The sequence below is a fragment of the Rhinolophus ferrumequinum genome, chromosome 12, assembly GCF_004115265.2.
Source record: "Rhinolophus ferrumequinum isolate MPI-CBG mRhiFer1 chromosome 12, mRhiFer1_v1.p, whole genome shotgun sequence".
Classification (NCBI taxonomy): domain Eukaryota; kingdom Metazoa; phylum Chordata; class Mammalia; order Chiroptera; family Rhinolophidae; genus Rhinolophus; species Rhinolophus ferrumequinum.
Genome location: NC_046295.1, coordinates 33,609,146 through 33,897,503, shown reverse-complemented (window position 1 = coordinate 33,897,503; position 288,358 = coordinate 33,609,146). Strand labels below are relative to the sequence as shown.

The 288,358-nt window shown below is 40.5% G+C and overlaps 1 protein-coding gene, 1 non-coding gene and 1 pseudogene across 7 annotated transcripts; 2 read left to right on the top strand and 1 right to left on the bottom strand.

The window, feature by feature from the left end:
- The first annotated feature begins 61,221 nt into the window (after window positions 1-61,221).
- Window positions 61,222-223,631, top strand: SMARCA2 (SWI/SNF related, matrix associated, actin dependent regulator of chromatin, subfamily a, member 2). 6 transcript variants are annotated; one of them, XM_033122457.1, is made up of 34 exons: window positions 61,222-61,376; window positions 75,889-76,149; window positions 79,204-79,333; window positions 85,297-85,680; window positions 91,852-92,107; window positions 98,562-98,688; window positions 101,184-101,357; window positions 102,415-102,588; window positions 104,937-105,107; window positions 113,073-113,126; window positions 115,978-116,108; window positions 116,336-116,393; window positions 118,540-118,640; window positions 119,908-120,055; window positions 123,505-123,668; window positions 125,037-125,103; window positions 125,778-125,888; window positions 128,500-128,742; window positions 130,117-130,230; window positions 138,137-138,244; window positions 138,853-138,939; window positions 142,074-142,120; window positions 144,468-144,634; window positions 149,559-149,722; window positions 154,945-155,172; window positions 157,481-157,558; window positions 162,260-162,478; window positions 189,593-189,810; window positions 198,055-198,108; window positions 207,951-208,056; window positions 208,523-208,624; window positions 211,566-211,698; window positions 221,920-222,062; window positions 223,403-223,621. In XM_033122457.1, the coding sequence occupies exons 2-34, from the start codon at window positions 75,925-75,927 to the stop codon at window positions 223,436-223,438; spliced, it is 4,722 nt and encodes a 1,573-aa protein (XP_032978348.1). In that variant the 5' UTR covers window positions 61,222-61,376; window positions 75,889-75,924; the 3' UTR covers window positions 223,439-223,621. The 6 variants fall into 6 exon arrangements, with proteins under 6 accessions (XP_032978348.1, XP_032978351.1, XP_032978350.1 ...); XM_033122460.1 differs by lacking the exon at window positions 61,222-61,376 and adding an exon at window positions 61,995-62,118; XM_033122459.1 differs by lacking the exon at window positions 61,222-61,376 and adding an exon at window positions 62,863-63,205.
- A 46,989-nt stretch (window positions 223,632-270,620) lies between these two features.
- On the bottom strand, window positions 270,621-270,694 carry TRNAI-AAU (transfer RNA isoleucine (anticodon AAU)). Its single transcript has one exon. It is a non-coding gene; the product is annotated as a tRNA-Ile (tRNA).
- A 5,016-nt stretch (window positions 270,695-275,710) lies between these two features.
- LOC117031634 (prothymosin alpha-like) lies at window positions 275,711-276,491 on the top strand (annotated as a pseudogene).
- Window positions 276,492-288,358: the final 11,867 nt, after the last annotated feature.

Here is a 288,358-nt window from a genome sequence, read left to right as displayed (position 1 = left end):
AAGAAGAAGCATACTAACATTTTAGTCCACATTTTTAATGCATGATGAGCTCATTAACCACCAAATAAATTAATCCTAATTTTGTCCTTTTGAAATATGACTGTATTAATAGGGCGTGGAAGACAAAAATTGGTTGAATCTCTCATTAACGTATTTTGTCACTTAAGAGATTGCCAAAGTGGTCGAATATTTCCAATTCTCTTATAAGACAATTAGACAGAATAACGGCCAATAGAAAAAAACTATGACCTAATCAGACTCGGGAAATATATGTAGAGGCTGAGGGAGGACGGAGCTTTGTGAGTCTGGCAAGCAGGCAAGGTGGGACTGCCCTAAGTTGATTTGTGTGATGAGCTAAGGTACTTCCCAGGCAGATCTCATTCAAAAGGAAAAGGGAACCAAGCATCAGCTTGGTCAGAGAGCCAGGGAGGGGTGATTATGAATACATCAGAGCATCTGTCACTTGGATTAGCTCCTGGCCTCGTCCCCCAGACCATATCTGCGTCCTGAGGCAAACAGATGTGGTAACCTGCCAAAACAGCAGCTGGGCCGATCAGAGGCTGCTGTCCCTCTGGTGAGGTGACTGGGATGGACAGATGTGTTAATATCTCATGGAAGCAGCAGAGGTAAACATCAGACATGGTTCACACACCCTGTGCAGAACCCAGGGAGCCATATCAGAAGAGCAAACACAAGGGTGATGCATGGGAACTAACCTGACTTATTTTTGCATTCACTGGATGTACCACTTAAGGATTCTGAGAAATTTAGGGGACGGGGAAGAGCTTGCAGAGGCCTAAAGTGTTGCGTTCGTGGGTGGTGACAAGAGCTTATATAAAAGCAATGCATCTTTTCCCGTCCTGTTGGGAGGTTCCAGGTGCACATGTTACTAGCACAAAGCCAAGAGCACATTCTCACCCCACTGCCCAACTGCCAGTCAGTTGATGCCGCGGAGGCACTTACCCATCAATGATCCTGGGATGTGCTTGTCTCTGGGTGACTTCCTCAAAGGAAAAGAAAGCCATTTTGCTAACTTCAGTGGAGTTTCCAGAAGCCTGTGAAAATGCTCACCATTCTAGTTGTGATGCCGCAAGAATGCCCAGTGTCTGAGTTGAGGTGCCAACATGAAGAACTCTTTCATTGGAGAATTTGGGTACCATTTGGATACTTCCAGAGTTACCCTGGCCCCTTGAATGATAAGCTTTTTTAAGAGACATGGGGGATGATCTGTCTTCTCTCTGTGAATTGGGGAGACTATTGGGAGGACAGAGACCAGGGAAAATCTAGAATGGCTCCGAAAGGATGTAATTAGGATGGAGACATGAGCCACTTCTAACACACCTGTCAGGGTAGCACATACAGTGTCTTTGTGCAAATTACAAAAAAAGGCAGCCTCTCTGGGAGGCCAAGTTGCAAGGAGACACACCTTTCTCAGGCTGACAGCCCCTTACTGGGGGCACAGCTTGATAAGCAGGAAACAGGCCCCCAATCCCTCTATGCATTTGTGCGTCACACAAAATGCAGAACTCTCTGGGGTAGTGCATCAGGACATAATATGGTATGAGAGTGGGAGTTCGTTGAATGCACCCTATGGTAAGAACCAGGAATAAACCCAGAATGGATGTGCTTTTGGAGGTATGAGCCACAGGTTTTGCTTGAACTGAAACAAGGAATGTGTGGCTGGAGCACTAGCCCAGGGAATTAGCCCTTCCATCTGGCCACACAGTGCTTTGCAGCCCCACACAGCTGCCAGTCATAAAGGACACTAAAAGCTCGGGAAAGAACTTTTTAGAACCAGGAAGTGTCATACCCATGCCTGAAAATAATGATTACAGGCCTGGAGGAGATTCTAAAATTGATGGAGGTCATCTCATGGGAGAGGCCAGGAAATCCACTGGTGTCCTGGCTTCCGTAAGCGGTTCCAGGACCCTAAGTTTGGGGAAGCCTCATGCATTGCTGGGCTCCATTGCACCAGTAACCCTGTCACGTGACCCCAGAAACGGGGGAGACTTTGACAGAGATGACCTATACACGGGGGTAGCAAATTAGAGAAAGTTATGTCTACTCTGGGGGTCAGCCTGGTCTGGGCACATGGGGATATTAGAAAGAAAGGGCTTATCAAAGTTTTATTTGCATGACTCTGAAGACAGATGAATTCAGGGCAACAGAGAGCTGGACACCACACCTTCTACTTGTTAGAGAAGAGGAATCACTCTGAGAGGAGAGTGATGGCCCCCATTGCACTTTGTCTCCTGGCTAAAACCATGCACTCGTGTGAGTCGGAAGGTGGGAGGATGGGGCAAAGGAAATGGGTGGCATTGTCAGAAGGAACTGCAAGGACTGTCACTAAACTGTCAGACATTGGTCACAAGTCGCCACATTTTTGAGCCTCTATACAGAGCAGTGTCACAAAAGGTGGCATTCTCCCCTACTTTGTGGAAATCCCTTGCGGTTTGAGCACCTGGTGGCGGGGGGAGAGTTGTGGAGGTGCAGGTGTTTGGTGCCTTCTGAAGGTGTTGGTGCTTCCCCGAGGCTGTGAAAGGAGCCACAGCAGAAACGACCCAGGCCTGGAGATTCCGTGGGGCCAGCAGGTAGGGGCTATTGAAGCACTGCAGCTGACAGGGAAGGATGATCATAGAGTCACATGGGAAGGGATGGATTTATTTGTGAGTATATATGACCTGCCACCTGGGACCTGCAGAGATGTCTGGATGGAAGGTGGGGACTTTGTGGAAGCCTAATATCCAGCATTCACAAGCTACAGCAAGAGCCAGCAAAACCTAAGTGATGATCAAGTCTTACCTCTGAGGAAATACATGTGTTCTCCAACAACTGGGAGAACAGATCAAAACTAAGATTATATCCATAATTAGAAATGATTTTCAAGTTTCTAAAAAAGTTTATCTTTTGGGGCTCAACTTCTGAAATCTAAAAATGTACAGACTGCTTAAATAATAGTTCATCATTCTTTGCCCATTAGGATCAGGCCTCACTCCTCACTGGCCTTATCTGGCCCCCCAGAAACATGCCACATTTGGGCTTACCTGAGGGTCTCTGAATTTGCTACTCCCTCTCTCTAGAATGTTCTCCCTCAAAGGTTTGCAAAGTTAGCTCCTTGTCATTCAGATCTCAGCTTAAATTCCTGTTCCTCAGAGGGGCTTTCTCTGACTATACCGGTTTTTAGCACCTCTTTCCACCCACAGTCACTCTCACGTTATGTAGTTTTATATTTTTAATGACACTTATCATTAGCTGAAATTATCTTGTTTGGTGTTTTTTTTCCCCAGTTATTTGTCTATTGCCTGTCTATCTCCAATAAAATATAGTACCAAAAAGTCCAGGGCATTTGTCTTATTCCCAGCTGCATTCCCTAGCGTATAACTGCCTGGCACACAGTAAGTGCTCCTCAAGAATTTGTTGAATCAGTTCATTTGAAACATTCATTGTCAATTTCCTGCAACTGTGGAAATTATTCACCATAGGTCAACATAAAAACAGTGTCTCTAGACCCTTTATCTTATTCATTTTTCAGGTAAATGAGGACCAGGGAAACTTCTGCCTCAAACTTCGTGTGCAGTCTTGACTTGTTTATATGTGTTCACGGATCATTTTCAAATTCATGACTCTAACATCTTTGTACGCTAACATTTTTCACATATCAATATTTTGCTAGAGCATCAGATATGTCTACTGTTCTGAATTTGCTTCTAACCAGTGCTGTTAAAACAACACATCATTAATGAGAATTTGCGATCTATCAGCCATATACAAGCTAAACTTTTCCTCTATTAGCAACACTGCAACCATTTGTATACTTTATGGAAACTGATCTTCAAAACGGTGCCTGCTTTAAAAATATTTGTAGCTGAGACTCTGTTTCAGACAGAATTCAAGTCTCTTGCTTGTATTTTAGCAACTTTGCATACCCACAGGGGTTATGTCTAATGTTTTCCGAGTCCTTTTAGGTAGCTAGTTTGACACCAAATGAGCTTCTGAGACACACTGCTGAATCATCTTCATTGGAAAGTTTTAAGAATAGAACAGGTAACTTCCTCTGTTAGATGAGATATCACAGCACTTAAAAGCTAGGAATAGAAACCAATACACCCCTTGAGATATGCTCTAGCAAGGTGGTTTTTCTACTTTTAGATAATAATTAGTCATCCAAAACTGTCTTATAACAAACAAAATTGTCTTAAGGGGAAAAAACTATATTAATCACTATTGGAGGATATATATACATATATATTCATTACACTCGTATATCCACTATGTATATATATGTATGTGTGTGTGTGTGTGTGTGTGTGTGTGTGTGTGTATATATATATATATATATATATATATATATATATATTCATTAGGAATACAACATGGTGAATATCCAATGATATTTGAGAATATTTCCTGATGAATTTGGCACTTAAAATTTTTGCTGTTTTTTTTCTTTTTTATGTAAATTGCCCCCTAGCAACTAACATGGGGTATTTCTGAAATTCATTTACTGCCATTTTGCTGTATTGTCCAACAGATTGTTTCTAGTACCTTCTGATGTGTGGCAGCTGTGTTTGAACAATTCCAAGAGGACCATATGAAAGTAATCAAAGACATTAACACACTAGTGTCTGCAGCTCTAGAGGTATTTCCTGAATGTGGTACTGCTGGGCCATGCAAAGTTGTATATAAATTACCTTCTTTTTCTTTTTTTCTTTTCTTTTTTTTTTTTAGCATACTGAAGTGTTCTCTGAATACATGTAGAATCATCACATGTTTGTATTTCTGGATCCCTGTTTTCATGGACATAGCTACCTACAATGGGCAAGCATACTAAAATCTGCATTCAAGTACTATTTTCACAGAGCATAGAATATATAACACATTAATCTGTGCAAAGTGATCGCTCAGATTCCCCAAGGAGGAAATAGTTAAAGTTTAGTGTTTTCTCTGATATAGTATACCCTGGGTAGAGTAGAAATGGCTAACTACATAACATCCTAATGTAAGCAGTTATTGGGAAATGTTTCGCATACAGTATTTTATTATAGCAAGATTGCACTGTGCTTAAATATCCCTGGATCCTCTCCAAAGCCAAAAGAATGAGAATGTAGTTAGTTTACAGAATATGCTCATTCAGCAATTGTGTCTTATAATAAATAAGGAATTTGAAAAGGATTGCTTTGTTTATTATAAAAGGTAGGGAGAAGTAGAGTAACCTAAAGAAAGTATAATTTCAAAGTACTGTTTGTCAATAAAACAATATGTTGTGCGATCTTGGAAGAAGATATACGAATCATCACATTGCATTACCTCACTAACTGCCAATTCACATATCTCATATAAACAAGGTATCCAAGGATGAAGCTTAAAAAATTAAAGCTCTAAATATACCAAATTCTGTCATAAGTCATATTTTAAGATTTGTCTAGCTTTTCCCGTATCCAATTTTATACTTTTACAGTCTTTATCAAAAAATGTAAACTCTTTCCTTATTTGACTATGTATTCCAGTATTTCAGTGGACATGAATGTTACAGGTACAGGTATAGATTTAGAGAGAACACCGCACATTTCATTTTAGTGTACCAACATCGCTTTCCTTGTTAGATGAAGTATTCTTTTGAAACACACTTTCAGTAAGGGGTTCTAGGACTCCGTGGCAGTAGTTCAGAGCCAGTATTTATTTCACATTCCATTTCTCCCCAGTGACCACTACTGACAGAGCCCCAGCGTGCCTGGCCCATGTAGATCTTTCACTCTTAATTAAAATAGTGACACCAAAAGTTTTTAATGATTCCCTGAATGCCATTATAAGGCACAGGGTAAATGTTAGAGCTGGGGCCCATCTTTCGGGAATAACTAAAATTTGGAAGTAACATTTTCCACACAGCTTCATCCCTGGCCTTGCTTTGGCCTCCCACAGGATTTCACTAGGCATCGGGCCACATCTAACCTTAACTCCTTGCTGAAGGAATCTCTTTGGAACATCAAACACCAGAATAGTAAAATTTTCCAATCAGGAAAAAAAAAATGTTTAAACTTTCAACTTTATCTCTCCAATTCTTGGCTTTCTTCTAGATCCAATTTTCTTTACTTCTTTACCCAGATAAGTATGGAGAAACCATGAAAGAAATTGTCCCCTCCCCCACAGCACCTTGAAAAGCTTACACATTATCAACCCTCAATGGAGTCTGCATTTACTGAGCACTTACCGTGGGCAGATGGCAATCCTGAAGATTTCTTTTTAATCTAGACTTACCCCCTGTCCTTATAGTTGTGTTCTGCACGAATGGGGCCTAACAGAGTGATTGAGATGGACTGATTGATAGACGGACACATAGTTACTGCTTTGACGAGGAAGAGTTAAGGATTGTCCTACCATACAGAATGCTTGCTGTCTACCTCTCTCATTTCTGAGCCTTCACTTCGCCAGTTTTCCTCAAGCAAAGAAAATTAGAAACAGTTCCTGAAAAGTTGCCATTTGGATCAGCTACTTTAATTTACTTCACAAATTCTTTTGAGGATACTTAGAATATGCAAAGTAAGAGAGACGCACAAAATGAAGAACGCGAGCACCATTTCCGCCAAGAGTTCACTCCAGTGGGAGGGCTGGGTACGTGAAGGAAGGGATTTTCAGCGGGCAGAAAAGCTGAGCAAAGGCCCTGGGGTGGCCACAACAAGGTGGGCACTTCTATTGCGTGCTTGGAAATGAGGAAGCTGATTGATTTGGCTGAAGATTAACCTGCATGGAGAAATAATGAGCACAGAGATAGAAGGAGGGCTAGGGATAGGAGAGAGGCTGAAATGGAAGCCTCAGTCCCTATGATAGTACTTTGAATTCCAGCCTAAGGTTTGGACATTGCCGGGAAGTCCTCTGATGTTTGGGAAAGACGGTAACCAATGGGATCAAATACCTTTCCTACTTCCTGCTGGGGAGGTTGTCAATTTAAAAACTCAGAAATTATTCAGGAGACTTTTAGCATCACCAACATCACCCAAATTTTTTGAGAACATGGTGGTTTTAAAACTAACAACATTCGCAACAATGAAGGCAGACATGACATGGAAAAATCTGTATTTGTCACTTTAAGAAGTTATGTGTGTGGTTGTGGTTACTCTTAGCACAATGATAGATAAGGAAAGGTTTGTGTTGCTGTGTCCCCCACCCACTCCACCACCAGTGCTTCTCCAGCCCCTACATCTGCATGTATTCATCTTCCATCCCAATCCACCAGGAAGTAGAGAACTAGCTCTCCACCTGCACCTAGCCTTTAGTGGGCTGAACTAATGCTTTCATGGAGGTGAGAGGCAGGTGATTATATAAACTAGTGTTACAATAACTGGAAGACTCCCTTTGGCTGGGATTCATGAGGGGCAGATTTAAATGTGTGTCCTTTCCTCCCCCACCAAAGCAAATTCCACCTGATTGCTTATCGGTGAAATTCCTGGGGACTAAAGCCCTTGTAGTGCCTTGGTTGGACTTAAAATTATAAATAGCCAAGGGAGAGAACAGCCTTGAACTACATTTATATTAAGATGTAAATGACCAGTAGTGTAGAATAGTGTACCCTCTCAGGTTCCCGGCAGGAAATAGATGGCATGCTCAAATTAGGATCATTCCAGGAGAGTTTAATAAAGAGACTATTTACAGAGTTCTGAGGAAGCCTCAAGGGTTAGTGCAGCACCCTGGGCTAATAAAAACACAGCTGTTACCAGTCCTAGGTCCAAGAAAGGAGGGGAAGGAGCAGTTACTGGAACCCAAAATGAGAAAGTCATGATGCAGAGAAGGCTGTCATGAAAGGAGCTCAGACCTTTAAACAAGGGATACCACTGGCCCAAGGTGATCCTACAGAGAGAAAGCCAGGAGAATAAATAGCCTGATCTCACTTTTATCCTTCCCTTCAATCTTTTTCCAGGGCTTCCCGGTTGGCTGAAATCAACCAGAGCTGGAGGACAAGGGAATCAATTGATGAAGTTCTTGTAAATCAGCTTTCCTGTGCAGAGCCGGGTAGAAATGAATGCAGAGCAGATTTGGAAGGGTAAATGGGGTACCAAGAACTGAAAGGGAGGCAAGAAGAGGAAGACAAAGTAAAAGCAACAAACTTGGGGTGGGGGTCGGAGATGTTGAAGAAAGAAAGACTAACACTTATAGTTCCAGAGAATTCACTTGGTTCTTGAAAACACACACAAACACACACACACACACACACACACACACACACACACACACACCCCTTTCAAAACTCAGGAAACATAGTGTTGGGACTTCCTTGTTTTTTCTAAAGTTGAAGGGAGACATTTTCAGTCACTCCTCACTACACAAGATAGCCACTCTTCTTTCTGTGAGGGAAATGAGCTCGTTGCAATCCAGACACTAATGAGATCTTAAAGCACAGACACAATGCACTGTTAGGTGCATAGACAGCCTTATTTTATTAGCCAGTTGAAAGCACACGTGAAGAATAGCATACAAGGCAAAATATTTCTTCCCTCTTTCCATAGACTGCCTTTTAGGGCACACAAAGTCAGCCTCATATGGAAACCCACGAGTTCCTGGAGTCTCTCTAATATTCTTCTTCTCTTTTCTACGCCTCAGTCTTTCCACCAACCAGGGGCCCACTTCTGTAGGTCAAGGCTTTGGAGATCCTCATTCCTGGTTCTATCCTGGGAAGGTGTTTTAAATTTCTGTTCTGTACCGCTTTAATTTTCCCCAGGAGTAAGATCAGATTTTTGTGCCTGAAGTATCTACGAGAGAAAACGTTCTCTTGCTAACAATGGACATAACCTCAAGGCATTATAATGCTAAAAGAATCTCTTCCCACCTGCATACATCTCAACCCCCATTCCCCAAAAGGAGTACAAAAAAAGGCAAAAGGCATCTGAAACTTTGTTTTGTCACACTAACTTTAGGGAATTCTTTTTGCAGATTGTAGTTGGAAAATGGGTTTCTTGGTTGGTTTAACATATTTCATAAAATATGTTCATTTTTCTTATATATAACGAAGTTATCTTTTTGTTCCTAAATTTTCATTTGGTTATCTATAACTGCATAGAACTATGCCAAAATGTGGTGGCTTGAAACAACAATGTGTTAACCTTCACAGTTTGGGGGGTTGTTTGGGTGCTTCTTGCTTGAAATTTCTCATGCAGTCATCCCAAGGCTCACATGGCTGGACTGTGATGCTGGCTGTTGGCTAAGAGACGAGCTGGAGCCTTTTCTAGAACACTTGCCTGTGGCCTTTCTATGTGGCTTCCATTTCTCACAGAAAGGCAACTAGGTTCTGAGAGGGAGTATCTCAGGATGAATCTCCCAAGAGACTCAGGCAGAGACTGCCAAATTCTGTAACTTAGTGAGAGAATTCTCAGCATGGCACTTCCACCTCAACCTGTTCCTAAGATCACCCAGATTCAAGGGGAAAGGCATTAGACTGTACCACCCACATGAGTGAGGAACAGCATGCACCTTCGAAGAGGGAAGGGGTTGATGATGGTCACATTTGGAAACCAACACAAAATTTCATCTCTTCTTTTGTGTTTCCTAATGAAATCCTAATCATTCATTTGTGCTACCATTATTTAACAGTCTGCTTAATATAGTGGAAAGAGGACTGAATTCAGAGTGAGAAGGCCAAGCCAACAATCTCAACCAGGGACCAAACCAAGCCAAAGCAACAGCTGGGTTCTGAGGTGCCTATGCGTCCATGTCTAGCTCTTGGACTCTGGGGAAGGAACGCCTTCAAATTTTCCTCCAGGTGAGTGCGGAATTAAGAACTAATATAAAGTTGTTTCATCTCCGTTTTAGAACCTCCTACCCCATGACAGATTAGGGCAGGGGAACTGAGCTGGCAAGTTGACCTCAAGAATTCAGAAGTGAATGGAATAGGGCCAGACAAAAATGTTCCCTCCTCAACCACAGGAGCAGAAAGATAAGAAGGTCTCCTTCAATGGCAAATGAATTCCCCTCTCCTCTCCACAGGGCATCCTCTGGCACGTATGGGTAGATCAACTTTTACTAATCCCATCTCTGTCATGTATTACCTCTGTGATCTTGGACTAGTCATTTTCCAGTTTACTCATCTGTAAAATGAGAATAGGTCTTTCAGAGGTGCTAGAGGTTTAAGATTAATAAGGTATATGAAAATGTTGTGAACAGTAAAGCCCTAGGTACAGGCCAAGTACTTTTAAGAGAGTTGCCTAAATCAGGGCAAACTGTCCCTGTAAAGGGCCAGATCATAAATATTTTCAGCTTTGTGGACAAATGGTTTATCGAAACTCTTCAGCTGCCCTGTGAGAGTGTGAAACCAGCCTTAGACGAGAAAATGATAACTAATGGGTATGACCATGGTTTGCCAACCTCTGTTCTAATTTGTGATTTCACCTGGGGAGGAAATGGGTAGAAAAGTCAGAACAAGTAAACTCTTAATAATCTATTTTTTTATACTTACTCTGGTTCAGATGCTGAACAAGGTGAGTTCATGAATGTAAAGAAGAGGGAAAATACTGTTTGATACTAACAGTGGATGCTAGATTTCCTCCTAGAAAGAGGGCAGTAAGAGAAACTATTCTGACAAGAGCCTGGGAGTAGAAAGTGAGAACGTGGGACCTTGGGATGAGGAAATCTGGTGTATCCGAGAAAAGAGGAATAATATTCCATTTGTTCCTGACAGGAATTGAAATGACAGCAGTGTATGTGATTCTCATGTAACCCTACCCTGTGAACCTCCAAATCCTTAGTAGGATTATTTAACTCATGAAATATTTAGAATGAGTGGATTTTTGTTTTGTTTTGTTTTGCTTTGCTTTGCTTTAGAAATAGCCCAGTGCCAATTTTGGTTTTTTTTAAAAAAAAAAAGGAGTTAACAATTAACACTGGGTACTTGAAGAAAGAATGTTCATAATAATAAAAGACTCCAGATAACCCTTCTATATATAGAATAGTGGAACGTAAATATGTGTATTCACTTCTCTGGGAGTAACTGGGGCCTCAGACCTGATTGATTTAGAGTAGACTCTCAGCATCTTACAAGATCCTGGAGTGTAGAAACAAAGAAAATCATAAAAGTAAGTCCTAAAAAACACCTAGAAATCACAGGGAGACCTCTAGACTGTCGCAGGCCATGGAAATGGGGTGCCGAAACATTTAACCAGGTGTCCAGAGGTCAGAGGCCCCAGCTAGAGCGTCTGGCAGAAACATCAAGCATATCATGATATAAATAAAAATGATTATAGCAGTCTTTTAAAACATGCCAAATACTTTCTATTAAAATGCTAATTAAAGTTTTTTAAAGGTCGCTAACTACCCTTATTCCATTGGTTATGAAGATTTTTTCCTAAAAGAAGAAATATATGTTACTGGCAATTTTTTACATGGTTTTTAATAGAGATTTATTCAAATTTTACCTTTCTGGGAGGAAACTGTTTTGTTTTGGTTGTGTTTTTTTTTAAGGTTTTAATTAATTTATTTTTTAAATTTTATTGGGGAATATTGGGGTACAGTGAGTTTTTCCAGGGCCCATCAGCTCCAAGTCGTTGTCCTTCAGTCTAGTTGTGGAGGGCGCAGCTCAGCTCCAAGTCCAGTCGCTGTTTTCAATCTTTAGTTGCAGGGGGCGTAGCCCACCACCCCACGTGGGAATTGAACCAGCAACCTTCTTAAGAGCTCACGCTCTAACCAACTGAGCCATCTGGCCGCCCCCTGAAACTGTTTTTTTCAGTGATCAGTTCTTCTTGTGTAAAGGTTACTCATACGTCACCCTCTCTGCAATCACAGTTTCAAATAGGCCAGTGCCAATTTTGGTTTTTTAAAAAAATAGGAGTTAGCAATTAACACTGGGCACTTGAACAAAGAAAGTTCATAATAATAAAAGACTCCAGATAACCCTTCTATAGAATAGTGACATGTAAATGTGTGTGTTCACTTCTCTGGGAATGAATGACACCAAGAGTGCAATGGTCAGCGATGTGCTCGTATATTCTGGCATATACTTGGCACAATATGTTAATTACTGGCTGTAACGTTGGAGTGAGCCTCTGCTAATAATGGCCGAAGAAAACATTTCAGAATATGTTTATTTTATAAGAAAGTCGCTGCGATAGACAAGAAAGTCTTCTTACTGGGAAGTGAGTGATCTGAATTTAAGTTTGAATTCTGCTACTTCTTTCTTCGGTATCCAAAGTTCCTACTGGATTTCTAAGAGCATCAATTTAATCATCTGCAACATGGTAATAACACCTATCCTTCATAGCTCACCTCGTTGTTGTGAGAACTCAAGGAGAAACGGTAGGCAGAAAAAGCTTTGCAAATTGACATAGACATATGTTCGGTTTGAGATGATATTATAAATAATTGTTAGGTACTTTAAATATATGTTCAGGTTTCACTTAGTCGGATTCAAGCATAATTCTGCTTAGACTATATGTATTATCAATATGTCACTAGTGTATTGTAAGCACAATATGGTCTTTGCCTCCAGTTTCTTCTCCCAACCTTACCACTGTCTGCAAACTGGTAATGAATAGAATGAAAGCAAGTGGCGAGTTGTATATGGTGTGGTCAACACTATTGGTTGTCTTCCCAAGAGCCACCCATTTCTTCTCCCTTCCCTGTTAATAGAGCCCAAGTTTTATTCATATATCTATAGATAAATCCATATCTTTAGCTCCCATTCCAAGGATAAATATGAAGTTTTCAAAGCTAATCATGGCGACCTCATTTCTTGTTCCAGGGATTAAGGGACGGACATGTAACTCAATGAAACTGCTGAAGGCATGGTAATGAATACTTACTGAGCCCGTACTGTATACCATTCTCCTGTCTCCTTCGTCTGGTTTTGTAATCTATCTCCAAGTGAATTTTTCAAGCCACTGTTCCCCAAAGTTCTACATCCAAGCCCTCTACCCAGGCATTGAATTTTTCTAGAGTCCAAAACCCAAGCTTCCTTTCTGGCTTTGCTTCACACCTTCCCAAAGAGAATGTTCTTTTTTAGTCAAGATGAGCTACTCATACTTCTTTACTGTTCACCCCCTGCTAGGAGCTATTTCCCCCAAAGTAAAATGTTTTTTTCCTATCATATCTGTCTATTCAAACCTACCCGTTCCTCATGATTTGGTTCATCCCACTTTCTTAATGAAACATAGTACCTGACCACTCTAATCTGACAGGATTCGTCATCGATTCATTCTGGGGATATCCAGTGATCTCTCCTCTGAACTCTCATGACAGGTGTTATCTATAACGCCCATCACTTACTATGAATGTTCTTCTGAACATATATCGTTCTGCATGTCTGTTGTACAAGTTAGGGTGGCCTAAGATTAAAGCCTCCCTCTACCACGTAGCAATGATGTAACATTCGATAGTGTTCTTCCCTTCTCTGTGTCCCAGTGTCTTTATCTGTCAAAGAGTGCCTACCTGATAGGATTGAGATAATTAAAATCAATCACACACTTTAAAAGTCTCTTTGCAGGGTATCTGGAACATGAAGAGTGCTCAGCAATATTGCCGTCTCTTCCCCAGAGACCCTTCCTTACAGTTGGCACTATATCCTTATGTATTTCATATTCTTATGTTCTTTTTGTATTTCAGTACATCAAAATATGTATTAATTCATTGGCAAATTGATAAAAAATTATTGCTGGAAATCTGCACAAATTTTCCACTGAAGGATTTTTTAGGAGCAAAATTTCCTGCTCCTTTTGGAGCAGAGAGTAGACACTCTCCTCCTTCAGAAAGGTGTTGAGGGAGCATGTGAAAGAGAAAGACAAACAGATAACATGATTAGAGTCCTATATTAGGTTATTTTGTCTTTGATAACAAACCTTTTAAGGAACTCTGGTTTTGTTATTAAAACTAAACTGCGAAATAGAATATATTGCAGAGAAAATTCACTGCATAGTCATGGCCAAGTGGTTTAACCTCTCTGAGCCTGCCTCCCCATTTAACAAGGAGATTAGACCAAAGGACCACTGTTGTCTCTTGGAATGCTATGAGGATGTGGTTACTTTGCTGTGGAATACCATGATTGTATTACCTCTTTTTATCTACATGCAGCCCTAAGAAATATTCTCCATCTAGGTAACAAATCATTACAAGATTTAGCTCAGATTATGAGGGAATAGTTAGTTCTACCAATTGTTGATATTAGGTTGTAATTCAATTATTATTAAACCCCCAAATTTTCCATACTTACTCTAAAAAACTATGATGCCTTATGTTTTAACAGTAAGTGATAACAAAATCTTACTTTACTTTGGAAAAAGAAAGCGTATTATATACAGGTTAGGCAACGAAGGCAAAATGAACTATTAGAATTTTGGCCAGAATAAAGACAGCCCATGGGTTTTCTGATTTCTACTTTTCAGTTTTATGAAACACTACACATGTCCATTGAGTCTGAATTAGAATTGTGTTTTATTATGGCAATTGTCAAGTATGGCAAAGTTCAAGTAAGATACTATTATTTTTTATTCAGTAATACAAAAAATATTTGCTATTGGGTCTCATGCATGCCCTGACTTGACAGGTGATGTTGTGTTTAAAACACACACACACATACACACACACACACACACACACACACACACACATTTTCAGCTAATCAACATCCATGCTCTAGGTGACACGAGATGTGAGGGCATGTCTACAGTTGTCTTTGACATAGATTTGTTGGTATCTGGGGGAGTGGAGTAATAAGTTAATATTTATTTCCCATCAATCTTATTTCAGTGCTCTCTTTGAGAGCCTGTGGAAGGCCAGCTTACGGCCTCCGTGTGGCTGTGGCTACCCATTCAGCAGCCTGTGGTGTGGAAATTGCAAGCAGTCTTTAGTAGCAGCCTGAGTTCCCAAGCTTCAGTGGGGAACTCCTGAGCAAGTAGCATGAAATGAGCCAATCTTCAGAGAGTCTGCGACCCCACGTTCAGCAGCAGTGGATTCAGGAGCTGGACATCCCATTTACCCTGAATTCCTAGTCACTGTCTTTTCAGCAGAGACCGGATCGTCCTTTCCCTGTCGTCTGTCTCTCTGCAAAAGGAGAATTCAGATACGACTTCCCATGGGAATTGGGGTGAGATAAGCTCTGCTCACGCCAGACTTCCTGGGCCAGTACTCCCCCACATCGGACCCACTGGTGACGCCCTATTGTTGCACGAGGTGGCAGTATTCATATAACACAGAGGCACTTTTGTACCACAGAGCCACGGGTCCATGTATGATGCTCTGATGAGAGGCTGGTGGTCTGCCCTGGCATTATCCTCCAAAACTGAAGCTCTCAGAGAGCTTCTTGGAGCTGGTTAGACAGGGTTCCAGGTGCTAACTGTTCAACAATGGGCAAGCTTCCTCAGAACAGCAAACCTCAGAACAGCACATTGGCTGGTGTTTCTGGGGACAAAGCGTGATACCATCCGGGATTCCAGTGGCAACAAAGCCCCAAACTGCCATAGAAATATGTCCCAGGCTATCTACAGAAGTATGAGGTTTCCGTGTCTAGATATGCTGTTCCATCTAAAAGACAAGCCCAGTACCATCCAAGTGGGTTCCACATCAAGGAATTTGAGGAAACCTTCCTCCTTCATCTGCAGGACACAAGGGCTCTGGACGTTGTGAGGATTTTCCTTACATTCATTCAGTAATCAAGGACCACATCACCTGAACTCTTCTGAAAAGTATGGAAAGCCTTTGGTCTTTTACTCGCTTTCCTTGTACAGTTCTCCCAGTAGTTTGAGCGAAACCTGAGGCTCTTGCTGAAGTCAAGGACCAGACAGATCAATTAGACTTGGACCATGTGCCTTAGCCTCGATGATAGAAACTGTTTGGTTATAGGGGCTAGGAACCCCCTCTCTCCCTTTCATGAGCCCCTCGCCTCTCAGGCTGTAAGTGCATCTCAGAACCAACCAGGATCACTTTGGAACAGATAATAGTACTGCCCCTGTCCCTAGGGATTCCTGGATCAGAATGCAGGGAAGGGAAGAGTTGTCCTCCTTTGAGTTCCCTCTGCAGGAAAGGGTCACACCACCTGTCTGATGGAAGCAATGACTTGGCTAACTTCTCTCCTCTCCGCCATGTGCTGGGCACAGGGACAAGTGATGAAAGACGGACTGCAGCCCCTGTCACAGATGTTGGCTTACCACTGGTTAGCCTTTTCTCTCCCTCATCACCCCCTTCCTTCTGCCAAACTTAGCATGCTTAGTATGATCAGTAGGGCATAAAGCTGTGTATGACCCATCCTTAGGCTGGACAGTCCTCTAGCCGGATAAACTCACAGGCTAGGAAATCCAGCTGGGGCTGGTTGTACTTGCCCACGTCTGTTACAGCATATGGTGCATTCATTTGCAGTGGCTGACAGAGCTATTTAACTTTGTAGTTTGTTTGTCTGACACCCCCACCCAAATATCATGCATACTGTCATGTGTTAATGCAAATAGGCAGTGATGTCAATGTAGTTACAACTCATAGATTTCATAAGAGTAATACTGTAAAATTGAATTTGAACTCCACAGTTCCCAGGATGAGATTGCTGAATGGAAACATTTGGAGACATACCCCTTAAGAGTCCTGATCATTTTACACAGGGAGAAGTTGGGATAGAAAGATTAAGTGCCTGCCCCCACCCCACCCCCAGGACTCACACAGGCAGTTAGTGCAAGGACTAAAGCTAGAACCCTCTGCCCCGACTTCTAACCCAGTACTTTTTCCAGCCCAGGCTGTTGCCACATGTTCAGCTTCACTTCGTCTTCAAAATTTGGCCCCTCAGAACCTTTCCTGGAATTGGACTTCTGAGCCTAAAATGGTTTAATGCACACTTTTGGGAAGGGAGAGCCACATGGCCTCTAAGTGGTTTGAGCAAGTTTTCCAATATTTACACCGTAGGATAATCTGCATAAACTTCATAAATAATGTAAGTTCCTACAAAGTGAGTTAACCATGAGTTACATGGTCTTTGAAAAATCCACGTTATGCAATCGCCCCGGCAAAGTCAATACAACGGAGGACCCAAGGTAACCACTGATTGCAGTCGTTGCTATTGACCATGTTAAGTGTGACTATTTTTAAAATACTGTATGCCTCATTAAGCTGTGCTCTGAAAATGAGAAATTTGCTTTAACTGCATTGTTTTGAATTGCTGAGAGAAGAATCTATCAACCACAAGGTGCCCTGCTGCTGAACTCAGCCAAAAAGCTGTTAATAACTCCAGCAGATGTTTCAGCTTTTTAGGCCAATAGACTCTCTCTCTCCTTGCCCTCCCCTTTCCAGAATTGGATGCCAATATGACTGAACTCCAGCGTCTGTGGTTGCCACCACAGCGGCCGGCTGTGAGGGCCAGTGGTACAAATGCTGCTGAGGAATGATTCTTTAAACAACCAATGGCAGCAGAACCTCAGCCCTTTAAGGTCAGAACATTATTGTTTTTACGGTTGGAAGTTTAAATCTTCAGGGGGAAATGAAGGTAGAGGCACAGAATCAGTATTGTTCTTTTGTTGTCTGCCTTCATTGGCAGTCATTTTGTTTTTCTTATGGTTTCTCCCAACACTAAAACCCCATTTCTCAGATTAATCAGAGTGTTTGGCTTGCTAAACAGAGGGTCATTAACACAGGAAATCCTCAACGTTGTGGATAGGTTCTGTGACTTTAAGTGAAACAACGTATAACAAAACCAATTTTACCACAGGCTAATTGATATAAACAAGAGTTAAGTTCCCACAGCATCTCATCAATGTTATAACAAAACAACACTGAATGAAAAGACGTTATTTGAGGGCTTGCTGTACATTAGTGTCCCCGTAGTTTTAGGAGAGAGGATGTTAGGTTAGCAGCTTTACAAAGGGGGCCTCTGAGTGATGCACAGTTTTGTGTGGATGTTTGCCTGATACCATGAGGCTCAGAATGCCCTGACCTTTGCAGTTCTGCAATATTAGAACTGTGTATTATAAATATAGCTACATTCCTGTGAGATAGGTAGAATATGAGGGCATACAGGGCCACCGCAGTCCCAAATTGGGATTTGTCAACATCTCTGCACTGGGATAAATCTGACCTCTTAGCCTGAAATTAAACCTATGTTCCAAAGCTTTCCAAATGAGAACAAATTAGGAAAAAAAAAAAAAAAAAAAAAGGAAAGAGGAAATCCTATCTCTTTCCCCCACACGCCCACCCCCACCTCCTGCTCACTTATTTTGGAGAGAGCACTTTAAGACACCCTAGTTACAGGAGGGTGACCAAGAAAACACAGGTGCACCACATTTATAGAATATCACATTGGCTAGAAACCCATCTGAACTGCACATCTGTATATATCATCACACAGAGAATTGCCATTTCAAAGGCAGAAAAAAAATGCGAGGAGGCAGAATTAAATTCATAAATATTTTGTTTCTTTATTTTGGTTCAACAAAGGCAGAATGTCCAAGACTCTATGGACCGCTATTGTCAGCTTCAACACTTGCCAACCATAGTAATTCAACCCCAAATCTCTGCTTCCTGCCATGCTGGCCATAAAAAGTAAGTACCTTTTCCCTGGTGCCACTGCCACCATACTATACTGCTTACATACTCTCAGCACTGTGTATTTCTCTTTCTCAGGAATGTGATGCAAGTCTTTTTGTTTTGTTTTTTAACTGGATAAACTAATAGATTCCATTGTGACTTGGTCCACATCCTCTTCAGTGCACATGCAGAGCACGCATTAATGCTAATGGAATTTGCACATATGTGTTAAAGAGAAAACATAGTTGCCCGTGCCTGTATATTCTTTATTTTCTTATCAGACCAAGCACAACACTGTACACTTGGGGAGTTCAATGGTATCTATATCTCCTAATTTTGAAACATAAGTAACTCAGATTAAAAATTATTCCATTCATTTTCAAATATGATGTCCCCACTTGTAAATGGGATGGGCATTTCTGCTTAGATTACGAGGATTCCGGGAAGCCAATACCAGATGATGACTGTAGTAAAATAAACAACCAATGTTATAACAATAAAATAGGCTAAAAAAAACCCACAAAAACTTCCTACTGAATCAGTAGAGAATATACTCTCATTATTAAAAAATTCCACATTAAATTACCCGTATGCATCTCCAGAGAAGTGAAAACACAAGATGAAAAAAAGAGAATTGAAAATACAGTAATCATTGTTCAGATTCCAGACCTGCCAGCAGTATATATTGATAATAGGCATTAATAAACTTATGTGGAGATGTCTGAGGGCCATGCAAATCCAGACTATATACTTCATTAGGTCTTGAACTTTACCTGGAATCTTACACTGCAAGTGATGATTTCCAAGCTATTTTGTTCTTATTTCCAGTTCAAGTAAAATGGACAATAAAGAAAAGATGCTTCTATACTATTTCTATGATGGATGTTCATGACCAAAATAACTTCACCATCTGATGTATTTCACAGTTTTAAGTTAAAACAGACCTAGTATAATATGCTTGTACATCTGGCTCAGGTGCTTCATTTGCCATATGTTTGTGAAATAATCCAAGGAGATGTTACAATTGTACTTTTCTCTTGGGATCTGAATATAACATGCCCTCAAAGAGTTACCTAATTATTCATTCCTGCCAACAACATCCTCACCTAATAATAAGGGGGTGCTTAAAATGAGACAATAGTGCTTTCAATCTTGAGAGATGTCAGTGCCACTTATTGTTTCAAAAACAGAAAGTCTTTTGCATTTTTTTTAATAAGAAAAAGATCTTTGGCCTTTAAAGCAAATAAAATACTCTGCAAGTGGTGTGTTTGGTATTCTTAGGGGAGCAAATTCTGCAGTGCCCATTAAGGTCAGTGCTCGCTGAGACCCACTGGATGAAAGCCCCTGTAACCACAGTGGAAGTTAGTGACCCGAAAGTTGGTAGTCCCTAAGAAATGGCTGCTCCAGTAATACTACATATTTATGCAGAACTTTATAATTGGCAAATTGCTTTCATATATGTTACCACATTTACTTCTATAACAACCTTCTGAAGCAGATGAAAAAGGGCATACTTTTTTTAAACCTTGCCAATTGTAATGCTGATTCTCTGTAGCACTAATTAGCCAGAAGTGTGAGCATTTTTTGAAAAACTCTTTAAATTTCTTTAGTCTTGACCACTGAGCACCAGTTGCCATAATGTATAGTTTTCACTTTGAACCATTGATAATCTGCTTTTTTCCCCTCTTCCCCTGCTACTTGCAGTCTTTTATCCCATGATTCTCTCTCTCTTTTATGATTCTCTCTTGATTTGAAATTAATAATATGATTTTCTTTTAAGAATTTAAAAAAAGGAGGAGAAATTAGTTTAATGATTAAAATACAGGCAGACCATGAAAATACAAATTTTAATGAGACTCTAGGCCAGGTCAAAAGTCAAATAGATCAATCATGCTCTAGGCCTAGCTTTAGCTACCATTAAGTCAATTTAAAAGAGTGGCAAAGATGGAGATAGCCTATAATAAACATCTAATAGTGTGTTAATTGTATATTGACTGAAGTAACAAATGACAAGAGGATTGTACCTCCATACGGGCCTGGAGAAAAGACCCTAAATAGCCAGATGAGATTAAAGGTTCTTTTTCCCTGGAGTACAAACCTCAGAGTCAAACAGAATGCAAAGGATGGGACAGAGGAAAGATAAGAGATTTGCCTCAGGTTGCCCAGCTTGTAACTGAGTGTCAGAGCCTGGTCATTTGCCTCCAAGATGCTCTTTCAAAAAAACAGGCAACTAGAAATCATCCCTTATTTCTACTTTTCTAGTAAATCTTAAGAGTTTTGACTGCTCAATGTGTGATATTTTCTGTATACATATTCCCTGTGAGAGGAAGAAAAAGTTATAATGAGGCAGTAATTGAATATTGGTCTCTTGTTGGGATGAGCGAAATTAGAGAACGTTCAGAGAAAAAAAATGTGACAAGTCCCATTTGAACACAAACTCGACAACGAGTTCCCTATCCCTACACACTGATACCAGGTGGAGACAGCTGTAATAGTTTAAAGGGGCCTCTATATCCTTGGCCTTGGCATACGACAGACTTGAGATGGATGTCCAAAAAATCTATGGGGGCTGAGGAGTCTCTTGTCAGAAATGCTGAAATCCATTTTCTTGAAGGAGTGTATCTCAGCAGGGTTAAAGCACAGACCTCACCTGATCCCTTCCCCAACACCTGCTTCAGTGAATGTATTGGGATAGTTGGACTCTTATTGGTTAAGAATATCAAGCACAATCACAACCATGATCTAGAGTCCTTAAAAACGTATACGTGTGCCGGTAGTGGCTTGGCAAACACATTCTTATTAGAGCATAAACTGCGGTCAGGATACATCCCTGTCTGTGTAATCAAGTGGGTATTCCTGATTTTAATTTTGGCAGAGCATGCTTCGCGATTCCCTAGTGAAAATTTTTCCCACTCATTGCAACTATATACCTTTAAAAATATATACATTTCCTTCATTCACTAAATGTTTATGGAGTGCCTACAAATATACTACAGGCTCTACATACAAAGTTGAGAAAGCAAGGTCTTGCTCTCAAGGCATTCAGACAAGTGGAGAACCAGACTTGCAAAGAAGCAAATACAGTGAGATTTATTAAATTCAATAATCCACAAAGTTGAATGGCAAATTAGGATAACACATTTAAATCTGTCCTGGAAAACTTCCCAGGGGAACAAGAAACGTGAATAGGTGTTTTCCAGGCAGACGAAAGTTTTTGAATTTTGTATGCTGTGTGTCATGAGATGCCAATGACCAACAGTGAGCAAGGGAATGACATAATCAAATTTTTGTATTTGACCCCTGGGGCCACTATGAAAGCGTGATTGGAAATAAAAATTGGAGCTAGACAAATTATTGTATTGATGGACCTTATCAAGTGGAATCGTGGCCCCCTTAGGTATAAGAGATATACAAAGTAAAGAATATATTGGGTGTGTTGTTTAGAATGTGAGAAAAGAGTCAAAAACTTCCAAAGTATTGGCTTGGGAAACTGGGCGAAGGATCTAAAAACATCGACTAATGTAAAGAATATAGGAGGAAGAGCAGTCACTGGGGATGGTACAAAAGCAGAGATGAACGTGTTCAATTCTGGACATACTGAGTTTGCAGTGCCAGTAGGATATCCAGGTGGAACTATTTAGAAAACAGTTGGAGATATGGGACTAGAGATCAGGGTATGCATTTAAATGTACAGCTTGGGTAAGGACAAGATCCCCCCAAAAGAGTGTAAGTGGGAAAAGAAGATACCGACATTTAAGGAGAGGGCCTAGAAATAGAAACCAATCAAGGCACCAGACAATGAGCAACCAGTGCAGAGATATACCAGGAGAGAGATTGAGAGAGAGAGAGAGAGAGAGAGAGAGAGAGAGAGAGAGAGAGAGAGAGAGAGAGAAATGTCCTGGAAGGCAAAGCCAGAACACCAAGAATGAGAAAGTAGTCAGCAGGACAAGTCACATAAGATGAGAACTAATAATTCTTATTCCACCGGGCTAATAAGTGAAGCAAGACAGTCTCAGCACAGCGATACGGGTAGAGCCGGGTTAGAATGGATCGAAAGGTGAATGGGTGATATGGAATCATTGAGAGTAAATCTAGGTTGCAACTTGTAAAATAATAACTATAATAATAACTATCAAAGAAAGAAGCATGAGGGTGCTAAACAAAAAATGGCCGTTAAATCTTTTGGTTTGTTTGTTTGTTTTTAAGTGAGAACAATGAACATATTTTTATGCTGAGGGGAATAACCAAGGAAGCAGTGAAGGTAAGAAAAGGCCATTATTTATCAAGCACATTTCCTAAGGGATGGTGGAATAATGTCCATTGCACCAGTGGGTGGAATTGCCTTTGATAGGAAAACTGTCTTTTGCTGGAATGAGGAAGGAAAGAATGGGTGCAGATACAGGTGGGCTCATGGGTGAATGGGTGGAAAATGAAAAAAGCCACTCTCGATAGCTGCTAATCCTTAACTTAGAAACAAGGTCATGCCCCAAAGAGATTGAAACCTTTAAAGCAGGGATGTCCAAACTGCGCCCCACGGGCCAACTGCGGCCCGCGATCCATTTTTAATTGGCCTGCAGCAAATTCCAAAAATATATTTAGTTTACTTAAATAAACCAGGTGAGGCAAAACGTACTTCACCTCGAGTGAGTGGCCCGGCTGTTTGTGTATTTTACCGTATATGGCCCTTGGTGAAAAACATTGAAAAAAGTTTGAACACCCCTGCTTTAAAGAGTGGTAAAGGTTTGGAATAGCAGCTGAGGGAAATGGGAGAAGCACTTGTAATAGGACTGCCGAATAACATTGAAGGCACAACTGAGATTAGTTTCACTCCAGATTTATGGTCTCCATTCTATATGGTTGTGATTTTTCTTTTTTCTCTATCAGAGTAGTGCTCAAGGAATGTTTACAGCTAAAGAGGCTCCATGGAGGATTGCTTGAAGGACATGAAGTCCATCCATCTCTCTAGATAGTTGAGGTTATATCTCATGATCAAGGTAAACCATCCAAACTAAATACTGGAACCATATTGTTTTGGCGTCTTTTACTTTTACTCACTTTTCCTGAATTGTATTTTGGCATTGCATAGGGGGACCCAGCAAGAAATAACCATAGGCCTGTCAGCATTACTAGCCTCATGGGGGATGTTGAGAAAGGCACTAGCCCCTGAACCATTCATGTTCCACTCGTGAGAACACAGAGACATTTCCCTTAGACCCAAATGCCAGGAAACAATTGGTTTTTCATGAGTAATGACAATGTGTTTATGTGTTTACCTGGGATAAAGCTAAGGACGCCCAGGAGCATGGTCTTGAAATTAGAATGCTGGGGTTCAAATCCAGCACCATCCCCTATTATCTGGTCGACCTTCAACCTCTTCAGTTCTCTGTGCCTCAATTTCCTCATCTGTAAAATAATGCATGTAATTGTACCTACTTCAAAGGCTGCAGTGAGAATTAAATGAGACAGACTATGTAAAAGTGTTTAGCACTGTGTCTGGCAAATCCTAAGTTCTCAATAAATATTAGCCCTTATCATTGTTGTTATTATAATCTCACAACGGTTCTTGTTCAGTTTTGGTTTTGTGTTTTGTCTTCATCCGCAGTTGACATGCATTTGCCTGTTTTCATTCACATCTGGTATCTAGTTATCATTTTTTCCTTTTGTTCTTTACCCATACTTCATTTACCTGTTATCTGATATCTACCTGGCATCATTTTGGAATGAGGCAGAATATAAGAAAGTAAACTAAAGGAGGTCTTATAAAAATCCATAAATAACTATAAAAACTATCCTATTTTTGTCCCTGCTTTAGAAGTTTCAAAGATGATAAAAAGGTCTTGGAGCTTTCTTATCCCACATTTGTACCCAGAAATGCAAGTTTCCTTGAAGTCCATTTCACCTGATATTTATTTTTCTTACAATCGTTCTTGATCAGCCCCTACAGGGACTTCGTCCTAATTCAATATTTGCTCCAATACTTCTCATTGTAAATAAACAACATATTACTTTATTTGCAGAGAGGGATGGATTATTGTATCTTGAGAAGTAGCTACAGGTTCGTGATAGGATGAGGGCTGGATTTGGAAGTCAAAGGCCTGGGTTCGGATGCCAGCTCTGCCACTTACTAGCTTCTTGCCATTGGAATTCTGTGGCTTTAGTTCTTTCATCTGCGAAGTAGGGTTAACGATATTGATCTCACAGTGTGGCTGTGAGAATAAAGAAAGCACACAGCAAAAATTAGTTGAATCTGTATCTAGTAATATAAGACGTGGCATTCAAATAGCCATTCAAACGAATACTTGGAAACTTGGGCCAAATAAGTCAGTTTTCTTAAATATATTTAAAGACAACCTGAATGTATTTTTCTCATTGAACTTCATTATTTGAAATAACATTTACTAGTCATTTAGGAATATTTAGTCAAAAGCTAAAACAAAAAATTTTAATACATTTGAAGAATATCCAAGAAATTTCAACATGGTATCAGAATATCAACTTGGCCTACAATGTCATCAGAGAAACATGAAAAATATTCTTTACTTTCAACTAAATAAATAATCTGTGAAAACCCCTGTATACAAATAAGTCTGTTTTAGCTCCTAGCAGATAAAAGCTTTGTTTTTGTTCTAATTTTCTTATTGTTATTGTTGCTATTTTTGTTGCTGCATAGGCCAGTAAGTACATGCAGATGAAAGACAGCTTTTGTTTTATTTTAACTCAAGGTATGTGTGTGTGGGATGGTTTATCCCAGGAGTTGATATCAAAAGGATAGCAAAAGGGTTTAGGCCAGTTCTTTAAGGAAAAAAAAAAGGAGGACTTACTTTCCCCATCCCCTTTCCTTCTTTCAGGCCCAAAGTTGAAACCAGAGGACATACGTTGGTGGGCCATTCTCACCACCACAGAACATCTCTAAGAAACCAGTGTCAGATAACACAAAAAGAGCCCAACTACAATGGTTGGTCTTCAAAGGGGCTCATTTGTTATATTGTTCGTGCCCCACAGAGTTGCTCCAATCTCATAACTGCCACTGATTTCAAAGCGAGCTCTGAACTTGCATACGCTCTGCAAGGCACAGCGCAGGATGAGAAATAGGCTGAGTGGCTTGACGCCACATTCAGACATTTTTAATGTTCGTAAATGTCTTTGGGAACATCACTTTCACATAGAAACCCCCTTACCTCCCACCGCAAAGTGTAAAATAAAACTATTTTCAAGCCTGGGAAAGGGATGGTCTGGAAATTGAGCTAAATCTTAAAACTGCGTGAAGACTGAAAATAAGATTCGGCTCTCACTAAACCACTTGTCAGGTCAGGTCATAATGACCCTCTGTTACATACTGTCAAGGACACTTTTAAAGGGTTAAGAAAGTAAAATGTGGTCATCTCAGGAGCTTCTAAATGAGCGTGGGGTTAAACTGAAGGCCTCTAGCTCCAAGACATCCCAAGATAGGTGGTCTATAGGGAAGGACAGAGCACTTTCTCCACTGGGGCTTGACTGAGACTCAACTGGTATTTCCTACCATATTTTTCTGCCTCCCAAAATGCTGTGGGTCTTCCTGCCCCTTGGTCCAGGAGATTTGTGAGGGATAGATTACGATCCATCAAAGGCTTTCTCCTTGACTGACTGTAGGAAGATTAGCTATCTTCCCCAATTCTATTCCTATGGCTCCCTAGTCACCGAGACAAGGAGAAAGAGATCCCTTAGGGACTCAGAAGTCACTTTATGTACTCCAGAAAGCTCTTGGGTAGGTAATTCTCCAGGGAGCCCTCTGAATGACTCCATGAGCATCTTCTTTTGGACAGATGCAGAAAAAAAGATGTCCTAATCATGTCCACTGTTCAATAATAGTTTATTAAATCTTGCACAATGTGTTATATTGAGCATCAGCTTTAGGAGGAAACAGAAAGTTATTTATGTGAGAGAAAAGGAGTTAAATAATGAGACATCAGATGTGGTTTCCAGAAATCCAGAGATGTTCTCTGCAAGTGTGCACTCGCACAGTCTCTTCTCTAAAATTCTTCAAGAAAATATTGCTAAGAATTTATCTACTAGAAAATCTCACTATTTATGCCTTCAACCAAAGCATAAATAAAGAGTACTGAGCATCTGCTATGCGCAGACGCAATTCCCCTTGCTGAGGTTCAGCAGTGGACAAAGCAGACAAAAGTCCCCGCCCTCAGTGAACTTGTGTCTGAGTGGCAACGACATGTGATAACAAAATAAGTAAGAAAACTCTTGAGTGTCTGAGACGGTGATACGTGCCATGGGTTAAACAAGCAGGAACTAGGATCAGGGAACGACAGGGTGAGATGGGGTGCAATTTAAATAATGTTGTGAGGTATTGTTTGAGTAGACACATTTTAGGGAGCTTTACCTTTGACCCCTTTCCTTTTTCTATTGTTGTTGTTAGTCCAAGTACTAGTAAAGAGTAATTTAGAATTAGCTGTGAAGTTTTTTGAAAACTTACGTGGTAAAGCCAGCTTGCCAAACACAATGAGAAGGTAAAGTAGCCCTGCTCTCAAGTGCCGCACTGCTGTGCCGTAGCATGATCTGCGGAGAGTCCTGGGGGAAAAGACGCTGCATTTGGTGTCCTCTTCTATACATAACGAGTGCTCAATAAATGCTGCTCACTCACACATAAGATCCATGGCCTTACATCAGATCTACAAGTAATGTTTTGTTTGTTTGGTTTTTGTCAAAATGAATTTCTCCACGTTTTTGTCTCTCTCCCAGGGGCCTGTGAATAGATATAGCCATCTAGACAGATGAGGCATCACAAGTAGTTTCTGGAAATGTATCAAGCCACATCTATTTATGGTAGTAGCATCCTTAAATTTCTGCATCGTCAATGTAAACACCTTCACTTAATCTGGCTTCACTTGCTGCTGTCCTTATATACTCGATGCAAACTGCCAGCAAGCTGCCTCCCTTCTTTCCATCACATCTCCTTATCTCTAACAGGAGACAGCCACCTCTACCCCGACAGCCCAATGTACTGCTATACTTTCTCCCATCCTTCCTTCTCTCTTTAACTCACCTTTTCTTCCTCCAGTGTCTCTGTTGTGCCAGGCATATTCCATTCCCATAGGCCCCATTTTAACCACACTAAAAAAACTAATTCTTAACGTAAGTACTGTTAGAAGCACTGAAAAGAACAGCGTATCATGGAAAGACAGGGACATCAGTAGCGTTATTTATTAGAGAACATTTCTCAGTAGAATACATGACCACAGCTGCTACTAATGGCATCACTTTCTACCTGTACCCAAGTGTTTACAAGTCCTTTTACATGTATGATGTCTCATACAATCTGCTACATTTTTGCTTCTCAAAGTGTGGTCCATAATCAGCATCATCAACATCTCCTAGAAGTTGCTAGAAATGCAGAATCCTAGGCTCTACCCCAAACCTACTGAACCAGACTCTGCATTTTAACAGGAGCCCCAGGTACTTTGTATACATATTTGAGTTTGAGAAGCTCTACTTTACATAATCCTGTGAGTAAATCAGAAATCCCCTTGCCTATTTTATAGATTTAAAACAACAAAAACAAAACAAAACTAGGGCTCATAGATGTTTAATTAGCTAATAGGTAACAAGACGTGGAGTCAAAAACCAATATTCTTTCCACTACACTGTGCCCCCATGTTGGATGCTATTGGAAGAAAGTGTCACATACCTCTTTTGGGATCTGACATCAACCAGCCCAGTATTTCATAAAGAGTGTCTGCACAGTAATTGTAGCCTGATATTGTCCCCTGGTGGTAAATAGGCAAACGCTAATCTCCGGCTTGATTATATATTCCTTATGTAGGATGGTCTTGCTACTTCATGTCTAAAAGTTCTAAGTTTAAGTACATGAAACAACTTTCATATTTAGAAATTTCTCTAATTTTCTCTAATTCCTTACCAAAGATGGACATGTTCACTGGTTAAGAATTTTTGAAGTTCCTATTACAAGTGGCCTTTCCTAAGCAGGCTCTTAGGTGTTTCATCTGATCATCTTGGAGAGAAAGGGAAAGGGAACAAACACATGGCAAGCCCTTCTTTGTGCACCAAGCTCTGCGTTCTCTATGTGTTATCCCGCGATTCTCAGAGAGACCTAAGGATTGGCTCTATTACCCTATTTTACAGATGTGGAAGTTGACACTCAAAGGTAACATGTGTGGCAATGCTGGGAATCAAGTCAGATTCTGTCTTATCAAGCTGGCTTCTTCATAGAAGTCTCAACTGAATTAGCATGAAAGGTAACTCAAGGTAAGAGATGGGAATATCATTACCTTCTGTCTTTCGTAACACCACTGTTGACACATCAGGTACTACCCATCGTATTTTCTAAAAGAGAAAAGTGGTTAACAAACTCCTCATGGATTTAAGGGTGAAGTTGAGTAACTGGAGTGAAATCAAAACAGGGAGGAGCTGACTAAAGGGATACAAGCTAAATACACAGAACCTCCCAAAAAAGACTAAAAAAAATCTACATAGTAGTACAGCCGAGTAATATACTTTGAAACGTTCATATCAGCACCATACAAATTGGCTAAAATCCAGACACACTCGTATGATTTGAGCAAGACTCTCTAAACTGGTTAGTTTTACATTCTTTGTGCTTACCAGAGAAGCACACCTTGTTCTTTAAGAAAGGGGAAGGATGAATAGATTTCTCAAGCTGGTGGAGCTGAGAAAGGCATCTCCCAGGCTGTCTGATATACAAGTTCTCAAAACTGCAGCTTTCTCAGCTCAGTCCCAGCTCAGACACACTGGAGTGGAATGTCCTCCTATGTTCCTCTCTGGGAATCTGCTGATAGTCCGTGTGGCAGTGTCTCTACTAGTCTTAAAGAATTAAATAGAACGTTATAATGACTCAGAATTTAATATATGCTACAACTGTTTTGCTGGCTTGGCATTTAAGGATGCAAACCTTCTGATCTCTTCTAGAAACAGGACACTATAAATGCGACTACCATTATTAGGAATGAAACTGTGTAGTCCTCATTAACCAGAAAAGCACGTTCTAAAGTGCTCTACTTTTATTCCAAGAGAAGTCGGGGAAATGGTGCCGCAAGAGCACCATAAAGATTTTGGGTCAGCTTCTGCTCACTGGAATGGACTGGGGTTGATGGGAAATGACTTTGAAAGGCAAAGAACAGCAAATATTTCTAGCAAAAGAGATCTAAGCAGGGAAAAGGCTACAGAATCATGTTAAGCTCAGTCTTGTTTAAAGTTTCATTATTATTTAAGTCTTGATTGCCCAAATTCACTTCCCTTAATGTGTGATGATACAGCCTGCTCTTATTAGCCAAGGACATTATGGTAACTGGTTGTAGGGTTACTGCTCTCCGGGTTATGCCATGTGACCAGAAGAATACTTTCTGAATTGAGGCTGGGAGTGATAAGTCCCTGGTTACTCAAAATAGCTAAGGAGTGTTTATAAAACCAGGCACAAGCTAGTTCCAAAGATGACTGCAGGCTTTACTTTAGTTCTTTAATCTGCGTGTTCATTTCTCTCCTGCCAGAACTGTCTACACACTGGGGCCTCACTATGGCACCAGTCACAGCAAGAGGCAGCCATGGAATAGCCTGTGCCTTTTTATACCAAAGGGGATTGTCACCATTCTCCTTCTCCTGCTCATTTCTATGTATCTACCTACCCTATCAAAATCACCAATGAACCATGTTATAAGGGGTTCGACTATGAGGCAGTCCCACACATAGGAGGAATTTGGTTTATTTATGTTTTCTGCATAGATACGCGTGATGTGTCTGCTTCCTGGAAAAGCAACCCTGATGGAATGCAGAGAGCAGAACATCTAGCTCTAGTTCTCTCTTGTAGCTGAAGTGCTTATCACCCGTGTTGCAAAACCTAATTAAGCGGTGGTTCATTTGTAACAAAAGGACAATGGACGGGATCTGGGCTCCAGTCCCTGCTTTGTCACTAACCAGCTCTGTGACTCTAGGCAAATTAGCTCTCCACTGGGACTCCTTCAGTTTGTCTTGTAATAATAATAGCTATATTTATTAAACACTTTCTGCGAAGTAAGAGCTATGCCAAGCACTTTAGCTAGGTTATCTCATCTAAACCTCATAAAAATCCCATGGGGAGGTTCTCTTATTACATCCGTTTTACAGGTGAGGAAACTGGGGTATAGAAAGGCTGACACCAAGTGCAACAAGCACCATTTGGAGGTGAAAGGGCCAGGATTTGACCAAGTTTTCTGAGCCTGTGCTCTAAACCCCTAGGCTACATGCTTCTCTACTTGCCCCACTACCCCAATCCACGAAATTCCTAATTGTACTCAGAGATGAGTTGGCTTACCTCGTGCAGAACATCTGTGCTGCTGGGTTGTTTAATTTTTTAATTAAAAAAATTTTTTTATTTTTTTTTAAATCTGGTTTTCTCAACCAAAGAAAATGTCTGAATGAGTCAGTGGAAAGACCACTTCCTCTAGGATTATGATTTTCTACCCTTTATAAATTCTTTCCTTTATAAAGGGAGATAATAATGCCTAGCTTATAACATAGTTGTGAGGCTCCAAGCAAAATGGCTATAAGGCAAAAAGCACTGTATGAATAGAATTTGATCACTAGTATTTAAAAATATTAATTAGTTCAGGGAATACCTTCTTGTAGAATGTATTATCTATCGCATGTAACACTGTGCCCTCAAAGTTGTGAGATGCTGAAATGGATCACTACTTTGATTATGGTTTTCAATTAAAAAAGAGAATTCTTATTTTTACTGAGGCATACGTAACATATAACATTATGTTAGTTTCACAGGTATAACATAGTAATTCGATATTTATATACATTTCAAAATGATCACCACAATAAGTCTAATTACCACCCATCACCATACACTGTTACAAAATGTTTTTTTTCTTGTGATGAGATCTTTAAGATTTACTCTCTTAGCAACTCTCAAATATGCAATACAGTATTATTTAACTATAGTCGCCATGCTGTACCTTACATCCCCATGACTAATTGATTTTATAACTGGAACTTTGTACCTTTTGACCCCCCTTCAGACATTTCCCCCATCCCCATCCCCCTCAACTCTGACAACCACCAGTCTGCTCTCTGTATCTATGAGCATTGTTTGTTTATTTGTTTTAGATTCCACCTACAAGTGAAATCGTAGGGTATTTGGTTTTGTCTGATTTATTTCACTCAGCATAATGCACTCAAGGAGGCCTATCCATATTATCCCAAATGGCTAGATTTCATTTTTTTTTTTATGGTTGAATAGTGTTTTATTATATACGAGATCGGACAATTAAGTTCACAAACTCATCCTAGAAAAAAGTGGTACATACCTCATTGCTGAATATCACTATGGTCACGTTCGAAGTACTCCCCTTGGGAAGCCATGCACTGATGCCAGCACCTAGTCCACCCTTGAAAACAATTTTGGAACTCTTTTTCTGGAATGGCCATCAGAGCTGTTATTGTATTACGCTTGACGTCCTGAATGTCATCCAAATGTCTTCCTTTCAATATTTTCTTTATCTTTGTGTAAAGAAAGTCATTGGGGGCCAGATCAGGTGAGTAGGGAGGGTGTTCCAATACACTTATTTGTTTATTGGCTAAACACTCCCTCACAGACCGGGCCGTGTGAGCTGGTGCATTGTCATGATGTAAGAGCTATGCATTGTTGGCGAAAAGTTCAGGTCGTCTACCTTTTTCACACAGCCTTTTCAGCACTTTAGCACTTCACAATTATTCATTGTGAATAATTCAGCACTTCACAATTATTCATTGTGAATTTGTACCAACTGCCCAAACAGTTAACCACATTTCAGCACTTCAGCACTAAATGTGGTTACCTGTTTGGGCAGTTGGTACAAATTCACAATGAATAAATCCTCTGTTATCAAAAAAGGTTACCGATGTCGTTGCAACAAGTTCGTGAACTTAATTGTCAGACCTTCGTGTGTGTGTGTGTGTGTGTACACATCATACTGATATGTACTGTATCGTCTTCATATCTTTGCTATTGTAAATAATGTTGCAATGAACATGGGGATGCATGTAGCTTTTTGAATTTTTTTTTTTTCATTTTCTTTGGGTAAATACCCAGAAGTGGAATTGCTGGATCATTTGGTAGTTCTGTTTTTAAATTTTGAGGTACTTCCATACTGTATTCCATATGCCACACCAATTTCCGTTCCCACCAGCAGTGTATGAGGGTTCCCTTTCTTCCATATCCTTATCAGCACTTATCTGTTGATTTTTTTTATAATAGCCATTCTAACAGGTTGAGGTAATATCTCATTGTGAGATACATTTTGATTTACATTTCCCTGACGATTAGTGATCTTGAGCATCTTTTCATGTGCCTATTGGCCATCTGTATGCCCTTTCTGGAAAAAGGTCTATTTCAGGTCCTCTGCCCATTTTTTAATCTTCTTTATTTTTTATTTATTTTTTGACTATTGAGTTCAATGAGTTCTTTATATACTTTGGAAATATATAACCCCTAATTGAATATGTGATTTGCAAATATTTTCTCCTATTCAATTGGTTGCCCTTTCAGTTTGTTAATGATTTCCTTTGCTATACAGAAGCTTCTCAGTTTAATATAGTCCTGCTTGTTTATTTTTTATTTTGTTGCCTTTGCTTTTGGAGTCAGAGCCAAAACCTATGTCAAGGAGCTTCTGCCTACACTTTTTTCTAGGAGGTTTATGGTTTCAGGTCTTACATTCAAGTATTTAATCCATTTTGAGTCAATTCTTGTGTATTGTGTAAAATGGTTGTCTAGTTGCATACTTTTGCATGTAGCTGCCAAGTTTTTCCAGCATCATTTATTGAAGAAACTGTACTTTCCCCATTGTATTATAGGCTCCTCTATGGTAAATCAATTTACCATACAGGTGTGGGTTTATTTCTGGGCTCTCTATTCTATTTTATTGATCTGTGTGTCTGTTTTTATGCCAATACCAGGTTGTTTTGATTACTGTAGCTTCGTAATATAGTTTGAAATCAGGGGGCATGATGTCTCCAACTTAGTTCTTCTTAAATGCATTCTTATTTACCTTTGCACTGTAAATTGATGTGTCAGGAAGAACAATTTAATGGTGATGGTAAATCAATGAGAACTAACGTTTATTAGAAACGTTTTGTCCTAGGTAGAATTGTCCTAGGTATTATTAGCTCACTGAATTGCCACCATCTCTTTATGAGAAAGATGTGAGAAAATTGAGATAGAGAGGTTTTAGGTAATTTCCATAAGACACCGCTTTTCATTGAGAGGTAGGATTAAAACAGGTTTGTCTGTCTCCGGAGACTAGGATTTTCACCATGTCATATTGAAGATAAATTTTCTTTAACATTTTTGTGCTTAAAAGTCTATGTGTGTATTGTTCAAGTATTATTATATTAAACTATTTAACTGAATTGTCAACATTTTTATACCAAATATTATGGTGATAGACCACTAGAGCATAAAGCTATGAATCATAAAAGTACGCATTGGAAAAGACCTCAAAATTGGCAAGTTCAATAACCAATCCATTGTTTTTCCCGCTTCTGCTTGAATACTTCCTACAATGTGAAGCTCACTGTCTGCAGTGGCAAACAATCTCATCTTCAAAGAGTTAGAAAGTATTACTACTAGGCTCTCCCTTGGGCATCTCAAACTTAAGTTGCTCAAAACTTAATTCATAAAGTAGTTTCATCATTTTGTTTATGGTTAATTGGGGAGCTGGGCTTACCAGAGGAGAGTGAGTGTTAAGAAAGGGAACATTATCCCATCAATAATTAACTACAGATTACATTTTAAACATCCATTCACTTTTTCATTACTAAGGCCAAAGAAAAAGGTCAGTAAAAATTGTTACCCTATCTCCTTGGGATTTGCCAAGATCGTCTTGTCAGAGCTTAGTGCTGCATATGTGTGAGAGGACAATTATATTATCACTCAGAGTTCTCAGCAAGAAGCTGATAGTACATTTAAATGGAATTTGAGGCATGTTAATGGAGGGACATTTACAAAGTTCTGACAGTGTTCCGTGTAATCCACAGAGTATGGTGAAGCATCCAAAGGCTGGCAGTAGTGTAGAACCATTGGTACCTGTGGATCTGAGAGGGTGCGGAGTAGGTCCCAGAAAAGTAGCCATAGAAGATGACCCCTCTCCCAGAGAAGAAAGGTGGAGGCATGTAGCCGCTTGGAAGTTCAACAGGGGGATGGACATTCTGACCTCACTGTCCGCCCCCACCCCACTCCCAGTGCTCTGCTGGTAGGGTAGAGTGCCCACTGGTAGACAAAAGACAACTGGAAGACAGAAGACAAGGGAGCTTACTCATGCAGTCCAAGAAGGCATTCAGCCTTCTTCGGGACACAGAACAAGGCACAGAAGGGTAGAGAGTAGATTTGGCGAGACAGATGGAGAATTCCAACACCACAATATTCCATACAGCCCCTATGTCCCCTGAGCCTGTTTTTCCTTCTTATTCCTCCCTTGCCACTTTTCCTGACCGCCTTCTCCCATTTCCATCTATTAAACCAGGAACAAAAAGGATAGCTAGTTTCAAAGTAGCCTTAGGTCACTGAAGGAAATGATAATCCTACAGCTGAGCTCTACTAGATTTTGCCATGAAAAAAAAGGTTAGCATTTGTCTCTTAGATTGCACAAATTAATTCTAAAAGAAATTGTGTGACCTTTCTTCCATGTTTTTGTGTCATAATTAGAAGACCAAACCTGCCAATACACACACACACACACACACACACACACACACACATACACAGAGGCTATTTAGTATTCACACGTCAAACTTTTTTCTCTTTCTCTGATTTCTTTCTGTGACTTTATTAAACTGTTCTTTGTTAAAGCCTTTATTAAGCTTTAAACACTACTAATGTAAGTCCTAAGATCTGAATTACTAGTTTAATTGCTTTCTCTCCATCCCCAATATGTTCAAAGCCTCGCTTTGGGGGAATTATGTCTTAACTAAAGTTTTGTGAGACTAAAATTTTCTGAGCAAGGGTTCTCAGAACCATATTTTTCCAATGGGATCTGCTTTTGACCTTGAAGATAAGAGGTCTGATGAATAGAATTCAGTTGAGACAAGTCAAGTCCATGGGGAGGAAAAAAGGAAATCCTTCATTCTGTTCTAGAACACTTGAGATGGAGTTGATACAATTTGAACAAGTTCAAGGAAATGTTTGCATTCATGGGGTGCAAACATTGGATATTGGGGTGACAGTCTCTTCATAGATGTTTTAAGCCCGAGATAGTTTCATCCAGACTGGTGTAAATCACATAGTATTCTACCCCACAATGAACATACAACAGGTTTGACAGTGGAATACCAATCAAGACCAACATGCCTCAGTGATAAAGAGGGCAGATTCTTATGCAGCACAAGCAGGATAAAGGCAACATTTTGTCTTGAAAGGTAGTTGGGCGGGGCCAGATGACTCAGTTGGTTAGAGCGCGAGCTCTGAACAATAGGGTTGCTGGTTCGATTCCCACATGGGTCAGTGATGACTGTTCCCCAATATTCCCCAATAAAAAAATTTTTTTTCTTTTTTTTGAAAAGGTAGTTCAGACATCAGTAAGATCACCAGTGAGGGCTTCAGAGTTGCATAATTATTTAATGTGTTTATATTTTCCCCTTAATGTTAATAGTGTGGCAGATCCACTGAGAAACGAGCCTTTTTAATTCACATACTCATTTATTCAAGTATTTATTAAGACCCTACTTTGAAGCAGGTATGGCAGTAAGGGTGGGACATGAAATTAGGAGTAAGACATGATCCCTCTCCATCAAGAAATTGTAGTTTAGATGGGTGACCATGTCACATCAAAATGGGTGGAAATTCTGAAAGAAAAATGCTGCCAGAGACTGTTCCAATGGCATCTTTTTATTTGTTTTGTGCCACTGCCCTAAACTGGCAAGGAGCCAGAGAGCGTATGGGAGAAGGTGTTGGGGTGGCATACGGGCTACGCTCTCAACAAAGCCTGGTGACTGTGATTAACAATGGATCTTATTGCAGGAATAGTCTTTCATCCATGCCATTTCCTCAGTCTCACGACAGTGTGTGGATCTGGCACTCATTCGCTCTCAGGCTGAGCAGTTATAACTGCTTCTCTCATCAGATTCCTTGTTTATCCTCAAGTACCTACCTTTATTCCACCTAAATCCATTCTCTAGCACCCCTCTAATGATCTTTGTAAAACATAACTCTGGTAGTCACATTTCCCAACTTAAATGCTTTACAGTTTTCCATGTCCACCAAAGTACGGTTCAGACTTGCCAGTGCATGATCACAGTGATCTGATTCCTGCAGACTTCTCCAACACCTTCCCGTGGCTCCCACACCTATTATTTTTTCATGGATTCTGCCATAGTGACCTCCTCTGCTATGCCTCACCCAGCTTCTGCTTCCTGTTTTAATACCTCATGCCTTTGTGCAAGACGTCAGATTGCCTGGGCCAGTCTTCGTCTTTCTCTGCCGAACTCCACCTTGTTCTATAGGCCTAGTTCCACTTCTCTCCATCTCTGTCTCCACCTCGCAAGTTATCTTTGGATAACTGCAGTAGCTTTCTAATCTCCACATCCTCTAGTCCCCCTCTCCAATCCATTCTTGACTGCTGGGATGAAGGTTAAAGAATACAATCTTTACCATGGTCTGTATAGGAGACCCTACCGGGCCCTGATTGTCTCTGCAGCCTCATCTCCCCCTTATGCAGCACATTCCAACCACAACGACCTATTTTCATGCTTTCGAATGTCGTGGTTCTTCCCGCCATAGGTTTTACACATGGTGTCCCTCTTCATAGACAGCGTGCTCATCTTTCCCATCCATTCTACAGAGCTCAGTTCAAGAGTTACTCTCAGAAGGAAGCCTTCCCTGATCTCTGATTTAGGTTACCTTTCTTTATTCTGTACTCTCATAGAAGATGCCATTTCTTCATAGCACCTACATTAGTCTGCAGCTAGTTGTAATTAATGTCTGTCTCTGCCCCAAAAGCAAATTTCATGGGAGATGGATAGCATCTGTTTTTGTCCTGCATTGAATTCCTAACCCAGCACAGTATCAGGCACAGAAAAGTTTTTTGTTTTTTTTTTAACTGAATAACACATTTAACAATCTGTATTTAATGTACACACGTAGAATCTCACAGCCAATAGTTAAGGAATATATATTCTTCTTCATCACACATTGTTACAGTTAAAACTAATTGACTATACAGTATTTTTTGACCAGCTTTTTTAAAAAGGACAATTAAATTTAAACCAGTTTTAAAAAGATTATTACCAAAAGTCCATACTTTGGAAGTTTTACAACATAGTTGTGAATAATTCATGGGTCAAAGAAATCATAATGGATATTTAAAAATAGACAGAACAGAAAAATAATGTAAATGCAACCTATCAAAATTTGCAGGATTCAGCTAAAGCTATTTTTTTTTATTAGTTTCAGGTGCACAAGACAAAGTAATACTTAGACGTTTATCTTTTATATTCTTCACACTGTGTGAACCCCCGTTCCCCCATCCACTATCCCTCTGACATCACATAGAGCCATTACATTTCCACTGTCTCTATTCCTAATGCTGTACTCCGCTTCTTGTAAGTATACACACACACACACACACACACACACACACACACACACACACACACACACTTGTAGTTGACATTCATTATTGTTCAGCTTCAGCTTCAGGTGTACAGTGCAGTGATCAGGCATCTACATCATCCCTGAGGTGTCTCCCAAATGAGACACGTGTCTATCAGATACCCTACAAAATCTTTACACCATTATTGATTACATTCCCCAAATTAATTTTCAGAACCCCGTGGCAATCTTGTGGTTACTGACTGTTTTCTAATCCCCTCACCTTCCCCCTTATCCCCACCCCCCTCCCATCTAGCAACCCTCAGTTTTTCCTCTGTGTCTCCAAAACTGTTTCTGATTAGTTCATTCACTTATTCTTTTCTTTAGAGTCCACATATAAGTGAGATCATATGGTATTTGTCTTTCTCTGTCTGACTTATTTCACTTAACATAATGTTCTCTAGGTCCATCTATGTTGTTGCAAATGGTAAGATTTCTTTCTTCATTATGGCTGTGTAATACTCCATTGTATAAATGTACCACAGTTTCTTAATCCAGTCTTCTACCTATGGGCATTTCGGTTGTTTCCATGTCTTGGCTATTATGTATAGTGCTGCAATAAACATAGGAGTGCATAAAGTTTTTTGAATTAGAGTTTTGGATTTCTCCAGATAGATACCTAGGAGTGGAATTGCTGCATCATAAGGTAGTTCCATTTTCAGATTTTTGAGGAACCTCCATACTGTTTTCCATAGTGGCTGCACCAATCTGCATTCCCACCAAGAGTGCACAAGCGTTCCCTTTTCTCCACATCCGCGACAGCACTTGTTGTTTGTTGATTTATTGATGATAGCCATTGATGATAGGTGAGGTGGTATCTCATTGTGGTTTTTATTTGTATTTCTCTGATGGTTAGTGAGGTCAAGCATTTCTTCATATGTCTGCCATCTGTATGTCCTTTTTAGAAAAATGTCTCTTCATGTCCTCTGCCCATTTTTTAATTGGGTTGTTTGTATTTTTGGAGTTGAGTTGAGTGAGTTTTTTTATAAATTTGTGATATTAACCCCTTATCAGATATATCATTGGCAAATATCTTTTCCCATTCAGTAGGATCCCTTTTTGTTTTATTGATGGTTTCCTTTGCTGTGAAAAAACTTTTTAGTTTGATGTAATCCCACATGTTTATTTTTTCTCTTGCTTCCCTTGCGCGAGGGGATATATCAGTAAAAATCTTACTCCGAGTAATGTCTGTGAAGTTTCTTCCTATATTTTCTTCTAGGAATTTTATGGTTTCAGATCATTCATTTAAGTCTTTAAGCCACTTTGAATTTATTTTTGTATATGGTGTAAGGAGGTGGTCCAGCTTCATTTTTTTGCGTGTGTCTGTCCAGGTCTCCCAGCACCATTTATTGAATAGACTGTCTTTACCCCACCGTACATTCTTGCTTCTATTGTCATAGATTAAATAGCCATGCAGGCATGGATTTATTTCTGGACTCTCTATTCTGTTCCATTGATCTATGTGTCTGTTTCTATGCCAGTACCATGCTGTTTTGATTACTATAGCCTTGTAGTATAATTTGATGTCAGGTATAGTTATACCTCCCACTTTGTTCTTATTTCTCAAGAATCCTGAGGCTACCTGGGGTCTTTTATGGTCCCATATAAATTTTAGGATTATATGTTCTATTGCTGTGAAAACGTCATTGGTAGTTTGATAGGAATTGCATTGAATATGTGTATTGCCTTAGACAGTATGGACATTTTAACTATATTAAATCTTCCTATCCATGAACATGATATGTGTTTCCATCTATTTGTATCTTCTTTCATTTCTTTCTTCAGTGTCTTATAATTTTCTGAATACAGATCTTTTACTTCTTTGGTTAAATTTATTCCCAGGTATTTTATAGTCTTTGAAGCAATTGTAAATGGGATTGTTTTTTTAATTTCTCCTTCTGATGTTTTATTATTGGTATATACAAATGCAACTGATTTCTGAATATTAATTTTGTATCCCGCTACTTTACTAAATTCATCTATCAGCTCTAATAGTTTCTTGGTGGAGTCTTTGGGGTTCTCTATATATATTATCATATCATCTGCATATAATGACGATTTTACTTCCTCCTTACCAATTTGGATGCCTTTTATTTCTTTTTCTTGTCTGATTGCTGTGGCTAGAACTTCCAGCACTATGTTGAATAGAAGTGGAGAAAGTGGGCAACCTTGCCTGGTTCCTGATCTTAAGGGGAATTGTTTTAGCTTTTCCCCATTGAGTATGATGTTAGCTGTGGGTTTATCATATATGGCCTTTATTATGTTGAGATATGATCCCTCTATTCCCACTTTCTTAAGGGTTTTTATCATAAATGGCTGCTGGATTTTATCAAATGCTTTTTCTGCATCTGTTGATATGATCATGTGACTTTTATTTTTCATTTTGTTAATGTGGTGTATCACATTAATTGATTTGCGGATGTTGAACCACCCTTGCATACCAGGGGTGAATCCCACTTGATCATGGTGTATGATCTTTTTAATGTATTTCTGAATTCTGTTCGCTAATATTTTGTTGAGGATTTTTGCATCTACGTTCATTAGAGATATCAACCTGTAGTTTTCTTTTTTTGTGGTGTCTTTGTCTGATTTTGGGATCAGGGTGATAGTGGCTTCGTAAAAAGTGTTTGGGTGTCTTCCCTCCTTCTGGATTTTTTGGAAGAGCTTGAGGAGAATAGGCGATTTTCTTTTTTGAACGTTTTGTAAAATTTGTTTTGTGTTTTTTTTTTACCATCGTTTTACCAGATGTAAAGTCATCTGGTCCAGGGCTTTTGTTTGTTGGAAGATTGTTGATTACTGATTCAATTTCCCTGGTGGTAATCAGTCTATTCAGGTTTTCTGTTTCTTCTTGAGTTAGCTTTGGAAGGTTGTACGCCTCTAGAAAATTGTCCATTTCTTCCAGATTGTCAAATTTGTTGGCATATAGTTGCTCATAGTAATTTCTTAAAATTTTTTGTATTTCTGAGGTGTCTGTTGTCACTTCTCCTCTTTAATTTCTGATTTTATTAATTTAGGTCCTCTCTCTCTTTTTTTTAATGAGTCTGGCTAAAGGTTTGTCAATTTTGTTTATCTCCTCTAAGAACCAACTCTTGTATTCATTGATCTTTTGTGTTGTTTTTCTGGTTTCTATTTCATTTATTTCCGCTCTGATCTTCATTATCTCCTTCCTTGTACTCCCTTTGGGCTTATTTTGCTGTTCTTTTTCCAGATCCCTTAAGTGTGAAGATAAACTGTTGATTAGTGATTTTTCTTGTTTCTTTAGGTCAGCCTGCAATGCTATGAATTTCCCTCTTAGGCCTGCTTTCACGGCATCCCATAGATTTTGGGTCGTCGTGTTTTCATTTTCGTTTGTCTCGAGATATCTTTTGATTTCTTCCTTGATCTCCTGGTTGACCCATTCATTATTTAGTAACATGTCATTCAGCCTCCATGAATTGGTGTGTCTTTCAGTTTTTTTCCTGTAGTTCATTTCTAATTTCATAGCACTGTGGTCAGAGAAGACAACTGGTATGATTTCAATTTTCTTAAATTTATCAAGACTTGTTTTGTGGCCTAACATATGGTCTATCTTGGAAAATGTTCCAGGTGCGCTTGAGAAGAACATGTATTCTGTAGCATTGGGTGAAATGCTCTGAAAATATCGATTAAATTCAAGTGGGCCAATGTGTCATTTAAGGCGTTGTTTCCATATTGATTTTCTGTCTGGAAGACCTGTCCCTTGTTGTCAGAGGTGTGTTGAAGTCTCCTACTATGATAGTGTTACTGTTGATCTCTGTCTTTATGTCAGTCAATATCTGTTTTATATATTTAGGTGCGCCTATGTTGGGTGCATAGATGTTTACTAGGGTTATGTCCTCTTGTCAGATTGATCCCTTTATTATTATATAGTGCCCATCTTTGTCTTTTAATATGTTCTTCATTTTAAAGTCTGTTTTGTCAGATATAAGTATTGCAACTCCAGCTTTTTTCTCGTTTCCATTTGCATGAAATATCTTACTCCAACCCTTCACTTTCAGCCTGTGTGTGTCTTTTGATCTGAGGTGAGTCTCTTGTATACAGCATATACAAGGATCTTGCTTTCTTATCCACTCAGCCACCCTATGTCTCTTGATTGGAGCATTTAATCCATTTACATTTAAAGTGATTATTGATAGGTACATAGTTATTGCCATCTTTAAATTTGTAGTTAGATTGTTTTCATCTTTCTTCTATTTACAGAAGTCCTTTTAGTATTTCTTGCAATGCTGGCTTGATGGTAATAAATTCCTTTAGCTTATTCTTTTCTGGGAAGCTCTTTATCTCTCCATCAACTTTAAATGATAGCCTTGCTGGATAAAGCAATCTAGGTTGTAGGCCTTTGTTTTCCATCACTTTGAGTATCTCCTGCCACTCCCTCCTGGTCTTCAATGTTTCTGTAGAAAAGTCATTTGATAGTCTTATGGGAGTTCCCTTGTATGTAACCCTCCGTCTTTCTCTTGCTGCTTTTAGGATTCTCTCTTTGTCTTTCAGCTTTGCCATTTTAACTATAATGTGTCTTGGTGTGGACCTGTTTGGGTTAATCCTGGTTGGAACTCTCTGCACTTCCTGGGCTTGTATGTTGGTTTCCTTCATCAGGTTGGGGAAGTTTTCGGACATTATTACTTCAAATATGTTCTCAATCCCTTGCTTCCTCTCTTCACCTTCTGGTATTCCTATGATGCGCATGTTGTTGCACTTGATGTTATCCCAGAGGTCTCTTAAACCATCTTCATTGTTTTTTATTCTTTTTTCTTTCTGTTGTTCTGTTTGGGTGACCTCTGCTAACTTGTCTTCTAAGTCGCTGATTCGATCCTCTGCTTCATCTAACCTGCTGTTAATTCCTTCAAGTGAGTCCTTTATTTCAGTAATTGTATTCTTTATTTCTGTTTGTTCATTATGATTTCTCTATCCTTCTTTATGTCATCTCTAAGCTCCTTAAACATTCTTATCATCAGTGTTCTGAACTCTGTCTCTGATAGGTTGGTTACCTGTGTTTCATTTGGTTCCATTTCTGGAGGTTTCTTCTGTTCCTTTATTTGGGACATGTTTCTTTGTTTCCCCATTCTGGCTGACTCTCTGTGTTTGCTTCAATGTATTAGGTAGATCCCCTAGAGTTCTTAGTTCTTGCTGGCTTATCTTATGTAGTATGTGTCCTTTTTATTTGACTTGTACTACTTTCTTCTTCTCCTCTGTGTGTGCTCCAAAGGTGATTCATGCATTGTGTATATTGTCCTGTTAAAGAAGATCTTTAATTGTTTTTCGCTTGTGAGTGGGTGGGGTTAACTCCTAGGGTGACTAGTTGTGAGACCTAGCTCTGCCCACCGCAGGGTGTTCTGCTGCATGAGGGTTGACCACTTAAATGTGGTTTGGCTTCTGTGGGCTCTTGTGCCTGTAGAGAATTCCCTCTGGGTGTGTCACTTGTAGGTTAAACCCGGTAGTACTCTGGTTTGGTCTGGAGTTGGCCTCTGGGTGTGTTGAATCTTGTGCCTCTTAAGCTGGGCCCTCCTGGCTTTTATGTTCTCTGTTCCATCCTGGAATCCCCTGTGTCTCTGCAGCTGTGGATGCCGCCGGCGTTTACACCACAGCAGATGCTGGCCGAGTTTCCACAGCCGCAGATGCGGGCCGTGTCCCCACAGCCAAAGATGCGGGCCGCGTCTTCTAACGCCCAAATCCACAGCAAGTATCACTCTCTGGAAAAGTTTTAATGAATTAATCAATCAATCCTCCAAGACTCTGTTGGAAAGCCCTACCATCATTACCTCTATAATCACAGGTAGTGTCAGGCCCCTAGCAGCCTGTGTATGTTAGATCATATACCTTTATTTTATATTATTTTACTTGTCAGTTCCTTAAGGACCTCAGAGTCTAGAGAGAGAAGCAATATCTTAATCAATCCTACATCCACTATGTGTACCCCATAGACAATGAACAATATATTCATCGACAAGTTCTTTTCAATTTAGATAAAATTGACATAACCATTTTAAAGTATACAATTCAATTATATTTATTACATTCACAATGTTGTACTATTATCATTATTAAATTTCAAAATATTTTCATCACCCCAAAAGAAAACTCCACACCCATTAAGCAGTCACTCCCCACTCTCCCTCTCCCCAGCCCCCTGGAAACCATTAATCTGCTTTCCATCTCTATAGATTTTCCTATACTGGACATTTCATATAAATAGAATTGTACAATATGTGGCCTTTTGTGTCTGGCTTCTTTTACTTAGCATGTTTTCAAGGCTCATCCATGTGATACGTGTATAAGTACTTCATTTTTGTGGCTGGATAATACTCCATTGTATAGATATATCAGATTTTATTTATCCTATCATCTGTTCATAGGTTCATAGCCATTTGCATTGCTTCCATCTTTTGACTATTGTGAATAGTGCTGTTATGAACTTTCATGAACAAGTTTTTGTTTGAATACCTTCTGTTAATTCTTTCGGGGATATACCTAAGAATGGAATTCCTCGGTCATAGAATAACTGTATGCTTAGCTGAGAGGAACCACAGAGGTTGCACCATTTTATAAACCGCCAGCAATGTATGAGGGTCCCAATTATTCCTCCACATCCTCACCAATATTTGTTATTTTCTATTTTTAAAAAAAAACTATTATTATTATAGCCATCCTAGTCAGTGTGAAGCGTATTTCATTGTGACTTTGGTTTGCATTTTCCTAGTGGCTAATAACATTGAACATCTTTGGTGTGCTTGTTGGCTATTTATATATCTTCTTCGGAGAAATGTCTACTCATTTTCTTTGTCCATTGTTTAATGGGTTACTTGTCTTTTTGTTATTGAGTTGTAAGAATTCTTTATATACTGTGGATACTACTAGACCTCCTCAGACATAATTGCAAATCGTTTCTCTCATTCTGTGGGCTGTCTTTTTACCTTCTTGATAGCGTCCTCTAAAGTAAATGAAATGTTTTTAAATTTGATCAAGTTCAATTTATCTATTTCTTTATTTAGTTGCTTTTGCTTTGGGTGTCATATCTAAGAAACCATTGCCAAATCAAAGCATGAACCCCTATGTTTCCTTTCCAGGCAGGTCTTTTGAGTTTTAAAATTCTACAGATATTCCAAATATTATTAAACATCTATTAGATACAAAGAACTGTAGTTCAGGAAAAAGTGGCCTACTGACCTCCAGGTAAAGAGAGAGATGTTTGCCAAACATAGGAGGTCCTATAAGATGGCTTTCATGTGGGAAATGTGAAGAGAAAGAACTTTTAATAAGCATGTCACAGAATTTAAGTAGATTCTGCCTTCTCTGGTCTCATCCTGGAAACATAGCCCTCTGTCTTTGTACAGATATGAGAGCAACAGCAACCACCAGAATTCCAGGGATTTTGAAAACTATGAACATGGGACTAAGGTGGTGTGGGACAGAAATTCGATATTCTTAGCTTTTTGTTTAATAACATACATGCTTTCAATGAAGATTAGTAATAAAAAATGAAAACCCCAGAAAATAACAAGTGCTGGCAAGGATGTGGAGAAATTAGAATCCTTGTGCACTGTTGGTGGGAATGAAAATGGTACACAAAGGAAAACATACTGTTATGGAAGACAGTATGGAAAGTCCTTAAAAAATTAAAAAATATAATTACCATATGATCCAGCAATTCCACTTATGGGTACATACCCCAAAGAATTGAAAGCAGGGACTAGAATGGATATTTGCACATCCAGCTCCATAGTAGAATGATTTGCAATAGCCAAAAAGTAGAAACAACTCAAGTGTCCATCAATGGATAAATGGATAAACAAAATATAATATGTATGTAGAATTGAATATTATTCAGCTTTGAAAAGGAAGGAAATCCTGTTAAATGCTATGCCATGGATAAAGCTTAAGGACCTTATGGTAAGTGAAATAAGCTATTCCCCACATAACAAATATTGTATGATTCCAATTATATGAGGTACACAGAGTAATCTAATTTATATAGAGAGTCAGTAGAAGGGTGGTTTCTGGTTGCTGGGGGGAGAGGGAGAAATGATAGGCAAAAGATTGTGAGAGACTTCCATTTTCTCAGAACAGGGAGAATTCAAGCATGTGCTTGCATGGGATGATAGCCACAGTTTCATTGTCACCTGCATTCTTCCAACAGCAAAAAGAGGCTCTTCATAATCTAAAGATTTCCTAACAGTTGAAGATGATTTTAGGTGTGGCATTCGGAAGAGAAGTAACAAATGAATAGCAACAGGAGAAAAGGAACAATGGAGAAAATGACTGAGAAAGGAATAAAATTCACAAAAGTAAAATTGAAAACCATTTATCATTTTATGAGTGGAAGAAGCAAATAAGGAATTTAGAAGTTGTGAAAGACAGGGATTACAAAATAGCTGAGCAAGAAAGAAAACATTCTAGAGAAAAATGCTGGCGTCTGAGGGTTCCAGCTGATGAATAGAGCTGTTGGATGCTCAACTTTTGGTTTAAATATCAGAAATGCCCTATTTACTATAGGTAGCCTGAATGTTAGTTCTGATGAAACACCTAGCAATTACAGTATGCATAAGCAGATATTTTATAAGTGGAAATACCCACGGAAGTTAAAAAGAAGAAAGTCATACTGTTCAGAGTCATATGTTCTGGGGTTCTTTTTAACAAAAATTCTTATTTATTTTGTGTCAGGAAGAACACCAGGATATAAAATTATTTTGAAAAGTAGTTTGATGGGATACAATTCATATTCCCCCCATAAACAGGCAGTAAGTAATTGTAGCCAAACAAACTTTCATATCTAGTTGTTTGAGTGAGTACTTAAGCCTCTCTTAAGATAATTTTTCAGCTGGGATTATACTTACTTTTTATAACCTCTTTTCTTTCCTGGTATGTAGCTTTTAACCAGTCCTCTGATTCTTAGAATGCTCCCCCAAAAAAGATGAATTAAGAAAGAAAGGAAATTCAAATAAGTCAATGGGGCTGGTTGGCAATAGTAAACATAAAACATGTGATTAGGAAGAGGTTGAAATGAACTCAAATCGAGGCCAACTGCTTTTTTCAATAGTACTTGCTATTTCTATCCTCCATTTCCATAGAAGGCAAACTAAAATAGTATAATAAAAGTAGCTAATATTTATCAAACTAAGCATATAATGTGCCAGACCCAGTTCTAATTGCTTTGTGTGTATTAACTCATTTAATCTTCACAGCAACACCATGAGAAAGATTCCCTGTAAGAATCCAAATTGTCATGAATTTTGTGAGCCTGTTGCTAGCTTGAAATCAGCCATTGCGGGAATATTTACACCATGGAAATTGACATATGTTACAAATTAGTGCTTTGGAGAGGAGAGCCAGTTCTTAAACATTTTCTAGAGTATTACTGCTATTGTCCTTCTTTCACAGATTGGGGAAACTGGTACACAGAAAAGTCAGGTAAATTTTCCATGATCATGCCACTATAGTTTTGGTAGAAGTAAAACTGTGTGCTACGCAGCACCACTTGAGAGCCCAAGCTTTTAACCACCATACTGTTTATGATATGACTGAAATACATTGGCTCAACTTACAAAGCCTAGGGTTCTAGTTTGGACTGTTCTACTATCCCACTGTTTAAGCTACCTGCGTCTCCTGACATTTTATAATAGAGATGTTACAATTTAAGAATGTTTCACATTTATCTCTGCGATATCAGATGAGGTGAATAGATTAAGTGAAACTGCAAAATAATTCTTGCTTATCACCCTTCTTTCCTTCCTTCCCTTTTTCCTTCCTTCCTTCCTTCCTTCTTTCCTTCCTCCTTAACTTTGATTATATCTTTGCTATTGCAATAGAATGTATGTCAATCTCTTAGGACTTTTGGCAGCATTTAAGGAGGACTATAGTGAATTTTCTCCCTAATGCTCCCATACTGCTTTCCTCATTATCGCAGAAAGCAGAACAGCTGTGCTGACAGTGGGCATCATAACCATCATTAATAAATATTTATTGATCATGCCCTTTGTGCTGAGCAATGAGGACACAGAGAGGTAGATATGGTACTACAGCTTGTCCGACAAGTGGCTCCGGTAACAAGCAGAAATTGTTCGAAAGAGTAAAGAGGAACCACAATGGCTGGGGCAGCTGGGGAAGACTTTCAGGTGAAGAAAATAGCTCCTGAGCTAAAGAGTCAAAGGGAAGTGGGCATTATAGGTAGGCAGAATGGCTTGAAGGAGGGCACTGGGGCTATTAATCACTTTTTGTGTGTGGAATAATAAATAGTGCAGTTTGGCGTAAGGAAAGATTCTATAATAGAGAATGAGGCTGGAAAGGATAGACTCCTGTTTGAGGGAGGTATTTGACCTTGACGAAGGCAACTTGGCTTCCTTTTTTTGAACAATACAAAAATCACCCAAGGTTCTTGAGCATATGAAAGATGCGTGAAGCCTTGCTGTGAATAAGATTAAAGTTAGCCAGGTGTGTAGAATAACTGGAGGAGAGAGTTACTGGAAGCAGAGATAACAGTAAAACAATAATCTATTATGAAAGCTTTTTCAACATGGAAAGTTCTTATGGAATAATTAAAATTGTAAGCAAGATACAATTAGAATTGCAAACGGTGATTACAATGGCACAAAAACATATGCAATGGGAAAGAGTAGGAAGAACTACTATTACTAAGTTAAAGTTTGGGGGTTGGGCTGGTGGAATTATGGGAGATTTTTTTTCTTTTTTTCTTTTTTCTTGCCATCTCCTACCCCATCCCCTTTGGCAACCATCAGCTTGTTCTCTATATCTATGTGTCTGTGTGTTTTGTTTATTCATATATTGTTTTATATTCCACATATAAGTGAAATCATACGGCATTTGTCATTCTCTGTCTGACTTATTTCACTTAGCATAATACTTCTCAGGTCCATCTATATTATCGCAAATGGCAAGATTTCATTCTTTTTTATTGCTGAATAATATTCCATTGTATCGGTATATGAGTTTTTTTCTTTAATCTAATTTTTGGTAATGTGATGGCAGTTTCTCATTACAAAATGCGTGCAAATAAAAAAAAAATGTTGACAGAAAAAGAGCTGCATAAAGGGGACACTAATTTTAGATGAATAGCAAATTATACTTTAGACACAGTAAGACAAAAGGAAAACCATTCTAATGTGGATGGCTTTGGGGAAGCTGGAGTTATGCAACTAAAATGTTGGCAAGCAGTGAAGATTTGACACCCTGTTTTGTGAGCTATGAGAGTGACAGAGAATTCTGACAGGGAATTCAAAGCTGAGGGAAGAGCTGAGCAAGAAGACCTGAGCCTTGAGGGTTGCCCAAGAAGGTGCAGAAGAGGAGGAGGAAGTAAAGTTCATGGAAGGGATTGAACATAATTTACCTGAGAGAAAGAAGTGTTAAAATCTATTAGGACAAAGAGACCAATGCAAGTTAAAAGTTTATAAGGTAGTTGACTTCTAAAAGTTAGAAAAAAATTATGACTGAGAAAAAAATCTTGACTGATGGAGCTGAAAAAACTAATAATAGCTTCACTTATTGAGTGTTTCCTCTGTATTAGCACCGTGACATGTGTGTTACATCCATTGTCTAGTACTTGTAAGAGTGCCTTACGTTGGGTGCCATTATTATATTATCCCCACTTTATAGATGAGGAAACTGAGACAGAGCATTTGAGATTAAAGGAAACTTAGAAATTATTTGGCACAAATCTGTTGCGACCTGCACAACACGAGCCGTGGGAAGGCGAGGGAGGCGGCGAGGGTTAAACTATAATAAAGAGACAGAGACTCATACACGGTTAAATCACAGAGGACCGAGGGACTCGCAGCCTCAAGAGACTGGAGCCCCGAATCGGGTCACTGACGGTATTTATTGATTACAAACAATGAACATCACATGATTAGAGGCAGGGTCTGTGAAACTCTTACACCATTTCAAAAAAATGATTTCAATACCCAATTATTTGTCCCAAAGCAGCCGAAGCATATCGTCCCAAGATGACTAAGGTGCAGTGTGCACCACCCTGGGGGGGAGAGTCTCTCGAGGTGGAACTGTCCCATGAGCTGAGCAGAAAGAGCTTGATCTTATCGCTCTAATGGGCCTCTCTCACAACAAGGTGAGAGGGAGCAGCAGAGGCAAGCAGCAGCTTCCCACAAGAACAAGAGGAAGGCGGGGCAAGGCTCCCTCCTATTATTTCTTATCACAGCTCATTGGGGTTTCAACTGGTCCCATCTGGCTTGAGTTGTCCCTCCCTCGTCGTTGACCGCAGACCCTTCTCTTGAAGACCAGATGGAGAGACTCAGGATATTATAAACTCAATCCTAGAGAGGCACAGTCCCACAAATTCTTCTTTCCTTAGGGAAAGGTTGGGAGGGACAAACGACTAGGCTGCTGTGTGACCACACAAATCCCCGTTTTATCAGTGAAGGGAAAATGGTTCACAAGTCAAGGTGACATGACTTATCCAGGGCAGAACCTATCTGAAGAAGGGGAGCTCACATTGGAGGGAGGATATGCACTCAAATCCTCCCGTGATGATGGCCAACCCACCTCCTAAGTGTTGCTGAGCCCTGCAGTGGTAGTTCCTTATCTTTACTTTCTACATTTTCTCAATACTATGTAAAGTGTCTAAATGTACAAATTTTGATGTTAATGTCATTCAAAGTTCTGTGGCTGCTCCAAGTAGTTTTCCTATTTCATTATTAGCAGCGGTTATACAAGATGTCATGTATGGCAATGCTATTTGAGCCTGGTAATGAATCCATCACTAAAGTGGGAATTTTTACCTGCATCGGGAGGTTGGGGTGAATGTTATTCAGGAGAGGAAAAGTAGTGATCATTTAGTAGAATACTGATTAAAGTGTGATTAATGTTACACATTGACAATTCAGTCCTACAAAAGAAGCTGTTTAGGTATAACTGGCCTAACTGATCTCTGCTTTCAATGTTTATGTTAATAGGTAGAATCTTAGATGGAGACAGTTCTAGATAGTGTTGCCCTATTTTCGAAAATCCCCTGAATGCACTAATTAACATAGGCCAGATACTGTACCCTTGACAGTGACTATCCACCAACAAATCCATCATGAGTCTACTAAAACCCTGGGCCCTGGAAGTATCACTAGCAAATTTCACAGTATAAACTCTCACCAAGGTGGGAAATTTTATAGATTTTGCTGTTAGCATAATATATGACCTGATACTTACACAAAAATGTAACCGTGTACTAAAATTGTTATCAATTTGAATTTGGAAAGTGTATCTGTTTTACTAGATTTCCAAATCTATAACTGTAGCATGTGTCATTTTAGCTTTATATTTGCATATTATTAATATATTATATCTATTATAAAAAAAGATGGCCCAAGTATTAAACACAGTGGAAATTTTTATTTTGCTATGATTAATATAACATAATCCCTAAACTGCTGATCATGAGACCTGTGTTTTAGTAACCTGACCTAAAAGTGGGATATTTAGGTGAGGGCATAAAGTTCCTAAAATGTGTACCTCCTATTGGTCCAAACGGTGTGTTTCCACTCCCTGTGAAGTAAGTCATAGTGGGGTGTGTACAACATAAAAAGGAAATAGAGTAGAAAGTATTGACTTCAGAGGGTATTGCTTTTAGAAAGAGTATGTACTGTTTTAGGAAACTTTGTTTCAGTTACTGTGTTGTTGGCCCTCCTATGCATTCCTCCCTCTTCTGCTCAGCTCCCTAAGGCAAGTGGGGCTGACCCTTGCATGCTGCACTTCCTGGCCTCCTGTGTCATCTGCAGTCAGCCCATGAGCGACACTGGGAAGAGACAGGACCACGAAAGAACAGGAGAGAAGACAGGGTATTTCTCCCTTCTCTTTCTGCCTCTAACTGCATCTCTAGCAAAAGCTGTATCTCCATCTTGGCTCTACCTCTGAGAATCATCGTGTTCTCAGATTTCACCAGGAGACCCTGGCCTCCAGGCTCTGTTAATTCTGCCAGTCCTTTGCTTCCCCCAGTTTACAGGTAACAGTGACTTCTTACTGTTGCTACTCTCAATTCCTTATTTGACTTCTCAGCTCTTCCATCACCTGCCTAACTAATTCTCTAAATTAAATCCCTTCTGTTTTCCTGTTTTCCATAGTGATACAATTCACTATGTACCTAAAGTATGTGTATATTGGGCCATGATATATGATACATTTCTTATAGAGAGTAGATGTTAAAAGAGCATGAAAGCCACAGTCTATGAAAGTAAATTTGATAGCATGTAGTGAATGGTGACGGGCCCTTTTCTTCGGTCGGACATTGATGGCTATTACTGCGTTGAAGAACATGAATTTGGAGACTTTGTTTTTCTTTGAAAAGAACCCAGTGTGGTATAGTAGAAGGTGTACTGATTGGGAGTGAGGAGTCCAAGATGCTAACCTTGTTGGGTGGTCATAGGCAGTCCATTCAACCATGTGTTCTAGCATATTAGGCTTACTTAAGTGCATAGAACCAGAAGTTCTCAGATTGGTATGTATTTTTTAAACCAGTGACTATTATAAAAAGTTATAGTGTTACCATTTCAAGTAAGACATTGATATATCGTCTATAACAGCTCAAAGACCAGTGATATTAGCATTTGAAGGCTGTTTGAAAAAAATAGTCACTTATCTAGATCATTAAAAGTTGTTTTACTATTTAATTACGTTCCTCAATTGATAAGTAGTCATTTATTACGTTAGCATTAAAAATAACAGCTCACCATTCTGGTCTTAGGTTCTTAGGAAAATAATGAACATTGATATAGGACCTGTGGAATATCAGGTAATGGTGGTTACAATCATTAAGGTCAGTAAATAAATCACACCATAAAATTGAGGTGTCATATAAAGACAAATGCCCCTGATAGGTGGGTATATTTTTAAAGTCGTTCAATCAAATGTAGGTAAAATGTGAGGTGTCAGCCTCTTTAAGATTCAGACATACCCTCCAAATCCTAAGTCCTAAGTATTAAACAAACACACACAAAAAATGTTGTATATTATGATCTTCTTTCTACCTTATCAGCAGATCCCTTATTCTTCCCCCCACCCCCATTGAAGCAAAGTCTATTACCAATAGGCCCCAAATAGTCTTCATGAAAGTAAAATTCCAACAGATGTCACAATGTCCCTGCTGAGATAAGCCCTTGAATATGCACAATCTCAGGCTTTTCCTTTATGCCCAATGGTCATTGACGTCCTTGACTATTCAGCTGAGTTTATCTTAAGGGGAGATGAAAGCTTTTGCCCCGTGCAGAATCCAGATGCTGCGACCCTTTCCCCAAACTTCTTACTCTTGTTTTATACAGTCATCACTTTCTGGCTGGTAATACCATTGAAAACTAAAATAAAACCATTTGGATGGGAAGTGTATTTCATCCCTACCTGTGGAGAGACTGACTCCCCTTCCACTCCAAAAGCAGGTCATTTATCTCAATTTCTTTAGAGTCATCCAATGTGGTTTTCGTGGTTATTTCTGTTTTTATATGTTCCTGGCTCATTTTCTACTCTTCTCTTGAATTTACATTGAACTTCAAGCATAGAACAATGACTGAAATAAGACAACAGCGGATTGCATTTTTGTGTACTAAACTTGAAGTAAGAATTGGGTGGGTGACGTAATACAAGTCAAGTTGGAAAAGGGCCACACACAAATAAAAGGCAATGAACAGTAACTGAAAAGATAAATCCAGTAACAGCTGAAGGTGGCCTAAAAGTAAATGCTGTAATAAAATCTAGTAAAGCCTCATGAGAGATGGATACAGCATAGTCTCTAATGTGGCATTTGGTTAAGAGGCTTGGAGGTGAGCTAGTGTCACACTGGTACAGAAGCGTGTTATCATTCAGAGAAACAGTACAAACCAAAGGACAGTAAGTACAACAGCCTGCCAGAAGAAAGTTAAAATACTTAAAGAGTTTATGACGATAAAAAATTTTTAGACCCTAAAATCATGTTCATTCCTAATGTGCAACTGCACAAAGATATGTCAAAGTCTCAGAGACAGCTTGATGACAACATTTATAATATCCTTTCTTGTCTAGTCAACATACATATAATAGAGTATTATGGAGAAAATCCTTCAGAAGGAAATTATCCTCAGAAAGCCTATCTCTAGAAACCAATGAAGCCTTCCTTTGGGCAGTTAGAGCATTTAAATTATCTAAAGATATATTAAATTCTATATGGTCTACTTAAGGATAGATATGATTGGACATATAAAATGTACACATTTCGTTTTTTATTGTAATTAAATTTTTTTAATTTAATTTTTTATTTTTCAATTACAGTTGACATACAATATTATATTAGTTTCAGGTGTATAACATAGTGATTAGACATTTATATAACATATGAAATGATCACCCCAATAAGTCTAGTACCCATCTGACATCATACATAGTTATTACAATATTATTGACTGTATTCCCTATGCTGTACTTTACATCCCCATGACTGTTTTTAAAACTGGCAATTTGTACTTCTTAATCCCTTCCCCTTATTCACCCATCCCCTCAACCCACTTCCCTTCTGGCAACCATCAAAATGTTCTCTGTATCTATGAGTTTGTTTCTGTTTTGTTTGTTCATTTATTTTTGTGTTTTAGATTCTACATATAAGTAAAATCATATTGTATTTATTTTTCTCTGTCTAACTTATTTCACTAAGCATAATACCCTCTAGGTCCATCCATGTTGTCACAAATGGCAAAATTTCATTCTTTTTTATGGCTAAGTAATATTCCATCGGATATATGTACCACCTCTTCTTTATCCATTTGTCTATACACACTTAGGTTGCTTCCATATCTTGGCTATTGTAAATAATGCAGCAATGAACATAAGGGTACATATGTCTTTTTGAATTAATGTTTTAGATTTCTTTGGATAAGTACCCAGGAGTGGAGTTGCTGGGTCATAAGTTAGTTCTTTTTTTAACTTTTTGAGGAACCTCCATACTGTTTTCCATAGTGGCTGCAACAATTTGCAATCTACCAACAGTGCAAAAAAAAAAAAAATCTCTACATCCTCGCCAATACTTGTTGTTTGTTGATTTATTGATGATAGCCATTCTGACAGGTGTGAGGTGATATCTCATTGTGGTTTTAATTTGCATTTCCCTGATGATTAGTGATGTTGAACATCTTTTCATTTGTCTATTGGCCATCTGTATGTCCTCTTTGGAGAAATGTCTACTCAGGTCACATTTAGTTTTATAAAAGTTACAGAAAAAAATTAATTTCTTATCAGGAATTAATGTATCATTAATGTTACTGATAACTTGATATCAGTGATTCTTACCCCATTTGAGGAAGATCCCCTTGAGAATCTGGTGAAATGTATGGACTCTCTTTGCAAAAAGTGCACATTAACATGATCGCAGAATTTCAAACACAGTTTCAGGGGCTTCGCAAATGCGCCAAAGGTCATTGATATTCCACCTGCCCCATACTCCATAATGGGTAAAGAACCCTATACAGATGACAAATTATTGGGCAATTTTTACATGAGCCACATAGATCACTCTGAGTCTGGAGTTTGACCAGTCTAGGTTAAAGATTCTGACTTCATCATTTAGTCATCTCCAAGTAGCTTGACCACATTCCCCTTGCAGTTAAAAACAAAAAAGAAAAAAAAATAGAGCATCATTTATATATCTTTATTCACAATACTTACATTCAGTTTTAATATATTAAGCGCATTATAAAACGTACACAAAATAGAAGTTATAAAAGAATAGAGTGATAGAGAAATGTAAGTATCTTGCTAATCATGATGATATCAAACTATCAATAGGTAATATCCCAAGGCAAAATGTATGCTTACGTCAGAATTCATCATTAATGAGAGTTAACATAAATCCAAATTTCAAGTAGTCTTGGATAATTGTGAATGTTTTTGACTTATTTCTTGTCAGATCTAATTAAATAGTCATTGCTTTTACCTCTCAATATGGCTGGCAAGAGCTCTTAGAGGTTAAAGTGGCAGCTTTGATCTTGATTCACCTGTGCTTTGTGTTATCGGATTTATCCCTATTTTTGATTTCTTTGAAGGAATCTTTTTTAAAGCCACTTGTTTTCCATATAAGAGCGTTGATTGGTTAAAAACAGATAATATAATCTGTGGAAGCTGTAAACTTCAGGTAATGCCAATGCCCTGAAAGCGAAAGAACCAGAGGGGGCACCACTGTTACCCCTCTGCCATGGCTCTTCTTTTCTGTGAGTATTCTTCAGGTACAATTCTTGGTACATGACCACTTTATTTGGAACCATGTAAATGTGCTAGGGTAAATGAGCGTAATAAACATTTATAATCTTTTTTTTTTTTGTCATTACATCATTGCATTTTTTTAATCATTGAAGAAAAGAGAGAATTTCTAACATTCTTTCCATATCACAATAAATTATCTTGCCCACTCCACTTTGGAGACCGCTGCCTTAGGCAAATTGCTTACTGTCTGCCTCTTAGCTTCCTCATCTGTAAAATGGGGATGATATCACATATCTCATAGCTTTAAATGAATTAAAAGACGTAGGTAGAGGTCTCTGCACAAATTATGGCAGACGATTTTTAAAACTCATTAAAAGAGACTTGCTGTTGTAATTAATACTACTCTATCACACAATTATCAAGTAAGCATTCATGTTTTTCTGAGACTAATTTAAGATCCGAACAAACAAAACCTCCTCTCAATGCTCTTTATTTGACTGCAAGAGCAGTTGATTCTCCTCACCTCCCACCTTCTCCATGCCCCACCAAAACAAAACAAAATGAAACAAAAGAAAAACATATCATCAGCATTTCAGCTTGGAAAACATCATAAAGCTTCAGAACACTTAGTAATCTTGTTCATTAACATGATAATTAGTAATGAAGACCTGCTAAATTCTCTGTCAGACAGTTTTAATATATGTCTCTCATCCTTTCATTCAACAGTTTTTTTCCTTTTCTTTAACAATATACAGTAGTCCCCCTTTGCCAATGGGGATATGTCCCAAGACTCCCAGTGGATGCCTCACACCACAGATAGCATCGATCCCTATTTATACTGTTTTTTCCTACACATACATACCTTTTCACTTAAAGGAAGCACTTGATGACTTCTCCTTGGCTTACCCAAATTGCCAGCATCACTACTCTTGTGATATTGGGCCATTATTAAATAAACTAAAGGGTATTTGAACACAGTCACTGCAATATAGTGACAGTCCACCTGATTGTCTAGAAAGCTACTAACATATGGGGAATGTATACCGCATGGAAACGCTGGACAAAGGGATGATTCTGGATAGGAAAGAGCAAGACTGCGTGAGCTTTCATTGTATTACTCAGAATGGAGTGCAATTTTAAACTTATGAATTGTTTATTTCTGGAATTTTTTATTTAATATCTTGGGACCAGGATTGACTCCAGGCAACTGAAACCATTGAAAACGAAACTGGATTTGGAGGGGGACTACTGTACAACGTGCTAGGCATCCAGCTAATTGCTGAAGTTTCAAAGATGAATTGAACTTGCTTTACACCCTCCAGGCACCAACCATCTAGTGGAGGATAGCAAATAATCGTATCAAAGTGATAAGTGCTGTAACGGCCATACACACTGGTTGCTATGGGAGCAGAATAGGATAAGTGGCTTCCTCTGCCTAAGGAGGGCAAGGAGGGCCACTGGAAGGATGCTGGGCCATAGCTGACTCTTGGAGTATGTGTACTGAGAACCTGTATTTCAGTCAGAGGAATGTATGTCCAATATGGCCCCTTAGGAACCAGGTGGTAGACCATGTTTCCAGAGCTTAGGCATTTGGGGAAGGAGAACAAGCCTAGCAGAGAGATCTGTCCATGCACACTGCCTTGGATGGATGACACGCTAAGAAATCTGAAATTTATCCTATGATGGATTGGGAACAGACAAAAGCTTTTAAGCTAGAGAGTAATATGCTCACAAAAAGAATTGGGGTGGCATTTTGGAGGAGTGATTGTAGAGAAACAAAATCTTCTGAGACGATTGACTAGAAAAAAAGGATAGAGAGGAGTGTTTATTTCTGCAATAAATTTACTTGCTAATTCTAAACTCTCTCTAAATTAAATGTCAACTGTTCACTTTGTCAGAGTTTCGTTTCCATTACTGCAGATGAAGCACTCATGCCTTAAATGGTCTTACCTTCAAGCCCATTTGAAGTTAGGCAACATTTCTTTCAGTCAGCGTTAATAGTTTGCCTAGTGGGACTAGAAGATTCCTATCTTTGTGCATGGAAATTTTCTTCATGAGGGTGTTGTGATACCGATTTTCAAACCCAGTATCTACCGTATACAGAATGTCCACCATAACAGACTTACATAAAAAGTGAACGTGGCCATACAGACATGAAAAAGTGACTTCTAGCCCTTGATCCCAAACTAGAAAGAGCAAGTTCAGAGAACGCATTATGACTCATCTAAGTCCAAAAGGAAAAGTTTCATGTGAATATAGCATCCTGTGCGGCCTCCCAGTTTTTTTAACCTCCAACCATGTTTGCTTTTGTGTGATTTTCTGCAAAACAAAAAAACCTCATCTTTTTTCTCCTTAACATCAGTTGTTAAGTTTTGCTTTACATCAGAGATAAAGCTCACGCTATATGTTCTACAATCTTTTCATAATGAGTGAATGGTGCTGCCTTTTGATTTTTTCTAAGTGTAGGTCTTGTTTTATAATATTCCTACTTGCTACAGTATAAGCTACAAACAAGACGATTCTTTAGAGAAAAGACCTGAAATAAGGTGGTGTTTTCTTAGACCAATGTGAAGGGAAAAGGAGATGGAATATCTGTATTTAATCTCTGCTCCCAATCATAGATTTTATTTTTCAATTCCCATAGTTTTGCATATAATGCATGGATACCCATCCCTCCAGGTAATGCATCAAACTTTTGTATTAGCTGAAGAATATATACATGGAACAAAGGCAACTTTCTTCTTTACTTTCCTTCTAACAAAATGCCAGAAAAAAATGGCCAATCTCTTACTCCAGTTTCTTACTAAGATGATTGTTCTCTTTTTGAAATTTGGCATGGCAGGTGGAGGTAGAATCTTAAAAGGATAAAGGGCACTTATGCGCAAGGAAATAATGGTAAAGTCATCAATTTCTAAAAATTGGCCTGTGAGGTTGACATGGCAGAGAAACAAATTAGGTCCACCAAAATTAAAACTTAATATTACCTAATGTAATGAGTATTGCCATAAGGTTAAAGTCCTTCTGTAGATAACTAGATTATCCGGCTATATTATTAGTTGCAATTTAATAGGCAGTTAGAAGTTATACTTTTACTACATTGCTAATTTTGTTTAAGACTTCTGGCTGTGTATTTCCCAGTTAACAGTTATACTGGCATATCCTCAGGCAGAAAACGAAGTTCTCACAAAAGATTCTTCAGTGCATACTGTTTTTTATTTCTCTTAGATGTGTTATATTTGTTGTCTTGAGGTTCACTTTTGGGATAGGCAGAAAATTATGAAGCTCAAGTTGACAAGCAAGATAACAGGGCCTTAGAAAAACAACAGGGTGGGTGATCCTTGACACACCTAGCCACCTGAAAGTGGTGCCCTTGCAGACTGTCCTTCCTCAAGCAGTGGACCAGCAAAGTGAACAATTCTCGCCACTTAATGACCACATGCAGCATTTGGTGTTCTTTCATTGCTTTGTGTCTTCAGTGTACCCACTGCATAGTTTTAAGCATCCTAGAATTGCATTTCAGACCTGATTGCTCAAATAGAGTCAATTTTGCAACAGTAAAATGGCCTTAAAATAGGATTTTACTCTAGGGGGAAACATCCTCAACCAAGTAGTCACTGTGCACTTTGAATGACTAATTTAAACCATTACATTACAAAATAAGGGATAAATCATATTTTTCAGAACAGTACAGTATAGGAACAGTTTTAATTTTAAGAGTCAAGCACCGTCATTAATCTGAGTCTAAAATAATAGGCCCCTGATTTTAAAATCTAACATTCTTTCACACTTCATAAAACTAAAAATAAAATTGTCTCAGCAAACACTGACCTGTTCCTCCCGCCAAAGTACTGTATTTCAAGGAAAATTGGAACAAGAGGTCTCAAAACCGCAAAGTGCCAGCAGTTTACTGTTTGTAGCCCTAATTGGTCTTAAACGTGGGGTGGGAGAGAAGATTCTATGGTCTGTAGAGAATAAGAGATTTATTCCCCTTCTTAAATCAAAAGCAGATTCTATGCTTAAACTGCCCCCTAACCCGCCCGCCCTGCCCCCACAGGGTTGTTTTTCCAAATTTTTGAATATATTTTACCGAAGATGACAAGTGAGGGAGGTCAAAGTGCTGTGTCTGGTCCACAAAGTAAACAGACGGTTTAGGGCGGGTTTATTTATTTATAAGGCGTTCAGCCTCTCAGCTGTTTTCCCCTCATTGGCATTTGGAAGCTTGCAGTCCTTTAGAAAAGAGGTAGATTTGGCAGGAATGTTCTTTGTGCCCTCCTTCCTTTTGATGGGGGAGAAGGGGGCCGATTTATAACTGCAGCCTCGGGTCGCGGGCGGGGGGAGTGAGGAAAAAGTTTCAGCCGACACAATGCCTTCCCCCCCCCACAGTCAACACTATGCCACAAACCGCTTTGGTGCCACTCGGAGCCCTACCCGTGTCCCCTCCCTTTCCCTCTGCAGGCTCGCTCTGGCAGGCGGAGGCACCGTTAAATTCCAGCACCTTCTTCACATACCCCCAAACTACTACACGCTATTACTACGGTTGCCCTCCCCCTTTCGCTTCGCCTCCTCCGCTTCCCCAGCTTCCCGGGAGGAGCCCGGCAGCGCCCCTGGAAGAGGTCTACCCGGAGAGGGATAACGGGCGCCCAGCTCCATCAAGCCTTGGGGCTCTCTGCGTCCTGCGCAGTTTCTCTGCTCCAGGCACAACCACGGCTCGAGAGCCGGCGCCTTGCAGACACACACCGATCCACGCATACAGTAGAGCTGTCTCCGTCCACATTCTTGCACACCGCCCCCTCCTCCCCCCGAGCTCCCGGAGTCGCTGAGCGGGTCGAGTGACAGGCGCGTCCCACCAACCCGCGCTGGGGCGGGCAGGGAGGAGCGGCGCGCGGGGCCAACTGCGGCGCGTCTTCCGGCGCCTGTGGAGGAGGCTGAGGGTGGGACGCGGGGCGGAGCCGGAGTTTAGGAAGAGGAGGGGATGGCTGTCATCAATGAAGTCATATTCATAATCTAGTCCTCTCTCCCTCTGTTTCTGTACTCTGGGTGACTCAGAGAGGGAAGAGATTCAGCCAGCACACTCCTCGCGAGCAAGGTAAATATAACTTACAACTCCTTTCTCCTCTTTCCCCTCCCTCCGGCCTCCCGGCTGCAGCCGCCGCACAAACCCCTCTGGCACCGCGCCGCCTTCGCCGGGGATTATTCATTATTATCCTAATTATTATTTATTGTGCATGCACAGAGACCAAAACAAATAGGCGGGCCAACCGCCACAACAACAACAAAAAAAGCCCGCCTCCTCCCCGCGGGCCTCAGGTGGAATGCTCTAACGACAGCACCCGGGCGGCGGTGGAAGAAACGGGAAAGTTTCAACCGAACCTTGCTGTTCTAATAATAACAGTAATAATTACTACTTCAAGGAGGCGGGGTGGGGGGGAATTCCCAACAAACCACAGCCTTGACCCTGGGTAGGCAGTCAGCGATGCGCTGCCAACTCAAGGTTGCAATACACACACTCGGCAAGGTTGCAGTCCCCCCCCCAACCCCTTAAAAGCCGGAGGGGGTGGGGGGTGGGAAGGAGGGGAAGGCAGGAGGATACAGGAGGAGGATGGAAACGCGACAGTTCATCCCGAGCAGTCCTCCCCGGAAGAGTTGGAAGAGGAGCGGGAGAAGGAGGCAAGGAGCCCGGGCTTGCGGCGGGGCGCCAACCAAAGCGGCTGCTACCCGCTTCCCGGGGACTAGTTTAAAGGGTTCCGGCTGCGGAGACCTGAGCGGAACCCTGCAGGAGAAGCTTGAGCTGGCGCGCCGAGCAGAAGGCTGCCACCGCCGCGGGGTCTGTGCGTGTCGGATCGGAGGTGTCACCTCCACTTTGCGCGTTCCCTCGGGCGGGGATGGGAATGCTGACCCGTAGGCAGGCCTTTAGGGGAAGGGGCCGCCGCGGAGCTGTGCCCGGGGCTCTGCGGGCGTCCCTGCCCCTGGTACCTGGCAGCCGCGCGGGCTCGGGTGTTGAAGTTCGGGGTGTCGGGCCCGGGCCGCACTGCTGGGAAGGAGGGAGGAGGCACCGAAGAAGGAGGTCGGAGGTGCCAGCCGGGCTCAGTTACGCTGCCTTCCTCCCCTTCCTCCCCCTGCACCCGGGTTTGTCTTGTTTTGCTTTGCGCCTTCCCCAAGCTGGAACCGCGGGAACCGCGGGCATAGATCGCCCCAAATCGTCTGGGTGCTAGGGGCGCTTTGGGGCCCGGGAGAGCCACGGTGGTTGCGGACCGGGAGGCCATGATCCAGATAATCCTCTCTGCCTGTCACAAACAGTACCCGCGCGCACGCCGGCAGTAGCGGTGGCGTTCGCCGGAGAAGGGGAAGGGCTGCGGGGGGTTGGGGGGGTGGGGAAGCAATGGGGGGGGGGGGGAGGCGAGGGCTGGAGGCGGGGAGACCCGATGGGAGCCTCCTCCCAACGATGACACGCACCCCTTCTTTCTCGTTCCCTGCTTTCGAGTTGCTTTATTCCCATTCCAACCTTTTTTACCCTTTCCTCTGCTCTTCCCTCTATCCGGCCGGCCCTCTTCCCTCCTCCCGTTTGTGTTGCAAAACATGGCCATGCCATCTGCAAAGGTGTCGAGATGCACTTCCCCAAATAACCGGTCCGGCGCGCCAGCCCCTAGGCGCCCTCCGGCTGCGGGGCGCACACAGAGTCCAGTGCCAAGGGTGCCCCGCACCAGGCCTCGCAGCCTGGGCGTAGTTGCACCGAGAGGGGCCGGGCGCAGCAGTGCGGGCTCGCGGAGACACCCGCGCCCTTGTCTGGGCACTCGGGCCGGTTTCCGGTACACGCGGGGAAATCGCCTCCTGCCAGTTTCTGGGCGCTCGCCCCTGCCCCGGCCGCCAGGATTGCATTATTATTTTTATCCGGGTTGCTGTTTGCGGCGGATCCTGGTGAGCGCGGGGCTGGCTGGGCTGCTAGGGTGGGGGTTGGGGGAGGGAAGTTGGACGCGGATCAGGCAGGAAAAAAAAGTTTGGCAGGGCAGCTAAGTGGGGTGGGGGGGGTGGAGGGGTAGGAGAGGGCGGCGAGCTCCGGCGGCTTGCGTCTCGGCGCCCTCGAAGCGGGCGCGAGGGTGTCTGCGCGTGAGTGTGTGTGTGTTTTGTGCGCGCCGGGTCCAGTGCGTTGGGAGCAGGGCGCGGGCCCTCCCCCGGAGCTCGGGGAAGACCTGGCGAGATTTGGAGGAGGGGGCTGGTTGGGGTGGAGTGTGCGTGTGGCTGTGAGTGTGAGTGTGCGCGCCCGAGCGGCAGAGAATCAGGAAGTCACAGCAGCGAAGCGCACACAGACATGTTTGATCGCCGTGACATGACGCGCGCGAGGGAGGAAGCGGCGGCGGGGGCCCGGCCGCGGGACCCCGCGCAGGCCTAGGGCTTCGGCGGGGAGACCCGCTTCGGGTCGCCAGCTGCACAGCCACGGCTCCTCTTTTTGTTCCGCGTCGCCCAGGTAAGCAACCTTCGCCGCCGCCTGTTGTGTGCGGAGCTTTCCAGCACTTTCCCTGCCGACTCCCTCCCGTCTCCCCGCTCTCTTTTCCTGCAGTCAGGCAGGCGGAGGAAACGGGCTCCTTCCCTCCGATCGATCGCGTGGAAAACTTTAGAGGGAGGCATCATGCGGAGGAAGGCGAAGGCCTTGCTGGCTGTTGTCGCTTGTCATTTCTTTCTCCTGCGGGTCCGGAGAGTGGAGTCGCTGCGCTCTGGGGCTGTTGCACTTTCAAACTTCGGGCCTAAACGTGCCTTCAACTCTCGCAGGATTTACTCTAGCAATAAAATAAGTATTTAGAGTCGTTCACTTGGTCTTGCCAGGGTTTGGATTTTTTAAGAGAAGAAAACAAGGCTCGGGAGTCGAGGGAAGTGGGGGTGTTGTGCAGAATCCATGCCTTCTTTAATGTCTGCACAGGCTGTTATGTAATTTTAGTGGCACATGGGTGCAAAGCCCATTCTGGGCTTCTCCCCTCCTTTGTTTATATAACTTTTGGGAGAGTTTTGCAAGGTTGTCGCCTTTTCCCCCTCCCCTTGGTGCTTTTGAAACAGCAAAGTGACCCAGGTTAGAATTTGATGGAGAGGTGTCATTATTGCCATTATGTAGGCTGTATTCCTAAGTATGTGTAATGTTGGAGCGTAAGGAAGACATTAAGGATATACGTTTGTCTACTGCATTGAGTGGTTATTTTTAACATCTTTGTATTACCAATAGTAAAGGTAAATTTTAAACTTCCATTTCCAACGACTTATTTATTTATACCTGGTTGTGCCATGCTTATAGGAACAGAATGCTGGTATGAGCAGAAATATTGTTTGCATGTCGAGAAGTAAATTCCTGTTCAACCACTAAGACTCAGAAATCACTGAGAGCTGTACTAAAATAAAAGCCATGCTGAGTGTTGTATGCATGTGTGTATATACTTATATATGCATATACAGATGTTTTCGGTAATATTTTCCACCAGTTATTTGGGGGACCACTATCCAAGGCTTGTTTGCCAACACTAGACTTGGTATGCATCCAACCTACTGCTAACATACTGCTGAAGAAGAGGTGTGGCAGCTTTGAATTCAAGTTGGTGCATTGTCATGCAAATTGAGACACACTTTTAGGAATCTAATTGCCCTTTTATTCTCCTGGACTTTTTTTAAAAGCTCCCCGGCAACTCAAATGTTTGCTACTGGAAAGAAGGGATTTGGAGATACCAATTAGGTACAAAAGATATTTATTGAAGTGGACTGAGGAAAAAAACCCAAACCTGTAGACTGAGGTCCATTTCTTTTGTTGGGATCATTAAAGAGAGATGCTATATTGGTAAAGAACATTGTAAAATAAAATAGGAGTTTGGGGTATCAGAACCCTTGAAGAATTGGCAGAGGTGAGGGAGTGCTTCCTTCAATGCAGCCTTTCTCTCATGAGTTACATCCCAGCTTCAGGACTAGCTGCACTGTGGTGTTTCACAGAAAATATTCACCGCAAGAGTGTGTTCAAAGCAGCCTTAGATCTTTTCTTTTGTTCGTTTTTAAAGTGGTTTTTGAGCATTTCTCGTCAAGTTTCTTGAAAAGGGCTTTGACCAACACCTGAGGCTTGAAATTGACCGAAAAAAAAAAAAAAGGTGCCTCTGCCTTGTATTATATTGTTAATGCTTGAATTCTGTTTAAAATATTTCTGGCAGTATAACTAGAAGACTTTGGCGAATAATTATTTAAATTTTTTTTCTTTTAAGTTTAAAGTAGTTCATTTCACAGACCAGTAGAACAGCATATCCCATTATTTTCTAGGAGATAATGGGGATACCCCTTATATTACTGTAATATTTTGATATTTCATTTTAAAGGCCTATTATGTGTTGGAGCAAGAAAAAACTTGCATAAATTATAAAAGTGGTGCTGTCCTCCAGTGTTTTCATCTTTTTTTTTTCCCTTTAGAAGTCTTCCTTTGTAAACAAGGCCTTTGTTTGTCAAACTCTCCTAGGTCAGCAGCTTTTTGATACTCCAGAGAAATAATAAATCACTATTTATGACGTCTTGACATGCTGCCATGAAAACAACTGAATTATCACAAACGTAACACTGAGGAGTATTTCCCTGCACGAGCTTATTGAGGGTGTGTTGGTAGAACCTGATTTAACTACCAGAAGTTTTGATTCTCAATTTCTGGTCAAGATGATTTTAAGGGAATTCATGGACAGTTTGTTTCTTAACATGAATGGCCTTAGAAATTAGAAAGCTCTCTTATAAATGAGTCACATTTCTGCAGCACTTCTTGTGAACAGATGAGAAAATTTCTCCAATGTAAAAGCCACATTTGGAAGCTACTTCTGATTTTTTGTCACTTTTTTATGTAAAAGAATTATTTTCTAAATTGTTCCATTTCTTTAAATGTGTTCTGTAGATTGTTGGTGACCAACAGAGGATTCTGAAATTTCTGTCATCTTTGGAAGCTTTTGCATTATAGATATTTAATCTCTAGTCACTTAGTAAAGTCATGGATCATACCATAAGTAGTTGGGAATAGAAAGTACAGATGGTGGTAAGTTATTTGGTAGAGTATTTAGGAAGGCCTGGGGTACTTATTTTTTCTGTATAGAAAACCGAGACTTTATAGTTACCAGGAAACATAGGAGTCTAAAACTTAGTTCTGCCAGAGTCATTATGAAAGACAGCATATTTATTTGCCTAAGATATATATCACCAATTTAAATGGGATCTTGCAGGTTTTTCAAACCTGGGTTTGAAAAACTTTACCACTTTATTACTGTTTATTATGACTTTATTTTTTTCTCATAGTAATACAGCACTTTTCCTTGAAAGTATTCAGGATATATTAGAGAGAGACTTTAAGTAATACAAGTTTTAAAGATGTAGTAAAAGATACTTGAATAATCGTACTTTAGCAAAACATATCATAGAGCTGACAAAATTCAGGAGCTAAATAACTAGGTCTTTTGAATGTTAGATATAAACAACATTTAATTATGAGTCAATATGGAATATAGGATTTTGAGTGAAATGTTGACATAAGCCTTACCCTTCGAGACTTCTGAATTTATAATACATTATTATGTAACTCAAGCCTACTATGAATTATGCTGTCTTGTTAGATATATAAGACTTTCAGAACATTCAGACAGTTATAATCAGGCCATATGCCTCTATGATTTAAAATCTTTAAAAAAATATAGCAACATTCTATTGTAGTTTTAGGTGTATAAACATCAACTTGAGTAGCAATCTTATACCAACATATCACCTGCCTCTATGCAATCACTAATGTTTTAGAAACTTTTTAGAAACTGACCTAATTAAAACATGGCCTTTTGTAAATTGATGAATGGAATCCACAGAAGTTGAAGTAAATTTAACGTTTAAAAATCATTAAATGTAATTATAACTCACCCCCCATCTTTTTTTTTTAACTGAATTAAGAATTTGGGAGTTCAAAGTACATAAATAGAAAGAAACTCTCTGACCAAAAAGGATTGGGATATGTGGGTTTATAGGTTAATACCATAGTGTCCAAAGGAAATCCTGCATCAGTTTGTGTTTAGATTGTGATTTTCTCATTTAGGGTGATTGGACATTTTTTTAACCTACTTGATGTTGTATATTCCAGTGTTTCCATCCCACGGGGAGATAAGTCATCGAACTTGGAAATTGAATATCCATGAGGCATGCCCTTTCCCATCTTCCCCCTGGGCTTTTGAACTGGGCACATAATAGCTTCAAAAATGTTTGCAACTCTCTTGTAGTTTGCTCTTGTGCTGTATTCCTACGTGTTCTAAAATGCTGTTAAGCAAAGTCCATAATTCTGTAAAAAATAAATGATCTGCCGATGAGAATTTATGTGTTTTAAGGAATGTACCTGAACATGTAACCATATGAATAGCAAATGGTAAACTGCACAGGCCACGTGATGCAGGGAGAGATTAGGATGAGCCCTCCTGATGGGATAGATAAGGCCTAGGAGGTAGGGTAGGGTTGCTGCCAGTGGAGGGTGGGGGAGGGGTGGATTGGGATCATCTGAGATCAGAAGAAAGTTCTGAGATCCCAGGGACTGAGCCTGAAGAATCTGTGAGAAGACTAATATACCAGTTTTGACCTGATTGCCCAGGACAAAAGGTTCCAGTTGGGTAGAATTTTCAGAAGATGAAATTGGAGATGGTAGAAAAACTTGACTTCCAGGCTAAAGCATGAATATTTTATCCAATGGGTATTGGAGGCTTGTCTCTCAGAAGTTTTGAGCAAGGGAATTCATGAACAAAATATATTTGAGATTAATCTGGCAGATTATGGATTCAAGTCTGGGGTGGGAATTGAAGTCTTTAGAAGGATCCTTGGGATAATGTACGTTTTTTTTTTTATATGATCCACTCACCAGGTGTCTTCATATGTAATGTTTTATTTGATTCATATCTAGGTTGAAGTTGTAGCCAGCTATTATTATGCTTATTTTGTAGATAAGAAACTTGAAACTCAGAGATAAAATGAGCTACATGGTGATTTTTTAAAATGGCATATTAACATCATAAATGGCCATTATCCATTTTAATTGCAAAGAACTTAAAGGGTTCCTTCCTGAATTTTTGTTACCATACGAAAGTCAGGGCAAGTGGGGCATATCAAAGCCCACCTCTCACATAACCGGTGTTCTTTCAGCATATAATGTTTGAGTTTTAGTGCTGAGTCACAAGTGTGCCATCTCAACCTGAAAAGTTTTTAAACTATGTATTTCAGACTTATATGTTTAACATATAAATAAAATTATGTTAGCAGACAGAGAAGGACGTTACTAGCGTTGATTCTTATCGGCATCCCAAATGAGGTTGCCTTGCAAAGGGGCCGAACAGAACCTAGGAAGGTCGTGTTTAATGTGTAAATTATACACGGGAGAGTAAGTACATTGCAGGGTTGTCATGCTTTGAAACTAGCTTTTGTTGGTTTGGTTTTGACCTATTGCCTAGCAGTTTGGGCTCCACTGAATTTTAGAAGTGATAGTTATCCATGATGACCTTTTTAACTACTAATGAAATTGAGCCCTACATTAGAGGGATGCTCAGCTGAGGTGCTTTTTTGTTGAGAGGTTTTCTAATACTTTGGATTTTCTCATGAACACTCTCCCTTTTTTTTTTTTAATAAATTTTATGGGGGAATATTGTGGCACAGTGTGTTTCTCCAGGGCCCATCAGCTCCAAGTGGTTGTCCTTCAGTCTAGTTGTGGAGGGTGCAGTTCAGCTCCAAGTCCAGTCGCCATTTTCAATCTTTAGTTGCAGGGGGCACAGCCCACCATCCCATGCGGGAATTGAACCGTCAACCTTGTTGTTGAGAGCTCGCGCTCTAACCATCTGAGCCATCTAGCTGCCCCTCTAGAAAGTCAGTGGCAGCGCATTGTGTTCAATCTAGTTATGGAGAGTGCAGCTCACTAGCCCATGTGGGAATCGAACCGGCAGCCCTGTTGTTCAGAGCTCGCGCTCTAGCCAACTGAACCATCTGGCCACCACGAACACTCTTTTTAAAAGAATTTTTCCTTTGTGGAAACACTGGCTGTCCTCACTGAGGAGGTCATCGAATTGTATCACAGGTGGACTCTTGGAAGAAGGCAACTCATGGTATCTTCAGGGTGATTATTGAGAGCCAGGTTCCTGTGAGGCCATGCCTGGGAATCGTGGGGCACTAATTAGCCCCTGCAGAGTTTGTTGTTATCTTTTGTCTTACACAGACCTATTCTCGGAGCCTTTGTCAGGTCTGACTCCCGGCAAGGATGGTCCCAAGGCAGTTTATTTAAAAGTGAAGGCAGCAGTTTACATCCTAATTTGTTTTTTTGACTGAACGATGAAGAGTTCACAGAATCCCAACAAACAGGGCAAACTTTTCATCCAACTACTTTTTAAAACATATTCGACTTTGAACAGTAAACTGACAGGAATAACCGCAAGAAAAAATGTTTTCCATGCTTTTCTAGAGTTTGGTCCAGCAATGTGTAATGTTAACTTTAAGCCCAGTGAGGTTTTTATCCATGGCACAAATCATATTGTGCACTGTTTAAGGTTGCATGTCTCAGACCAAGAAGCACGAGGGATTTGGTAATGTTTCACCACCATCTGGGCAACCTTGGCCTCTAAAAAAGAAACTTCTAGTAAACTTACTTCCTTTTTCTTCATTGCTACGCTCCTTTCCCCTTAAGAATAGCAATATTTGTGTTCCAGTTCTAGAGATGTTGCTACTTCTTGTCAGGGAATTATCAGTTAATTTATAGAGAAAGCTACATAGGAGACAAGAAGCCCTTCCGGTCAGGAGAGACTTTCTGAATCAGCAAACAAACATGAAAAGAACTCTTTAAAAAAAAAAAAAAAAAAAACTCTTATCTTAACTATCTCCTGAGTCTTATTGTTCTTCAGTCACAGCCAGATAACTTGAAAAAGAGTGAGTTATTCTTAGGGATGTGAACTGGGCCTAATTTTTAGATCTAATACTCCACTTTTGACTTGTACCCCAAAGTCTTTCTGCAAATCTAGCAATAATAAAGGTCTACTGGAGATGCAAGACTTCCCGTCTTCCTTACTACCTTTCGCAGAGTTCTTTAGGAGGTGTTGTCTAGTCAAGGTGGTTGGTGGTGCTTCCTCAAACTCTGACTAGAAAACAAAGTTTCTGGGAAACGTTTATTTTTATTTCAAGACCTAGCTGAAATGCTACCTTCTCCATGAAGCCTTCCCTAACTCTCCTTTTTCCATGCTCCAAGCTGCAAGTAATCTCTCCTGCCCTGCGGCTACACTTGAGCTGTCCGTGCCCTCCCCACCCCAGCTTGTCTTGCAGTAGCTTCCCTTGTTTTTCTCTCTCACTGCTATTTATGGATAAGTCCTATTTCCCTGTCAGACTTGCAGAGCCTTGGGCTAAGCCCTCTGGTCGTTTTTGTACTTCCTCCATGCTTTGTGCCCAGTGGAGAGTCTGTATATTTGGGAGTAGGTAAGTAAAACAGCCCCTTGGATGTTTGATTAAACATCACCCTTCTCTTTTGTTCATGATATTGTCTCCACCTACTTCTCTGTCCCTTTGTAAATTAATATGTTACCAGAGCCAAATACTAACGCTTGCAAAAGTTGTTTCCATCTTTGTTTCTCCATCTTCTACTTTTTACTCCTATGTATTGTTGCATGCTCTCCACACTGGGTGGGTGGCTGTGGCTGACGGGTGCAGTACTGGGCTAGGAGTTGACAGATCAAAAGAGCCTACTTACAGATGTGACTTTGGGCAAGCCATGTGGTCCCTTCCTGCCTGCATCATTTAAATGGAGATGTGACAAAATGTCTCCTCAATTTAAGTCACTAAAATTATTATGAAGCCACATGTGGCATGTTTACATATTGCTAGAAGTGTGGGGGTCTTCGGTGTTTCCCTTGATTGCAGTTAAGACAGTAAGGTGTACATTTTGTCATGGTTGTCATGGTTGGACTGGTGACCCTTAAAATTCCATGAAGTTAAACTCCTTTTAATATGCAGATGGGTGTGCTATGGCTGTAAGCTAAGGGAAGAGGAAAGAGAGTGGGGTTGAGGGAAGATGTCTATGGTGGTTGGAGTTGTGGGAAGCTGCGGACTTTTATTTTTAAAAACACACTCCCCAGTTATAAAGGCAGGAACATCAGGATGAAAAAAGACAGAGTGTACTGCTGAAAAATTCTTGGCTAAGAACGCTGTGGCCTGGCCCTCAGGGAGTGTTGGTCTGAGGTACAGGGAAGCGTAATGGGGGAGGCTAGGAGACTAGCAATTCAGGTATGGGGAGGTCCCTCTGCCTTCCACACCTCCCCCCGCCACACACACACATTGTCTTCATTATTTAGCCACATAATCGAGGAATGGGTTTTTCTTTCCTATGACAATGTAAAACTCCCTCCCCCAACACAAAATAAAAATAGGGTTTGCGTGTTATCTTGTGGACAGACTTACCACTGCCCTATCAAGGCTATCTGAGCCCTTACCCCTCCTCCACTCCTACCAGGCCTACAGCCACCATGACTACCCCAGCTGCCTCATTTCATTAGTGCTGTGAAGAAGAAAGAAAGTTTGAATTTCTAGGGATACCAGTCGGGTCGATGAGGGAGAGACTGAGTTGGCCAATACTGGACTTGAAACCTTAATCGCAGTAATAACATGTGCTTGTGCCTGAGACTGGCCCCTGTCTGTAATTTATACCCCCAAGCTGCTTTACACTGTAAGGAAGTTTAGTTCGGTATGCAAGCTGTACAACACAACGGCCACCAGAAATGAACAGGAAGGAGTAAGAGACTAGGGTGACAGCTGGATCTTTGAGAGGCGCTCCTCTTTCATACACTTGGGGAATGAGAGCAAGACGCGAATCCTGGGACAGCCCAGATTCCACCAAGGAGCTTCTCTGAAGAATGGCACCATATACAGGATTGGAGGAAGTCTGAAAACTGCTCTGAGTCGTGGGCGGGCAGATGGAAGGAGCCTGGAGATACTCGTATTCCAAACCCAGAGGAAGCCTGGAGACCCTAAAGGAGAAGCACTGGGCCCAGGGCCCCAGAGTTGTGGTGGCCCTGAGATGAACAGACCAGAACCCAGGTCTCTGGACTCCCATTCAGAAGCCAGAAAGAATCACATTCAAGTTGTATGATAGTTCCGATTCATGCCATTCATTAGCTGTGTGGCATGGGGCACGTTTCCTCCTTTATTACAAACTATGCTATTTCTCTGATCTATTATTAGTTTCTCGTTTGTGAATCTATGCTATTTCATGGACACATTCATTAAGTTTATGAAGGTTCTCTTATTAAAAAGTTCCCTCTATAACAAGTTCCTGTATTAACACTCCACTTACATGCCCATACTTTTCCATTTCCCTTCTCATAGGTTTTTCACTTTAAGAAGTTTTTCATAGTTTTCTTTAACAAAAAATGAACACTTTTATGGGACTGTATACAAGAAAAAAGTACTATTGCAAGATAATATATGTTAAAATGTAAGACATGAAAAATAGGACTAACAGGCAAGTATTTGTATCTTCATTGTTCAGAGTTGTGGTATATTACCGAAATAGCTATTGAAGCCCATTTTAAGGTAAACCATAACAGGAAGTAAGTAATTTCCTTTTATTCACTAAAAAATAAAGGGGTGTATTACTTTGCTGACATACATGAAAGAACATTATAACTTGTAGTACCCCTGAATTGACGTCAGCTTCCTAAATTTAAAATGCTCACTGGACGTGTGTGTGTGTGTGTGTGTGTGTGTGTGTGAGAGAGAGAGAGAGAGGGGGGGGGGGTGGAACACCAAAAAAATGTTACTTCCGCCTGCTTTGTTTATCACAAAGAATAAATAATAACATTTGGCTCTCTAGTGAATTCAAGGCTATAATTCACCCATGAGGCTTCCCTGTTGTTTTGGAAACCACTTGAACTCGGTTCACTTAGTCCCATCTTATATCTGCAAAACAGTTTGAGTGATTCCCTGCTTATAATCACTCCAAAATAGCCTTTCATCGCTTCCTGTTTTAGCTCTAATTCATGTATCAGAATGCCCTAAATTCTTTTTCTTTCAGTTTTTTATTAAAGTATAGTTGGCATTATAATATTGTATTAGTTTTAGGTGTACAACATAGTGACATTTATGTACCTTACAATGTGATCACCACCACAGTAAGTCTATTAACTGTTCACCACTATTAACTGTTATTACGATATTGACTTTATTTCCTGTGTTGTACATTGCATCCCTATGACTTATTTATTTGTACCTCTTATTCTCCTTCATTGTTTCACCCATTCCCCTACCTCCCTCACCTTTGGCAACCATTAGTTTGTTCTCTGTATCTATGAGTCTGTTTCTCTTTTATTTTTTTTCTGTTTTGTATTTTTTGTTTTGATTCCACAGATAAGTGAGATCATATGGTATTTGTCTTTCTCTGTCTGACTTCTACCCTAAATTCTTGCTTATACTTTTAAGATTTTATGTGAACACACCTCAGACACTGATTACTCTCTAGTTTTTATTTATAAAATAATTGACTCTATTAATAGTTTGCCCTTGAGCTTGTGTCCACAGTTCATTCACATCTTTTTTGAGCACTTGCTACATGCTGATTGGAGGTGCTGGGGATTCAGGAATGAAGAGCCACGCCCTGCCTTTATGCCCTTCACATTTTAGAGATTCAGCGAGAGGTGACAGACAGTAGGTAGCTAAGAATGGAACTAATGTGGTTTTTTTGTATTTCCCCTCTAACCTCTCATTTCACTGCGGAAAGAGCTCTGCTATGGGTGACTGGGCCCTAACTCCAGCCCTGCTACTAAGTAATGGTTAAGCAAATTGCTTAGAGTCTTACTCAGTATTTTGTAGGTTGACAGGAGAAGAGTTTTTGTGTGCACACAGGTGTGTGCCTCCAGATAGCATAATATATAACAATTACTATCACTAGTGGCATTAAGCTTTCTTGCTGAGATCATTGATCTCCATCAGAATTTGGAAAAGAGCTTATTTACTCGTTTTGGCTCATAATTCAAGATGTAGTCTTACACATCCTATGAGGCAGCTCACCAGTGGAAATGCGAAGAAGCTTTGGAGTGGTGTGGGCGATGGAATATTGCTTTGCTGAAATTGGAGAACCGGAATTTGCATACCTTGTCTGGTGGGTCCTGATCCAGAAGTCAGGGGTCACTTCTTTCGGGAACGTTGGACCACAGAGAGTCCTAGGGCAAATCCTCAACTGCCCAAGTTGTCTTCAGTTAATAGCTGGCAGGGGGACCACATCTTAAACTGGTCCTTCTGATCACTTCTGGTACAGTAGAGGTGGTGGGGGGAAGAATGCTAAATAAGATGGCTGAAAAAAAAATAAAACACTAATTCAAAAAGACACATGTACCCCTATGTTCATTGCAGCGTTATTTACCACAGCCAAGTCAGGGAAGCAAACTAAGTGTGCATTGACAGGTGAATGGATAAAGATGATGTGAGATCGATCTATCTATCTATCTATCTATCTATCTATCTATCTATCTATCTATCTATCTATGTCTATCTGTCTATAATGGAATATTACTCAGCCATAAAAAGGCAGGAAATCTTGAGATTTCCGACAACGTGGATGGACCTTGAGGGTAGTATTATACTAAGTATAATAAGTCAAATAGAGAAAGACAAATACTTAATGATTTCACTTAGACATGGAATCTGAATGAACAAAGAAAATAAATAAAAACTCATAGATACAGTGAACAGATTCGTGGTTATTACCAAAAGGGGAGGGGCTAGGGGGAGTGCAAAATGGGTGAAGGGGATCAATTGTATGGTGATGGGTGGTGACTAGACTTACAGTGGTAAACACTATGTAGTGTATACAAATATCTATAATGTTGAATACCTGGAATTTAGTAATCTGTATACCAATTTTACAATAATAATAATAATAATAATAATAATAAATGCCTGCTTGTTGTGCCAGGCAGAAAGCTGTGTTTTAATATGTACTGTTGTTGTATTTCACTCTCAGCTAGTAATTATACAATATGGGTATTTGAACCCATATTTGTCTGATTCCCATAACCTTTGCTATTCCCATAATCACGAATTCTTTTTAATTATTAAGTTATGAAACTGTGCTTCCCCCCAACCCCTTAACAATCCGGAATTCTCTGTGAAGCTTTGAATGTCCATTTACTTATGAAAATGGGTCTTGTTTGGATACTTTGTTCGGGGTTTTATATTTTAATGGTTTTGGGGGTTAATGACTTGTAAGGTGCCCAAGCCAGTAAGTACTGGAGAGCATCTGTTGACTTTAGTAATAAATTTCGAACTTGTTTAGAATTCTGCTTATGTGTTAAATTTGAGTTTCTCCAGTGAGTCTTTTTTTTGTAGCTTAGATGATTTATATCTTTCTGGGGAATCATTTAGAGTGTTTTTTTCTTTTAAACAAGTGGTCTTCATAAAGACTAGGGCAGATGGATATATATCACACTCAAACATCTGGACCAGACAGGGCAGTTCTGTTTGATGTTTGTTGTAGAAATGGCACCATCAAATACTAACAACTGTTTTATTCTGATCTTAACATCATGTTTAAAACATTCCTTTCTCTTTTCTTCTTTTCAACTCAGTATCATTGTACCGACTGGCAGAGACAGGAGAAGTAGATGTCCACGCCCACAGACCCTGGCGCCATGCCCCACCCAGGGCCTTCACCAGGTCCCGGACCCTCTCCTGGACCAATTCTCGGACCTAGTCCAGGACCTGGACCATCCCCAGGTTCCGTCCACAGTATGATGGGGCCAAGCCCTGGACCTCCAAGTGTCTCGCATCCTATGCCTACAATGGGATCTGCCGACTTCCCACAGGAAGGCATGCATCAAATGCATAAGGTAAGAGTTTGTTCTCTGGTTCAGTCTTGCCTTCTGAGACGTGAATGGCTCATATCCCTGATAACCCCTGCCCCTCTGTTTTCTACTCTTTTTAACGAGAGAAGCTAGGTCTTTGTCTTATCTTGAATATTACTAAAAACATACATTCTGAGGCTCTTATATTGTTACAGATGTATTAGTCAGGAAGAGCAGATCTTGGCCTTTTAAAAATACTGGATAGAATATGCAGTTCAGTTAAATTCTGTGGTTTGTGGGTTGCAGGTATTTTGGCTTGGTGAGTAAGTATGTAAGTGCGTGTCTTGATTATTATTTTTCCAGACTATATGTGTTAAATAACTTACATCATCCGTGAATGAACATATTGAAAATTGTTCTTCATTAAAAGTGTTGGTATTTATTGTAAAAATTATATCCCAGAGAGTAAGAGAAAAATGAGTCCTTTCCTAAAGATTTGAAATAATTTTTTAGAGAACCCCTAAAATACACTTTGCTTTCTCCCTGGGAAGTGGCTTTATTCTGGTTTTGGAAGAGAGGTCTGATTGAGCAGAGCTCAGGTCCAGTTGTTTTTTTCTGGACTGAGGTTATAATCCTCTATTTATGAGACTTGGATTGTTGCTGTGGGGATGATCGCATTGCTACGATTTTAGCATGACGCCTTCTCAGGAGATGCAACGAAGAGAGAAAAGCCTTTTGAGAAAGTAAACAAGAACCTCTGTGACAATTTGCTCTGAAAGTTAGCAAATGCCAAAGAAATTCTGAGAGGCTGTTGCATATTACCTGAAGGTTGTGCCTGATGAGGCAGAGGTTTTACATCCCTTTTGGACAACGTCACAGGTGCATAGGGTGACCGGATTTCTCTTGATGTTGGCAAGCCGTGGAAGATACTGGTTTAAAACACAAAGATTACTGTAAAAAAGAGCAAGTTTTTCCTCTAATTGTGTAGGACTGTAGGTCAATTTTAAGGTAAGGCATTATAGTTCAGAAGAGAACATCTTCTTTTTTACAAATTTTGTTAGTTGATGATTTTCAAATCAGGAAAGTAATATATGCTTATTTTGAAAAATAAAACCATGCTGAGATAAATAAAGGGAACGGTTAATCCTGGCTTCACCCCAGGTAACAGCTCATTGTACATGCTTTTCATACCTTACTTAACTCCATGTTTAGTAAAAATACTATGTAAGCACAGGGATATATATACAGGTGTGATTTTTAAATAACTGTTACCATAATAGAATCATATTGTCACTACTAATTACTCTGAAACGTCCTCTATTCATTTACAAATATATCCTGGATTTCCCTATAATATCCCCAAGTTTTCTCCCTCGTTTTTAGCTTGTCAAGTATCTGAAGAAATAAAGCTGCTTGTTTTCTATGTCATATTTTTTAGCAGATATATTGAACATACAGACATACTGAAGTCATTAAATTGTCTTGTGCTCATATTATATTAATTTGGGAACTATATTATAGATCTGATCTGTCACTTATAAACCGTAGTCCAGGTTGAATAATCTCAGAAGAGGTTAAAGATGTCTTACCTCCAAAATTAAAGGTATAATTTGAAGGAAATACTCAGTTAACCTTTATTATTGTTTAAGCATTTAAAAGTTAAATGTATGAGCAAGTGTTGGGTTAGCACTACATTTTTTGCATTGGATTATTTTTATTGATAATTATCTCTTCTGATCCCTTCTGTTTTGTTACCATTTTCTCATATTCTCTACCCCCATCAATGCTCTTATTTTGTTTTTGTTTTGCTCTCATTCTGCCAGTTTTGTAATTTTTGACATCCTGCTTTGCCTTAACCCCCAGCCCCTCAGATAATTCCCTGTGTGAGGACGTGGTTAAGTGCCCAAGTTCACACCTGCTGACCAGATGCCTTCACTTTCTTAGATTCTTTTTATAGGCAGCTTTATTCCTTGTCTTTCTCCTCCTGCTCCCTCTGAGCTTCAGCTTTTTGCTTTTCAACGTTAACTGGAAATAAACAAGTGGCCTAAATACATCTGCTGTGTTGCTTTGATTTCATCTCTATTATTACTGTTTAACAGAATCAGAGACACTCTTTATACCAAATTCTTCCCATTTTTCTTCTGAACATTCTCTTTATGGTAAATTTTTCCTCTTTTCAAGCGTATGCTTTTGACTCTGCAGAAATGAACTTTCCTTTCTCCAAAAATGCTAACACTCATACTTTCTTGCTTGAAGTCATTTGGTTTCTATAAACTCCTGGAAATATTCCTTTCAGGCTGTTTTGAAAATTGCTATCCCAGTTTGGGGAGGAATAGATTTTTCTTTTTTCAAACACATGCTCCGTTGCCCAATTCTGGATTGGATTAAGGTCAATTCAATAGCTATTTATTGTGTGTCTGTTAGGTACTAGGCCTCTAGTCCTGTTTCCAGACCCGGTGTTCTTAATTTTTTCCCACACTGTGCCTTTAACTTTTTTTGGTCTTCCTCTCGCTGTAGTATATACATCTATTTCACACTTTTTCTCTCCAGTGTTTACCCCCATTCACTTCCCTACCATGTCTGTTTGTCTTTTCCCAGTTGTCATGGAACTTTCTGGTTTCAACTTTTAAACTTTCCATGGTTCTTTCCGATGACCAAAAAATTACCAAAAAATAGTCATTGCAGACATTTCAAATAATCTTCCTTCAGACTTTGGACTAACTTCAACATACAGCAGATTTTAGGACTTACTGCAAAGGTTATGACAGCACAGTTTATATTTGTATACTTTGGGAACAGGCCTTTCTTTTTATTTTCAGGTTTTGACATTCCAAAAAAAAATTCTATTGTTTACAGCCTTAACTTCTGACTTACAGATAGTTTTGCTGATCCTATCGGTATAATCTTTTAAAATTTTTTCCCCACCTATAAAATATATGTCATATGTAATAATATATGTAATGTAGGTGTAAAAATATGTGACTGTCATATAGATGATTGTGCCTCAATTTTGAAGTCTTTGGGGAGGGATCTTAAAACTCCAAGTAGAAATAGTGTACCTTAAAGAAGTATGTGAATGATGTCTGTTAAATGTTTCAGCCCATTGATGGTATGCACGACAAGGGCATTGTAGAAGATATCCATTGTGGATCCATGAAAGGCACCGGAATGCGGCCACCTCACCCAGGAATGGGCCCTCCCCAGAGTCCAATGGATCAACACAGCCAAGGTCTGTAACACGAAGTACTGGATTTGGGCTCCATACCGTAGTCTCCATCTTTTGTATTGGTTATTTTAATTATGACTGCCAAAGAACATGTCTAAGGAAGATTGAATCCAGCAGGTTTCTTTTCCCTATACAAATGTCTCCCAGCCTCCACCAACACAACTTTATGATTTACAAAGTCAATTTCATTAATAAAATCTAAGTACTTTTTATTAGCTTCCACGAGTCCATGCACTCTGCAAAGTGCTTCATGCACTTCATGCACAATCGTCACCATGCTCTTGGAAGGTAAATTATATTACCCCAGTTTTATAGTTGGGGAAGCTAACGCTCAGAGAATTTACCTTGTTTTCCTAAGTTGGCACAACCTGTAAGTGACAGGGTCAGGCGGAGAATCCTGGTCTGCCTCCCAACAACAGTGGTGTAGATGTGAAGGTAAGACGAGCCACCTTTGTCCCCAATTGCATGCTAATACATTGTCTGTAAGGTGGCTTTTTCTGGCAGTGGAATTACCCGTCATTGCTGGCTGTATTAGTCCTCTAGGGCTGCTGTAACCAATTACCACAAATCATAGGCTTAAAAGAGCAGAAAATTATTCTCTCACAGGTCTGGAGGCCAGAAGTCTGAAATCAAGGTATCAGCAGGGCCGTGCTCTCTGAAGGCTCTAGGGAAGAATTCTTCTTTGACTCTTCCTAGCTCCTGGTGATTGCCAGCAATCCGAGGAATTCCTTGGCTTGTAGATCTATCACTCCTATCTCTGTCTTGGTCTCCACATGACATTTTTCCTGTGTGTCTGTGTTATGTCCAGATTTCCCTGTTCTTACAAGGAAGTCAGTCATTGGATTAGGGCCTACGCTAATGTGGTATGACTTCACCTTAACTTGATTACATCTGTAAAGATCCTATTTCCAAATAAGGTCACATTCACAGGTACTGGGGGTTAGGGTTTCAACTTACTTTGTAGAGACACAATTCAACCTACAAGAATGGCCAAATCATTATATGATATATTTCTCTTCTCCTTGGTGCCTTCATCCTTCACTATTGGGGGCATATTAAAGGTATCTCAAAGTCTTTTGAATACAATGTAACTTGTTTTCAAAATGATTGTAGGGTTATTTCAACATGCAAAGGCCATGCATTAACTAGCACTAATTAACCCTAATATTTTGATATTCTAATTGAAAGTTTATGTATTGCTGTGTATACTCCTTTGTAATTTAAGGTATGAGTTTTTTTTAATCCATGATCATTCATTCATCCATCTGAGAGAAGATTTTTGACTGTGAGGATTTAGAAAAATGTATTCAGTTAAAATATATATGTATGTGTGTATATATATGTATGTATATATATGTATATATGTATATATGTATATATGTATATATGTGTATTCACACACACACACACACACACACAGTTTCCCCGAAAATAAGACCTAGCCGGACGATCAGCTCTAATGCATCTTTTGGAGTAAAACTTAATATAAGACCGGGTCTTATAAGTTATAATATATAAGTTTTGCTCCAAAAGACGCATTAGAGCTGATCGTCCGGCTAGGTCTTATTTTCAGGGAAACATGGTATATATGCATGTCATGGAGGCATAGAAGTACGTCTTTACTAATGTTCAAACAGATTTTGAGTATCCCAGACTCTGATCTGAATTTTGATGACAGGTAGGCATAACTGTTGCAGATGACTCATAAAATCTTGACCCTGTCAGGAAAGCAGCCTGAAATCTTGGAACTTTTGCAGTCTAGGAAGAAAAACTTTGACCCATTCAGTGTTAAGAATGAATTAAGACAACACTTCCAGGTTTATCATTTAAATTCTAAGGAGCCAGGTGTGTTCATGCAGTTAATATAGATCGCATTTTTAATACCTGGGAGGTATAGGTAAGTTATATTAAGTGATTCTCAAAGCCAGTTACTAGCTCTAGTTGCTCCTGGCTTTGCAGTACTTCTAATAGTGGGGCCATAGGAAAACTCCAAAACAAAACACGTTAAATGCATGAATTATAATTGAGCATTTTTATGTTTATGTACCTTCGAATTTCTCTCATTGCTTGGTTCCTTTCTTCATTTTAAGAATGATGATTTTTCTTGGAATCTCCAACACTTGGCACAACGTCTAGTACATAGCTAGATAGATATTTAGTATAGATACTTAATAAATTTTGTTCAATTAGGTAGAAAAACGAACTTGTGCATTCAAAAGTTAACCATTTTAAATAGATCTTAATTTTTATATAATTTCAGTAAATTATAATTACTTTGAATTACAGAGGTCTACATTAAATGGAATCAGAATTAGCATGTAATATTTTTCTCTAAAATGTCCAAGTGTGTTGTAGGCTGGGGAATAAGTTATTTAAAAGTGTATTTTTGACAAAGTAGTATTGATATAATGCAGTCGTGTTCTATATAATTTAAAAAGAATTTAGACTCTGTAATAGTGTGTATCTTTAAAAACACTATTGTAAAAGCCATTTATAAACACAGGTACAGAGAGGTGTGGTATTGATCGAAAAGCTGCCAGCTTTAACTACCTAGCAACCTATTAGGTTATTTTAAGGTATTGGTTGAGAAGCAAAACCATTTCCTTCAACAAATACTGAACTGTGTACCTTATGGTCCCAATGATAACATTGTTTATTTTCAGTCTGTTCAGTAAAAAAAAAGCCTTAAAAGGCAAGTTATGTAATATTTAATGTTTGTGTGTGTGTATGAATGTGTGTATGTATGAAGAGAAAATTCATATAAAATTGGCAGTTGGTTCAAGATTATTAAAAGGAGAGAGGTGATTGCTTCTCTCTGAGGCCAGGTGAAAGTGGGGAGATAATAGCCCTTGAAGACTCAGGAAGGAAAACTGCCACTTTTTGACTATTTTTGAATGAGCAAATCAAACCAGATTTCAAAAAGAGCAGATTCTGCTTCAACCCTGTCACCCTTCAGACAAATGCAAATCCACTCTCAGACAGTTCCTGTACTCTTTTCTCAACTAAAGATAATTACCAAATATGTTCTGTTGTTTCATCATTTAGATTCTGTTTTTCCTGAAGTTTTATAGAATGCTATCCATCCAAAAACAAAAAAAAAAAACAAAAAACTCTCTAGCTGAGACACTGTCACATTTTTAATATCATACTGTGATAGAATAATTCTATTACTATCCCCTATAAATTCTAGAAAACAATTTTTCCCACCCTCAGTTTCTTATTACATGTGAGGTAAAAGTTTGTTTATTGATTAATTCTGAAAGACAGTTTTTTTATTCCACTCTTTCTTTCTTAGCGAATGTGAGATAAAGTTAATTATTGTGTGTAATGTAACTGTCTCCCCTTCATAACTTTGCCTGGCCACATAGTTCATAGTTTAGAAGAGTGATTTGATAAACAGTGTTATGTAGTTAAGTTTAGACTGGATTGTCTAACGTGTTGGTTTATTATATTAGGCATCCTGTGATTTATCATGAGTAAGCTATAATTGATGACCTTCGGGTAGGAGAGACCAGAAGGCAAGAGACATGTGACCCATTTTAACACCTGGTTATATCTATTCTACTATGAAAATGTCATTAGCTTTGGTAGGAAGTTTTTCTCCTTGTGATAGGTGCCGGGTTGGCCAAAAAGGTGGCAGGAAGTTGCTTACATAATGAACAAACTGCCATTTTGCACCGACATTACAAGTAAAGGGCAAATGTAAGCCTCATTAAGAAGGAAAAGGAAGAATGTTGAATGTTAATGATGATGTTAGGTGTATGTTATTGATATTCTCTTTATAAATAACAATATACTGGGATTAAATTTCTGCTAGTCCTGCAGGCTGATTTCAGGGGCATTTTCTTGGCAGATTCACATGACTAATTGCTGCATGGTTTTGTGCTCCATTATGGAATAGAGATTTGGCGAAGAGAGTAGTTCTTCCATTTCTCTTCAGGACAGGATTTCTCTGAATGGGGTTCTACTTCTCACCAGCTGATAGAACAAAAACCTACTCTTATCTTAGGGGATCAATCTAAATTTGTTTCCCTTTCCAAATGGCAATTTGAGACAAAAGTAACAGTATCCTTTATTTTCTGCAGTCTTGTGAATGGTGATGGTGAGTCGCCAGTCAGTGGTGGTTACCTAGTCTCAGGTCTCTGTTTCCACAAAGATGCACAGAGCTCTTTCAGCTCAAACTTGACATAGGTTCAAACACACGGCAGATGTCTAATAAACACCTGCGTGACGACCTTTATGATAATTGTGACGCAAATACATTTATTAAAGGGCAAAGAGCTTTCATCTAATATTGTATATTGTGTCTGAGGACACCTTTGACTTCATTAATTAGCACTTAGTTTGAATTCAGGGCAACCTTTTGTATTGCAGTAGGACATTTTATTCTCTCCTTCATCTTGGATCTCCCTCCAACAACATTCAGTCATATGTTTTTCCAGGAATTCTTTGGCCAGGCTGAACAGTTCATCTCCTGAAATTAGTTCCTTGACATTTTTGTGCATTCTGACTTCTTTTCCCCAAGAAAAGTACTTTTAAATTTCCCCTTGAGATCTCTTATAGCCCAACAAATTACTCTCATTTTTATGTTATAATGCTCTAGAAGATTTTTGAAACTTCTCAGCCTTTAACTTAAAACCAAAATTAGTATTGGTATTTTTATAAAACCAAATTAATATTAGACCCTGGAGAGAATATACTCACTGGAATCAGATGAAGCTTGGTTTGAATCCGAGAGCTGCCAAGATCTAATGGCATGACCTTGGGTGACTCACTCACTCTCTGAGTCTCAATCTTATTTTAAAAACATAAGGTGACTATATATATATATGTTCTGGGATGCTGAGGATTAAAGAAATAATGTATGCTCCATTCATATCTGTTTAATTCTCCTTACTATTTCTGTGCTCCCACCAGCCTGATATCCACTGGCTAGGCCACCATCTTCAGTCTGTTTATGTCCAACTTACCCACACATGGAAAAGTCCCTGGGAACTAATTATCCCTAGAGTCACAGCCAGTGACATAAGCAGTGACTGGTGGTTTCTAGAGTATACATACCCCAGCTTCTCCACCCCTTCCCTAGGATAATTTGGAGGCAAGTTACTTACCTTCTATTGCAAAGCTTCTGCACGAGGTTAATTTTAAGGCGCCCACTGCAGCAGCTGGATTAATAACACGCTCCTTATTGGCTGCCTTCCCTTCCTTGTATCACCTTTCCATCCCCTGCCAGTGTCCCTGCACATTCCGTATAAATCACCTGCACTTAATCCTTCCATCAGGCTCTGTTTCCAGGGAGAGAACTCAGCGAAGATAGTGTGTACAGTGCCATGCATACTGCCTACAACAGTGGAGACCCTCAAATAACTGCAAGTTATTCATAATGTGCATAGTAATAAACCAAATACTATTTGTTATCCCCATAAGAGACCCTTCATTTCACATTGTGATATAGTAGACACCTTCAGGTTTTGTTCTGCAGGTGGCAGCTACTTTTAATGTGTAATGCTAACCTCTGGTGCCTTCCTTTTAGGTGTCCTAGTGTAACAGCCACTAACAATTTAGCTTCTAGGACTTATGTGGCTATTGAGCACTTGAAATGTGGCTAGTCCGAATTGAGATGTGCTGTACCTTAGCATGAAAAAAAAAGAATGTAAAAAATCTCTTTGATCATTTTTTATTTTCATTGATAATATTTTGGGTATTTTGATTTAAACGAAATATTAACATTAGTTTTGTCTGTTTCTTTTACTTTTTAATGTGGCTACTAGAAAATTTTAAATTGTATATGTACAGTTGATACATGCCATTTTTAAATTGTATGTAATTAAATAATTATTACATTTTATATATTTTAAATTTCTATCAGACAGTGCTGTTGTAGAAAATTACCAAAACATTCAGGAATGCCTCTGTTCCAGGGTCATCAGGGGCAGCCTGTGATCTCCTTTTGTGTTTTCCCGTAGGTTATATGTCACCGCACCCATCTCCCTTGGGAGCTGCAGAGCATATCTCCAGCCCTCTGTCGTCGGGAGGCGGCCCGACCCCGCCCCAGATGCCGCCGAACCAACCAGGGCCCCTGATCCAGGGCGATCCACAGGCGATGAACCAGCCCAACAGAGGTCCCTCGCCTTTCAGTCCTGTCCAGCTGCATCAGCTGCGAGCTCAGATTTTAGCTTACAAAATGCTGGCCCGGGGCCAGCACCTCCCTGAAACACTGCAGCTTGCAGTCCAGGGGAAAAGGACGTTGCCTGGCATGCAGCAGCAGCAGCCACCGCCGCAACAGACACAACCGCAGCCCCAGCCGCCGCAGCCGCCGCAGACCCTTGGTAGCTTCAGCAGACCATCTGGTAGGTTAATATGCAACCAGATGAGTAATGTGATGGTCCAACTTGGATGAGAAAGACTGCTCACTGCGCAGAAGCACGGGGTTGGTATAAGCCCAGGGCTGACTTGGCCTTTTGTTGTACGTCGCTGGCTCCCTTATCTGCCCTCGCTCAGTTGGCCGAGATTCTTAGTCTTTTTTGCTACAGAATCCTGGAGCAGTGCTTCTTAACCTTTGGGGACTCTGGTGCGTGCTGCAGACCTAGGTAAAAAGCACTATCCCCCATGATTTTGCATTCCCTTTCAAGAGTTTCAAGGTTTGTGGGAAGCCCATCCGCACACCCCCTGCAACCCAGCACATTCCATCGCCAAAACGCACTCCTGGAATCGGCTTGCTCTCCTCAAGCCATTCTGTTTGTTGATTTATTCATTTCTACCCCATTTTGTTGTGAAAAGCATTCGGGGAGGCTTCCAAGAAACATACCTGGAGTGAACTAATTATGAAGTAGAAAATCAGAAACAAAGGGAAATAGAAATCGAGGTCAGGCTTGTAGGGGCCACCAAAGTTCTCCTGGTTGCTGCATCCGAGCTTCCAACATAACTCAAGTTTCCTGGCAATCAGGAAGGGAGACGGGGTCAGGTACCTGATTCCCATCATTCAGAAGGAAGGTGCTTCCCAGTTCTCAGAGGACAGAATACCCATTTCTAACATAAGAGTATAAAGTAGATTTCTCATTAGTTTTTCTCATTAGAATTAGTTTTTAGAATTCTCCTTATCAAAAGGCACTCACCACATGATATAGGCACTGATGACGTTTGTTCATAATAAATAGAGTAGCAGAATCCACGCGGCCTACTTTTTACATACCCTGGTATCAAATCTGAAGCTGTGGCATTATGTCATGGGTGGAGACGAGATAGTCCTTGTATGGCCTTCTGGTAGTCTGGCTTGATCCCACTGATAGGATTCAGAGGTGCAGGGGGCTGTAGGATGACCTTCCATGGATGTTGTTTTCTCTGGGTAGGTTAAAGTATGAAGTTTCAGTTATCTGGAGACTTGCACATAACAAATACTTCACATCCTAATAAACACAATCCTGTGCATTTTCTGGATCATTTCCAGAAGAGAGGGCTCCATTTTTTTTTTGTTTTTTACCCTGCTCCAGTGCCTCTGTCTTTGCTTACCAGGCCCCTGTCATTTGGGGGGAATTCGTTTTATTACTCCCTACTCATGTCTTTTGTATTTCCAAGAGTCAAGCTTCATTAGAAATGAAAATATTTGGGCAGATAGTGTTTTTATGACAAAGTGGGCAAGGAGGCCACGGATGAAGGAGGAAAGAAGATACCTCCTTCAAATAGACCAGACCCATCCCTGCCCCTGGGAAGGAGGTTGCATCTGACAGCATTGCTGAACTTTTCCCCAAATCTCAGGTTTCATAGGGAGATGACAACCTTACTTGACAAAGACATTTATTTGAATTGGCTTTTAGGACAAGTCAAAATAAGGAAAAAAAATTTTTTAAGTTAATACTACCTTTTATTGTGATTGTTTCTGTTCCTTCCCCCACCTTTTAAATAAAAAGTGTAATTGCTTATAAATACCTCCACTAATATTTCAGGACAAAAATAAGTATAAGTATGTCCACTTATTTAGAGATAGCTGTGATTTCATTTTTCTTTTGTCCCGTTTTCTAGTGTTATTCATGTGTGAAGAGAGTCTTTTTGGCTGGGGTGGTCTGCTCAAACCTACTTCAAAGTTATAAATCACTAGAATTGACATCATCATAGATACCACCAGAGAATTACAGTTTGACTGGAGGAATTGCACAACGAACAAATAACTCTTCAGTCCTTGCATGCTCTGGGCTCCACTCAGATATAAGCTACCATTTTCCTTTTCCTTTTGATTCATTTTTCCTTTTAGAGACTAAAGCAACATTAAAAATAGGAACTGAAAGAGGTTTGGGGGTTTTGTGGGGGGCAGAACAGCCCTTATGGTAGAAAGTAAAAGTTTTATTGTTAATTTTTTTTCAGTGCTTGTCCCTCTCCTGTTTCCCCTACTGTTTTTTAGTAGTCTAAAGTTTCTTGGTATGTTCAATTTAAATACACTTCATTAGATTTAGTTTTTCCACCTGTGGAAACCACGTAAATCTTCGTTGAATGCACAGAATTGTTATTTGCATAAATATCTCGTGTCCTCGGCAAATTGAGAAATGAATGCACAGAAATTCTGTTCATGGGAGGTTTAGGTATTTTAATGAGTTTATTTCCCTGTTTCTTAAAATCAAGCATAAGGATGCGTCTGGTAGAGACCCCCTCCTCTCGTAGCTGCCCTGGGATGCCCCTCAGGAGTGTCAGGGCGTACTTCTCCCTTGACTTCTAAAGTGGGGCCTGAAGGGAAAGCAGACACATTTTGTACCTCTGACAATTGTTTACATTGGAGAGGGAGTAGGAGATAAGCTAAAGAATGTAATTTGTCTTCCATTTGAAGATATCAGGGAGAGGTCTTAATCATTTCGCAGACCAAGAGTGTCTGTCGTAGAGGTGATTTCTGTCAATAGAGAGCAAATCCAGTTGGGCAACTCAACTCTTATAAGCCGCCTGAGGGACAGGCATAAAATCGAAAGGATAGGTAGTGACATCCTGGGCATGTCTAATTGCGGCAGGCTGTGTTCAGTTCCCCAGCCTCTGTAAATAGAAGTTTTTATATAATCTGTTGGAGGGAGTAGAAAATAGACCCACGCAGTAAATGAACTTGTGGTGCTTAGTTAGAAAAGGAGTTTGCTTGTGACTCTGATAGCAGATTCACAGGAAGTACATGGCAAGCCAAGTTATCGGAGTATTTGTGCTGAGTTGTATTAAACTGTAGAAACATTTTGAAGTCTGCTGTAGAAAGGAGGACTCCCAAAGTTTCATCTGATACAGTACCAAAAAGCCTTTCCTAAAAGCCTTTTTTTTTTTTTTTTTTGCCATGGAGTCTTTCTGTAAAGCTGAACAATTAAATTAGGTTTCTCTACCTTCATGTCCTTCCTTGGTGGCAATAAAAATGACAAGAGCTGAGGGTTTAGCGCACGGTCACATTGTCTCATTCAATCCTCACTACCCACCCTGTGAGGTGGGTGCTATTATTATTGCCATTCTGCAGATGAGAACACTGAGGCACATGGGATTGAGTAACTTGCTCAGGTTCACACAACCATCAGTGACAGAGATGAGGTGAACATTACCGGTTCTTTTGGTGCCAGGTGCCTTAAATGTGCCTGTTTAATGCATGGCAAGTTGTAGTACTTTTTTTTTTTTTTAATTTAATTTATTGGGGTGACAATTGTTAGTAAAATTACATAGATTTCAGGTGTACAATTCTGTATCACATCATCTATAAATTACATTGTGTGTTCACCACCCAGAATCAGTTCTCCTTCCATCACCATATATTTGATCCCCCTTACCCTCATCTCCCACCCCCCACCCCCCTTAACCTCCGATAACCACTAAATTACGTTCCCCAGATTAATTTTCAAAACCCCGTGGCCATCTTGTGGTTACTGATTGTTTACAAGTTGTAGTACTTTTTAAATGGGAGATTTGAATATATAAGTCCATGTTTGCATCTCTCTCTGCTTCTCAAGTTTAAGAATCATTCAACCAGATAAGGATGTCTTTACAGTTATCAGTTAAAGAAGGCCAGCCATGTATATATCAGCTGTAGTTCGGAGTCATAGGCTGAAAATGACTAGATTCAGAATCAGAGGTATCAGACAGACATGCTCTGGATGCCTTTTTTTTTTTTTTTTTGATTAAATGAGGTTTTAAAAATAGTGACTTAAAAATACCTCAAGGAGTCATCATAGGTTTCTGCATAAGTATTTACAGGCCGTAATGCTAAAGAAGAAAAGTGCCTGGAATAACTGAAACGCGGAACACTATTGCACTGTTGTGGCTTTTGTTTTTTTTTTAATTTTTTTAAATTAAAAAAAAATTTTTTTAATTGGGGCACATTGAGGAGCAGTGTGTTTTTCCAGGACCCATCAGCTCCATGTCAAGTCGATGTTTTTCAGTCCAGCTGGGGTGGGGGGGCACAGCTCAGCTCCAAGTCAAATTGTTTTCAATCTAGTTGTGGGGGACGCAGCTCACTGGCCCATTTGGGAATTGAACTGGCGACCTTGTTGTTATGAGCACTGTGCTCTAACCATTGAGCAAACCAGCCACCCTGTTGTGGCTTTTGTTGATGAACTATTTTAACTTTGAAAGGAGGAAAAACACTTTGAGAATTGAATTTAAAGTAATTATTATGATATTATCTTCTCAGTAAGACCCTGATTTTCTTTTTATTAAAGGTGGAGATTTTTTTAGAGGGCTTAAATGTATTAAATTCATTATTTAGTATGCTTATACCAAGTCTTCAAACATATTTAATTCTACCAGTTTCTTGAGCTTATTAAGAAGATTCATAGAATCGCAGAGAATTAAAAGAAATATTAGAAATTTCTATTTCTTCTCTTTTGGCTGGATCAGAACTAAACCAACCCAAATGAAAAATCTACTGTTTTAAAGAAATTTAGGGAAAAAATATTCTAAAATGTCCCTTCATAATTTATTCCTTCTTAACCCTGAGATTTAATGTTTAGAAATTGGTTTCTTATATATGGATGAAAGAAACTCTAAATATAAAATATTATGAAAAACTAAAAATTATGTAAAAGACCACCCATTCAGAAATAATCGGAATGTGCTTAACTAAAAAGAATGTCTTTATTATGACAGCACATCTACAATGACTAGAATAAAATATAAAAATAAGTAATTTTACCCTAAGAATTTTTCATCAACCCCAGAACCAGGGCTACAGATTACTTTAAGAAGTTTTATCTAGCTCTACATCTTTGGGAAAGTTTTACCTAATTTCAGAAGGGGAAAAAAGAACAACGGTAACACACACACCACACACACACACACACACACACACACACGCAAATTTCCTAAGCAATTTGTTCTAGTTCTTCACATTCCTCCTGTCAAAATGTTTGCTTATAGCCATCCTTGTATTGTTGTTTAAGCCCATTTCTAAATGGTGTTTGCTGGAAATTGAATAAATGTGTTTAATTTTTCGTAACATATGTCTTTGTATGGTTAATTATTAAGTTACTCTGAAGTATATAGACTTATTTTTGTTACTATTTAATAATTTTAATTTTTCTTGGAAAATATATAGAAAATACTTTGGAAAATGCCTGTGAGGGTTTTAACATCTGTTCATGCGATTTGTTTTGTTTTGATGTTTTTTAGTTTACTAACTCATCTGGTAGCATCACTAGTCTTATTTATAATTTTGAAGTAAAAACTCACCTAGGATGAGAGATGGAATACTTCTTATTTTAAGTCTTTACCTACCAATTTAAACTTCTGAAATTAAATGCTAACAATTGCTTTAAATTAAGTGCATTTTGAGAAGCTTGCTGATTGTGTATCCCTTTATTCTGATAACATGAGAAAAATATTCTCTTTAATCTTAATATTTGCTAGTTTTTATTAGGTGGCATAAGCAGACTTTTTCCCTTACATTGAATGTCTTTAGAAATATTTTCTAATATGTAGTAAAAAAATTAAGTTCTGAGATGCACTGATTACGTCTGAAATATACTTTCTGCATCGCTAAGGACAAATGCCTGCCCCTTTGTGTTCACATCAGAGGACTGGTAAGCTGCTGGCTGCATTTGTAAAGCATGGTTCTAACACAGGATTCTTCCAGGTTGGGTCTGAGGTCTGCCAAAAGGGGCTTGCCTGCAGTGTGCAAAATGTGATTTTAGGACCACACCCAAATTGCATCTGACTGTTAGGTGACTCCCTTACTTTTTTGAACCCTGTAATTCTTTTTAAAAACCTACTGCAGGTCTACATTAAAAGCTGGCAGTCCAGTCCTTAATCAGTGTATTACTTAAAGAGTCATTTTTGGACCATTTTCACTAATGTTCATTAGTGAATGCCATTTTCCTGTGGGGATCGATGCCAGATTCTTCTTTTTCTTTCCCCTTCCCTTTCCTCTCCTCCCCTCCCACCCTCTTCATTTCCCTTCCCTCTTTTCTTCTCTTAAAACGTTTACTTGACCCCATCACAGGACCCCGGGGGGCAGCGGGCAGCCTGGTGTGGACACAGGGCAATGACCCGCCCAAGCTGCTCATGTTGCTCTTGTCCCACAGGCCCCGGGCCGGAGCTGAGCGGCCCGAGCACCCCACAGAAGCTGCCGGTGCCCGCGCCCAGCGGCAGGCCCTCACCTGCGCCCCCCGCAGCAGCGCAGCCACCCGCGGCCGCGGTGCCTGGGCCCTCCGTGCCGCAGCCGGCCCCGGGGCAGCCCTCGCCCATCCTGCAGCTGCAGCAGAAGCAGAGCCGGATCAGCCCCATTCAGAAACCCCAAGGCCTGGACCCCGTGGAGATTCTGCAGGAGCGGGAATACAGGTAATGCACCCCTGCCCCAAAAGGGGTTAAACTACTGTGTTCTTTCAAGTACCACTGTGTCTAGGGGGGTGCGATGTCTCCTAGTGTTGTGGTCATTCCTTTCTATGGGACAAGGGAAAGGCCTAAGGAAAATTACACAGGTCAAAACTCATGCTATGAGAATGATTTCAGAACAAAGTTGCAGAGTTTGTTTCCCATCGGGGTTGGAGAGGTGGAGGCCCTTTGATGGCTCTGGGGGACAGGACGGATTTTCACTCATTCAATCAGAAAACGTTTTTCAGCCCCTGTGACAGGCACTGTATTAGGCACTGGATATGTGGAAATCAAAAGCCCAGCCTGGAATTCCTGTGGATCCAAGAAAAGGATGATCTGACACTTAGATTATGCAGTGCCGTGTTCTAGTTGTCAGCTTGTCCTTCAATGATGACTATAAGCCAGTCAGATGTTGAGTGTTTTGTGTTGGCCTGACCTTCTGGTTAGTAATATAGCTCATGATACTAAAGCATTCTTTGGTAGCTTGGCATGATCTATTCGTCGTTTTAATTCATGCATTGTTTTTGGTCTATGGCTTGGTCCAACTTTAGCAGTAAGTCCTATGTAAGTGTCTTCATAGGGGGTCCTTATTTAAACTCTTCCTCCAGAAACTTAATTTTCACCAGATTTGACACATTTATCTCCACCATGGGTTGGCAGACCTTTTCTGTACAGGGCCAGAAAGGAAATATTTTCAGGTTTGAGGGGCCTCATCGTCTCTTTCACAACTACTCAGTTCTGCCCTTTGAGTGAGAAAGCAGCCATAGATAATAATGGGCTGACTATGTTCCAATAAAACTTTATTTACAAAAACAGGCCAATTTGGCCCCACAGGCTACAGGTTGTAGTTAGCAGACCCCTGATGTAGATAATTAATGTTAACCAAAAAGGGAGCCCAGTAAGTACTGAGTCAAAATTTAAACAAATCTACGATGGTGGTTTCTGGAGTTAGCCAGAGAGCATGCCCTGTCACTTAGCGAAGTGTGTTACCTTAGTCAAGTTACATCTCTTTTCTGTGACTCAGTTTCCTCATTTGTTTAAAGAGGGTAGGTATTAGAGTACCTCTTGTTGGGGGGAGATAAAATGACACTGAGACATTTTACACATATTAGCTATTATTACTACTTTCCCAAATATGATTTAATTTAAAAGAAATTTTGTTTAAAAATTATAGGGAATGTTAGTAAATAATGTTTGGGCTCCCTTTTAAAATATTACCTTAAATTTTATTGAAAAATGCATGACTTGTTATTAGATTAAAATACTAAGCTATCAGCTTTGAATTACTCTGAAAGAAACACAGTAACTTTTGCCATTTAATGTGTGTAGTTTTTTGGATGAAGAGTGTAACCTTAGTCTCATTACTATTACTAATCCTCAATTCAGAGCTTTCATGTTGTTGTCTCCAGCATTTTATATATTCCCTAGAGAGCTAGGGACTGAGTCTTCAATGGGTATTTCAGTGCTGATAGGCAGATTCTGTTGGGTGAGTAATTGTTGTGTTATAAAATCAAATATCAGTATAGTATACTTATCTGGGGCAGAAAAACTGTATTTATATACAGTCCTCTATGATGCTATTGATTATAAAACTCAAGAGTATTTTTTAAGACAGTAAATGGGACAGAGAGTATCATTTAGTTACTCTAAAATTCTGACTTTCTAAAATCTAGCATTTTTTTCCCTACCCTGAAGGCACAAAGCTACCACCAGTACCTTTATTAAGTCATGTGAAATGCTCTCATAACATAGATACTCTCTGGACCTAGAAATACATCTGGACTTTTGTCTTTTTCAGCCCGTGTTGTGTTGTATGTGTGTGTGTGTGTGTGTGTGTATTTTACTGACTCCTAGATTTTCTTGATTATTTTTACCAGATTTTAATTGTAGACCTTTCTTGTAGTGAGTTCATTTTAGTACCTTTTTGGAAGTGATCTTAATGGATGATCTCCCAAAATATACAGTATTAAGTAGTACTGTTTAGCCTATTTGAGTGTGTGACAAGCTTTTGGCTTCCACTCCTATATCAATAATTAAAAAAAAAGTATTAGTCAATATCTTTTAAATTCGAAGCATTGTAGAATGTGATAGAATTGCTATTTTCTGTATTATTATTATTCAATAAATGTCTCCTCTTTTGTAAAGCTGCAAAATGATTGATCTGTCAACCCTGGGTCCAGAAAGCTGGTGGGTCCTTTGGAATGAAATTTCCATGGCCATCTTGAGAAGCAGCAGAGGTCTGCACTGGCTGCACTGCAGGAGCATCTTTTATCTTCTTTAGTTATAGAGCAGTAGCTGGCTTCTGCGTATATGAAGATAAATTGTTCACCTGCCGAGATTAGGGTTAGATTAAGTTCGTGAGTCACTTGTAAAAGACAACAAAGAAACTCTTTTCCGTTTGTCCCTCTGAGAGACTGGTTTATAGCCTTTAGTACTGATAACTGGAAGGGTCCAGGGTATCTTATTGTCTGATGAAGGATTTGAGCAAGGTCTAAAAAAGAAAAAAAAAAGTCACCTCTTTTACAACTTTATAAACTTATTTTGAGCAAAAATCGTGTCAGAAATTCTTTAGCAGATGTTCATTTCTTTGACCATTGTAACATCACTTACCTTGTCTATGAAAATTGAAAGGAAATTGTCAGAATTTTAATTTTTTTTTAACTTTTAAGTCACTTGGTTGCTTTTCCTTGTTCATCATAAAATCAGGATTTTGACAAATTGAACTTTATTTCGTAATAGCATAAATAAATTTCTGCAAATGAACATTTTGCCTCAGATCTGTACAGTCTCTAGTTAAAACATTGTTTTCTCATTTAAAGTGGATCTTTTCTTTTTGACCATCTTTCTCTAATGATAGACCTTTATTACTTTTCTCTGTAGTAAGTATCAGAGATATTCCTAAGTTTTTGTTTTGTGTGCGGGGGGGGCACACTTTTTTTGCCCTGTCAATATACTTAACTTCAGTTCTTCCATTTAGAGTTAGATGTTTAGGCACAAGTGTTCCAGGAATTGTTACATTAGCATGTAAACTAATACCATAAATGTTTGCATGGGAGATATTTTTCACATTTGCAGTTTATTTGAGAAGAGCATCTTTGAATTCTGTCGGCCTTCTTTGGTATCAAGTTAGAATTTAGTATGAAAACAGTAGTATATCCTCCTTGCTTCAAGAAGCAAGCATAGTCTGCTTACTGTGTTTTTTATCCTGCCCTGGTATCTATTGCAACCCTGAAAATGCTTTCTCAAAAATTGCCAAAGGCCGCTTTATCAGAAGAGTTACAAAAGTCAGTCTCCCTCTCTCTTTTTTTAAAAGTGTCACTCAGCTCCTTGAAGGAACAAAATGTACCAGTGTCATTTTCTGTTCAAATAACTCTCCTACAGGAATCATAAACTTCTCCTCTGGACCTGAACAAATATCTGTTGCCTTTAATGGAACTCTTTTTCTTGCCAGAACAGTCACCCCTCTTGATTTACTGTTCAATCTGTATGAAAAACCTGAGTGACCTAATTCTGCTTCAATTTTCTGTGCTCGTGAGGACACTAAATGAGTCTCCTGCAGTTATGCAGTATTACCTCTGTTGTTGTTTCGGGAAGTTTAGAATCCTGAATCTCTTTATCAGACTGCCTGCTGAATCCCATTGATAGGAAGATGAAATTGTCTGGAGAGAAGCATTATTTAAAATAAAGATTTCTATTAACAGCAACCCCCACAAAAAGATAGTTTTGTGTGTTAAAGAAGCCCCTCCTGTACCTTTGTACCCCACCCCCCATATGCTGAATTGAATGCATATAATTTTACTATGGAAACGACCCTTCCTCTTCTCCTACAGTTTGCAATTTGTGCTTCTTGTCTCCCTTTCCTAAGGAGAGATTCTTTTGTGCTGGGGAATCTGAAATTCACTGACACATGACTAGGCCGTTTGGAGAAGCAGTCATTTCAGGAAGAAGTACACCTCCCCAGGTCCCCACCCCCTGCAGTGCCCCAGTCACCCAACTCCATCCCCCCAAGTTCCCCCTTCCTCACTTCCTCTCTCCACCCCCCAATTCCCACCTGCCCAGTTCAGTGTGATTTTAATCTCTGCAGTCCGTTCAGCTGCCCTGAGATTATTTAGCCTAGTTCCATAGTCCTTTAGAAGATTAAGGGAAAAACAGCTATTTCTTTCATTTAGCACCTGACCCACCTTGTCAAAGAGAGTAAACCAGAATACGAAGGCATGGTTTGGGTTCTGGGATTTTTCAAATGAAAAAGGTCCGCAATAAATCTAGAACCAACGAAGTATAATAACATGTCGGTGGCCTCCATCTCACCCAATTATAACATTTAATTTTTCTTTTATTATGGCCTTATTCTACAAAAGTGAAATTGTTTCAGTTTAGTTTTTTTTTCTTCAAATCATATACTTGAAAAGAAAATCCACAGTCTATTTTTCTCTTAACATCCTAATTATTAAGATGTATCATCAGTTGGCTATATTTAGAGATTTTTGGCTAGGTGACTAAGAAATTGAACTGGATAAATAAAGTATAGATAGATGTTTGTTTCACACAGTGAAGAAAAACATAATAATAATCTCATGAGTATCAATAGTAAAAGGAATATCGAAGAAAATTGGAAGAGTTTGAACAATTTGACTGAAAGAGTAATATAGTAAAAGTTTATTATTGTTGTTTGAACTAACAAATGTTTAGTCTGTTGCACGGTTAAATAATTTAAAAGTACTGTTGTTTGTGTTGGTGTGCATACTTGAAATAACAGCATGGTAACCATGATAATACTATAATAACACATTATGATGATAAATCATTCAGTAAATCAGAATCAGTAGCATGTATGTACCATATAAAATAGGAATCTGTCATAATATTGTTTTCAGTGAGTCAATGAAAAGCAATGCATTTCCTTTACTATAACTTACAATTTTGAAGATGACATTTTGTTTTTCTGCCTAAAGCAAATTAAGTTTTGAAAAACGCTTATTTTGTTAATTGGGCTATATAAAATATTTATGTATTTTGCAGCATCTAAGTTACAGAAGGTTTTATTTTTTCATATGAATATATATATCATCATAAAGATGGACAAAACTATAATACTAATTGTTAACAAACTCTTTAATTATCAACTTTTTTAGTTGAGATCCAGGAATGTTCTCAGTTAGAAAGTGTATTTTAATTGTCTGCAGTGTCCTGCAGTGGTTTTGGTGTCAGACAAAGCAGGGTTCAGTCTTAGCTCCCTCCTTTACTAGCTCTGTGAAGTCTGCATGTTTCTTAATATCTCCAAAATTCTGTTTTCTCATCAGTAAAATAAGACCATTATACCTTGTAGGGGGTGTGTGTGTGTGTGTGTATGTGTGTGTGTGTATGTGTGAGAGAGAGAGAGAGAGAGAGAGAGAGAGAGAATTACATAAAATGGTGCATTAAATGCACTTCAATTAATGCAGTTAACCTTAAGTTTAATTTATTGCCTTTTTTATTACTATTCTTTTTTGAAGTTTATTCCGAGACAGTTTTGCCCCAGATTTTGGGGGAGATCGTTTTAAAAATAGATTTAAATGGCATGTAATTATTTGTAAGAAAAGGATCCAGGTGAATTCTAAAACTGGTTTATATGGGTAGCAGTAATGGATCCCAAATGAATGAAGAAAGTGAGGTGCCTTTTATTTTTATTTTGCCTTTATTATGAGGAGCTACCTACGGTTATATTTTTGATGGTGTCTAAAATGAGAATCCACAGCAGAAACTCTTAGTTTTTAAATACTGTTTACTTTGCTATTTGCTGCTGCCCCAAACCTGATTTTTAAAAATGCCTAATTTGCCTTTTCTTTTTTCTCCGGCAAGCACTGCGCACAAAGGAAGTGGCTGTGGTTGGCAGGGCTCTCTCTGAATGTTTTGGGTTGGCTGATTTCTGTGGCTTCAGCACCTAAAACTGCTCTTGTTCACTCAGCTTTGACAGCCGTAGTCAGCAGCATCTTGGCAAGGAGGGCAAATGGCCCCATTGCCTTAGGACAGAACCAGAAGTTAGAAAAGAAAACTCTGCTGTTTCAGCCCTGCACTATGACTGGCTGGGCGTTTGGGAGCAAGTCAGAGTTTCCTGCCTCTCATTTTCTCTCTCTGTTCAGAGTGAGCAATGGCACTTGATTTTCCTCCTAGATACATCATGAGCTTTCTTTCCTGGGTGTTAGAGAAAGGTTATGTACAAGACCAGAGTGTTAAGTAAGGTATAGCATCTGTCTGCATGAATGCCAAGGTAGCTATTCTCTGTTTAACACCAGAAAATCTAGTTGGGTGTCAGAAATCACCCATGAGTGTCCGGAACAGGTTTTGCCATGAATTTAAACCTAAAATTATTGTTTACCTTTTAAGACTAAATTGTAATTTATTATTTCCACCTCTCCTGCCCCTATTTTATTATCTCCTTTAGACTTCAGGCGCGCATAGCTCACAGGATACAAGAATTAGAAAATCTGCCTGGCTCTTTGCCACCAGATTTACGAACCAAAGCAACCGTGGAACTGAAAGCACTTCGGTTACTCAATTTCCAACGTCAGGTAATAACCTTTTCCCCAGCAAATCTGAGATGTAGGAAATCAATGTAACTGTTCGAGATCTGTGTGTTTCCTTAAGTCTGTTCAATACTGTTATAAAGACATAAACTTAGTAAGATAGTGCGTCGTGTAGACCAGCAGCATAGAACTTAAAGTAATGAACATGAACTACTTACTACTGTTTTTCTCTTCTGTACATCAGAGACTTTTTTTTCTCCTGCATTATGGTTTACAAAGTCCAAGTCATGGCATTTGTTACCGTGGATGAAACCTTGAGAACAAATGAGACAGCTCATGTTTGCCCTTATGACTAAAGAAAAACAGTTAGGTGATAGATTAGACACAAATGTATATAACCTTAGCCATGACCATGAAAATAATTTTAACAAGTATGGTAGCCATTCTACTGAATTAATAGCACAGCATCTATGGAAATACATAAAACTATTTTGTAATTGTTGATGATTCATCACAACACAAGTTTGGATCCCATCAGACCCCCATACTGACTAATCAGTGAATTATTATATATTGTTCCTGCTATGGTTCTTAATAGTCACTGATTAATACAAACCAGCATTATGATCTGTTTTAGAATTGCTAACTCAGTAGGAAACTAGTGGAATGAAATAGAGCTAATTTCCACTTTGGTGAGTTTTGTGTTGTGAACCCAAAAGGTGCAGGTCTCTTGGTCTGCACACTGACTCATTCAGCCAAAAGAGTTTGTTTGTCACCAGTCAGATGGGTTTGTTTGGTGAAGGTCTCCGGGCATGCAAAAGGAATGAAAGTAGTAGTTTGGAAGTGTTGAATTGCATGACGTGGTCTGTTGGTGGATGTGATTAAAATCACAAGGCCATCTCACTTGCTTCTGTCGTATGAACTTGGGAGTCCATTTACCTTATTGGTTATAACATCACAAGAGGGAATCAGTGTGGCTGGCTGCTGCTTGGTCATGGGTTTGTGAGAGTAGACTAGATGTTAAATTAAACAAAATAAAGTTACCAGAGGATAAGGGGGGTGCGGGGGTAGTAGAAGAGGGAAAAGGAAGGGGATCCAATATATGGTGTTGGAAGGAGAACTGACTCTGGATGGTGAACACACAATGCAATGTATAGATGATGTATTACGGTGTATTATAGAAATGTACACTTGAAACCTATGTAATTTTATTAACCAATGTCACCCCAATACATTTAATTAAAAAAAAAAAAAAAACTTGGCCATAGGTTTGTGAGAGTAGATGAGAGCTTAAAAAAGAAAAAGAGAAAAACTCTTGAGTTCCATTTACTTTCTTGTAGGTGACTTCATACACTGCATTGATAAAATGTTAGATAAAATTTTGTTAAAAGGATAGTATCCAGGTATGTTTTTAGGAATAAGATTGCCTTCCAATTAGCTTCACTATCCTGGGCTCATACTGATCTCTGATTTTTGTTTGCTATTACTGAGAAGGCTGTTATCTGTGGAGTTTCCCAAAGAAATTAACTGTAATTGATACTGATTTCAGATTCAATGGAATTATTATTTTAATGTATTTTCCCAATTCCCACTACCTACCACCACATAACCTACAATATGGGTAAATAATTATATTTATGATAATCTAAAAGAAGTGCATGATATAGTATAAAATTTGAATATCGATCAAAGAACATCATTGTTAGGAGTGGGAGGAAGCCAATACTAGTATTTCCCATCTTTTTTTTTTTTTTAATTAAAGTTTGTTGGGGTGACAATGGTTAGTAAAGTTACATAGGTTTCTGGTGTACAATTCTGTAATACATCATCTATATATCATATTGTGTGTTCACCACCCAGAGTCAGTTCTCCTTCCATCACCATATATTTGATCCCCTTTGCCCTCATCTACCACCCCCCACCCCCCTTACCCTCTGGTAACCACTAAAGTATTATCCTTGTCTATGAGTTTTTGTTTCGTTACTTGTCTTGTCCCTTTGTTGTTTTCAGTTTTATATCCTACATATCAAATGAAATAGTATTTTCCATCTTTTATATGAGACTGAGTTAACATTGAGTATCTGGTGCTATTGTACATGAACAAGAAGTAATGTCTTTATTCTTTTTGCAGAGCATCATTAAATTAATCTTTAAACACAAAAAGAATGTTAGCATGGCATTTAAAACAAAGTAAAAAATACTTAAAGCTTATTAACTAATTGGTATCATTAGAATAATTAAATAGAATGAATTATCTTATTTGAAGGCCAGGACAACATCTACTGTTTTCTTTGTTTTTACTTTTGCAGTGCTGCTATAATTGCTTTTTTTCTGAATTACTTGGAAAGAAAAGTTAGACCATTTTTGAGAATACCACATACATTTGGTATGATTTAGTCCCTTCATTTTCCTAAAAGGCCAACTGTGACTGAGAAACTTGTAGAGTCCCCATTCTGCTCCACTAAATGGAAACGAGAGAAGGGCAGGGTTCCGGAGTGCCCCTGTTTGGGGACGCCCTCTTACTGCTTTCTTCTTGATAGTTGAGACAGGAGGTGGTGGCCTGCATGCGACGGGACACAACCCTCGAGACGGCTCTCAACTCCAAAGCGTACAAACGCAGCAAGCGCCAGACCCTGAGGGAAGCCCGCATGACGGAGAAACTGGAGAAGCAGCAGAAGATTGAGCAGGAGAGGAAGCGCCGGCAGAAGCACCAGGTATTTAGGCCTGGGCTTTGCATTTCCTCAGGTTGACAGAGATATCTGACTAAGTAATTGTATGGAGTCAGAACAACTAGAAATATGTACTATTGTGGGCGATGAGGGCCTCACAGAACAGAAAGGTTCCTTGGAGCTTACGAAGTCTCACAATACTGTAGGCGAGGAAACTTAGGCCAAGCCAGGTAAGTGGGCTTTCTTAATTTTAACCAGATGTCATCTTCATAATCCCATAGAAAGCTGCTGACTGGATGGGTTTCCTAGAGCAAAGTCCTGGGAAACTTGGAAAAGGAAAGAAGAAAGCAAAAAGTTATTTTTATAACAAATATAAATATGGTACCCAGGGCTCTTTGAAGGGCCCAGTTAGAGGTTTCACAAGGGCAGATATTTAAGAACATTTCTTTCTAGGGGTTTAGAAATATTTTGATACAGGATTTGATTCTGTGTCATAATCCTATAAGTTGTATTTGTTTTTCTGTGCTCAATGAAATGCCTACATTGAGCAACATTTAGTTTTGTTTTAAAAAATGTTGGACTTTAGTATAAATAAAGGGACACATTATCCTCCTTTATTTAAAAAGTGTATACAAATTATGCATGGAGGGTTTAGCTCCCTATAAAACCTTGAGTCACTATTCTAAAGTATTTAAATTAGAGCAGAAGAAACATTTATAATATAATTCTTGTAAGAGAGACCTACCTCCCTCGGGTTTATTTGAGAGCAATTGGGTTTTAATTTTGTCATCACCATTTTGCAGGTCTCTCCATTTTTGATCTTTCCATATTCATGTGGCCACACCCTCGAAGCTTCAGAGACTTCTCTTTCACAGGCTGGCACTAAACTAAACCTTGAGAGGTCATCTTTCCCACCAGCCCCATAGCCCATAGTTCAGCTAGAGAGACACACGCAGGCATCCATCCCAAAGTAGTCCCAAGTTTCTAGTCTTCCATTGTTGTTAAATACACACTGAGAGTTTTCTTGGACTACCTTGAAACCTCATAGGGCACTGGGAAGTGGATTTTACGTATTCTCTTCACCCCTCTTTGGATCCTTTAGGAATACCTGAATAGCATTTTGCAACATGCAAAAGATTTTAAGGAGTACCATCGCTCTGTGGCCGGGAAGATCCAGAAGCTTTCTAAAGCCGTGGCAACTTGGCATGCCAACACTGAAAGGGAGCAGAAGAAAGAGACAGAGCGGATCGAAAAGGAGAGGATGCGCAGATTGATGGTAAGGCTCCCCCGCTCCACCCCTCCCCGCCTCCCCGCCTGCAGGAACCCAGGAAAATGCTCCCTTCGCATCCTTCTGTATTAAGGATGTTAAAGATGCCACAGAAAAAGGAGAAAGGAAAAGTTGCCTATGGAATTTGAATACGTTCCTTTGAACTTCGCAGTGATGGAGTAAAATCATCCTCTCTTTCCGAGACAAGTCATGCCACAAATCTTGGGCTACAGCTGAAGAGTATAGTATTCGCATGTCATAGTGTGGCATTGCTGTTCAGATTATAGCTTCTCACAGAAAAGCAGGTACTATATCTCTCAGGAGTTTTGATAACCAGATCTGGTAGGATGGAAATGACAGTAAGTGACAATATTTTTAAAATATTGTCTCTTTGAGTCTAATGGCACAAGTTATTTTGAATGAATATCTTATTACATTGTATTTTGGAATCTAAGGTCTTTTTTTTTTTTTTTTTGAAGCCCTTGTCTTTTTTTTTTACAGCAGAAATTTTTCTCTAACAATGTAAAATGATTTTTAAGTTAGTTTTGAAATGTTGCTTTTTTTGTTTACAGCCGGGGTATTGTCAAAGGCTCTCCAGAGACCATTATTTTTGCATCGTTAGTTTTTAATGGATATATAACACAGAAAGGATTGGTTTATATTATTGGCCGGTGTATTTGGTTTTATTGACTTTTTTTTTGGAATTGGACCTTAGAGCACACCATGGATTTTTGCAAAAGTGTATATGGTCTATAATGACCTGTAAATCCTGTCTGGGACATAATGCCTACTTATTGTATGACCGTAAAGTCATTAGCCTCAGCCTGTAATTATAACCTCAGAAAACTCCAAGTGTCTTCCTTGCTGGTAATCATGGCTTGCATTTTGTTTTCATTAATTTTTTGGATTTCAGAAAGTAAATAGCTTATTTTAAAAGGCTCTGTGTCCAGGTACTGTACTACATCTTAGAATTTCTCCTGCCTCCCTCTCCTTTTTTGGGAGGGAGAAGACTGCCCAAGAAATTTCTAACTAGCTAGGGAGACAGTTTTATAGCAATTTGAGCAGTAAGCAGTAAAATTTGTCTTATTTAACTGAAGTGAAACTATATTAGAACTTCAGTAACAGATTGGTTTGACACTAATGATTAGGCATTTGCAAATCATTAATTTTTGCAATTAAATGATGCAATATACAGATAACAGAGAAACTGAAGTTTTTTATCATTCTTTCTTCAAGTGAGATCAACCATAACCAAAAGCAATTAGAGTTATAATAGCATTTGAGGTTCATGCTCATCCACGGGGCAGACAGCAGCTAGACTGGGTGATGAAGCTGCTGTCACTTGAGCAAATGCCGGAGTGACACCTCGGGACTGAATGAAGATCCTAAGCTTTTCTGTGATGGAGCTGCCTCTTAAAGATTTTGCAGCATGTTCCTTTTGTCCTGCATCACATGAGGAAAATATTTTTGAGATGTCCTTTTATTGGGACATATAAAAAAGATTTCTCTTGAAATGGCTCAGAGTACATCAGAGTTTTTATTCTATTTAACCTCGTAATGTTGCTTAATGGGAGGTGGAGGTGGGATTTATTGTATCTGTTTTATTGCTCCGCGGTATCAGACTTCAGGTGCTAAATGACTTGTCCGTAGTCACCTAGGCCCATAACAAACAGTGCTGATATGTGACAAAACTCCCCCCAAATTTGACTTTTCCTATCAGCCATAGTGTTTGTAATGCTTTTAAGTATAAGTAGTTATTTGTTCAGTGCCCTTTTGATCCTTGCCGTTCGAAGTACTTAATGAAATATTTATGAATGAAAGGGTATTATGTCTGGAATTTGCTTCCGGACAATCCAGTTTGGGATTGGGGGAAGGAGGTTAGGGGAAGTATAGAAATAAAATAGGAGTCATCAGGAGTTAATATTTGATGCTTGGTGTTGGTTATACGAGAGATTATTCTTTCTACTTTTTATTGTATTAATATTTGTATTTGAAAATTTCCAAAATACAAAGTTAAGAATAAACTTCATATGGTGCATTGTCAAATATTAACATTCTTTTGTGCAGTTAAAGAAACAGAAGAACAAAGAGTTGACTCAAGAGTGTTTGATCACAGGACATAGTATGGTTATGTGTCCTGACTTTGCCGTGAACCCTGGTGTCCTGGGACGCCTGCATCATACTTCCATGTATTCCCCCAGTCGCAGACTGTGGGTGAACTCGTGTAGCCTGGAAAAATTCAGTTTGCTGCACTCACCACCAGTCAAACTTCAGACTGTCAAGAGGAGGGATGAGGGGTAAAAGGTGTCCTCTGAACATTTTTATTACGCTCTGATCACGTTCTTCTTTCCTAACAGGCTGAAGATGAAGAGGGCTATAGAAAACTGATTGATCAAAAGAAAGACCGGCGTTTAGCTTACCTGTTGCAGCAGACTGATGAGTATGTGGCCAACCTGACCAACCTGGTTTGGGAGCACAAACAAGCCCAAGCAGCCAAAGAGAAGAAGAAGAGGAGAAGGAGAAAGAAGGTGAGTGCTTTCCTGGTGGCAGCGGAGTTGGAGATGTATGGTCAGGGAACAGTTTAAGGCGTGGATTACTCTTTCATAAGTACTCCTTACCACACTTAATGCAAGGTGTAGGTTTTTGAATTTGCAAACATTGCTTAGATCAAAGGGTATGGCGTGAAAGAGTCGATTAGGTATACTAGACGACAGATTGGAGATGAGGGCATAACGGACAGAATGTATTCAGCTGACACGATGCAGTTCGTATTTCCCTTGTTTCATACAGTACTTAAAAATTAAATGCACATGGTCAATACGAAAAGGAAAAACACGGACACAAATAAGTGTTCACTTAAGGATCTTGGCAGTGTGGCAGGGGACTGCTCCGTTAAGAAACTGGAGTGCAAATTAAGAAGAAAATGCACTGTACAGATTGAAAGAAGCCAGAGAAAGATGTAAGAGATAGCTTTGGGATACTTTTGGAACAAATTTCAGCCTGTTTATTTGGACAGATAGCAATGCCAAAATTGTTCATTCAGTTCAGCTGCCCTGTGTCACACACTAAGGTAAGCGTGCAGGTCAGGGTTTTAGGTGATTACAACAAACAATAGTCTTGTGTAAAATATGTCCTAATTATCACGAGAAGTGAAGGGTAAGATTTAGAATTTCTGCTCTGCAGATATTCTATCTCAATTCAAGTGTAACATGCCAGTGTAAGCCTGTGAATATAGCTCCTCTTTGAAGCTTAAGTAGTCTGGTAATTTAGTTCTTGGTTGATATTTCATTTTCATGGTAAATTCTGATTGGCCGGGGTACAAACATCAACAGGAAGTCTTCCTCAGAATTGTGAAGATTGAGGATTGGTAGCATATAATCATTTATTCTCTGCACTGAATAATTTGAAGAAAATGTTTTTCCAAAAATAATTAATTTCATGGCTCCTGAATTCTCATACCAGTTTCATAACTAAGAAGGTAGAATAAATGATTGAGATGGTGCCTTCTTACACCTGATTTCTTTAGTATAAGATGGCTTCCCTTATTGTGAAGTTGAACGATGGATGACACAGGGCTTGGATTTAGACATTTCGATGGTGAAGAATAGCTCATTTTCTTGTCAAGGTGGCATTATAGACTTTGCAAGATTCCAGCTCCCAATTTCTGACTTAAAAAGACGTTTTCAGAATTCACGAAGAGCACACAGGCAAACAGATACACTGCTATAATATTCCCTATGTGGCATATCCCACAAAATGGCACTTTAGGTTTTCCTAACCCAGCCATGTATTTTGCAGAGGTTGTCACAAAAAGGTCACTGTTAGTGTTTTTAGTATTAAAGTTAATACTCTACATTTTTTTGTGAGTAAAAGCTAATGGCAATGGCCCAAATTTGAGCTTCTGGCTTATAATTAGTAGATTCCTGCCATGGTATTCGATCGTTATCTCATCATGGGCAAAGAAAGATACATAATCGAGTGACAATGATTATGCCTTTATTTTTGTGTTAATCCGTACAGAGCAGGAACCTGTCACAGTATTTCTCATGGTGCTGCCAGCTCTGCTTAATCTATTGGTTGGCTCTCTACCTCCAAACTCTTGCCTTCAGGTTTGCTGATGGCACTTACTCTATTTTATGCATTTGCTCAACAAATATTAACTGAACACTTAACTGTGATGTAGGCAGTGTGCTGAATGCTGGGGCAGAGAGTGTAATGGTGAGGGAACAGCACTCTTCCCCTCTCTCTCAGTTTAATCCCAGAGAAAGAAGGAGACAGACAGACGTTAATCAAATATGCACCTAAATATATAATTATAAACGATAATGTATGATGTGAAGGAGAAACACTGTTAGTCAAATTGGAGATGGGGCCTGATTTCCTGGCAGATGAATAATAATACCAAAGCACTTTCAGTCTTCCCTGCGTATATCCCTGGGCATCTCCCGTGGTGATCTCACATGGCTGAATGTGCAGAATTATTACATCATTGTCAGCCCTTTACCTCTTCTCTGGCATGCTCTCAGGATGGACTAAGGAGGACAGGCTGTATTTCCTTCGTGGGCCATCTTGCTGGGAGAAATGGGATAAAGAAAGAAACTGGGCCCCTTCCAAGTCCTTCCTGAAAACTGTCTTTCACGCGGCTTTGAGACTTAGTTCAAAGTGATTGCCCCATTCCAGATGCACCTTCATGCCAGTGCAAAGAAAATGGATGCTTTCGAAAGCTGATTATTTCACACTTTGGTTTATCTGTAGTTCTTCTCCCCTCCATTAGAGTGAATGATTGAGAGTTGCTTGTTCCAACTCCTTTGTCGAGGAGGGAAACTGTGTCCAGAAGCTTAAATATTCTATGCCTTTCAGTATTTTTCCATAGAATTGAATGTTATGCTGTACCTGTCTGCATTTTTTTAAAATTAAGAACAGCGTCAAAAGTCTTTGTTTTGAGAAAACCTTTTTCCGGGGAACTAATAGCATCGAGCTGGTAGCAACTACTCAAGGAACTATGCTGATAAGGACGAGTATGATGTACCTTGTAGTTTAATTGGAAAGGGATACTTTTTACTTTGTGTTAAACTCATGTATAATTTTTTAAATAGCCCCAGTGTGAAAGAGAAGGCCTGTTTTTTTTCCCTTTGGGAGTTTATTGTGTTTACTTGTTGTTAGTGAATGATAAAGGGGTTCCTTTAACTAATAGGGGGGTTCCTTTAACCTGTCACGACCTTGTTTAATTTTCTCTTCTCTCCATTAGAACCATTTCTATGAAGTATGTACATTTATAAATCATCCTGAAACTTCTTCTCAGCCTAGTCTTCCATTAATGCCCTTGAAATGGAAGAAAAAGAAGTAAACTGTATGCATCTACTTAAAGTGTTAGAGGAGGAATAATTTTTAAGGAATTGAAATCCCTAATTATGTGAAACCAGTCTCCGCAGTGTGCCGGGATGAATGCACTATTATGTGCACTTAGCATGACCTTGAGGTCTCCGTCCTCCGCCATGATTGTTCTCTAACATTTACGGGGGGACTACTGGATAAAAAGAGGGAGGGGTTAGCTGAAGTCACCAGGATGTGTACAAATAGGATTGGATATGCCAAATTAGAAGATTGGACCACTGTCCAAATCCTACTAGCACACAGTCTTTTAAATTCATAACTGCGTAAGAAACCCTATCCTACTAATTTGCTTATTCCCGTGTAGGATATTTCATTAAAAGATCTATTATCTAGTGCTTCCATCTGTTTATCTGTCAGAAGGTGATAGGAGCAGTACCTACCCTGTTAAGGTTACAGGGAAAAGTTTCTCTAAATCATTTAGAATGTTCCCTGGCACCTGGCAATTGCTCAGTAAATCTTAGTTATTTTATCAAGTAACCCTGTGGTATACGTGCAGGATCCTGATTACTGAAATGCGGTTATAGGATTTTTGGAAATGAAGTCTTCTTTTTCCCCTTATTGTATATTCTCTGTGGTGTTGAGTTAATAAATAGCCACGATTTTATTTCTAGTTGAGGGTTAATTGAACATTGTCTTTTAGGACAGTGACAGGTTCTTTCGCTACTGAGGCATGCAGTAGGAAGTTTTTTATTTCTGGTGGACTCTGCTTACCTCTCCCCACCCCATCTCCAACAAAGAGAATTTGTCATTGTGTGGCCTCTAATTTAGAATGGTTTCTGGTGATAATAAGGTATGTCTTGTCTTGCAGGGTTTTAGGGTGCATTTTTCCTTAAGCTGTGGTGAGGAGTCCATGCCACCTCCTGACTCGAACCTACTGCTTAGAAGTCTAGCCATTTCAGGGGTTCAGCTTCCCGAGCTATTGACTTGAGGCTGAACATAAATATTTAATTCCCTCTTTCGAATCTTCCAATGAGGTATATACCGGCAGACCCATGTCCTCGTTACTGACTTGGGACATTTCTTGGAAACCCGTGATACTGATAGGAATATACTCAGAATCCACGAGGGAACACTGTGCCGGATCTTTTTCATTGTGTTTGCTTTTCTTTCTGATAGCTCTTTTATTCTCTCTCTCATCAAGCACTATCATAAGCAAATCACAGGACTGAACGTTCTGGAAGAGGGAACCTGTCCATCATAATGTAGTGATAGGAAATGTGTTTTTATCCATTTTAGATATCAAGAAATCAGAAAAGCCTTTTAGTATAATTTTTTGTGACGAGCATCAAATGCAAAGTAGTGATGTTGTTCAGACATTTGTTTTAAATTCAAGTTAATCTCCGATTCTTCTTCGTTCTTTTGTCTGTTATGTTTCCCCCGAAGATGATATAGTTTATTGCGGCTTTCCTATACAAGGAGATTTTCTTAGGTAAAAGAAGGGTTCTTAGGTAACTCTGGGCATTTGAGTGTATCCACTGTTGTAAAGATAAGTGAACACAATGCCACCACGATTAAATTTATTTGATTAGCTCAGTGTCAAAATGGGTGAAACCAGAGGTTTGGCTCAAAGTCCTGCTTAACTGGATTAACCAGTTACTTGAGTCAAAGTGTTAGACTTGGTTTTCTCTGCAAGGCACAACCAAAGTAATATGCAATTGCCTGTTAATTTGATATTCTTGGCTATTTTTTATTGCCTGATCCCCTATCTTAATGCTCAAAGGTCCACTTAAATGACAGTAAAAATAACCCAAGTGCTTTCTGAAAGGTTAGGTTTCCATTGAAACAGAATGAGTTTTTAAGATGCCAGCACATTTGAATGTTGTTTCAGTGTATTATAACAACACCTGCTGGGGAATAAAATGCATGCATTTTATAATATTGATTGTAAAATGTTTGGGATACAACGGTTTCTTTACAAAATGAGGCTGTTTGTGGCCTGTGTTGTGGTAATCTAAATAAAGTGCCCCATTGAAATCTATTTTCTTGAGCTCAGCTTAAATGGGATTTTCATGTTTAGGGATTTCTTGCCCTTTTTGGTCCTATCACTGATTATTTTATACAGCTTCTTCAAGGAAGATGGGTAGATCTGAACATAACTTTGTTCCTGAACATTTCTTTATGGAAGGAATGAATTGACATTGGCCTTGGAAATTAGGAACCCAAATTGTCTTTATGAGTAATTTGTGTCATGACTAGGCTAATTACCCTCCTCCCTTCCTCCATGAACATAATTAGTTCCATACTTTTTTCAGGTAGGAAGAAGCCAGTACAAAGTTCCTTTACTCCTGATTAATGGACGAACTTCAGTGTTTTGTTTTTAATCAGTGGAACTAAGCCCAGGCATCAGCCAGTAACGTTGATAGGATGTGCTTGCAGTCACATAATACCAGTAACTGGATGTGAAAATTCCTCAGGCAGTGGGAGACGTGGTAGCAGCTACCACATCAGCACCAGGCCATTTCACCAGGTGCACAGAGACTGTGAAAATGTGAAAAGTTAGCTCAAACAGCTTATACCAGCCGCAGTCTGTTTGGTGTTCATCTTGAACCAGAAAAAGGGAAGGGTTTTTTTGGGGGGGTAAGGAGGATAAAGTACCAGTTTGATGTGAGAACATGAATTTATGAAAGAAAGCACACCAACCGGAAATCTTCACCAATCTGAAGGAATCCAAAGCATGATGGGAGAACTTGGCATCTCTTGCCATAGAGTAGACTGCCACCTGCCTTCCACCTCATATAATAACATAGCTAAATTGAGTGTAAGAGCAGCCTCAGAGCGCTAGTTCAATGAGGAGTTGTGTATATGTTCTTAACTATTTTGACTTGCAAACATGTGGACACCTAATCACAACAATAATTTCATTGAGCATATGTGTTGTTCTTGTTGCTTGTATTCATTCATTCATTCATTCATTCATTCGCAAAATAATTTATTTAGTGTCTTTTAAGTGCCAGGCACCCTTGTAGGTATAGGAATACATGAGTGAATAAAACAAAAATCCCTGACCTTGTAACCTACTGAAGCAGTTTTCAGATAGTGCTATAGCCAGTCTTATATACACATAAAAGAATAGCTCTTGGACTATTGTTGACTCTTTTACATTGTAGAGATTGACGGTCATAGTGTATATCAAATGTGATATTGAATTGTACATATTGAAATAGTGACTCAGTCCTGCAACAGCCCTGTGGTGTACTAGGAACTGTTACTGCCCCTGATTTAAGGGAAGCAAGACACAGAGATGATTTGTTCAAGTTCACACAGCAAAGGTCTCTTGCATTTAGTGATGCAGCTGGAGTTCAAAAGCAGGTCATCTAATGCCAGAACCAAGTTTCTTAAATCTAATATTACATTGCCTCTCAAATTTGAGACCTAGTAGAATTTTAAAAATCAGTTTAGAAGATTTTAAGTAATGAAAGGGCCTGATGATGAGGCAGTTTTGAGATAACACACTGCTAGTCTATAGCATATTCATAGAAGAATATCCTTTAGAACAGTTTTGGTTCTATTATTTATGGTCCTTCAAGCTTTTTAACGTATTGTTCATTGAAATGGTGATCCAGTTCCACTAGCTAGATACTGGAAATTGGCTTATTCATTGTCTCATTTGATTTCCTTTGTTGGCTAAATTTGTAGCTTACTTCTGATTTGTATGGAAAGAATGGTGGGATTAATTGACTTTCTCCCATTAATTAAAACAGTTAGTTCCCTGAGGAGAGAATTCCAAAAATGGAAACTTCAGGGGCTGGTTTCATTTCTGAGTTTTTCTGCCATTGTTCTCTCTGTATTTCTAGCCTACGCATAGGGCCTGGTGCTTTGCGATACTGATCATTTCTTCTGAGCTTGTAAACATTTTCACTTTGGGGTAACATAAATAGAAAATTAAATTCATGGGAAATCATAATCAAAGGGAGCAGTGCCTTGCGCTTTGGCATACAAACATACATCTATTTTTATAAGATAATTATAAAAGAACTTCAAAATTTTCAAACATTTATGGGAACTGCGTTTCTTCAATATGGACAAAAAGTTGGATTTTAAACATTTTCTACAAAAGCTGTTTTGTCAAAAGACAATTGAGTTATTTTCATGGAAAGGAAAAACGTATTATACAATCGGTACCTTAAGTAAACAAAGTGGAGTTAATATTGATTCTGTATCATTATATATATTTTTAATTAAATGAAGGGCCCAGGGGGAGGAAAGCTCATTTTCTTAAATGTCTTGATAAAGAAATGACTGAAGTTTGTTTTTTCCTCATTATACTACCCAGAAATAGTATAACTCTCCAGCAATAACTTTAAAATAAGGATTCTGTAAAGGTGATGTTAAAGATTTCACTTGTCAAAGAGGGCATTATAAGCATAAGAAATTTTGGACTATTTTGTGTATATTGCAGATGAGACTCTCGTGGGTGTGTACAAAATGTGACATAACCTTAGCTTTCCATTTAGGCTGTCTGAGGCACATAGAGGGTAACGGACTAAGATATTGGAATAGTTAAGAAATAGTAGATGACAGAATTTTATATGAGATCGCCATATCTACATCAAATTTTCCCACATACCCACTGTGGAAAGAGTATATATTATAAAAGCCCATTAGGTAGAATGAAAAACATTCAGAGAACTCACAGAATTTTGTATCATTTTGTAGTTTTACGAGTCAAGAGTGTGGTTCAGAGTTTATTCTCAATAGACATTTTTCGAAAACTCGCTAAGGGAATAGGAAAGCTGAGCTGATTACACCAGGATTTGTCTTCACAGTGCCAAACACAAGAACATTTCAGATCCTGACCTCTCTCTCAGTGCTGCCATGTCTTAAACAGCTTGGAACTTAGAACACACAATCCACAAATCTCTAGTGCGCAGGCCTTGAATCACACTTGGCTTTAATACTCTGCAAGTTGCTAATAAAATACATACTTTGTCTTAGCGAAAAGAAAGAAAAATAAAAGGCATTGATACTTAAGCTGGGTTAGATGAGGATGAGTAGTAATGATATGATATGCTATTAGGTACCCCAGAGTTGCCAGGAAGTCCTTCCTATGTCCATCTTCTTGGTTGACACATAACATTTGACACATTGTTGTTTTATAGAAGGCTGAAGAGAACGCAGAGGGAGGAGAGTCTGCCTTGGGACCAGATGGAGAGGTAAGGGATTTTGTATCCATTTCTACTGTGTTCTGCTCTATAAGTCTCTACCATACCTTGCAAGTACCATTGTCCAGGTATACTAATTTTATTTTCCCTCAGCTATTCATTTTTAAGTAAAAGTAGTAGTACATTAGCATAATAGAACATTAGAATAGTATGAAAGGGATACACTGAAAAGTAACTTCCTTCTCAGGCTGCCAGTCAACTTATATTAAGTTTCTTGTGTCCCACTCCAGAATTTTCTGTGCACGTATAAGCATATGTTTATGAAAACTTAGGATGTATAAAAATCTTAAGTGATTCTGTGGTTACATTTGCCCAGTAAATGACACAGAAGTATAAACTAGAACCTGTTTTCCTTAGTTTATAACTAATTTGAAATTATAAAATTCCACAAACCAAACAATTCACATACTAGGTTAATTTATTTTCTGACATCTTCTATAGGCTTACAATGCAGCTTCTATTTGTAGATTCATCAGCATATTCTTAAACTTTATTTTTCTAGTATTTCCAATACTCTCCTGAATCGTGAGAATACAATTATTCATTTATTGGGTTTTTTTTTTGTGTGTTTTTCTTCTGAAAACTCAAGGTTCTCTACCAGTGATTCATATGAGGAGACATAACCCCAGAGCAGGATGAGGAAGGAGTTTGTTTCAAGCTGCCTTCTCCTCTCATAGATTCAGATAAAACCACTTGGAGGTTTAGGGTGGGTGGAGGGTTGCCTCTTCCCATTCTGGAATCACTGTGCACGTGAGATGTATTGTGAATGCGAACAGCCGGGATACAGAAGAAAGGTTGAAACCACTATTCTATGCAGAAACCTCTTGAACAATAAATGTTGCTTAACCACTATAATCCGTCACAAGGAAAGAAAGGATCAGGATAAATGTCCAACGTATAAGAAATTCTCAGTGGGCTGTTATGGGGGAAGAATACTATATATTAGAGCACTTAGAAACACTCTAATTTGTAAAAGCCCGGCCTTACCTAAGCACGCCTCACATCGGTCTATAATTAACAAGCACGAGAAGGAGAGATGTAACATGTTAGTGCCATAGTGCTCTTATCTCTTATTTCTTGGGAAAATTACCTACTGATGTTGGGCCCGTGACATACACCTTTTTTTTCCTCTCCCTTTTAATCTTAGCACATTGTGTTCTGTTTGCTGAAGTTGGCGAAGTGGACATCTTGCTCAGTTTGTTTTGAAATAATGTTCTTATTACACTCTGCTGTGCTCATTCCGTGCTTCTGCCAAAGTTTTCATTCCAGCTACAGTGATTTCCAATTTTCTTTGAGGCATGGCATCGAAAGCAATAAAACAAGTTGTATTATAATAGTTCAAGATCATGGAATATGATTTTTCTAAGGGAGGTGATAGAGAATGGTAGATTGCCTTCTTTGATTCACGTGAGCATATAGGTGCCCTTTCACATTAATGAGGGAAAGACATCGTCGTGGCATGCAAAATGATGGTGTTTGCAATCACTGCTTTAGCACCCACGAAAGGAAAAAGTGATAGTCTGGAGTAAACCTTTTCTTTTTTCAAAGATTATTTTTGCGGATAATCGCTAATATATTGTTTCTTATTCTGATAGCACTTGTTGAGGAGGAAGAGGGAAAGAACGGATTTGGTGGGAGGTCGTTTCCCATTAGACACAGAAGATAACCTACAGAATTCTGTTTTCCCTATCATTTTTATTTAACTCCAAATAAGAATAATTGAGGAAAAATTCTTTGGACTTAATGAATAGTCTAAACATTGAATTTTATTGTTTTTAAGGAGATAGATAACTTGAATCTCTCACAAATCAAGCATTTCCAAACAAACATCTTGCCTGAGGATCTGCTTCTAAAAGTACAGTCACCCTCTAATCAGTGGCATTCATTTGCATAGGATTACTCCAATTTTAGGCCTTTTAAAAACAATTTGTTCTCTGAAGTAGGTTAAGCATGGCCTCTGCAATTTCACTTATTGTCTTAATTATCTGAGCAAGCCATTTTTCACTGACAGTCTAATAATGAACCTGAGCTCAGTCTTGGTCTGTTCTCCAGGTTTTCAAATGAGCGGAGCTTTTTGCTTTATTACACACAGGTACCAATGGTTGGTCTAGATACCTGGTGGTTTGGTTTTAGATAAAGGACACAGGTTCTGCAGAAGCCAAACCAGCCAGGAATGAGATGACACAGTTACATACCTTTTCCTCTTCCCATTATTTCTGAAACCATGACGTTGCAATCGTCCTCATCTGCAGGGTTATGATGTGGGGGTTTAGGTTCTTAGTTACCAATGACAAAAATCAACTGTGCCTGATTTAAGTAAGAAGGCAATGTGTTAATAGGGTGTTTGGGTAACTCATCAGCTAGCTCTCCAGGAAGCCTGGAGAACCTGACTGGAGGCGGCACCCAGTGCTGTACTATACACCTGGTGAGTGAGGCTATGGCTGACACTGGGAGCTTGTCACCGCCAATACCACCGTACTGGCGCTGCTGCCACTGTGCCCTCCCGCCAGTGTGCCTGTTGGTCCCTGCTTCCTTGAACTTCTCGCTCCTGATTCAGAGCCTTGGTGAGTGCATCCAGTCGGCGGAGCTGAGCTCTTGTGCCGGTCGGTACCCTAGGTGTAAAGGGAGGCTGGTGTGTTTTTTTTCCATTTCTTTAGTAGGAGGTGGCCTCCCCCTTCCCACCAAGACTCATTAGATAATGACATCTCCTGTCACAACAAAAGGTTTCAGATGCTGGGCAGCCTAAAGCCTAAGAAATGTCCAGCATAGAACTGGGAGAATATCTTAACACCAAGTGGTGATGTGTTTTGTTGTTTGTTTGTTTTTTTTTTCTCCTTTCTAGCCCATAGATGAGAGCAGTCAGATGAGTGACCTTCCTGTCAAAGTAACTCATACAGAAACCGGCAAGGTCCTATTTGGACCGGAAGCACCCAAAGCAAGTCAGCTGGACGCCTGGTTGGAAATGAATCCTGGGTACAGCATTAAAGTAGAATTATCAGTGTTCTTTGGCTTTTAAGATTTTTGTGGTCCTTGTAAAACCTTGGAACTAAAGCCACATGACCTTTGCTGAAATGGTTAAAATTGTTACCTGCATCTGTCATTTGCACGTGGAACATGGTAGTTAAGTCATGCATGTATATATACTGTTTTATGATCGAAGGAACTAAGCCCCCTCTTCTTCCTCACTCCTTTCCCTGTAGTTATGAAGTTGCCCCCAGGTCCGACAGCGAAGAGAGTGATTCTGATTATGAAGAAGAGGTATGTACGCATCTCTGTTTGGAGTTGATTGGTTTGGAAACTTATGAGGGGTGCACCTGTGTCCTATCGCTTTGTCCTTCAGTGCTGGCCTTTGGCTGATGACGGCGGCTGAGGATTTGCCAAAGCTTTGGTGGGGCAAACCTTTTGGGGGTTTCTGGCCAATGGGGAGACCTGGCGAATTCTAAATTTATTTGGAACCAAGAACAGAGAAGCTGTCATCAAATCTGCAGTGATAGGAAGGTCTTTTGGGGAGAACTGAAGGTGGATTCCTTTGGGAAAGACACTTCCATGCCACCAAGTGGGTCCGCCACCTAAAAATTTTTGTGAAGTTCTTTGGGCCTTAGAGTCTATTTGAAGTGGAAAGTCTGTAAGGTTACGTGAAAAGGTCAACATGGGCTTGGTTTAATGAGTTTATTGATCCCCTTGGTTTCTCTTTCAATGTGATTCCTGTTTGAGTTCCTCGGATATACATGTTACCAAAAGAGAAACACATTTTCCAGTCTCTTGGAAGGAATATTCAATCTATCTAGAAGCTAAAAGGGTAACCTTGGATACTGTCAATGGAAATTAAGAAATAATAAATCTTTAGGTCAACTGTGAAATGTTTAATAATTACAAATGAAGAAGATTTGCATCTCCCGTATTAGAGCGCTGTTAGTGCCCAGTCGTTAGATCTGATGGTTCCCTGTGTAGAGGAGTATTGGTTCATGGCGCGCCGTGGGTGCCGTGGACCAGGCGAAGCAGCCTTACTGATAATAGCTCACTGGGATGTTAAGACAATTGTGATTTCCTTCTATTTTGTGGACCTGTGTTTTAAATTAATCTGTCATGGACACTGACTGCGCAAAGAGGAAAAATAATAAAAGTTACATTTTTTAAAAAGCATACTATTAAAAAACAAATATTTTGAGAGCCACACTGTTTTTCTGTATAGGCTACTCTTTCACTGAGATATTTGAAGCTTACAAAATCAATTTTAAAAATGTTTTCTTGTTTACATGGATGAATGGGCCTGCAAATGATCCATTGGAAGAATCTTCTCATTGAGTAAGAGAGCCGGGGGAGGCGGGGGTTGGGGGACAGAGATGAGATAAAGTGGGCTGCTTAAGCCGCATGTGCCAGCCTGAGACTGACACTGCAGATGGCTCCAGAAAGCTGGGAATAGAGTGAACTCTGACTCTGGGGTTCAGAGACCCCAGGTCCGTCACTCTTCTGGGGTCTGTCACTTGTGACGTGTCCTGTCACCTGTCCGTGCTTCATTCCTCACCTGGAAAAGGAAGGAATTATCCTGAACCCTCAGCTTACCCGCCCAGTGTCTCAATGACCTGTTATCATAGCCTTGATTTTTAGCATTAATATTGTGTCATATAACATTTTTTCACTTCAAGAACTGTCAGAAAAACATTGTTCTTTTTCAGTCTACTTTTAAAGGAAACTGGACTGTATTGTTTGGAAAGATTTAGCCTTCAACACCAGTGGTTACTATTGGACATGGTATATTTAGTGAAGCTTTCAACAGATCAGCAGAATGTAGTACATAATGGATAAGTGGGGAGGTAATGCGTCCTTTGCCAACTTACTGAGTTTTAATCTAAATATTCAGAAACATGCGCTGCGAAGTCGCCACAGAAAACAGTGTGTGTATAAGCTCCAGTCCCACTACTGTGAACACCTGTGAGGCTATCACAGGCCCACTGGCATTATCAGGGAGAACATTTTTATGAGTAGGACAATACTGAGATCTCCAGAGTCTGGCTTTGGAGAGAGGGATATAGGATATCATTGGGTAACTGAGAGAGATCGGGTCTACAGGACTCTGATAACCAAACAATAACACGTGTCCCTCTTTCTGGCATGACTTTTACATATTCTTGGGAGCACAGGTTCTAGGGGATCCTCAGAGGGTTCCTTTCATTCTCTAATTCAATGACTTAAACAGCAGTGGAATGGTGTGTATTGCCCGGTAGAGGTAGGTAGGTGCTAAATCTAGTTCGTCCTTTAATTTTATTTACTTCATTTGTGAAATTGAAGATCCCTTTTTTTTTTTATGAAGTTCAATACTGTTTAATCTCTTTGCTGAAAATGCCAATCCCAGAGATTCCCTTGTTAAAATGGAATGTTCCCCGTATCTTTGTTTCTTCCCTAGGATGAAGAAGAAGAGTCCAGTCGGCAGGAGACCGAAGAGAAAATACTTCTGGATCCAAACAGTGAAGAAGTTTCCGAGAAGGACGCTAAGCAGATCATTGAGTGTGTATCTCTCAGGAGTTTTCTCCTTTGCACATGCGTTTCGTGAGGATTAGGCTTTATGGAGTTTCTTTTAGAACATTTTGTTGAAGGAAGGAAGCAGACTTCATGCCCACACTCCACTTGAAATGCTGCGTCAGACGTCCACGCTGAGCTCCTGGCCACCAGGCCCGAGGGCTTTGGGTGGCTCATCTCCTTCCTTCCGTCCTCGGGTCCCTCCTGAATCCCTTCCTGCCACTCCAGCTCACTCCTGGGCTTCTCACCTGTCACGTGCACTCCATCCCAGATGGAATAGATGCGCCCCTCTTGCTGGCTGCTTCGCTGCCCTTCCTCCCTTAATGGCACCAACACTCACCCAGAAGCCCACGTGAGAAACACCATCCCCCTGTCTGTCCCAGCCACCAACTCCTGCCTGCAAACATCCCAGAAACCTTGAAACCGCCTCTTCCCCCCCATCTGAGTACTCAGCTCTGTGCTGAACCCCCATCCTCTATGTCACTGGTCTACACAGCTCTTCGCTTGTACAGCTGTAATATTAAATGGAAATTGTGAAACAGTATGCAAAATAGAACTTTATAAAGTGATGAGATTTTTTTTCTTAACCAGAAATAGATATTCTAATATTTTCTCCTTTTACTGCAAGGCTCGATGCCCTACTTTAGGAACCTTTGTTTTATCAGTCTGCCCTCCTCCTTCACGGAAGGTTTTAAGAACCTCGCCATGGCTCCGCATTGCCTGTAGAATAAAATAGTAACTTACCCAGGCGTGGAAACTGGAAGACTACCTTTCCTCTTTCCTGTCTCTTTAATGGTGACTTCAGCCCTCTCTCAGCTGTCCTCCAAGCTTTAGGCAGTGCTCTGAATAGGATTTGTTTTCGCATCCTGAGAGCCGAGGACAGCTTCACAGGCAAAGTTAATCTGCAGGTATGGTTCATGTTCATACCAGTCATATGAGATCAAGCGGGCCTGCATTCAAATTCTGACTCCACGACCTTTTCTGTGGCCCAGGCAAGTTACTTAACCTCTCTGAGCCTGAAGTCCTCCACATTGCATAAAATGGGGATGAGAACAATAATGTCCACCTTACTTAGTTTTTTGGTGAGGATTACAGATAATGTATTTTAATTGCCAGGCGATTAAATAATGGGTGATAAATAATAAACCACACCTACTGCAGCTATTTTCGGCTTCCCCTTCATTTTTCTGGAATGAGATAAAATGACAGGCCCACCAAAATGTCTGGGTGTGATTGTCCACTTTCCCGGTCTCAGGACAGCTAAGCAAGACGTGGATGATGAATACAGCATGCAGTACAGTGCCAGAGGCTCGCAGTCGTACTACACCGTGGCTCATGCCATCTCAGAGAGGGTGGAGAAGCAGTCTGCCCTGCTCATTAACGGGACCCTGAAGCATTATCAGGTAATTGGTGTGCTTTCTATTGCTGCGGTCAGTCACAGCCTTCTACCTAATTTTGATGGGAATATGTCGTGCGCATGTTGATTGTTCAAGAGGTTTGATGACAGTGAGGCATTTTTAGGTTACACTGCTTATAATATTGACATTCGCTTCATTGTGCCTCTAACTCTGCTTTTGGAGCACTTTCCATTTTACCTTCTTTACTAGGGCCTCTCTGCTTTCTCTTTTATGGTTGTGGGACCCGTGTAACCGTTTCATCGTGGATCTCATCAAAATGGAAAGCCCGGGCACATTTTATGAGTACAGGCAGTATATATCTAATCTGGAAACAAATGAAGTATTTCTTCAGAGATTCCAGTGGTGGCTGCTGACATTTTAGTAGTTCGATGCTATGGATTCAGCCACCTTAGGAGGCAGTGTCTATTACCTGTGTGCGTTTTTCTCTTTTAAGTCACAGTGAAGTGGTGAGATGTGTGCTTTGAAGAAAATGAGGCTGTAAACGTAACAGATGGTTCATCTGACCTGTCTGGAATGAGGTCTGCTCCTGCCTTCTGTCTCCTACCACTTCATAGTGTTTGCCAAAGTGTGTTCCTTGGAACATTTGTCCCATGAGGTATACCTCAAAAAGAAAAGCAAAAATAGGTTCTGTGTTCAAGTCAATATGGGAAATATTATCAGCTGTGACTAGGATTCCCATTTAATATACTATTCCAAATTTGGATACTCATGAGAGTGAATAGGGGCCTTTATTAATTGATCATAGACATAAGCCAGGACTATCTTGAGCCAACCAGCTATATGGGCACCCTGACAGGGCCCCTTTTGGTAGTCCGAGATAAACATAAGCACATCTAGAGTCTACAAATATAAATGTATACTCCATCAGTGTCCTGCAATAAAATAACTTGAACTTTCTATTTCCCAAATTCCTTTGGCCACCCAACCTTGTTTTCATATATCGCCTTATAAAACAAGTGTCTTTTAGAATATACTTGAGGAAGGACATACTTTAGGCCAACAGTTCTCAAACTTTTTGGATTCGGTCAGGGATTCTACACTCTTAAAACTTGGCACTGTGTCTGCTTCTGTGGCTCGGGGATAAAGAATGCAGTGACTACTGCTACAGTCCTGCCTTGATTCGGGCTGAAGTGCCAGCCGTTTTTACCCACTGTTGCTTTTGCATCATGAGTGCAAAGGTCAATACAATATAAAAGGTAAATAACGCCCTAGTGTTGTTATGAAAATCGTTTGGCCTTGTGGATCTCCTGGGGTCTGAGCATCCCCAGGAGTCCCTGGAGCACACTTTGACAACCACTGCTCTGCCCGCAATAAGGTCATGTGTTCTCCATTGACCACGCGAGTTTCATGAGGTTCCAAGTGGCCAGCATCTGACTTGTTGTACCTGATGTAGATGTGAACTCATAGGATGTTCTAATAAGTTCTTGTATGTCTATATATGGGAGATGCATTCTTTGGATCATTCATAAGTAATTTAATGCCATGTTGATTTCTGCTGCCATCCACCACCTTTTACAGCACTTTTTGTCACTGTCTGCCTTGCTTCCACATGTGACTATTATGTCCTTCTCCTGCACTGGGCTACAGTAGATCCCAGAACATGCCTTGCTCTGTACCCCCTTATAAACTTCCTTCTTCCTGGACTCTGATTGCCCACATCTGCCCGATGAGATCATTTCCATTTCTCACAATTAATAATTGGAGGTCAAAGCCTTCTTGGATCACTGTCTATAAGTAAACTTTCTACCTTCTTGCTCCTTGACAAGTTTTTGTATTTGTTAAGGTCTTCCTGTTACTTCCTGGAAAGCTATGTAAGCTTGGTTCAATATCCAACCCCTCCAAATCCATGGTCTAGGAAAGTCCAAATCACTTCCTACAATTTTCATCAATTTTTAGACCCTTCTGCTGCCAGTTTCTGCTTCTGTTTTATGTGGGATTAACAGAGATGCGAAATTCAGCTCGTTTGCCAATTTTCATTTAAAAAAAGAATTCACTACTACCAAGTGTCTAAATGTTTCTGGCATTTAGTCACTTTTCTAAAGGTCTAATGGTCTTGGTGTCATGTTACAGGCACCCAGCTTTTCCTAACCACCAACTAGGGTTCCCAGTCATTTCCTCACTTCCCCTCTCTATCTTTTGCCCATTTTCTCAAAGGCTCTTCCCATTTTTCTCCAGGCTCTTGGTGTTGCCGTTGTTCTGCAGAACCCTTTAGGATGACTTGGAGTCTTGCATGGCACAAGATACTGCACACGGCATATGAACATATTTCTTCAATCCATTGCAGTGCTCTCCCTAAGAAAAACTCTGGCCAATACAATTTTATACGTAGGACATTGGCACTGTCAGCCATTTCTTGGTGCATGTGTATATGTAAATGGCTTATTTTTTTCTCTTTGACGGCAAGCTTCTGAAGGGAGGCATGTGTCTTACGCACTTAGGTACCCATCTGCAATAGCTCCTCATATGGTCCCTCGCTTAGAACAGTCATTTCATAAAGTTTAAAATAAATGAATCACTCACTTTGTTTTTACATAAAACTTACTAAAATTAACATTTCCCTAAGTATAACTTCATTAGCACGCTAAATTGACATTAGCTAATATATATATTTATATTTAATTGAGCCTACCTTTTAAATCTAGCATCTGTGGTATGATGGTGGAAGGGAATTATTGGTTGGGAGAGGGAGGTATAACAACTTTGTATTTTCACCCAAAACTTTCTTGTACTAACACAGGGAATCCAAAGCTGCATTTCTGGCGCAGTGCTTTTGTGCTTCACAAACACGGGGGACATGTTTCCCGGCAGTCAGCTCCAGGGTGCTGCCCTTGGGAAGGGCCCACATTGCTGCCGGGGAGGTTTCTCTCCACCAGGAAATGCCCTCCTGTGGGCCCAGAGCGAGCCCCTGGCTCCCTGGTCACCCCGCTTCCTCACTGAGGGGATCCCGCCCTGGAGGGAGGTGCTTCTTTGCCAGTGGAACTGTGCCAGGGGAAGGCTGTTTCTAATGATCTGGGATCTGCGAGCCAAACCTGCCTCCTGATTTGTTTGTCTTTAATCCTCACGTTGACTTTTTGTTCTTGGAATGGTTGGAATGGGTTTGGGTTTGGGTTTTCTTCATTTATAATAATTCTAGAATGTCATATACTGTGAAATGCTAAGCAGGGATGAGCAGCAAAGCTGCTTAAAATCCCACCAGTATGCTCCAGCCCATCATTTCTAAATCTGATTAACACTCAGCACCTGCCAAGCAGCAGGGATGATTACAGGCTCATATTTTAAATTCTTTTTGTGTTGGTGCTTCCCTGACTTTCCTACTGTGGGAAATCCAACCTATAGCCCTGAGGAGTTAAGAAGTCACAGCCTCACTTGAGTTGTATTAGTATTAATTACCTGTGCAGATCTTCGATAATTGAAGCAATTACTCTTCATTTCAGCTCCAGGGCCTGGAATGGATGGTTTCCCTGTATAATAACAATTTGAACGGGATCTTGGCTGATGAAATGGGGCTGGGAAAGACCATACAGACCATTGCACTTATCACTTATCTGATGGAGCACAAAAGACTCAATGGCCCCTATCTCATCATTGTTCCCCTTTCGTAAGTAAAGTCATTTATTCTGCAGTTATCTTTCTGTATGTTGTGGAGTGCCCTATTAGTCGCTTGTCGTTGTTTTACACTTAAGGCAGCATTGTAGTATGTAGTGGGGCTACCAAGAGCAGGAAGTCTGGGTTTAGGTTTTTATTTCCCACCCCTCAACCCCACTCCCAGCCTCTGTGATTGGCTATTTAAGCACTGGACAGGGTGATTTTATCAGCCATTAATTAGCATTGCGGCCCAAGCCAACATACTGTACAGTGGGCCGTATTCATCATCACTCCGTAAGTGGCTCATGAAAGGGAAAGGTCTTGGTTTTTTAATTTTTAATTTAAAGATTTCTTTATTCCTTGTTCCGTTCCCAAAAGGTTACATATATTCAAAAGACTGTATATTCTGAAATCTTCCGTTATTGTATCTTGTAAAGCAGAATCTAAATAAAAATCCTACCTATGCATTTTGTGTTAAATTTCCTTCAATATATGCACTTTACTTTCAGTGATTTTGCTGCTTTGTAAGGACAGGTCTTTGCTGTTCACCATTGAATTCCCAGTGTCTCGCATACTGCATTGTCCTTTATAGATCTTTAGTGGACACTCCAAAGAGAAGGAAGACCTATTCACAGCCTCCTTCCCTGGCTGTAGTGTCCCTGGGTGTTTGGTTGCAGTTTTAATCACTGAGAGGGTCTCAGTGCTAATATAAACGTGGACCTTGAGAAAAAAAATAAAAGGTTCTATTTTAATATTGTCTTCAAATTTTTTTCTATAGGAGGACTATTTGCAGACCTTTTTAGTCTGTGTTATCTGAATCCATAGTATGTAGACATTCTTTGCATTTTATGTATGTTTTCAGTATGTATTTTGATTTTTATCTGTAGTTTACATGTTCTGACTTGTATATTATGGTGACACTGTCAGGGATTTATTTTTTTTTTGAGAAAGCATTCATTATTTCTTCCCCTGCTTCCTCTTGACAGATTTATTTAATACTTTCATGTGCTTTTGTAATTTTTTTCCTGACTCAACTTTTCTCTGAACATGTGTGGCTGTTTTTAAAGACTCATCAAATCACTTTGGCAATTGCTATTTTTTAATGCTATATTAAAATTTGGGGGAGGGTTGCCCTCTATTTTAATGCTTTCTTTAATTTTTTTCTTATGAGATTTTTTTTATGAGCCCACAACAAACTTGTCATGCTTTGTGGCAGCTCATTTCTAAATTAATGTTATTCCCACACCTTTAAAATAAATACGTGGTTGAGATACTTTATATTCTCTAGTCCCTTTCAAGGTGAGGCCTGAACATAAATAAGAACATCTTTTTAAACACTGATTTTTATACAAATGTCTTTTTTTTTCTGTTTGTTTTATAGGACTCTTTCTAACTGGACATATGAATTTGACAAATGGGCTCCTTCTGTGGTGAAAATTTCTTACAAGGTTTGGACTGCTGTATATTATACATAAACGTGGAACAGCAAAAAATAGACCCTATTTTCTTCGTTCCATATGCACATCTGTGAACTGTATTTGGTTGTAAAGTTTTGTCATGTACATCATGTACTAAACAGGAGAGTTAATCATCCCAAGAAGATTACTGTAATAAACCATAATTACTTTCAGATAGTGAAATGCAGAAGAAAATTGTTAATTATCATATTGCGAGGTTTCTGATGAGAGTAATACAAACGACAAATACCGCACAGTCTGCACGCTGCTGACTGCCTCACTGTTGGTGCTGCCAGGCCTACTGTTCCTGCAAAGTTAGGCAATTACCCAGGTGCCCGGGCCGCCAGCCGTAGGCTCCCATAGAAATGGAGCCTTTCAGCAGAGCAGCGGGTTCTCTGCTACCTCGAGGTCACTGTAATTTCCTTTTCTCTCTTTCCCCTCAGTTTTCAGTGGGAAAGCCTCTCTAAGATTCTGAAAAGTGTCCAGACCTGTGCGATTTCACCAAGCACTTGCTTCATGGATAATGCATCCGTATATGATAATGCATATATGTGCAATCTCTAGTCATGTGTTAGGGCTCCATTAAGCTCTGAATAGTGAGAAATAATGCACACGTACTTCCATTGGGTTATATATATATTTTTTTTCCCTTTTTTTCTATTCAGGGCACCCCTGCCATGCGTCGCTCCCTTGTACCCCAGCTACGGAGTGGAAAATTCAATGTCCTCCTGACTACTTATGAGTATATCATAAAAGACAAGCACATTCTTGCAAAGGTATGTTTAAAAAAATTCTTTTATCTCTAATTATGGACATCACACCGGAGTGTAAAGTATTCCTCAAATTATACTCAGTAGTATAATATGATCATTAAATGGCTTCTCTCTTTCTCTCTCATTTTTCTTTCTGAGTCAGATGTGTTTTGGTCATGGGTTTTCATTTTGTGCATATTACTTTTTTGGTGTATGTCATTGATCCTGGGGCTCTTACCTGTCCTGTCAAAGTTAATGAGTTGACATCTCAAAAAAATTCACCTGGGTTCCTCCTGCAACTCTTTTTCTCTCCAGCAGCCCTGAATGTGCTTGTGGAAGAAATAATTGTTTTTGTTGCCTTGGGTTATTGTCAGTAGCGAAACTTCATTCCTTTTGTGCCTTTGTCTCTCCAAAGATGAGTGGGCACCTCTTCATATAGTCTTCTCCATGGGAACATTTCTCCGAGCTGCGGTTTTTCTGCTACCCCTGGTTTAGGTTTTTCCTTGTAAAATAATGGGCTATTATTGTTTAAATTACTCGGGGCTGTTTCTGTGACTATTTGGCACTGGAAAAGAGGTTTTTTTGTTTGTTTGTTTGTTTGTTTGTTTGTTTACCTGCAACCTACATGTCTCCTAATTTGTATGTCCTAAGTTGTCCTTTAGCCATAAAATAGAAATTTTTTTCCAGTTATATCATCTAGCCTCCTAATATGTTCATGTAGAATGATGGAAGTAGTTTTCTTTCATGGAGGCAATATGAAAACTTAATTTTTTTTTCTTTAGTAATTTCTTTTGCCCGGTGGTGTTTTGAAAGCACTATAATCTGAAACTAAGTTATGGCCAGAACTGAACAGAATCCCCATTTCTGGGGTTTGCTCTATCTCTGCACTAAACCTTTGCTCTGGGAACTGAGTGTTCCTTGCCTGGCATCACAGGAAATAACATAAAGGAAATGTGTTCCCAGGGGAAGTTTCAGAATTGAGATGGCACTGGCAACAATGCTAGGTTCTTTTTCCTCATACTCGGAGATGAATTTGGCAGTGTCAAAAATGATGTGTTTTCAGTATTACTATGAAAACGTGTTTATACATTTGAGATCCTTTAAAACAAATTCACATTTTGTCTTCTGCATCTTTATTTCAAAATTCATTGGAGATGCCTGGTAATGAGATGTATTGCTTTTGTTTGTTACTGGCAGAATGAAGATATAGAAGAGGGCAGTCATTTTTTTCCAAGTGGAAGACCTAATTAGTTGTAGACCCAATAGCAAAATCTAAAGCCTCTGATTTCCTTGTTTATTACTTCACAAGCTAAACTAGGCAGGCAAGTGGATTTAGATGATTTATTTAGGCACATTTTCTCTGCTGGCCTCTTTTCATGCTGTTGGTAAGTTTAGGACAGTTGATCATACAGCTTTAATTATTCTTAAACACTTTCTTAGAGGTGGTAGAAGAAGAAAAAACACTAACTCTGGGGATTTCTTTTACCTGAACATCCCAGCCTGACTGATGATTTTATTTGTTTTCCCCTGACTTTCCTGGTGCTTCTAACGAGGAAGACGAGGACTGTATGGAATCCTTTGCTCGTCTCCCTCCTCTCTCTGGGAGCTTTGCAGCGGGATCCAGGGACATCTGAGCACCAGATGCTTTTCTTGGCCATAGCCACTGTTTTGTAGGGAATGGATAGGCTTAGGGGAACATTCCTCATTGTTCTCACTTTAAGAAACTGAGAACAATGACCTTGAAGAGGACTGAAGGGTGAGAAAGGAAGAGGACTGTTTGTAGACTTTGGAAGGAAGATTGTGTCCTATGGTCCTTCTTAATTTCTGGGGTGATAGTCGTGCTGTGGGAGTATATTGTGTTCAATTCTGAAGTTTTAGCATTAATAGAGGAATGATATTTTAGCATTGCCCTCCCTGCCGACGAGTATGTTATTTTATTTTAGGTATCTTAAAACAGGTGTCCGAGACCTGGCAGGTAAGGAATATGTGTGAACCGAGAGAATCCAGTTGCCAGGATTTTTTAAAAGAAGCTGGATGTCCAGATTTTTATGTGAAATATTCTAACTTTTAAATGTTAGCAACTAACTAGTTCAAATTTAAAAAAAAAAAAAAAGAAAAAGAAGAAGAGTGAGCCAAGCCCAAAAGGGCAGTAGTCAGCCAGTGTAATAGAAAAGAAGGCACAAAGCCAGAATGTCTCAGCTATAAGAAATGTTGGAAAAATCAGTCATTAAATTCTGCTTCAAGTGGAGAGGAGCAGAGGTAGCATGACCATTAAATCTGGGACAGCTGTCATGCTATAGCATTAACAGGAGGAGAACTGGATTGGGAGACACAGGAGCTAGTCCTGCCCCCCAACCATTCATTCTGTGTCCTTCTTTGCAAAAGGGTGATTTGCAATTACATGGCCTGTAAGGAGCATTGTTGCTTTCACTTTCCATTATTACGTAAGGTATTTCAACATGACCTTATCAGGTACGAGAAACAGACTGTTGAGATTCTTTTATTCTAAGTAGACTCACACCATATCTTGTACTAAGTATGGGTTCTTTGGTTTTCCACTCCATCACTTGCCTGTTGGAAGTAGTTGTTCTTTTCCCTTGCTCACCACATGTTGGTCCTTCCTCTTGTGTTACAGATTCGGTGGAAATATATGATCGTGGATGAAGGCCACCGAATGAAGAATCACCACTGCAAGTTGACTCAGGTCTTGAACACTCATTACGTGGCCCCCAGGAGGATCCTCCTGACTGGGACCCCACTGCAGAATAAGCTCCCGGAACTCTGGGCCCTTCTCAACTTCCTCCTGCCCACAATTTTTAAGAGCTGCAGCACGTTTGAACAGTGGTTTAATGCTCCATTTGCCATGACTGGAGAAAGGGTACTGGGCTAACTTTTGTTTGTTCCACTGAATGACAATGAAATTAAATTAAATGAAAGGACCTAAAGCTGAGAATGTAAGAGGGGCAGAAAACCCATAGGGTGGTTTACAATGTTACTTTACGAAGCTAATCCGTGAGTGGATATGTTTTCATTTCAGGGTGTTTTCCCTCTGAAGAAAATGGATCGAGTGACGTGTGGGGTGTCCTGACTTCTTTGTTTTTTGCCAGTATGTTAACCACGCCACCAGAGAGTGTTCACGATGGTGGAATGCTTAACTGCTATCTGTGGGCCCCAGGGAGGATGAATGTAGGGATATTTATTGAATCAATTTAACCAGATCAACTCAACCAGCTGAACACACACCTTATAACAAATATTTCTGTGTTATAAACTTGGGCTTCCGTCGAAACTATTTTCACAGAAAGAGTTTTTGTGTAAAACTGAACTTTTTGTTTTGTTTTGTTTTGTTTTAGATTTTAGTGTGAGCCTTAGTTTCGTTTGTACATAAATGCCTTTCAAATCCTGAAGTAGCCATTTTCAAATTTCTTACTATCTTTTCTCCCACGATCTACTTTAGAGTTCATTTGTGAAAGGAAGACATGGGCCATTGTAAGAAAACAAATGGGTATATGTCCTTTTAGTGATTTCTTAAGTATAGGAATGAAAAGCCACTAAGAATGCTTTAGGGAAATTTCTGTTGGAACTATTTAGCCTTTTAATTTTGAGGTCATTGGCCTTTTCTCAGTAATTAATTGGCTTGCCCATTTGTAGAAGATAAAGTCAATCCACTCTGCCTGCTAGAGGTTAACGGAAGGTGAAAGAAAGCAGAGGATTTTATAAATATGACTAAATTTGAACCAGATCAGGGCAGAAAAAAGGAAGAGCAAGGTAAAGTGGCTTAGAAACCCACTTACATAAATTGGACCTACTCTTGTTTCCATTTTCGTGTTCAAGCCTTGTTCCCTTGGTATGTTTTTGCATCTGAGACAAAGCACCTAAGTTAATGCTTCCATTTTAAGTAAGAACACAGTAACTATTGCCCCTTTACTCGTGTTCCATCTGTCTTCAGTCAGTCTTTATTGCCAATTGTATCCCATAAAATTCTGAGCTGTTGTTACCACTATTTATATAAAACCGGTAGCTTATGAGCCCTTTTCCACACTCAGCATTAAGACAAACACCCTTTTAGAGGCTGTTTTATTACCACCTGATAGGCAGCTGGGAAGAGTTCTAAGGGGTACGTGACCTGAACTTAATACATGTAAAATTTCAATCATAGATTGAAATGAATAATAAATGTAACACAAAGCTTTATTACATGAAACATCCTGTTTTTTTAAAAAAATTGAATTTATCTATGATTCTCCTGTAGGTGGACTTAAATGAAGAAGAAACTATATTGATCATCAGGCGTCTACATAAGGTGTTGAGACCATTTTTACTGAGGAGACTGAAGAAAGAAGTTGAATCCCAGCTTCCAGAAAAAGTATGTTGCAAATGCAAAAGTTGTAGTTTCTTCCCCTGCCAATATAGTTGAAGTACCTGCACCTGAAATTGTGTTTCTAAAACAGCAGGCTTGTATTTTAGTTACAGGTATCTTGGAAATATCTTAAAGGACTATTATGTTTGATAGAAGCTAGAGGAATTAGTGTAGATTCAACCAGGTTTCCAAAAGCTTTGGGCAGATTTTATAAAATTACCAAATTCATTGAGTCTCATTACATTTTAACTTTAATTTACAGCAACTTAGCATTAGATTAATTAATATTGCATTTTAATTTTAGATTTTTTTTTTTAAGTTACTAACCTCATTGACTTTAGTCTGCAGGTGCCACAAAAGTGTTCTGTTTGCCAAATACCATCACCAAAGGGCCTAGTAAAATACACAGTTGCCAAGTTTCCTGGAAATTTAAATATTTGATGCTTGCAATGTCACTATTCTGATAGGAAACCAAAAATAGAGTTCCTGCAAATTACAGACCCATCATCTAGTTATTCTTGGGCATGTTTTTTGTCCCACACCATAAAAATTAAATTCCTGTGAACATTTTGAGAGAATATTTTTCAGATTGCTTTTGGACATTGAGTTTTCAGTGTTTTAGAATGTCACTTGAGCCCTGAGCTCCACACAATTTTTGGTTGGATTTGGGTATTAGTTTAGTATGTTTCTGATTATATTTTGGAACCCCACGCATTTGAGGTCTAAGTTTAATTCACTTGAAGATAGATTGTTTGGCGTTGTGTACTATTTGTAGCATGAGATATTTTGATTTGGTTTTCTCTTTAGATGAGCCAATTCTGAAATGTGTTATTTCGCATCATTGTGTTTTTCTGTGTAATGACTCTATTTTTTGGACAGATTGTTTCATCCTGTTCTTTAAGTGGGAGTTGGCAAATAGTGTACAAATTTGATCACTTTGCTGAGAGAGAAGTTTGTTCCCTAGTCCCCTATTCATTAACAGTTGAAAAAAAAAATTAAAACAAACATGGTTTTTATACCATGCTTATTGCAGCAAAAGCCTAAATATTTATTTATTTTGCTAGTGAATGCATCTTGGGGATTGAAGACTGTTGACCTTGGCATTTTTGGGTACTCCCCTTTCTGTTAAATATGGAGTTTAGTTACTGAAAAGCTAAACTGGGGACCACGTACAGTGGTCACGTGGCTGGCTGCCTTGAGCTACTTCCCATCATGCTGTTGCTGAGATCCTACAAGTTATAGGGATGGAATGTTAAAGATTTTAATTTGTCCCATGCTTCCTTTTGTTTCTTTCGAAGAGGCATAAAATAAGAGGCGATTAACTAAAGTCCTTCATTTATTCATTCCATAAAACTTCTTAATATTGTTTACTTGTTCCAGGACTGGCTAATAGAGATAGATTTTAAAAAATGCATTACAAGTTGAAAGTGTGCCCTGTTTTAAGAAAATCCATTATAAAAACCCAAACTTTTGCAGCATAAAATTATGGGGTGATCAGTTATATCACGAAGGAATTCTTTACTAAAGTATTTATTTCATGGTTCTTTCCACAAGAGAGTTTCCTGAGTACTAATAAACTTAAAACAAAAAAAATTAAGATTTGATTTTCAAGAGTGTGTCTCCTGTGTAAAGTATGTTTCCTTATACTCTTTAATACCCAGAGCATGGTAGTTGAGGTATGTTAAATACCCCGTATGTGATATAGCATCTATGGAAGAGCTACCTTTTCCTGGAGGCAGCTTGGTAGAGTGGAGATCATAGGTTCTGCCATCAGAGTAGACCAGGGTCCCCACGGCTCTCTCTCTCTCTCCTATTAACTGTGTGAACTTGGGCAAGTCAGTTAATCCAGTGGGTCTCAGTGTTTATCAGTGAACTAGAAAATAAATAATACCTGCTTCACAGAATTGTTGAGAGGATTAGGCAGATGGTGGTACTCATACTTCTGTGCCTGGCTCATGGTGAGCACTCAACTAGTGACAGCTGCTGCTACCATCTTCTTTATTTTCTATTTGTGTTGCTGTTTCTATTATTAATGCAGAGTTCTGCTTTCCTGTTTACTGCTTTCTCACTGTTCTCTCATCCTTGCACTTTCTGTGACCCTCCCACATTTCTGTCCCCATGAACTCGCATGGCCAGTGGGGGAGCTAATCACTTTGCATGGGTATGTGGCCTTGTTGATGTGGTTTGGCCAGTGGTCATTCTCTACTTTTTCTGCTGCATGAGGATTTTTTGCACTAGCGCAAAATTGGCCATTTACGGGTCATCCTTGGGGGTACGGAGTTTTCTTCTGCTACAGTCTGTTTATAGCCACAAACAACGTGCATGTCTTTCTCCGCCTATGTAAAGCAACCAGAAAGGAATTATGGCTAATGACAGGATGAGGCTAACTATAATTACTCTATACCAATAATTCTCAAATGTTTTTGTGAAAAAGAACCAGGTAGGGAAGTGTGTTTTAATTTTATTTTTAATTTACATATAATAAAATTTACTCTTTGGATATATAGTTCTAGAAGTTTTGATAACTGCAGTGTTGTGTTAAACACACACACAGTCAAAATACAGATCAATTCTATTTCCCAGTCCCCCCAAAAAAAAAATTCCCTGGTGCTACTGCTTTTTAGTCAAACCCAATCTCTACTGTTAACCTCAGGCAACCACTCATCTGTTCTCCATCCCTATAGATTTGTCTTTTCTAGAATGTGCTATGAATGGACTCAGACAGTATGTCTCATCAGACCTTTTGCATTGGGTTTCTTTCACTCAGCATAGTGTATTTGAGATTCATCAAAGTTGTTGCATGTATCAACAATAGTTGGTTCATTCTTATTGTTGAATAGTATTCTATTACCTGGATGCACCATAGTTTGTTTACCCATTTGGTTGAGGGACATTTGGTTATTTCTAGTTTTTGACAATTATGGATCGATCTGCTCTAAACATTGTGTACAGGTTTTTGTGTGAACATAGGTTTCCATTTCACTTGAGCAAATACCTGGGAGTGGGGTTGCTTGGGCGTATGGTAAAGGTATACATAACTTTATAATAAATTTCTGTATTGTTTTCGGAACTGTCGGAACCATTTTGTAGTTCCATCAGCAATGTATGAACCTTCTACTTCCTCTAATTTCTCATCAGCACTCATCGGGTAGCATCCGTTTTGTAACATTTTTAGCCACTTCAATAGGTGTTACTGGTATCTTACAACTTTAATTTGCACTTCTCTAATGTCACATGATGTTGGGCGTCTTTTCATGTGCCTGTTTGGCCTCCATATGCCTTCTTGGATGAAGTGGTGCTCAAATCTTTTGCCTGTTTTTCTTTATTGGATTGTTTCTTTTCTTACTGTTGACTTTTACAGTAGGAAAACTCTTTAAAACACAAAATTTCAACCCTGGCCCCAGAAATTCTATTTAGTACAGCTAGAGAGACCTCAGGAATCTGTTTCCTCAAATGAAACTAAAGCAGGCATGTAAGGGCCACCGTTTGAGAGATGAAGCTCTACTTCATAGAAAAATTAGTTTTAATGAATGAGTATTTAATAAGAATTAGTTTTAATCAATGGGTATTTAATAATTTTATAAGTCTAATGAAACACCTAATGAACAAGAGAATGTACTGCACCCACCTCCCCCTGTAACACCACCAGCTAGCTGCTGGCATAAAATCCATTCTTTACACTCAGGGAAGAATGACTATTCATAGAAAAGGGATTATGTAAAACCCAACTTAAGCTAAATAAAAATTGATTTTACAATTTAGCTCCCATTTGAGGTTGTCTTTGCTGACTCTCCCTTTTGTTAATTAATATAATTGAGAACCAATTAAAAAAAAGAAACAACTATACTTGCAGTTGGCTGTGTATATTCTGATGTCTAAATATGCTACAGTATGTATACAATGTCGGAGGTTAACTAGAGGTTGAGCTACCTAAAATCCATCCTGATTTTGATATAATCTGTGTAAAACAACCAAAAGGCTTCGTTTAAATGGGCAACTTCTATAGTCGTTATGTAAAAACTTGGAATATTTGATATAATTAATCATTATTTGTTCCTCCCTCATGCTGTATTTGTAGATCCCAGAACCTGGGACTTTCATAGATTTCATCTTATTATTTGGAAATCTCTATATTCAGAAAGTGGTAACATATCACACATGGTAGTTGAGTATGTTTTACAGGGTTCGAGGGGAGGAGACCCGTGATAATATTATCACCTGGTTTGGCTCCTGGTAGGGGCCAGTTTGGTCTTTTACTAACATCCGAATTCTTAGGAGATAATTATCATGAGCATGAGGTCGGCACCTCAGTTTCACATATAATTTGAACAGAAGTAGCCCCAGCGATTCTCACAAGCCTGACTTGTTGGGGGAATCGTCCCTATTAAAGAGTCATAGATTTCATTTCCTACAACACCAGCGTATTTTGAGGAACTTGCATTTCATACTCTAATCAGGTGCCATCACATTTCTGGAGGGTGAACTCAGACCCAAGAGTTTCAAATGGCATGATTATCATAGAAGCTTCCTTCGCCTCTTCACTGTTGGTCTGTGTGTCTACTTTAGAATTGTTCAGTCTGTCCTGAGACGTAGCTCTGAGTGCCTGTCCTGTGCACTGTACTGCACCCAGGTTGGGATAAAAGGAGCAAGAGCTACTCCAGAAATACCATGTGTCCCCGAAAATAAGACCTAGCCAGACAATCAGTTCTAATGCATCTTTTGGAGCAAAAATTAATATAAGATTCAGTATTATGTTATGTTATATTACATTACATTATATAATATAATATTATATTATAAAGACCTGGTCTTTATATTATAGTAAAATAAGACTGGGTCTTATATTAATTTTTGCTCCAAAAGACGCATTAAAGCTGACTGTCCGGCTAGGTCTTATTTTCAGGAAAACATGGTAGGAGGCATCATGTGATTGGTCAACAGACTTGGTGTGGAGACCAGATCTGTTCATGCTGAACAATGGCATGACAATGAAAGGTGTCATCGTCCAACCCATCGGGATTGTTCCAGGCATTCAAGCACTTTAGGGCAGGGGTCTCCGAGTGTGTGCTTGGGAGGAGAGGTGCTTACTAGCAGTCCTTTGGGGTGCAGAAAGATTTCAGAACTACCATTTATATTAATTTTCTCTTACAAATAAAAAAAAATAAAAAAATAAATAAAAAAATTAAAAAAAATTAAGTTTTATTGATATTTAACAAAGATTGACACTGGTACCCACGTAGTGTACACGTTGGAAAGTTAATTACGTACCTGGGTTCGACTGTAGGTTATAGCGGGGGGCGGAGTCAGAGGGAGCTCCACTACCCAGAGCATCTGAACATCCACTCAGCCTCACAGCCAGGTTCCTGTTGTGAGGCACTGTGGTTTTCTCTGTACCCAGATAAAAGGATTTCGGATGATCTGATTTTAACTGAACTAATAACCCAGCCCCCAGAATGGACGAAGGGCCCAAAAAGATTGTACAAAGGATTGCAGGTTGAAAACGAACAGGTGAACAATCAGAAGACGGCAGTCTCCTGCCTCTTCTATTCCTAGTGTGGGTTTTTATCAGCCACATCATGGGGTAATTGGACTGGAATCCCCCCCCACCCCCGAAAAAAAAAAATTAGATGTCATCAAATTGGCTCCTTGAAATACGTGTAGAAATCAGTTGCCTTTAACATTGACCTGTACCCTAAAGGTAACTCGTCTTGCGACAACATGAGCACTTGCATATAATTCATAAATAAATATAGAGGTGAGTACTGAGAAGATGTGCTTTAGCGTGTCTTCCTGATAAGGGAATTCCATCAAAAAAGCTTCGGAACCACTTCTTTGAGAGAACTGAAAGGGAAGATTGACTTTGGCTGTTAGATGTGGTGATTGTGGAAGATCTTAAAAAGGGCCCTCAAGGTAGAGTAGGATTAAAAAGGAGGATTAAGACTCAGGAATGCCCCAGGCCTAGAGAAAAGTACAAAATCAAACAAAATAGCTTAGAATTGTTTGGGAAGATGCAGGGAGCACATGTAAAATATGGGTGTGAAGCCTAGGACGCTGATTTTGATCACGCCCATCTCACCAGCTTCTGGTATCCCTTGAGGGTGTGAGGGAGGAAGGTCAGAAGGTCAGGGTCCTCTCTGCTGACGTGGCCACTGTGGGATGGCTGGCATCCCTGTCTGCATGGTTTCATCACACATGCCTCCTGCTTGCCAAGCACCTCTGGCACTTAGCAGTAGCTAACCAAGGGGAAGGGGGTGCCGGGTTCTGTCTCTAAACCTACATCTGTGTGCCCTAAGGCACTTGAAAACAAGCCTGGGCTGTCTCTTCCAGGAAGGAGGCCCCGGTGAAGGTGAACATCTGCCTGGCTATTCTTAGCATAGAGCTGGGGAGAGCAGCCTCTGTTTCCACTCCTAACTACACCCACCATTAGTCCTAACTGCACCATTAAGTAGCTGTATCACTTTGAGCCAATCTGTTAACCTTTCTGATGCTCGGGTTCCTTATTTATACAATGTGGACTCTAAATGTAACTGTCTCTCAGAGCTTCTGTGTGGTGAAATGAGAGGAGGCACATAAAGCACTTATGCACGGTGCCTGGTCCCTACAAAAAGCTCAGTAACATTAGGCCTTGATGTCACTTTTATCGTTATACTTCTCTGAAGTCGTTTAACATATTTTTTACACCATGGTCAAATTTCATTGAGAGTTAACAGGTCTTGAAAAAGTTGTACTTTATTAAATTCGGAGACTTTTTTTTTCCCTGCCCTGGCCAAGAAAGTCATTAAAAACTAAAACAAGTTGATGGTAGGTCACTTGCTTTTCTCAACTCTTCTGCAAGAGAGCCAGCCTTTCTCTGATCTAGTGTATCAGAACAAGTGGCAGAAGACTATTTATTGTGGGTCTGTCAGGCCTGACAGGTTCTTTCTAAAGGAACAATTGAATGAATATTCATCTTTTCTTCATCTGTGACCTCCACGCTCTGGTCCTCAGAGCTGAAAATAACCTGATCACTTTTAATCAGTTTATTAAACATTAGGCAGCTTGCTGATTTACTTTTAATCACATTCTGCAGATTTCTAGGCATAAATCTGACGTTTATTATGAAAATTGCACATTTGTATTCCGGGGATTTTTTATTTTTTAATAAAGAAAAACAATAACAGGAAATAATCCAGGCAGATTTTATGCATCAGGAGCATGCTAGAAGTATTGCAGGTGTGTGCTAACCCACAGGCACGGGAATTCCCTTTCATTGTTTTAAATTGGATTTTTGCACTGTTTCAAATGGAATATATGCAGCCTTGCCTTCTTTAGATGGTCGATGCCTTCTTTAGATGAGTCCAGCTGTGGATCAGTTCTCCTCCTCCACTTGTTGTCCTTACTACGTAGTATCCTCATCTCTCAAAAGCAGGGTTAATGATCGTCAACCTAAGACTGTTATTGTAAGTCTCACTTTAGGACCAGTATTGGGAGTAACCATATATGACCATTCAAAAAAAAAAAAGTTTTATAAAAAAATATCATGGGAAATTGGCCAGTCACTGTTTTTCCTAAAACTGTTCTGTTCATACAAAAGGGGGATATAGTTGGGATACAGAGGAAATACTAAAAAGATCCTCTGCATTGAACATCTTTGAGTTTTAACAGTTGTCAAGCCTCTCTCTCTCAAATACGGAATAAGTCAAGAAGTTTCAGAAAACACAACCCTAGCCTCAATTACATAGAACCTTTTGAAGACCCCTCCATCAGAATGACACCACCATCCGCATCCCGTCCTCCATTCCAGGAATCCATGCGGGGAAACAGGACCTTCATGGCTCCAACAGTGCCACCAGCTGCCGCATCTCAACCGTCTTCTTAGAGCAAGCACCTTCTCTCTCCCGATCTTACCCACTTACTGTTCGTTTTACTCCAGGTTGAGTATGTGATCAAGTGTGACATGTCAGCTCTGCAGAAGATTCTGTACCGCCATATGCAAGCCAAAGGGATCCTTCTCACAGATGGTTCTGAGAAAGATAAGAAGGTACGTGGCCGAAGATGATGCAACTCAAGGTGCCCTCATACGTCTTCTCATGGCTGTGACATGGAATGTTCCCAGGAAGCATTCTGCTAATGCTGACTTGTTACAGCAAATTACTGGAATTTTTTTGTAGCTATTGCAGCTGCCAAATAAAATCTCTTAACCTCTTAATATAAACTACACTGGGGCAGGAAGAAAGTCGTATGTTCATATCACCAAAATAGTTAGCTCCACTCATGTGAATTCTGCAGAAAATGTATTCCACCTAAATGTGGGGTGGCACTTTAGAAGGTTTGAAAATTCATTTCCATTCCTTGGGCATCTATTCTGTGCTTCTCTGTCTTCCCAGAACCAGAGAATAGACAGTCATGTCACAAACCCATCAACTTGACATAAATTCCTTTCTGGAAGATAATTTAGTCACACGAAAGGTGTTATATCTAACTCAGAAACTGCTATATTATAACAGGAAGTTTGGACCGTAAGAAGTGCAGGCTACTGAGAGGACCTACAACCCTTTGCCCTTTCTATTGAAGTCCACTTTTGAAAAATTAGAAATATCTGATCAGTTAATTATTTGTTCTGTTCTGACTCTTTACACTTGTTCTTAGGGGAAGGGAGGTGCTAAGACACTTATGAACACTATCATGCAATTGAGAAAAATCTGCAATCATCCCTACATGTTTCAGCACATTGAGGTAAGTCCACGTTCTCTGTTTTGACCCTCCTCCTGACTGCACTTTTCCCACTAATGCCACTTAAAATTGTTTTAAAAATAAAAAATACAACAGGGTTAAAACCTAGATGGAAGTTGAAACAACATGGTCTGATAGCTTAATGGGCTGACTTGACAAATGTGAATTTGCTGGTTATGGATTATTTTTGGCACCAAGCACTCGAGCATCTGGAATTTTATAACCAAGAGTTTAAAGTAGTGAGAAAATGTTGTAAGCGATGGCTCATTGTGTGGGTTTGGGTAAGTACTGTGAATTGCCTTGTGTTATGGTAGAAGCTCAGAAGTTGAAGATAATGATAAATACATCCAGTTTTCTCAGAAGGATGCCGTGCGAAATATTAAAATAATGTATTTATACCTGTTAAAGAGAAAAACGTTCTTGAAATATTTTCTCTGTAAAAGACAACGACTTTGGCCTGTTACTTAAATTTGTATTTTACCCTTCTGGCTTCTATCACGACGACATAAATTCGGGCCTTTAATTTAAAGTGACACTCTGGTCTCTAAGAAGCTATTTTTAGGGGGGAGGGAGGACATTGTCTGCCGTGTTCACTACATGTGAATAAGTTTCCTAAATTTATGGAGTTTCACCCCAGGAGGAGCGATGGACTTGAGCAGGAAGGAAAAGAAGCCGCAATTGTAGCGTCCATTCTTCCGTGCAGCTGCTGATGCAGTGGGTCTGGTGGCGGTTCTTGGCCGGCGGACGTAATAGTGCCTGCTTCCCACTGCGCATGCGCAGGGGCCTGGGGCAAGGCACTGCAGGGGTCGGGGGTCTGCACCAGTTTATTAAAAAATAAATACCTAGAAGGTTCTGGGAAATTAAGAGCAAATGATCACAGCATGAAAATCGGGTTGAATATCCTTGACTGTGACGATTCTTTTTTTTTCCTCCCTTATGGTTGGTAATCGCACTTGTTAGGTAAGAGTATTCATTGCACACCCTCTCCCCGTATTGGAGCCCTGTCCCAACTGTGGTGGGGCATTAGAAAGACTCCTGACACTGCTGTGTCGTTCAAGTCCATAGGGCAGAGTATAGACTAAAAAGCCCGAGATCTAGGTAAAAGGACAACAGCAACAATACTACACACACACACATACACACACACACACACACCCCAACAAACAAGCCACAGCTATTTAAACATACAGTGGAAGGAGAATCCCATGTTCAATGAGTCCCTACCCCAGACCACTTTGTAGTTCAGATTGCTCCCTGGAGTTTAGAATCCTTACTCACATGTAGTGACCTGGTGTAAATCACTCGGCATCTCCAAGTTTTAGTGTACTTCTCTGATCAGCAATGGTAGTGGGTGATAGGACTGGCAGGAGGATGAACTTTAAAAAATTAACATAGGAAGCATCTTGTAAACTGATGACATGTTAAAACGATGTAAGGTATCAGTGAATTAGTGGGGAAGGGGGTGTATGTGGGGTTGTGGGCGAGCCAAAAAGAAAATCTAATGATGAAAATGAAAATAAGGTCATTTCAGGTTAACCTCACCCACCGTCGCGTTTTTTCCATAAACAATTTTAAGATAATTAATATTTACTCTGCTATATAAAGGGGTTTGAGGACTCAGAAATTATGAAAATTAAGTGTCAAGCTTCCTTCGTTTTGGTTATCATACAAATGATAACCAAACATGCTATGCCATGTTAGAAAGGCAGATGACGCCTTCTCTTCTCAAGCTTCTGTCTGGGGGGGGCGGGGGTGTTGTTAAAGGGAGCTAAGGCTAAGTAACATGCCCTCCAATGCATGCATATTTACTTTAAATAGCAATCAGTAGAAAAACAGACTTTGATTTGCAATTTTTTTAACATAAAAAAAACTCAGGAGCATATTCCTAGAAGTGAAAGCCACAGTTACTGGCTAATGTAGTACAGTTAAGGATCAGAGATGGTGTGTGTATTTCTTTGCTTTGTCTTTCTTTTGTTCACTACACAACCTTTGCTCAGACTAAGTCATACCAGAAGCCCAATTCTCTCAGGTCGGCTCACTGCCTCCCCTGGAGCCTTCGAACCAGAGAAAGAAAACAGTATTTTTCAAATGATACTGATTCCTAATCTTATCACAGTCCACCGACACAGGCTGTCTCTGGTTTTTACAACCTTGCTTAGAGATAGGGTTGGAACCTCAAAATCTAGTAAGGAATGGCTTGCTGTGGAAAGAGAAGGCCTGGTTCTTGGGGTGAGTTGAAGTGGGGTTTTTGGCTGTTGTACATCAGCGTTAATTTTGCTGTCAGGGCAGCATTCTGAAGGGCTGAGCCTACCATGAATGACGAGCATATTGAGAGGAGACCTCAAAGGGAAAGATCTGTTCCCCTTGGAGGAAAAGCTTCCGTGATTGTGGAAAGAAGGGAAGCAGGAAAGGCAGACAGCTGGTGGCTAATGTGGAGGTGTGACATCCTCTCCTTTTCCACAGATGGTCTCCCCTTCCTTAAGTAGAAAAGGGAAAACCACATGGAGAACACTAATGTATTTCTCCCTCAGAATCAGTGAAGAGGGGATTAGGTGATTAAGTTCTGTATTTTGAAAGTAGAAGCAGATACCTGAGGGAGCAGTGTACACTCGGCCATATTTGTAAAAGAGAAAGGCACAGTATAGAAGGGATGCTAGGATTTCACTAAACTAAGATTTATAATATAGTATATGCATATGATCACCTTACTTTTATTTTAAAAAATTGTCACAGAATGTTTATGTGTATATATTAGTCCTTTTTGGCTTATATTAAGCTCTTCCTCCAGTCTAGACTTTAAGCGCCTTGGGAGCAGATGTTTTAGTTGTTTCTGGATCCCCAGTACCTGCCTACTTCAGTCACTATTTAATGAGTGAACTAGCCCTGTCATCTCAGCATGAGCATCTAAGAGACTTGCAGAAACTCACAGGATACATTATACATTTCGGGCAGAACAAAAACCTGAATGCAAAGACATTGAATTTCTGGTTCATCTTATAACAAGTATTTATTACTTATTTATTATTTTGTTTAACTAAACTCTAGAAATAGGACGACCTCATGAAAAGATTAATCATTACGTTAATAATTATATCGCTGTTTTTTTCAATCATTTTCTTTTTCTCTTTCTTTTAAAGGAATCCTTTGCTGAACACCTGGGCTATTCAAATGGGGTCATCAATGGGTAAATCTTAATTTTTTTTTTCTCCCAAAAATAGTTTATTGGTCTTACCTAAAGTTTTCTCTCTGTAGTGTTTCCTATCACACAAATACATACTGCCGTCCTCCTCAGCTCTCCTCTCCTCAGCATAGGGTAAAGTTGTTAACCAAAATGATATCAGCATTCTCTTTCACTTTACTGACATAAATTACTGCATGCCTTGAGTAAGTGGCTATTCAAAGGACATAGATCTCCTTTAATAGACTTAATAGTGTCCTAGTTCTAAAAATGTTGTCAGAGCTTCAAAAGGTGGTTATTTATAACCAATAGTGTAGCTTGGGCTCAAAGAGGATTTATCGTATTAAATTTCAAGTTGATATTTAACATTAACATGCAGGAGTAGAAATGTCTCCTGTGCTATAAATATGTATGACTTTACAGTAATTTGTTAGAATATGATCTGTATAAGAAATGTTTTTTATTAGCAATGGACCTCGCAGAGAATCATGCCTTGCAACAACAAAAAAGAACCTTGTATTAACAGAAAGTCTCTGTTTTGCTTGTTTTGTACCAGGGAAAATGTATTATTAGGATATAGAGGTCATTCTTGGGTCCCCAGGGCAGACTCTGTCACTGGGCTAAGAACCAGCGATTGGAATCCATCCAGAAACAAAGTCACTAGGCTCTCCTGCTTCTCCTTGCCTCTCTTTCCTCTGGGTTCCCTGGTAACTCCTGGCACCTTCAGGTTGCCCAGGGTAGCAACATGGCCACAGGTGGTGTTTGGAGAACAGTTCTCAGAGCAGGGGAGGGACGTTGGGAAGAACTACACTTGAAAATGTGTCTTTTAGAGATAACACATACTGTGTCATAAAATCAACTACCACATGATATATTTCAGTGATACAGACTGCACGTGCAGCTGCAAGTTTTTCCAACAATATCAACCCTACTATTAAGTTTTAATCATGTAACACATCCCCGTTGCTAAAAGAGAAAAGTGATTTATTGTGGAGAAACAAAGCCCTCCTTTAGCTCACTGACACTTTTCTCCATCTGACAGCAGTACATATTACTATCACGTTTTTGACTTGGATTTCTGTATAAGCCAGGGTTCTTGTCACCTCCCCAGTCCATTCTCACACAGTGTGTGTACATGGTGATCTTTTAAAAAGATATTGTCGGTGTCGTCACGCCCCTGTTTAAACTCTGTCAACCACTTTACATTGCACTTAAAACTAAAACATTCAGTGTGGCAAGTGGAGCCCTGTGGGATTTCTACCCACTCCCCACCTCTCCCTCTCTGCTCTCATCTCCCATGTTCTCCACTCACTTACATTTAAGCCATGCACACCATTTTTTCAATTCCTCAGACTCACCAGGCTCTTTTAGTCCTCAGGGCCTTTGCACATACTCTTTGTACTTCCTGGAATCTTGTTCTCTCCACTCTCAAGCCCCCATACTTAAATCCGACTGCTTTTTACTCATTATTTCAGGTTTTACTAAACTGTTCTCTTTTCAGTGAGGTCACCCCTGACACTCTAAACTAGTGGTTGGCAATTTTTTTTTCCCCCACTAAAGGGCCAGACCTCAAATATTTTCACCTTTGCAGGCCAAAAAGTCCCTGTCTCACTTAGTTGACTTTGCCCTTGTAGTGTGAAAGCAGCCATAAACAAACAGAAATGAGTGAGCATGGCTGTGTCCTGATAAAACTTAATTTACACAAATAGGCAGCAGGCCAGGGCTGATGTCTGTCAAACTCTCATCTAAAAGAGATAACATGTGTTGCTCTAAGTTCTCTTGTAGCAACTTGTTATTTTTCTTTTTTTAGTATATGTGTTGCCGAAGCAAGCACGTTATTATTTTTCTTTTTAATACTTAATCACAATTTGTAATTACTCATTTTAAAGGCAAAGATTCTATTTTGACTATCACTATACACGTGCCTAGCATTGTGCTTGGCACATAGTAGGTGTTGAATAAGTATTTGAATGAATCTTCAGTGCCCTAAATTAATAATCTTATCTACTTAATAAGTAGAGATTTACGGAAATACGACATATACATGTATGTGTGTGTATGAGAGAGAGGGAGAGAGGGAGACAGAGAGAGAGCATTAGGAACGTGAGAAGGTTTCCTTTTCTGTCATAACACCTCGCATATATAATGCACTCTTTATGAGTTTTGTATAAATCCATTTTCTTGTTCCATTAACTACTCTTACTGCTTTGGAGTGGATATTCCTTCATTCATTCCACAGTTACGTATTGAGTGTTTACTATACACAGGGCACTCTATGCAAAGCAAAGCTTTACTGGATCCTTCAAGAAGACAGCAGTAATACTGCCTTCTTGTTTTGCATTTTTGGGTTCAGGGCTGAGCTGTATCGGGCCTCAGGAAAGTTTGAGCTACTTGATCGTATTCTGCCAAAATTGAGAGCGACTAATCACCGCGTGCTGCTTTTCTGCCAGATGACGTCTCTCATGACCATCATGGAGGATTACTTTGCTTTTCGGAACTTCCTTTACCTGCGCCTTGACGGTGAGTCAAGGATAAGGAATTAGACGCGGAAGCTGTGCTGCTGAGAGGACAGGGATGATGGGCTCTTAGAGCCAATCTCCGCGGAAAAGGAGGGGTAAAATTATTGAAGAATTAACTAGCGGGGTGGGGTGCAGCTTTTCTAGACGGCAATTTTTATATCCTCAAGCTTCAAATAAGCTGAGATCATTTGCACAGCTGTTTATCCCACATACAAGCCAATACAAGTGGACTTAGAGTCATTGATAAGTAGCACAATAAATTAAACTGAAATAAAATTGAAAAACCCTCCTTGCTCTTAGTACCGTCTATTTCCTATGCACCATCTAGAATATTTTAACAAGCCTTTAGCTTTTTGTGTTAAGGCATATTTTAAAGGGGATAAATATCCCCTTTAAAGGGGATAAAAAAGGAGCTATGTCTCCTTTTTTTCCGGCAACGCTGTAACATTTCGTTTAAGATTATATTTGATAATCATTAAAGCATCTCTTTTTTTCTCAGTAGAACACATCTATATGTTGTGTTAAGAGATAGAGCTTCATTGTTGTTCTGAGTTTTGCAAACTGTGCAAAATATTTACCTGATATTAATAGTGAAATTTAAACACCATGTCCTAAAAAATTAGTAAGAAAATAGGAATGGAAGAAAATACGAAAGTAGGGATACTTCTTAAGTTACTATATGTCTTGGATATCAGCCCTAATATTTTAGAGAGGAAAGATCTCAAAATTTACCTACTGTGGCAGGGGAATAACACTTTCAAAGAGTAGTAAGTGGAAATCGGAGCTAATTTACGGAACGGGATGGTGTTGAATCCTCAGCTAGAGAAGAGTACAGTATTACTAATACCAGTTTTTATCTAATGTAATATCCAAGTCGTTATGAAATGGTAAACTTAAAGTTTATATTCCATTAAGAGGTGTTGTTTTATTTTCAATCCAGCATTTTATCCCCCTTTTGCCATGAATTACATGTAACTGGATATATAACAAACCTTGCCGAACTTGCCAGTTTTTAAGTGAATTCTCTTTATGATCCACCTTTTAGGCTATTATTAATTTTTTAATTCATTATACCTCTGACAGACTTGATTTTTAAAAAAAGCCTTTTACATCTCCCCTCCAAAGTCACTGAAAACAGATGAATGGTTAAGTAAATGTTAATTTCGGATTCATGGCAAAATTACATGATCCAGAGTCTGTCTCTTTTGGCAAATCTTCTGCAGTGTGTCTTAACCTCTGACCTGATCCTTGCCTCCCTCTCTGTGCTTGAGGTCGGCACTCATTTGAAAGACAAACCCTCCTCCCTCCACTGCTCAGGTGAGGGGCAGCCCAGCTCTCTTTTCCCCTGGGTTTACAACCTCTCCTCCCCAAGGTGTCCTACGGAATTGGTGTTTACTACTCTGTGCCATTTCATTTTAAATCTCAGCTCTCCAGTGGATCGCAGCCCTGGGATAGTCGAGCATGTGAAACTGTCAAGAAGTGATTTCCTTGAAACAGATCTTTCTAATGTTTTCTTACTAGCCTCAGAGAACATCTTTAATAGTCTATCGGTTGCTGTCCTTATTGTTACTACTGATAATAGTCGTAAGAGCTAACATTTATGGAATGTCTACTCCAGGAGGAATGCCAGGCAAAGCAGTCTATGGGCATTATTCATTTAATTTTTTCAACCCACAATCTACTGTCCTCCCCTGTTTAACAAGGTACTAATACAATGCTCATTTAATAAATGAGAAAACAAAAGTTTTAGAGAGTTGAGTTGACTTACCAAAGGTTGCACAGGAAGGAAATGGTGAAACCAGTTTCTGACTTATGTCTCTCTGCCTCCATATTAGCTCAGTTTTAGCAGATCCAGCAAGATAGAGCTTATCTCTGAAAAATATAGGCTGCTTCACTAGTGACAGCATTTTAAGATTCATTTTGAACTTGTTCAAAAACTTTTAATTGATTGATTGATTGAAAATGACCGGATGCCAGAGATACAAGATGAACGAGCCACTCACTGTTCCCACCCTCAAAGTCTTTACCCTTAGGTTAGAGGAGACAAGTAAGCAAGTTTCATCAAATGTTACAGATGGAATTGAGAAAGCCAGACAGGCTTTCACCCGCAAGAAACAGCAGCCGTTTGTTTTGGGGGTGGAGAGAATCACTGGGCAAACAGTCAGTATACACACGGATAAATTGGTACACATACTTCCAATACTTCCAGCTATACCAGCTCCATCTTAACCCAATTGTTCAAATGACTTCAGATATTCATTGCCAAATTTGATGTCTCAGATTTTTGACCTCGGGTAGAAAAACCACTTGATGACAGCTAAGCAGATTTTTCTGCAAAGATTGCGGTTGCATTAATAGATTTCGCTACTATTCCATTATAGTCTTTTGTTTTCACTGGAAATGATTTTTTTTTCTTTGAGTGAGAGCAAGTGGTGAAGTTACATCCTACAAGACAGAAATTTCCAAAAGCAGCTGACACTAAGTTAAAATTAGTAATCGTGAAAGCCTGGAAGTGTGTTCCTTCTGACAAATTGTGCAATTCTCAATACAATTGCCCTTGTTATTTATTGTATTCTTCTACATCAGTGTCCAAAAGAACATGGAATGGATGCACATTGAATCTTGTGCCACCTACAAGGAGCATTTATTTGCCTGTGGATAAACCCCAACAGGGTACTTTGAATCTCCCTGAGCAATATCCCAAAGATTGCTGATGATCAGTAAAGATTTTGACTTGGGGAACCTTTGACTAATGGAATTGGTGATCCAGAAAATTCTGAACCAGGGAATAAGAAATGCCATTGCTTTCATGAAAAGTGATGTAATATATCTTTCCCTGGCTTTACAATTTGTCAAGTTCCCAGCTATTTATACAGTTTAAATACACACCAGATATATTTGCTAGAGGTAACTGTCATAGGACCTGAAAACTCCTTTGACCAAATAATTTTGATACTCTTTTTGTTTTTCAGAGCTTTATTTTGCATTTAGAATCATTTCATCCCAAGTAGACATATATGCTAACTAGTTTTATTTATATCTTAATGCATGTGATCATTAATTGATTTATTTTTCAGTGGATCAAAACTGAACTTCTGCCCTCAGAGTATATAAATGCACAATTTTTGTACCCTGCTGTCAGAAAACAGATACTATCTCTGGGAACTCCTTCTTTCCCCATTTTATAAGCATTTTGTTTGTTTGTTTCTGTGGCTTTTTATTCAGTTTAAGGCAGAGGGTAAATATGTGAACCTTTACTCCATGTGAGTAATTTCTTTTAAATGATTGCAACTGGAAAGATGATGTAGCGAAAGGTTTCGTGATAGAACAGAACATGTCTTCATTAGCATTGTGAACAAATAGTTTCCCCGTGATCTCAGAAAGTCAGTTCTGAAAAAAAAAAGAAGAGCCGCACATGTTTGCAACCTCATTCAACAGAGCACATTTGGTACTTCTGCCTCGAAATCTAAATTCTTAAAATTCATTGTTGCGGGATTTGACCAGGTCACTAAACTTGAAATCTAATTTAGAAAGTAAAATGAGCTCTAAAGAATGTTGCTTCATTACGTGAGAGCCCCCAAAGCCCCTTTTGCTGTGTGCAAGGAATTGTTTCTTTCTTCCTCCTCAGGAGGGTACTTATTATTTTTATTAATATCAAAAACAGATCCCCCCATGTTTGGGAACTTGACCCTCACAGTAACTTGATCCCATTAGCTGTAGTCACTTAAATGTTTTAATCCTCTGAAATAAATGGCTAATATATTTTCATCCTTTAAAAAAAAAACACCATGTAGAAAGAATATTTGTGTAGCAGGCAGTTGGAGACTATCAGGTAACATGCATATATATTTCCCAATAGCCTAAAGCCTTCAGAACTCTGCAGCTACACTTTTTCGGTGAAATATGTTCAGGTAGACTATGGAAGGGTTTTTTTTTTTTTCTCTCTCTCCTTTCACAGTGCAGTTCATGAAATGGCCAGGTCAATCAATACATTACACATCCATGGTATGTGACTGAGTGGCTGATTCAGGATGCAAGTGTGGGTGCTTTGGCACCCGAAAAGTGAGCAGCACAGTCTGTGGGTTGGCACGCTCTGCTTATTCACTGTTTTGGAGCCTCTTCAGACACCCTGGGATGAGCCACCGGGTGTGTGACTTGCTGCCCTGTTTGGTTTTAGTGTGGCATCCTTTGAACTCAGCAGAGGAAAATGTCAACATGAGAAACAGACTGAGAGATTCCTTTTTTTTTCCCTTCTAATTATTGTGGCTTCAAGTCTTGTAACAAGGGTGAAAATATTCTACCCGCATTTTATGTTTTTACCAGCCAGATCATGCTCAGTAGCAACCTAAATGGTAAATTGTAGTAGAAACTGATTTACCTTTTGTTTCCATTCTCTTGGCATAAACAAGATCTCACATTAATACCTACCAGCAAAGTTGCTTCAAGCCATTATAGTAATTGTTTTGGGGGGGGGGGGGGTGTGTGTGTGTGTGTGTGTGTGTGTGTGTGTGTGTGTGTGTGTGTGTGTGTGTTTTAAAAAATTCTTGGTGTTTTAAAGCCCAGAAACAAATTCATAAAATGTTTTCATTGAGATTTAGGTTAACATAAGAATATTATAGTATCTGTAAAGTTGCAAAGGTGTCCAGTCTGAAATGTTTAAACTCTTCTAGCATTTTGGAATCATGGGTAGTAGACAAAGTGTTCCTTCTTGATTTGAGAAAAGTCTCTATCTCTCCCTCCATTTTTTTTTCTTTATTGCAAATAGTTCAAAGTTCCTTTCAAACGTACAAAAACCTCTGGGGATTACCTCACCCATGCTAAGAGGAGTCTGGGTATATTTCTCAGGGAAGCAGTCCTTTTCGTGGAGCCCTGTGCCATTTTCAGACAGGAGTTAATTGGCAAATTTATTTTTCTCATCACCTCAGGCACCACCAAGTCTGAAGATCGTGCTGCTTTGCTGAAGAAATTCAACGAACCTGGGTCCCAGTATTTCATTTTCTTGCTGAGCACAAGAGCTGGAGGCCTGGGCTTAAACCTTCAGGCGGCTGATACCGTGGTCATCTTTGACAGCGACTGGAATCCTCACCAGGTCTGTGTGTCTCTGACTTAGGTGCCCAGACCTCCCTTCTGGAGAGGAACTAAAAGACCAGCACTTTAATCATTCACATTTATGGGGCAGAGCACATTTCTAAATGAGTGGACCGTTTTTCCAAGGAAAAATAGCCGGGCACATTATGATGGCTATTTTCTTATCTCCCTTTTCGCACAGATATTGAGATGGCTTACTCATGCTTTTGATGTGCCTTTGAAGAACTCAAATTTGGGATAGAAAAATTTAGTTTCTGCTTCCTTTTAATCTCATTTCCTGGAATTGCCACCAAGTACATCTCATCAAGTACATTCGGTGAAGAACAAACCACAAATGTTCCAAAATTCAAACAAAAATAGCAACTCGCGTTGATTGGCCCCTTACTCTGTGCCAGCCTCTTTCTGTGCGTTGCTTCATTGAGTTTTCACAACAACCCTCTGGGGTTGTTACTGTTACTATTTGCTTCTTTACAGTCAAGAAAAATGAGTCCTAGGAAGCTTTAGGTAACATCCCCAAGATCAAACAATGAGTTTATAGAGATCAAACAATAAATTTATATTCTGTGTGTTTTGTTTGACATCATCATCACAAAAGAATTCTGTGGAGCATCTAGAAGTTCTTTTAGCCAGGTAAATTTAGAGTTACCCTTCTATAAGTTATCCTTATTAATCCTTGGATGATTAATAAGAAAACAATAGAAAGGCCCCTTGTGGCACTTGTTTCCTAAATTGCTCTGGGAGGTTATGCCACCTGCCTGTGAGGTGTTGGGTGAAATAATGATATTCCTCGGGACTTGATTCATATTGGCACAAATGTGAACTCAGGATAGTCAAAAGGGAAATGACAGCTCTCACATGTGAATCTGAATTCTACGTCAGCATAACCTGGCTCCTCGCTGTACCTTGGTTTCCTCAACTATTAATATGCAGAATAACACTGTCTCACTGGGTCATTGCGAAGACCAGGTAGATGAGGCTCTGGTAGTTGTTTTGGGCAGGAAGTGGGGTTCAGGGTGTGTTAGAATTATGAGGGAGCTTTTAAAAAAACCATAAATTCATGGTTCCTGTTCCTTGCCTCCCCATCCCCAGTATTCTCTGTACATTCAGTTGCTCCCAGGAGAATCTGACATAGGTTTTCTCACAGAGCTGAGGAGCCCTGATTTACAGAATAAACCAGTGGTCCTAAACCTTTGGGCGGCCCCCAGCCTGGGACCACTGCGTAGGCCTACCAGTCACTCTCTCTAGGTGAATACAGTAGAGTTGCAACCGAAATTTTCTTACTTTGAAAAGGGTTGCGAGCCACTCGCACAAAGTGTATTCATTCCAAGTCTTCAGGAAATACTTCCATATATTTTTATGTCTTATATTGCCCTCCAAAGCACAGGTAGAATTTGTCTTATTTGGAGAGATCTGTAGTTTTCCTGTGGACCATTGTGATTTCAGTGTCTCTTCCACAAACATTGACTGAGGGGGTGTTATACCACAAGCACTGAGCTAGCCGGGGTGTATGGGGGGAGGAATACGAGAGTCCTCTCCTCCTCGGGAGCTCAATGTAGTTGGATGTTTAGATTATCCTACTTGCTGCTGCCTAAATCTTCACTGAGAAAAAAATAACCTGTCTGTAAGTGAATGGAGAGTTCGCTAGATTTTATCTTCTGAGGCAAGCATTTCTGTGGCATCTCAGTTGTCCACCTTCATTGGTACAGTGCTAATTCTAAAAGACAAATGAAATCACTGTTTCTGGAAATGCTAATTTACCATGAGAAAGGATCTCTCTCTCTCTCTCTCTCTCACACACACACACACACACACACACACACACTTCTGTGAATAGTAACTAAAAGTAGAACTCCAGAATCAAAGTAAATTACATGAACAACAAACAGTTCACTTTTAACTGCATGTGAACTAAAACTTAGGCAACAAAACACCAAAATTCCTTTGGTCTAATTTACCGTAAATTTCTCACACTGGGTCATATATTTTTGTAAGTATTTATAGCTGCCATAGGTGGATTCATTTCTATCTGATTTGGTCAACTAGGCTGACCAGATTTTTAATGTCTGTCCCTTGAACATGACCATTAGTTTGGGCAAACTTTTTTTTTTTTTCATTTATGGAAATCAGTGATCTTAGAATGATGATATAAATGAGTACTGATTTTTCATGTGAAAGGTAAGAGAACTATTATTAAACAACTCTACGAGATACTATGAGGTACATTGTGTACCTTATTTCAGATAATCCTCAAAATATTTTACATGTAAGGAAACTTGTTGATATTAACTTGTGCAGGAGCATAGCCAGGGTTCAAATTTATGTCTGTCTGGGTTTGAATTTGAATCCTGGCTTCCAACTGGGCTCTTTCTAACATGCACCCCTGTATAAGTGTTGCATAGCCCCCAAAATGAAAGTTGTGGAGTGTTTTCTTGGTTGGTGGGTTGATTGGTTTTTTACCATGTTGGCTTTTACATGCATTGGAAAAAAAATATCTGTAATTATTCTTTATCATGTTGAATCAAAATTAAGGCATATTGATGAAATAGGGGGTTTGCTTGATATAAATGGACAGATTGAAGATAGAAGTCTTAAAGTTCCTAATTGGAGCCATAGCGAGAAGCAAAGATAGAACACGTAAATGTGGAATTAGCAATAAAATCCCTCAGGGTTACCGAGACTTGCATTTCCAAACTGTTGATTAGAAACATGGGTTGGTACTTTTATTTTTAACCAGTAGGGTGGGAGCTATATTATTACAGAATGGTCAACCACAGAGTCACCTTGGAGATCCTCTTCTCAGGTTGTGCTTGTCTTCAGATATGATCACACCCAAACCAGTGTGATGAAGTTTCAGGCCACTAAGACCTCAGAAATACTGAAGAATCCATTGAGTAATTACAGTGCTTATTTCTTTGTCACAATATCCACCCCCCGGCCATGAGCCATTTTAGCTTAGGGGCTCACAGGCTTACATTGCATAAACTTCTTCAGCCTGGAAATATTCTTTTTGGTTACTTTCCAAGTAGAGAGATGATCTTAAACACACAAACACCACTGCCACCACCACCAAAAATTAAAATTAATTACAAAAAACTCTCAAGGATTTAAGAACATAATCCTCTGTTTGTAGATGTTCTATACCTTTTGCTTCCTCACCTGTCATACTCTGCTGCTCCCTGCATCGTAGTGTTTTTATGGTTTATCAGCTTCTTCTAGAATAGGGGTCAACAAATTGACCCACGAGCTGATTCTGACCTGCCATCTGTGTTTGTATGACCTGCAAACAAAGAATGATTTTCATATTTTTAAGTATAAAAGTAAAATTGAAAAAAAAAAAAAAAAAAGGTGAGAACAGTTGCCCAGTGTTTGCTCTTGGCCCAGACGGCCTGGATGGAGTATTTAGTCTTGGGCCCTTGGTGGAAACTGTTTCTCACCCTTGTTTTGTAAGATTCAATCAAGAGGTTGATGACACAAAACTTGCCATCTTGGCTGCTACTTAGCTACTCTGGTGATGATCTGTTGAGAGAGCTGGTTGAACTAAGGGCTTGAAAATGAAGTTTAGGGTTCCCACTTCCCCACCATCCCCGTTGGATTTTAATCATCTTCCTCACTTTCTCCTCTTTGGAAAATAATCTAATTTGGATGAGTGTCAGCCATGTTCATGGTTCAGCTGTCCGCTGTTTGTATTAATTTATTCAAATATCTTCTGAGGAAAAAGTTTTACGTAATTAGTCTTTTGACTGTCAAGGTCCCTACAGCAACGACAGATTCCCTGGGCAGACTTTGGGCTGTTGTCTCCTTGTGCTGCATGAGTGACCAAGAAACTTGTGTGGTCTAGTTTCTTACGCTGTGGAGCATCAGCTCTGTGCAAAATCGGGTGCTAGCGATGCAGAATACAGAGATCCACCCTTTGCCCTAAAAATGTATCCAGATCTAATGGGGAACACATGGAAACAACTAATTAGCATTGGCCCAGAGACCATCACCTGGACCAAGAACTTTTTTGGCGCAGCCTTAAAATTAGGTAACTCTGCTTCATAGGTTTACGAAGGCTTTTATTTAAAGATTTCATTAAAACCTTTTTCTTTTCGGAAGAGTCCCAGGTGTTTAAAACAGAAAAAGTTTGTTAAACCACATGAAAGTAAAATGAAGAAAATTTAAAAACACCTGTAGTCTTTATTACCTGGAGATACAAACATTATTATCTTGTTAGTGTTTGTCCTTCCTGCCTTTTCTTGGTATAGATAAGCACATAAAAGATCATAATATGCATACTCATATAACTTACAGTTTTCACTTACAGCTTTGTGTCATTAAATCTACAATATAACTTTTATGGTACTGTGTTGGTAGTACCATAGTACTTCTACATACAGTAGAAGACTAATTTAATCAGTCTGTTATTGAATGTTTACTTAATTCTGCTTTATATATTATATATATATATATATGTATATATATATATATATATAATGCTGAGAGGTGCATTCTGATTTGTAGATCTTTGTGCATATCCATGATTATTTTCTTAGGATAAATTTTTTCAGAAGTGAAATTTCTGGGTCAGGGACCATACCCCATTTTAACACTTTTGATACATAGTGCCAAATTTCTATCCCCAAAAAGTTTACCAAAAAGTGGTGCCAGTATACTACTCTACTAGCAGTCTTTTTTATTCCCCGAACTAAAGATTGAATCTTTGATGGAATTAGATCCCGGGAAATTTGATACATGAGCAATCGCTGTATATATAATGTGTGTATGTATGCATAATATATATATTTATAATGTATGTATTACTCAGTGATGTTTTAAAAATCATCTTCAACACCTCACACCAAAGGGAAGGTATTTCCTGCAACTTCAGGTTAGGTGTCGGTAACACCAAATTTATTGGTTTTTGTTTTTTTGTTTTTTGTTTTAGTTAGGGACCAATTCTGATGGCAAACCTAGGGACAGATAAAAACATCCCAAGACCTGGATTTCAAAACCTGAGGTGTATTTCAGTCGGCTTGGCTAATTTGAACCCAAGTTCCCTCAACTAGGAATGACCTCGAATTTTTCCAAAGAAGGTAGCTTATGTCGTTTAAAAACGTAAGCAAAATCTTACATTACTGAAGGTGGATTCAGTAACCCTCCCATATTTTCCTCTTGGCCAGGCGACTTGTTTGCTCGGCTACTCCAGGCACATGGGCCCTCACTGCATACTGTCCTCTCCCACAGGATCTGCAAGCACAGGACCGAGCTCACCGCATCGGCCAACAGAACGAGGTCCGGGTACTGAGACTCTGCACCGTGAACAGTGTGGAGGAAAAGATCCTGGCAGCTGCCAAGTACAAACTGAATGTGGACCAGAAGGTGATCCAGGCGGGCATGTTCGATCAGAAGTCTTCAAGCCACGAGCGGAGGGCGTTCCTGCAGGCCATATTGGAGCATGAAGAGGAAAATGAGGTATTGTAGAAAGCCACCTTATGAAATCAAACAGTGACTTTTGTCTCAGAGGATTAAGAGTAACCTCTTTGTTCTTGAAAGAATTTCCTGGGCTGGCAATAATTAAAATGAATAAATTAGCTGCTCTCTTACATCCTGAGCACAGAAAGCCTCTGAAAGTTATCCAAGATTATCTTAAAAGCAGTTGCTAGAGGGACCTCAAGGCTTGGCCAGTAGATGCGTCCCTCGTGTCTCCCGGGAGGTGCAACCAGCATGCTTTCTTGTACTGTAAGTGCTGCTTTCCGTAGGGCAGATGCAGAACTTCAGAGAGGCCACTTGCAGGGGCAGAATCAGCTAGATGAGAGAAGGCAAAGCTGAAAGGGGCCCCACTTGCCCTTTCTCTCTGCCATTCTCCAGAGCCTTCTGTCTCTTGTCTTTTGATCAGAGATCACAGGACCTCAGTACATTTATAGGACAAGCCTTCACAACCTTGTTTAAACCTGACCTGGTTTAGATAGGATGCAAGGTAGCATGGAGCTTCCCAACCTTTGGAGGCCGAGGCCGTAGGGAGATGTTGATCTCTTGCAGCCCTGAGGGCCTCCGCGTGGAGCCTGGAGTGGAATCCAGTGCTGCTCCCTTCTAGCTGTGAGCAGCCTTGATGGGACTTCACACCCCTGCCAGGTTATCAGTGTGTCAGACACATGTTACCGTTTTCTGAGGGGCCAGTATCATGATGTGAAGAACGTTTGGGGACACTGATAGACTACAGTCAAGGGCTCTGATTCTGAGTATCCAAGGCAGCGTGGACTGCCATCTCCACGGTTGACGGCACAAGAATTACTAGGGCACAAAGAACCCAGGAAGATTATTGCCCACTTCCCTTTGAGTTTGTTTTCTCTGAAGGTCAGGCTACTGTGGGCAGGCTTCTTGCCAGTTTACAAGATAATCTTTTCATCTTGGGCATGGGGAAAGCCCAAACCCCCCATTGTGCAGGCAGTGAATGAAAGGGTAACGTGTAACGTGGTTCTTAGAACAGGGTGAGCAAAGCAGGACATTGTTCACCAGAGGACATGGGAACCAGATTCTTCATACTGTGAAGTCTCAGCCCACTCCCAGCTAGTCTGTGTCTTTGGCAGATGAAATGTAATATTTAGATAAAATGTGACTTTAATCAATCTAGAGATGACCTAGAATAGACGATTTTTATAACATCAGTTTTTTACTTTATTGAACTGCATTCATTTCTAACACAGTGCATGAAACGTTATCTTGGGACCCGCCAGAATCATCTGATTTCAGCTGCTGCTACACTCGTACCCTTTCTAGACCAAGCTGTCTCGTTCTGAACACATGATTAAAGAAATTGGATGTTTGAAATTCTGAGTTTTCCTCTTTTTTTCCATCTGCTGATACACTGAAATTTCCCATTTGGTTTTTAACAAGCTCACTCAGCAAGTGACAAAAATAATTTTGTAAGGTTAAGTTCTATAGTATATGCCTAAATTTTAGAGTCATTTTTTTAAAAGTGTAGAAGTCATAGCATAATATTTCTTTAAAAACTCAAGAACTCAGTTTCTGAGAAATTTTGCAGAGAGATAATATACCTTGGTCTAACATAATATAAAGTGAAAATGTTGACCCTTATGTAATTGCTTTCTCTACTTCATTTAAATTATTTTAATCAGGTACAGTTATATAGGGGTTTTGTTTTTGATACCTTTTTTCATATCCACAGATCTAACCATTAGCATAATAATGCCCACTAAAATACATTGATGAAACATATCTTAAAGGCTATATATTTGCCGTATATATGATTTTTATGGTCTTGCTCTGTGCCTACTCACAAAGTTTCATGTACTCATGTTTTTTGTAAGGCTTTGAAAATGAGCATTTATATTTGAGATAAGATTCATAGAGTCAAAAGAATTAATGTTAGGCGCTTTGTCATGTTACAGTCCTTATTTAAATCTTACATCTTCTCTGTGATGTAAATGTCAAGCCCATTTTACAGATGAGGTCACTGAGGCAGGGAGACATTAAGTAACTTGTTTTAAAAGTAAGGGAATCAACATACACACCCAAGAGGACCAGTATTTCTTATAGCATACCATGTTTTTTTCCTAAATAGATTTTGCTTTAGGAAGATGGTTTGAACAACTTGGAAAATACTAATGGCAAGTACTGTACCCACTGACTCTTCTTTCTGGCTTGAGAAATGGAACCCCTATGGCTTGGAGGACAAATTCACCTCACTCATTTGTACCTCACTCTAATTGTTCAACGTCTCTCCTAAAGCCCATTAAATCATTCTGTTTCTTAACCCCAGGAAGAAGATGAAGTACCAGATGATGAGACTCTGAACCAAATGATCGCTCGACGAGAAGAAGAATTTGATCTTTTTATGGTAATATTACAGAAAATCGTGGAAACAAATGCCTTATTCCCCTTTTTCTATTAATGCAAGATGTCTGGAGCCTGTGTGCCCTGGCAGAATTTCATTTGTGAAGCCTGTGCCTTTCCTTCAGTTCAGAGGCTGCACACTGGCTGGATTTAGCCTGTAGACATATTTTGTTTGGCCCACGCAGTGTTTTTTAAAATTTCGAATTTGTTGCCAACATAAAAAAGAATCCTGATTTCTGGCTTCTCTTAAAATTTGAGAGTGGGCAATACCAGGCCCACGTCTCTATATGGAAACAGTTGGCTAGAACTGAGTAGCAGCTGCACCCTCTGGGCCGGCCATGTGGTCTGCAGTTTACCATAGCTCCCCTCCCCAACTCCCAGCTCATTTCTCATCCCCGGCCAGCAGCATTCAGGAAACCTGCCCTGCTCCTCAAGGCAGAGATTGCAGCTCTTCCTTAGCTGTCTCCTTACTGGATCAAAACAAACATGCTCTCTATGGGGGCAGGTGGACAGCAACTAAAACAACACCGGGATGCCTCTTCTTATTGTTGAAGAGAGCATGCTTAAGCAAATAGGAACTTTCCAGATGCACATGAAGGTGTAGCCTTCATTCAAAGATCAGAATTGGTTGGTTTTTATTGGTACAAAGTAGATATAAAAGAACCTGGACATTTGAGGATTTGATGTCCATGGTTTCAACATTGACATTTCATGATACGTAGTCATCTGCTAAAACCTGAATTTGATGTATGTGTGTGTGGCCTGCCACAAGGTCACAATGTATAGGGAGCAAGCCCCTTGCCTAGTGAGGGAGGCTCTCAGAAGTAATATTTTATTGCATTCTTCAGGCATTTGCTATAGTGCTTTTGTTTACCTCTATATCCCCAATGCTCGAAACAGCACATAGTAGTTGTTCAATAAATATTTGTTGAATGAATGGTGGCATTTGCAAAATTGCAGGCTTTGTGAAAACGCCAGCATGCATCAGGATGTATGAAATTGCGAGACTCCATCTAATACCTTCAATCATTTTGATCTTTAGAACATTTAGCCTGATTGTGGAGTGAGTGAATAAATGTAAACTGAAACTCTGACGTTTGAATGCAGAACCCCAAAATCAGGGGCCCCAAACTTGAATGCACTCAGGACTCAGACAAATACTTTGCATGAGTGAAATAGGTGGACCACGGTGGGTAAATGGCAGTGAACTGGAGCTGCTGTGTCAAGGGCACAGAGCTGCAAACCTCATGTAGCCAGAAATTCCAAATTTTCAGGAGAAGCTAGAAATCTGGGTTGTTACATGCACTCTCTGGGTTTCAAAATGTTTGCAATTAAATTCAATTTTTTATTATTATATAACACTGCAGGCCAAACAAAACATGACCATGGGCCAAATATGACCGGCAAGGTTTGCAATCTCTGCCTGGTTAGCCTAGACCAGCGGAGAGGGGAACTCCAGCTGTGTGGAGGCTTATGTTATTTTTGATTGGGTGTTTTTCTCTAGGGAACAATGATTGTGTCCACACATAATGATTCAAGATAAAAGACATTCAATGCTTTCTCAGGAAACTTTTAGGTAGCCATGGGAATAACTCCTAACCTGGGATGTGTACATTTTTCCCCCTCCTAAATGAAGCACCCTACTCAGATAAGGCCATTTTAGAGAGAAATGACAGAAGGAAAAAAAAACAAAACCAAAGACTTTAACAGCACAGTCGACATGGTGTGTTCATACCTAAATTTCTGAACTCATAATGTTGGTCATCATCTTTATAGATTATTCTCTATTTAGGGAGATTAGAGGTACACGTAGGAAATAGACATCTTCTCTCTCCTTGAGGAAATTATTAAAATGTAGATTAGTGGGGAACACTGAAGCAAGAGGCCCTCTACTTCCCTGGCTGATCACTGATGGGCGATAATTCAGCACTGCTATAGCTTTAGGTGCTCTGGAGACCATGGGAAGGATAAGCTGCCTGCCTTTATACAAATTAGATGAGGCTTAGAGATAGAGATTTCCATCAGCAGCCCCTAAATAAGGGAAAACGAGTACTTCTCTTTTCTTTTGGGCTGGGTATTTGTAGAGATTGAAAGCCTCAAAAAAAAGTTGGAATGTTGGGCCAAGGCACAGCTTTCTTTTAATTTGAGAACATTTTATCACGCAAAGAACAGACTTTGAACAGGTGAAGCTGGTTAGGGAACACTTTTTTGTAGGGATTTTGATTTTGTGAATGTTCTGCTTATTTCTTAATAGTTAACTTCTCGTTTTTGGATTATACAGATTTTTGGTTTGGTTTGGTTTCTCTTTTGTTTGTTTTTTTAAATTAAATTTATTGGGGTAACATTGGTTAATAACATTATATAAGTTTCAGGTGGACTACGTTATAATACAACATCTGTGTATTGCATTGTATGTTTTTTAAAGTCGTCTAATGGACTGTCTGCCTTTGGTCAATTGACTATTGATTAGCACGTCCACCAGGGGGCAGGAAAGCAAATTGGAATCCTTGCCAGCTACTCTGGTTAAAAAGTTTAGTCAGAAACAAGAATGGAATGTAAGCTAGATTTGGATTCAGTATTAAAACTCTTATCTATTATTATAAAAGAATTAGTTCTCTGTAAAATTAATACAAACTTATTTGATTTTGTATCATAGACACTGTAGTTAAATAACATATTAAGCAGATAGTCTCTGTAAATGAAAACCTTACCGTTGAACATTTTTCTTGTTTTCTCCTTCTAAAAATGTGACTTCAGAAAAAGTTATCTCTCATACTGATTACCTATTAATTTTTTCCTAAAAAGATCTGTGACAGGTCAAGATATATATCTGAAACATTTTGCTAACATTCAAACATTAAGCTTTTAGCTGCTATGCTCCCTACAAAGACAAGAAGTCCTTTTAAAAATGACTGTACTTGTAAGGTTTATTATCAGGTTTTAAGACAAACATATTCATGTAGTATATGAATAATAAAATAGACTTACTTCAATATCAACTTCAGATTTTTGTACTAGTATTCTACAAGTAGAAATCTCTGGGAAGAGATGCATTCATCAGAACTTTAAGCTTATTAAAAATTGCATCAACCCTTCCTAAAAGAAAAAAAAGCAACTGTGATTTATTTTATCAATCTCAGCAAAGGTTTATTTTCTCAATTGTGGACAAACGCATGGCATGTCATTTTACAGGTCTTGCTGTAGGTAAGGGTAGCAGCCAACGTAAAAGTTGAAGTGCCAATATGTTGTCATTTCAGTGTTGCACTTTAACAAAAAATGGTTTTCTTATTAGCTGTCTAATAACTATTAGGAGATTACCTCAAGAAGCCCCTCTTTAAATTGCACTGTTAACAAGGCACCCTCTGTGTGCTGCTTACAAAGGTTTGATGGGTCCCGTTTCTGATCCTAGGACATTAGAAGGCAGGATTAAGACAGCCTCTCCAGCTAACTATAGCATATGACGGAACGGGATGGCCACATTTATCTACCAATGGGACTCCACAATGCTCCAAGCCTACCCAGCTTGGGAATATAATGATTTCCAAAAATGTTTAAGCATAGTTTAGGGAACTTTGAACTTTCATTTTTAAATAGATTCTAGAGATCAAATTTGGATTTGAATTTGAAATTTCATTTACATTCTGTTACCAATTTTAGCTCTTAAGGAAAAATTATATTGAATCCCCATTTCAGTTCGGTAGAACTGAAGGAAGAAAGCGGGAAAAGGTAAATCGTTTTTTGGTTAATGGTCTGTTCAGTAGGAGAAAGGGTACATCTAGCTAGTAATATGTAACTAATGTATATAGGAATTCAGTGGAGGTTTTGATTTTTTTTTAGCTATCAAATTGTTTAGTTATAGGTTAAAGCCATATACGTGGCACTTAATTTATTAACAAGTGTAGTGGAATTTTGAAAAGCAAGCAAGACATGGGGAAATAGACATTTTGAAGGCTACGAAAGGATACGAAAGGGAGCCATTTCATTAATAACTTGACCCTTTGAGATGAGATTACCTCTGAGGTATCTCTCTCTGTGATATAATATTTTCATAAAAGCTAAACTTTCTAAAAGCTAAACAGTTGAGGGGCATTCCTCTCACAGAGCCCATGGTGTACTGCAAATTCAACACATTCACGGCCAACTGACTAGTAATCAAACCATTTATGTGCCCACGTGTCCACGTCTAACTGAAGGTGATGGCTGTTCTGTTAGTGACACTCGAGTTGCTGATTTTTTTTTTACCTGGTTATTTAGTCAAAAGCATGAGCCCTATTGAGTAAAAAGGAAGTTTTCTTAATGAATTTTCTCTTTTATATGCTTGAAGAACACTTTTATGCCGGGGCAGCAGTGAATTGTATCACCAGGGCTCATCTTTTTAAAATACATTCCCAATTTGAATCTTCTGTTACTTAAGGGGAAGCTTTGCACACCTATAGACTAAGAAGAGGAGTTTTTAAAGAGTGGTTTTTTTTAAATGCATAAATAAATTTCAACGATGGATATAGAGGAAGGGAAGAGACTTTACTGGACACTGTACTTGAGGGATGGGCTAGAACAAGTCAGCCAGGGGAGAGAGTCTCCATGGGAGAAGCCGAAAGGGATCCTGCAGCTGTAGGAGCCAACTTGTGAAAGGTGTATGTGCTGTCAAGTCTGTACTGTACAGAATCCCAATTCCGATTGGTGAAACTTCTGTTAATACGTGCAGCGTATGGACATGGACCGGCGGAGGGAGGATGCCCGGAACCCAAAGCGCAAGCCTCGCTTAATGGAGGAAGATGAGCTGCCCTCCTGGATTATTAAAGATGACGCCGAAGTAGAAAGGCTTACGTGTGAAGAAGAGGAGGAGAAAATATTCGGGAGGGGGTCTCGCCAGCGCCGGGACGTGGACTACAGCGACGCCCTCACGGAGAAGCAGTGGCTGCGGGTAGGTGTGGCTTTCTCAACTGTCCTTGCCAGGTGTGGTTTCTTGTGGGCTTGGAGAAATCAGGGACCCGAGAGCTAGAGCGCTTTTGAGGGACACAAGTTGCTAGTAAACGGGGAGATGGCTGTTGAACATAGATCAAGTTATTTTGCTGTTGCCGTGGAGTCATTCTACATGTCAAGGCAGTGCCTTGAAATATGAAGAATTTTTTGCTGGAGCAGAGTTGGTCATTGGAAAGCGCAGGATTATTAGAGCTATGAGACCCACTAGTGTTTTATGACCAATTGCCTGGTCACGCCTCACTCTCTCGAAGTTAGAATCAAAATGTGGAAGGTGGCCTTAGAGATCTTTTTAATCGTTCCCCCTCATTTCATGGTCATTAATCGGAGTTTTACTTTTCCAAGGCCTGCAGAAATGGTTCAGGGACAGTGCGGCATTTTCTAACTGCATTGTTATTTTGAAAGAGCCAGAAGGTGCCTTTGTACTCTCTTGGTTTTACAGACAACACAGTTGAAGCCCAGAGAAGTTAAGTGACTGTAGGATCACTGGCTAGAAATAACAGGATCAGGAGTGCTGTTGCATTTGTGGGTTCACCTTTAGTTGGATCTGATCTGTTCATCGCAAACACAGACTGGGTCCTGGGACTCGGGTCACTGACACTTAGAAATGTTATTCTTTAGTTGTGGGGGTTTTTTGTGTTGGTTTTTTTCCCCCTGCTTTGCAAAATGTTGATTTCTCATTTTGACTGAGGAATGAAATCTCAGAAGGTTCTTTGGGGAGCACAAAAATATCAAAATGTTCCCAGGAGCCATGTGTGTGAATGCCAAGGCAAGTGTGAATCTTCCATTGGAAGGTTTGGCCCTACTTTCCATTAGCAGGGGTAGACTTATTACCTAGACAGAGTGATGAGGGACACGCATTCCAGGCAGGACCAGGAAATGCATGCTGGAAATAGTAATGCAATTGGGTGAAAAGCAAACAAAACAGAGGCTGCTGTTTTTGTGTTGTTCATTTTATCAAAAGAGAATATAATCCCCAAGCTTTGTAAAACAGATTTTTAGGACCTAGGTCATAAGTAGGTAGGTAAGTAGAAACGTGATGGGGAAGTATTTTGAGACTGGATGTTCAACGGCAGACAGGTCTTGGCTCCACTTGAGATGTGATTTACTCAGGATGTTGTATGATGAGAGAGACGTGATCTGAATTTCGAAAAGATTGAAGACTGTGGTATTCTGAAAAGAGACTAAGAAAGCATTGCTCATGTTTATGGTTGAACGATGGCTAGGAAATGTAACTTTTGTGTTTTTGTTTTACTGTCATATCCAGATATTCCAGTGGTCTCAGAATACAGTTTTATGGATTTCTTTGTAAGGTTGTAGCTGTATAACATTCTATAATGTGGGGAGATTTGTGTTTGTTTAATAATAATTTCTGAGTTGAGGAAAATCTATTCCCTTTCTTTTTATTTAAGCGATCAATTAAGCACCTGAAGTACTGTTACAGGAGACAAGACAATAATTTAGGCCAACATTTTAAAGTTAATTTTATATATGAATAATCTTCAGATATTACAAAAGCACAATAACCTGGTTTATTGGGCAAGAATGTAGCTGAACTTTTCATTTTTTTATAATCATTTGGAAATGCTCTTAAGAAAGACAACAATTTGAATCTTAGAAAGTTTGCAGGTTTAGAATACCTCATTTTTTCCCTTTTTTTGTTCAATTTCTGTCACTAATGATTAGCACAACACTTAGCCCATAGTAGAGACTTAATGAATGTTTGTGAAATGAAATTATAACCTTATAAGAGGAAAGTGGAAAGTTACTAATTTATCAGTAATGTTAGGATAGCATTTCTCTTTCTAGTGTATCTAGTAGACTTCCTTTTATCTAGAAATGGGAAACTCCTTTGTTTTACAAAACGACACTGTGAAATTGATTGTTCATAATTTTCAACCTCAGGTACACTGCAAAATGCCAAGTCACCCAAGAAGGACAAAACTGTTCTTAGTACAGCTTGATTGTAATATATCTTTTTGTAAACCAATCTTTTGAAAATTGGATGTCCATTTTTGGTATGAGCTGGTAACTTTCTGTTAACGGGGACATAACAATTAATACGGAATATGGAATGCCCCATAGCCTAAGTGTTCAAAATAGATGCTTGCTGTCATTTGTTTTTTTGTTCACCAGTAGCAATCCTGCTTAACATCAGCCTATTAAGTTTTTCTGATAATAAAATTAGATTCAAAAGGTTCTCATGGGCCTGAATATGAAGAGATATTCTCGACTGGCCTATGATTGAACGCGTCGAGCAAACCCAGCCAACACAGCCTTGAAAGGGAATTTGGCAAGAACCATCATGTAAGAAATGCTGTAACAGGGCTAAAATAATTCTTCTTTTTCCTGGCAATGTTGTACAAAGCCTGCTTGGCAGAGGCGTCGAAGATACATAGAATCCCAGAGTTGGGAGGCAGCTGAATGGAGCAGCTATGCATCCTGTCTCTGCAGTGCCCATGCCAAGAGGCCGGCCGGCCCTAGAGGAAGCAGTCTGCCTTTTGTCTGCCTGGCCCCTCCGGTTCGTGGCCAGCCCCGATTGTTAGTTCTTCTGCCCTTTGAACAGAATCCTCTTTCCCTGGAGCTGCTCCTCCTTGGCCTTGATTCCATTCCCTGGGGTGAACAGAACAATATTTTTCCCCTCTTTAGCATCACATCCCACTGGATAAAATGTTCGAGGACTCATGTACTGTCTGGAATGAACTTTCTACCCTCCTCTTTCATCTGGACTTCTCTCATCCTACAAGGCCCAACCAAGGCAGTTGCCACTTCTGTGGTGCTTCACAAGTAATACTAATGGCCCTTTCTACTGTGTTCTCGTGTTTTTTTGCTTGTCCTTCTGGCACAGCTCAAATCTAATTCTCTAGTTTTCTTGGTAGGTACCGACATTCCTGCTTTCCTGGCTAGTTAATAAGCTGAATCTTGTTAGAACTTAGGTCTTCCATGTACCAATAGTAAGTGCCCATCAATTGCCAAATTGAAATAACATCAACTGATCTGTAAGAGTATAGCCTAGGGTAATGTTCACCGCTGCAACAGATGAACCTACACGTGTCCTATTTGTAGGCCTAACCAAAAAAAAGGAGAATTTTATTTCTCATATAAAAGTCCAAAGTGGATATTCCTGGTTGGTGGGGGCAGCTGTTCTCCACGTGTCCATTCAAGGATCCAGGCTGACCGAGCCTCTGCCAGCTTGGACAGCCCCAGCCCAGGGAGCTGAAAGGAGGGAAGAAAGACAGCGTGGAATGGTGAGTGTGGAGTTCTAATGGGCTCGGTCTGAGTGGTTCCATGTCACTTCTGCTCACGTTCCATTGGCTAGAACTCAGTCATGTGACCACACTAGCTGTAAGGAAGCCTGGGAAATCTGGGCAATAAGCCCAGAAAAATAAGATTTTGGTGACTTGGTGGCAGTCTCTCCCTCAGAACACTTAGGTTAAATTTAAGTTATTTGGCCACTTTCTTTAAAATTTTTATTATGGTCTCATCACAAGCAGGTTTTATTTTATAATCATAGTTTGCTAAAAATTCCCACAGTGTCCTTTAGACAATCTGTTTAGTTGGAAGATTTTTAATTTTTTTCTGTATTTTTAATGTTCTTTTAAATGAGAAGGATAACAATTTCCAACATAGCTCAGTCAAAAAGAAAAGAAAAAAAGGTTTTTAGGTTGTTTTGAAATTCCTGTTTCCATTGAGGAAACTTAAATTTCTTTGGTGTTAGCCAGTCTCCAGTTAGCTTCATCTTTTGGGGGTAGTCATTTCAACATTCATGTACTCTATGGGCTACTTCTGTCTTCTCCTGGGGGTTCCTGGCCCATCTTTCTTCCCCAGATGGCATCCGGATAAAGGTGGAAGCTGGCATTGGGGGCAGACCCCCTGGTTCTCCCTCTATCCTGTGGGTGTCCTCTGGGCTCAGGCAGGGCTGCTGGTCTGTCCCTTCCTTGGAGGTCTTGACCTGTAACTGGTCCCATCTCATCCTTTGAGACTTTGATCACATGTGCAGTTAAAGTCTGGGATCCAGGCCAGAGTCTCCAGTGGGCAGGTTTTCCTCACTCCAAAGACTCATGAAGACTCCGACCTCTCTGATCTCATAACGCTCTCAGCTCGTTTGTATCCTATTTAGGAAATCTGCAAACTCTTGGCTGCTTTCTTCACACTGCTGGAACATATAGGATAGTCTAACTCTTTTTCTCAGCACCTGCTAAGTTATCATCAAGGAGTTGTCAAGCCTGAAGCTTCTGGAATGTGATGGTTGGGCAGATCAGGAAGCTCTTTAAAACAAGCAATAAAAAATGTCTTACTTTTGCAAATTCTGTAAAACTGTCTGACCATTTGAACACATAGTGACGGACCCTCCCAGAGCCTTGGAAGGAGCTGTGAAGTGAGAGTCCTGAAGCTCATGTTTCATGAGCTTCACAGTAAATCTACCTCTAGGCATTTTGAGTGCCTCAATCCTCTTGCTCCCTGCACCCACACCTATAATACACCAGGTTTGGACCCTGAAGAGTGACTATTCCATTTCAACCCCAGGTGGATGCCCTGCGATTCAATTTTGGAACTAACTACCCAGAGTTTTAACATAAACCTTACCAAGACACGAAGGACTGAGTCCCCAGCAAGATTGCACTACTTCTGATACCAGCTGTAAGTTCTAGGGTCCCCAGGCCACTTGTACTTCTAACTGACTGGCTATACATTCAGGGGTTCTCATGACTCCCCCAGGCTCAGTAATTTGCTGTGACGACTCACAGAACTCAGGAAAGTGCTACTTGTGATTATAATTTTATTATGAAAGATGCAAATCAGGAGGACCAGCCAAATGGAGAGAGACATAGTCGAGTTCTGTAGGGGACACAGAGCTTCCCTGCCCTCTCCTCATGGACTCGGGGTGCATCACCCTCTTGGCACATCACTGTGTTCCCCAACCAGGAGGGTCCCCTCTGCTCAGTGTCCAGAGTTTTTACTGACGTCTCATTATGTTGCCATGATTGATTAAGTCATTGGCCACGTGACTGAAGTCAGTCTCCAGGCCCCCATCCACCTGTCTCAGTGTGCCAGCTTCCCAAATCATGTGGTTGGGCTTTCTGGTGACCAGCCCCAACCATGAAGCTGTGTAGGTTACCACCTTGAGCCACCTCATTAGCATGACAAAGACTGCTGTCACTTATGAAATTCTAAGGGTCTTAGAAGTTTTATTGCCAGGGACCCAGGACAAAGGCCAGATTTTTTTATACGACATGTTGCAAGCACTATCCTCAGGCCTGACCTCTTACCTCTCTTCTTGACTCTCTTTCTCTCCAGTGAAAGGGCTCTCTCCCTACCCTGCTTTCCTGTATTAGAGCAACTTCCCATACACACGTGGCCGCCATAGCGCTCTGCACCATGGCTTCTGGTGCAGTTCTGAGAGTTCCCCGCCCACCAAGTAAAGCTTAGTTCTTAATGACAAAGAGCACTTGGAATTGAGGAAACTCCTCTCCATCCAAAAAGCCTGACTCAGACTGCTGCTGATGGTAGGCTCAGCCATCCTGTTTTGGAAGTCAGTGGTGTCATTTGTCTTTTTGTCTTTGCATACCAACTTCATCTCAGTTCACCTCAAGGCAGTGTGTCGCTCCCTTGAACAGGGAATGGACTCTTAGAAAGTGTGGAAGAGAATGTGGTCTTAAAAATATTTTATCCCTTACCGTTTTACAGCTTTCTCATGGTGTATCCAAGGTGATAACAGCACTAAATTATGTATGATATATATATATGTGTGCATTTGCACACATAGAATAATTGGCTCATGTTGATAATTTCTTGGAGAAATATCTTTGTTTCTTTACTTGTGATAGCGAGCATTTCATCAACCTAAATTGACAGACGTCTGATAAGCCCAGTGGGCCAGGTTTTTTCAGTGTAACTTGAATCATGTGTACACCGATTGTGATGTTTCTAGTATTGTAATCATTATTGAGGCAGGGGTTCCATAAAATTGGGGTGACTGGGAAGCCAAAAAGTGGGCTGAGGGCGTATTCTGAAATGCCTGGTTTTTCTATTCTTTCTGTTTTGGTCCTTCTGCCAATTTCAGAATCCCTCCCTTCCTTAAAACATTTAGTGACTTTCTAGAATTTATTTAATTGCTGGGGAGTGATTTGTGCCCTGCAGCACTTGAAGATAATTGGAATGCAATCTAAATTATGTGCTCAGTATAATATTTAATTGCCAGCCTGATGGAAGGAGCAAACTTCAGAGAGTTATGCTTTTGTTTCACAATGGCTCTGATGTCCTGAAACTGTAGTGGGGAAAGTCCTCATTTGCTGGTGTTTGTGTGGTCCTTATGCATGAGTGTGAGGCTGCTGCTTTGGCATACAGTATAAGCTCCTGGTGATGAAGGAGGGTACCTCCGGGTTTTTGCAATGCCCTGGACAGTTGGGCCCCAAACCATATTATGTAAATAATGGTGCTAAGACTCACTTCCTCAGATCTTTAAATCTGGCAGTAGATAGCACTAGTTTTAGAAGCCATATGGTTTCAAGAGGGACCTCGAGGAAAGGCAGCACAGAAAAGAACACCCTCAGTTTCCTCCACCAGTCTGTCACCAGAACAAAGGTTTGAGCATCCCAGGATTTACATGCCTGAATGGGGTCCCCGTGGGCATGTCTACTGACCACTAAAAGGATTTTTGAGGTTTCCTCTTCCCAAAACTCAAGGTAGAGAAAACAAAGTCAGAGACTGTTAAACCATATAATAGTAGGGGATGATAAGTATAGTAAAATGTGACACTGCTCAATGGAATTTAACGTGTGCCTTTAAAAGCTACATAACACCAGGTGCGAATACAGGAGAAGATCCCTTAGTTGGCATTCCATCACAACCAGCCCACGCCAAACTCTTCACAGGAAAAAGGCCAAGAAATGCACGGAGACTTAGTCACAAAGTACTGGAAAAGTAGGAAGAAAGTTTAAAGACATTGGGATTTCAAACAAAGTATTTGAAATTCTGGTGAAATACACGATGAGAAATAATGAAGTATTTTTTCATCTATATAAAGAGGGTTTTTTTTCTCTCTGTAGAAATTTTTGAAACAGGACAATGGTCCCCTCTGTTTGGGCTGGATTAAATATGATCCAGCCTGAAATCAGAGACCAGGGCTGGAATCTCCTAGCTGTAATCACTGCTGAGAGCATCCGTGATTCCGTGAGATGTGCTTTCCTCCCAAAATATCTTATTTTATAATGGCAAGATTTTTTTGGATCCTTTATCTAAAGCATAATGTGCATAACACCTAATAGTTTGCTGCTTCTCTTTTGTTTTGTCACTTTACATAATCTTCCCTTGCTTTTTATATAAGATTTAAAAATTACTTAGAGTTCCTTTTTTTTCTTTTTTCTTTTATCAAATGGCATTTTTAACTTTTAAAATTGGGTCATCAGATTTACTGGGGCAACATTTCTAGCAAGCTGCATTTCCGTTTTTATACACAAGGGAGAGCTAAGGCCCTAGTAAATAGATTTGGGTTTTGCCAAACTCCAGGTTCTTTGGTACTTCAGAAAGGACGAACTGAACTAATTAATGTTGGTAAAAATTGTGAATTGTTTGGGAAAATATTAGACAGTAGTAAAAGAATTTTTATAACTTTATACAATTTTTATTTTATTCTTAAATCTATTGGTTAGATTCCTTTCAAAGAGACTGGACCTTAATATGTCCCCTATTGTCAAAATTCAGTAGGGCAAATTCATGGAAAAGGGCCAACTAAAATAAATAGTAAAGGTTGAGAAGCAAGAGAGGCTTGTTGCAATTGATTTCTTTTAAACTGTGATGTCTGGAATTTCTGGTCTCAAGTTTTATCCCTTGAAATTGAGATCCAGCTCTGAAATCTAACTCAGTCATTAAAAGTAACCATGGGAAATTGGAACTGGCTTACAGATACTAAGCCAACCTGAATAAGTTCACATCATCTTTACATGGAGCAAACTATTGCAGAGAAATAGATGGTTTTAAAAATGTCTGCTTTTTTGAATCAAGATTTGGTTTTGTCCTGTACTTTTTTAAAATCAATAAAGTCACACGAAGAACCAATTTTTTTAATTTATGTCTTTGACAAATAAAAAGTATATATTTAAGATGTACAATGTGATGTTTTGATATAGGTATACATTGTGAAATGACCTCATTCATTTCTCAGTTGGGGAGAGTATATAGATAAGGAAATTAAAGATACTGTGTTTCCCCGAAAATAAGACCTAGCTGGACAATCAGCTCTACTGTGTCTTTTGGAGCAAAAATTTATATAAGACCTGGTATTCTATATTATATTATATTGTATTGTATTATATTATATTACATTATATTATATTATATGAAAGACTTGGTCTTATATTATAGCAAAATAAGACTGGGTCTTATATAAATTTTTGCTCCAAAAGACGCATTAGTGCTGATTGTCCAGATAGGTGTTATTTTTCAGGGAAACACGATAGGACAGGGTGACTTTACTGTCACTGTGCCCATGTCTGGGAGGGTGTCAGAACTGTGACTTTGATGGCTATCTATCTGGGGCATTTAGGATTGTGGTTAAGAGTATAACATAAGGCTTGGAATCTGATGACCCTCCGTTCAAATCCCAGCTCCACCAAATTAGCTCTGTGACCCTGGGTGCCTAGCAAAACCTCTCCTAGCTTCCTTGTACAATGTTCTTCATAGAGTTTTCTGAAGTTTAAATGTGTGTAACATAGAACCTAGCATATAAGAAAGATTCCCCCAAAAATAGCTATTAAGGAAAAAGTATTAAATTACTTCAGAGAATAGCTAATAGGTAACAGGAAAAGAAGAAGAAGAAAAAAAAACTTCTGGTTTATGTCTTGAATCCAAGGCTTGGGGTAACAGGAAAGGGGTAAAAGTGTGGCTATCGAGGCTCCTGTGGTCCCTCGTTAGTGAAATTGAGGAGGATGAAATGTTTACTTGCTGAATATGTTATAGGACATGCCCACAGGCTTACTCACCTCAAGCCCACCAACCTATCCTAGTCACTCAGCTCTCAGCTGTCTCTACCCTGGTTTTCTACTTAATCGTCTGTGCCTGCAGGAAGAACTCTGGGCATGGTGGTCAGGAACCCGGCCTGCTGCCAGCGAAGGATGTGGTCTCGGACAGTTCCCGTTACCCTCCTGGGTTGAGTTGCATTATCTTTGATTTGCAAGATCCCTTCCACCCATCTAAAGACAACCTCCAAAATCACCAGAAGCTGCTTTTACTTTTACTTTTCACTATGGTTTAATAATGGTCATCCCCTGCTTTCTTATCAGTGGGTCCGTTCATGGAGGCTGTTTAAAAAGCAAATTCAATTCAATGAATTTATTTGACATTGAATAGGTAGTGGAGCCACACATGACGCTTGGACTGGGGAAAGCGGCGTTAATGGTTGAGTTTCTATTCCACCGTCGTGTCTGGCCCACCTTATTAGTGCAATTAAGAACCATGTTTTAGAGATGCTATTAGAGGTAATATCGCATACTTAGCCACCTTGAAGAGCTTGTCAAGAGCAGGTCTCCAAGTGTACACAGATGGGAATTAATAGAGATTAAAATAGACTGTGAGATGCTCTAACTTGGAGGGCTTTTAACTGTTCAGGAAATCAGCAGAGTTTAAACATTATGTTTCCTACTTCATGCTAGAGTTTTACTGTCATGCCTCTGGGGGTGTTCTTTGTGATTTTCCCTACCCCATCCTCAGACTCCAGAGGATGGAAGGGCAGCTGCCTCTTTGGCACACAGCTTGGCTTCCAGACACAGAAGGTAACAGAGTTCATCTCCTGGCCGCTGCTGCTGCTGTTGAGAGAGACCCAAGCCTCTCTAATAGCCACACCTGTGCTCCTGGGGTTTCTACCCACCCTGCGTGGCCCCCAAGTGAGGAGATACACAGCACAGCACAGACCTACGCCTTTGACCAAAGAGAAAAAGATTCAGGGATTTAAGTGCCAAAATAATGAGCTGGAGCATGTGACACTTACATTTTGGAGGACAGCTTTTTCTCTTTGTTTACAACAGTTCAGGTGGCTACCCAGAGAGGTCAGAGGATGCTTTCCAAAGCCGATACGATACCAGGTCTGATCACCCTCACGCATTACCCTACTCCTACCCCCCACGCACCCCTATTCCCCACACAATGGCCACCCATTGCGAGTGTAATTAAATCCAAAGACTCTAACATGGCCCATGAGGCCATGGCCGTCTGGCCTCTGCCTGGCCCTCAGATCTCACTTCTCCCCTTGCCCTGTGGGTGGCTGCCACACTGCACTGTCTTTCTAGTCCTTTGCACTTCCAGGAAGGCTCCTCTGCAGATCAGCACATGACCGTCTACTTGTCCTAATGGTTTCTTTCCAGAGAGATCCCTCCCGGCCACCCTAGCTGAAAGAACCTGCCCCTGCCAGAAACTGTCACATAACCTATACCAATTTTCTTCATGGCCCGTGCCACCATCTGAAGGTGATCTTATTTTCCTCCACTAATACCAAGCTCCAAGAAAACCAGGGCCCTCAGCTGTCTAGTCCACTGACGTGCTAGCACTGGAATAGCACCTCACGCATAGTAAGCACTCAATAAATATTTGTGAATAAGTGAGCGTACCAGCCAGAAACGAGAGCTAGGAGAGGAGATTTGGTTGCAGAGTCAGTCAAATACTCTGGCTGTTTTTGACCAATAAGAGTCAAGGTAGAAATTGTTGGCATTCTTTCCCATTAGATTCCAGTGATCTGTGTCTTCATGTAATGATTTCTTAAAAGAATTCTAAAGGCATGCAGTTTTGACAAAAGTGCTCTTGAGCTTTTCAAGAATTTCAAGGTTCCATTCTAATTTCACATTAATAAAGATTCTTTAAATAAAGAACACATTAATAAAGATTCTTTAAATATACATAAAAAATACAACCATTGCTTCAACCTACCTCCAAAATTCTCATAGATTTTACCAACCCTTTTCTAGATCCAACCCTTTTCTTTTTCAGCAAAAAGCAGATTAATGCATCTAATATAATTTGAAATTAAAAGACAAAAAGAAAGTACTAAATTAATTGGGTTTTCATTTCTACTTTTGTACAAGAAAGTCCCCAGTTGAGAATATTGATTTTGAACATAATGATATACCTTTCAGATGGCTTCCTTTCTTATTTTCTAAAGAATGTTAAATTGTCAGAATCATGAAAAATTACAGATGGGACTGCGAAGCTTTGCTCCAGGCAAAACTTGATTCTTGTTCTGCCATTCTTCCTGAAATACAATATTTAAGGTTACTGTACTCATAGACCATTGTAGAAAGCATATTCCTAACGTATGATGCTGTTTTTAGAAATACCTTTCCCTTGGACCTTGTAGACTATTTTCCAAAGATTACTTAAAATGATATCCTCAAAACTTCAGCTTCGCTTCATCAGGGTTGCCAGTGCTTCTGTTCTTCTGTTCCACTTAGTGGAAGGAACAGGGCCTTCGGCATCAGGAGTCAGAGCTCTGGTTCCAGATCCGTCGTCATTTTGCTATGTGATGCCTTGGATTAGCATAGACCTCCCCGAGCCCCAGTGTCTATGTCCAGTGTCCCTGGAGTCATGAAATGAGGGAGGGGAGTGAGGAAGAGAGCATGGCCCCTGTCTCCTGCCCTTGACTTCTTTTGATTTTGCCTTTGGTGACTCAAAGAACTATGTGGGTTTGCCCTGGTCTGGAGCCAACTCTGAGACTCAACTCTCAGGAAGAAATAGGCTTTCTCTCGAAAATGCAGGTTTGGCAAGGGGTTCTCGAGCAACCCTGGGTGGACTCAGTACATGATCCACTGAATAGCACTTTCGGGACTAACTGGTTGTTTGTAGCATTTGGAGAGCTGAGATGCATCCTGTGTGCTGACAGGACATGATGGACAGGACTCCAAAAGAGGGTGGAGCCAGTGATGAGAGCGTCGCCTACCTGCCACAGGGGGCTACTTTCCATACACAGGTAATTGGGGGCTTCAGTAATTCGGTATAGACGAAGACCAAGAATTTTCTAGCACTCTGTCATCAAGAAGAAACTACCCACCTGTGGGGACAGAGCCAGAAGTGCAGTTTCCAGGCTCTCGGCCTCACGTGGAAAGGTGCTGGCTCGGGTAGTAAATGGCCATCAGCTGTGGCTAGTTGGCCGTCAGCTGTAACCAGTGAGCCATTGGACACTAATATAACTGCCATGGCTACGCCAGCAGAAAATGGGGGCTAGCAAGAAGATGGTGGCTGAGCCAGCAAGCGGTGCAGTGAGGGTTGCGAACAGTGTGGCTCCTGCTTCCTGTGTCTCCAACCCAGCCGCCAGCGAGAATATAGTAGTATGACTCCCCTACCTATGGCTCCGTGGGTGTTCCTTTTTGGCCTAGCCATATCCTGCGTTCTTATGTGGGGAGCGGGAGCTGAGACCCCGCCTGTCACCCTGCATGACACCACTTCATCATTTTTTTATCCCTTGCGCACTACCTAACAGAATACATATCAGCTGCTAAATGGATCCATCTTGTTCATTGAAACATATCAAGTCTCCCCTCGAATTATCAACACTGAATCCCTTTGCATTCACTTTAATTAAAACACATCAACACACTAATGTCATGCAATATTATTGGGATGCATGTGGAAGGATATGTGGAGTCCCACAGACTACGCTGTCAACATTCCAGGGGAATCCAGGTATGGACATTTGTTCTGCAAGGTAACTATTAAATCCAGTGTAGGGGTTTTATTTGCCACTATTTTATCTTGTTACGCAAATCTCATTGACTGTTTTATTAGTTGTATCTCTCTGCATTTTTATAATCAGCACCCAAAACACCTGAAGCTTCAGTATTTTTTTTTTTTACATAAAGTTTAAAATAAAGTTTATTGGATGCATTTTCCCTGTCAAAAAAGCGTAACAAGAAACACAGAATCAGAGTGAGGGAAAGAAAAGAGTATCACCTGTAATTTCATTGACCTTCACGTATCCAGGTTGGAGAAGGAGCCAAGTAAAATCACTGACAGGTTATTTTGGTGCCATTACGTTCAGAATTATTTTTAACCTGTGATGAGGCTCAGTCCTTTTGTAGCAGTTTCACTAAATCCCAGCCCATGAGGCCCATCAAGCCCCAGCCTGTTAGTATTTGCGTGTTCTTCCACTTGGTCTTAAGAACACCCTGTTTTACAGGGCACCAAAGGAGTGACTTTTTTTTTGAAGGCTATGGAGGGATATGTGGGGGGATGCCTTCCCACACTGTATTAGCGATTTTTGCTTCGTCTCTTGAACAGGGCTTTTATGTCTTCCCTTTGAGTTTCACAGGCAGTTTCCCCTTCTCTTAAAGATGGCTTTTCACCTCTCCTGTGTTACATAGTGGGTGCTTTTTTACTGCCATAAAGTTGGCTCACATCACCCTATTCCTGTCCCCAGGACTGAATTCTTCCTTTTTTTAACTGAGACATAATTAACTTAGAACGTTATATTAGTGTTAGAAGCCAGGACTGAGTTCTTAACCTAAATTCATTCCCATAGAATTTTCAGGACTCTTGAGACAAAGCAGACCCTTTCTCTCAGTTGCTGTACTGCCCTCTCTTTTCTCCACACCACACAGGACTGGGCTGCACAATGCACACACTCACCGCGTTGTCATCCCCTTAAAGACTTGGGATAGGTACTTCTCCCATTTTACCGACAAGAGCACGGAGCATGGTTTTTGGATGTCGCATTTAGCTCATGGTGGGTACACTTGTTTAATGAAGGTTGAATATTGAGTTTATTGCCTTTCATGTTTTGAAAATGCACATCAGTGCAAGTCTGCAGGACGATGGTGATTTGGGGAAGGACGAATCACATTCCATTTACAGGTGCTTTGCCCCGACCTCCTTGTAGCTTGTGAATTCCAGCTGCTGCTTGAAAAGGTGCAGGAGCTCAGGTTAGATCAGCAACAGGTGCCTCTCTTGATGACTCTGGGAGGACTTACTGCTAGACGTCTTCAAAGAGCCTGCTAGGTGGGATATAAGACTACTCGGGAAGACTGCCAGCTTGCCGCTTCTCCCCAGGACAGCCTTTGCGGACTTCTCTCTGCTGAGCAGCAGGTCTCTGGGGGACTCGGGTCAGTGTCTCCCCCTTCTTCCTTGTTTCCAGGGAGGCCAGGCCCCCTCCTGTCCTCCTTACCTTGTTCAACGAATTGCACACACTGTTCTGTCTTGGGGCTCGGTAAGGGGTGTTGATCTTTATCACTCTTCCACATTAGATGGTCATTTTTGCCAGTAGGGTTAAATATCTTACTCGAGCCATTTAACTCTCAAAGCCAGAGCAAGAGAGAAGATTATACAGGCATACCTCGAAGATACTGTGATTTGGGTTACAAACCACTGTAATAAAGCAAGTATTGCAATAAAGCAGGCCGTGATCTTTTTGTTGGTTGCAATAAAGCAGGCCGTGATCTTTTTGTTGGTAGAGAGCCTTGCCTTCAATTTGCAAAAAAAAACGCAACATCTGGAAAGCGCAATAATGTGAGGTATGCCTGTATAGTGACCAGTTGAAATAAAGGCTGTTTAAAGAAGTGGGCTGGAGCAGGGCTAATGAAAAATAAAAATCCTCAGTTTTGCCCCACTTTTCTGACTTATTTTGATTCACTGTATCGTTGTGTAGCCTTCCCTTGAACAGAAATCACTTAAGCCCGACCTTAGAATGTGTTTCCTTGGTAAACTCTTGTCATTTTGAGGAAGCAGAGGAGTAAACAATAAGACCTGGTTTTATTTCAACAAGATTTGTGGGTCCCACTGGTGAGCAAGGCATCAATCTAAATGCCTTTGAGGCTATTTTGATTAAAATGACTTTTTTCTTTTAAATTCCAAAAGAGATTTCAGACTGATAGGAGATTCAGACATATTTTATGACAAAACTCATACAAAGCAGAATTAAATAAACAGTGAATAAAAGTGCCTGTAATGTATTGCAAAAGTACAGAGAAAAGAGGAAAAAATTAATTTTTCACGATCAAGTATGATATTGTGAAAGAAATGCATTTTAGCCATTTTTAAAAAGATAAGCGTTATTTGGATAGGAGAGGGGGACCGGAAGAGCAGAATTCCAGACTAAGGGAACCACACAGAGGCATGGAAATACGTGACTCATAGGTGCTGACCCTGTGTATTGGGGAGCATTTTATAGGGATAGGAGTGGAGAATAGAAACTAGGTGGGGCTATACCCTGGAGGCTATGCGTGACCAAAGAAAACGGGTTTTATTCTGTCCTGTAGAAAGAATGTAGAGCCTGAACATTTTTGAAATGCTGTGACCTTTTTAAGCAGAGAGAATATAAACGTGCATTAAAAGGGCCAGAGAGAAATGGTGAGGAAAACGAATAAGCAGGGCCATTATATTTGACCCTGTGAAAGAGGAGACCTTTCTGAGAGCAAGGAGAGAGAAGGGGAAAGATTGTTTATGATGTTTATAAGTAAACATTGTTTAAGGTGTTTATTTTAGAGGTAAACTACGTGGTAACTGACAGGAATGCTGATGATTTTAAAGTTTTCTATTCTGAATAACTGGGAAACAGGGGAGGGTTATGGGAAATGATGCCCCCTCTGGGAGGGGGGCAGAATGGGAGTTGATCATCGAAGCATGGTACAGAGTGCACAGGTACAGGGAATTGTAAAAGATGCTCCAGGTGAGATGTGGGAGAGAAATCAAAGTGGGGAATAAATATGGTGTGCTGTGGTGAGTTGCCAGATTTGTGATCCTGTTAAGGGGGAATGTTCATGTGCCGGGAAATGTAGCAAGTCAGATTGGGTAAGATCAGATCATGAAGTCTCTAGAGTCCAGGCAGGGAGACTTAGAATCGATATACTGAGGATAATTTAGGAACCTGAGTAGCACAGAAGTACGTAAGATTTGACTAATGGGATATAGCCCAGAACTTTTGAGAAAAAAATTCAGATTTGAGCTATTATTGCAGGGGAGAACAAGGACTGCATGATAAAAAAGAATAAGCAAGGAAATAGGACTTGTCTTGTGCCCCACCCCCACCCCCATTCCAAAAAAGAAAGAATAGCAGAAGCCTTCTTAACGAAAGTAATCAAAGCCAGTCACAGGTTGGTCAATGAAAATATCAATTAAGATGAAAGAATAATATATGTAGAGGGACGTTTTAATGAAAAACGTAATGTATATCTTTGCCACATTCTTGATATAAGTCTGGGGTTGCCTCTTTGAATCTGCTGTCTAGAATTTGTAGTCTTTTTTGCATAAGTGACATCCTTTATGTGTCACTTAGGATTTCTAGTTTTGGTGTTTTTAGTGAGCGAGAATTTTTTTTTTTTTTTAATTTCAGCTTTGCTGAGATATAATTGACAAAATTGTAAGCAAATTGTGTATCCATTTTGGTGATTTTATATATGTATACACTGTGAAAGGCTTCCCCCATCTAGTTAACACGTCCATCACCTGAGTGAGAATCCTGATACTAACAAACACGTGGAGTGTGGTCTCTTCCCCAGATTTTGAGAGATTATAATTGCCTTTGGTAAATTTCAGTGTTCGTTTTTGGTTTTTTGGGTTTTTTTAAGCCACTCACTTTTTATGAAGTCTTTCATTGTACTCACTGTGTGTAGAAATAAAAAACCTATTTTCACAATTGTGTTTCATTTTATGTACTACCTAATTGGACCATGTAGTTCCAATAACAAGGGTAATCGGCCTCAAGATGCCGGGGAGCACAGCTCACCATGCGTATGTGAGTCAAGTGGGGTGAGCACAGGGGCCATGCTGTGGGCACAGTCTTAAGTGGGGGGTTGGTTGAGGGAACCTTTTAACTTCCTTCAGATTTAATGACTGTCAGGTGTGCACCCTCTAAAGTTTTTTTTCTGGGGTGCATATTAGGGGGTGTTTTCCATATATGAATGCTACTGCCAGTTAGAGCCATTTCCTATGTTTGTCCCATGCAAATCGCTGACCATGTTTTTGTCTCCTTGTGTCTCCTCTTTTGCCACCCGACTCTGCTCGCGTTGATTTCAGCCAGGTATTCCCAGAAAAACTTTCCGTCCTGGCTTAGAATACCAAGAAACTGGGAGTTATACAAGGCCCACGTAGTACTAAGTGTGTGTTTATTAGTAAAATCTAGTCATATTTACTTCTTGTTTCCTTTGTGCTTTAATATTAGAGATTCATTTTAAAGTTTATTGCATAGCAAATTGTGTTTGCAACATATGTATAGCTTTTCGTTAACCAGGGCTCAAAGTTTTTCTGTTTTTTGTTTTTTAAGATTTTATTGGGGAAGGGGAACAGGAATTTATTGGGGAACAGTGTGTACTTCTGGGACTTTTCCAAGTCAAGTTGTTGTCCTTCAATCTTAGTTGTGGAGGACGCAGCTCAGCTCCAGGTCCGGTTGCTGTTGTTAGTTGCAGGGGGTGCAGCCCACCATCCCTTGCGGGAGTCGAAGCAGCAGCCTTGTGGTTGAGAGCCTGTGCTCCTACCGACTGAGCAGGGCTCAAAGTTGTGTTTTGAATTTTCAGCTTTATTGACCTGGCATACTTGACAAAGAGTCCCGTGAATTCTTAGAAACACCATCCAGAGATAACTTGAGCAAATCCAGATTTGAACTCTTTATAGTTATTTTCCAACTTGGTGTCTCATCTTTAGAGCCGGACACACTCCTTTACTGATGTTTTAATTATATATGCGTGTGTACATATATGTATGTATGTATGTCTTCATATATCTATATGTAGCTGAATTAAATACAGGTGTGTATGTGCATATGGAATTAAATCCTCCCTGGGACTAGCTTCATTCTCCTTCACACAGTGTACTCTGCATATCTCCAGTTGTCCTCTCTTTATTCATTTATTTATTCATTTCTACTCCTAACATCTCTTGTCTAGGTTCTACCTCATGCTCTTCATTCAGCTTCAGCTCCCACACCAACTGGATGTATTCTTTCACACTTGGAGTTCAAATTTCTAAGAGAAGTGAACTAACTCAGCCAATCGCTCTCATATCTATTTATCCAGAGAACCTCGTGCCAGGCCCTGCCCAAGTCTAGAGACGGGACCATTCCGACACCCACCTTGTGAGACCAGGAGGGAGAGGGGAGTTGCCTGATAGAGAACATGGCTGCCCAGACAGCAAGCATTGTGGGCAGGGCAGTTTCCCTTAGATTACAGGATGGCATGAAAGAGAAAGGCTGCCATTACTTATTCAAAGGGGTGTTTTATATACATACAGGCAGGCCTCACTTCGCACCATTACAATACGTACAAATCCCCCAGTAACAAATTTCAGTTACCCGATGTATTAGTTTTCTAGGGCTTCCATAACAAAACACCCCAGACTGGGTGGTTTAAACAACAAGTTTATTTTCTCACAGTTCTGGAAGTCTGAGATCAAGGTGCTGGGAGGGTTGGTTTCTCCTGAGGCCTCTCTCCTTGGCTTGTAGGTGACCGTGTTCTCCCTGCGTCTTCACATGGCCTTCCCTCTGTGTCCTCATCTTCTTCTACTTATAAGGACACCAGTCATATTGTATTAGTACCCACCCTAATTACCTCTTTAAAGGCTCTATCTCCAAACAGTAATATTCTGAGGTGTCCTGGGAGTTGGCACCTCAACAATGCGAATTTGGTGTGGGGACACAATTCAGCCTATAACACCATGGTGTCCTAACTGTGAGTAATTGCATAAGGTGCAAACTTTGCTGCTAGCTCTTCAGTCCACAAATCACTATGTAAATAACAGATGCACTTTACGATCAGCGATCAATCACATCGCTGCTTTCAAAGTGTGTTGGCGATTAGTCACTGAGCGTGTGTTCTTCAGTCCATGCACACGCACACAGCAAAGCATGTAGTTGTGGAGTCTCCGTGTCTCCCAGTGATAAACCCACTTGGCATTCTATGAAAATAGACAATCAAGAGAGGGAATTGACCACCAAAGATGAAAGTGTGGCAAAGAAAGAAAAAGTGACAGCACAGGAAACAAAATTGAATTTGATTAGAAGATTTGAAAATGTCAACATCAAAGGGAGGATAGAATGAGTCCTGCACGAAACTGCAATACAAACCATATTAGAAAAGTCTGCTGAGTATAGAAAACACGCTGAAGTTGCATCAGTGTATTTTAGTTTAAATTGCACTAGAAACAGAAAGCCACTTATGGTTGAATTTGAGCATTTAGTTTAGATTGAAGACTATAATAAAAAATAAAAAAAGTTCCAATCAATTTGGCTAGTGTTCAGGCCTTAGTGCTGAAGTTAAGATACTGCATTGAAAGAAACTGGTAATTACAAGGAGACTGGAGACGAATCTTCTACTGCCAAAGTCAGCGTGAATTGGTTTCTCTGGGACAGGTTGGTGGTGCTGCCAGGGCAAAGTGTGCTGCTGTGAAATTCGCACCCAGATTCCAAGAATTAGTTAGGGCAGGCGGTTAGGATGATCATCAAACATTTACTACTGATGAGACAGATATTTTGTAGAAGTCAGCCCTAACAGGAGCTTAAGCAAAGAAAGATGTTGGATGACAAAATAGCTGTAAAGGAGAGACTCAAAGATAGACAGCCAGAGGAATTCGTACAGGCAAACTTACCGACACAAATGAGGACATGGTTATGAAGAAAGGCATGAAGATGTCTCAGAGGAAGTGACAAGAGTTAAAAAAAAAAAAAACACCTTCAAATTAAAGGAACTCTGAGATATGTCACTATAGTGAAAGGGCAAAGTATAACATGTTGGAAGGCAAGGCATAGAAAAGATGATTGCTCCGTATCATAAGTAAAAACCATTTTATTGTTCGTTTCTAATGTTTTAAATTAGTATACTAAATAATTTTTTATTTTACCATGTTTTTCCTTTCCCTATACATGTATAACTGACAATAGTGTTTTTAATGTTTTGACATAAACTTGTATGTATATGTCATGGAACAATCATAGTTTTTCCGTTGATCATTAAAGTGACTTTGTACATGGTCCTTTTTATGGTGCCACACTTCCATGCAACACCAGGACTGCATGTGCATACGCGTGTCTCCTTTGCTGGAATGCCTTCTAAGATGTACCATGTTGTGTTTTTACTTGCGTTATCCCCCTACGCCTAGCAAGCATAATTGAGCATTTTCCTGATGGTGCAAAATCATCATTTGTGCTGCAAAGTAGATTAACACCCTTGTTAAGGGTGTGATTTGTGCAACCAAACTTTCAGTGTTCGAACCCCGACTCTGCAACTTACCTTGTATGATTTGGAATAAGATGCTTCATCTCTCTGTGCATCAGTTTCCTCATCTGTACAGTGAGGAGAAGAATAGTTCCCACCTCATGGGGTTGGTACCAGTATTACATGAGCAAATGTATGTAACGCACCGAGCTGAGCTGTGGCTGCTGGTGGTGACGGTGGGACTGGTAGGAGCATTCACCATGCCATGGATCTTAAGGTTTACTGAGCTTGAGGCTAGTTCTTTCTTCTGTCAGATGGCCTCAGACTACTGTGTTCTTTACTTCTTGGGTTGTTTTACTTACGTGTTCTTCTCCCTTGTAATTTGGCTCCTCATGGCCTGTGTATCTGCCTCCAGCAGAAGCATCTTACCTGTCGGCCACCCTCTCCTTTGAATTCGATGCTTTTAACCTCAGAGGGTTTATAGACCAGAGAACTTGTGTTGTTGTAGTAGCGTGTAAGCCTGGATGAGGGCCCAGTTCCTTGTGGATGGCCTGTCGCAGGGAAGCCCAGAAGAGAACCATTTATTTTAGCTCAAGGGCCTCCAATTCACCATTTAATGTTATCTACAAGGGAGGTTGTACTCGTAATCATTGTATTGGCTATTTTAATAGCATTCAATTATTGTTTGCAGATACTGAAATTATACCGCAGTATGTTAACCTTCTTTTGGCATTTCTTCATTTTTTATTATTTTTTTTAATATACTGAGAACCCTGAAGTACAGAGGTGGCCCAGGCCTCCCTGAGAAGCCCTGCTCTAGAGATAAGCAGGCAGAGTTCTGGCAGTGTTATGAGTTGATAGTAATTGGATAAATGGTTTCAGGATAAGAAAACAGAACTGCGTTTCTTTTAATTCTCCTTTGTTTCTCTAAGCATCTTTTCGGCTCACAGATTCTCAGGTTCTTTGATTGATTCCACCCAAGGGAGCTGGAGCATAGTGCATGCCTAACTTGTAAGAACAAAGATGTCAATACATTGTGCTCGTTATGTGGTAGGATCTACGCGGCCAGATATTTGCTGGGGCCACTATCTACTAAATCTAAAAGTCATTCTCTGAATTGCGTATTGTGCTTATTACTGCTGAAAAGGTACCTTATGGGTTCTTAGTTGATCTTGTGGCTAAAACAATTTTCATTTATACTTTTTTCCCTCTCTTCCCCACCCCACATTGCTTTTACCTGACATAATGTCCTAATTTGCCTTGTCTCAGTTGGATAAGACGTGCGTCCCCTTTCCCCTTTTCTCCCTGGATTTCCTTTTGTAAGCTTCCGTATGCCATAGGGGGAAAGAGAGAGGCTTGGTTTGTTTTTGTAAAAGTGATCTAAAGTTATTGAACAAGAAACTGAAAAGCTCATTCAGTTAAACTGAGGCCCCATTCGCTTCCCCTTTATGGCCAGCGTTGTACATTTCAGTCCCCAACTCAGGGAGAGCTGAGAGTGCAGTTGGCATCTGAGAGTGCAGTTGGCATCTGAGTTGCCTGACGAAGGAGTGAAGAAATGAGGTTCTATTGAAATAATATGTCATCAGTTATAATTGTACCACCATGAAAAAGGAAAAAAAAGTATGCTGAAACATTCTTAGTCTTCAGACAACTTACCTCTTTTCTTAATGTTTGTTATTCAAATTAACAAAATTAAAAAGTTTGTGAATAGGTGTGTGCTGTATACAGGAAATTTTCATACATCGTGGATATTTCCTTAATAACGTTTGAATGGATAAGGATTTTGAAAAAGGCTTCTAGTCACATTGCTTAGGGCAAGACTGAACGTGCTACCTGTTGAAATACTGTAAGGTTTTAGTTTAGAAGGAAAGCTAGCAAGATTTCATTAGTATTGTGTGCTGTGTGTTAAGGTTGTAGGAACATGTATGAACCTGCAGTTGTTGGTTTTTTCCTGTAATATGTAGAGAATTGATTTTTTTTTTCTGGGGCCTTTTTTGTTGTAATGGTAAAATACACATAAAATTTACTATTTTAATCATTCTGAAGTACATTTTACCACATTGCTGTGCAACCATCACCACTGTCTGTTCCAGAACTTTTTCATCATCCCAAACTGAAATTCTGTACTCATTAATCAATAACTTCCCACCCCCGCCCCACGACCGCACTGTTCTCCTTTCTTATAAGTGGAATCATACAATATTTGTCCTGTTCTGTCTGGCTTATTTCACCTTTGGGGAATTTGGAGGATGGTAATAATCAAAACTTAAAATTTTCCAAAGTCTTGAGTCTGAAATTCTGTATCTAAAAGTGCTGCAGTCTTTATTAAACCAAGTGCCTAAAATGATAGGTCATTTTAAGCAAGAACTCCATGTTCAATTTGGTTTTGCTATTGTTAAATACTCCTATTATAAGAAAGTTTCTCATATATGACATCTTAAATTTTCTTTAAAATTCCATTGTTTCGTTGTTGCTGCTGTTCTTATTGTTTGGGGGATCATTACCAGTATTATTGGCTTCCAGGCTCTCAGCTGGGCTTGAGGGAGGTGTAGGCTCCCAATATTGGAATCAAGTTTCGTGATGTGTGAATGGTCCATAGGAAGCGCTAGTATTAACATGACGCAGTTCTTGAAGGCTGAGCCCCCTCAACGCTGTTACCCCACCTCCACCCCCAGCAGCATTCTAGGGTCCTCTCTGGAGTCCGGTTACAGCTCCTAAGGGAGGAGGATCCCCGGAAAGAGAATGGGTCGCTGGGCAGAAATGTGATATTTAAATATGAGTTAAGTATTACAATACTAAAATTCCCATTTCATATCCAAGAAATTCCCCATGCATTGTCTAGATGTCTTTCGAATTGTTCCTTTCAGTTTCCCCTGAGATGGTCTGTTCCACGGTAAGGGCTGTGCCACACTGCTTGATAGACTTGGGAGATGCTGAGGTTGTCGGCAACCACAATGAAACAATGCAGCCGAGTTGGCTTGTGGCTTTTGTTTGCTTGTCCCGGTTTACCTATTCATAGCCATGGACCGGTTCTCCTGTGTATTGTGTATTGTGAAGTCATGTATAACAGCACCTCATTACACCACAGGTTAAGAAGAGCAGGATAATGCCGACTTTCTGGACTGTCTTTCACTAAAAGGCGTAGTGTGTGTCAGGATGATCGGGGCACGGCTGGACCCACGTGTGGCTGATTTCCAGGTCTGCCCTGTGCTTTGCAAGCTGCAAAGTGGTTCATCTCAAACAGCTAATCCTGCATGACCTCTCCTGCATTTTATCAGAACCTACACACTGCTTTCTAAAGAACTAACTGAAGGAGTTCGCCTGTATCTTGTTCTTGCACATCCTGTGTCATGAAAAATGTGTTCTTTAAAAAAAAAAAAAGAAAAGAAAAAGAGAAGGGAGGGAAAAAAGGTTGCCATCCAGTGGAGGAAGGAGTAATTCCCAGCTTCATTCAAGAAAAACGCAAGCTGAAATAATGCTTAACTATTTTAACTCGGCGGGGGATTTTTATCCCCTGAAGGGTTTTTTCAGTGACATCCGGAGCCAACTGGGTGCAGTGTGCCTTTAAGAAAAGAAGCGCCTCACCAAACTTCGCTGTAGTTGTATCTCACCGTTTGCGTAGGGAAGGAAAGTGTTAATTTCTTATTTGTACACTTTTTTTCCCCCCGACTTCCTTCCTATTCACTTCATTAAATCTAGAGGCAGTTCAGCATGGGAGCCGTCTGTATGTTGAATTAGGGCTCGCACTCTTGCGCAACACGTCACCAGTCGGAAACTGGGGGTTTGCTTCTGTGATTTATTTCATTATTGTGCTGGTAAAAGGTTTGGGAGGGAATTCTTTTTGGGGTAGTACTTTTAGCATTGTGTAGCAAGTTTTTTCTTTTCTTTTTTCCTTTTTTTCTTTTTTTTTTTTTTGTGCCCACCCCCCCAGCACTGAGTAGAGTCAATTGAGCCAGTTTTTAATAAGTAATTTTTTTAAAAAGAAAAGAACAGTTTTAAATGTCCATGAATAATTTTACTTACATGCAGGAGTAATCTTACTCTACTCTTTATGTGCGAAAAGCCTGAGAAATATTTAGTGAATTGATTTCCATTAGCAAAAGACCCTTAGAAATCCCTGAACATAAAGCACTGCATATGGATGTGTTTGGGGTCTTTGGGGAAGAAGGAGGATGTTTTGTAGCTCTCCGCATTCCTGCATAAAACCTTAATTTAAGGGGAATAATGATCAGTACTTTGTGTGTTTCCGTGATTACAAAACCTAAATTTAATAGGAATCTGCACGTATTAGCAATTGTAACAAAAATTGTTTTACTAGTTCTTTTTGCAATTTAATTTGTTTTCGCTTCTTAGCTACTTAGATTTAGAGATTTAAAAGTCCAGCTATCACAAGCTTATGCTTTGTTCCTTTTTTGCAAAGTTAAGGGGTGGGGGGTGAGAGTAGAAATATCCTTTTCACAACTTCCCCCTCTTCGTTTATCCCACTGAAAAGAAAAACAATGAAATTTTTTACAGCATGAAACTGAAAGTGAAGTATAACAGTTGTTCGGGATTTTCTTTAAAGAGCAGAATAACATTTTATTAAAATATTTGCATTTGAGAACATGCACATTGCTTTTACTGACATGCATTTAATGAAAAAAAATTCTTTTATTAAAAAAAAATCATCTTAGGCTGCTCCAAAATCATGCAGCCTATTTTTTTAAAAAGCTCTAAAATGAGGTTTAAAATACAAAAAAAAAAAGCATACCTTGTTTTAATTTTTTAAAATAAATTTGAATATTAATTTGTTTTTTTATTGGCTTAATTGTTACAATGCGAGTAAGAATCAGGAACCGCCTGAGCTAAAATCTCTAATTCTGCTGCCTGGAATAATAAGAGGGGAAAAAAAATATGATAAGTAGTTGTCAATATTAAAACAGGCTGAAGGAGGAAGGCTTCGGGCCTTGTAGTAGGTAGAATGAAACAGCAGATTTGAGTATCCACAATCCTTTCAGTATTAAATTTTCAGTAAAATAAAATTACTTGTATATGAAAACATAGCCTTTCCCCAGCTCTCTTTTTTTTCCTGATCAGCTGATGAAGAGACTAGCAGCTCGCTGCTTTGCTGGCTTGTTAATTTTATCCCCACTAACTGTGATTTCCGATAGCCGGCCTGCTGATAGTGGTAAGGTAAATATCCTTTTTCGTTGCCGTCTTGAAGATTCAGTAGAACTACATCCCAGGCATGTGTAGGTGTGTAACACATCAAAAGCCGGTGTTCTCCGTATTTCTGTGTGCAACTGGGTGCTTGAGGAGAGCAATACCATTAACTGTTGACAGCCTTGCATGCTGTATTTATTATTAGCATGTTCAGCCTCCAAGATTTGCGGGGACAATTTCCTTTTCTTAATCTTCGTTTAGCTGCACGGTGTTTAGCTGTATAGTGGGTGTCCTGCTTTTAGGCAAATGAATATTAATGAAATAATGTGGAGCTTTTTTTTTTTTTTTTCTTTTGGCTTTTTCCTCATAACTCATCAGATCTCGCCTCCTTCATAGTGGTTATCTGAACATTGTAGGATCGTGATGGAAATTGTCTTTTGATTATTAAGGCCTAGGCTCAGACTGTCCCTTAGGATTCTATTCTGTCTGTGTGCATGTTGCTTCTATGGGTTTGCACATTGGAAAATGCATAGAAAACATTTCTTTTTAATCCCACTGGCATTTTTAACATGCCAGGTTGTTTTGTGTTCTGCACCAGGTTTTCTTCACAAAACCTTTCTTTTTCAGGAGGCATTGTACACAAGTGAAAGAAATTATGTCTGAGCTGTAATCACTCTTTATATTGATTGTTATACTCACATGATCATAAATATTAGCCATGTTTGGTGCTGTGGAGAAATGAAGGTAATTGCCTTATGATTAGAGCTCTTTCAGCTACGAGAAAGGATTGATTAGCATTTGCATACTGGAGGCAATATTGAGAGGCAGGAGGAACAAATAACAACATCAGTTATTTTGTGTGAGAAAGCAATCTTGAAATATAATTTAAAGGTTTTAAAAAATATTTTTCTTTCCATGGTCAAATTTTCTTTTATCTGTTATGGTTTCTTTTTTCTTTGCAGTTTTTTTTTTTCCCCTCCCCTTCATTTTTCTTAAGTTTTGAGGTTTACCAGAAAAAAAAGTTTAAACTTCTGGGTCTGTCACATGGATCTTTTAGCCATATGAGCAGGTTTCTTTTATACCTGGTTGTTTTTATAGCTATTTTATTATCTCTCTGCATTAGTGCTGCTGGCTGTGGTTTAAAGCAAGCGTTTGCAGGTAATTGGAAAAAAGTGTTTGTTGTTTGTGAGTGTGTGTGTTCTTTATCGGATGATTTAAGTGCCTTTACAAAGGAATTTGGCTTTGTACCTCTCCGTTTCCTTGTTTACTAATTGCTACGTTAGAACAAAATCTGGATGCAATTTTGATTTATGTTGTGAATCATGACTAAATTGATGTAAAATCTTAAAGAAGAATGGTCAATGCTTACATGATTTTAAGGATGTATTCTTAGGAAAATTTTTTTCTTCACTTTTTTCTTTTTCTTTCCAGTTTCATCTTTTCCCCTCCTTACAATAATGAGACAGTTAAGTTCTTTTTCTTATATTGAGCCAAAATTTTATTTAGATTCAGTTATCTTGAAACACATAAATGTATAGATCTTCTCATATTTGTCATATTCTTTACTGTTAATGTTTCTGGCCTTCATCATATTTTACTCATGAAATAGACTTGGGCTAAAGATGCATTTATCCAATATGGTGGTCTTCCCTTTTTCTTCTTAGTCCACTGATTACTATTAACTTCTATTTATTTTTTGTTAGTTTGTTTCACTTTATATTAATTATTCCAACTGTGTACATGTATATATAGTTGTCATTCTCTTGTCTTGAATTTTTCTCCTTCGTTCCTATTAACAGGCCATTGAAGACGGCAATTTGGAAGAAATGGAAGAGGAAGTACGGCTTAAGAAGCGAAAAAGACGAAGAAATGTGGATAAAGATCCTGCAAAAGAAGATGTGGAAAAAGCTAAGAAGAGAAGAGGCCGCCCTCCCGCTGAGAAACTATCACCAAATCCCCCCAAACTGACAAAGCAGATGAATGCCATCATTGATACTGTGATAAACTACAAAGACAGGTGAGTGTTTCACTCCTTCCCCATGATCTTCTTCACCAAGACCATAGTGAGACCACCTCAGGAGCAAGGTTTACCAAGGTGCACACTGGGACCTTAAGTTCTTTCTACTTTTTGTTTCATGGCTTTTATTCCAAAGATACCACGAACCTTGTGCTAGGTTCAAAATGGCCACTCCTGCTATTTTGTATGATGTTTTACCATATAGTTTTTAAGATACTTGGAAATACAAGTTTAGATTACAATTTTTTTTTTTAATCTAAACTGGAGAAGGATTCTTAAGGATCTCTGAAATACCGTCATTTATGTGGAAGGATTGGAATGATTGAGTGAAATTATACTTTTGGGGATAGTGATTAGAGAAAGAAGAGTCCTAGCATATTTAAGGTAAATATTTCATATTAAGTCTCTGTTTACAGCCAAACAAATACTTCATCAAAAATATTGTTCCTTCTTTCCTTCCAACACACTTGAGTTTCTGAGCACTTGTTTGAGCAATCTTCTACTTCCTAATACTATATTGATAGCATGGTATTTCAGCAAATCTACCTCTTTTTCATGGACCTTTTGAATGTGAACTTGGAGAACTGTGTACTGGACAATGTCCACAGACCATTTTAAACAGGGAACAATTATTTGAAAACCAAAGCAAAGGTGCCCAGCAAAGGGTGTTGGGCAGCCCTATACAGTAGATAAACTAGTTATGCTACATTTTTGTTAGTTGATTTGGTGTCCACTTGATAATCCTGTGATACAGTTTTAATGGGAAGATCACATCCCATTCCGATTGAAAAATTGATAGGAAACAAAACAGACATTTTATTTCTCTAAATTGCATAGTGGTATCAATCATTTTTTAGTTACCTTTTTTTTTTATTATTTTTTTACGTTAGTGTTGCTCTGTATACCTGGAAGTGTTTAACACAAATAGCTAAGTTGTGATTTCAGTTTTTCATTGTGACTGTAGTGCATGTGTTATACCAGGGAGGAAACCTCAGTATAAAGATTAAGTAGTGTAAAAAGCAAGAAACTTTTAACCATAGAGTTTTATTGTGTTGTTAAATCTTTATTACATTATCTGTAAGGGGTCTTCAGAATTAGTGACAAATGGGTGGAAAGAAAAGTATGTGAAAGAGTCAGAATTTCTTGCCCCTCTTTGCCTACCAGGTTTCTTAGGACTCCTGCTTACTATTTTTACTATTTTTCTTTTTTTTTTTTTTTTTAAAGTGTATCCTCTCAGAATTCTGAAGTGTCCACAAAGGACAGCCCCATTATATTGGGTTTGGATGAGCTATTCATTGACACAGGGGAATGACAGCAATACAGGAAGGAAAATTTGGCCACAAATTCATTCTTTGACCAGTGTGAACACGCAAACTTCCTTGGAAACCAGGAATCAGTAATTCTTCCTGTCATGTTTCTGTTTACCCCCAGCCGGACTGGGAGATTTGCCGCAGTGCGAGAACAGTTTCCACGCAGGAAGCCAGCTTGGACAATTATGCCTTATTTTATCAGCCTCTGGTGTAAAGAAAAAAATAAGTACAGAGTATCACTCTGCATATACCTCTTAACTTTTTTGGCATTGTTTCAGGAGAACGAAATGTCTATTTCTTTGACTGGGCGGGCCTTGTTACTTGACAGGCATTTTGTTCATGACCTGATGAGTGAGTCTCGGGCTGCTGTAAGCACTGAGAAGAGCCAAGACAGCCCTTGGAGGTTTAGGAGCTGGGCCTTTTATTCTAGGTGATGGCTATCTCCTCCTCTAATGGCACGATGTCGGTGAACCACATAGTGCCAACAGATTGTTTTATTTCATGTTTCGTGTAGTTTTAACTTTGTTTAAAGCAAACACATGGAACTAGAGATGTTTTTTTAATAAAACTGCAGAGGTGTTTTTTTTTTTTTTTAATCCCCCTTTTTGTAAAGCCTAAATATCTAGCAGCACTCTAGCCAACTTTCCCAAAGGTAACGGTCGGTCAGAGTGAAGACGTGGCTACCTCCTCCTGTCATGCTCTAATTCGCCATAATCCCCATCACCCACTATGTTCCTCGAGTATGAAGTGTCAGTTACTATTTATCATGCTTTTCACTCCTGGCCTACTTCGCTCATTTACATTACCTGCTGGCTTCATAGTCTTTTGAGTTCACAACTTACATGGCTATCGACTGACCACTTTCCTAAAACCACCCAAAATACAAAGTAGTGTACAGTTAGGTCCCTTAAGCCTCAGCTAAGCATATGACAGTAGTTTAGAGCACAAGCTCTTCTCTTGATTTGACTACCTGTGTTTGAATCCTAACTCTAGTATTTCCTAGCAGGGTTGAGGGCAGGGGGCAGTTGGACAATTTACTTACCCTCTCAGAGCCTCAGTTTTAACATCCACAAAATGGAATAATTACTGTACCTGCCTCTAGAGGCGTTATGAGGATTTGATGAGTTAATACAACCCAAGCTCTTTGAACAGTTTAATTATTAATAATCTGCCTTTCAGACTATTTATAGTTAATCAGGTGGGTGAATGGAGCTCCGAGCACTATAAAGGAAGTGTTTGCCAATAGGGTTTCCATCTTTTTATTTCCAGGACCAGAAAATGCATTTTCCCTGGGACTGATTATTGAGCAAGTCTTTAGTTGTACTGTACTGAAAGGATGTTTAAATATTTCAGCATGCAGACGTTGAGTAGTATTTTCCCCCCACTTCCTCTGGTTTTATTTATTTATTTTATGTTCCCTTTGTAAAGCACCCTCATCAGGCCCATTCTGTTAGCTCCCACATTTAAGTACATGCTAAGGAATGTGTACTACATTTCCCACCGCTGCATGTTTCATGTATATTTCATGTTAGTAATCCTCTAGAAAAAGCACTTATTCTATTTATATTTTTTATGTCTCTTACCAAACTTGGTACTCAAGTAGGAGGCACTCAACTTAGGAGGGCCTTAAAATTAGATATGTTATCATATTTTTGGTTGGTTTTAGAAAATGCTGCTGGGAAATGTACCTCTCCATGTGTTCAGATTTTTGCACCATTAAAGTCAGCTACTTATAGTAACTCCACCTGCCTGGGAAAGAAATGCCACCTGTTCGAACCTCCCTCCCTATCACCTCAGTCAAATGTTAGGGCTCTGACAGTGGTGCAGATTATCAGTGCGTTCAGTAAGACCTGCCATCTATACTTAACTGATATATAAGAATTAATTAGCTCTCGTGAGACAGTTTTTTCAAAGTTCTTGAACGATTCTGGGACAGATGTATCTTTATTTTTTATAAAGCACTAAGATAATGTAAGCGTCTGTCTATTGCCTTTGTTTTCAGTGCCAAGCCTCATTTTGTTTAAAGGAGGATACTTCATAAAATGTCACCCCAAAGAACCAATAATTGTGTACGATTCATAAATGTGAAATCTTTCTGCAGTAATTGCTATTAGAAGTAGTACTGGTCTGCTGCTACTTGTTCCCACGGTTTTATTTCCCCACGTAAAAAACTTTATGTCAAGTAGAATTAGAAGGCTTTGTTTTGACTTGTTAAGCATGCTTTGTTTTCTGCTTATGTAGAAGGCTTTTAAAATACTATTCTCAGTGTATAAGCTATTTAACCCTAAGGCTCTTTGAAAAGGGATTCATCCTCATTTGCATCTGTACCCTTTTAAATTGTCCCTGGGATGAGATGTAGAATAAGAAGGTGAAGAGTAGGGTCTGGTGGACCTTTTCCAAGACTAGAGACATGCCTTATAGTTACTTGAATAAAGAGAGAGTTTCCTCAAGGGATTCTTCATGTTGGAAGGTGTTTTAGTTCTACCTGGTCTAACTTCCCACAACCCAGATATGTCCCCCAAACCTCTGGCAGACCATCACCCAGCCTCTGTGTGGACATCCCCAGAGTTCGCTCAGCCCCCGTGTTGGGTGTCAGTTCACATCACCAAGTGACACCTCTATACACAGCAGTCATTTCCTGTATTAAGATCGATTCAGCCCTCTGACTTCTAGCTGTTTGTCCTGCTTAGACCTCCAAAGTGAATCTGTTCTCAATCTAAGAAATGACCTGTAAAACATTTGTAAACACATTCACCTCAGAACATTCTCCTTCAGGTTGAAGCAGCTCAGTTTGTTGTCTGAGCGATACCTAAAGTTTCACATCCTGGTTCCCCCTCCTTAGGCACATTCTACTTTCTTAGTGTCCCATTTAAAACAAGGCACCCAGAACTCCCAAGGCATTTTTGAGGGCTAATTGCAGGGTTGTTAGCTTTCTAATTCTGAAAAACAAAATTCTGTTAACATAATTCAAGGGTGTGTTAACATCTTCCAGCAACTTTGACACAGAATTAACTTTCGTTGAACATGTGACTTGTTGGTAAAACTCCCTCTCCCCAAAACATGCAGACAACTCTTTTCTCACTTGAGTGCTGCCAAGGTAAGCCTTTAACTAAGCATTTATTTTTTTCTGAACCTATATCTATTAATTTTATTCTTATCCCTGTGCAGTTCCATTTAATTAATTTTTGTTTCATTATTCTAGTCTACTGATATAACTGAATTTGTATACCTTTTTAAAAAATCATGTTTACTTACTTGCCTTCCTAAGTTGTTTTTGGTCATCCGAAGATTTGCTCTAAGCTATTGCTGAGAAACTTCTAAAGGGCAAAGGACAGGTCTCTATAACATGCCCCTGAAAATCACTTCAGGTTGACATGAATTTATTATCCAATAATCCTTAAAGTTGACTAGCCTTCTGTGAACTCACGTGACCATGCTATCATGTCACTCACATTTATCTGTCCTTTCTCAAGGTTATCAAAAAAGGCTAAAACCAAGATACACTACAGTTTTGGCCTCTCCAATCTATCAACCTAGAAACCCTGCCGAAAGAATGAAATGAGGTTAGCTTGCCATAGCTTTTTCTAAGAGACCCCCTACTGGTCCTTAATGATGTTATTTATCTTCTCTAAATAGCCCCTTGGCATCTGAACAATTTCTTCTAAGTTTTTACCAAGGGTCCACATCAAGCAGAGCAGCCTCAAGTTTGCTTTCTCATTTTGAAATTGGGACATTTGCTCATCTCTAGTTTTCTGATTCCTTTTCTGTTCTCTGTGAATTCTTAACCATTATTAGCAGAAGCAGTCTACATACTCTTTCAGGATGTAATTAGTTTGCATCTGGGCACTTGAACTCATTTGAAATGTCTTCATATGTTCTTTTCTATCAGTAGCTTTTGTTCAACCTTTACTATGCGTTGCTTCTCAAGTCTGAGCATTGTTCTCATTCCTGAAGAATCTGGAATCAGACTATGAGGTTATTGTCACCTCCACCCTCTCTACCAATTGTTCGAAGACTGTCGCAGAAGCATCCCACTAGAACTGGCCATGCTGTCTGGGTAGGGTTTGGACTTTAGGTCCACTAGCTTTGAAGAGGGACACAAGGAAGCAGTGGGGGAAGTGGGAGCTACCTTCCCGGCCTCTCGGGTGGGAGGCGGATGCAGCCGTGGCACACAGTGGGGTGGCAGGGGTAATAACTACTGGGCTCCCTCCTTCCTGAGGCTCTTCAGGCTCTGTACTCCTCCCTGAACCAGGACTGTCTTCTTACCTTACATTTCTGTAAGACCTAATGAATGGTGGAAAGCCTCAGCTTGTTCTGAATTTTAAGTCTCCTCATGTTGTAGAAAGTCACTCATTTATTTATTGCTTTTCCCCCTTATTTCCAGCCCTGTACTGCTGAGTAGGGCCAGAGGTTAAAAACTCAACAGTTTGCCCCCACCAGCTCACCGTCAGTGGAAGAGACAGCCCTCCTACCAGATATCACTGAACAGGCAGTGGACTGGGGGCAAGAGGGGGTCATGGAGCCATTATATGAGGGTATAATGACATTATCTAGTGTTTATGGTCACTTTTAGGGGAAGATAGATACATAGATAGATATAGGTATCTATGATATAGATACCTACATAGATATCGTTATCTAAGATACATAGATATATATTTACACATATCTATATATATGCATATTTATATCCATATCTTTTAACAATATTCGCTGGGGTAATGAGATCAACATTTCATTCCATTCCATTATAGCACCTTTCCAAGGATTTGGTGCACTGCAACTTAAGGACTAAGTCTACTTGTTTAATTCCTATGCGTACTGAAAAGTCCTTCATAGCATTTCCCTCACTTTGAGTAAAGCTGAGCTACTGCTTTGAAGGTCCACCTGCAGCCGACCCATTCTCCAGAAGGGGCGGGCTCTTATTTTAAAATGTTGCCTTGTCCCCAAATTTTCTCTCCAGAATGCTCTACCTGAGGTGCCGTGAGGTATTTGCCATGTCGAAGGCTTTCCCACATTGACCGTCATCCTGAGGCTTCCATCCAAGGTGGACTCTTCATACCAGTGTTCGTCTTGTCTTTATAAAAGTAGATTTGTAGTAATATACATTCTTAAAATCAAATCCATACCATTATTTAATATTCTTTTTTGGAGTTTTTTTTGCTTGTGCTTTTTTTTCCCCAAGCCACTCTGATTGCTGACCAACCGTGTAGGTCTGTCCCCACACACTCCTTATAAGCATCGCTTTAAATTATTCTGCCGGAGTTTCCTTTGTTCAGAGCCTCACGTCCCCAGTGAATTGTAGTTTCCATTATTCTCACATCATAGAACCACGCCTGTCATTCTTCAAATTATTTATAGTATGTCCTATAAAATGTCTAAGTTAGCGTTTGGCATTCCCAGGTTTCTCTTCCTTCACTGTTACACATCCTGAGGTGACACCGGTCTGTTTCGGCTTCTGTGTCCCCTTAGCCAACCCCATCATCAGCCCGCACCCCAAAAGCGTTCCCAGTTCTGTACTGTGTCCCTAACATGCACTCAGACGCCAGGTTCCATCCACACACAGGCATCTCTCCAGCACAGCCCTCCTCCTGCCTCCTCATGCACTGTCTTCCGTAGGCCCTTTCCATCACTGGCCTGGCCTGGGTCAGCTGTGTCCTGCTTATGTTTCCTACATCCAGTCGGCCCCTCATTCTGCCTGCCTTCTGGGCACGTAGCTGATCATGTCCTCCTGTTACTTAAGAACTTGCAATAGCTCTGCATGGGACATTTCAATGTGCAGCAGCTTCCTATGGAACATTCCAGTAGCCTGCCTGCTGATGATCAAACTTCGACAAGGAGAAGGATAGTCTTCCACAGTCTGGCCCTAGTGACCTCTCCAACTGTGTTTTCCTACATGCCACTCTCCGTCCTGTTTCAGACATCGCAGAGAATGCCCCATCCTTTGAATCTAGCCTGCACTTTCCTCCTCCACTCCTTGCTTTATGCTTCGCCCTCTCTGCAGTGCCCCCCGCTCTCCTCAGGCAGAGTGGGCAGTGGCTCGGAGGAGGGGTCTCCAAGTGGCCACAGTAGGTTGTGTGTACCAAAGCGTGCCGTCTGTGCCTAGAGGAAGATTTCGAGGGGATGTAGGCTTTTCTCAAGATTTGTCACTCCTGTCAGTCTCTTCTCTGCCACCACACAAAGGGACACCAACATAGCAGTTTCAAAATCCTCAACGGAAGAGGCCTCCCTAGAAGGCCCATGGAAGGACGAAAGACCTCAGGTGCTGGTTTCTTGTCATTTCCAGTTGAATATCATTAGCTCAGTGATCTATTCGAAAAGAATAGAGTCCTGAGAAGTAGAGCCAACTACCTAGGTGAAGTTCAGAAGCCGAGTTTGGCTGTTGTTGGGTGCACCCTCTGTGTGCTGGCTGCTGTAACAAAGTATGGTATCCTTTTAATGTTCACAACAATTTTCTGAGGTAAGTATTATCCCCATTTTACAAGTAAGGAGCTAGACTCATAAGCTAGAGCTGTTTTCCTAAGATCACATACACCCCTCGCAAATGCAGCCTGTCTTCCACTGCTTCTGAAACAATGGATGGAATGTGGGTCCTAAATGCCGTGCAGAACATGTGTGGAGGGAAATGGGATCAAAGTAGCAAGCATGTACGTGTTTCAGAGAAGCAAGAAAAGTCCCAAAGAGATTAGGAAATTCCTCCCCCCCGCCCCGCCCCAGTTCTGGAGAACTGTATTTTTTCAGAATGATGTTCCAAACCTTAAGCCCATGGGATCTTCCCAACAATCCCGTGAGGTAAGCAAGGCAGGTAGGTGAGGAGACCAAGGCTTGGAGAGTGAAATGAATTACCCAAGGTCGCCCAACCTGGGAGGCAGGAACTGGGCCAGGACGAGTACCCAGGTCTTCTGACTCAAGTGTTCTTTCTACTCTACCGCAGGTGTAACGTGGAGAAGGTGCCCAGTAATTCTCAGTTGGAAATAGAAGGAAACAGGTCAGGATCTGTCTTGTATTCCCGTGTCTCTAAATCCAGGTATCCCTTGGTACACCAAACAGACCAATTCCTAAGGAGTCGGAAGCACATTTCTCCATTTGCCTCCTGATCACCCCTACTTGGAGTGAGGGATGGAGGCACAGACATTCCAAAACACTTGCTGTGGCTTTTGAGCTTCTCTGTGCTGTTTCCATTTGAGGTGTCCACTCTGTTAAAAGCACTTCTCACAAAGGCGTTGGGAGCTGCCTGCGTCTGTCCCTACCTGTAGCACCTTGGACATGGGTTTCTGTTGCTTCTCTCTCCCCTTCAGTGCAGCAGCTTCTGTCTCACATCCTGCGGACCTCTTAACTCTGTGCTGTCTTGCTTTAGAGGCTTAGTGAAAAAGCATCCGCGGTGCTTGGATCTCCTGCAGTACACGAAGAGGCGTGTGTGAGATGCTGTGTCTGAGACTCGGGGGTTGATCATGGGATTGATGGGTCTGCTCTGGGCTGGCTCCTGGGTGTGACTTCTAGGCGTGCCTGTCAGATGTGGTCCTCAGTGTTCTAAGCCAGTGTGTGTAACCTTTGTGTGCCTTTGCTCTTGTTGGGTGGAAGGTGGAAATGCTTTTCTCCTAGTGACGTGAGAATGCGATGTAAGGTGAGCGGGACAGAGGGATGTGCGTGGTTTATCATGGTTACGAGTTGTTAGTAATACATAGGGTGCCAAGCAATGTATACACATTTTAAGAAAGAAAAAAACTATGTTAAAAATGTAATAATATATGCTGATAATGAAAGATGAATACCAGTGATACGTGTACGTTTGAGGTTTTTCTTTTTTTTGGCATCCCCGGTATGTTGAAAACAATATTTCTTTTCCCCTTGCAATCAGCTTTTACTTTTAAAATAATATCAATAGAATGCTTTGCCACCCATATTCCACATTTGTCAGTTGACCCAATAATTCCCTTGACAGCGTTTTTTCCCTGCTAGTTTAGGATCCAATCTAGAGCCAAGAGGAAAAAGAATTGAAGCTCTATTTTGTATTTCAGCATAAATAGCATTCACCAGGTGTGGCATTCTCCTTTATAGAAGGAGATTAAAAGTGGGGGTGATGTGTACCTACCCATATCTGTGTAGAGATGAAACTGTTGGGCAAGATTGCCATGTTTTGTTTTGTTTGTTTTTTTCTTTTTCTATTGGTGTTTAGTAAATAATTACCAACCCTGGAAGCCAGATGCACCATCCAGAGTGTGTACTGAGAGACGTTAAGAATTGTATTCCATTTTTGCCGTTATGAGAAAGAACTCAAGTCTGGATTCACATTTTGGGGTTGAAACAATAAATACTTGACTTTATTAGTTTGGGCATTTTAAATAATTAACCACCTTGGATAGAAACTTCCACCACCACAACATAGAAAGGAGGTTTTAGGGTCCAAATGGTATGATGTAGGCTAAACTCCCAGCCCAGTGAACAAGGACAGACATAAGCTCTTTTTTTCCTCTTCCATCAAAATGGTCATGTGACCATGAAAAGTGGATTAATTACAACTTTAAAGGGAACTACAAGGCTCCAGTGTCATGCCTGGGCTTTTTGAGGAGACCGTATGACCATAGGTAGTTGGGACCTAGATAAATCCATCTTTACTAACGACATGTTTAAACTGTAATTTCCAGAGCCATAGCAAGGGACTGATATCTGCTTCCTCAGGACTCTAGAGCCTGCCTTGTCCCTTACTGTCACATATGCTTCCTGTTTCCATACGCCTGTGTTCACGGCCTGTTGTTCAGAGGTTGTATTATGATGCGCACATTTTGTAGGTTATTTTTTAAATTCTTGTTTCATGGGTTCAGAAACACTGAGCATTTTCAACGTGTCAGTCTCTGTAAGTATGGAGAATGCAGGAAAATGAATAAAATGTAATCCCTTAAAGCATAGTTGGAAAGAGCTCTATAGATAATGGATACATAGTGTGAATAAAGTGTATGTGTGGGGTGCGAGGGGAGGAATGGGGTAAGAAGGGGGAAGCTTCAAGTCGACTTGTGGCAGAGTGGGGATTCCCCTAGTAGACTTGGGGGGGTGGCGGAGAAGTGGGTGAGGCAGAGGTACGTAGTTCCGGGTGTGTAGGCAGCCCTAGAGCTAGGGAGGAGCAGGACCCCTGTAGAGCCCACGTGGATCTCAGTCTGACTGGGTCATCGAAGACACGAGAGGAGGGACATAGCACGGGGCGTGAAGACAAGAGAATAAAATACTTAGAGCTGTGATTGACAAGACGTAGGGTCCGATGGATGTGCGAGGAGGAGGAGACCCTAAAGATAACTCTTGGATCACTGTGCTGAGTGGTGAGTGTGGTACCAGCTACAGAAATGTGGGTGAAATGATAAGGTGGTGGTGGGGTGTGTGTGTGTGTGTGTGTGTGTGTGTGTGTGTGTGTGTGTAGCTGTCCAGCCCCATACTCCTTCCCAGGAAATCAAAATTCTCTCCATAACTATTAACAGCCCTTGACGTTGTGATTATGTTGTTAGTATTGACTATCCCTTCAGGACCAGCCAAGAAACTCTTTCAGACAAAATTTACTTTTACCAACGTTGGCATGAGACGTTCCGTATTCTTTTTCAATGGGCCAGACAGGCTGTGACTGTGGACCTCAGGCCCAAGCACCTTTGCACTGAATCGCTCTAATTAGATTATAGAGGGATTGCCACGAAACAGTAGTGTGACCAAGTGGATACACTTTTAGAAAATCTCAGTGCTGGGGGAAGAGCCTCTCTTCGTTTATTCTCTGTATGGGATACTTCGGGCTCAGCCTCAGGCTGATAGTTGCTCTTACGTAATTGCCCACGGGCAAGGTCATAGCCTCCTGCACGGTCCCGGATGATGCTTCTCTAGAGCGTGGGGCTCCCACTTGAGTCCTGTAGCTTCTTGGAGAATTCCCAGTGCAGGTAGAGGCTCTGAGACGTTTTGCTGTAACAGTAACCTGTGGAACTTTGTTGAACCCAGTATTTCCTCAACTCTTTTGACCAACGAGCTCTCTTTTTCAAGGAACGCTATTAGTCATCCATTAAGCTCATGTTCCAGAGCGAACACTTTGGGAAAGGCTGACTTTGAGCTCAGAAGTTGCACTTAGTCCAGAGACAATCTGCTCAGGGAAATGCGGATTCCAGTACTTTAGTTTGCCCTCATTACAAATATTGATACTTTCAGATGTTTACTGGAAAAGGCTGCTTTGACTCCTGGTGGCTTGACACTTATTTATGTTGCTCAGCCAATTATACCCACATACAGCAGGTGGGCAGCCCACAAATAAACTAAGTTTGTTTGTTTTGTGAGGCACAAAAGGCCTCGCCAAGGCTTCCAGCATTAGCCTGGCCCAGAAGCCCAGGGTCTCTGCCTCTCAAAGCTCCAGGCCAATTCCAGCATAAATGACCTCTCTCTGAGGGAGGGGAAGGAATCCCAGCTGGAAATAACAAAAGTTTTACAGTCTTATAAACTGTCTTCAAAACCTCTCTATAAGTGTCTTTGATCAAAAATGGATTGCACTGAATGATGGCAGTTATTTGGGCATATATGTTCTTGTATATTCATGGAGGAAAAATCTGCCTCATTCCTTTAGAATCACACGCCATAATGACTTCCTTAAGAATTTACTAAAAGGGCCATTATAGGAAAAAGCAAATTTCCAGAGCCTTCTATGACCCAGCCCTTTAACAAAGTGACGTTTGGGATTTGCAGCTCATGTGGAGAGGCATTTGATTTTGTTTGCTTGCAAAAGCTCTGTGCTTTGGAGGTTGGTCACAATTTAGCCAAAAGGTTTGCCGAGTTTTTACTATTAACAAGTAGAGACATAGGGAAAGATCAAAAGACAGAATGGTCAGTGGAAGGGAAGGTGGGTCCTTACCTTTTGGAAGGAAGGTGTCCTCTGAGTCACGTCCAGGTGTACCAGATGAGATGACGAAAGCTGAAGTGGTGAAGTAGGTGACCAAGGAAGCAGCAGCCCTTTAGCTGTCATGTTTAGACAGATGGACAGTTAGGATCCTGTATCTGTACCTGCTACCGTGAAATGTTACGTGAGAAAAAGAGAAGCATCAAGACTTCCTGAGTCACTATTTCTAAAAACTCAAGTGTTAGATGATAAATCTTCTCAAACATCACCTCAAAATACTTGTCTAAACAAACAAATAAATAATACTCTCTGAAGCCCCGGTTCTGCTGAGCACCTCTGATTTGTAGTAATAAATTCAATGAGAGAATTCTGAAGAAATAAATAGAAACTTTATATAGATTCTGACAGTTGCAATATGTTAAAAATGTTATAGAATTATTCTGTTCTATTTTATTTATTTATTTGGCTTTGTATGGTAGAGTTAAAAGGTGCCAGTTGGTGATATGTGCTATTTATGTTGGTATAAATAAAAGTTGGTCATATGCCCCTTAGACATCGTTTCTTTGGGAAAAAAATCAGATTAGATTTTTGACTTATTGCATGTTTTCAAAGAAGGTAACCCAATAAAAGTGTTTGAGACCTACTTTATTTATGGATGATAATATGGTTCCAAATTACATTAGATCATAAATCTTCATTTTGTTGAATAACAGTACATTATTATTAATGTTTATTTATGCTCTGGCATATCTCCTTCTGGTGCTTAGTTAATGCCTTTTTAAAAACCTAGTAGAAGTTGTATTGCATTTACAATTTGGTATTGTGTGGTTTTTTGGTTTTTTTTCTTCAGTGAATGTCGTAACAAGCATTTTTCCCATTCCTTAAGGCACATTACTTTAAAGTACATAATTTTAGATTCTCTAGCATATACATATAAAATTATATATACACATATATGTGTGTATATACACATATACATGTATGTGTATGCGCCTAGATATACACATATGAGTATATATGCACATACACATATAAATATTTGTACACATAAATACACATGTCTGTATATACATATATATATTATGTATATATAAAAAATATGTGTGTCCATATTTTAGCCTAAAGTAGATTACCAAAAGTGAAACTGTGCTTCAAAGAGTGATTGTGTTTAAAACTCTTGATAAAGCCTTGGTGCTTTTCTTACTGAGCTGAGCAAGCTCTGTGTAGTCACCTAGCATTGAGGCATTTGCCTTGCATGAACCTGATGTAACCATATTTTTGTTGATAACTCAGGCATATTATATATCTACAGTTCTTAACATAACCCTTGGCGAAATTTAACAGCTACCAATTCTGCTCCCATCTCATTCCGTTTTGCTGTTACCTCATATATGCTTTAAGACGCTAGGAAGTCAGCTTCGTAGGAACATCATGAGCCAATATTCAGTAAGATTCAGATGAGAGATCTCAGTAGTGAATATGGGATACAGGTGCTCGTGACACCTAGTTTGTGTCTGGCTCAAGTTTCTGGGGGCTTTCTGGATAATTGAGGTTCTACTCTGATTTAAGTGATATGTATTATAAACCTAATAAGAATCTGATCCTGAAAAGCAGCAGCTTGCTTTCACCTACTGCCCTCCGATGTTGACCCATTTTTATAGTTTTCTTCCCAAATGATTGCCTGTGTTTGATTCCTTTAGGACTATAATAACTTCTCTGTAAAATCCTTCCAAAGGAGTATTCTAAATCGTGACATCATTTGCTTACCAAAGCAAGGTAACCACACTTTTACATTCATTAAGTAAACAAAACCTATTTCAGCTATAGTTAAAATCTCATTTTTAAAAGTATCTATTAAAAATGCTTGTTAATAGATCAGCTTGAATAGATAAAAAGCAAAATCATAAAGCAGCAAAAAACAAAACAAAACAAATCTCTCACCCAATACATCTTGGTTTGGACTTGTTGGGAAGACATAATATCCAGTATTTTAAACGACTAGGTTTCTTAGCTAGCATTTCAGTCTTCAGCACTCTTTCAGCTATACCTAAACTATAAACAGGCTGATATTGATGTAATGTTTATAATGTATGCAGTCATCATTTTAGAATTATAGTAGTATAGATGTGGAATTATTGCCGTTTGGTTTCTGGAGGTAATGGAAGAAAGATTGGTTCCCAGATGAAGCATAGCAGAGCAAATGTGTGTGTGTGTGTGTGTGTAAGCTATACGTGCAGGGTTTCAAACCACCATTTACGTAGTGGCATGGAGGGCTTTTCCACCTCACACAGCGTAACATCCTGGACATGAGTCTCTGTGTCCATTGGCCTCTGTGGAGAGGAAATGTGCATGCCCGCCAGCACCTGTAAACTCACGTTAAGTGAATTGGGTTCCTTTAAATTTGTATTTCAGGTTACACTTCTCCCCCACCCATCCTATGTCTGACCAGGGTCATGTTTCTTACTCCGAGATAGATCATTGTACAAAGTAGATCTGAAATTACAGACCATCAGTGGAATCCTTTTTTTGGAGGAGGTGAGTGGGTATCACTTTTGTGATGGGAAGCAGCGCATTTTGAAGTAACAATTTATGCTTAGGCCTGAAATTGTGTAAAATCACATAATGGAAAATGCCTTGGGGGTAGGGTAAGCATTTCAACAGAAACAGAACACCTTCCGCAAACCACTGTACAATAACTCCATTGTTCTGTTCTTTAAAAAAAGAAAACTTTCCAGCACTGGGGGAAAAAAAAGCATTTGGAAAGGTATATTGAAAAAGCCTTTGCTGAGCTTAAGTTTGAGAAAGAAATGCCAAGAATTTAAAACTCTATCAAGCTGCTTCACTTCCTTTTTTTTTTTCTTACGTTTTTTAAACCTTTAGTTTAGAAAAAAACGAATTACTGTAGTGATTCATTAATAAGTCCTACTACCGCAGTGCATTCTCTAGGTCATGGAAAAGTGGGGTGTCTTCCAGAACCTCCTGGCATTTCCTGCCTAAACTGTCTGTCAGGTTCATTGCCTGTGATAGAGATAAGAGGAAAGGTTTTGACTGCAAGCAAAATATTCCCACTCTGCATGGTGGAGAGAAAAAAATACACAGAGCAGTGTCTGAGCAGTGAGGTACTGAGAGTTGGTTTAATATTGAGAATTTCTTCCATTTTTGTGGAGAATGGGTTCTTGATCCTGGATGGATAATGAAGTATTTGAAGAAGGGAAAAGGATAGAGCCCCTTCCAACCAAGTGATAGGTCGGTCAGTTCTGGGGACTTGGATTTTGTCATAAGGGAGGGTTGGCCATGGCACTTGGGGGTACACAGAAGGAGAGTCAGGTTAACAGTACAAACTCGACTTGCAGAGGCTGAACTGAGCAGGGCTTTGAAAGCCAGACTGAGATGACTGAATGATGATGGAGCCAACACAGGAAGACTCCCTTAGCTTCCAGGTCTTCCTTTTGCCCATGCCCTCTATGCTTACGAGGGTGAAAAAAGGAGGTGGGATAGGATTGTTTTAAAACAAGAAATTTGTGTCATTTTACAGTGTTGGCCCTGCATCTCAGAACAGTCAGCTCTCTCCTTTATGAGCACTTATAACTCTGGACTTGGGTCTAGAATATCTTGTTGTTCTTTTTTTTTTTAATTGGGGAATATTGGGGAACAGTGTGTTTCTCCAGGGCCCATCAGCTCCAAGTCGTCCTTCAGTCTAGTTGTGGAGGGCGCAGCTCAGGTCCAAGTCCAGATGCTGTTTTCAATCTTTAGTTGCAGGGGGCGCAGCCCACAATCCCACGCGGGAATTGAACCGGCAACCTTGTTGTTGAGAGTTCGCACTCTAACCAACTGAGCCATCCGGCCACCCCTCTGGCAGCTCCGTGGCAGCTTGTTGTCTTCAATCTAGTTGTGGAGGGCGCAGCTCACTGGCCCATGTGGGAATCAAACCGGCAACCCTGTTCAGAGCTCGCGCTCTAACCAACCGAGCCGTCTGGCCACCCCAGGGTCTAGAATTTCTGACAACTCAGGACAGAGATAACAGACTCAGGTTGTTTTAGGTATTTTGGCCATGTTAGAAAGAGCTTTATCATACTTTTGATGCCAACCACTTATTTCTTACTTCACCAGTGGCACAGTTGAAATTAAGAGTATGTCTATCACAGGTGTACAAAGCAAAGATGTGCTCATAACCTGTCAACAGAAAAATGATACCATCTGTTGGCAATGTGGAAAATGACACTATGTAGAATACCATTGAGGGGCAGGTGTAAAATCCCAGATTACAAAGAGGTCTGACTTTTTCATTGTTGCTAGTTTATAAAGAATGCTAATTATAAAGAAGTCACCAGATAGAAATAGAAAAAGTATGTCTATAAATTGCCTTTCAGACATTCCTTTTCGAATAGGTAAAATATTTATATATATGTATATATATGCGTGTGTGTATGTGTGTGTGTATATTAATCTTAGTGATGGAAAAAGAATAGACCAGAAATTATGACCCTATGTTGAAGGTGATAATAAATAAAATGGGTTTTGTTATATACTATGTGCTATAACTTACAGGGGTACAAATGCATTTCTCAACCTGGGAAGTGGGGTCGGGGGTGGCAGGCAGTGTGAGAGAACACCTTGGTTCTTGCCATAATAATCTAAAAATCCCATTCCCTATCACACTGCAGTCTCCTTAAACGTCTTGTGTGTGCCCCTGATTTTAGTATTCATGAAGCCGATAAATGCATTAAATAAAATAAAACAGTGACACAGAAAATCTCGCCCATCCCTTTTGACAGAGGATTTTCGGTTAATTTATGCAGGCCCCTTTGCACTTCAGCATTTTCCCCACTGGTTGCTAGGCAACCGTTTGAGTTAGTGCGCATGCCTTTTTTATGATAACTGTCATTATGATTATTTTTTAATTATACAACTGGGACTATGGATTAAAACAGCATATTGTCACTCATTCTTTGCTGCTGTTTCTAGCATTCTTACACACTCCTAGAATCACTTTCTGAAATTTGCATGGCAGTGATTTATGGTTATTTTTTTGGAATTTCTGGCTTCACAAAGAAAATAGAGATGGCATCATAAGAGAAGCAAGATTTTTGTGAAAAATGACTATACCATATCTCACAAGCTATTATTGATCTGGATAGGCCAAGTCAGATATTAGGCTCTTGAATCTAAATTATGTATATTTTGTTCCTTTAATCATGTCTGCTTCTAATGTTAACTGACATTAAAAGCTTATATTGCTTTATAGTCTGTTTTTTAAAAATTATAAAATGCTAAGCATTTGTTGCTGTTAAATCTGCTTTCAAATAAAGCTACCATGCATTTGGGGGAGGGTACAGCACTAATTCCAGAAACATCAAGCATCCACACTTGCTAAATATGTTTGTTCTTTTTGACCCAAATTGCTCCATACACACAGCAGTGCAGTTACGCAAGATAAAGCGTTTCCTCTAGCAAATAATAATAAAGGTATGTGTGTAAAATACCCTGAAAGGAACAACACCGAAAAGATAGTCACTAGGTACATACAAAAGCTTTTCATTTGAGGTTCATTAGTGTATATTCTAACATTTTCTAAATATAAAGTGATTTTAAAGACAAAGGAATATAGAAATAAAGTGTGTTGTTTTGTTTTTTACCAACACTATTATTCATTTAATATTGGAATTTTGGTTGAATGGGATATTTTAAATGTTTCTATCAAAACGAAGAGATATTTGCTCTGAAAGAGGAACCCACAGTGGACTTCCATATCATGTGTGACAGAGTGGGGACCTAATGGTATCTTAATATGATTTTGAAGTTCGCACTGGGGCATTAATCTTCAGTAGAGTTGTAGAGTTTTCCTTGATTTAAAGAGCCCCATGTGTATATGCACGGGGTGCCAATTTGCTGTTTTTAATATTTTCTGAAAGGAAATAAAACCTTTCCTCAGTAGTGCATGATCTGTTATGTTTTTATTTGTTTCCCCCACCCTGCAGTTCAGGGCGACAGCTCAGCGAAGTCTTCATTCAGTTGCCTTCGAGGAAAGAATTACCAGAATACTATGAATTAATTAGGAAGCCGGTGGATTTCAAAAAAATAAAGGTAGATGTTCTGTTTACAAACTTTATTTTAAATAAAGGATAAATGTAAATTCATTGAAATGATGACAGTTAGGGCTTGGCAGTAGCATCTTGTCTGACAAGCACTGACACCCATCCAGGGCTCGACACCAGAAAAGTGGGGATGTCCTTGGGCTTTTTCATGTGTGTTATTTAATCATTGTGCTGAGAGCTCATGTTATATTGCATTTTACTTAAGAAGCTGCAGACTTTTCAGACCCATTGCTTTTCCTGTTCCCCATCATATGCTCCTTCCTCCCCCATACAAGGAGGCGTACTAGTGGGAGGGTGGTCTCTGTGAATGGCAGCCCCTGAAGTTGTGCAGTCCCACATCCCGGCAGGGTTGTATGCTGAGAAGACAGAGGGGAAAATCAGGCTGTTAACCAAATGATGATTGTTGCATTGTCTCTCCCTCTTCTTTCCTCTATTTTATACAAAATTTTCATTAGGAAAGAATTCGTAATCATAAGTACCGGAGCTTGGGCGACCTGGAGAAAGATGTCATGCTTCTCTGTCACAATGCTCAGACGTTCAACTTGGAGGGATCCCAGGTCTGTCTTTCATATCTGACATAATTTTAACCTTAAATGTGCTTATGTTCTTTTAAGTAAAAGATTTCGTTTTCTACTATATGAACCATTACTACTACCCTGGCAGAAGAAACATGAAAAATAAAAGCCTGTATTCCATGCTACCTGTGTTAAGTAAATTGCTTTGGCATTTTCAAATTCATGCTGCCTTGTCTGCACCATAGCTATACTAATTCCTGCTCATGCTTCCCTTAAAGGCTTCTAATTAGAGGAGGGATGCAAGTAAATCACTTAATGTAATGATTAAAGGTGGGAGGTCCAGTTTCTGCTTTTATAGAGATTGTATATTTGATTATATTTACCTTCGTTTTTCTGATTGTAGCCTTGCATTAAGCGTTGCAACTACTATGATTTAAAACGACAGGAAAAAAAATTGCCTTAATTGCTTACAAAAAGAAAAGTGCTTTTCATCAGGCCACTTGTGATTCTTTTTACTTCCGATCTCCGTAGTACTAAGCAAGCGTAAGAATATATAAGTAAGTGACACTGAACTTACTAAAATAACTAGGGGGAAGACACTTTCACTTTAATTGCACCTCAATTCCACTCACCTTTTGTAGGAACTCCCTTTTTCCTACCTGTTTTTCTGGCCTAATGCTCTCATACCCATGAAGAAGAAAGAGCAAGAGAGGTCAGTGTGTCCGCCAACCAGTGCAGTGTCAAGCCCCCAGTAAATTCCTTAAGCCTCTTTCCTGCTCATGCCTTTTGACCTGCGTGTCAATTCCAGTCACTACATTTGGAGAACATGGGAACCCTCAGAATGGGCCTCACACAGGCTGTACATTTCCAGGTTAATAGCAGTTACCAGCAGTAGTAGTATTTTGACCAAAATGATAGGTCTAGAAAGCAAACCTTGTGTTTTCAAGACACTCGTCAAAGAAAGTTAAGCTGAAAACCAGGACATAGAGAGTAAATACATGAGTCGACAAGGAAGTCTTTTGTGAAGGACCATTTTTGTAGCCTCTGGATAGATTTGGGGTCGCTTTATAATATTGTGGCAACATTGTGATACGTGCCCTGTCCCTTTTCCAGACCACACTCACTGTCTCACATCTGAAATGGGGTGATAAATGGCCTCTAGACTGTCTTCCCTCCCAGTCCATCCCGGATACCAGTTTATCTTTGTCCAACTACCGCCTTCTCACCCTGTCCGTCTACTGCCCAACAGCTTTGCAGTTCCCTGTGTTAAATTCTAGAATGAACTTAATCTCCAGGGGCTGTTTTCTAACGTCGTGCCTTACCCTAACTCTTTAGCCTCATTTCCTGCTGCCCTTCTTGCTAACCGGTTCGTGGTCCAGTCAGACCGGTCCCCTGAATACCTGCTTCCCTGGATCTACATGCAGTTGGAAAAAATAATACAGAGAGCCTGTGTACCCTTGACGTCATCACAAGATAGTAACATGTTGTATAACGTAGGCTAGTATTTTAACCTGGAGGTTGACACTGACACAGTCCCACGTGCATCTTTTTTATTCTTGCCTCCCCACCTTTCTCGCTTGGCTCTGCTTCCCTAAAAAGCTCCTCTCCTTTCTCATCCCTGACAGAATCCTCCTCCCCTTTAAGATCCAGCTGAACTCTGATGTCTCTGGCCGACTCGACACCAGTGGCCCCATCTTACTACTCTCCCCCTGGTCCCGGAGCCTATTGGACTATATTGTTTGGGGCTCACCACAAGTTTGTCCAGTGTGTGGCTCATCTTTACAATAAAGGAATACATGTTCCTGGAGAGCAAGGATCATTTTTTCCCATGTTCTTCATTTCGTACTTAATTATTGTGGTAAAACACATAAGGATTGATTTTAACACACATTGATCATCTTAACCATTTCTAAGTGCATAGTCCGGTAGTGTTTAGTATATCACCATTGTTGTGCAACAGGCTTCCAGAACTCTTTTATCTTGTAACGCTGAAACTCTGTGCTCATGAAACAACTCCCCAGGTCCTCCCCCCGCCGCCCATGGTAATCATGCTTCTACTTTCTATTTCTATGAATTTGACTGCTTTTGATACCTCATGTAAGTTGAACCATTTTCAGTATTTGTCTTTTTGTGACTGGTTTATTATTTCCCTTGGCATAATGTCCTCAGGGTCCACCCATGTTGTAGCATGTGACAGGATTTCCCTCCTTTTTAAGGCTGAGTGATATTCCATTGTATGTATACGGCCCATTTGGTTTACCTATTCATCTATCAGTGGACATTTGGTTTGCTTCCACCTCTTGGCTATTGTGAGTAATGCTGCTGTAAACCTGGGTGTGCAAATATCTGTTCAAGACCTTGCTTTCAGTTCTTTTGGACATATACCCAGAAGTGGAATTGCTGGGTCACATGGTACATGCGTTTTTAATTTTTTGAGAAAAAGGATCATTTCAGCTTTATATCTCTCTCAGCATTTATGCTCAGGCATACACTAAAAATAAAGTACCGATTGGAAAAGTATTGGCTGGTACTGATAAACTCAGTAATAAAGAATAGCCTCCATTTGTTAGGGGAATTGCATTTTAAAGAAGGTTGCTTTGCCACAGTATTTGATAGATGAGTTCAAATAAGAAGTACTATTTTTAAATACTATTTTTGTTGTCACAGGAGAGAGGATATCTTATAGAAGTCCACCCTTCTCTCCCAAGTGTGTGCGAGTGCACACACATGCACGCACACACACACACTGAAATTATTTCAACTGCGCAAGGACTTTCTCCTGTGAGAATATGTATGTCTATATTGGACTTGGGAGTTTTCCTATTTGGGTTTCCTATAGGCATAAAAGCTAACGTTGCTGTTTCTACTAAAATTCATGTAAAATAAAGTTGGTGTTTTGCATAAGGAAGAGAATTGCATACTGCGATTGTGAATCTTAGGCCTCCAGCTCATAGTTTTTAACAGATGCCACTTTGACCTTTAGATCTACGAAGACTCCATCGTCTTACAGTCCGTGTTTAAGAGTGCGCGGCAGAAAATTGCCAAAGAGGAAGAGAGTGAGGATGAAAGCAATGAAGAGGAGGAAGAGGAAGATGAAGAGGAGTCAGAGTCGGAGGGTAAGCTCAGGCTTCCGGTTCCTGCACTTCTTTGCCCCTTGCTTCCCGCATCAATGTTTCCACAGATGCTAGTGGAACGGACATTAGGCAAATCTGGATTCCAGGCTTTGTTCTACCATGTCCATGCCAGGCAACCTCGGGCAGTGTACTTAACCCAGCTCCTGCTCATTTTCCTCCTCTGTACAACTGAGGTACTAAACATGCCCCACCCCCAAGCATGTAAAGAGGTTCCCTGAAGGTTGCCTTTGAGAATCAGTGTAATCTACATCTTCTACCAACATTGTGGTTAATACCTATCTGTTCTATAGCACAGTGGTTCTGTAATCCAGTGTGAATGATCGTGTTAATAGCTGGGCTCCACCCCGGAGTTTCGGATTCAGTAGCATGTGGTGGGGACTGAGAGTCAGTATTTCTAGCAAGTTCCCAGGGGATACTGATGGTGCTGGGCCCAGGACCACACTTTGAGAACCACTGCTTTGGAAAATAATCCTGCCGCTGAGTTGAAACGGTAGTCCATTTTATCCATCATGGATCAGCTGCTGATCCTGTCTGTCTGTATTTAAAATGTTGATATTTTGTTCATCGTAGATTTATTTTTTGTGATTACTTTTGAGTTTTTAAAATATTGCATTAGAATATTATTTATCTTGATTACTGAGTTTTGTGGCTTCTTAAATTTTGCACCCAAAGCAAGTACCTCCCTCGTCTTATCATAGTCTCAACCCTCGTTAATAACTTTAACATTTCAAGGTTAAAGCTGTTTTCAAAAGTCTAAAATTTCTTCTCACCCAGTTATGTTTTCACCCCAAACTTTCTCTCAAAGTAATAAATCCCACTGATTTATGGTTTGCTGTGTAAAACAGTACAGACATGCTTTGAAAAATTTTTTATTAGATTTGTTCCTAATTACATACTTAGTACAGACAACCTGGAAAATATTTTCTAAGACAGGAAAATTTGTATGATTTCATATGCATTTTGAGAAGTTGCCTTCTAGTTTTTTTCTATACATAAGTATTTTGTTTATAAAAGTATAGCACACTATTTTATAGCATGATTTTTCTATTTATTATGAGTATTTTCCTATTGCAATCAGGGTTTTTCTACAGAATACATATTACCATTCATTAATGAATATACCAAAATGTATTAAACTCACTCTAAATAATGCTATCCTGAAAATTCTTACCCATAAATCATTACAAACATTTTTAAAACATCTGGTGCGTACATATTACCACACAGAATGAGTTTATGTCCTTGCCAGCAGTGTACATAAATGTGTTTCTCCATACCCACATCTGTTCTTAGTATTATTCTCTTGAGTGATTCTGCCTTTTATTTATTAATTTAAACATTTTCAATTTCTTATGGTTATTACCTACTTCTGATATCCTAGCATTTGATGAATAAGTCTACATAATCTACCGTAGCTAGATATTTCCTTATTTTAGAGCCAGATTTCTAATCTGTTTTTAAATAGCTGCCTTCTCATTCCATCTATCAGTTTAGTTTTTCTCTAATGTCTCTTGACGGTTGGTGTATTAACTTTCTGTTGCTACTATAACGAGTTACCATAAACTTTGTGACTTAATAAAACAAAACTTGATTATCTCCTAGTTCTGTAGGTCACAAGTTTGGTATGGGTTTCTCTGTTCCTTTCTGTGGGCTCTGGGTGGGTGAGGGCGGGGGCAATCCATTTCCTTGTGCATCCTTCTTATGTTGCATCTCTTTGACTCTTCTGCCTCTTCTTCTTATACTTTGTTTTTTGTTGACGCAATTGACAGATAATACCATATTAGTTTCAGTTGTACAACAACAATGATTCAATATTTGCATATATTGTGAAATGATCACCATGGTAAGTCTAGTTAACATACATCACTACATGTAGAAAATTGATTTTTTTTATGATGAGAACTTTTAAAGTTTATTCTTAGCAACTTTCCAATATGCAATACAGTGTTATTAGCTATAGTCACCATGCTATACCTTAACCCCGTGACCTATTTATTTTATAACTGGAAGTTTGTACTTTTGGACCCCCTTCACCCATTTAACCACCCCGCAGCCCTCCTCCTTGACCTTCGGCAACCAATCTGTTTTCTGTATCTATGAGCCTATTTGTCTTTCATTTTGCTTGTGTTTTTAAGATGCCACATAGAAGTGAGATCATACAGTATTGTCTTTCTTCCTCTGACTTATTTCACTTAGCTCAATGTCCTCAAGGTCCATCTACGTTGTCACAGATGTCAAGATTTCATTCTTTTTTATGACTAAGTAGTAGTTTGTTATATATGTAAAACAGAATACACACACACACATATCAGATTTTCTATATCCATTCATCTATTGATGGGCACTTAGGTTGTTCCCGTATCCTTTTTTTTAACATTTTTTTTATTAGTTTCAGGTACACAAAACAATGTAATAGTTAGACGTTTATCATTTATATCCCTCACACAGTGACAGCCCCCCCCATCCATTACCCCTCTGACATCGCACACAGCCATTACATTTCCACTGTCTCTAGTCCTAATGCTGTACTCCGCTTCTTGTAACTATATATGTACAAAATTATAGTTGACATTCATTATTGTTCAACTTCAGCTTCAGGTGTACAGTGCAGTGATCAGGCATCTACATCATCCCTGAGGTGGTCTCCCTAATGAGACAAGTGCCCATCAGATACCCTACAGAATTTTTACAACATTATTGATTACATTCCCCAAGTTGACTTTGGTTTCCCCGTGGCCATCTTGTGGTTACTGACTGTTTTCTAATCCCCTCACCTCGCCCCTTATCCCCACCCCCCACCCTGTTCCCATATCTTGACTGTTGTAAATAATGCTACAATGGACATGGGGGTGCATGTATCTTTGAGTTAGTGTTTTTGTTTTCTCCAGATAAATACCCAGAAGTAGAATTGCTGGATCTTATAGTAATTCTAGTTTTAGTTTTAATGGGATCCTCCATACTGTTTTCCATAGAGGCTGTACCAGTTTGCATTCCCACCAACATTGCACAATGGTTCCCTCTCTCCCATCCTTGCCAGCACTTCTCTCTTTGATAATAGCCATTCTAATACGCACGAGTTGAGGTGATAATCTCATTGAGGTTTTGATGTACATTTCCCTGATGATTAGTGATGTTGAGCATTTTTTCAAGTACCTTTTGGCCATCTGTATATCTTCTTTTGGAAAACTGTCTGTTCAAATATTTTGCCCATTTTATATCAGATTGTTGGGGGGGGTTATTGAGTTGTATGATTATGTATTCCGGTAATTAATTCCTTATCACATATATGATTTATAAATATATTTTCCCATTCATACATTAATTTTTCATTTTATTGATGATTTCTTTTGCTGTGCAGAAGATTTTTTAGCTTGATATAGTTGTACTTGTTTATTTTTGCATTTACTGTCTTTGCTTTTGGTATCGAATCCAATGATCATCCCCAAGACTGATGTCAGAGAGCTTACCGCCTATGTTTTCTTCTAGGACTTTTGTGGTTTCAGGTCTTACATTCAAGTCTTTCATCCTTTTTGAATTAGTTTTTGTGTATGGTGTAAGATAGTTTCGTTCTTATGCATGTGGCTGCCCAGTTTTCCCAACACCATTTATTGAATGACTGTCCTTCTCCATTGTGTATTCTTGGCTCCTTTGTCATAAATTAATTGACCATATATGCATGGGTTTATTTCTGGGCCCTCCATTCTGTTTCATTGATCTATGTGTCTGTTTTTATGCAAATACCATACTGTTTTGATTACTATAGTTTTGTAATATAGTTTGAAATCAGAGCGCATGGTGCCTCCAACTTTGTTCTGTCTCAAGATTGCTTTGGTTATTCAGGGTCTTTTGTAGTTCCACAGAAATTTTAGGATTATTTGTTCTATTTCTGTGAAAAATGCCATTGGAGTTTTGCTAGGGGTTGGTTGCATTGAATCTATATATTGCTTTGGTTAGTATGGATATTTTAACAATGTTAATTCTTTCAGTTCCATTTATTTGTCTTCAATGTTTTTCATCAATGTCTTACCATTTTCAGTGTACAAGTCTTTCCCCTCCTTGTTTAACCAACTGAGCCAACCAGACACCCCGTGCCTGTAATTTTCTTGTAGTATTCTATCTGGTTTTGGTATCAGCATAATATGAGCCTTGTAGAATGAGTATGGAAATGTTCCCTCTTCTAATGAGGATGACAGATACTAATTTTTCTTTAAAAATTAATTTTCCTTAAGAATGACAGACATTAATTTTTCTTTAAATGTTTGGTAGATTTCACCAGTGAAGCCATATGGTCCTAGATCTCTTTCTAGGGAGGTTTTTAATTACTGATTCAATCTCCTTTGTAGTAATCAGTCTTTTCAGATTTCCTATTTCTTCATGATTCAGTCTTGGTAGGTTGTGTATTTCTAGGAATTTGTCCATTTCTTCTAGGTTGTCAATTTTTTTTGGCGTATAATTGTTCATAGTAGTGTCATAATCTTTTGTATTTCTGTGCTGACATTGGTTATGTCTCCTCTTTCATTTCTGACTTTGATTCCTCCCTTTTTTTTCTTGGAGAGTCTAGCTAAAGATGAGTCTATTTTGTTTATCTTTTCAAAGATCCAGCTTTTGATTTCATTGATCTTTTTTTATTGTCTTATTACTCTATTGCATTTATTTTCACTCTGATCTTTGTTATTTCCTTCCTTCTACTAACTTGTTTGTTCTTTTAGTTTCTTGAGTTACAAAATTAAGCCTTTTATTTGAGATTTTTCTTATTTCTTGATTTGTAGGCATTTGTCACTATGAACTTCTCTTTTAGTACTTGCTTTTCTGTACCTCCTAAATTTTGTTATGTTGTACTTCCATTTTCATTTGTATCAAGGTATTTTTTATTTCCCTTTGGTTTCTTTGGTTGGCCCATTAGTTGTACAGTAGCATGTTGTTTAATCTCTACGTGTGTATATTTTCCAGTTTTCTTGTAATTCTACTTTCATACCATTGTGGTTAGAAAAGATGCTTTATATTCAGTCTCCTTAAATGCATTAATAATTACTTTGTGGCCTGAAATATGTTCTATTCTGGAAAATGACCCACATGTATTTGAGAAGAATGTATTCCATTGCTTTTGAATGGAATGTTCTGTATGTATCTGTTAAGTTCATCTGGTCTAATATGTCATGTAAGGATGTTTCCTTACTTATTTTCAATCTGGATGAGGTATCCATTTATGAAAATGGATTATTAAAGTTTAATACTATTATTGCTGTCCATTTCCCTCTTTAGGTATGTTAATATTTGCTTTATATATTGAAGTGCTCCAATGATAGGTGCATAAATATATTTAAGGTAGTCCCTTTAACATTTCTTGTAAGGCTAGTTTAGTGTGGTTGAACTCCTTTAGCTTTTGCTTGTCTGGAAAACTTTTTTCTGATTTATTTTTAATTAAATATATTGGAGTGACATTGGTTAATAAAATTATATAAGTTTCAAGTGTACAATTCTCTAATACATTGTCTATACATTGCATTGTGTATCTACCACCCAAAGTCAAATTTCTTTCCATCACCACATATTTAATTGTCTTTACCCTCTTCTACCTCCTCTGCCCTTTATCCTCTGGTAACTACTAAACTGTTGTCTCTGTCTATGAGATTTTGTTTGTCTCGTTTATTTGCTGCTTTCAGTTTTATACCCCACCTATGAGTGAAATCATAGGGTTCTCAACTTTTTTGTCTGACTTATTTTGCTTACCATGCTAATTTCAAGATCCATTCATGTTGTCACAAATGGCAGGACTTTATCTTTTCTTATAGCAGAGTAGTATTCCGTTTGTACATGTACCACATCTTCTTTATCCAATTATCTATCAAAGAACACTTCAGTTGATTCCATGTCTTGGCCACAATGAATAATGCTGCAATGACCATAGGGGTACACATATCTTTACAGATAAATATTTTTAGATGTTTTGGGTAGATACCCAGAAGAGGGATTGCTGGGACACATGATAATTCTATTCTTAATCTTTTGAGGAACTTCCATAATGTTTTCTATAGTGGCTGTACCAATATACATTCCCACCAGAAGTGTAGGAGGGTTCCTTTTTCTCCACTACCTCTCCAGCACTTGTTATTAGTTGCCTTGCTGGTAATTGCCATTCTAACAGGTGTGAGGTGGTATATAACTGTGTTTTTTGATTTGCATTCTATAATAGCTAGTGAAGTTGAGCGTTTTTCTCATGTATCTGTTGGGAATACTGACTGTTCAGGTCCTGTGTCCATTTTTTAATTGGATTGTTTGTTTTTTGTTGTTGAGTTGTATGAGTTCTTTGTGTATTTTGGATATTAGCCCCTTATCAGAGGTGTTGTTTGCAAATATCTTTTCCCATTCGGTTGGTTGCCTCTTTGTTTTATTGATGGTTTCTTTTGCTGTGGAGAAGCTTTTTAGTTTGATAAAGTTATTTTTGCTTTTACTTCCCTTGCTTTTGAGATCAAATTCATAAAATCTTCTCTAAAATCAAGGTCCATAAGTTTAGTTTCCTGTTTTCTTCTATGCGATTTATTGTTTGAGGTCTTACATTTAGGTCTTTGATCCATTTTGAGTTAATTTTGGTGTATGGTGACAAATAGCTGTCTAGTTTCACTCTTCTGCACATGACTTTCCAATTTTTCCAGCACCATTTATTGAAGAGGCTGTCTTTTCTTCATTGTATGTTTTTGGCTCCTTTGTCAAAAATTATCTGCCCATATATATGTGTTTATTTTGGGGTTCTCAGTTCTGTTCTATTGGTCTATGTGTCTGTTTTTCTGCCAGTACCATGCTGTTTTGATTACTGTAGCCCTGTAGTACAAGCGAAAGTCAGGGAGTGTGATACCTCCAGTATTGTTCTTTTTTCTTAAGATTGCTTTGGCTATTCGGAGTCTTTTGTGGTTCCAAACAGATCTGATGATTTTTTGTTCTATTTCTTTAAAAAATGCCATTGGGCTTTCGATGGGGATTGCATTAAATCTGTATATTGCTTTGTGTAATATGGCCATTTTAACTATGTTGATTCTTCCAATCCATGAACACGGAATGTCTTTCCATTTCGTGTGTCTTCTTCAAATTCTTTTAATAATGTTTTGCAGTTTTCAGTGTCTAGGTCCTTCACATCCTATAAGTTTATTCCTAGGTATTTTATTCTTTTTGTTACTATTGCAAAAGGAATTGTTTTTTGGGTTTTTTAATTTTTTTTTCCTGAAATTTAGTTGTTAATGCATAGGAATGCAATGGATTTTTGTTCATTGATTTTGTGGTCCTGCAACTTTATGGTATTTATTGTTTCTAATAGTTTTTTGGTGCAGTCTTTAGCGGTTTTCATATGAAGAATCATGTCATCTGTAAGTGACAGTTTGACTTCTTTATTCCCAGTGTGGATGCCTTTTATTTCTTTCTCTTACCTGATTGCTCTGGCTAGGACTTCCAATACTATATTGAATAACAGTGGTGACAGGGGCAAACCCTGTCTTGTTCCTGATCTTAGAGGAAAAGCTTTCAGTTTTTCACCATTAAGTGTGATATTAGCTGCCTCTGCACTGGGCCCTGAGGTCAGTGAGTCTGAGTGCACAAAACCATTAAGAGCCTTTTCTCGATGTTTTGTAGCCTTGTGGATCTTATGGGCTTGAGCCCCATGATTTTTCAAAGCTAGCTGCTTTGGGGACACCTCTCTCAGGTGCAGGTCTTAAAAGTTTGGTGTTCAAACCCCTTGCTCTTCAGGAAGAAGCTCCAGGTTTTGATTTCCTTCCCAGTTGTGGGTGGCCACACTATGGGTGGGGGTTATGGTGAGATTGCTTCTCAGCTTCTTGTACCTGCTTGGATGCACAGTTTTTCCTTGTTTGCCCAATGGGTATGTGTCACTCAGCTAGTTTTCTTTTTTTTCCCAGGAGAAATTGTTCCTTATGTAGCTCTAGCTGTGGGAGGAGGTGAGTTCAGGATCTTCCTATGCTACCATCCTGAAACGGAACCTGCCCTTCTCTGTGTAAGGACTCATGTGGTTAGACTGGGCCTACCTGATTAATCCGCAGTAATCTCCCTACCTCTGTGTTAGCTGATTAGCCATGGATTTTAATATATTCACAAATTCTGGGGATTAGAACATGGACATCTGTGGGGGACCATTATTCTGCAACCATCCTTGGTAATTAGAACTTTTCATGAGTCTATATAGTGGCGTAAAGCCTTATGGATGCCTTTTATAGGGCTCACCTGATGGCCTAGTTATTAGCCAAGTCGTCCATGGCAACCTGTCAGGTGAGCTTTTTTGAGTGAATCACAAAGCCTGATAGCTTTAGAATGTCCCACACTCTAAGGTGCATTTAGATTATATTCCTAAAGATGCATTTTCTTACCTGTACTGCCATGCCAGTCTTCTGCCCTTTACACCTTGCTTGGATTTCCTGTACTCACATGTCAGGAAGAGTGACACCTCTATAGTAGATAAAGATATTTCACTTGTTCTTTGCAAATTTATTTAGAAAACTTTGAGTCTTCAGTACCTTCATGCATCTCCATTAAAAGATAGACCTTTTCATCACCAATCTTTTGGTGATGTCCCCCAGCTTATATAGCGCATTAAGCAGCAGTCCTTTGGATATGATAGGGAGAAGCCTTGACTGGGAACAGTGTTTTGTATACTAGGATTCGCCAGTCTTTGCCCCACTTGGGATGGTGTGCTGCCGCAATACTTCCGTTCAGACGAGCTCTGCTCTCGTATTTCTTGTTACCCTACACTTTCATGGAAGATTTCATTTTTGTGGATCTTCCACTTCACAAAAGAAGTCTGAAAAACTCTCATCTCTGGGATTCCTTCTGAAGCTATGACTCCCTCCATGACAATCTCCATTTCTATGTGCCTTGAGACCCACCAAACATGATATTCTAGCAAAACCATTTTAAATGGGAGACTCGCATTCTCAGTGACTTCATTATCAAATCCTAAAAATGATGTTCTGTGGACACTTGTCACAGAACAATGCCATGGAAAAGAATTTCTTTGTATCTTGTGATACCACGCCTATGTCTATGTTATAGCACTTTGAAATCATCTAAGTGTTTTTATTTCTATCCTTGTAATAGCTCATGTGAGATTGGAAATGGGTGCTGTCTCTCTGAAGGCTAGCTTAGCAGAGCACTGTTAGAAATTTACCATGTGGTTATATCCACCATACCTCCCCCAAATTCTGCCAAGATATGTCAACAAGTAACTTTATGGCAGCTTTGTTCATAGTGGCAAAAAGCTGGGAACTTCAGTGCCCATCAATAGGGGACTGGCTAAAAAAAATTATAGTGTACCCATAGATGGAAATTTTTCAGGTATCATAAAGAACTAGGTGGGTGTGTATTAGTTGATCCATAAAAATATCCCACATGTGTGCATAAAAGAACAAGGTGTGACATATGGGCATGTGTAATGATCCCTTTAGGATATCTATATAAAGCGTGTGTGTGTGTACTTGGATTCTTCATATTCTCTATAGAATTATGTAGAGAGAATGTTATGGAATCTATATCTAGAGAGAGAATCATATACAGGAATGGATATATTTGCAGGTATGAATGTACATTATCTGGAAATAATCACCAGAAAGAGAAGAGCAGGCAGAGAGACTAGAGAAGGGGGAAGGAAGCTTTCTCATTCATTTGTTTGAATGTTTTGTTTTTACTTTCCACTTTGAACCTTTCTATGCTATTAAAAATATTACTCAACTATTTGAATTTTCTTTTTGTTTAAGTCAGCTGGAGTTATCTACACAGTAAAATTATTGGCCCTTTTCAAGCCTTTATACTTATTTACACTTTTTAGTGTCGAAGCTCTGTTAAATAAATGTCCAGACTCCTCCACACAGTAGGAAAGGCAGCCGTCGTTATCCTGGTTAGGGAGATCCCTGTTCAGCCATTAGGAGACAGGAAGAGAGGCCCAGCCCAGCTGCCCTCGTGGGACCTCGTTCCCTCTTGTTGCCTGTTTAGGGTGACTATGTAATTTATCGTCTAAACAGAGACATGTTTTCAAGTAAAAGGGGGTGTGAAACACAGGATGATGGAAAACAGGCATCAATAGAGAATGTTCTGGGCACTCCTGGACATTTGATTTGTCATATGCAGATTGGCAATCTTTTTACTACCTCTAAAAATATGTCCCTGTGATTCCTCATTGCTGTCTGTTTTGCTTTTTTGTTGTTGTTGTAGCAAAATCTGTTAAGGTGAAAATTAAGCTCAATAAAAAAGATGAGAAAGGTCGGGACAAAGGAAAAGGCAAAAAAAGGCCAAATCGAGGAAAAGCCAAACCTGTTGTGAGCGATTTTGACAGTGATGAAGAACAGGATGAAAACGTAAGTGGAGCTGACTTTGACTGAAGCTGGGAAGCCCTCTCTGCTTCTGTTTTCTTCTCATGTTTCCATGTCCTTTGCAACCTCTTCACTTTAATACCTGGAAATGAAAATGTAAAGATTTGGTGAGATTTCAGTTTTGAGGGATGTGAACTGAGCAGCATGATTTATAACGGAATTTCGGGCTTTGTTTATTGCTCTTTTTTAGTAGTCTTCAAAAATGGAAAACACTAAATCAAGTTTCCTTTTTCCCTTTCTTATCTTCCTACTGCGTCCTTACAGATACACTTTTCTCCATGGTCAATTAATAGTTTATATCTATAACACCCAGCATAGTGCCTAGTATGTAGCAGTATATATACGAAATGATGATTAGATAGAAGAATAAGAAAGGATATCTGAGTTTTTGGTTTGAGTTGATTTTAAGATACCGTACAAAAAACTCAGATGGATTTTTTAGTACCTAGAGGTGTTATTTTTATATACTACAATACCATATAGTACTATCCCATGTGGTACTATATTTAATGCTTCTATTAGCATCTCAACATATTACAGAAAGCAATGCTTAAGTTGTATGTGTTTTGCTCTAGGACAGGTAAGTAGATAGCAGAGGTTTAATTGAGATCCAAATAGCCTAACTCAGTCTAGGGCCCTATGCCTGGCTGTGGTGGGCATCAAGGCAGCAGAGCTGGCAGAAACTTCTAATACCTTCCCTTTTGAAGTGCCCTTCATCTCATTTCACTTTTCAGAAGACCTCAGTTTTCCTACCACCCACTCCTTACTTTTTTCTTTCTGGAAAGTTAATTTTCCATTTTATTATGTGGGCTAGTTTGATTTTCCTTCAACACGTTGCCATTTGGGTCTGATGAAAACGTTTCAGAATTTTTATCTCACCCCACCCAGACTTAACCCTTGACACAAGTATGTTCTAATACATTGAAAATGTATTAGAAATTTAAAATGTAGTAGTCTACTGTATTTTCTTCAGCAGACTTCCCAGGGAGTAGACAAGAAAATGGTTTATTCTTTTCTCCCCTGAATGTTCTAAAACAGTGCTAAAAATAGAAAGTATTAGCTGTAAACCTTTCATGCCAAAGTGAAAGAGAGCAAAGTACTAGCACAGAGCGTGGGAATTGCCTCAGGATTGTCAACTGGGAGCACCCCTTTCAGCTGAGAGGCTGTTGGTGCCTCTTTAGCACCTTTACATCTTCTCACAGAATGAAGAGGCTTGGAGGGTTAACTGTTTCCAAAATGTCATCTCTTTTCTACGTTGCCTCTTGATTTACATCTTTTTTTCTTGTATGTAACTTTATTCCATTTTATCTTCATTTTACTTTTAGGAACAGTCAGAAGCAAGTGGGACGGATGATGAGTGATCAGTGTGGACCTTTTTTTCCTTAGTAGAACTGAATTCCTTCCTCCCCTCTCTCATTTCTACCCAGTGAGTTCATTTGTCATATGGGCACTGGGTTGTTTCTATATCGTCATCATCTATAAACTAGCTTTAGGATAGTGCCAGACAAACATATGATATCATGGTGTAAAAAAAAAAAAAAAAACATGTGCACATACAAATATTTGTAACATATTGTGACCAAATGGGCCTCAAAGATTCAAAGATTAAAACAAAACAAAGCTTTTGATGGAAAATATGTGGGTGGATAGTATATTTCTATGGGTGGGTCTAATTTGGTAACAGTTTGATTGTGCCTGGTTTTATCACCTGTTCAGATGAGATTTTTGTCTTTTTGTAGCACTGATAACCAGGAGAAGCCATTAAAAGCCACTGGTTATTTTATTTTTCATCAGGCAATTTTCAAGGTTTTTATTTGTTCGGTATTGCTTTTTTTACACTGTGGTACATATAAGCAACTTTCATAGGTGATTAATGTACAGTAGTTAGATTAGACTTCACCTGCATAGACATTTTTCCATTTTATGCTCTATGATCTGAAAAAAATGCTTTTTGAATTGTATAAGATTTATGTCTACTGTAAACATTGCTTAATTTTTTTTGCTCTTGATTAAAAAAAGGTTTTGTTGAAAACGCTATTGAATATTGCAATCTATATAGTGCATTGGATGGCTTTTTTTTGTCAACCTGATCTCCTATGTTACCAGTGTGTATCGTCTCCTTCTCCCTAAAGTGTACTTAATCTTTGCTTTCTTTGCACAATGTCTTTGGTTGCAAGTCATAAGCCTGAGGCAAATAAAATTCCAGTAATTACCAAGAACGTGGTGTTGGTGCTTTCCTAATGAAGAGGTAAGTTAGCTCAACAAATGTTGCTTCTTGTTTTTGAGTTCTAGAGAATTGAAATCCTGGTGCCTGAGTGACAGCCTCCTGCAGGGGGCTAGGTAGGCTCTTGCTACAGAACACTTGGTAGGGGTAAAAAGGATTGAGGAGAGAGAAAGCCATCTCCTGAAATGAACCAGGTGTTGCAAGGGAGAGGAGTCTATTACTTTGGTGACTTTACAACAACAGTAGAGATATTGCCATGGGCCAGCTCTCACTAAGCTCCTCCTCAACCTTTTCTAGTGCTTTCAATTCCGTTTACTAGCCAGGAACTCTTGCTTTATTTTCTTTCCAAGTCAACAGAAGTTAAACTCATTTTAAATATTTTTCTCTAAGAATATTTTCTTTGTCATAATAAGAAAACATATATATATATATATATATGTATATAGAAAAGGTGTAAAAAGTACAAAGAAAAAAAAAATCATTCAATATTACCACCCAGAGCGAAGAACTTGAGATTTCCACTTTCTGATCTGGTGTGGAAGTCATCTCATCACACACCACCACCAAAAAAAACAGCTGAACAAACTGAAAAGCAACAGCTGGTCTTAGAAGCAGAGAACTGAGGTCATAGGACAAACCACTGCCCCCTAAACTGAAGACACACATAGGCAGATACAGAGAATCACAGCCTACTAGAGCAGAAGGCAAGGAGCAGAAAACTCGTATAATCAGTACCAGGCTAGGAGAACCTAATCTGTAAGTAATACCATGTTTCCCCGAAAATAAGACCTAGCCGGATAATCAGCTCTAAGGCATCTTTTGGAGCAAAAATTAATGGGTCTTATTTTAGTATGTTTTATAGTAAAATAAGACCGGGTATTATATTGTATTGTATCATATACTATATTATTATATTATAAAGACCTGGTCTTATAGTAAAATAAGACCAGATCTTATATTTATTTTTGCTGCAAAAGATGCATTAGAGCTAATTGTCCGGCTAGGTCTTATTTTCAGGGAAACACGGTACATTGCTGGAAACAGTGTGGACAAGTTAGAGAGAAAACCCCAGGGGGCGCCAGTCTTAGGAGGACCCCCACACTTCCATGAGCTTCACCTCCTATCAGGATCTCACAGTGAAGACAGGAGGGAAAAATCTTATGTTTCCAGCAGAGGGAGGGAGAAAGTCACCATTTAAAAATGTGCCCCAGGTATTTTGTTCTTAACAAGTCTGTCCGCAACAGAAACTTACCAGAACCTAACTGCCCAGAAAGAAGGGAAAGAAATACCCAACCCCAGTACCCTCTTCCCTTCCTGTCTCTCGTAAGAGGGAAAAAATGAAGCCAAACTGAGAAGCACTTATAGAGGTCAGAGCCCAGGGACATAGACTCACCAACAGACTGCTACCTAATCAGAGGCTATAGAACATTCCCCACTCCACCCCACCCTCTCGCTTCCCCTCACCACCACGTCAGCAGGGCTTCTGTATCATTAAAAGGCAGTATGAGAAGAACTATATACACCTCAGGTGATTTTTTTTTTTTTTTAAGTATGAAAACTTAAAAGATAACAAAGGAGAAAAAATACCACCAGAGGAATGTTTAGCTTCTGACCCTATAACTACAGTAAACAGTGAACACAACCACACGTAAAACCCCACTGTCACGTAGGGACTCATGCGGGGTCTCAGCTCCCGCTCCCCACACAACGCAGGACATGGTGAGGCCAAAAAGGAACACCCACGGAGCCATAGATGGGGGAGTCATACCACTATATTCTTGCTGGCAGGCAAGACACACGTAGTAGAATCCACACGATCTGCAGTTGGGAAAACTTAGCCGGGGAAAGGCTTGTATTTTATCAATAATCGCTTCAGGTATGACCTTTCTCTTACCCGACCACACAACACACAAAAACTTGACGGATAAGCCAGGGCCTTGGACCTTTTCCTCATTCACCGCCGATCCACGTGACTTCAGGTGGCGGAGAAGAGAGGGAGCTGCTTGCTCTAAATCTGGAAGAGAATCAGATATTAGTAAAATATCATCAACATACGGAAACAAGGCCACAGAGGACAAGGCCACAGAGGACGGGTGATCCCACTGTGCCAAATCCTGGGCTACGAGCCCGTGGCAGATAGTGGGCCTGTGCAAGTATCCTTGCGGAAGGACTTGAAAAGTCCACTGCCGCCCATCCTAAGTAAAAGCAAACTGCTCTTGACACTCAGGTGCAATGTCAATGGAGAAAAAGCATTAGCCAAGTCCGCTACATAATGATACATTCCCAGGCAGACAGTCAGACGATCCATCAAATCGTGTATTGAAGGCACTGCCGCGTGCAAGGGTAGCGTCACCTTATTTAACTCCCTATAATCCACAGTCATTTGCCAGGTCCCATCTGGCTTCTTGACAGGCCATACTGGGGAGTTAAAGGGACTGTGCGTTGGCCTCACAATATGTGCCTTCTCCAATTCCAATATTGTACGACCAATCTCCTCCTGCCCTCCCGGCAGGCGGTACTGTCACACTGTAACCACGCACCAGGGCTGTGGCAACACTTGAGGAGGGTGGTGAGCATGCCTGCGTGTCACCGCTTTCTCCACCTGGATCCGGAGACGGAACTCTCCTACCGACGTCTGTAAGCTGAGGCCATGTAGCACGTCCACCCCTAGAATATACTCTGGAATGGGGGAGACATAAACCTTGTAGGTACGAGGGGGAAGCCTTCCTATACCCAGTGGTAAGGAAACAGCTTTCACAGTCACAGTCTTTCCCCCGTAGCCATCAATGCAGATTGCTGGTCCGGGGAACAGTTCTGGGTTCCCATAAACAAGACTGCAGTCTGCGCCAGCGTCAACGAGGGCCAAAACCTCTGCACATTAGAAGGGGACCAATGTATGGACAGTTCCATATGGGGCCTCCGGTCCCCACTTGTCCCCTCTGACCGGATACCTTGGCCCCACCCCTAATCAAGCTGAAAGGAGTCGGCCTCAAGCGACCGCATGAATTCCTGGAGGGACACAGGTCGTGCTTTCCCAGACTTCTTTAGGCTTCTCCGGAATTGCTGTTTCGTACGCAACTGTTTCCAAAGTTCCAACAAGAGTACATTGGGTTGTCGGTCTATTTTTTCCCAATCAACCCCTGCTGCCACGAGATCACCCCACATCTGTCCGCGTGTTACTCTCTGAGGCCCACAACCTCGCCCCCTTACTTTTGGCTTGGGCTTCCAGGTCTTAACTTCCTTTGCCGCCGGCTTTTAACATCCCCTAGGGTGGCCATGGCAATGGTAACTTCATGGATCCGCCGCCCCACATAGAGCATAAGAATGGCAACCAAGAATCCACATAGAGCATAAGAATGGCAACCAAGAATCCAAAAGCACTTGCAGGGGCAGTATCCAAAAGGAGATCGCTCATGCTGGTTGTAAAACACTCGTCATCCTGCCCCCGCATATTAGGGTTGAACGTAGCATGTCTCATACCCATTTCACGGATGATTTGAGTAAGTTCAGTATACGATTGCCATTTACTCACAGTGTCTGGCAGCTCGCCAGCCTCTCCCCTTACTGTGCGTACCACAGCAGTGAGCCACTCCATTAGAGTGTGGTTGCCCTGGTCTTGTGCCAACCTATGGCAAATCTGTAACCTTTGTGACAGGGATGGATATACCATCATGGAGGCTAGCTTTTCCATTTCGCGTGCGGAGCAGAGAACGCTGTCTGCCCCCTCATCCGATAAACATAGTAGCCAAGCCGAGATGGGCTCTCCAGGGCGCTGTTGGCACTGCCTCCCCAGCTCCTGTAACTCAGTGGGAGTGTAAGGGGTGTATGTTGTGAATTCAGTCACAGCTGGGTTACTGGCCGCAACACCCTCGGGGCCCGAAGGTGGCTCATGCTTTACCTTTTGCTTCAAGATGGGCAGGGCTTGGGGGTTGGGAGCTACATTGTTTCCGCTCACGTTGTCCACCTCTGCCTCACAGTATCCACTGTGGGGCTCATCCTCTAAAAGTCCGACCTGAGCTTCCAGCGCCTCCCAGCAGGACAGCTGGTCCCACACCTGAGCTATTCCAGCGAGCGCTTCCTGCGCGTTATGATGCACCACAGTGAGAACCTCCTTCAACTGGAGGTCCTGGGCTTCCAGAGCCTCCCCCGGGGCTGCTGCTCTAGCACCTGAGCTGTTTCATTAAGCGCGTCCTCCATGTTACGACGCAAGGCGGTAAGGAACATCCAGCCCACACAACCAGCTGTACCCTTCGCCTCCTCTAACAACCACTCAGCTAGAACCTGCAGGGCCTTCTCCACACTGGCCGGAGAGGGTCCAACTCCTGAGAACAGTGGCTACCAGGTACCATACACTGTGTGTGGGCCACTTGTCCTCCTGCCCAGAGTCAGACGCCATTTCTACCTGGCCGGAATCCTGCTGGCCATGCCAGGCATCTGAGTGGTAGTGGCCTCAGTGTCAGATGCCCACAACTCTAGGAGCCCATGGCAGTAGCAGACCACCAAAAGGAAGGTGACGCCTGCCATGGCCAACAGGGTGGTGTGCCATCCGGCGGCTTAAGAGGTCCACCAATTCACTGAGGGGTAACATTTCTCCCAAACAGATCGTGCCTCCTGTTCCCGGCGCCGCTCCTCACAGGCTTCCTGAAACTGAGCTTTTAGACTTACAGACTGCTCCATTACCTTTCAGAGAGTTTCCGCCAACATGACACCCTGCTCTCTGCACCATTTGTCATGTAGGGATTCATGCGGGGTCTCAGCTCCCACTCCCCACATAATGGTGATATGGGATATGGTGAGGCCAAAAAGGAACACCCACGGAGCCATAGATAGGGGTGTCATACCATTATGTTCTCGCTGGCAGCCGGGCAAGACACATGCAGTAGGATTTACACGATCCGTAGTCCGCCATTCACCCATTTGCCTCCCAACCAACCAACCAATCAACCCAGCCCGGCGGTTACATCAATAGCCAATTGGCTAACCAGTTACAGCTGACAGCCAACGAATCACAATCGATGGTCATTCACCACCTGAACAAGCACCTCCCCATGTGAGGCTGAGAGCCTGGAAACTGCTATCTGGGACTCTGTCTCCACACCCACACTAATCCATTTATCTCAACTCTTTTTACCTACTACATTATGTCCCACTTAACAAAAAATTACAAGGAAAATTTCAAAACAAGAAACACTGTGAAGAGACATCAAGCACAGATATGGCAGAGATATTGGAATTATCAGAGAATTTAAAACTACTGATTAATAGGCTAACGGCTCTAATGAAAAAAAGTAGACTTGCAAGAATAGATGGGTAATGTATGCCAAGAGATGGAAACTTTAAGAATCAAAAGGAAATGTTAGAAATCAAAAACACCATAACTGAATGAAGAATGCCTTTGGTAGTCTCGTAGACTGGAGACAGCCAAGGAAAGAATCAGTGAGCTTAAAAGCATGTCAACAGGAATTTCTAATAATGAACTCTAAAGAGGAAAAAAAAATGAAAAAGAATAAGCAGTGTGGGACAATTGCAAAAGGTATAACATACATATAATGGGAATACCAGAAGGAGAAGAAAGAGAAAAAGGTAGAGAAATATTTGAAACAATAATGAGTATTTGTCCAGGCTGAGAAAGAACTACAGAGCCAGAAAGCTCAGTGAATACTGAGCAGAATAAATACCAAAAATCTATTAGGTTGGTGCAAAAGTAATTGCAGTTTAAAATGTTAAAAAATAATTGCAGGGCCAGCTCGGTGGCTCAGGTGGTTGGAGCACCATGCTCCTAACGCTGAGGTCACCAGTTCGATTCCCACATGGGCGAGTGAGCTGCGCCCTCTACAACTAAGATTGTGAACAACAGCTCTCCCTGGAGCTGGGCTGCCGTGAGCAGCCGGCAGCCAGCATGTGTGGCCAGCAGTCAGCGTGTGTGTTGTTTGTGTTGTGTGCTGCTGCCAGCTTCCATGTGCTTCTGTGTGCTGCCGTGTACTGTCCCCTGGACTGCTGTGCTGCTGCTGCGGGCTGCTGTGTGCTGCCATGAGTGGCCAACAGCCAGCGTGAGCTGCTGTGAGCGGCCAACGGAGACTGGTGACCAACTGCCGCAGTCTGGGGGGAGTGCAAGGCTCATAATACCAGCCTGAGCCAGGGAGCTGTGTCCTACACAACTAGACTGAGAAACAATGGCTTGAACCGGAGTGGGGTGGGGAGGCAGAAGGGGGGAAAAAGAGTAAAACAGAACTACTTTCTGACAAAGAAAAATTGAGAGAGTAGACACGCCTTGCAAGAAATGTTAAAAGAAGTTCATTCGAGAGAAAGAAAATAAAATGGGTCAGAAACTTGAATATACATAAAGAAAGGAAGAGTATTGGAGAAGGAACAAATGAAGTTAAATAAACAGTTTTATTACTTTTATTCTTAATTGATAAAACAGGTAAAAGTTTGTTCAAAAATAACGTATCCCATGATTATATCCTGGGTAAGTGAAATGAATGACAACAGTATCATAAGAATTGGGAGGTGGGAATGGAAAAACTTTGTTATAAGCTACGGGCATTATCCTGTTTAGTGGTATAGTGTTATCTGAAAGTGAACTTAAGTTGCAAATGTATATTGCTAACTCAAGGGCAGACACTAAAAAAGATACAATTTTTAAAAAGTATAATTGAGGGCGGTCACATGGTTCAGTTGGTTAGCGCCGGAGCTCTGAACAACAGGGTTGCCAGTTCGATTCCCAAATGGGATGGTGGGCTGCGCCCCCTGCAACTAAGATTGAAAACGGCAACTGGACTTGGAGCTGAGCTGCGCCCTCCACAACTAGATTGAAGGACAACAACTTGGAGCTGATGGGCCCTGGAAAAACATACGGTGCCCCAGTATTCCCCAATAAAAAAATTTTTTTAAAAAGTATGATTGAAATTCTAAGAGAGGAGGAAAAAATGGAATCATACATAATACTTAAAGCCAGAGGAGGCAGAAAAAGAGGAGGAGACAATAGACAAAGAACAAGGACAAAAGATAGAAAACAGTATCAATTATGGTAGCTATCAATCCAACTATCGATAATCACTTTAAACATCAATGGTTTAAATACACTAATTAAAAATCGGATATTGTCAGGGTGGACCAAAAGACAAAACCCAACTTTCTGTTGTCCTCAAGAAACCCATTTAGTTGCATGTGGAAAGGGCTTGTTGAGAAAACAAAGTACCCATATTTGCCCGTCATTGAACTTTGTAAAATGGGGAGTGCTACTTGGGATGTTCCAAAAAAGCATCATTTGGGAACTGCAGGGCCCTCAGGCCTGGTTCTTTGCCAACCCCCTGAGCTGGCAAGAGTCTCAAGATGAAATTCTTCTCCACCCCTGGGCTTCTAAGGCAATTTTCTCAGTCTGGTAGATTTTAGGGAAACTGGCCCATCAAGGTGACACCAGTTTTCCATTGCCTCTCTGTGGTAAGGTTATGAATTTGTTACTGGTGGAGTTTTAATAGAAAAACCACGATTTTTCTGTTTCTGAGTAGGTTTGGCATGTTGAATACTTGGAAGGAGTGTGATCCCGAGGCTAAATTCTACCAGAGAGGGACAGCCTGAGAGTAATAATAATTCACATTTAAATAATTCCAGAGAATTCATATTTATTCCAGCATTTTTTAGGCTGGGAGAAACAATAGAACTCCATTTAAGAATTTTGAATATTACACTGATTCAAGTATAGGCCCCATATATAAATACTACTTCCAGAAAAGGGCTAGGATAATAATAATAAGACATGATGTGGTTTCTTTGTCCTATAGCTGTGTTATGGGATTGTAGTATATTTGCAAGGCACAAGGGAATCAATGTGTCTAATTCTGAGCATACTTTCCTTCCATTTGCATTAGCCCCTAGGACCGTACGGAATTTCTTCGGACTCTCTAGGAGCACTTCTTGAGAATCCGTGTCCTTAATAAACAACCTAAATAGGAAGGGTTTCACTAGCGTCAAATCCAGTTTCTATTGCTTTCAAAGTCTAGTCCCAGTTTTCAGCCCGTAACTCTCCCTGATGATCTTCCTTCACAGAATGGACTGAGGGCATCCCATGCCAGATGCGATGCTCAGTGCTGCGGAAAATGCCAAAGAGAGTTAAGCTCCAGTACCTGTTCACATCTCTCTTACAACCAGGAACCCTCACTGCCCACTCTGCCACCCTTACTCCCTCCTCCATGGCTAATGGTTGCACCCAGTTTAACCTCCCTGCAGTGGTGTCCCGTCACCCACTGAGTGCCACATTCTTTGGCCTGCTTTATAAGGTGGAGCAAGCACAAACCATAGCGTCTCCCCTTGCTTCCAGGATGAATGGGAATCACAACTTGGACTTGCTTCTAAGTTGTTGCCCTTCTGTTTACTCCCAAACCAGAAAGCAAGCAGTGTAAAGGATGTATAGCAGATAAGGAGACTAATCCATCAGCACACCAGATAAAAATACAAGAACATGAACACATCACTCTTGTCTTCTTTCAGTGGCTCACAGAGGTGTGTCCAAAGTTTTGTGGTCACGCAGCCCATGCAGTGAGGAGCCCACTGAGCAGAGCAGCTCCAGTCCACAAAGGTCCTATAGGATGTGATAATAACTAGAGATAGCCCATGAACATACAAGCAAATACTAATATGCTATATATTATCAAGTCTAAAACTTACGTATCTTTACATGTTTGAAAGACACATTCATGTCTTTCAATTCATGTCACAATTTAGATTGGCAGCAATTTGTCTTTCTTAGTAATACATAAAATACTAATGCATTTATAATTGATGGCGTCAACAAAATATCGTGCATTTTTCTTCTTAAAATACAGTGTATGTAGCAAAGTTATGTACACTCTTCTGCATTTTATTTTTTCACTTAATTTATCTTGGAAAGCATTCATTTAATTTCAGTGCATAAAGAGCTGCCTCATTCTTTCTAACTACTGTATGTATTCCATTATGTTGTTATCATAATTTGTCTAAACAGTTTCACATTGATGGGACATTCTAGTTGTTTCCAGTCTGTGTTTATTTCTCATTGCCAAAAAATGATGAATGCTAGGAGAAGGGTGAGAGCCAAATGCTATGGAGGGAACTTGAAGGTTTTATGGAAAATGTGAAATTAGATTTGAGACTGAAGGGAGGGGAAAACATACAAATAAAACTACTCTTTGAATTTTGGCCTGAGTAGGCCATAAGAAAGCCACTCGCTTGTGTCAGACAGAAAAAGTAGAGAACCATACGATTTCACTGATGTGTGGTATGTAAAACTGAAAACAACAAAGGAACAAGACAAACAAATGAAGAAACAAAAACTCAGACACAGACAATAGTTTAGTGGTTACCAGAGGGTAAGAGGGAAGGAGGTGGGAGATGAGGGTAAAAGAGATCAAATATATGGTGATGGAAGGAGAACTGACTCTGGGTGGTGAACACACAATGTGATTTATAGATGATGTAATACAGAATTGTACACCTGAAACCTATGTAACTTTACTAACAATTGTCACCCCAATAAACTTAAAAGAAAAGAAAGCCACTCACTTAGAATGTGCATATTTTAAACAGTTCTCAAGAAATGTTTGCCCGGAGCTTCTTTTACTTGCTCAAAGCCCATTCAGTGATCATGGAAAATGAATGCCCAGCTCACAGTGCTGAAAGGGCGTTGGAAATAGTCATTACCCACTTTCTCCTTTAGGTTGACCCATGGCACCAGGAAATAGGTCTATAAGAGAGATATTAAAGGACTAACTGATGATGATGATGATTCAGATAAGACTCGAGAAACTCGCAGTGGGTTCCTAGAGACAAGTGAAAGCATACATATTGAAGAGTGTAGACCAGGGTAAGAGAAACTAACAAAATGAGGAAAGTGAAGTTGGAGTGGCCCCAGGTTTAAGAAACTTCATTCATCCTGTTCTCCTGCACTCAGTCTTTAGGACTGCCAGGATATTAGAACAGTATCTTACCACCAGTATTCCAGTTCAGAGTGGAGACTGGCTAATTCCTTAACTCAGCTCCTTGCCCACACTGGTCCCCCTTGAGTAGTGATAATAATTGCAATACTGCTTACCATGTGTACTGTTCTAAGCTCTTTATAGGTAGATGCATACATAAAGATAAGGATATAGATATAGGCTCATTTAAATCTCTGCAACGTTATGACATAGGCACTGTTATTATTCCTGTTTAACAGATGAGAAAATAGAGGCTTAAAGAAATGATCTGACAAGAGTCACTCAGCTAAATTAGTGGAGCTGGGATCCAATCTCCTGGCAGACTAGCTCCAGAGTCCTTGCTCGAAACTTGCACTCCAACAAAGCAAAAGACTCAGAAAGAACTTTTGACCCTGCCCCTTTCTTGCCTAAAGGAATTCAGATAAAAAGGCTTGCTTCAGGAAGGGAATGTTAGCACATTCTCTAATTTGAATAAAGTATGGTACACAGGAAGGATCCATGCGAAAACCTGTTCTGCTAGATTCTCCCCCCACCCTTCATTATTTCTGCGTTCCTGGCAGGAATTTTTCTCAGCTACCTGTGAACTGCCCATTTCCCCTTTGAAATCCCAGACCCCTCCCTCATCCCTTCTGCTTTGTCCAAAATGGCATATAAACTTCAACTGCCGAATGTCTTTTTGTTCACATTCTTATGGACCCCTGAATATACATTCGCATAATAGATTTTGAACATTTTCTTCTGTTAATCTGTCTCTGCTAGATTTTATTATTAGCTCAGCTAGAAGAACGTAGAAGATGGGAGGAGAGTTGTCTTTTTCTGCCACCACAGGATACACATAAGGTCAATGCCAGTCCAGCATCTCACCCGCTGGATTACTCTACAAGGTCTGTGTGTGTAAGTGTGGCCTCCTTTCACAGCGTGAGCCACACTCCAGTCAGCGTTCATCTAAAACACCAATCTAATCATACTCTCCTCAATTTAGAGCATTTCCAGGTTTCCCACTGGCCTTAGGGGTAAAGCATAGGTCTTTAGCATGACTGACAATTTCCATAGGCTCATCTCTGCTTCACCACTTCAGCCTCACTAACCCACACTCCCTGCCTCGCAAACTATAGACTTAGCATTGAGCAATGGAAACATGACGTGTAATTTTAAATTTTCTAGTAGCTACATTTTAAAACATGAAAAGCAATAGGTGAGGTTAATATTAATGATATATTTAGTCTAATATATTCTAAAATGTTACTTCAACTTGTAATCAATATGAAAAAATTTTTTTTTCCTTTTTTTATACAAAATATTGGAAAACCAGTTTCCGGCTCCACATCCTGGAGGACCGCTGTCAGGACCGCGCAGGTCTGCCCAGGCCTGCTGATCACAAGCCCCTAGAAGACAAACAAAGTACAAAGCAAGACAGGATGAGATGGTTTCTACATTCCAGATGGCTTCTCCAGGCCTAAGGCAAACATAAGCCGGCAGGTACAAAACAAGACAAGACGGCTTTCAAGATAAGAAGATTCCTGTTTCTGGCCTAAATATGGCCTAACAAATTCCCCCTCTGGGTTTGGTAACTATTCACAGGAAAGGAGCTGTGGTCAGTCTTCTGTAACTGCTTCCTGCTGAGCAGGGGCGTCCATCAGGATCCCTAAGTAGAGTTTCGGGTGAGGAGGCTGTAACGGTGCTCTTGTAAGAGCATGGTGAGAGCATTTGCCTGCTGATAACTTCGGCTATAGTTTTCTGTATAAAGTTCATTTTGCCAGGCCGGATAAAGGGTTTATAGCTCAGTGGGTGTGTAGTCCATAAAGTCCCCCTGTCAAAGGCCAGTTCCCAGAAACTTGTCCAGCATGTACCTGTGAGGTCTTATTACTCATGTGGTCTGTTGCTTAAGTATTGTCATCTTCGTGTCCCCTATCTGAGTGCAGGTCTGGTGGGGTGTCTGGCTGGGGTCCCTGTGGCTGGTCCAGCTTCTGTTGTTTTTGTTGGTTATGTCCCGGGTTGCTGGCTCGGGGGCCCTTTTAAGCCTAGATAGGTGAATCCAAGAAGGTATTCCTAACACTTTGGCTGCTGTGGGGATGGTTAGGATGACCTGATAGGGTCCTTCCCATTTGGGATGGAGGGGGCGGACTTGGTCTGGGAGCGCCTTCAAGAGGACCCAGTCTCCCGGTTTAGAGGAGTTGCTGGAATTTCAATTCCAGCCTGAGGTTTGGGGAGGAAGGTATCAGCATGGTAGCGGAGGAGGTGCTGGGTGAGAGAAAGGGTAGGGAGATAATCACCAAGGAGAGGTGAAGAGGAAGGGGTATGTTGTCAAGGCGGAAAGGGCGAGCATACATGAGTTCAAAGGGGCTGCAGAAAGTTGGAGCGCGGGGTGGGGGCAGCATGGAGGCGGGAAAGGGCGATAGGGAGGAGGGAAATCCAGTCCTGACGGAGCTCTAAGGACAGCTTGGTTAATTGAGTTTTGAGCATAAGGTGAGCCCTTTCTACCTTTCTAGAAGATTGGGGATGATACAGGATGTGCAGTCGCCATTGAATACCAAGAGAGGTGGCAACTTGTTGGGTGATTTGGGAAATACAACTAAGACCATTGTCACTCTGGATGGTTGAAGGGAGGCCAAAACGGGGCATAATGTGGTGGAGAAGGGCATGTGTGACCATGGAGGATTTTTCAGACGTGGTGGGGAAGGCTTCTAGCCATCTGGAGAAAGCATCCCAGAAGGTGAGGAGATAGCGGTGTTGGCGGATGCGTGGCATATGAGTGAAATCAATTTGCCAATCTTGGCTAGGGTGGGCCTGATGGCTGGGAAGAATGGGGGAGGCCAAGTGGGCCCCTGGGGGTTGGAGAGGCGGCAAATAGAGCAAGCCTGGGTGACATGGGCTAAAAGGGAAGAAAGACGTGGGTGAGTGATCAAGGGATATAAGCAAGTGAGTAGGGGTCTATGTCCAATGTGAAGAGAGTTGTGGGAAGCCGTAAGGATGTCTAAAGCCTGGCTACCTGGGCAGGATTCGTTTGCCGGCGGAGGTAAGCCAGGAGCCCTCCCAAATGGCTCCCTGACTGGTAAGGGAAGTAATTTCATCTGGAGTGCAGATGGGCTGAAGATCAGGGATGGCAAGGAGTTGGGTAACAGGCTCTGAGAGCTGAGGAGGGCAGCCCTGCGTGTCTCTCGATCAGCCTTGTTGTTACCAATGGCAACAAGGCCAGGGCCCCTTTGGTGGCCCCTGCAGTGTATAACAGAAACACGAGTAGGAGTTGGAGAGCCTTAATAAGCTTGAGGATTAGGGGGCCATGGGCTACAGGGGAACCTTGGGAGGTAAGGAAGCCGTGTTCTGCCCAGATGCAGCATGGGAATGGATAACATGAAAGACATATTTGGAGTCTGTATACATGTTGACAGAGCATCCTTTGGCTAGGGTTAGGGCGCGGGTAAGGGCAATAAGTTCAGCCTTCTGAGCAGAAGTGTTGGACGGGAGAGGGGAAGAGTCTATGAGTTCATGGGCAGAGGTAACAGCATCGCCTGAATAGCGCTCTCCGTTACGAATGTAACTGGACCCCTCAACAAACCAGGTGTGTAGCTGGGATCAGGAAGGGGGTGTCAGAAAGGTCAGGGCAAAGAAGCCGGGAAGATTCGAGTTCCTCAATGCAGGAATGGGATACAGAGGTGGAAGTAGGAAGAAGTGTGGAGGGATTGAGGGCAGGGGACTGGAGAAGAGTAATATGGGGAGAGGTCAGAAGAAGTTGATAATGAGTAAGCGGAGAAGAGCTAAGAAAGGAAGGGGCCTTATTATTAAGAAGAGTAAAGGCTGAATGGGGTGAGAAAACTGTGATAGGCTGAGAGTATGTTTGCAAGCCTCTAAAGTGAGGAGGGCAGAGGCAGAGAAGGCACGGAGGAAGGGAGGCCAGTCCGGGGCAGAGAGGTCTAGTTGTTTGGATAGGTAAGCGACAGCTTTGAGATCGGGGCCTGATTTCTGACCCAAGAGGCCTAGAGCGAGCCCCCGAGATTCGTGAGTGTATAGGAAGAAAGGCTTAGTCAGGTCAGGTAAAGTGAGGGCGGGGGCAGAAATGAGAGCCAATCAATTTGGGGTTGAGAAAAAGCAGAGGTTGTCTCTAAAGTCGGCAGGAGAGGTTCCTGGAGGGGACCAGCGGCGGCCTGGTAAAGGGGTTTGGCAATGAGGCCAAAATTGGGGATCCAGATGTGAAAATATCCAGCCAAACCAAGGAAAGAGAGAAGATACTGTTTAGTGGAGGGAAGAGGATAGAGCGAATGAGCGTTTTGCGTTGTGTAGTGATTTCCTGGTGACCTGGGGAAACGCAAAATCCTAGGTAGGTGAAGGTGGCATAGACTAGAGTTGGGCCTTATGGTGGGATACACAATAACCTAGGGAAGCCAGATAATTAAGGAGCAGGTGGGTATGGGAAGTGGACATATTAGGTATAGGGCTACAAAGGAGGAGATCATCACCATACTGGAGAATCGTAGAGCCAGGAAGGGAAAGGGAGGTTAGGTTTTGAGCTAAGGCCTGGCTGAAAAGATGGGGGCTGTCCCTACAGCCCTGAGGGAGGACTGTCCAGGTTAATTGTTGAGAAAAGTTGGTATCGGGATCCGTCCAGGTAAAGGCAAACAGGCCCTGGGAATTGGGGTGTAGAGGAATAGAAAAGAAATTATCCTTAAGACAAGGACAGTAAAATATTGAGTGTCAGGAGGTATGAGGCATAAAAGGGTATATGGATTGGGAACTACAGCGGGGAGGGGAATAACTGCCTCATTTATAATTTGAAGGTCTTGAACAAAGCGGTTCTGTCCGGCTTCTTGACTGGGAGAATGGGAGTGTTGTAAGGGGAAGAAGCAGGGCGGAGAATCTTTACCTGGAGGAACTCAGACATTAGAGGTTCGAGTCCAAGGAGGCCTTGTCAAGCAACAGGATATTGAGCTTTAGCAGGAAAGTGAGTGGGATCTCTGAGTGAGGTAATAAGATGTGGGTGGTGAGGGCAATAATGGATTGGGAGGTATCCCATATTTTGGGGTCAATGTCAGGTGGGTTAGAAGGGGAAGAAAGGGTGGTTTCTGGGGCTGATTCTACTGGTAAACCGAGAAAAGTGGTAGCAGAAGAAGGGGTATATAGAGTAAGGGAGGAATGAAACTTGGAGAGAATGTCCCTCCCTAAAAAAAGAGTGGGACAATAAGGCAGGACTAGGAAGGAATGAGTAAAAGGGTGTCCCTCTAGAGAACATAAAAGGGGTGAGAAAGTATCCCATCGACTCCCACAATCAAGACAAGAGAGGGAGAGAACTTGCCAGAAAATTCGGGGAGTGCCGAGTAAGTGGCCTCCATGTCTAGAAGGAAAGACGTGGTCTTACTGGCAACTAGGAGAGTCACCCGTGGTTCTGTCATGCATATGATGGAGGTGGAGGCCTGTTACAGGACCAGGCCCCTTCAATCTTCGTCGGTCCGAGGAGCCCCAGGAGGGAAAGATTATTCCCATCTGCTGGTGCCGTGGCAGGTATGGTGTTTGGCGGGGCCAGGACGTGGCTGTTCCTAAGCCTTGAGGGGCTCGAGAGCAATCCGACTTCCATTGGCTGCCACGACAGCAGAGGGGGCAAGGCTTAGTAGGAGGCCTGGGTTAGGGCCAGAGCAGCTCCAGTGTCCCGGGAGGCCACATTTAAAGCAGGTACCTGGTTGATTAGGCTGCGCAGAGAATTGGGGTCCCGGTTTTTTCCTTTGTGGCCGACCCGGCCTAACGGTCTGGGAAACTGCTGCGGCAACCATCTGGAAGGCCTGGGTATGGGCCTGTCTACTCTCCTCGTCTTAATTGTTGAAGACCGTTGTCGTGCAGGGTGTCATGCGGTGTCTCTGGTCCCGCTCCCCACATAAGAACACAGGATATGGTGAAGCCAAAAAGGAACACCCACAGAGCCATAGATATGGGCGTCATACCACTAGATTCTCGCTGGCGGCTGGGTTGGAGACACAGGAAGCAGGAGCCACACTGTCCGCAACCTACCGTCCTAACTGCAATCCGCGCTTGCCAGCCACCATCTTCTTGCTAGCCCCCCAGTTTTGCTAGCGTAGCCACAGAAGTTATATTAGTGGCCAATGGCTCACTGGTTACAGCTGACGGCCAACTAGCCACAGCTGATGGCCATCCCATCACAGTTGATGGCCATTCACTGAACCTTTCCGCGTAAGGCCGAGAGCCTGGAAACTGCTCTCTGGGGCTCTGTCCCCACAACTGTAAAGGACAATTCTGAAAGATCTGCTTGGGGGGTGTGAGGACTCTTCTCTAGTTTCTGAAGCTTCCTGCAAGTATCAGGGGCCCACTAGGAGATGCATGCATAGCTAAGATAATTCTGCCATCTGGCGAGTCAGGATTAATATTAGTGTAGGTTTGTAGGACCTCTGAAAGCTGGGAGAGAAAAACAGCTGGGTTCTCATGGCGGTCCTGGTAGATTTCCCTAACTTTTTCATAATTGACCTCTTTCTGAATGGCTACCTTCATGCCCTGAAGGAGACAATTAACCATATGATATGGTCTCTCTTTAGGTGGTCGGGATTGGGCTGGGGGTGAGTCTGGTAATTCCAGTTAGGATCCTGGGTAGGAATGGCTGTCTCCCCAGGGGGATAGGTGTTATTATTTTGGCGATGCATGGAGTCTGCCTTTTCGTTAGCTTTTTGCCCACCAAGTAAGGTCATAGCTAAGAGTGAGGTAGTCGAACGCTTTGTAAAGCGGGAGGGATCAGAAGAAAAGGAACCTAGCTTAGATTCAGTCTGACTCAAGTCCGTCATCGAGAAAGGGACATGGACCCTAACAGGGCCTTTAGCTCCGGCCACTTCCCTGAGAGGCATGTGGGTGTCTGGGGGGGCATAAGGCTGCCCAGATCGGGTATGAGGAGGGGAAGAAAGGTCGGGAGCAGGCGGGGCAGTAGTGGAGGAAGTATTGGGTGGTGACGCAGAGGCAGTGGGTTGATACGGTGGTGGGATTTGAACTAGCGGAAGTTAGGGAGGAGAGGAAAAAATCAGGGGGGTCAAAAGGATCCAGATCAGGATTAGGAGGTGAGGGCTCTGGAGCAGAGAGAAAAGAGGAGGCTGAAGCTAAACCTAAGAGGTGTGATGGGACAGGTCCCGTAGCAGCTCAAAGAAAGCCAGGAGGTAGAGGACCTCACTCCCTTTACCCTGCCAGAGGAGGAGGTTGTCTAAATCTTGGAGAACATCAAGATCAAGAGTTCTGGTAGGCGGCCAGGATTCGCCATTATCAATCTTCCATTGTGGCCAGGCCACAGTTAAAATGGAAATAAGGCATTTAGCCTCTAAAATGGGCTAAAGTCCTCTCTTACTACGGTCAAAAAGGATCTCCAAAGGGGAGTCCCTGGAGTAAGAGGAGGAGCCAGAGGGAATAGAGAATAAAAGGCGGTAAAGTCTAGACAGTCTTAATCACCTGGAGGACAAGGGAAAACGGCAGGGGTTCCACTGTCAGTTTCCTCAGGTCCAGCGGAGGGGAAGGGTGCAGACTGGGGCAGGCGTCCCCACCGAAGGGGCCTGGCCTCAGGACACGGTCAGGTCTAGCGCTAGGTCTTGTATCGGATGGCAAATCTGACCGAATTGGAGGGTGAAAGAGGGTAGACTTACCTAAGTCATCCTCCGAAGGGTAGTCGAAGGCAGCTCCCCGTACAGGCCACCAAATTGTAAGGCACGGCCAGAGGAATGAGTCGTGGGAGACCAAAACTGGTCTATTAGAATTTATTTGGCGTGTTTGAGGTGTGGGAGGTCAGGCTAGAAAAGACCATAACCTCCCAGAGCAAAAATGGAGTTTTACAGGAGGGAGTAAAGAGGTTGTACCCCTTTCAATGCTTCACGGGGGATTTGTTGCATTTCTCTAGCAACAAAGAGTTTCGAGGGGTGACCAAGCCCTCCGGCTCCACACACTGGCCTCCAGGCCTCTGACCTGACCTCCCAGGCCCATTGATCACAAGCCCCTAGGAGGCAAAGTACAAAGCAAGACAGGATAATATGGTTGCTACATTTCAGGTGGCTTCTCCAGGCCTAAGGCAAACACAAGCAGGCAGGTACAAGGTACAAAAGCAAGACAAGATGGCTTTAAAGATAAGAAGGTTTAGGTTTCTGTTCTTGGCCTAAATATGGCCTACCATGGAGCATGTCTCAGTGTGGCCTAGCCACATTTCAAGTGCTTGTTGGCCGGATGTGGCCACCATACTGGATAGCACATCTCTAAACCTAAGGTTCTCAAACTTTAGCTGCGTCAGAATCACCTGGAGGGTTAAATGACAGATCACTGGCTCTGCCCCCAGCGGTTTTGATTAAGTTGGGAGGGCCCAAGAATTTGTATTTCTGACAAGTTCACAGGTGATGTTTACGCTATTCTGTGGACCATACATTGAAAACCAGTGTTTTAGATCAGAGATTATAAATGGGTAGCCACAGGTTGTATCCAGTTGGTAGACCATTTTATTTGAATCACAAAGTGTTTTACAAGTTTTTTGAAGTAACCACCAACATTTAAAAATAGTTTCTTGGGGCCGGCCCGGTGGCTCAGGTGGTTAGAGCTCCATGCTCTTAACTCCGAAGGCTGCCGGTTCGATTCCCACATGGGCCAGTGGGCTCTCAACCACAAGGTTGCCAGTTCAATTCCTCAAGTCCCGCAAGGGATGGTGGGCTCCGCCCCCTGCAACTAAGATTGAACACCGCACCTTGAGCTGAGCTGCCGCTGAGCTCCCAGATGGCTCGGTTGCTTGGAGTACGGGCTCTCAACCACAAGGTTGCCGGTTCAACTCCCGCAAGGGATGGTGGGCTGTGCCCCCTGCAACTAGCAGCTAGCAATGGCAACTGGACCTGGAGCTGAGCTGCGCCCGACACAACTAAGACTGAAAGGACAACAACTTGAAGCTGAACGGCACCCTCCACAACTAAGATCGAAAGGACAACAACTTGACTTGGAAAACAGGCCTGGAAGTACACACTGTTCTCTAATAAAGTCCTGTTCCCCTTAAAATATATATATATATAGTTTCTCAAACTTTAGACTGTAAGCTTCTGTCAAAAAATGTATAAATATGATTATATAAGGCTGTTTTTCTGCCCAGAAACAAACAGCAGGAGCCAAATCGCGAGTGCCCTCTCTTGAAAGGTCATGGAGGCCCACTTCACTCCTCTACAATACTGAGGCCCCTGTTGTAGTTCAGTTGGCATCCCCCAACCTACACCTTCTGGACTTTTCCCAGTACATAAATACGCCAAGCTCTCTCTTGACTCTGTGACTTTGTACATGTGGTTCTCCATCTGAAACATTCTTCCAACACCACCACACCAATCTGGCTAACTGCCGCTTACGCATCAGGCCTCAGCTGAGATGCCACTCTCCCTAGAAAGCCTGCTGTATTCTCCCCATGACAGTATAAGTGCCTTTTCTATGCGATTTCAGAGAAGCCTGTGCTTCTCCTATCAAAGCTATCACACATCACTGTATTTTCCCACTAGCTGACGTGACTTGCCCATCATTCTGAGTTTGCTGAAGGGAGGGAACCACTTTTTCCTTATTCACCACTATATCTTAGTGTCTGGTCCAGTATCAGACTGGCACCTGGCTCGTGTTCAATAAATATTTGTTGGCCAAATGAATGAATGAAGACATAAAACATCTAGAAGAGATCCTGAAACACTATTGCTGAAACTTAGACTTTCTCCTAGGTGGCTGAAATGAAATGTTAGATTTATTCCTAATTCCAGAGGCAACAACAAAAAGGCAAATGGTTATTTTTAATTAAATTTATCTTAAAACTGCAGTGCAAAACTAAAGATTAAACTCCTTAATTATTTAAAATATTCCACTAGCCTGAGCTTCATTTTGTCTTGCTCAATTTACTAAAACCCAGAAATAATGAAATAAACACAATACTATGACATTATAAAGTTACAGACTCCTGCTCTATTATCCTGCATATCATCTGCACTCCACTATCAATTTACTGGTTTAAGACAAAGAGGAAATTCTTCCCTCAGATTAAGACAGTCAATATTATTTTAGAGATTCTTAGAATTTGGCACAAAAAGTTTATAAGAGGGGAGGGAGGAAGAGAGGGAGGGAGGGAGGGATGGTGGGAGGAAGGGAGGAAGAGGGAAGGAAGGAGAGAGAGAGAGAGAGAGAGAGAGAGAGAGAGAGAGAAAGAGAGATGGATATTCCAAATCCATACCAGCCAGTGTACTGGGTACTTAGGAAATCACAAAAATGTTAAAGGTAGAAATTACGTTCTTAAGGAGCTCAGCATCGGTAAGTCATGGACGCAAGTAAACGTAACATGAGATAGGAAGAGGTAAGTGCCGTGTACAAGTAAAAGAATGTCATATGAGCCTTCAGAGGAAAGAAAGTTCTTCCAGCTTGGGGTGAGATCTGGAACTCTGTCATGGCGAACGTAGCATTTGACCTGATCTTGCAATAAGATTTAGAACATCTATGTCCTTTAACAAATTACATTTTTCTCAAGTACATTCAAAAGCATATTTTCAATCTCTTTTTCAAAGTGCATAATATGTGAAAAAGTAGGTCAATTTAAGAGAAAAGAGTTTGAAGTCCCTGGGAAACAGAATTTTAGATCCGGCTTTGCCAAAAGCTAGTACGTGACCTTCAGAAGTTCCTTAATATTTCAGGACCTGAGTTTTCTCATCTGGAAGCTGAGCTGGTAACAAATGATCTCTAAAGTCCTTTCTGGCACTGACATTCAATGAGTGTCTATATTCTAATTTTTTATGCTGATTAGACTTTTGGGTTAAATGCAATTAGTTTTGCTATGTGCTTCACAATAAATTCAGCCTTTGTTATACTTCATTATGCATGGAGGCAGTCATGTCATTGCTTAGAAGACAAATGAACTGTCAACTTTATATGAAGAAAATGATTAGAGATTATGTGTTTGGAGGGGAAGAGTAACTATTACATTCAGAAGTGAAATAACTTCAGAAGGTCTTGAAAAGACTATTGAAATGTTCTTCGGAGTCAGATAATTAAAAAAGAAAGACTGCATGACGTTTCCAGATGCAATGGAAAGGCAATGCATTAAAAAAAATTGCATTTCATTAGTCCTGACCAGATAAGAGAGGAAGAGGAAGGAAGAACATACTGATATATTTTGTCTAATTTCTAAAATCCTTAGAAATAGCATTCAATCATTTACAAGAAAAATCTTTGCTAATGAGCATGACCAGAATTTGCATACCTTCTTGTTTCCTTAATACCTCTTTGCCACCAGTGAGGATCTTTGCTTTGAGGCAATGCTCAAGCAAATGAAATTAAATAGCTCAGGAGTAAGTATCTGCTAAAATCAACTGGAAAGCCCTTGTGTAACTTTACACACCAGTGATATTTCACTTAACCTGGCAATATACCAGCTTGTGTTCAGTGACACTTACGGACAAAGATGGAGTTACTCCCAGACATTTCAAAGCAACCCTCCAAGAAGCAAGCCTGTGAACATAAGAAACCTCAAATTGATTTGTTATTCTTAAGAGTCAGTAGCTTCACTGAAATTTGAGAATGCATGAAAGATTCACAAACTGTGAGATGCCTAAAGTAGCACCAGTGCTTCCATGTCTCTCCTTTGGAGCTACAGTAAAAATAGTCTCTCTGATCCATGGAATGAAAACAAGTCAAAGGCGAGCGGAAGGATAGGGCTTAGGGAACACGCAGGGCCTTGGCTCTGCTCATCCAAGCTCAGGCACTGGTTTAGCTGCTTCGCAATGGGTTTGCAGCAAACATGATCTGGGGATTTGCAGAAACAGAACCAGGAAGGACACTGAAGGGCTTGAGTTGTTTGGAGATGCTCTTAGGTGAGTTTGCCCACAAGGAAAGAAAGCTAAGGTGTGAAACAGGAGGAGACAGGATCGGAGAAGTCAGCCAAGGTCATAGAACTAGTGACTGACTGAAGGTGGAGTCAAACCCATTGTACTGCTTCTTAGGTGGTTCACTGGATAAAGATGGGCAGGGATTTTATTTTACTTGGAAGGAAGAGTGATGGCAAGATTTGGAGCCCCATGGATCTGGACTGAGTCCCAGTGAACCGTGTGAGATGAGGCAATGCACATCAAGGACCTAGGACGTATATGACACTCAATGAGTGTCAGCTTTTCTTTCTTCTCACCCTCCCCGACCAATCTATGTAATGGCAAACCTTACTGGTACATGTTTTCCATTTTCACTACAAGGTTCAAGGATAATCTTTCTTAACAATATACAAGCATATGGAAAAGACAACCTATGTTTACTACATAGTGATATATTATTTTTAAAGCTTTCCATCCACTTTGTATGAAACAATGATAACAGTTGCTAATAATGTGGTGGTTTATTATATACTAAACACAGGTCCGAGTGCTGCTCTAGAAATAATCCTCAAAATGAGTATACAAGCAGAGAGTATTATGATTTCTATTTTACACCTGAGGACAGCTGGCATGGAGGGTTAAACAACCTGTCCAAGGTCACTCAGTAAGTGGCAGAAGCCAAGATTCAAGTACACGACGTGGTGCCAGAGCCCTGCCCTATGTTTAATCCCTCTGCAATGTTGCCTTCCAACATGTGTATGTCATTCTTTATTAAGCGAATAGAATGTAGATTTCAGACATTATTAATCAGACTAGAATCAATAGAAACACAAAAACACCTAAGCTCATTTATTATCAACTTTAGAGACAAATTAAAATGTATCTTGGGGAAAGAGTATTTCAGTGATTATAAATCCTCAACAATACAACAAATTAATTGGCCTGTAGCTGTCAATATCTCCTCCTTTCCCCAGTGGCTTATGTTTCCACAACTAAGCCTCAAAAGAAGCCATAATTCAGTGCATCACGTATTATCCTATGTATTATCATTCATTCAACAAGCGTTATTTAGCTCCTAATAGGAACGGAGTATTGCGTAAGGCATGCCGACGCATGTACAGAATGAAAACAAAGAGGAAATATGACTTTGTCCAAAATACCGCGAAACCTGTGTAAATTATTATAGCCATGACAAATGAAGTAAAGTTAAATACCAACAATCCACTTATTTTTCTTTCAGTTCAGCACAGCCAGTATTAACCAATGAAGAAACTGAAGAGGGAGATTTTCTGTATAAGAAACAACCTTCAAGCAGCCTTATACACTTCAAAAGAATCATTTAATCATAACAACAGAGTTTCCGGTTCTTAATAGATATTCAATATTAATATTGTAGTTACTATATTTTGGGTGCCTTGCCAGCCTATCCTTACTAATTTGGAACTTCCCTTTCACGTAAAACCTCCATTGGAGCGGTGAGCCTCAGTGGTCCTCCCTCCAATTAGATCAACGCACAGGCTCAGCAGCCAATCAAATTTTCCTTTTCATGGGAATTTGAAGTAAAGACACAGATCACATTTAGATGTCGTTGGAATTGAGTCAATGACAGAACCAAAAAATGATAAAACAGAGACTCTACAGTAGGAGAAAGGAGCAGATGCCTCCATAAGTCCGGGGTAAAGAGATCAGACAGACTGTGAGAGACCCAAGAATTCCTAACTTCATAATTTCAGTTCCTATGGGACCTGTTCGATGAAACAGACTTCAGACTCACAATTTTTAAAATAATACTTAGTTGATGATATGAATTTCATTTCCCAAAGAAAGCAGGGAACTAATCTCACATCATCTGTGGTCAGCACGGACAGTCCCTAGAGACGCTCAGTAGAGAGAACTTCCCTTACTCATCTTGAATGGGGAAGGCAGTCCTGGAGGGCTGTTCAGCACATTTTAAAAGAACTTTTTAGAAAAGATTGCAGAGTTTGTCATTAAAATATTAGAAATCTATCACTGTGTTGAGAAATTTAATTTCTTTCTCTACAGACATGGAGCGCAGACTTATTATGGATGGGTTGATTTCTTTATCTCCCTGGCCATCTTTGGTTACTAGTCCTTACATGTTCGACACGATCATCTCTTGTAGTCTTTCGTTCCTTTCATTGCAGTCTGAGGCTGGGTTCTCCCAGAAGTACACTGAGACAAAGATCGGAATGCAAGTAGTTTGGGAGGTGGTCCCAAGAAGCACGGGCAGGGGAGTGGGAAATTGAAACAAGGAAGAGAAGAAAGCAGTGTGTGCTGAGATGGTTATGGCCGTGGGCCATTGGGGTGCAATGCCACCGGGTACCTCTAGGAGACTATGTAGAACACACCTCAGCGTTGTCTACCAGCGCGGTGAGGAGCTGAGGTACTTCTCCACGTCTGCCCACCATTGCTTGAGGCTCCTCTGTTTACCTTCCTGACATAGTGGCCTGTCCAGCATGGGCTTTACATGCTCCTGCATCCAGAGATAGCCCTTAGGTGGACTTGCAGTGAGAAGCTATGGCATGTGTGGATCAGTGAGTGCTGAGAAAGGTGAGAGAGGAACGAAGAGCGTCTCATCCACGTCTCTTTCCTTTTGCTGGAGTCAGTCCCTTTTCTTTGCGATCAGTCTCTTACTAGAACAGTTCCATTAGAAAAGCCTTTGGTAGCAGAAATTCATTTATGGTATTTCTTTAAAGAAATAAATCTTCATTTCACTTTCATTCATTCCGACTGACCTCCGCTCTCTCAAGGCCCCACTGTCTAAATTAGTGTCATTTTATTGTATTACTAAAAGTTGATTCTACGTTGTAAAAATTTCAATAGAAGTTACAGGAAGGGAACTGAAATTAGACTTAAATCTAATGGGCCTGAGCGTTTCCTCACTGGCAAAGTCTTTTTATTAATTATTCATAGGCTGGTGGCAGTCCTGTGTCGTGAATCAGGATGGCTGCACAGGCCATCCATCTCTCATACTAAGAATTAATGACAACGCAAGACCAGACAGAAATGACTAGACACATGATACGCAAAGTCTCTTAATGTTTACTACAAAAAATAGCAAGAGGGATCAAAGTCAATGAGAAAAAAAGTTTGTTGTCTAATATTGAAGAATGGAATTGATTCAACAGGCCATGGCTCAAACACAGATAATTTACAGCCCGGTATACCTCAGCGTTACTCTTGCAACTAGAATGGGAGGCATCACTCGACATTGCTATGTATTATCAAAGAAACATGTTAACTATTGTATCAAGAGACAGCTTTTATAAGCTATACAATAATGACATAATCAAAACCATGCATGGGGAAGGCTGGGAATTACCAGGGTGTGGTCCAGGGTTTGGAACTAAGGGACCAATGATGTTTGTTGACTGACTACGTGAATTAATGACACGTGCCAGCTTTCCAATCTAGGGAATTTCAGCTGTATCAAAAATAAAGAATGCTAACAAAAATCTCCTCTATAATATTTTTTGGAAGCCAGTCGGATTACTGGTAAATGTTTTCCATTTTCACTACAAGGTTGAAGGATAATCTTTCTTAACAATCTAACAATACTTTCTTAAGTCTCTAGAATCCTCAAGAATCTGATTTGAAGAGGACCTCAGAGAACAGTAGGGTACATACTAGGTAAAGTGCTAGGTAGAAATTTAAGGTCTGGAACAAACCCTGTCCCTAGTTATAGAGGTAATCTTAGATATATCACTTCCTCTCCCTATGTACTAATTAAGCTCTATTGATCTTCCTGGTTTTGTTAGGCCAAGCTGTGTGTCATCAATCCAACCCTTCACATCATTCTAGATTAGAAGAATCAGGCATCATATATGACAGCGATGATCAAGATATAGAAGCCTGGGGCAGCCAGATGGCTCAGTTGGTTAGAGCGCGAGCTCTCAACAACAAGGTTGGCGGTTCAATTCCCTCATGGGATGGTGGGCTGCGCCCCCTGCAACTAAAGATTGAAAACGGCGACTGGACTTGGAGCTGAACTGCGCCCTCTACAACTAGACTGAAGGACAACGACTTGGAGCTGATGGGCCCTGGAGAAACACACTGTGCCCCAATGTTCCCCAATAAAATTAAAAAAAAAAAATATATAGAGGCCCTAGTACTCAAAAGTTTAGCGTTGACTACTGAGCTATTGAGGTGAAGGAGGTGGCCTCTGGTCCTTGCTTTGTTCTGTGATGGCCACTACTGCAGTGAGGCTCCCAGGCCAATGGGACTGCAAGGTTATCCAGATGGTTCTGTATCTCTGCAGGGGACTATTAGAGAGGGAAGCTTCCGGTGACTTAGGCCTCACCTTGCTCTACTCAGTTTTCTGTCTTCTAGTCATTGCCGCGCAACCAGGAAATGGGATGCTCTAACTAAGTCAGTGCACCAGTAATTTTTGAAGAGCTTGATGGTTAGAAGGAAGTGAGAAAATACCATTTTCAAACTTTAAACAGGTTTTCTTTTTCTGGAAGCCAAATCTTGAATTCACCTTTGGGGGCCTGTGGTGCCTTTGGTGGGGGGATGGAAGGAATGGGGGAGATTATGTTTTTAGCCTTCAGTCTTGCAAAACTAAAATCACTATGATGACACAGTTGGAGACTGGGAAGAGGCCTCAAGCTACAAATTTTGATAAGTTGCGTTGTTATTTTTATTTAGTCCAAAATATTTTTAGGTTTCTCTTGAGAGTTCTTCTTTGATTCATGTGTTATTTAGAAGTGCGTTGTTTAATTTGCAAGTATGTGGTAATTTTCCAGTATCTTTATGCTACTGATTTCTAGTTTAATTCCACTGTGGTCTGAGAGGAGACACTGTATGATTTGTATTTTTTCAATTTGTTAAGATGTGTTTGATGGCCCAGAATGTGGTCTCCATTGGTGAATGTTCCATGGGAACTTGAGAAGAATGTGTTTCCTGCTGATGTTGGAATGTTGGATGAAGTCGTCGATAGATGTCAATTACAGCAGTTGCTTGATGATGCTGTTGAGTTCAACATCTGTCCTTACTGGTTTTCTGCCTGCTGGATCTGTCCATTTCTGACAGTGGGGTGTTGAAGTTTCCAACTATAATAGTGGATTCATCTATTTCTCCCTGTAGTTCTTTCAATTTTTGCTTCACATCATTTAATACTCTGTTGTTAGGTACATAAACATTAAGGACTGTTAAGTTTTCTTGGAGAATGACCACATTATCATTATGTGATGAACCTTCTTTATCCCTAATAATGTTTCTTGCTCTGAAATCTAGTCTGTCTGAAATTAACATAGCTACTTCCATTTTTTTATTAGTATCAGCATAGTATATTTTTCTCCATCCATTTACTTTTAATCTATATGTGTCTTTGTATTTAAAGTGAGTTTCTTTTAAACAATATATACTTGGTTCATGTATTTTGATTCTCTCTGACCATCTCTGTCTTTTCATTGGTATATTTAGACAACCAACATTTAAATCGGTTATTGACATAGTTGGATCAATATTTTCCATATTTGCTACTGTTTTCTATTTGTTGCCCTTGTTCTTTGTTCCTATTTTTGTCTTCCACTCTTTTTCTGCCTTTTGTGCTTTTAATTGAACATTTAAAATATTTCTATTATCTCTCCTTTCCTAACATATTGGTTTCCCCCTTCCTCTTCCTCCTCCTTCTGGTATTCGCTGTGAGAATCTGTTCAAGCTGCTTGAGGCTAAACTCAGAAAAGTGTGGGGACCAGCTTATGACTGAGTCCCCTGGAATTTTTGACTCTCTGACTTGTCTACAACTGAGCCTCCCGCAGTTTTTCAATTATAGTTCAGGTTTCCCTATGCCAGCACTGGTTCGGTAGATTTTTCTAAACATTACAGCTCACCATATTCTGTGTTCTGGGGAATTAAAAATGAGCCTATATTTAGGCTTGGGGAAAGCGCACTGTATATGGCCAAACAGCAGAGCACTGCTCGTGTTCAGGCAGGGGGTGCGATTCCCACCCACCATATGGAAATGGCAGTTCTTGAACTTTCATAATGTGAACTTGCAGCAGCAGTTCTGAAAGAAGCCACAGGCTCAGGCAATAGGTAACCAGGAGAGGTTTGTGGCATCGGGATGCATTCTCAGAAAGTTCCAGAAGTACTTTGGATAAGGAATCTGGGGGGAAAAAACTGGAATTCTAGAGGTCACGTGAGATGAGGCTTTAGACTAATGACATGTGGTCATTACAGGGGAGAAAGTATGAGCCCCAAGGGCTGGAGAAGTTGGAGACATCTAGCATACACCTGTCCACTCTCCCCAACCACTCCCTCCCCTTGCCTCCATTTTTCCTCACCACAGCCATTCTCACACTCCCTGCTGTCTGGTGGCCCCCACTCTGGCTCCTTCCCCTAAGACCAGCTCTGCAGAACACTAATCTCTCCTAGTGAGATTCTGCAAAAAGTCTCACCCAGCTTCTCTTTCTTATACCGAGAATCTCATCAACACCAGCCCGTTTTGTTTCTAAGTTTTTGTTGTAAAAGTGGGAGCTAAGGGTGCTGAACTGAAAAGAAATAAAATTCAGAGGTGTGGTCTCAGTTTTCAGCTTTGTATTCCTTTTTTTTTTTTTTTTTGGCAGAAGTTAAGATATATACTCAATCGGTTTCCAAGTTACAAGAAAAGAAATACACATATTAGAAAAGAACTAAAAACCAAGGGCTAGACTTAAAGTCTGGTAACTGTTGGATAATAATTGATAGTCACTTGGGTCCCCACTACCTCTTCCCCTCAGTGGTCATGTCACTGAGTACTTCCAGGGTCCTACCAAAGTCCTCTACGCAGCCCAATGTAGGGGACAAGCTGCCGCTGATAAGCTGTCCTCCTCTCTTGTCAGTTTGCCACACTGTTTGTTCAGGGCTTCTAGCTCCCTCTTGAGACCTAAGTCCAGAGTCTCCTCTTCCTCCAGCATTTGTCTGCAGTCTACTTCGGAGGCCTGTATGTCTAACTCGAGGGCTTGGATTTTGTGAAAGAACAGCCATACATCCTCAGTTGGGGACTGGAGACTATCAGTTCTCCACCGATAGCACCTATGCCACCTCACTCATCATCCAGGTCTGCCAACCGAGAAAACATCTCTTGAACTCTGCAGTGAAACTGTTTTGTATTCCAATTTAACATGGGCTTAGTCTCTGACGAAAACCCTATTGTTAACCTATGTGATATAACATTCCAGAGTGAAAGCAACTTCAGATTTCTCAAAGGAGGTGTTTAGGATGAAGTGACGTGCTGACAAATGCATTGAAGACCTACCTTCCCAGCTCCAAAGCATCCTATGGGATCGCACCTACTAATTTCAGCAGCATGTGGTGCCAGTTCTCTGCCAGGACTGTCCTGTCACTAGGAATAATCCTTGATAGCTGTGTCCCTTACCTCTCATTTGTGCTCCACCAGGGAGCCCTAATGCTATTACGATAGAATACCTCTTGAGGTGCTCTGTTTGAATTTCCTGCACCTTCTCATCCACCACCTTTGCCTTGGCCTACCTCAGAGATATTGTGGGTTCAGCTCCAGACCACAGCAGTCAAGGAAGCACTGCAGTAAAGGGAGTCATAATTTTTTTGCTGGTGAAGGGTTCTTGTCTACAAGTTGTAAAAAATGCAACAACCGTGAAGCATGATAAAGTGAAGAGCGATAAAACCGGGATGCTTTAGCCTCCTAACGGTTCTCCCCGTCTGCACGTGCCCTTCTTTTCCATCCTCAGGACAGAAGCCAGAAAGATCATTTTGAAACACAAGTCTGATCAGGGCTCCTCCGACTCAAAGCACTTCATTGGCTAACTGCAGTTCTTAAGACCAACATCAAAATTCTTAACATATTTATACAATGGAATATTACTCGGCCATAAAAAAGAATGAGATCTTGCCAGTTGTGACAACATGAATGGATCTAGAAGGTGTTATGCTAAGTGAAATAAGTCAGGCTGGGAAAGACAAATACCCTATGATCTCATATGCGGAATCTAAAGAACAAAATACACCAACAAACAAAACAGAAACAGACTCATAGATGCAGAGAACAAATTGATGGTTGCCAGAGGGGAGGAAGTTTGGGGATCTGGGTGAGAAAGGTGAAGGGATTAAGAAATACAAATAGGTAGTTACAAAATAGTCATGGGGATGTAAAGTGCAGTGTAGAGACTATAGTCAATAATGTTGCACCAACTATGTGTAGTGCCAGACTAATTGGAGGGACCACTGCATAAATTCTATAAATGTCTAACCACTATGCTGTACACCTGAAACTAATACAAAATAATACGGAATGTCAATTGTAACTGAAAAATAAATTCTTCACACAGATAACAGAACCTTGCATGATCTGGCCCACCCATTTCTTCAGCCTCTTCTCATTACCATCTGTCCTATTTTCTACCTTTCTGTTGACTCACGTTGTTTCAATTCCTCCTTTACAGCCCCTTCCCTCCTGCTACAGGGCATTTGCATGTACTGCTCCCTCTGTTTGGAATCCTTTCCCTTCCCTCTTCACGCAGAACCTCCTGCTCATCCTTGAGATCTAACTTCAAAACTCACATCCTCAGAAAGCTTTCCCTGATTCCCCTGATAAGATGAGACCCCACTGCTGACTCACAACGCAGGCCCACAGTACTGCTCACCTTCTTTGTAGCATTTTGCATGGTAGCAGTTTTAAGAGTTTTATTTATTCATATCAAAATAATACGAAATACACTTTCGGTAAACCCCACGAACACAGACAGGGAGCTATACTTGAAACTTCAGCTTTATGATGTTTCACATGATGAACACCCACGTGTGTGCAAAGTCAAGAAGCAGGTCATTTCCAGCATCCCAGAAGCCCCCTTTTCAGTAACTATACCTTCCCCCAAGGGAAATGTCCACTCTTTTGATTTCTAACATATTTGAATTTTTGTTTTTAAAAATTCCTAGAATTCACATAAAGCATGAGGCCCCAGGCCCCTTCGCACAATGTATTTACTTTCGCTCTCTGGCTGACCCTGGGCAAATCGCTCCACCAGTCGTGGCCTAAGTTTCCACATCTGTCAAAGGAAAAAGCTGGACTGACAAAAACTCTAGGGTTCCCTTTAGCTCTGATATTCTATGATTTTTATGATGAAAGGTACCTACGCTTAAAAGTAGACAGCTCATCTCTCTACAGATGGCCCTAAGTCCCAGTGATGATTTATTTCCCCAAGGGAGGCTTAACAGGAAGCCCTGTTTGGTTTCTTCATTTCACTGGTCAGTCTCCCCCTAGCCCTCCACTTCAATAAGACGTACTGCAAATAGCAATAGCAGAAGGCAGACAAATAGTTTTTTAGGCGGGTTGACATTCATGATCAATAATATCCTTATGAACATGCCAGCACGTTTGGGCATTTTCTTTTAAAAACTCTTTCTTTAGAAAATTGTCTTTTGAAACACCATGACCTGATTTTCAGGGATGGACTGATTACAAAGCCTGGGTTTCTTGCCAAGGCAGTGAGGTTTTGACTCCCACTTCGTGATTAAAGACTAAAGGAAAAGCAAAACAGTAAGAGTCTTACATCTTTATCTGATCTTATCAGGCTGGATTGAGATCCCTGGGAACTGAACCCACTGCCTGGCACTATATGCTAGCCAATCAGCATATATTTGGGGATTGACAGACCACAGGGATCCCAGATTTCACACGTAGGCTGCTTGGCAGCTGGCAACACAAGAGCCCCTGTTCTGAGCCATCCCAGTGTGTCTGAGCTGCTCTAGCTCTCAGGATGAAGAATGACTCCCATGGAGTGTGTGTGACTTGTCCACTCTCCTCTCTCCCTGAGACTTCAAGGAACCTCTGGGCTTTGGGAACTAAAAGCGTGGGTTTTTAGGAGTTCTGTGGGCCATTTTGAAGCCCATGTCTACATCATTGACTAATTTAGTTCTAACAGAAGCATTCAAAGGAGATATTCTTTGCCCCACTTTACAAATGAGAAAACCTGGAGTCACTTGCCAATTCTCTCAGGACTAGGGCAGAGCAGAATTAGGTTTCAGCTCATGTCTGAGGACTCTTGACACCAAGGATTGCTGCCTGGGGCTGCTGCCTCCTCTTCTTCTGGTGCCTTATGAGAAAATCCAGGGCACGTGATAAAGTCTGTCATTTGGTCTGGGCAGAGTAACTGCCAGCCTCACCCGCTCTCAGGGCCCCTTATCCATCATTGAGCAGGAATGGGGCTGATCGGGTACCCCTGGGGGGCGCCAAATCACCAGGCTCTAGTGGGCTTTGCCCAAGGCAAGAAACTTCTTGCAAAACCAGTTTCCGACCTCTTTTCCAAACAAAAGGAGTGATGGGATTGGAAAGACCTGGCTTTGAGTGAAAGTGAGCATGAGGTAGAAACACACATAGAAGAGGTTTAGAGGGAAGAAGGGAACGTGGCTTTTTTTGTTCGTTTTTGTGGTATTATTTTGTTCCAGATCCTAGCAAGAAGCCTGGTGCATAGCAAGGAGTGTGGAGTTGCAGCAGTGTATCAGTGTGTGAAGGCATCAGTCTCAGGGGAGAAGCCTCCTGAGAGACACCACCGCTTTCCCCTCGTCCTCAGTGTGGCTCTCTCATCTGCTAACATGCTCAGACGTCCTTTATCCTCAAACACACACTCAAACTTAGTCCTTCTCCCAACACTACAAGCTCCTTGAGGTTCTCTCCCCTTTACTATCAAACTTTTAGAAAAGAGTAGTTAACAATCACCACCTCCAGTTATTTTTTTATAATTATCCTCCTACTCTTCAACCTCATGAGGTATGACTCAATTCTATTAGATCAGGACTGAATCTGATTATTCTTTTATTCCCAGCACCTGGCACATATTTGATGACATGGAGGGTCCCTGCTTTAAGAGGAGTCACTGTATTCTCCAGATGTGTTCCTCCTATAGCAACTAGACACCCTGCTTTACAATGCCCTCTTTATTGATGTCTCTGGTTGGCAAAGTAAGGTCAAGTTAAAGCCCTATGCACAGGGTATATCTAGAATGCATATTCTGTTTCATATGAAGGCAGCAATCTTCCCACCCCAGGCTCCCACATGAGCTAATTTATTTGAACCTGGAGTCAGCAAATGATCCAAGATGAGCAAGCTAGACAATGGCCTCTGAGGTGGCCTGGACCTGAAAGTTCTGCCCATATAGGAACCAGGTGGCCCAGTTAAAATTTCTCTCTTTGCTGAGTCTGAATTGAAAAATATGGGAAGAGCCAGTTGAGAGTAGAAGCAGAAACTGAAAGTTTATGAGAAAGAGTGGGGATTAGGAGTGAGCTAATGTTTTAAATAAGCCAATATTTGGAGGAATGAGAAACATTAATAAATGGACACTATAATGGAGATAGAAGAAGGTAAGAAAGCATAATGGAAGCAAGAGAAAAATTGAGAAATCACAGTAAGAAAACGAGAGGTAGCTGAGTTACATTTATGTTAGAATGCCGGTGTGAAGAACTATGGACTCCTTAGCCCTGAGACCTTAGTGCAAGTAGATGTGAATCTAGAATAGACTGTTTCCAGTCACAGCTTTAGGGGACCCTACCTACCATAGAACGGTCTCTCTTGGTGGCTACCAGGGAAGTCTGAGTTCCCCCTTTCAGCCAATCCTTTCAAAAAAAAGAAGAAAAAAAAACTGCTTTCAAATGGAACTTTCTGGGGAGACTGTTCCTCGCAAGCACACATACCAAACCCAAGCAGGTTATACAGAAGTAGACGATGATTTAGTCCTTCCACAGACCTCTGAAGGAAAAGTTAACATCCCAGAGTGCTCAAAATGTTGTCACCGGTCTTTCCACCCTCTCCACAGGACACAGGGCAAGTCAGATTTCCCATTTTGCAGAAACATGGGAAAGTAACTTATTTACATTCAAAAGACCCAATGACAGCGTGTGTCGTGAGTCTTCAGCCCAAGGTTCTCTTCAATAAACCCTGCAAAGTTTATTGATCTCAGTGATATTTGCCATTTTCCTGCTCAGTTCATTCCTTTTCCATTATTTACCTGGAAAAGCTCACAGTTTTAGAGACGAGCTCAACGAGCCCTAATACCACAGCTATTAGGGAAACACAGCCAAGCAGAACTGGAAAGTCGACTAGGGCCTGATGTTGTGACCAGTGTTATTTTGAGCCACTAGGGTATAATGAAGATGATGGTATCTGCAGGGGTTGAAACAATTTGCCCCAAGGAATAAACACTTACCATGTTTCCCCGAAAAAAAGACCTAATTGGAAAATAAGCCCTGGAATGATTTTTCAGGATGACATCCTCTGAACATAAGCCCTGTCATGCGGGGTCTCTGGTCTCACTCCCCGCACAAGAACGCAGGATATGGTGAGGCCAAAAAGGAACACCAACGGAGTCATGGATAGGGGGCTCACACCACTATATTGCTGCTGGCGGTTGGTAGAGACAAGCAGGTTGGTGAGGAAGCAGGCTCCACACGATGCACAATATGCAGTCCACTTCTCTGCCAACCCACCCACCTTACCAGCTGCAATCTGCGCTCCAGTTCTCTGCCAACCAATCAACCAACCCCACTTGCTAGCATAGCCACAGCAGTTATATTAGTGGCTAATGGCTAACCGGTAACAGCTGATGGCCACCCAGCCACAGCGGACGGCCATCTGATTACAGCTGATGGCCATCTAATAACTGAGCCAGCACCTTTCCACGTGAGGCTGAGAGCCTGGAAACTGCTCTCTGGGACTCTATCCCCACAAGCCCTAATGTGTCTTTTGGAGCAAAAATTGGTATAAGACCCGGTCTTATTTTCAGGGAAACACCGTAGTGACCCCTGTCTTTGCGTAGTCCCTGGTTTGTGAGCATAAAGAGCAAACAAAGCAGTTTAGGAACCAAGCCGCCATATTAGTCCACCTCCACCTTGTTTAGACAGCCAAATTTGAAAAGCACACGTTTTGCATTCTCACACCCTCTGCAGTTCATGTAGAAAGTGCTCAGCTTAGTGAATCAAATCCAGAGCAATAGTCAATCTACTCTTTCTTAAGTGACTGCTTCTTCCAGAGAATTCTATTTTCTCTCCCAAGACTTGGCAAGGCAAAGGCAGCATGACCTTGGTAAAAGAGAGAGAGCCTTGAGATTCCACTCAAAAGAAAAAGTTGCTGATTAAATGAAGTCCAAAAATCTTATTACAAGTGGAAAAGGCCTTTAGCTAAATGATTTAGATCCGAAGCTAAAGCACAGCTACTTTCTCGGTCACGTACAGGTTCACTGTCAGCCACGGTTGGACTTATCTGGAGGATGAGATGACCTCCAAAATCTAGGAAGATGAAAACCCTTCAATATCAGACCGAATCCAAAGCAGGTCCAGGATACCCCTCCGCACTTCACGGGCTTCGCTTCACAAGGTCTACTCACACGCATCCCTGATCAGTAACGTCTTCTTAGTTGGAATATCCCATTCCTCCACCCGCACGGTTGTTTTTTCAGGCTATCTGGGTAAAAGGTGTGCTGGCGTCAATGTGGAAACTGCTGGATAAAAGGAAGTTTTGTTTGTTTTTTTTTTTTTTTTTGCTGTGGGGCTTCTCAGAGTCTTTACTGTGGTAATTCACACTGAGAATTTCCAAGAGGGACATTGGTATTTGGTGATTCCCAAACCCATTGGACCATGCCACCCTTTATTTCAAGGAACTCGAATGAACACATCTTAACATTTTCTGACACTGCAGAATGCAGGCTGGGAAACTTGGAGCTAAACTCAGCCCAGAAGTCTCCATACGCTGATGCACAGAGTGTTCAGAGATGTCTTAGAGTTACTGTGAATCAACACTGTGAATGTCAGGGTAAGTGCTGTGCTCTCCTTAGCTGGGTAGTTTCTATACATTCCAGTAAGTTCAGAATTGAGTACCAAGGTTATATTTTGGAAACAATGTAGAAAATCACTTTTTCACCTGAAGAGGTAAACATTTCAAAACCAAGATGCTCCGGTTTCCAGATTCTGCTGTGTTGTGATACGCAGCGGTGGTGGCCATGTCTTGCCCTCAGTGGGAGGAGAGGGTGGATGAGCAGTTCTGAGAATGTGAAAGGAACTTAGAGGGAACAGGTAATACTTTGCGTAAAGGAGGGAGGCAGTGGCAGTGCCGCGAAGAGCCTCAGGCAGCAGCCATCCTATATCGCTGATACCTGCTATAAGTACTTGCAACAGGTGTTTATCTCCTAAAAAAAAAATTAGAGTGTTCTAAGTCAATAGCCAACCTTAAGTGTAGTAAAAATTACATAAGATTTATTCAAGTTATAAAAATAGGATACTGGTGATTAAATCAGGAGAAGAAGTAGCTGCCCTTTTTAGAATAGCACCTAATGCAACTGGGATCTCTGAAAAACGAAATGTGGAGGATGCTTGGGCCTGTTACACTAATAGGAAGAATCTTTCAGCTCAGTGAAACTGCCATGTCAGCACACTTTCCCGGGGTTATGAGTGATTTGCTGAACTCTCTCAAGAACGTAAAATAAATTAAAACAGCTGGGCAACGGCACCACAAGCTCCTTGCTCCCTACTACATGGGTCTGGCTATTTCACCCAATTAAGCAAAGCTAGACTTTAAGGGGGTTTTGAGAGTAGAACACAGGCCGCTCATGTTTAAGTGTCCATCATTTAAAAATAAACATGCTGGTCTACTGCCGACCCCAAGGCTGTGATTCCCTTGCCTCTTCCCACTTCTTAGGTCTCCAACTCCAACCAGCTGGCCTGTGTCATCTCTCCATTAGTGCCGGGCTTGAAAAGCTCTGCCACACATGGGCTCGAGACCGAGAGATCTGCCGCTTATATTTACTGAAATGCATTGATTGCATTTTTTGAGAGTGTGGGACACAAAGACATTGCAAAAAGTGGAAAGTATCTTTAAGGCAGCGAGCATGTCTCATGGAGTTCCTGCCAAAGGAAACCCCCACAGCAAACTCCATGTACCCCAGGGCCGAGGTGACTTCTATGGCTCTTCAGTAAGCCATTCCTTCAGTGCCTCCTTCCCTGTCTCTAGCTTTCTTGTCTCAGGTCCCAGTGCTCTTTAAAGACTGTAGGTGCTGAGCCCAGGGTGGGTGTTGATGGGCTGATTTCCCCTCAGTAGGTGGGGCTGCTGATAACTGGATCAGTGAGGCAGATTGTCCCAAGAAGCTGGGAAACTTTCAGCTATCTTGGGCCTAGGGTGTTCTGACAGCAGGTTTGGCTCAATGAACTCTCATTTCATTTCTATGTGTCACTAAGTAGAGTCCTAAAAGCCACTGCCATGGAGCTTCTGAGAGAAGAAAGTGGTGAGGGCGGGAGAACAAAGAAATACCTGGACAATAGAAAGAAAAGTGTCTGCTGGCTCCTTTGGATTATGGCAGGATTTGCTCAAGACCAACCAGAGGGAATTTGGGAACTGGTCATTTCAGATGAGGGCTTAGGATGATGTCGTTCTTAAAGAATGACATTTTCATTAATAAGACACTGGGTCTGCTGGTCCCTCTGCCTCACTAACTGGTCAATACCCATCGTCCAGCATTACTTTCCACCAGCACCATGTCATTGGGAGCAGAGATCTAGGAACTCTGGGGCCCACTAAGGACCACAGAGGTACCTGATCTCAAGGGCCTTATGTTCTAATAAAGAAACTAGCACCGGTTAGCTCAGTTGCTTGGAGCGTGGTTCTCATAACACCAAGATTGCCGGTTCGATCCCCGCATGGGCCACTGTGAGCTGCACCCTCCCTAAAAAAAAAAAGAAAAAAACCCAGCACAGATCAATGTGGTGTCAGTGGACAAATGAGCAGTCCTGTTGTGACAAAACTGACATGATGAGGCCGCTCTATGATTATATATTGTAGCACCGAGAATGAGTCAGTGGTTTGAAAACCAAAGACAGTTCTAAACAGCAATCCCTCTATTAGGTACAATCCTCAGTGTGCCTGAATAATTCTTACTTGATTCCCATCTGATGACCTGCTCACTTCTTTTCTTTTGGGGGGACAAGAATCCACAGGTAGTGAAAACCACCGGTAAGACTTTCAGGCAGGAAGACTAAACGTGTGAGCTCTTTGAGGGCAGTCAGTGTCTTATTGATCTTTGGGTTGCAGAGGCTCCGAGTAGTGATTAGGACATAGGTGACTGATAAATATTTACTAAATGGCTTTGGGTTGTTGCTACCTTTCATTTGTGTTAGACCTTTCTACTTTTACAAAATAGCTTTACATATTTATGCTTACTGGAAGACTGTGTGGTACAGCAAATGTTTTTCAATTTTTCAGAAGGGACATAAAATCAAGGCACACATGGGTTAAATGGATTAGGTGACAGGGCAAGTATTAGGGTGACACTTGGGTCAGCTGCTGAGGTGGCTGGGGTGGGGGGGAAGTTTAAGGAAATGGAAGAGAATAATGAGACCTCCCAGGTCCTAAATTTGTGTTCCTTAACAAATTTAAGGCTTTACATTTGTGTCTATTTGAAGCATCTTAAGAAATGCTGTTTTTCTCAGTTATAAAGATGAAAATAAATACTGATAAGAACCACCATAGGATATGGGTGAATAAATGCCCCCTCTGGGTTAAAACTCACTCTAAAATTTTTATAAAACTGGTAAACAACAGTAATGCCATCAGACACCACCATAAGGCTCAAAACGCCATCAGAAAAAAATAATATCAATTTTGTTAATAATGGAAAATAGAAACAACCACTGGGTCATTAGAAATTATTTACCATAGAAGCAGTTTCTTTTGCTAGAAAGGTAAACATTTCCACCTGTCTCAGTACTTACCTAGCAGCAGGGGATGAGCATATCTGATAGTGCCCTTTTCAATTAGCATTACCCCTTAATTATTTCTGAAAACTATAAACAACATAACCAAGGGGATCAGTGGCCATGATGCTTCATTTTGGACTTCTATTACCATGCTTACGGTGGCATTTTCGCTGTCACAGAGTAAATTATTAACACTCCTGAATCACAAATGGTACCAAGTCATATTTTTGTCACTATAAACAATCCTCTAAAAGTTAATTCCTCTTCTTTAGGCCATGCATTGTCCACAGAACTGAAATCGCTGCCCAGAGGGCAAAAATTGGTTCTTGGGGAGTGAGGGGGGTCACAAAATCTTTTTAATGTATAAAGCACAAATGTACCTACAGGATACAAACTCATATACAGTATTTCTATGGTATTCGAATTTCCTGGGAGGGAGGATGATGAGGGAAAAATGTATATCTCAAAAGGCTCCTTCTGGGAGGGGGCTATTATGAAAAATAGGTTGAGAAACACTGCTCTAGTTGTATGTTCTCTAACCTGGCTACACACCCAAATCTCCTTGGGGGTTTTAAAAGTACTGACGCCTGAGCCACTCCCAGAGTGTCTGATATAATTGGCCTGGGCTTGGTACATGTAAAAACTTCTTAGATGAGTCTAAAGGTCAGCCAACTTTGAAAATCACTGCTCTAGATTGCAGGTGACATAAGTCCTGCCCTCTCCCACCCCACACTATGGATAATATGACTAAACCATCATGACATTCTTCCCCACAGAGCCCAGGTGTGACTTTGGAACTTTCTCCAAACATTCCTGCAGTCAATTGGAGTTGACATTTGAAATGAAACCTATTTGCCATCCCTGTTCCAGATGGTTTCCTCGGATAGAACACAATCCAAAACCATACCCTAACGTTTTAGCACCCAGAAGTTTCTTATTGTTAGTATGTCTACACGTAGTCTCTCATTATCCTACATTGATCAAAGAGAAGGAGAGTAAAGAACAAAAATTGGTGGGGAGTGAGGAGAGAGAAAGACGCTTGTTGAATATTTAAGTAGAGTTGTGCCAGTATATGTTTGGTTGTATCTACGAAGGGCTGGCTGAGATTCTATTTTCTTTCTAAGATACAAAGGGCAAACTGCCTCTTTTGGATGTGAATAGACAGATCCACCAGGCTGAGAAATAATCCCATCAGGTCTTATTTCATCGCAGGCCTCTTTGGGAGGACAGTGGTTCAGTTTTACGCTGGCCTCGGTGGTTAACACAAATACATTTAGTAAGCATGGAGTGAATGGTCCTTACCAACATTCAAGGCAGAGGACTTGTCTGTCATTTGCAGGGCTTCAACTCCTTCAGGGGCTTCATCTTACAGAGTGGTGGGGGGAGGCTTATAAATTGGAGAACTGGTGACGGGAGGGAGATGGGAAATAGTACTATGCCAATAGGAATCCTGACCACCTCCATTACTCATTCTGTATCAGCAACTGAGATAATTCTTTTTTTTAAATGCAAACTTACGTGTGTTTATGTACCTTCCTATAGTCCTACCTGAATAGTTGAAAGGCTCCTGACCGAATGGTGAGAAATTATATTGGTAAACTGTGCATTTATGAAGCAGAATGAGTTTCCTCCGCTCTAGAGAACAATTTGGAGACTGTGTCATAATCAAATTTAAATTAAGCATGAATGTCTTTATTCATGAGTCTTGATTCCTAAGAGTGAGGGTGTGGTGCCTAGACTTATTTTTTTAAGCAGTCAAGTTAATCACAAAATACTCAAATACATATTTGGTCTGCAGTTAGTACCTATTCTTCTGGAACATAGAGTACTTTATAAACATTAGCTCATTAGCATTAATTTAAAAAGCATCTTATCATACCATACTCCAGAGTTACCACTGAGTCCATTCTAAAAACCAGCGCTATGCTCTGCTTTGAGCGAGGCCTCCTTTATTGATGGCTTCTCTAGATATAGCTGACACCTGCCCTCCTCGGTCTGATCTCATTATTTTTCATCCATACATCCTGGCTGGCTTTGCCTCCTCTAGGTCCTAGGTCCTTCTTCCATGTAAACACGATTGTTTCATTGCTTCCTTTCTGGGAGTGGAGTGCTGTCACAGCTTGGCCAGGCGTTCGTGTTTAAGACCAATGCCCCCCACAGCGAGGGTCTAAAACTCCCAGAGCCCCTCATTGGGTGATAACTACCCCCCCACCCGGGCCATTTTTCTTGAGAGCTTTTGGGGCCCTGATGAACAGGACTCTCCAATCCGGGCTGGAGCGCTTGGCAGACAAACCCCTTGCTTGTTGTTGGCGATCCCAGGTCGTGTAGGGGCGCAGCGCCCTTTTCACGAATTCAGGAGGCTGGGACTTGCATTCAGATGAGAAGGGGAAACGTGCTGGGGAGAAGGCAGGTCTTGATGTATGCCCTGGTAGACAAAAGCTGCTAGTGTCAGCTTGATTTGCAAGATCAACATTCATGAGTTCCACTGCCTAGAAAGGGGGATTATCTGCAAACCCGGGCCTGAATGGAAGCCATAAATAAGTGATTTCACACTACTAAGCAGGAAGAATATTCCCCCTCCTAAATTATTCTGAACAGCATGTTCGGCCCCTCCCAGGTTCCCACCGCGAGCCCTTGGGGATGGTGGGCTCAAATGGTGGACCTCTGGGAGCCCGAGCCTGGCGTTGAGTTTCTGTGGGACCCGGTACAGAGTTCCAGAGCGCCGCCCACTTTGCTTCCTAAAATCCACTCCAGGTTTTGCTTGGTGCTGCTCTGGTGGTCCATTCCAGGCCCTTCAGTTCCAGACTAGATTTTTCTTCTCCCCCACTGGCTGCTGCTGCTCTGTTGGGGTTCCCTGGCTGCATTCACCACAGATGCACATTTAAAAACGTGTTCCAATGTGCACCCCGCATCAAAGGCTTTGGGAGGGTCTTTCATCAGCTGCCTGAGGAAGGACACGCTCCCAGCTACCCTCATTTGTAGCTGGGTTTACTCTGAAATGTAAATGTGCCCCCTGATGCAAAAAGAAAGGGCGGAAGGTTTTTTTCTTTTTTCTTTTTCCCCACTCGGTGCATTGGATTTCTCATTTTGCTTCGCCCTCATCCATCCTTTGTGTATGCCTGGCCGTGTTAACCCTCTGAGCCTCCCGATGCTTGAGCTTTTCTTTCTCCCTTGTGGTTGTCACTCCGTTCGCAGCCTGTCTTACTGCTTGGGGCCGTCACGTAACCCTCCCAGTTCCTGGTGGTTGTTTTGTAGCAGGACAGACACATGGACAGCCACAGATGTTGGGTATCACCAGAGCTTTGAGGATTGGGGAGTGGGACGAAGGCACGAGCTGGGTAAGCTCCCGCTGCTGCCTGAGTACTGAGCGACCCACATCCTTGTGGGCCTTGGGTCAGTTCTGGAATCTTGGCCTACACCACTGAGCCCCAGCTGCTGAGCCAGAAGGCAGCCTTCCCCAGACTGTGGTGGGAAGCTGGAGAGTAGAAGTAAATGGCTTATGAGCTGTCTCCCTACTAGAATGGTGATCGGCTGTTTAGCGATGAATTACCAACAGGCTTGTTTGGAAATGACTCCATTTTTGAAACCTTTCCTCCCTTTCCTTGGGAACGCCCGCCCCACCCACCCACTTTTAGGGAAAGATTCAACCTTTTCAAAGTGTGTGTGTGTGTGTGTGAGAGAGAGAGAGAGAGAGAGAGAGAGAGAGAGAGAGAGAGAGAGAGAGAGAGAGAGAGACTGATGGGGGAGGACAGGGGAAGGAGTTAAGCTTTGTTCTTAGAGGACTGATTTTGTGAGGAAGGGCAGAATCAGACAACAGTGCGAAGTTAGGCAACATGCCATGTCTGTACTGGATAGCGGTGAGGGCTTGTGAGTCCTGCGAGGCCTAAGCAGACAAGGGTCTGCACACCCAAAGCAGGCGGGACAATAAGGCACAGGAAAGAATGTGGTGCAGGAACCTGCTGGCCTTGGGCGGGGCTGGGTGCAGAGCATACCTGCGGGTGGTCTGCACGATGAGGCTGGCTCACTATACACTCAGGCAGCATGTGCTCTCTGTGAACACGCACACATGGTCACTGAAGGAATGTGAGACTGTACAGACGCCTGCTGAGTCTCCAAGGCTCAAGGAAATGGTTCCTTCTTGGTAGTAATCCAGTCTGGAAAACTGGGACAGCCTAGGACTCAGTGGGGAAATCAGACAACGCTTTGACGAAGGATCAACATTTACATCACTAATGAGGGACAGAGGGACATCCTGTGTCTCTGGATGTGACACCATATCCAGATAGATTGAATGTTTGTGCCCCCCCACAATTCATATATCGAAACCTAATCCCCACCCTGATGGTGTTCGGAAGTGGGGCCTTGGGGAAGTGATTAGGTCATGAGGGTGGAACCCTCATGAATGGGATTAGTGCCCTCATACAAGAAACCCAGAGAGCTCCCTCATCCCTTCCACTATGTGAGGACACCGTGAGAATATGGCTGTCTCTGGACTGGAAAGAGGCCCTCTCCCAAATACTGAATCTGCCTGCACCTTAATCTTGGATTTCCCAGCCTTTAGAACTGTGAGAAATAAATTTCTGTTGTTTATAAGCTACCCAGTCTGTAGTATTCTGTCATAGTACCCCAAACTGACTAAGACAAATACCCTAAAGAGGATACAACAAGACTCATGTTATATTCAGCTGGTAATGCATAGCCTAAATCTAATTATGAGGAAATAACACATGAAACCCAAATGACAAACGTTCTGTTTTCAAAAGGAGAACTGTGTTTTCAAAAATGTCAGTGTCACACCCACAAAAAAAAAAAAAAAAAAAGGAAGGAGAAAGAAAGAGATTGTCAACTACGTGCAATATATGATTCTAGATTGGATCCTATACTACATGCATTACTGGGTGCAGTAAGCAGCCTCCAAGATGGTCCCCAGTAACCCCACCGCCTGGTATTTGCGGCCTTGTATAATCAGTTACCCTGAATGTGGGCTAGACTTTATTGACTTGCTTCTAATGGATAGAAAATGGCAGAAGTAATGAAATGTCACTTCAAAGATTAACTTATAGAAAAGTGACTGAGGCTTCCATTTTGGGGGCTTGCTCTCTCATTCTCTGCCATGTTGTGAGCTGCTCTATGGAGAGGTCCTAGTGGCAGAGAACTGAGAAAGGCCTCTGGCCAATAGCAGTGAGGCACTGAATCCTGCCAACAACCATGTGAATGAGCATGAAAGTGGATCCTCCCAGTCAAGGCTTCAAATTATACCTTGGTTATGGCCTGGTAAGAGATCCTGAGCCACAGGACCAGGCTAACATTTAGACACCTAACCCAAAGAAAATGTGAGCTCATAAATGGTTGCTGTTTTAAACTGCTAAGGTTTGGGGTAATTTGTTATACAGCAATACATAACTAATATGCCCTGTCAATTGAAAAAATTGGAATGTAGACTGTAGGTTATATAAAACTGTTATATCTGAGGAAAGGATATTCTCTTCAATAAATGGTGTTGGGAAAACTGGATAGCCACTTACAAAAGAATGAAACTGGACCACTTACACCATAGACAAAAATAAATGTTATACAAAATGTATTAAGGACTTGAACAGAAGACCTGAAACCACGAAACTTTTAGAAGAAGACACAGGCAGTAAGCTCCTTAGCATCAGTCAGTCTTGGTGATGATTTTTTAAAAATTTGTCACCAAAAGCAAAGGCAACAAAAGCAAAAATGAAAAAATAGGGCTACGTTAAACTAAAAAGCTTCTGTACAGCAAAGAAAATCATCATCAAAATGAAAAGGAAACCTATGGAATGATAGAAAATATTTACAAATCATGTATCTGATAAGGGGTTAATATCCAAATTATATAAAGAACTCATACAATTCAACAGAAAAAATAATCCGATTAAAAATGAGCAGAGGAACTGAATAGACATTTTTCCAAAGGAGACGTACAAATAGCATGAAAGACATACAAACAGGTACATGAAAATATGCTCAATATCACTAATCATCAGGAAAATACAAATCAAAACCACAATGTGATATCACTTCACACCTGTCAGGATGGCTATCAACAATAAATCAACAAATAACAATGTTGGCAAGGATGTAGAGAAAACGGAACACTCATGTACTGTTGATGCAATTATAAATTGGTGCAGACACTATGGAAAACATTATGGTGGTTCCTCAAAAAATTAAAAATAGAACTACCATTTGACCCAGGAAATCCGCTTCTGAGTATTTATATGCAGAAATCCAAAACACTAAGTGAAAAAGATATATGTACCCCTGTGTTCATTGCAACAATACTTACAACAAACAGCCAAAATATGAAAGCAACCTAAGTGTCTATCAATAGACGATCAGATAAAGAAGGGGTGTGTGTGTGTGTGTGTGTGTGTGTGTGTGTGTGTGTGTGTAATGGAATATTACTAATTCACAAAAAAAGAATGAAATCTTGACATTTCCAACAACATGGATGCACCTAGAGGGTATTATGCTAAGTGAAATAAGTCAGAGAAAGACAAATACCGTATTATTCCACTAACAGTGGAATATAAAAACAGCAAAATAAACAAAACAGAAACAAAGTCATAGATACAGAGAACATTTTGATGGTTGCCAGATGGGAGGGGGGTTGGGGGAAACGGTGAAAAAGGGGAAGGGATTAAGAAGCACAAATTGCCAGTTATAAAAAGTCACAGGGATATAAAGTACAGTATAGGGAACATTATCAATAATATTGTAATAACTGTTCATGTTGTCTGATGGTACTAGACTTACCAGGGTGATCACTTCATAAGGTATATAAATGTTTAGTCACTATGTACACGTGATTCTAATATTGTATGTCAACTGTAATTGAAAAATAAATTTTAAAATATACCTGGGATGCCAAAAAATGTATACAAGTGGACACTTTGGTCAACATTGCTCAAGCAGCAGTTCGCCATAATCAGAAGTGTCTGGACACTGATGGTAACCACTTTGAGCACCTCTTGTAATTGCAGAAGTCAAACGTGACTCTTATTTACCTTTAGTTATTGGTATATATTGAGTGTTACAATCTTAATAGTTTTTTCCTTTTTTAAAATGTTTTGGCACCCTCTGTATATCCTCATATACCCTCTGTATATCCTCATAGAGCTGTTATGATAATCAAACAATACATGGGAAAGCACAAATAAACATTTAAGATCCCATACAAACGCCAATATGATGATTGTGGTAGATTGCATATAGTCTCAATTCTTCTACCCTCCCTTGATCCCAGTTCTTTGCTGTGCCTTTCACTGGGGCCAGACTGTACTTTCCTACCTCTAGACTGTAGGCCTGGCCACATAACTTGCTTTAGCCAATTGGAAGCCATTGACTACAAGTCATGTGCCAGATGTGATAGAGGGGTGCTTGGAAAGTCGTCCTGCAATTTGCCTTTCCTCAATTTTTTTTGCTATTTACAACGTACTGCTACCGACACGATACACTTTTGGCTCCATTAACATTTTGTCCATCACCTAAGTCTAGAAAATCAACAACAAAAAAAACAAAGCCCGGATTTGCAGTGTTTGCCAGTTTCCATGGTGTAAATTCTCCTACCATGGACAAATTGAAGCTACCTATATGATGTCACTGAACATAAAGTTGGAAGAGAGATGCACCGTTGTATAATATTTTCACCATATAGATACAATAGACATAATTTTAAGAACACAGATTAAATAAATAAATGCATGATATCAATGTTAAGTTTACTGAAGTTGATAACTTTACTCTGGGTAAGATAATATCTTTATTCTTTTTTTTTTTTTTTTTTTAAGGAGGGTGCAGCTCACAGTGGCCCATGCGGGGATCGAACCAGCAACCTTGGTGTTATTAGCACCATGCTCTAACCAACTGAGCTAACTGGCCACTCCAATATCTTTATTCTTAATAAATATATACTGCACACTAATATATTAAGTAAAAAGCCATGATGTTTCCAAATATATATGTATGGGGTGAGGAGAGAGGAAGATAAAGACAACAAAGAAAGAAGAGCGTGCAAGCATAAAGGATAGAGTACATGGGGCTAAATGTTAACAATAAGTGTATCTGGGTAAAGGGTTAAGAATATATATGGGTGTTCTCTGTACTATTGTTGTACTTGTTCTGTATGTTTGAAATTATTTCTAAATAACAATGCTTTAGAAAAAAATCATCACTCTAGCATATCTTTAACCAAATGTGCGCAAATAATGACTGACTCCATGACTTTAAGTTGCCAATGTAATACAACACAACACCCCACTTTTTTTTTCTTATTTCAGATACATCTTATAGTATTTCTTTTTTTCTTTTCTTTTCTTTTTTAAATTCCCCTGACACCAACAGAAAGGCAAAACTCTAGATAGAATTTTTGTTTCTATGAATCTCCTGTGTTCTCTCCATGTCTTTTCTTCATTTCTAAGATGTCTGTTTTATAATTTCACTCTTAGGAGCCAGCCTTCTTAGCAATTTTGGGAGAATTATTCTTCCCAGGTTTGCCTGCCTTCCTTCCTTCCTTCCTTCCTTCCTTCCTTCCTTCCTTCCTTCCTTCCTTCCTCCCTCCCTCCCTCCCTCCCTCCCTCCTTCCTTCCTTCTTTCCTTCCTTTCTTCCTTTCCTTTCTTTCTTTTCTCCTCCTTTTTTAAATAACAGCATTATTAAGATACAATTCACATATTCACTAAGGTGTACAACCATCACTACTATCTAATTACTTTCATGACTCCCAAAAGAAACCCCATTGGTACCTATTAAGCAGTCACTCCCCGTTCCCAGCTTCCTCCAGCCTCCAGTGACCTCTAATCTGCTTTATGTTTCTATGCATTTGTCTATTCTACATGTTTTATGTAAAAGGAATCATACATTACATCATCTTTCATTTATGTCTTTCATTTAGCATAATGTTTTCAGGGTTCATCCATGTTAATGCACGTATCAGTAGTTAAATCCGTTTTATTGTCGAGTAATATTCCATTGTATGGCTATAACACAAGTTCTTTATCCATTCATCAGTTGATGGACATTTGAGTTGTTTCCACTTTTTGGCTGTGATAAATAACGCTTCTATGGACATTTGTGTACAAGTTTTTATGTCGACATGTTTTTAATCCTTTTGGTTATATAACGAGGAATGGCAACTTTATGTTCAACATTTTGAGATTCTCTCCAGGTTTTAATGTGCTTTTAGGCTATGTTATCTTTTCTAGGAGTGCCTTAGCCCATCTTAAAGCTTTGCTGTTCTGTGTATGCTTGTTTGCTTGAATTTCTCTTTGTAGCTGTATGATAGGTATACTTCCTCATGAATTAAAATAGTTTATGAGTTATGACTCCAAAGGTACCAAATCTTTCCTCACCAATGGATTCTATTGCCAACCATTTTTCCCCCCTTCCAGGCAACAACTATTTAGATTGTGTAAATAGTGCCATTCTGGCAACTTGGCGTTTCCTGTTTAGGATCACATTTTAAATATTTCAAGGGCATACCTTGTCTTTCCCACAAATCCATAAGCTTCTAGAAAGCAAGGTTCATGAATTTTCTTTTTTTCATTCATGTATTTCACCATGCTTAGCCAAGTATGTGAGTTAATTAAATGCTAAATGCTAAGCAGGGATTATATTTTATATTTCTTTTATGTCCTTCACAGCACTTAGTTCAGTGTTGGTCATATAGAAGGTGCTTATTTAATGCTAAATAAATTGATTTTAAGTTCCTAAGACTTTGCCCTAAAGTTACTTATAATTTGGGGCTTCTTAGCATGACTCCTACTTGACAAATATAGTTATAGAAATCAGCATGTTTATTCCCCCTGGAACCCTGAAAGATTTCCGTTTCTCTACAAAAATGCTGCCAGCATAGTCAATATCAGTCTTCTAGTGTGTTTGACGGGGAAAAGAGAGAGAAATGGGCAAGACATTTCTCTCTTCTCCTATCCCAAAACAACTCTGTGAACCAAATCTGTGTCCTCTTTTTTCAACTTTTCATCAATATTTTCACCACTTTTCTGGATAATTAAGAAAGAGGAGAATAAAAATATAAAGTAAAGGTGGTATTCTGGAGACTTTGGACTTCAGCTCTAAACCACCATGTCTGGAAGGACTGTCATATAATTCATTTTCCACCTTTTCCAAACTAAAGCCTCTGTCTTTAAATCTAGAAATATGAATAGTGCAGAAAAAGCTTATCTGAATAGTTCTTTGTTCTTCAGCATAGTTGGAGAATGGTATATTCTGGTTAATGATTATTCTAATTAAGATTTACTATACACAATACTTGGATTGATTGACATTTGTTTTTGAATGGGATACAATTTTTTTTTTAAATTGGGGAGTATTGGGGAACAGTGTGTTTCTCCAGGACCCATCAGCTCCAAGTTGTTGTTCTTCAATCTAGTTGTGGAGGGTATAGCTCAGCTCCAAGTCCAGTCGCCATTTTCAATCTTAGTTGCAGGGGACACAGCCCACTATCCCACATGGGAATTGAACGGGCAACCTTGTTGTTAAGAGCTTGCGCTCTAAGCAACTGACAATCCGGACACCCCTCCAGCAGATCAGCGACAGCTTGTTGTCTTCAATCCAGTTGTAGACGTGCAGCTCACTGGCCCATGTGGGCATTGAACCAGTGACCTTGGTGGTAGGAGCACAGCGCTCCAACAACCTGAGCCATCGGGATGGCCCATACAGTCCATTTTTTTATTCTGCTTGATCTTTCTACCACTTACCACTATCTAATATAATATATATGTGTTGATTTCTTCTCTTGATCCTCCAGAATGGACTCTCCAAAGGCAGGGACTTACTTCACTGCTTTTTGCTAAGACCTAGAACCTAGTACATAGCAGATGCTCGATAAATATTTGTTAAATGAGTGAATAATTATTTTAACCTCAGTAATAATACAAAGGTGACCTAAACTTCGAAACTGCTAGTTGACATTAGAAGAAGCAAAGTTTTTGTTGAACACCACAATGTTTAGTTTAAAACCAATGTGCTGGCTATCAGAAGTAGGAAGAGTGGAAGAAACAGGCTGAGTCCTCAAGACACTAAAATCTAGAACAGGGAATGTGATAGGTACATGGTCAATAGCTAAGCCAGGAACCATTTTCTAAGTCTCAAAAGAGAGTTACAGGTGAGCCTGACAAGCTCTAAAAATTCAGAGGAAGGAATTCTTCTTGAGAATTGGGGTGGCCAGGGAAGGCCTCCCGGAGGCTGGTTTCAAGTGTATCTTGATGGAAGTTGCCAATGCTAACTGAAAAGTTAGAGGAAGGGTCTACACAGAACTGCCCTCACTTCTGACACCAACTGCAAGTTCAGGGTGTTCCCAAAACCATCCTCAGTTTTGGAAAGTCTCTAGAGAGGGCCATAGAACTCACATTACATACTGATAGCTATGGTTTATTACAAGAAAAGGATACAGATTGAAATCAGCCAAGCGAAGCACATAGAGCAGAGTCCAGAAAAAGTACCAAATGCAGAGCTTCTAGTTATCTTCCCCCCATGGAGGAAGGAAAGTGTTATTTCCCTGGAATTGATGTGTGACAACACACACCGAGTAGTGCCAACCGGGGACACTCACCTGAGCCTTGGTGTTCAGAGTGTTTACTGGGGACTCTGTCACATGGGCACTGACTGATCACGTGGCTGATCTGTTTCCAGACCCTCAATATTCAAGCTGATACTGCATGACCCAAAGTCCCCACCCTGAGCCACACTGTTGGTGTGACTCAAAGCCCCAAATCATACTTTTACTATCTGGCGACCCAAGACCCTCAAGCAAACAAAGTCATGACACTCCAATGGCTTAGAGATCATTCCCCCATAAGCGGAGGGCAAAAACCAGACTTTTCTTCGGGCCATGTTACATTCTTCACTACACAGAAAGGGAGAGTTTAGAATAGCCTACAATCAGAACAATAGTGAATCCCCCAATAACGGATGATTAACAAGCCTTTATCTTGTTCCAGAAAAAAGGAGGAATTTGTCAGTTTTGCTGATAATTTTCATAAAAATATCTGCTTTTGAGAAATGGAGGTGGATATTCAAGGGAAGCAGGTGTGGGGACTCAGATTGTTTGGCATGAATAATCCAGATTGCTTATATTTCCTAAGTAATTTCTTCAATTCTCTCAATATTGTCCATGAGATTCAGTGTGAATACTGATTGAATATTTTCTGTAATTGAATGTGATTTTCTTGATTTCTCAGATAAATCAAGCACTAAATTAGAAATGAATCCTGCGGCTGTTATATCTGTTACTGTGTAACAAACCACTCTACATTTAATGGATTAAACAACCAGCTGTCTTATTTGCACCTGATTCTGTCAGCCATTTGGGCAGGGCTCATGTTGGGAGTTCTGGGGTCACTGGTACGGCTGCGGGCATCTTGTGGTCAACACAGCTGCATGGCCTCTCACATATCTGGGGGTTGGCAAGCTGTTGGTTAGGGTGCCTGGGTTCTCCTCCATGGAGCCTCCCAACAGACCGGTTCAGACATGTTCACATGGAGGCAACATCCAGCAGGATGACAGCAGAAGTCACAGGCCTCTTGAGGCCAAGACAAAGACCTCTCACAGTTTTCTTTCCGCCACATTCTGTTGACCAAAGTAACCCTCCAGATCAGTCCAAGAGGAGGGGAAAGATGCCGCCTCTGACTAGGAACAGCTGCAAAGAATTTGTAGCCATTTAAAAAATATCACAAGTGCTAACTATGATTTCTTTTTTATCCCTTAAATCTTTAATACAAGTTTGTAAATAGATGGTTAGGACTCAGCTTCCCTAAAAAAAAGAAGAGTTTTATGCTGTGCCAGTGGAAAAGGATGTTGTTTTCACCTTTCTAGGTTGCCATTTAAAAGCATTTTCACCCCCACTGGCTGCTCTGAAAAGCCATCTTTGCATTGTTCCCGTGTCTGGCTCCCCACTCGCCGCAACCACCGCCGCCGCGCGCCTCTTCCGCCGCCGCGGACTCCGGCAGCTTTTTCGCTAGAGTCCTCGAACTCTCGTTTTCTTTCTAATCCGCTGCTTAGGATCACCGGCGTGCCCCACCATGTCAGACGCGGCCGTGGACACCAGCTCCGAGATCACCACCAAGGACTTAAAGGAGAAGAAGGAAGTTGTGGAGGAGGCAGAAAATTGAAGAGACGCACCTGCTAACGGGAACGCTAATGAGGAAAATGGGGAGCAGGAGGCTGACAATGAGGTAGATGAAGAAGAGGAAGAAGGAGGAGAGGAGGAGGAGGAGGAGGAGGAAGGTGATGGTGAGGAAGAGGATGAAGATGAGGAGGCTGAGGCAACTACGGGCAAGCGGGCAGCTGAAGATGATGAGGATGACGATGTTGACACCAAGAAGCAGAAGACTGATGAAGATGACTAGACAGCAAAAAAGGAAAAGTTAAACTTAAAAATAAAAAAAGGCCGCCGTGACCTATTCACCTTCCACTTCCCGTCTCAGAATCTAAACGTGGTCACCTTCCAGTAGAGAGTCCCGCCCACCTGCCCGCCCACCACGGGCAGTGCCACCCGCAGATAACGACACGCTCTCCACCACCCAACCAAAACCACAACGTGAATTTGCAACAGGGGAGGAAAAAAGAACCAAAACTTCCAAGGCCCTGCTTTTTTTCTTAAAAGTACTTTAAAAAGGAAAATTTGTTTGTATTTTTTATTTACATTTTATATTTTTGTACATATTGTTAGGGGTCAGCCATTTTTAATGATCTCGTGATGACCAAACCAGCCTTTGGAGCGTTCTCTGTCCTACTTCTGACTTTACTTGTGGTGTGACCATGTTCATTATAATCTCAAAGGAGAAAAAAAACCTTGTAAAAAAAGCAAAAACAACAACAAAAAAACAATCTTATTCCGAGCATTCCAGTAACTTTTTTTGTGTATGTACTTAGCTGTACTATAAGTAGTTGGTTTGTATGAGATGGTTAAAAAGGCCAAAGATAAAAGGTTTCTTTTTTTCCTTTTTTTGTCTATGAAGTTGCTGTTTATTTTTTTTGGCCTGTTTGATGTATGTGTGAAACAATGTTGTCCAACAATAAACCGGAATTTTATTTTGAAAAAAAAAAAAAAGCATTTTCAAAAGCATTTGAATGACTGGTCAGTGTGTAGTGGTACTTTCTGGGGTGTTACTAATTGGTAGAGGATTTTTTTTTTTTTTTTGTATTTCACTCCGGCAGAGTCCTTTTATAATGGAGAAATGTGCATCTTTCAGAAGGTCTATATGAATCCCTGGCCTGCCCATGATGAACATACCCGCTTTCAGGCCCCAAATGCCCAACACTGTGGGGGAGGCCCCTTCCCTGGAGAATAGGCTGGGAGAGTAATACCCTGCCTGGTGGGAGAGGCTTCCCGAAACAACTTGAGCCACTCTATAAAGGAAAATGTTTGATCGATATTGTAGCTGGGCTGTCAGACGAGTTTAATTCTGAAGGAGGGAGCATTGATTTGAAGATGAAACACACTCGGGGGCCAGAGGCAGGCAGGCAATGAGTTAAGTTGGGTGGTGAGCTGTGCTCTGGGCTTTTACCAAAGCTTTGTGCACTGCAATTTCTCTGGCGCCCTGGGATTTGAATTTGCAGAGAAGTAAAAATGAATCACTCATGAGCAGAACTAAAATTTCAAATAGTATAAGTTGTCCTCAGTGATCTTCATCAATGCAGACCTGAGTCTTATAATAAAATGCTTTTATTCCCCCTTTAGTATTAAAATTTAATTTCTTCTGGCTCCCCTGGGGAATGAGCTGTATTTGCCTTCATGGTTAGTGGTCAGCTGGATGGCTGTGTTTTCTGATTTCTACCAATTTGGATTTCACTCTCCTGCTGCCCTGCCTGAAACAGGGGCCAGTTTTGGAGAAGTCTGCCCTGTGCCGAGGAAATGATTAGGAGCAGAGAGGAATCACCCTCATATCAGCAGTGAAATATTTCCAAGGAATTGACCTTGGAGTTCTGCCAGTTGGAAACCATGGCAACCACTGCTTGCCCCTGGAAAATTATTTCTCCTTACAGCATCCTTGTCAATCAGCGCATGCTTCTTCCAACTTCCAAAGCTGTGATTCTTAGGATATGGCAGCCAAAGTGTACTTTCCTATTATGGGAGATGCCTGCCGTGTTTCCCCGAAAATAAGATCTGGCCGGACAATCAGTTCTAATGCATCTTTTGGAGCAAAAATTAATATAAGACCCGGTCTTATTTTACTATAATATGAGACTGGGTCTTATAGAATTAATATAATATAATAGGATATGATATCCATGTCTTATATTAATTTTTGCTCCGAAAGACTCATTAGAGATGACTGTCCAGCTAGGTCTTATTTTCGGGGAAACATGGTAGGTGTTTGGAGACATCAGCCTTTTGTGCTCCAATCCAGAGTCCCTAGGCAAGCAATAATAGCTGGTATTTATATGGCACTTAACATCTACCAGGAACATTTTCATTATTTTTAACATTTTCTTTTTAACTTTTATTTATTTTAAGTGTGCTTTTCCAGGAACCATCAGCTCCAAGTCAAGTTGTTGTTTTCAATCTAGTTGTGGAGGGCGCAGCTCACACTGGCCCATGCAGGGATCGAACCGGCAACTCTGGTGTTCGGAGCATCGCACTCTAACCAGCTGAGCCAACCGGCCGCCCCCACCAGGAAATTTTAAAAGCATTTTATACATACCATACTAGCTCATCTAATGCTTGCAAAATCCCATGAGGGAGGCACTATTATTTTCATTTTACACATGAGGAAACACACACAGAGATCCAGAAACCTGCATGTGATTATCGAGTCAGGCTTTCAAGCCCCGGCACTGTGCTCTGGAATCCATGTAAAAACACTGCACCATTTTGCCCCTCGTCAAAGATGGCAACAGCTTTCTGGCTTGAGGAGACATTGCAGCCCTTTGCCAGCAAGCTTTCCTCTTAGAATATGTCACCCCTTGCCATATCATTGTCTTGGCTTATTAGGATGCTTGTGTTCATCTGGGTCTAACCAGAAAAACTACAAAACACTTCAAAATTTATAAAAGAGAGAATTTACTACAGGCCACTGGTTGCTCAGGTGATGAGGAAGTTGAGAGCCAAATATGGGATGGCAAGGCAACCCAATAGTAGCAACAGCAAGCTGGAGAGCCAGAGAAAATGGGTGGTGTTCCAGGAGCTCAGTGTCTGAAGTCGACTTACAAAACTTGGAACCACAGTGATGATGGCTGCAGGCAGCTGGAGTCACAGCTATTGCCACTACTCTCTTAAATCTCTTCTTTCCAGTTCATTCTCCACGCCACTACTAGGATGAGCTTTGTAAACTCAGATCGAATCCTGTCATGTCCTAATATCCTAGTTCACAAACCTTTGGTGATTCTCTGGCCTGACAACGTCCCCACCCCCACCCCCACCAGAGTGTCCTTTGTATTCTAGCATCTCTGAGCTATACGATGACTTCTAAGGACACAATAGTTTTTTATTCTTTTTGTCTTTGTTCCATCTGCCTACTCAGCCTTGAATGCTGTGCCAGTCAGGGATCCAGCTAGGAAGAGATTGCACATTCAAACTGACGTGCAAAGGGACTGATGTACAAAGGGAAGGTTGCACAGGAAGGGGGAGTTCAAGGGGAGACCTAGTGAAATTACATAGGGTCAGCCACGGCAGAAACATGCCGTTCCTACACTGGTCTCTTCTAGGGGAAAATGTTTCCTAGGACTCCAAAGGGGGGGGTCCTGCCACCTTGAGAGGAGCAGTGATCTTTGGTTTAACTTTAGACTGAGAAACATTAGCCTAAAGCAATTTCTCAGGAATGAAACCAGGGGAATAAAATACCTTGATCTCACTCACCCTCCTCTCCCTCCAAGCTCCCGTGGGAGCTACACATCGACTGGTCACAACTTAAAGCCAAAGGTCAAGAAGCCTGTTGATATGGTTCATCCAGGTCAACTGGTTTTGTCACGCCAGCAGAGAATAGAGGTGAGAAGGATGGGATCTGGAGGGGCAAACAAAAGATATCCAGCCCACATTCCCTCCCCTGACAACCCTGCTGCAGATTTCTATATCTATTCTTGAAGATAAAGCCCACATGTTACTTCTCAGCAATACCCCAACGCTCCCAAGCTGGGGCAGTTACCATGGTCTCCCATAGTCCTTCTCATTCCTGGTGTTTGCGTTATGTAGGTGACTAACCAGTGCCTGTTAGTCTCCCTGTTAGACAGCGAGTCCCTCGGGCACGTGAACTGTCTCTGTTTATATTTACAATATCTGCACCTAATTCTTGGGAACGTTTTTTTGCACTCAAAAAAAATTGTGGTGGAAGAAAGGAATGAATGAACCATCTAAGATAACTCCTATTCTCCACAGATGACACTTTCAATTAGCTCTGAAACAGCATCTTCTTTCACACAGAGATGTTGCCTCTTTATGGAGGTTGTTATGCTCTTAAGAAAAAAAAAAGATTCATATATATATATTTATGAATCAGCCAACTACAATCTTTCCTGTATTAAAACAGGCAGACCTGATTAACCATGAACATTATCCACCACAACTGGTTATTATATTTCCAAATGAAAAGCTCCAATAAAAACTCCACTTTATCCCCTTCCTCTTCCTAAGGAGATGTAGATGGTTCATCGTAAGACCAGATTTCCTGTCACATCTCTCCTAGGAGTCTTAGTAACTGGGACATGTAGATGACTTTGTATGATTCTTTCTCAGGAACAGGCAAGAATATTTGTAAACAGCTGTAGGTTCAGGTCTAGGGTGAGTATCTACCCAGAACTCACTTATTTTTCTTTTGATTTAAAATTAAATATCAGTAAGTCAGCAAGTTAGGAGCAAGGGGATTCACGGCCACGTAGCAAACCGAAAATCATTTCTGAAGAAGGGCATTTGGATCAAGAAAGAATCTGGGTTTTCCTACACCTCAAATAAAAGCTCTGTTCTCTCCTTTTCTTTGGGCTGATTAGGACAGACTGCTAACAAAGCAAAATTATGAGTTTCTTCTGACGTGAGGCAGGTGGCTTTGCGCTTATAGATTTGAAATGTCTGAGCTAGAATGGGTCTTATGGGTCATCTAATTCAATTCTTCCGTTTTAGAAATTGAAGGAAAAAAAAACAAACTAAGTCCAGGAGGTTAAGTGACTAGCTCCTTGTCATAATCATGTCTATGGACCACTTTTAACCCCAGATCATCACACACCCCATCACGCTTAGAGAAAAAAAAAAATTCCAAGCTCCTTTTCCAATGGTGTGCCTCCAATGTTTCATCCTTCTAGAAGAAGGATAGCACATTGCTTAGGGGTGAGATCTGAGGACCCACGTAGAACAGGAAAACGTGCTGAAGCACATTGTGGACTCTTACATCTTGGTTCTTTACTGTGCCTGCTACTCGAGTGGCTCACAGGCCCCACACATTGGTTTCCTTTAATGTTTTGAGAGCACAATTACGAATGACAAAGACCCATGTGATGCCACGGCTGCTTCCTCTGAGAACACATTGGACTGAAGTGTTCCACCACCAGCAAGCCTCTTCCATCTCTAGACTTGCTAACCCTCCCCCAGGAGCACCTGTCGCTTGATAGACACTAAGATCCACAAATAATACCCTATTTTTTATTTGAGCTATGAGATGACGTGACCAGCTACTTTATATATCACTCATTTTATCCATACTCGTTTTCTTAGGATCATTTTAATGGGGGGGGAGGGGAGAGAAGAAGTGAGGGAGGGGGAGGAGGGAAGAGGGATGAGAACTGGATACTCTACTGTCCTAGTTTTGCCAGCTCTGTAATGTTGGGGGTTTATTGAAGCCACTTATGTCAGTTTACCTATCTATAAAATGGGACAGGCTGGAATAGGTAAACTGGAGACCTCCTCTCAATATTCTGTATTCTTTTATATTCTTCTGAGAAAAGAATAGCAGCAATAAGCCGATGAACTGTAGGAGTAAAACAAACTTGAGTCTCCTTCCTATTTCAATGGCGTGAACTGCAGCTATACTGCAATCCTTCTCCACCTCTTTCAAACAAACACTGTATATAGTTATTGACTCATTTCTGTTACTTTGTTATGTAGTTATTAGCCAGCAACAGAGGCTTACAAGATTATCGATGAAAATGAGGGGTGACCGGCAGAAAGAATTAAACTTGAGCTTGGGAGACTGATGTCTGCAAAACACAGCACAAAAGAAATGTCAAGCACCATTTCTTTGGGTTGCCTTTCTTATATGTCATCTTGCTCACCAAGTAGATTTTAGCAATTGAAATTAGTTGGTCTTTTCTGGGAAATACCTCCATTTCCGTATCTGTTATCTTGGCAGGCCTGAAGTACTTCTGGCAAGTAGAACTAGTTATCTTTTTCCCTTGTAACTATTCGCATCCACTCACATCCATGGAGACTGGTCTTTGGGTAAAGAATCATTTTCTATGTTTTAGGCCATTAAGATTTGGGAGTTGTTTTACGATAGCCTATGTTAGATGCTAAACTGAGTTGTACAGCTAGAAGCCAGACATGTAAGGCCCTCTTCTTCTCTTTGGACTAGAAGCTCTGTCTCAGTTTGCCATCAATACTCAAGCTCAGCAATTCTGCCACTCCACGGTTTCCATTGCCATCCTGCTATATTGTATTAGGTACCTGGTATAATCCCCTTCTAACTCTTCTCCCTACTTCCAATCTTCCCCTACTTCTAAGTCATTCTTTATCCTACCAGTGGAATTAGCTTTGTAAAACATCACCTTGGTAAGCATGTACACTCATCTAAAAGGAGCCCAGGAACCAGGCCAGCAAGTAGTTAGGACAGAGACCCTGGCCTCCCAGCACATGCGTCACCACTGTTTCTGTGTTTGCCTGCTGATGGTCCAACTCTCTTTATAGTTAAGTGACTTTTCTTGGCCACCCACTGCAAGTAACAACTTCCTTGAATTCAGAAATAGGGAGTTCAAAGTCCAGTAAAATCAATCAAGACTATCTTACACTCTAACTCAAAATACTTTTAATTTCCTCTCTTTTCTTTATGATATTTGTCTACCTGAAGCAAATTATATTTGTACATGGTATTTATAGGTTTTAAAAAAGGTGTTTTTAAACTGTAATGTTTAGTTTTAACCCAATGATCAAGGGTTTTTATGTATCTGAGTAAGTTCAATCAGTATGCAGATGGGGAATGCAACAGATAGATAGGCTACTTTTTTTTTAAAGTAGAGGCATATGTGTATGTACTCATATGTGTGTGTATTTATGTATATACATAGGTATGTGCATGTATGTATATATACATATGAAATATACAAATATATATTAAAATATATAAATATATATATTCTTTAGTTATTGCTCAAAATAAGTGTCAAGTTTTGTGCCATTTTCTCTCACCTAATTAGGGTCCAGCTTGCTGGGTACAGAAGTATCTTGTTCCTCTATGTATAACCTACTGTCCTACCACAGTGTTCGTCCTACACATGACAGTATTTAATTAGTATTTTTTAATAGCTGACTAAAATCATTCAATGTGGTTTTTCTCATACTGCCCTGCCTCTGTTTAGTGCCCCTGGCTGGTGTTTATGGGCCGCTGTGGGTCTGCCTCTTTGTCCCCTAGAGCTTCTGATGTTTTTCCTCAAAAACGGCGGAAGTCCAGCTAAGCCAGTCAACTATTTTCCCTTCTCCTCTATCTGCAGCCACAGATATTGTCATGTTGCTTGGTGCTCCACTTCAGTGCATCCTTGGACTATCCATTCGTCCCCTTTGGCTTGGTAGTAACTGGCTGTATCTCATCAATTAAATGTAGCAGGGCTTTACACAGCTCTTTACTGCCTCTGAGCCACCCTACATGGAAGGAGCGAGATGAATCAGAGATGACATCACAGTTTAAGGCAGTTGCTGACTGGCACAGAACAAAAGGACCGTACTTTAGGAAGGGCTCTCCTGCCTGGTGACTCTGCCCTCGGGAACAGGCAGTTTCTTGTTTCTGCATCAGTGGCAGTTATTTTTGTTAAACTAGAGGTGTTCTATTCAGTCCCTGATGATACGAAATCAATGTAACCCAAGATTTGGGGCAGGCTCTGGGGCTTGCCACCTCAGAGGAAAACACTGATTAAGGATTAATGTGATCTGGGAACACCCAAGTCCAAATAATGGCATTAACCCAGTGCCGATACGTGGCTGGGTTAACCCAGCAGCATTCTGGGACCCACTGAGAGCTGGGGCTCTTTGATTCCTAACCTTTGAACAGAGTGGGGAAAAAGGACTTGCTGGAAAGCTTGATTCAAGCTGTGGTGGTGACAGTAAGTTCAGGATCAAATGGCCACTTCATCTTCAAAGACTCCTGAGGCCTTACAGTGCTGAAGGCAAGTAGGGTGGGGAGTGTTATTTTAATAGTCATTTGATCAAGGACTCAAATAACTTTTTCTAAGGGCCTTGTGCCATGTGGATAGTGGACCTGTCTTCTCTGTGTAGACCCCCCAAAACTGTCCTTTTAGAGACACTCCAACCCAGTTGTTAAGGACTCAGAAGTGACCATCGTCGGAGAGACCCCGGGTAGCATGTGTTCAAAGATCTGGCATCCACACCAAAGGTGCGCGCTCACAGAGCAGGTGTCTTCATTTCTTCCTCCGAGTGCTCTTCAGTGATGCAAGACCTATTGAAATTCCATGTTTTTCTCTGACTCCTGAGCAGCAGCAAAGAAACCACGGAGGTTCTTAGAAATGGTCCTGAAGAGGTGTCCAGGATACGCTTTCATACTGTGGAAGTATGTCAGGGCCTTCACCAGATGATTTTATTGACATACCATTCTTCAGATAAGTTGCTCACATTCTTTACAGAAGTCTCCTAGTGATTTTGTAATTCTTGACATTATGCCAAGAAGAAAACATCAGATACATACTTATGACGTTTAACATCTCTCTTTGATCACCTGTTAATCTCCTTGCTCAGCTCAGGACTGTCTGTGTATATCAAAAACAAGACATCGTAAACATGGGTTCCAGTAATCCTGATTTCCACGCTCCAGAAGACTCTATGCAGGATTTAAAACAGATGTGGAGGATGTTCTGTCCCCCTCTTTTTCTAATTTCATTACTTGGGGAAAGGAACTTTATTTTTTGGCTTTTTTTCAGTTTTCTCATTTGAAAAATAAGTGTCTTAGGCCAAAAGACCCCTTAGTATCCTTCCAGGTCTAAACATTCTTAGCATTTTTGCCATCTATTACTCATCAGCTGTCATAGTTGGCAATATTTGCAGTGTTCTTAAGACAAATAAAATTTGAGATTGTTCGCAAGATTCTTCCATTTCAAAGCGTGTTTATGCATGTTATTTTATTTGCTCTCCCCACAGAACCACATACAGTTGGTTGGGTAGGGAGGACTATCTTTCCCACTTACAGATGGAGAAACTGAGATTCAGAGAGGTCAAGTGACTATTCTATGACCTGCTTCCATGAAGAAGAATAAGGACTGAAATCAAGCTATGTAACTACAAAAACCCAGCTCTTTCTTCTCTACCCAGCACTTGATTGTTTTGCACATTAACTAAAACTTGATTGTGAAGGATCCGGGAAATTAAAAGAGCTGCTAAAATATCACATATCACAAAGTCGCTGTACAGTCTATAAATCAAGCCCATATTCCATATTCCATGCCAGCTTTTTCTGGTTTTGTTAGAAGAGGAGAGGAAGGTGATGAGAAAGCGAATGCTTTCATCTTATTCCCTCCCCCTTAGCAATTCCTTGCAGCCTCTAGGGCTCTGCCTTTAAAACCAAAATCATCCACAAGGCAGAAGCAGTTTGTCATCATAAGACCTTTGGAAGAATTGCTAGGAAAATGAACCCTGACAGCGCCACAGACACACTCCTGGAACAGGCTGTTTGTACTGCTCTCCTCCATCTACCTTGCATTCTTCCAGAACAAAGCCCCAACCGTTGGAGAGGTGGAGTGGGGAGGAAAGGGGGGAGGTTGAGCCAATGTAAATAGCCACGACCAAAATCCTCAGAGGTTACTCTAGTTGTCTCAATTCTTCACCACTTAGAGAAGGATCTTTAGGGAAGAGGATGGGAAAGTGGTTGGTTACACGCCAGGACTCAGATGAGTTTGGCCCCCGGTGGCTGAGCATGCAGAGAACTGCCTTGGGGTCAGGCTCTTGTAATGGGGTGTGAGGTTTTTTTTCACAGGCACACTTGTTGAATGGAAAGGAGTCTAAAACATTACCAGTCCTGATGTGAGTTGAGTGCTGAAATCAGCACCGAAAGAGTGATGGTCTGTGCAAAAGATCTGGATGCTGGGCACAACTCTGGCAGTAAGTTCATTTCTCTGGTTTTCCCTTTTCTTCCTCATCTGTAAAAGGAGGGGTTCCAAGGAGCATTCAGCCAACACTCACATGGTTCTAACTGTAGGCCAGACATTGATGACACAGAGATGGACTAGGTGACATAAACTCATTTGTTAATTTGTAAAATTGCTGCCACGCATTTTGAGTGTATGTGTTTTAAACCCTACCACCATTATTATTGTTTCATACAGTCTATATTAATGTAAAATTATCCACATATTCTTCTTTTCATTTTTTTTTTTAATTCCAGCATGCATTTCTGTAATTCCTTTTGAGCTTATCTTTCTTTTTCCTGAAGAAAACTGCCTTGCTCTCTTTTATCCCCCTTTCTTTCCTTTTGTAAGTGCAATTCTGCAAGGGGGAAATTTCCTCAGTTTTTGTTTGACTGAAAAAGTTTTTATTTTACTTTCATTTTTCGAAGGCTATTTTCCCTGGTTATGAATTCTAGAGTGGCAGGATTTCACTCTCCAAACATTAAAGATCTCATTGTTTGGTCTTTTAGTTTCTATTGTTTCTTTGGGGAAGTCGTCTGTCTGTCCAATTTTTGCTTCTGCGAAGGTTACATGTTTTTTGATCTGACAGCTTTTATGAGTTTCCTTTGCCCTTAGAGTTTGGTCGTCGTGTTATGCTATGTGGTTCTCTTTGTATTTGGCCCAAATTGTATTTACTTTATAGAACGTCTTGAATCTGTGGCTTGATCTCTCAAAAGTTTTGGAAAATTATCAGATATTTTTCTCTTTAAATGTTGCTCTTTCCCATTCTCTCATCTCCTTCTGGGATACCAATGGCAAGAATATTAGACCCTTTCCTTGTGTTTTATTTGTCTCATGCTCTTTTCTATATTTTATGTCCTTTTTTTGGTCTGTGATTTAGCTTTGACATTTTCTGGTGATGTAACCTTCAGTTAACTAACCTTTAACTAATCAATTTTCTGATAAATCCAGTTATTGATATCTTAATCTCCGTTATGGAATTTTCATTTGACCATTTAAAAAATAGATTCCAGTTCTTGGTAAAATTCTCCATCTTGTCGTCTCCTTTCCTGAACATGATCAAGACAATGCACGGTAATTCCAGGATCTGATTCACCTATGGATCTTTTTCTGTTTTCATCTCTTTGTCCTTCTTATGTCTCCTTAAATTTTAGTTGCTTGCGAGACACCGTGTGTATGAACAGTTGGAGAGGCTTTGCATGAGGTTACCTTCTTCCAGAGAGAATGTGCTCTGTCCTTGGCAGGTAGCTAGATTCGGGGCAGCTCGCCGCAGTCTAATTAGGGACTAAGGAAACCTCAGATTTCTTCTGATTTTTTTCTTTTCCTAGGGTGTTGTTCTTTAGGGTTCTCAGATGAGATCCTGGGGTGTCTAATATTGCCTATCCTGAACTGCAATTTTTATCTCCCCTGGACTAAGCAATGGCTACAAACGACCCTGATTTTTACTCTATTAATTTGTATTTTAAGCCTTTCATCCAACCATCAAATACCTCAGGGCGGGGGGAAACCCCAACTGTTCAGCTCTCTTCTTTGCTTGTCCCTTCCTTCAGAGCTCTGGACTACAAAGTCCTGGATGCGTTGGCAGCCCCAAACTTGAATTCTTTTCTCCTTAGTTCCAGAAGATTGCCAAAAGCTCACCCAGCTTCTCCACCCCTTAGATGTCATTCTTGTGTGAGTTCTCAGGCTCTCAAGTTAGGCCAAAACATTGGCATATACCCTGAGGAAAAAGGCAGAGTGTAGAATGTTCAAGTCCCATGAATGAACTCCCCTTCATTTTGAGATCTTGACTCCTTAAGTCCTGATTTGTTCAGTTCTCTGATGCCTTGAAACAGGGGGATTTTTTAAATACAGCCTTTCTTGACTCGTTGGCCTACTACAAGCTACTTCCTAGTAGGAAAACAAATAAAAAGTAAAACAGCATCCAGAAACTTCCAACATAAATAATGAGGAGTGTGTGTGTGTGTGTGTGTGTGTGTGTGTGTGTGTGTGTGTGTGAAATAAGTATCTCAGTCATTTTTCTGGAAAAGATAAACTTCAAGAAAAGGAGATAATTAAACAAGTCATAGGAATCATAAGGGAAGTATATGTGCACATAAATAAATCCTTTTGATTCAGTCCTCACAAGAATATTTATCGTGATCTTGCTCTATGCCATCCACTGGGATAGGTGCTATTGATGAGACAATAGTTCTCTTGAATGTATAGGCTATGGGAACGCAGAGACAAGCAGGAAAATACAATGGATTATGATTACATACATAAAA

Bases quoted from the DNA above. Each gene is read 5' to 3' on its own strand.
- SMARCA2 (XM_033122457.1), top strand. From the start codon at position 75,925: ATGTCCACGCCCACAGACCCTGGCGCCATGCCCCACCCAGGGCCTTCA. The intron at 92,108-98,561 runs GTAATGCACCCC...TATCTCCTTTAG, and splicing joins CTGCAGGAGCGGGAATACAG to ACTTCAGGCGCGCATAGCTC. The intron at 125,889-128,499 runs GTATGTTTAAAA...CTTGTGTTACAG, and splicing joins ACAAGCACATTCTTGCAAAG to ATTCGGTGGAAATATATGAT.